A 287274-nucleotide genomic window follows, 5' to 3' on the forward strand; every position below is an offset into this window, starting at 1 on the left:
TCTGACCTGAAAGAAGTGCATCAGTTACAGCTTCCATACAGAGGGCCTGAAGAGCTTGCAGTGTGTTTGCTATACTCATGCTGAATGCAAGGATGGGAGCACAGCGTGAATCAGCCGCTCTCAGGTTACCATAACTGCTGGGAGCCCAGCTGGAAGCCAGGCTCTAAGTGAGAATCCCAGACAGCTCAATAGAGTAAGAATTCTCACTGGGAAATACGGTGAAAAATGATGCACGAAGACGTGAATGCAGAGAGAAATGCACCTGCAGGAATGTGCTCAGTAGAAACTGGTTTGCCTTTCACCTCAAGTATGCAATGACTCTGACTGCAAGGTAGGTAGAGAAAGTGGTTTTGATTTCTATAATTATTCCTTTTTTTTTTTTTTTTTCCTTTTCTTTTTCCCCTGTGGGTTTTCTATTGTTTTTCTCTTTTCTCTTGTCTCGCTATTTTTCACGTTTCTTTTTCCTAAGGCCTTCAGTTCTGCTTCATCTCAGTTCTTCTCAATGTAGCAGCGCAGATTTATGTCTCCTTTCATTTCCCATGACACTGCTTACATTCACGGGACAAAACTCAGCCTTTTTGTGCCAGATTCCACAGCCATTCTCCCCACCACTCCTGAATGAGTCTAGGTTGCCATTCCCTCGAGGACTAAACTAGATTGGGATTTATTAAACCTTGAGCCCCGTTTGAATGATACACAGCCTCAGGCAGAAAGCACTAAGGCAAATGATACTGCTTCTTTGTAAAAGCACAGTAAACCATGCCACAGAGTGCATCGCTCCAGGCATTCCTAAACTATCTTGTCCTGTGTCAGCAACTCTCTATAGAGCTTTCACTGCTCCATTTTTCCACTGCTCCCACCCTGTGCATTTCAATACAGTAAGGAAAAGAATTTGTCCTTAATTGAAATTCCTTTCATCAGCCCAGATATAGCCTGAACAAAGATACTGACATGAAAAAGCAGCCAAGAACATATCTTTAAAACGTCAGTTTGCCAGTGACAAGCATAAAATGCAGTCACTGCAAATCAAGACTCTAAATCCCCATTGTATATCACATAGCTGCCACTTCGTCGCCTCCCCCCACTATCCCTCCCGTAAGTTTTGATGTTTCTTCATCCTTGTTTTCCTTTCCACATTCTTCTCATACTGTATTCACAGCAAATGTGGGTATAGCTGGCTCTTGATTAAACACTTGCAGACTTAGAAAAAGCTCTTTTAAACCTGGAATGGTGTCATTTATCTTAGACTTCTGCCTCTGGAAGAAATCGATCATTCGAGCTCTGTGAGTTTTCTCTATTTTTTTCCCCTTTTTTATTCATTCTGGTAAAGTAATTGATGCACTTTTGCCCACATAGATCTGTAAATTTAATGCTCCATGAGTTTACATGGCAGGAAATTGCTACAGTCTTGTTCAGCTGCAGAAAGAGAAATAAGAAATGAAAGTTCTTTCCATTGGCACAATGTAGGGAAGGATACACCCAACAGAAAAAACCTAAGTATAGGCCATTTACTGAGGGCTATATTTAGCCTGCTTACCATGGGTGCCTAATTTATGTGTTTCACCTTAAACTCTTGGCAGCATGGAGACCAGAGTGTGGTGCCTTGGTGGCTGAGCATGCTGGTTAATAGCATCTCTGTATTTCCCTTGCACTTTGATTTGGTAGACTCTAGTGTGACCTGGACTGGGAGAGATTCCCTTTCAGCCTTCCTACTGCTTCAACACATTCTGGGACAGGTCTGGGATACATGAACACTGATTTATATAAACAGTAAGAAATAATACTTGCACTCCTCATGCAGACTTTATTCAGGAGATCGGCAGAAATGCTCTCAGTTTGGAGTTTGTAAGCAGTCGTGAAATAAGGTGGAGGTTACATGCATGAAGGTTATTAGATGTGGACAGCTTACCCAGCTGTGACAGTTCCACAGTTAGAGTGCAGCAGGAAGTCAGGCATGGTTAATGTATAAGATACACAATCTTTAGAGTGCTGCTGCCAGGTGTCTTATTTGGTTTCAACTTCACTGTCTTTGTGCTTATTCTTTTGTCTATCTAGGCTCAGGAAAATGAAGTGGAATGTAAAGTGTTCTGCCCTTGTAACTGGCATGGTGGAGCTGCAGAACATGTTGGAAAAGACACAGTGAACCACTGTGTGCTCTTATTTGGTATGTTCACCTCTGTTATATTCAGATTTTGGGTTGCTATTTGAAGATTTGCCATGCTCACCTGAGTTACCTCGCCACATCCATCACTAGCTGGTTAAAGTCTGATGCTAAAAGTCTCACTGACAGATACTTGAGTTTCTTCCTGCCCTTTAGTTTGGCTTGGCGATTTATAATTGAATGTGCTTGAATATTCTACCCTTGAAGGCCATCTACTAACATTTAGTGAAGAACAAAGGTACTTCACTGAGTCCTAATGTCATGTTAGTTACAAGGCACAGCAGTAGGGATATCTTTATTTACAGATCATTAAGAAGATGAGTTCTGTGGTAACAGGCAGATATAATTGTTTTTCTTGAGCATTTTCAAGGTATTTGGTCAAGTGAAAACTATGCAGACGCCTGCTGGCTGCAAAATGAAAACGAGAAAGAGAAGAGGGTAGTATGGGGTTGGTGGAAAAGAGAGATGACCCGAGAGAGACTGCTGGCTTGCAGCAGTATTATTGAGGGGAACACACAGTGAAGGATCCCATTTGGTCATTCTTCAAGTAGTGGTTTGAGGGGTTGAGCATGAGACACACTGGCACACTCCCTATCCTATTTCTGTGCTAACCACAGCAGAGTACCTGGACATAATGATGTGGAAAGGAGCGCAGAAGCTTTGCATTTCCTGGAAACATTCTCATCCCAGGGCAGCTGTCAGTTCTTTAGCAAAAGAAGTGACTGGAGGACAGAGGGAGAAACCTGCGAGGAAGAAAAGCATCCAAGGAGCAGCCAGCATGATGGACCGTGGTAATTAGGAAGCTCTAAAACTTGTCTAACATTTTAGGAGAACAAACCAAGCTCTAAGCAGTGCCAGGCACAGGGTGTGTAAAACAGGCATGAAGCCATCCACTCCCAACAGTCCACAGCCACCCCTCCAGCCTCTGCCCAGCAAGCTGCAGAACAGCCCCAGCACCAAGTTGTAAACCAGAAGGTTTGAGCAGTGTCTGCCACTGACGTGCCATGCAAACAGACAGACACAAATCCTCTTCATTTGTGCTCTTTTAAGCACATGTGCATTGCAGGTCCCTTTTGACATCTCAGGGTAACAGTTATACTCTGAATACGTGCTAATTTTAAGTCTTGATTACTTTACTTTCTCAAACCACAAACGTGTTGGTAGCATTTTCAGAGCTGTGCAGGAACTCCCTTTACTTACTTCTCCATCCTCATGCAGCAAAACTTCCTTTTGAGTCACTCCCTCTTGCTCCTTTCTTCATTTTAATCTCCGAGACTTTGGCAAATGTTATCATTCTTGAGAAAGCACCCACGGTGCAGGAACTGTTTGATTGCATGAGAGATGGACTGAGATTAATGTAAACTACAGAGAGTGTATTAGGAGAACAATGAAAAACTCCAATGAGTTTTGCACAGCCTAGTTCACTTGAGGAGCAAATTTCTTGACACTTCCCCTTGGAGTCCAAGATGACACTTTAATCTCACTATTAAAAACATGACCTAAGGAAGGAGCGGGGTGGAGCATGGGAAACACTGTCCTTTTAATTGTCTACTTTGGAGCAGCAATCTCCTTATGATATAACAGCCCTTGCCGTCTGGCTCCAGGCGAGTCATACTCCCTTTGAGAGGGTTCTGAGAAATGTTACTTTCAGTAGGTGGTACATGACCAAATTCCAGCTCTTATCTTGGTTTCAGCATGTGTGCAGTGAGAGGGACAAGCTTTTCTCAGATCTCTCCAGCCAAATGACTTCCCAGGGCATACCCAGGGCTTTCTCAGGGTTGCACCAGTCTTCCAGCAGAATATTAATAGTGCCCCTTATAACAGCGTAGATAAAGCTTGAAGCTGCTTGTGATCCCCCAGAAAATTCACAGTGTTCCTCATTTATCTGTTCTGCATTTTCTTTACCCAGATTGTTCCGTCTCATTCTTCGAAGGAATCAGTTTCAGTTTCATCAGCTGATTGTTCTGTATGGGCTCAGATTCTGCCATTCGAAAGCACCCAGAGCACAGCATCACTCGGTAGGATGTGCTTCAGTGCTCAGCCAGACCCAAGAGGCCTCTCCAGCTCCCAGCAGGACGTGCCTGGGACTCAGGTAACAAATGGCTGTTCTCTGTCCTCTGGAGGAAACCTGTCTGCACCAGAGGCCATGCTTTCAAGCCGTTGGAGACACTCAGCTGTCAGTTTCTCCCTCAGCGATCACCACAGCCACAATTATGACTGACTGAACTTAGCATTTTCGAAATCCCCATTGTTAGTAAAACTAAAGATTGATGTGAGTGGGGGTCGGCCTTACTTTCTACGTGCCAAAGACAAAGGATGATGACGCATGACTGACTCTTCTGTGATTCTCTGAAAAAAACTCACTCACACTCAGCAAATGTTAATGCGAGGAAAGTTAGTCTCAGGTTTGTCACCAACTAAATGACCTCAGCTCAACGCCATGGCTGAGTTTTTGATGCTTTGTTCCTCAAGTCAGTGAATGATGTATTAATAGAGCACCAGGAAGGTGCAGATGCAGGTGATGGGTATCAAGGCAGGGTGGTGGTTGGATGTATGTGAATAACAGACTAAGCTGCGTGGGTTTCCAGCTCTTTGGGCTGCCTATAGGTCATGTAACGGATACGTGGGTCTCCCCAGCAGTGCAGCCTGGGACACAGAGCACGCACCACACCAGACAGCAGCGCTCCGGGTGCTACCAGCCAACGACCAGTTTTATTCACGTTTTCACACCAGCAGTTCGCTAGGAGCGGGGCTCCAAGCCACGGGGATGCCCTCATCCCAAACGGCCCGGCGTGACCAGAGCCACGCGGGGCTGCGAGGGAGCAACGCGGCCTCAGCTGCAACCGGCCTTTTCCTCGGGATGCCCCGACTCGGAGCGCTCGGTAACCTCCTCACAAGGCCCCGAACCGGCCCCGATGCCCAGCCGCCCCCCGGCACTGCCGCGCATGCGCGAGCGGTGGGCGGCCACGGAGGGGGGAGGGGGCGTCCCCCCTTCCCTCTGCACGTGACCCAGGCCGCAGCGGGGGGCTTTCTTAAAGGGCCAGGCTCTGCGCTCCCCGCGTGGGCGGTCGCGCCCCGGCTGCGTCTACGGGCTTCCTCTCACCTCCTCACCCGTTCCGCCCCGCCCCTCTCCGCGCACCTGTCGGGCCGCCCGGCTCAGGCCTAGGGGGCAGCCGCGAGCCGCGGCGGGCGGCGCAGCGTGGGCAGGGCCGGGCCCCCGCCTCGTCCCCGCCGGCACCTGCGGCCCCGCGCCCGTAACCCGGAAGCGGTGCGGCGGCGACGAGGGGAGAGCGCCGGGACATGGCCGCTGCCTGCTCCTGCCTGTGCGCCGCGGCCGGCATGGCCCTGAGCGCGGCGACGCGCGGCTGAGCCTCGACCTTGGCGTCCCCTTCTTTCTGCCGGACCCTCCTCTTTCTCCCGACTCTGCCGCTCGGGGGCTGCTGAGGGCCGCTCGCTGTCTGCGGGGCCGGGGCGGAGCCGCGAAGGGCCGGAACCGCGCGGGGCCGTGAGGGGGCTGTGAGGGAGCTGTGAGAGGGGGGGGGGACTGCGGGCCGTGCGGGAGGTGGGTGCGTGCTGCGATCTGCCCTCTGTATCCAGGGGCCGGGCTGGGGGCTGCATCCCCCGTAGGGCCAGCGGTGTTTGTTTAGGGTTAGGGTTGAGGGGCTGGTTGTACTTCTGCCGGGTGCGATTTTGTGTTTATCAGCTCGTTTGAAAGCTGCGCTGCTCTTGGTGATCTGTAGTTCCTCAAAGGCGTTGCGGGAGGGCAGCGGGTCGGCCGCTTCGTCTCCATCCCAACGCAGGTTAGCTTCTCGCCGGCGTCTCTGATGCCAGAACAAGGCCCCAGAATGAACGGTTTCTCTCTGGGCGAGCTGTGCTGGCTGTTCTGCTGCCCGCCATGTCCCAGCCGCATCGCTGCCAAGCTGGCCTTCCTGCCCCCGGAGCCCACCTACACCGTGCTGCCCCCCGAGCAGCAGCAGGAGGCTGGGGCGGCCTCTGGGGCTGCCACCCCTACGGGATCGGGCACCTGCAGCCTGCACCTGAGCGAGAGGGCGGACTGGCAGTACTCGCAGCGGGAACTGGACGCCGTGGAAGTGTTCTTCTCCCGCACGGCTCGAGATAACAGGCTGGGCTGCATGTTTGTGCGCTGTGCGCCCACCGGCCGGTACACGCTGCTCTTCTCGCACGGTAATGCTGTGGACCTGGGCCAGATGTGCAGCTTCTACATTGGCCTTGGTTCCCGCATCAACTGCAACGTCTTCTCTTACGACTACTCCGGCTATGGGGTGAGCACCGGCAAGCCCTCCGAGAAAAACCTGTATGCAGACATTGATGCTGCCTGGCAGGCCCTCAGGACAAGGTAAACATTGGGTGTGAGGTGCTTCGATGTCTGTTTAATCCTAAGAAGTACAGTGTCTGCACAGTTAACCAACCCACTGCGAGGCAGAGGGAAGGGTCTGTAGGTGTTTTGAGTTACCTTGATGGTGTCAGCGGATGTTCCACCAGCAGTTAGGGTGATTTGCTAGATAGCTTTTTTGTTTGAAGGATGCCCAAGCCTTCGTTCATGGGCTTTTTCTAGATTTAGGGATTTATGCAGACGCATTATGTGGTAGCCATTGCTGTATCATTATAAATCTCTGTGCTAAGCAGGAGGTACTGCCCTGATTGCGGATTGAGCTTGCCAGATGCAAAAAAAAAACAACCTTTTGTTTGAGATTTCCATTGGTGTAAATGTTTCCCAACATTTATTATGCTTAGAAGTAAACCTCCTGAGCCTAGGCTTTGAATTTGGCAGTGGCCTGGCCTGGTGCTTACCAGGAAACTGCTGTCACTCTGCAATGTGTCTGGCATTTTGCACTAGCTCAAGTGACGTACGTGTCTTTCTCTTTTGGCAACCAAACTGCTATTAAAGTTGGGTAGGGCAGTGAGGTGGAAGGAAAAAATGTTGACAGGTGAGAGCTGGGGATTCTGCCAGGTGGAGAGGCCAAAGGAGGTGGCATCTAAAGGGATGTAGCAGTAATGAGAAGACTGGCAAGGCAGTGTGGTGAGTAGTAGCATGGGGCCCGTGTCTTTTGGGAAATCCAGAACAGTGCTGTTTTACTGAATTCCTTGGTGTGTTTGCGTGGCATTCCTGGGCTTCTGTCTACAGAGACCTGCTGTTGCATAAGTTGTTCTTAAAGAATGGAAGCAGAGCCTGAGAAAGTTTAAGTTGTTGCATTAGGGCAAGAAAAAAGAGCGAAGGATGTCTTCTTTCCTTGGCTCTGTGGCTGCGTAGTTGAACTTGGCTTACATGGAGTAATGTCTGTTTTAGGGATATGTGCCAGCTTCAAAAATAGTGACGGGAGTTGTTACCAATTTAGATAATTGGCTTTTCAAGGATCTGGGGATTGGTCAGTTGTAGAGTCCAGCTGGCTTCTGACATTGGCCAGCCCAAGTCAGTTTAAGATCACGGGGGAAAGTTACTGTCTCATAGCAAGAGTTCTGTCTGTGTGGTGGGCGACAGACTCTGGGTTCATTTGTTCAATGCTCTTAAAAATTAAAACCAAACAAAAGCAGATGTTGCTTGAATGTAAATAATATGGCTTTATGTAAAGAAATAATTTGATAACTTTGCGCAGAATAGATGACTAATTGTCACTATATTGCATGTAGGTGATGTAAATAAGCTTTAAGAAAAGTGCTTTGAATAATCTAGGCCTGATTAATGCTTGTCCTTCAGTACCAGTGTTTTTTCTTCATCTCGCTATTTAGTTGGTACTTTTTCAAGAAAACCTTTCCTAGCTCTGGAAATGTGCTTTCACATCTGCTTGGAAGTGCTCAGGCATGTGGCATGTGTTTAAGACCAGTGCAGATGCAGAAACAAAGCAGTCCTTCACTCAGGTCTATTGAGAAGCCTGACCTAGGAGGTGATGCCAACGTGTGCCTGGTTTTGCTGTGAGAGGATTGGCTCCTACTACTGAAGTGTGTCTGAAGGAAGTTTATAATTTCACATTTGAGTCCTTTTTGTGGTTTCGACAAGATTGAGGTTATGTTCATTTTGTAAATTGGGGAGTTGAATTTTGCAGACTCTTACATTGCTGTGTTTGTCAGTCTCAGATCTTAGAGCTACATTGGGAGTGCTACTAGAGCAGCTGTGTTACCATCATTAAATCTTTGGGAGCCAAAGAGAATATTACAGTATTGTAAGATTCAGTGAAGGAATTGGTTACTCTAAAATGTAGACCTCATTCGTTTTGTTTGTTTCTTAGATTGTCCTCTCTGATGACCTTGATAGTTGTTAGGAAGAAGCCATGATCTTCCTGCTCAGGAGTTCTCTAAGCAGTAGTGTTGTGAGCTTTAAAGGACTGACCATTTTTTGTAGCTCTGTTTAATACGTCCAGTCAGCTTATTGTTAAGTAAAATGTTCTGGTGTAAAAATACAAGTCTGTCTTCTGAGGTGAAATGTCGTACGATGCTGTTCCTGTTCCAGCAGATCATTGGTAGCTTCCAAGCTTGCGTGGGGTTTCATTCTCCATGCAAATTCCTAGCGTTTGGCCTGTAGTCATGTGGTAGTGAACTGTAATGCGTAGTTAAAAGTGGAACCTTAAAATAGGAGGGGTTCGCTAGCTATAGAAAGCACTTAGTCATCTGTGCGAAGTTCTGTGGGAAGCTGTTGCTGAATCCACCAGACATTGCATCTGGCAGCAGAAGGGGATCATTAAATGTTGGAAGTGTTGAGTGTCTTCTTTTTTTTTCTTTTTAATTGTGCCTGTAAAGTACAACTGATACTTATTAAATATTAACTTATCAGTGTGCTTTGAAAGATGCTCCCAGTTGGACAGGAACTTGCACTACACCTGAACAAAACAGATGGCTGCCAAGTTCTAGGAATGATGGTGAACTGTCTGTGGATACAGACATGCCTGCAGATATTGGCTGTATTTTGTAAAGGAATTGAAATGAAGATCTTTCTATCACATACACAGCTGGGTATGAAACCTTATGTAACAAATGATTTTAAAACACTAGGTGAAAAATAACATGGTTGAGGTTTCCTTTCCATTCTGTTATCAATTCTGTTTCTGGAGAATTGGTGTCAACTACTCGCCTTTCTGTTAGCCACTGTAAAGGGTAAATTATTTCCTTCCTGTTAATCAGATGAGTTTTAGTTTTTGAGTGCTAACTGACTTCCAGCCTATGTAAGATTTTGGCATATAATTGTATCCCCTACGAATGGCTTATTGTAGTTGTTCCTTGAGATGTTTAACTGTGTGGCATTGGTGCTTCTAGTTCCAATATCAAGTAACTTGTCTGGGTTTAGATAAATTTCCATTTGATTAACAAGTGGAATACTAGCTTTTGATACAGGATAGATTTGAATGTATCATTTGAGTACTTCATTCTCAGAACAGATACACTTGAGTCTGTCTTTCAGTCCATTGGTTCACTTCCATTTTTAACTAGGCAATCGAAATCTATCTTCTGTCACAATGAAGGGAATTGGATTGTAAAATGATGCAGTGGAATGCAAGGGCTTTTGATAAATGGATGGCAGTTAGCTTAGAATATTTAAAACTTGTTTAAAAAAAACCCAATACATTCATTATATGAATATTTTATTATTTCCTATGCTGATTATCTGTCACTTCTTATTGCTGTTTCCTTGGCAGGAACTGGTGGATAACTTCAGAGGTTGTGTCCATTTAGTCAGTCTGCGTTTGCTTCATTTTCCCCCCTTGATTTACCAAATCAGTTACTTTCTGCTTTAATTTTCTTTGTACCAGAATCTTCTCTCATTCGCACTGTCTTGCTCTGTGTGACCTTGTTTCACTTCCCTGGATTGAGCACTCAGGTTCAACCTAATGGGTTTTTATTCTGTGTAGACCCTTGAAACCCCTTTTAAAGACTGAGCCTTATTTCTTTCTTTCCACTCGGTGCTTCCAGAAGTATTCAATTGAAGAATTTGTAATATGCACTTTGGGTGGATTTGGGAGGACAGGAGTCATAATTTATTACAGAGAGGCAGATGTGAAGCATTCAGCACCTTCACAACACAGTTTATACTAGGAATAAAATTTCTCAGCCTATATGCTGTTATAGAAACACAATCAGGATGTAGTATATTAACTTCTATTAGTTTAAGCATAACTTTTCCCAGAGGATTTTTGCATCTTTCTTCCATCTATTTTCTTTAATCGCCTTCCCAGCACTGAAGGGATGTATGCCCAATTTATGAGAAACGTACTGGTGCAGATTGCTAAATAGCTGAGATTTATTTACTACTTCTATAAATAGATTAAGCACTGAAATTGTAAATGGATGCGTGTAATTTGCAGTACAACGACACTTTGATTAATCAGGAAACCCAAATTGCATTGTTGTTCAGCTTAGCATTGACTGTAGGCTGCGGGTGTCTGCTACTTTAAGTGCGTATTCCTCTGGTTAGAAACAAAAGTGTCCTGGTTCGGTGAAGGCAGAGGTTTTGGTCTAAGGTTAGCAATGTAAGTCTTGAGGCGGTCAAGGGTTGTGCTTGGCTGAGACATTGTGAACACTGAGAAGTAACAGGGTTCCATCCCACTTCCTTGTTCATGGTGTGTCACTTGGTAGGCAGGCTGAAATGGCCGCTGAGTTGTAGATGATGGAGGGTGAAGGTCAGTGGACAGACTGCATTAATCTGGGTACCTTGTGTTGCCTCTCACTGCTGTTGTCTCTGGCTACAAATGCTCAGGTGTTCTCTGATCTGCAGTAGGCAATGTGTGTGCGTGTGGCTCCTTGACCTGCTGGTGACAGAGTCTCATAGATATGGCCATTGGTTTAGATTTTGGCCTTTTCTGTCATTGACCATGGTAGGCTTTTTCCCGCTCCTAGCTTTTAAATGATGTAGATAAGGTGTCCACAACGGATGACTTAATGTGTGCTTCCTAATTTTTAACAGGGCTATTTTTTAAGGCTTAATCTATTCTACCTACTGTGGTTGGTACTTCAAGAAAAACTGCATAGAACTTGTCTTAAAAATAGAAGCAGACAGAATAGTCTGCTGTAATGTCTGTGATGAGCAGAGATTAATTCAGATGATTAGCATCCCAGGGACAAATACCGACAACTGTTTAAAACAGGTGCTCTGATGTTCAAAGTCACTCCAACTGTTTGTTGAGCTCTGGTGTTGTGTTACATGAATTAGTCACTGCTGTAAAAGAAAGTACTTCTGTTAAATATTTTCCTACTTCTGTCGGGAGCGTATGATCAAAGCTTGTTTTAAAGAAAATGGGATTTATTTTTTCACTGTCAAGATTATTTTGCGACCGGTGTTACTTGGGAAGGAAACGAAGCTGTCGAAGAACCTTTGGGTGATGATATTTGTCATCCTGAGTGTGGACAGTCTGAAAGGCAGCCGTTGAAGTGAGGATGTTGGGTAACTCCACTGTGGGAGGGTTGTGGGTCTGGCCCTCAGCATCACCAGGGCGTTGAACATAAAGGATGTAGGGGCAACAACAGATCCCTCCAAAATGCAGCCTCTGTCCTTTGGTACCGACTTATTTTGTGGTGTTTGTTTCCAGGCACTGGGCTAAGTTTATGGTACCTCATTGCTTGTGGATAAATAGTTAGCAGGACTAACTAGGATTGTCCATGGATTGTGGATACCTGGGAATGTAGTTAGAGTAATAAGCTACAGAAGTGAGCTGTTCTCCAGCAGCTGGTTTTGTGAGGAAAAACTCGCACTTCCTGAGCAAGGAGTTATTTATATTTCTCTATGAAATGAAGAAAGCAGGTGGGTTCTTTGGTTTTCAGTTTTTTGGTTCTGTGCCTCTTCCTCATGCAGAGATGTGCTAGTACAAAGGGAGTGCCAAGCAATTAGCCTTTTGGAGCCTCGCTGATGGAGCATATGTCTGAATTGCTGCTTTGGTTTTAAGATGAGGCTTGTATGGTGGAGAAAGGCAATGTGATTATAGTAACTTTTACATTTAAATCCTGTCCCAAGTATGCTTTTGAGAAAAATACCAGGAAACTGATTCTGCAGTTGCACTCTGTATTGACTTGAAGACAACAGTCTCAAAATGATGTTGCACTAATTAAACGGACAAGTAACGTTGCTGCTTTTTCTTCAAAGCCAGCAATACATTTAATGAACAAGTGACAGCCCCTTCTGCCCTCCTTCTCAAAAATAAATCAATTACAAGACTGTGTTGGAAGCAGTTGAGATGAGTCATAAAATAACTTACAGATACGTTGAAACCAGCATGCTTGCATGAATTCTGGGGTTGCTTTGCTAATTAGCACCTAAAAAGGGCAGAATTCCTTCTCTGGTGATTAGCTTCAGATCATTTCAGTTGCCACTGCGCTTTGGAGAAATTAAAATACTTATCCATGTGTGAGGTGAGGCTCTCACTGCATTTTCTTGAATCTCAGGAAGGCACAAGAGCTCTAGTAGCTCTTGATTGCTTCTTTGTGTTAATTTAAGCCTGCGTTGACTGCTTATACTGACCTGATGCGGAAACAACTAAGGATTATTTTGTGTAGCTCAAACTGAGGTTTGGTGTGGGCTAAAACACATTAGGCTCATACACCTCATGCCTCTAGAAAAATCAGCATGTAATTGAGGTCAGTAGAGACTGCTATTGTGAATAAGCTGGCTAGCTTGCTTTTCAGTTCTTGGATGAACTGCATACCCCAGTCCTGTGTGCTTAGCCTGACACCTGATGATGAGGTGGAATTTCATTGCTGCTGTCAAACTGCTTGTTTTGTTGGGTGTGGGAGGCCTTTTGTTTTTCCTCCTAGTGCGGATTGTGTGAGCAATGGAAGTGCGACCAAATCACACGTAGCCCAACGCTGTGCCACACAGTAGGATCCTGCTCCTTCCCATCTATCTTCCTTCCCTTGGTTCCACGTGTCCTGAGGAGCACTTGCGTGTCTTTGGGGAAATCCTTACAGTACTGAAATAAGTCTACAGCATCACAGTGACAGAAGGGAAATTCCGTGTGGGTTCTTGAAAAATGATGACGTGAAAGAAGAGGTTTTGAGTTTGCCTCAAAGTGTAGAGGGAAGCACTTAAATTAGACGTCATCTCCGACTACTGTAGCTGTGGTTTTCATGTGGCAGATTTCTTAGAAAAACTTCATTTGCGCTTGTTTGGAAGTAACATTATTTATTGGCGGTCTTTAGAAATTCTAGGCACATCTTTCAAGATGAAATTCCTTTTTTAGCCACTAATTAGAAATTAGTTGTTGTGTTAGTTTTGGGTATGTACCTAAAAGGAAGATACGTTCCCAATTCTAATTTGTAATTCCTGCTTCTGTATGGAAATGTTACTTTAAAACTTTGACTCTTGTGAGCCCTGTTTATCAGCCAAGGCGTGCTGCGGGAACAAGCTGGATATATGGGTGTCTGGCACACAGCCCTTCTCAAGGCATGCCGTGTCAGCCAGCAGCTCCCACAAACTAATTTAACATTACTCTTGTATAGGACACAGCCAAATTTCTCAAGATCTTGGTGTGTTAGAACAGTTAGATTTGACTATGTAACATGGCATGTTTCCTTCTTTGCACGTACAGCAAATAGACACATGTGGTAATGAATAATGGGGCCTGAGAAGTCTAAACATTCAGTGAAGGACTTCAACGTGTTTCTCAGGAGAGCGTGCTTTGAGTAATATGGTTTGAAATGTTTCTCTCTCAACAAGCAGGTTGTTTAGAAAAGGGTTTGCTTCGGTTGTAAGATCTTTCTGGGCATTCTTTGCTGCTGACTTGTTAGCGTTGCTTTGGATATGCTAGGAGAACTTGAAAAATAGTGGTCGGTAGCAACAAAGCAGCAAGAATGGCTGCATGTTCTTTCTAGTGTGAGAGAAACCGAGATACAGTTCAGATTATGCCATTATTATTCCATGATTTTTAAGGCTTATTTGTAGCAAATTAAAATTAGAGGATCTGCCTTGGGGAAGGTCATTTGTCTAAACTATTTCATTGTATTTTATTTTGCTTATAATAAGACTTGCAATTTATTTTAAGAGCCAATAGTAATACAGGGCTAAACTGTTGAGGATTTTTCACTTGTGGCGTATACAATCTGTCTACACGTCAAAGGAATACTTTAGTAGTTAATTTGCCTTTTCAAACGTACAGATCTTTATCTTTGCTCTGTCTCTGTGGAGTCTTCACCAACACGTGATGAATTTGGGTAGGATGAGCATCTAACAGCCTGGGGAAAGGGATGTCTTTCAAGCAAATGGTCCTGGTTTTGTGGTGTGTCCTCTAGGGCCAAACTTAGAAAACTTTTCTCCAACGTGCTGTTTGTTTCTTATAGCTTCATTTCTCACAGAGGTGTGTCAATGTCCTGGTGGGTGTAGTGCTTTTTTGTTGTTCACTTTAAGAAGGTAATTCAGCTTAGTATTTATTTTGGAGGTGTTTTCCTGGTCAATTCACTACCTTGAGGCAGTTGGCCAAAAGCCAGACTGACTTCAGCTTCATTAAGTCTGGGATGGACCTGAACTTGCAAATGGACTTGCATTGTGCCTGCTCTTCCTAATATTCTTTTTCATTGATCCCTACCATAGAAGCTTTTATATTTTCCTGTTGCATTGTAGCTTCAGTGTATCTTACTAATGCTACAGAAAACTATAGTGTTTCTGCCTGGATATGACCATCTTATCAAACTTTACCAGCTGTAAAAGTAACAAGTTGGAGGAGGAGGGGGCGTGTTTCAACTACAGTTGTACTGTTTTTATGGCTACTAGTTTCTGAGCATGTAACCTTTGCCTCATCCCAGTTAATGATTACACCATAGGTTGCAGGCATCTGTTTGGTGCAAGAACCACCCTTTCAGGACTCAGTGCAGCAGTTGGAGGTACAAGTGGTGTTCCACCTGGAGCCTGAGCAGTATGCCTAAAAGGTTCTAACTCCTGCTGGATAGCTGACAGCTCTCAAACTGTTACCTGTGAAGGAATACAGGCATAAATGTAGTTGGCTTTCAAATAACTAAATCATTTTGATTTATATTTGCTTTAACAAAGAACAGAGATGCTAGTAGTTAAGAATGTACTGTCATATGATTTAAATTCAGCCTGAATTTTAAGTGTAAAAGGTAAGAATGTCATAAATCCTCAGTATTGACCCAAATTTGTGAAGGGTGAGAGGTTGCAAGGCCTCCCTGGTCTATTGAATTCTTCTCTAGCCTTTTATAATTCTGCTGAGATGGAGCAAGCTGGTGCCAAATGAACCACCCTTCCAAATTGCATGCCCTTCTGTCAGAGCTCATCTGAGATCTGTACTCACTTTGTGTAGGACACTGAACAGATGCTGTTTATACAAATAAGAACTGGCATCTTCCAATTATTTCAGGAAATTACCCTTCCCATCCAAAAATCCAGTTTAATAATGACCGTAATGAAGGGTGTTAAACCCGAGGATCTTGGATGTTTCTTGTCTGGATGCAGTCTGAAACTTGTTGCATTACAGAACTGGGAAATCTGAAGCAAAGATAATAATCTTTGATTACAATAATTAGTCTCTTTGGCTGGACATTCATAGCAATTTTCTGTTTTCTATTTAATTCTAAAGTGTTAATTTGGGGAAAAAAGGGAGCAGTGTTAGTTTTAACTTAGCTCACTGTTACTGGGATTTTGAAGGGGAGAGGGACTTGATTCAAAAAGCATCATTTGTCACTTAAAGCTTATGTCTCTTCCTTCCACTGCTCCCAGTGCTTCTGTGCAATGCTCTAATGTGAGCTGTCTTCTGCCTTTCACTATAAAGCTGATTAATGTTGTCTGATCCAATTTTCTCTTTAAATATTATTTTAAAATTCTCATTCCGTATTTCTGTTTTGCCTCTGTCTTGAGAGCTTTGTGGTACCACGAAGGAGGGAAAAACCGTTCCTTTCTAAATAACTAAATATGAAAAGTGTGTGTTGGCAGGAAACAAAGCAGCAGCTTGTAAATGAGGTGCCCCTGTGATGAAATGGTGAACTCCAGAAAACCAGCACTGTCCAAATGTTACTGACCAAATCTCTATATGGCTAAAGTAGACATCAATACACCAGCTCTTCCAAACACAACACTATTATCTGTTCTTTCAAAAATAGAAACTCCATCAGCACGAGGCTCCTTCATGCTATGCTTGTTTATTGGTAGGCACTTAAGTGCTGGCGTGGCATAAACTGGAACTGCTGGCATTTCTTCCTGCAGAACCAGTTGTTCTTGAGTGATTCTGCAAATAAGTAGGGGACCTGTTTGGTTTACCAGAATTGCATCACAGATTTGGAGGTAAATAGGACACAGAAGCTCCTTCTTTTTGCCTCTTTTGATTTCTAAGCTACACCTGCAGATCAGTATCTACCTTTAGCATCAGCTGGAGTAATGCACTTAAGTGATTGCACTGACAGATGTCCTTGATCCCCACTGCTACTTTGGAGTGGCTGTCTGATAACTGCCAACATCCTTTTCCTGTTCCTCAACCTTTTCCCTCGAGAAGTCTTTGCCTAAAAGATTACAAAAGCAATTGGCCCTGTTAAGTAGATGAAGCACTGGTGAGGAAAACAAAGCACACAACAGGCATGCTGTTTGACCATTAAAACCTCTGGTTTTGCTTGGTGTAGACGAAATGCCTTTTACTCCACAGAAGCTCAAATGATGCCAAATAAGAGCTGGCTAAACTGAAGTATGTGACCTGGTTTCAGCACTGTGTTTGCCGGTGAGTTTAGAAAAGTTAGGGGAAAAAAGGAATACTTTTCTAAACATACTGAAATACTGATTCCATTTCCTGGATTAATATTTGCTACTTTAAAATAGATAAAATTTAGTGGCTTATGGTTTTTTTTGTTTGTTTGTTTTGTTTTATGTTTTGTTTTTCATGTAATTCAATGCAGGCATCTGTCTGTGTAATAAATGAATGATTTTGTGCTCTGCTTTCATTCCTGGAGAGCACAGTGCAGGTTTCATCACTGCTACCAAACACATGGGAGAATCGCTGACTCTGTGCTCAGTGGTTCAGAATTCCAAGCAGTAGTTACTGGGGAAAAAGGGAGGGGAGGGATTTTAGCTCTGTATTTGTGAGGATGAAGGCTTTGGCTAGGAAATTTGATTTTAAGCTCCGAACTAGTTATCTGTGGTCTGCTGTCTTAGAACATCTGGTGCTGTTAATCCTGGTGATTGCTGTCTATTTCTTTAATCAGCTTTATATTGACTGCTAGAGAGACCTGAACACTGAATGTGCTGAAAGTTCATTAAAGGAATGTGCAGAAGAGAAAATTTAAGTGCTACACCAGCATTAAAATTTGTGTTACTTTATAATGCATAGATTCTGTGTAGCAGCAAGTCTTTAATTCTGGTAGAGGCAGGTGATCCCATCCTTGGGTGATAAGAACAGAACAGCATGAGGATGCTCTGAAGCTGCAAGCAGCTTCCCATTTGTGTGGTACTGTGATGTAAATTACAAGAGGCCTTCTGCTTTTTCTTCCTTTTGATCCTTGTATCAGTACATTTTTCTTTTCAAGATCAGAGTAAAAGCTACTTGTAGTCAAACTAAGAGGAGGGTCTGGGTATCTTTGCTTGTTTGGTAGTATAAGAAGGTTGGTCTTTATCATCAGCATGAAATGAATGCTCAAAATCCATTTATTTGTAAAGGCATCACAGGTTGCTCTGAGATCTGATTTTGCTCACCACAGCTGAAGAGAACGGAAGAGAATTGATAAATCTGATTTTCAAGTCAGAGTGCCAAGAAATGATGAGAAATAAAGAATGCTCAGATTTTCTTCTTTCTGAAAAAACATTGGAAAAATATTTTCTACTGATAGATTGCTTTCATGAAGTGACTTTCTGCTTCCATTTGGCAGTTATCACTCTTGTTTTCTGTTAAAATATTTAACAAATGTAGCTGAAAATGGATGGTAGAAAGCAAGTGAGTGGTATTTCTCTGTGAGGATGTGAATATTCTTCACTCTGAAAGCAGATGCTTAAGTGCATACAGATTCACACTGCAATAAAGCTCGGTGTTTGCAGCACTTACAAAACTGATGTGTTTTCTCCACTTAGCTGAGGGTGAGGAGAAATAAAGGTCACGGTGTCATTTATCTAAGTAGAATTGCATCCAGTTGAGGATTCACAAGAGATGTCAGCGCAGAGGAAGTGTCAAATGTTTTGATTTTCAAATCAAAAGAGAACGTTGCCTTTCTTCTTTATATCTGTGGAAGTGGTTTCAGAGTCACTCCAACAAAGATGAAATATTTCCTGAGGATTGAAGAGGCAGGATGTGTGGTCTGCTGGATACGAGGGCCACGGCTCCTCTTGGCTTAGCTTTTGCACTAATCCCCTAAATGTTCATTTGAGGTACTGCTTACTTCTGAGAGAAATCTTTGCCTTATTGAGTACCTTTGTTTGCTCTTCTGTAGTGCATGAGCATATTAATCTAACTATATAAGAGAACAAGGAATGCTACTGCCAGCTGAGTCATCTTCATATAATGTTTGTCCATCAAATATTCATGTAACAGGGACAGCTGCATCCTACTGCAGTCTGTTCTTTTTGGGGTTCGTAGGACTGTTCATAGACGCCAATTGTTTTCACAGCAGGACATCTCCGCTGTCCTCCCTTTCTACCCCTCATGGCCCTTTCTTTCTGCTTCTGCTGGAGCCTCTCAAATCACTACCAGAGCAGCACTGATGGGATGGGAAGAAGCAGCACATTCAGGGCTGTGTACTCCTTATCTATTCCAGCCCCCTCTGTAATCCTCTTCAGACTCTGGCTTTGGTCCTCAGCGGGAGAGACTGCATTCAGATTTCTAGTGGTCTTTGAAGAGCAGTGTGAAAATGGCTTTAACTTCGTCTGCTCTAAATGGATTTCAGATACTAACACCTGCAGTTTGTTGAGGCTGTTTGGCTTGTTTGTTCCCTGCTGTCAGCATTATGGAGATAAGGTGGAAAGCTTTAGCAACTTGTTTTCTGAATATAGTTACAAATTTCTTTGACATAAGGACAATACTGTATGAGCGCCAGGTATTTGATAATTTGTAAGTTATACCAAATAGTTGCAGCAAACCAGGTCACTTAATGGGGTTGATCTTCTGTTTTTATCACCTGAAAACATGATGCTCTCTTACAAGATATTTCATCTGTATGTTTTAATGTAGTCTGAAATGAAATAGAAGCATATCATTGAAAACTGAAAAGCCAACACAACACTCACATGCACACTCACAAGCTGGTTAGTTTCTTCTGTATTCAGCAGTGGGATTATGACATGAGTAGGTCTAGAGTATGAGTGATCTGCTTTTTTCCCTCCCCTTGCCTTCCTCCCATGTAGCTTTCCTAATATTGATCTCTCAAAGGGCTAAATCCAGCATAACACACCGTTTAACTCTTCTGGGGCATCTTAACAATTGCTTTTAGAAGTGCTTACATATACTTCTGTTTTGAGATCTAGTTTTGGAGATGCCTTTTTAAATTTAGTGTATGTATGGTTTATCTATGCAAACCTGGAAGTTTTAGGTGATATTTGCAGTTTGATGGCCGTTTAAGGTTAGCCTTGTTTCCTTGAGATGATAAAAACCTAATTAAGAGCGTTCAGTTAAATCCAAGTGTTGCTGTGAAGTTTTTGTCACCTGTTTTGACTCGTTTGCTTTCTAATTGTACCAGGTGAGCTGTGTGCTGACTGGTAAAGAGGGGCCTTGTTTGTTTGTATTGTCTAAATTAAGACACAAGGAACTTAATCAGGGATATATTTAGGAGAGAATCTATACATGACCCTGCATGAGGACAGGATGCTCAGTCAGCTTATATGCCTGTGCAGTGATAACTGTATTTTCAGAAAAAAGAGCCAGACACAGTCAAACTAACTGGTGCCACTCTTTCTTTTTCCCCCCTTTTGTTTTTGTTTTCCTGCCCTGTTCTGGATTGTGTGCTTCAGCAATTATTCCCCTCCTCTGAGAGCAGCTGAGGTGGTGGAAGGGTAGAAATGTCTGCAATGGGTGGAAGAGCAGCAGCTCAGGTCAGAAGCCACTGCACTACTTCTCAGATAAGTAATCCCAGCTCATGAGTCAGAGGCTTAAGACTTTAATAGATGCAGCTCTTGGCAATTAGTGTTGCAGCAGGATGGCCTTGAACTGTTGCATGATGTTACAAGTAGGGAGAGGTGAGGAAAATACTCCAGAAAGTTAATTCAGTGTCTCCTGCAAAGAGGAGTCCGGATAAGAGCAGCGCTTGAGATTTAGTTGAGATGTCATAGGTGCCCCAACAGACAGGTGGGAGTACTAAAAGAATAACACAGTGCTTCTGAACAGAGAGTTGTGAGCTTGCTTCATTCAGACCTGTGTTCACCCCCTCTGCCAGCGTGGAGCCAGAGGAGGTGAGAGGGCTGCAGGATAGGCTGGAAGACCAGCCAGCACACATTGGCTCACTGTGAGTTCTCAGCCTCAGGAATCAGGCAGGGCTTTCAAGTTTGGAAGCAGTTGAAATGTAAGAAGAAGTTATGAAAGAACAACACTGGTGGGACTGCATAACCAGTGCTAATATTTGCACTTTTTTTTTTTTTTCAATGTTTCTTAGAGAATCAGATTATTATTTTTTTCCAAGAACACTTTCTGTACTAGTAGGCACATAACTTGGTTTACTTAAAATCTTTATGTAGAAAGATTTTGCATTTAGATGCACGGATGTCGTCAAATCTTTCCTGTTCTTACAACAGGGGGTGTTCTATAACAACCCTTTGAAGAGTACAGTTTTAGGAAGCATTGAACCTCATTTATTTATTTTTTTTTTTTTCAGCTTTTGAGGGCAGAATATCTAGAGTGGAAGCTCAGGCTTCTTGCTATGGGCTGTCAAACTTTAGTATGTTCTTTAAGAATGCTCTAAACATTTACATATCTTAGCTCTGTATGGCGTACATACAGTACGACATGCTTGGCTGAATTAAAAGTACCACAACAGGATAAAGATGAGAGAGGAGCCAGGGGTGCAGGTAATAAATTCCTCATTCCAGAAGATGCTGTGGAGCTTCTCTGTGAAAGTGACAGAACTTTCTCTGCTGTATCAAGTTATTTAAATGCACCTCAGAGCCTGCCTATATAGATTTTGTGCACTGGTTACAGTAAAGAGTATATAATGGAAGGTAGCTGACTGTGTTTTTTGTGAATTATTGATAGTGTGGTCAACAAAAATTGTTCTTAGGGGCCAGTAAAGGTTTCCTGTCTGATAAATAAAGCTTAATACTTATGTCTTGCATGTTTGTTTGCTACAAACCAACTTAATTAAATGCAAAATACTTTTTTAAAGCAACTCCGATGCTCTGTTTTTAAACTAATTTAAGTGAGAGATTCATTTTAATATGCCATTTAATATCCCATTGCATCTTGTGACTAGACTATGTGTAAATCAAGGCTACTGTAAGAAAGCACTCTGGGAGGAGCAAGAAACTGAAGAGTGGGGAATTGTGTCTTGTCTTCAAAACCTTAACCTGGTGACACGGTGCTGGCTTCAGAGCTGTAATTGATTTCTAAAGTTGTCAATCAAGGAAGCAAATACAGTTGAACGGATGTGTGTTTAACTCTTACTTCCATTGTTACTAGATTGTCTTTCTCTTTACTGGGGTTTTGATTGTATTCAATTCTGTGAGCTGAAATAAGCCTCAAAAAGCTTCAGTGATAAAGATCTCAAATAGTGCTAAGGTGTCAAAGCGTGCCTCTTAATTTTAACTAGGGAGCAAGTTAACAGAAGAATGGAATACATCCTTGTGCTGGTTATAGGCTGTTTGAGCGTCCAGAGGGTGATAATGCCTGGATTGTTTACAATTACTTCTGCATCAACTGAGTTTAGTCTCTCTGTCTTCTCTTGCAGTGAGTACATGTGAGAAGTTGATTGAAATGTTTAATTGCAGGGCACCGTGGTCAGAAAGTTCCATTAATCATCAAAACTGATTTTTTTCACATTTCTCACAATGTATTTTAGCAGTTGTACCAGATACAGCAGGCTTAGATTCTTCTCCAAGTTCAGTAGGGGGTACCCCTTCCTGCTGTGTGGAGATACAGCTTCTCTTTTTGTTCTACAAGATGCACGTGTGTAATCATACTTGTTAAAAATAAATCACAGTTTCATCATAAGCAGAAGACAATGCTGTTGTGCTCCTGACATCACAGTAGTTTGCTCCTGGCTTCCCGTGTTGCTGTTCTGTCCTGCTTGCTTGAGCAGCCAACATCTTGAACAGCAGACAAACTGAAGAAAAGCCCATGGGCCTAATTGAGGAAAGTGTCCCCTTCCTCTCATTGTATGAGCGCACACTGAGTATTCATTGTTGTGAAATAGTGGAATGATTAAGATACAAGTTCCAGCAGCAGACTTGGCCACATCACTGCTCATTTTTCGGTGGCCTTCTTGCTGACTTCATCTCAGTATGAGAGAATGAATGATGATAAAGGCAGAGTTACGTTGTTCTCTCACACCAATATGCCCATGACCTGAGTGCCTGATTAAATGTGAAAGTAGGTTTACTGGAAACTTATTTCTGTGTATCTTGTGTTGCTATCTGGAGGGAAAGAAAAAGGATTCCATTCTGCAGAAGCAAAGCCAGGCCTTTATACATAATAGCTAGTTCATGTGGTAGACAAACAGGCAGCCTAGCATAAACAGAACACCAGAGTTTAGCATTCAGCCATGTTGGGGGGGGGCTGGGGGTCATGCTATAAATACAATTGAGTTCTCAGTGCAAGAGAAAACAAAAGAGGTCTTTCTTGGCACCTCCTTAATAAATAAACCAGCAAGCATGGAGTGCATGTTTTCTGCCCGATCTGCCTTCTGTATCCCGTTTAGCTTCAGTTTAACTAGACTGGAAGGGACTGCTTGCAGAATGCAGATTTGCAGAAGTCTTTCCCAGCTGATGAGGTGCATCACCAGCTATTTTGTTGTCCTCTGTTTGTTTCTCTTTTGTTTTTGCCGGAAGAATGCTCCAAGAATTACAGTGGCTGGATGCAGTCTATGTTTGTTGAGTGGTCTCTGCTGTAAGATCATGAGCTATAAATGAGTGTGAGGAAAGAGCCTGATTTATAGCTAGCGGCAGATGGGCTGCAGAGTGGACCTGCTGCCTGCCAAGGTAATGGGCTGTGGCATGGCTGGGCTGGCAGCAGGATGGTGGTAACGTGGTGTAAAGTGAGCATGTGACAGTGCTGCATGTGGCATGTAATTCTACAACCTTACGGGTGGCAAAATTAGAGAAGGAACACACTTGTACTGGGGAATCTGGAAAAAAACGAGATGTTTTCCATGTTAAAACTTGGCATCTTCAGGCACTACGTAATTTAAGATTGTATTTGGATGGGGAAATAAAGGTTTGTTTTATTTAGAGGAGCTAATGTTCTAAGGAATTTATTTAAAAATAATAGATCAGCTCATATCCTAAAGCTACTCATATAGAGCTTTATAAATCTATTCAGTTTACGTCAAACAGAAATCTTTACTTGTTTACAGGAAAACATGCTGGTCTTATCCCCAGTCAGAAACCCCTCTGAGCACTTAAGTACAGGAAATGGAGGTGAGAAAGTACCATCCATTCCCAAGATGGGACTAGCTATCTGTGACCTACTTATGATAGGTGGTGGTTTGAACCATTCTTGGAAACGTGAAATCATGGAAATTCTGTTGTCTCTATAGGCTGTTGCAGTACTTTCTCAGATGATAGGACAAAAAAACCCTAATATAAGCCTCTTTGCTGCAGCTTTTGCCCTGCCATCTTGTCCTGTTCAAACCAGCCAGAGTGCGTCCCATCTTCATCTCTGCAGCTGCTTCTTCCATACTTAAAGCCTGCTGTCATGTATCTCTGAAACCTTCTTTCCTATGGAATAAACACGTCGTAGTTCTCAAAATCTTTTTATGTGCTCTCTTTCCTCTCCATGCTCTTTCTGTTCTTATCTGAACCCTCCACTGCCGTGAGATGCTGGGAAGGAGAGACGGTATGTTGGCTGAGAACCAGAACCCTCTGAGTGAACCAGGAATAATCTCTGTCTGAACATCTGGCATGTCTAAGTACTGTGTTTACAGTATGACATAGGCTTGTGTCGAACTTGGGATCTGCCATAATGCTCTCTTTTTTTTTTTCCCCTGTACACTACTGAGTTTAACCAGTTATACCCCAACAAGGAATGAGGCAGCCTCTGGATTAAGCTGTGCACTGGTACTGTGTAAGCTGATTTTCTGCTCTTGCTGTTACAGCTGTAAGGATGGGGGGATGTAAGGCAAGATTAGTTGGTGGAGGTAACAGTGTTTGTTAGAGCAATTAGTGTTGTTGGGGGGAGAAGAGGGTGGAAGGGTGGCATGTGACACCTGAGGAATGATATTTTCCAAAAAGCTCATTTGTTTTTTTTCTTATCTCCCACCTTTTGTTGGTTTAGCAGAGGCCATTTTCTTTGCCTAACAAGTGGAAATTATCATATATCCATGCGCCTGACTTCAGTGTCAGGTGCTCATTTCCACATCCTTCATCGTGCTTGAAGTAATCTGGGAGGAGAAATCTCTGCAGAAAGAGGAGTTTTTCAGTTCTGTCACTTTTCTGCCATTGTGCAGTGCAGTGATGGCGTGTGAACTGGGAGCTGGGGAGGCTCCTGTGGCTGCTCAGGTAGCGCTGTTAGGAATACTCAGTGATTCAAAATAAGTAAAATTCTTTGCCTCTAATTTTATGGTTATAAGCTTTTCTCTGTGGAGGTGTAGTAGAAAACAATTCAGTGTAATTTAATTAATACACAGTGCTATTTTATTATAATTTATACTAGGGAATACCATGAAATACCCTTTTTTTTTTCACCTGCCTTAATTGTTGAGGGCAGGCATGCTGTGCAATCCCTACTCAGCAGCGTGTAGATTGCCTGCCTTGGTTTTGTTGTGGCTGGTGGAGCTTGCCAAGGATATTCAATATCTGTGCTAGGACTTGGCTGAACCTTGGCCACAGTTCTCAATATTTGATAACACATAGCTGGTTATCACAAAGCAGTAACCAAGAAGCAGTTGTAGAGCTTTGGTGTATGTTACTGCGGTGCAGCTGGTTGTCCTGCAGAAGTGCCTGGAGGAAACCACATTGCTTCTGCTTGATCCATTTATTTATGTGAGAGAAAAAAGAGAAGCTCTGCTGTATCACTGGGTTAGTGCTACAGTCTCCTGTTGTACTGTGGTATTTACAAATACTGAGCTTCTCAAATAACCTTGAAGAGGGTGTTTTCAGGTGTCATTAGTTTGTTCACTAACTCCAGTGTTAGCCTCTGTGTAATGCTGGATTTTCTCCATAGTGTAAGCAAATGACTCTCAGAAGAGGCAGTAAAATAATAGTGATATAAGATTGAAGTATATTCCTTGATTAAATTTTTCTGGCAGACACTGAAATTATTTTGAGTGTGAACACATTTGTGCAATTACGCATCTGCTCCTGTGACAGCGTGCTGGGATATATGCCAACACAAATTGTCTCTTTCTTGCAGTTTCATAAGCCAGAATATGCTGCAAATTGTTTCTGGCTCCCGCTACAATGAAAACATGAACTCAGCGATGAGTCTGCTACACCTGAACTTGAATCGCATTGTACTTAGAGTTGTGCAGGAAGGAGGTAGAGAAGGAAGTCGCTGCCTAATTGAATGAATCGGTGTCGGTGTCCATTGTGGCTGTGAAAGCAGTGAAGAATTATAGACCTGTGTTAGTGTGAATTCAAGGAAACTTGAATGAAAAACTGGAACTCTTTACTGTATGCCAGGGATTCCCGTGAGTTGTGAAATAATTCTGATTTTCTCATTTGCCAGTTGATGTTATGGTTAATACAAAAACCTTTAATCTAATGCCCTGCTCTCAATTTAGTGTTGGCATTTGGGCTGGAAATCCACTGTGAATTCTGTGATGTTTTGACTGAGATGTTGCAGTGGCATTTGCTGATGTGAAATTCAGTATTTTGTCCTGATAATGTAAATAACTGCTTTCAAAAATACTCACTGAGCACATCTCTCCTGTTGACTGTCTTTTGTTTTGTTGACATAAAGATCCTACAATTTAATCTCAAGCTCAAGTCATGCAGTCAGCAAGTGGGTTTTTTATTTGATTGAGGCTGAAACTGTAAACACATCACTTATGGAAGTTTATAATGGTTCTGCAGGAAAAAAAACCTGTTTGAGATTCCTGACAAGCAATCTGAATTGTTCAAGTTAGAGATAATGCACTTGTAACAGTGATTTGTGGTGTTTTCTTTGTTCTTTGAAATGATTGTAATGGCCATGTTGCTAAGTACGTGCATGTTTAAAATCTGAATTTGAGGGGAATTGAAGGAATTTGTGTAAAGAGCAAGAAACAGACTTGTACTGAGGCCTGAAGACTTTATTTGCTCACAGTTGTGTGCTTGTTCTAATAAGACTACTTGAGAAGTCACCGTTGCCTTGAAATATGGTTAGAGTTGTATCACTCCAGATGTATGCAAGTTCCCACTCCATATTTTAAAACTGAATCATTTCTTTGTGGTGTTTCTCTTGAGAGGGGAGAGGTACAGTTTCATACTGAAAGAGCACATGAGCTGATTACCTTGGGGTTTGGGCCATTTCTGTTTGAATACTCCGTTGTAAGGAAGAACTTGATCACCAGTAGCTGCCTTAGTTTTGTAGCAGTGGTACAGTAGGCCTCAACTGCATGATGAATGGGTTTTGTGTACTCAAAACACTTCTGTGGTGTTCTCTGTTGGGATAGAGATGCTGCAGCTGGATTTTAGTTGCTTGATAGCTGATTCGCTGCTGTTGCTGTATCCATGCTGATCCGTGTGCTTTACAGTTTAGGTAAAGGGTATTGGGGCAGCAAATACCATAACAATTCAAAACTGGAAGTAAAAGGTGTGGTTAACTTCACTGATTCAGTAATTCTTAAAAGAGAACTTGCCTCACTATTGAAAATATGTATCCAGCACCTTGGAGGATTGGCACAGCTCCTGCAGCTTTGGCTGAGAACAGACAGGGTTGGGATGTATGGCACTTCTGTAGTCCCTGCAGCAGCATTCCTTCAGTGGAGTACACAGTGGAGTAAGGAAGGAATAAAAATAGCAGTGGTAAACTTTCCATCAGTATTGCTCGAAGCTGAAACCCCGAAGGAAGCAAAATAAATGCAGTCTCTCATATCTCTGCTCATAAAGATTTTTTATGATAATGCTTAGTCTGTACAGAGTGCTGTCAGCCAGAAAGCTTTTAGTACTGTACAGGCACATGCTTTTGTTTGAGAAAACTGGGATGAGAGCACAGTGCAAACCACAGTCATACAGCTAAGCTATTGGAGATAGCTGTGTCCCATCCTGTCACTGTAGTCTGCAGTATTCCCAGCCTTTCCCTGTCACACCGACCTGCTGGTGTGTCTGAAATCTGTCATTGGTCTGTACAGGAGTAAGAAAAGAAAGTCAAGGATGTGGATTCTTAGTGGCTGACTGGAGTGTGTTGGTGCTGTGACTGGACCTGGCTTGGTCTGGCCAGCAGTAGGTGCCTACAGCTGTACTGCTTGTGGAGATGCTTGTTTTCATTTTCCTTGATCCTAGCAGATGTAATCCCTAATCTGTGCAACCTACTGGTGGGATTCTGGGAGCAGACTACACCAGAGAACTTTGCCATCTGATCTGAATCTGTGGGTTGGGGGAGTAGAAATGCATCATTTGCAATGTGAGTAGCTTTATGCTTTTCAGTAACTGATTTTCTCTGGGGCAAGCACGCTCCTCTTTTTTCTTTCCCTTATTTTCATGGCAAATCAATGCTTTGCATGTGCTCATGGCAACTCTTGGGAGTCCCTTCCTGCATTGCCTTGCCCTGGGCCCTCCTCTTGGGCCTTCATTGGGCCTTGCTGTCCCTCAGAGCTGTTTCCATAGAGACCAAAGCGCCTTGTTTCAAGAAAGATGTTTTTAGGAGCTGCTGTTTGGCCAGTGGAAGGACTTCCTTCCTTAACAGAACAAGTTGAAGCGGAGTGCCTCTTTTCTCAGAATGCCTTTTGCTGTTCTCACTTTGTTCCTCCTTTGTATGCCACCTAGCAATTGCACACTTGCGTCTGTCTCTTATCCATGACCACTCTACCTCATTTCTTGTATTTCACTTTCTTTATCACTGTTCTGATTGCATAAGAATCTTTTAACCCCACTCAGGAGCTTGCAGAGGGAGGGAAAGGGGCTCCTCCTCCACTCCCCAAGTGTACTGTACGTTAAAGCCAAAATCCCTGGGCTGTTCTGTACCTTGGCTGAGCCCTGCTTGCTGAGTCACTGCCTGGGGAGTATCGTGAGGGCTCAGAACATGCCAGTGCCAACCCGTGGGCATCAGTGCCAGGGGCCTCACCCCTGTCGTTATTCATGGCCTTTGCTTCTGAGCTGTCACGTGTCCTTTGGCCTTACAGTAAGCTGTTCATGCAGATGTTTCTGCTGATGTTCCTGGTGAGCTTTCGGTGTCATCTTCTGATTGATGGTAAAGGACCTGAAGAGATAAATCTGTTACAGTGACTCTTCTGGCTTGGACTGTTGGACTATCCCTGACCAGAATGGTCCAAGAGACTCTTAGCGGACTGTTAGTAGGAATACAAAATAGAAAAGGCATTCCATCAAATGACAGGCTGGCTGCAGCACACACTCACTCAGTGTCCTTATACAGAAAGGCAAGATTACCACCTTGCCTTTCTGAAGAGTTGAATACTGAATATTTGCCATATTTTAGTGATGAAGGGCTACTTTAGAGATCTTTTTTCTTTTTCTTCCTTTAGTGATCCTACAGACTAGCCGTAACTTCAACTGCCACACTGTGAAATTGACATTTGTTTCTTTCCAGTTGCTTGTAGTGATGACAGCAAGGTGCTGGATTTGCAACATAAGCTGTTTTTGGAAGCAAAATAACACCAAAAAGAGCGAATACAAAGAAAATCAATGCCAGGGAAAATTGCAATGCTGAGGCAATTATGTTAAAGGAATTCTTTCTCTACCTTATACTGTCTTGTTACCCTGTGATTCCCATCCACACATCTGTTTCTGAGCTTCACTTAGATTGTAAATGCTTTAGAAATGGGACTCCACATTTATTGTGATATTGGAGCTCTGGATGGTACTGGATCAGTACAGTTCTGTTCGGAGTGCTACATGTATGCACTTGTTCCCATCATGTTTCATTGGTATTTTTTTTATGTTCTGATGTTGATGCATTTCTGTCTATTTTTAATATGATGCAACAACTGGTAGCTCAGCAGAATGGAGGCATAGTTTCCACATGCAGCCTCTGACCTACCACTCTGCAGCTGGGATGACATCCATGAGGATGAGGCTTTGCTCTGGGAGTCTGTTAATGTACAAACCCAAATCAGCCAGGTCAGACTGTTTCTGACCATAAGGGGGAAAAAAAATTCTCCTCAGAGAGCTTTACAACATCTCTTTTAAAACATCGGGCCATGGCTGCGGTGATAGACCACCAACGTGAGCTACTGCTTGGTTACCAAGAGGATAAATTTTTCCTCTAGGGAGATATTTTTATACAGCTGCTTATTATGGATGCAAAAAGCACTCTTATGTTCAGCAGCATAAAAATATTAAGAAAATTCCTCTTACACAGCATCTATAATACAGCCTAGTTTTACTCTAAAGTAAAAGCAAGTCGGGCGGTCAGTGTTGGATTATTCTTCCTTTCTGATTTTTATCTCTTTTGCAAGTACCTAATCACATGACTTCTTAAAAGTCAAGTGCTATCAAGCTCTGCCAGGTACCTCTATCAGCATATCAAAGGAGATGGAAAACTTCCAGGTGTACTTTGAGTATAGCTTTTGGTATACGTACACTTCTTTCATAATCAGCAAGACTGTAGACGGTGTAGTCTGGCAAAAAGACGTATTCTGCACAGATTATCTAACACGGAAATATTCTCAGTTACTCTTTATACAGCTTACAATAGAAAATAGATACAGAAACCTTCTGGATAAATAATCCATAACCAGCTGAGAAAGAGCTTTGATTTATAACTTTCTTAACAAGTTGTGGTGACCAGATACTACTGTACTCTTCTTCTTACCCACCACCATCACCTCCTGTGCCATTTCCCAATTCCTCTGTATTTTGATTGCTTAGAATTTATGATGATGTTAATTTAGCTTCCGCTTATTTGCAGTTGTGAAACAGCACACAGGCTACGACAAACTACAGGCTAGACATGGACATTTGGGAGCCGTTTAAGACTTACTTTGAATCCAGAATTTTATGAAATGATGTATCCTTATAATTGCAAAATAAGCTAGACATATTTTAAGCAGGGAGAGAGAAAATGAGGATTAACTCACAGCAATCATCAACAGGGAAAAAATGAACAGAACTACCCTTCTCAAACTCTTAGGCTCTTCTGTATTTTCAGCTACACCAATAAGGCAGTTTGGACTTCATGTTCCAGCTGTGTGGAAAGAAAAGAGGTGCAAAAGGGTAACTGTATTGTTTAATGATGGAGAGAGTGGAGAGGTAGTTAGCTTACAGAATATCTAATTGAAATTCCTGGGAGTGACTGCAGGTGCAGGGAAGTCTCATTTATAATTTGCTGTGCTGCAGAATGAAAGAGGTGTTGGTGAAGATGGTGGAGATTAACAAACTGACATTCCTCCTTTGAGGGTAGCTCTCTTCAGCCTATGCAAACTACGTTTGTTTTAGAGTTTTAGACATGTAAGTTTACGTCTCTCAGGAGCAGATTTTTAATGTACGTTGTATGGGAGGGATGTTTGGGGATTTTTTTTTTACTCAATCTTTAGTTTTCTTTTATGATGCAGAATATGTTTTTTAAAGTGATATCTGTTTTCTCCACAGGTATGGCGTTAGTCCTGAGAACATTATTCTCTATGGCCAGAGTATTGGTACTGTCCCTACAGTAGACCTGGCATCTCGGTACGAGTGTGCAGCAGTAATCCTTCATTCTCCTTTGATGTCTGGATTACGGGTAGCATTTCCTGACACTAGGAAAACCTACTGTTTTGATGCTTTTCCAAGGTACGTATGAATGTTGTGAAGGTGATTGTTCTACACTCAGTGCACTGTTAGGTGTTTAACAAGGAATACTCATGCAGCTTTCTGGGCAACTTCTACTTAATTGTCACCTGAATTTTAAACTTCAGGCATGGGGGATACTCATAACATTTCTCATGTTTGTTTTATTTTCGTTACAAGAGATTAAAATTAGGAAGTGGGGGAGAGTGAAAGTCTTAAACGTGTGCCTGAGAAGCCACAAGTAATGGTGGCTGTCGCAGTTTCTGTCCAGTCCCCGTGTTTAATGTTCTTCCACAGAAGTTAATGGAAGATGCTGAAGGTGCAGTCAGAATTTGGAACTGCTGTACACAAACTTGTTCATCATCCTTCAACCCTGAATGTTATATTTACAAATGCTTCTTCTAGAGAAAAAAAAAAATCCAGGGCCTTAAAACTAGCTGTGATTGCAAAACTAACAGTGATTATCTGAGAGCAGCCTAATCAAATAAATAAAAAATAAATAAAAGGCAGTTTGGGGAAACCCTAAAAACCCCGCTGTATCACTTGGGTGTTTTGTTTTGAACCTATTGAGCTGTTGAGTGCTGTCAGTCTGACTTCACTTAGACTGTGAGCAGTGAAAATAAACAGCAGTGTGCTTCTATGAATGTGTGCAGCTCAGACGTCTATCTTGACGGCAGGAAACAAAATAGTTCTGTGTGCACCTACAGTGAATTGCTATTATGTGCATTTTATGCTGGGGCTCCGTGAGAATGTGGTCTCTGTAGATTTTTCTAGCTGCAGAGCAGTGTGGCTGAGCATACTAAGTGAGTCTAACATGCAGTTTAAATACTGCCTTATGAGTCGCTGAGTTGGCAGTGGGACACGTTCCAGTTTTCTGCAAAATACCAATATCTGGCTTAATGGCCTGGGAATATGTGTGGAACAAAATAGTTTCTTTATCTGAATACCGGAGTGAAAGGGATTTCCTGGTTTCCTACAGTAAATGAGAGCTTAGTTTGTAGCCACTAAAATGTTGTATAAACATCTCTAACTGTATGTGACTGACCTGCTTTGCCACGTTGTGCCACTCAGGACAGACCCTTCACGGGTTTAGGGTTTCAGTTTGCTTAGCATTTTCATTATAAAATATTTACATTTGGCTGTGAAGCTCATTTGGGAATGAATTCAGAGGAGGGGAGGAGTCTGCATTATTCTGATGTCTTTCAAGTTCTTGAGATATTTTTCTATATTCAGTGTAGTTGCACACAACCCAAATTCCAGACAGGCGAAGCAAAATAGGCTGTGTTTTAATTTGAAGCAACACTTTTCCCCCTTTAAACGATAAGAAATCTGTTTTCTGGAGAAGTATTTATTGATACAGAGACCAAAATGTGTCTGCACTCAGCTATTTACTGGAAAGCAGTGACTGTTCTGTAGGATACTGAATGCTGAGATTTGTGTGAGAGGTTTACTGCTTCATTTTACATCTTATTTTTTTGAATTAACTAACTTCCTATTTTCATAAATCTTCTTCAAACTTGTTTTTAAGTTGATGTATGTTGGCACCTGTGTTTTTTTAATCGTTGTAAGCAGTTAGCCTGCTTACTTTGTAATGTCTCTATCTAGTCTTACCAAAATGCTCTCTTGTTCTTCAGCACAGACAAATCCAAGCACTTTTCATTTGATAGTGTAAGGAAATAAACTTGTCCTCTGTCAAAACAGATGTAACTGGTGCTCATTTTCTGCTCACTTCCACACCGTGTCCTGAGCCAAAGCACAGTTACATCATTGGCCAATTCCTGCATTTGATGGTGGAAGTGGAGAGGGTGAAAAGCTGCATTAATTGGCACTTGGCACCTGTACGCTGGTCCGGAATTAGTGGTAACTACCAACATGGAGTGGCTGTCTGCAAATAAGAAAAGACAATCAGAGAAACCTGATGCTCACCAGCTTGACATTCACATACCACCAACATGCTTCCTAACAGTTTTCTGGGCTGAACCCAAAGGTGTGAGGGTTCCCTTGTGTCACCCTTCCCTTTCTTTCAGACCTTTCTCCTGCGTGAGATGATCACTGGGTACATTGGCCTGCAAAGCTTTCTAAGTCTGCTGTTTGTAGTAGGGAGAAAAATCCCATGTGAACTTTGTTTGCAGTTAAATATCCTTGTGTAACGCAGTGCTCTCACAGTTTTCTGCCATTTAATTTGTACAACTAGTACAGAGAACAGTTGTTCGTGGCTTTTTTCTTTCTTTCTACCTGATTTGGGAGTTTCCAGCCTTATGAGATGAGACTGTTTTTACATAAAGTCTTACAACTGGAATGTAGTTAATTGTTCCTAATCTGTTAAACTGGAAGGTGTTAATGTGTAATGACCACTGTGGTGCCATGTCTCATTTAATCCCATTTGCCTCTCAGTAGGTTTCCTCAGTGGCTTCTGTGACAGGTGCACTACTTGCTGGTGGTTTGGGTGCCAAACTTTATTTGCACCACTGCCCATTGGGGCTCCTGGCCATCAGAGCTGGAGGGGTGATAGCGATGGTAGCACAGGTTCCATTTTACACACACACTTGGGGTACTCCCAAGCCTTGTTCTTTATTGCTGGGGCACGATTCCAGGGTTTTGTAGCCAGTTAAAAACAAGCATTGGTAAGCTGATGGTGTATCAATGGTGAATCCGGCTTTCTTTCATTGCACAAAAATGAAAGTCACGAACTGAGCAACGTTTTCCTTTTTCCTCCCCAGCATTGACAAGATCTCTAAAGTCACCTCTCCTGTGCTGGTAATCCACGGTACCGAAGATGAGGTGATTGATTTCTCCCATGGCCTGGCAATGTACGAGCGATGCCCACGAGCAGTAGAGCCACTCTGGGTGGAAGGGGCTGGGCATAACGACATAGAGCTTTATGCACAGTATTTAGAGAGACTAAAACAGTTCATATCGCACGAACTTCCCAACTCCTGAAGAAGCCTGCCTGATTTTACCTCAGTTACTGTGAACGGAAGAAATTACCTGGTTTTGCACATGCTTTAACTGGATAGCTGTCATAGCTTTATACTATGAAGAAATACCCTGTCTTTAGGGTGTTCTAATCAAACATCTGATGAAATTTGTCTTTTATATCTGGAAATTATTCGACTAATGCACACAATATGGTCAACTACTGTAATTCCAACAATTTTTAGCTTCGTTGCCCTGAAAGAAGTGGGGATACTAGCTGCTCATGGGGACACTTTTTACCTAGTGCTGTATTAACTGAAGATCGGTTTTTCTCTGTCTCACTTCTGATCGTTTCTGATTCTGTCCTACGAAGGCATCTTTTTTTTTCCCAGTGTTCTCAGTATGTAGAACACAACTGTTATGAGCTACAGCTTGTTCTAAACCATCAGCCATGGGTTCAATCTAAGGGAGTACTTTCTTTGTCAAGTTTCTAGCTGTGGTATTGTAACTGGAAAGTTCTTGTGATGAAGTCCCACCCCCCATCTCCCTTTTTGTGTTCTTTTGTTGACTTACTGATCTTCCCAAGTAAATTATTGAAATGATACGTTTTCCTAATAATAAACAAACTACTACATGGGGCTAAACTCTGCAATGACTCCTCCATTACTTGTCTAAACGTAACTGGAACGTTCTCAAAAGAACGACGGACAAAATGGCTCTTGTTTAAAAACAAACGTGTAAATTTACTACTAGGAAACTCATTTTAATATTCAGATGGTCTGAATAATAGCCATAACAGCCACTTCCTTCTGTAAAGCATTCCTGTAGACTTTTTAAAAGTACTGTACATATTTGACTTTCCATTGTGCATATAGATTCTGAACTGGTAGTTTTAAGTTAAGCCTTGCTACAGTAAACTGCAGAATTCCGGTTTGTATATGATTGAATACATTTTGTTAAGATATGGTTTTTATCCCTATATTATTTTGCTATTAAAAGTTTTATAAAGTTTCCAGGACAAAAAAAAATAAATAAAAAAAGAAAAAAAAAAGAAATTTACACATTTCTGTTTTGAAGGATTTCTGTAACTAAATTTTCATTGAGCTGATCCTTTTTAGTTCGGGAGCGATTTGGATTCTCTGACACTGGAATCGCACAGATTAATGCATCAGAAATGCAAAACACTTAACAATTGTTACACTACTAGCATAGGTCTAATTTTTTTTTTCCAAATGTTAAGGCCTTAAATGTACTGTAAGCCTCAGATTGTTGTACAAATCGATCGCGGTTGATTGCAGTTTGTGTCCTGTTGCTGGAATGCAACACAGTGATTGTAATGGAATAAAGGATGCATGGATTAGATCTCGCTGCATGTTTTGAATCTTATTTGGCGCATCGTTTTCCCTCTGCAAGAAAAATGCAAAGTACTGGAATTGCATTATTTAATTCCTTCCTTCCAAGGAAAACTGTCCTGAAGTGGAAAGCCTTGTCTCCTTGCAGCTGGGTATATAAATCAAATGTTCAAAAGATTACTCTGAAATTGCATCCAGCTGTTTTTTAAATAACAGATAAGCACATGATAAGACAAAGGAGGGGATGGTCTTAAACTGAGACAGGGGAGGTTTAGGTTAGATATTAGGAGGAAGTTTTTCACCCAGAGGGTGGTGACGCACTGAACAGGTTGCCCAAGGAGGCTGTGGATGCCCCATCCCTGGAGGCATTCAAGGCCAGGCTGGATGTGGCTCTGGGCAGCCTGGGCTGCTGGTTGGTGACCCTGCACATATCAGGGGGGTTGAAACCAGATGATCATTGTGGTCCTTTTCAACCCAGGCCATTCTACAATTGGATTCAATGTTGTGGCCCAGAAGAAAAGTTTGAAGTTGTTGTCGTGAGACCTTGTGACAGACCTGCAGAGGATGGTCAGCACTGCAGGTGTGTCTGTTGTCCTTGATTTGCCTCCATGCTATTACTCTCAAAGGAAAGAAAATGGTACTTTCATTCCCGGTGGTGTGGGGGGAAATGATGACATCCACACGTGTGCAGTCAGTTTATCCACGTTTAATTAATGATCTCATTAATTACAGTGATAATGACCTGTTGGTGCTCTGGGCTTCTTCTCTCTTAAGTCAACGATCTACCCACCTGTTGGGTCCCTTAAACCATTTTCCTTGCAGCTCTGCATCCACTGAATGCTTCTGAAGTGAGTTGTGATGTTTTTAATGTTTCCTGGCAAGTCCTGTAAAGAAAATAACTAGTAGTGGCCTTCTTTATGCTGTGTAAACTTTTAGCTTCTCCCCTGTACCAAGGCATCACTGTCTGGGGTATTTCAGAGCACTACTGCCCATCTGCATTAGAGATATTTGTTAAAGCCAGCAGCCAGTCATGAAATGAGTTGACATGAGTGACAGCGGATTTCAGGTCCCCGTTTGTTTAAAGGAACAGGAACTGGAGATGTATGAAGAGGGGAAGATGTGAGGTTATGAAAGAGAAACTTTGGATGGGGCTAAAAGTCGTTTGCTGCAGCGAGCGTCGATTCATTTAAATGCATAACGTGGGCCTTCACAAGAACTTGCTATGCATATTTTAGAGCTACCGAGGTGTCACTGTGAAGATGGCTGTGTGTGCCTGGGTAAATTATGCAACGGGCCTTCCAGGAGTGTAAATAACTCACATTTTTTCCTCTCCTTCTTCCTGTGTGACCTGCTAACTTTGTTTATACGACACAACAGCATCTGCGCTCCGACTCTTCCTTTCCAAGGAGGTGAGTTGTGCTCTCCTATCAGGTCTGTACTGTGAAACAGAGCGAAATACTGGTTTCACCTTCAGAGGTTCTGTTTTGCATGGGGTTGGATGTGTGTCCTTTGAGGTTTACATAACTGTTAACTCGTGCTTGCGCTGAGATCTCTCACCCTTGTTGTTTCTGCTGTGTTTTATTTTACCCCAGTTATGCATCCTTATTACAGTGTGGGGCAGCCCTGCTCCAGGCACTGCCCCATCTGCTATGGAAATAACCCAGACCTGTATTTACACATAGTATTGTCCATCCCTTTAATAAACCTGTATTGTATTTGCTTTTTACTAAATGTCACTAAACACAGCAGAGAAACAACCTGGGTTTGTTGTCAACTTCCTGGGGTTCTTTATTGAGCACCAAACCTTTATTCTCATCTGGAAAGTGCTTCCCCCCAGTTGTGCTCTCACAAATGTGAATTAACAATCCTATTTAAGTCCATTTCACTGATTTCTCCAGACCCACCCTCCCTTCTTAATACGACCCTCCACCATCCAGTGCTGTAACTTGCACTGTGACCGTGGTGGTTTGTCTTGACGTGCTGATGAAGAGGAGGATGGCTCTGGTGGTGGTTGGGCCAAGCCCCAAATTACCTCCTGCACCTGCATTGCTTTCCAAGCCCTGCAGGACTTCTTCCTCCAAACTGGGCTGAGGGTCAGAGCGACAGATTGCTTTCAGCTGTGAAGTATTTGGGTCTCACAGCTTTGTTACAACGGGGTTAGGGCTGAGCTGCTCCTCGGGGCAGCAGCACCGCTTGTCTCTGCCAGGTGTGGGTTTGCAGAAACCAAAGTATTGCTGCACAAAACGCTGGAGCAACACGCATGGAATCGTAGAATCACTCAGGTTGGTAAAGGCTGCGACTTAACCGTGCTGTGGTGGCATGCTGTCTCCTAAAAAAAGAGAGAAAATCTAAAGCCCTCACCTCCTCAGGGTGTTCTCCTGTAACACTAAACGTGCTGCTTTCAGGTTTTCATTGCGCTGTGGGTACGCTGCCCGCTCATTAGGCTGCCAGGAGCTGCGGGGTGGGCAGTGCGCGCCCCGTGCCTGCAGCTTCCCCGGGGGCGGCGGGCACAGCTGAGCTGACAGCGGCTGGAGAAGCCTCGGCAGCCACAGAGCATCCATCCAGCGCGGCTCCGGCAGCCCTACATGCCGCCGGGTGAGCGGGGCAGAACGGCGAGGGGGAGGAGGGGAAGCAGCGGGAGACCGACCCGACCCGACCCGACCCGACCCGACCCGACGCCGTGTGTGTGTTGCAGGTGCCCCCCCCGGGCTGGGGACGGCCGCGGGCCCCCCGAGGAGCTGCGCCCTGATGCTGGTGCTGGTGGCGGTGCTGGGAGCCCGGCCCGAGGCCACGCGGAGCGTCCCCAAGCAGCGGCGATACGGTGATGGCCTCCGGGGAGCGGAGAGGGGTGGGCAGTGCTGGCGGGGGGAGGAGGAGAGAGGGAGAGGAAGGCGGTGCCGCTCCGGCCCGGGGCTCCCCGTGCTGCAGTCCGTAGCCCAGCTGGGCTGGGGGTGCCCTAATGGCGATGGTGGGAGCTGCGTGCTGTCGGGATGGGGCTGCCCCTGCTGGGAGGTGGGTGCGGCTGCCGGCACCGACGGCCGCCTGATGGGAGGGAGCTGCAGGCTGGGTGCGGGGTTATGTTTCAGCGAGGAATGACAGCCATAAGTGTTGCACTTTGCTATATAACCCTCCAGCACAGCAGGAAGATGTGTCACCAATTTGGTTAAAACATGCAAATGATGCCCTGGATGGTGAGCTGCAACTACTTGAAGCTGATAACTCCAAACTTGAAATCAAACAGAAAGTATTTGAAGCTTCCCAGCCATGCTGGACCTGTAGGAAATGGAACATTTCATCTGCTGCTCAGCAATGAGTGCGAGCACTGCAGGCACATTCCAGGGCTCAGGGACATGACCTCCAGCATTCAGTGGTATCTCCTTATGCGAAAGCATTAACTGTTCCAAACACTGTGCAGGATGCAATTCGGCTTCGGGTTCCTCATCCTTTTTCATCAGCAGATCTTTCACGGATGTTCCTGAGTCTCCAGCGATGTCGCAACCTACTGATGTTGGATTTAATTGCTTTATTGGTCACTTCTCAGGGTGGAAATTGGACCTTTGGGCTCAGCCTGGATGGAGGAGTGCTGTGTGAGCCCCAAATCACCCACAGCAATGAGTTTTGTCCGCAGGAGGAAGCCACAGCCTAACCCTGTTACATCCAGACAATGGCTTTGCTCAGCCATTAAGCATTGAAGAGAATGTTATAAACATTTTATAATGTGCATAAAGGGATTATAGAAAGCATTAATTATATATATATATTATCCCACTATTGGACCTCAAAATTTGACCTGGGGAAGCACACAGCAAGTTTGTCAAAGTGATTCAACAATCTGCAGTGCATGCAGACATTAATAGATGAATGTGTCTATGTGTGTATGTGTGTGTAGGCCCACCAGGGTTCTTCACTGCTCATGCTTAACAGGTTTTGCTGTATCTGTGACTATTTCAGAGCACAGCCCGGGTGCCAGCAGCTCGTGGTGGGATGTGGAGCACGAAGAACTGCAGCGCAGTCGAAGCAACCTGCCCAGGGCTGTGGGCCCACACAGACCCAGCCCCCTCCTCCATCCCAATGCCAGCACAAGTTCCCTAAGTCACAACCTGGGCCGGGAGTTGCAAGAGAAGCAGTTTTCCTGTGACGTGCTCCTCAAACTTTCCAGATATATTTCAGCAGACACCTTTGGACCCGGTTTGGCCTGGAACCTCTTTCGATTGTACGACTGTGACCGAGACACCAAACTACCTAAAATGTCCGTCAGACCCTTCAAGATGGTTCGGCACAAGCTGAGGCCTTTCTTGCTGCGCAGGATGCTGCGGCTGCTGGGGAACATGGGTGTGCTCACCGAGGGCCAGCAGCACAAGGTCTTCGCTCTGCTTAAGGAGCACATGCTGAAAGCAAGGAAGATGCCACCCAAGCCCAAAGCGGAGCACAGTGGTAGGTACTCACAGAGGTGTGCTTTGGTCCTGTGTTGCACTGAGTGAGGTGGGGCTGCTCTGGTTTGCAGGCCCCAGTGCTTGGCCCAGGTTAAGAGGTTGCTCAGAGAGGTGGTGGGTGCTCCATCCCTGCAGACACTGCAGGTCAAGCAGGATGGGCTCTGAGCACCTGATCAGCTGTAGGTGTCCCTGTTCAGTGCAGGGCAGTTGGACCTGATGGCCTTGAGGGGTCCATTCCAAATCAAATGATTCTGACTCTATGGCAGTGAGGCATTTGGAGGGTAATGTGCAGTGGGTCAGTGGTGAGCCATGTTTGTGCTGTCACTGAGCACTGAAAGCTGTGCTGTGGTGACATCCCCAGCCTGGTGAGGCTGCCAGGCCCACACACTTGAGTGCATCCCTGATGCACATATTGGGAGCTCTCAGCTGGGCTTGCACTTCCTGCTCCCATGTTGAGGTGAGGGATCTGAGGGTGCTGGCTTAAAGCTGGCTGAATAAGAGCCAGCAGTGAGCCCAGGTGGCCAAGAAGGCCAATGTTATCCTGGCTCCTATCAGAAAGAGTGCAGCCAGCAGGAGCAGGGAGCGGTGAATGGAGCATAAAAAGAATAATAACCCAAAAGAACACAGAGGATGGGAAACCACAGAGGATGGCGGATGTGCAACGAGGAAGAGGCGCAGGGAAAACATGTTGAAGAAACTTCGCTGCTTGAACGAGGGGGACTGCGGGAGATGCCTGAGTCACGGGGCTGAGCGGCGCCGAGGGGCCGGAGGACGGCGCGGCAGTGAGAGCTGTGCAATGGCGCCCCCTACCGGCCGGTGGTGGAGTAGCTCGGGGCCGGCAGCGCGGAGGGGGGAACGTGGGAGCGGGCGTTGGCGAGGGGACGCTGAGTCCGCTTCTCCTTCCTTTCCTCGGGTGGCAATAAGGAAACAGGATAGCGGTCAGCCAGGGAGTGTGCCCTGGAAACGCGCTTTAAGGAACCACCCTGTGAGATCGGATTTATTTGTCTGTTTTCAAGGAAGATGAACGGTAGGCGGTAGGTTGTCGTGGTTTCCCATTGCAGGAAAAAGGAAAAGGGTTGTAGCTCACAGGCACCAACGTGCAGAATGTGTGTGCTTTCCTGGAAGGGAAGTGGCGCTCTTCAAAGAAATGAGATGATCCATCCGTGATCTGTTCTGGAATCTACCTCCTCAGCCGGTGGAAGCTTAATATAGGAGAAAATAGGTAGCTCACCTCCAAGGAGGATTCTATCCCTTGGAAAGGGCTCCCAGTGGTGCATTTCTGTGGCTGCAGGGGAAATGGCTGTGAAGGATTCAAACCCTGTCCAAACTTGGGGTTCTTTTTCCCAAAAAGGCTCATAGGAACCAGAGCCCCCTTTGGCTTTGCTAACAGCTTCACTGGGCCCACATGGAGCTGCGTTACTGACTGAAGTCTGCATGACGTTTATTTCTGCTGTCACTGGGTTGGTTGGGTTAATCACTGCCATCTTTTATTTAGGTTGCAAGTAAGTCCATAGAATCTTATTCAGAGTCCATATTTTAAATACAAATCTACGAGGCTTCAAGGGACCCAAGAAGCATAAAATGAAGGTTTAGGTTCCCTTCCAGCTCTGCTCCTAGAACCAAAGGGTTCGGGGTAATTGGAGACAACGGGCTCCTGTTTGTCTCCTCCTGCCTGCAGCTCCCACCAGCAGATCCACCTATCTGCCAAAACCACAAACCCAGGCTGCTGTACCTCACGTCCATACATGTCGCGTTCAGATAAGAACGAGGCACAACACTGACTAATGCTGCTTCCTTTTTGGAAGGAAAATGCCAAAAGCTGTTTGAGACAGGAATAGAAGTGCCAGCATTGCATGATCAGCGAACAGCCAGCAGCAAAGGTGGCAGCTCAAGCCTCTCCCAGCGTGTTCCTCCAGGCTGGGGCATCCAGAGCAGGGTGTAGGGGAGCATCTTCTATTCTGCCCGCTGTTACTAACGTACCTATGGCTTTTTTGTGCCCTCTGTCAGAAGGAATCCTCAGCTGGAGTCGATTTCAGTGGTGACAGATTGAAGCGGTTTGACCAGATGATGGCACACAACTGTCACTGAGACGCAGCACCTGTGGCTTTGCACTGCTTTGGCTTTGGCCGTATGTGGGAGCACTGCTGCCTTCTGGCTTGGCTTCATTGCTGGGTGTTGGGATGCAGAGCAGGGATGAGGGATGGGAAGGAGTGACTGCAGAAAGTGGTGTCCCCAGGAAGCTCTGTTCTGTGTTTTACAGCCTGGGGAGAAGGTGATAATCTGGTTTATGGAAAATACAAGTGGTGGTGGCACTGCCATGTGCACTGAGGCTGGAGGCTGGGCAGGTGTCTGAAAGAGCAAGGAGTGTGGTATATGCCAGAGGGGGTAAATGCACGTGGATTTCTTTGAGGTACCTTCTAAAGGGAAAGTCTTTGGCTCTGTGTTCAGGTTAGCCAGGTGACATGAGGTGAGGTGACAGACACCTCTCTGTTCACCCACTGTCACGGGGGATGTTTGGGTTCTGATGTTCCCCATAGGAATGCTGTAGGATGAGGCACCCCACAGGGGCACACACTGTGCCTGGGAACCCAAGGTGAGCCCCAAACCCCACAATGTACCTGGGTCTTCTGAGTCCCCAGGATAACCCCCTGGGATACCAGGGACAACCCCAGAGGCTCAGGGCCTGGCAGGGGGGGCTCTCCCCAGCCCCAGCATCTGGACGCCGGCCGCGGATGTCAGTCCGGGCTGGAGGGATCGTTCCCGGCTGGGAGGAGCCAGCAGCAGCCGGAGCTGCTGTAAACAGTGCGGGCACCGCCGGCGGCTGGAAGATGGATATAAATAGGGAGGCAGAGGGGAGGCAGCCGGAGTGGAGGAGCGGGAGCTGCCTGCGCCTGCCTGCCCCTACCTCTGCCTCTGTCCCTGCCCAGCAGCCGTGTCGGGAGCTCCCGGGAGGCGGCCGCCAAAGTTTGCGGCCCCGCGCTGCCGGCGTTGGGTAAGCGCTCTTTGCAGTCGGAGTTTGGGACCCGCCGGCGCTTCCCGTCGTTTTGCCGCTGGGGTGGTGGTGCGGTATAGATATATGTGTATATATATATATGTTCTTCTCCTCGTCGGCTCTCTCTGTTCGTCCCGTTGTTGTGGTCGCCGCTCTGCGCTCGGGGTTGTGGGGAGCGGGGAGCGGGAGGGGTTTATGTGTGTGCGGTTCGGTGGAGGAAAAAATAGAAAGGAAAAAGAAAAAAAAGGAAAAGAAGAAGGAAAAAGAAACAATCCGAAGCCAAATGCGTCTTTGCTCCGGCTCCGTGCAAAGCCGCGGAGAAGCGGCGGGCGCGGCTCCGCACGTGTTGGGGCAGCAGGTAGCGGGGCTGCTCTCTCTCTGCCCCTCGCACCGGTACCGGTGCCGCCGCGGGACGCGCCGGGAGCAGCGAACGGCAGCAGCGCTCAGGTCGGTACCGCGACACCCGCTCCCCCCGCACCGCCGCGCATCGCCGCGCTGCCGCTGCCCCCCTCTCTTGCAGGGCCGTGCCCGCAGCCTGCCCCGCACCTCGCCCCGTGGCACCCCGGCTCCGACACCCGCCGCCACGCCGTGGTGGGCCGGGGGGAGGCCCTGCGGCTCGAGAGCTCCGCTGCTTTCCACTCCCTAGTCATCCGCGACGGAGGTAAGCGGCCCGGGGGACCAAGAAGGGGATGGATGCGGGTGGCACCCAGCGTTTCCAGCTCCGGACCCCACTCCTCTCCCCGCGCCCCCTCAGGGAAGGTGGTGTTCGCCGACCGCCCCCACGGGCCGCCCATCACGCTGCGGGCCCGCTACATCCTCATCCGGGACGGCGGGGAGCTACACGTCGGCTCGGAGCGCTGCCCCTACGCCTCGCGGGCCACCATCTCGCTGTACGGGAGAGCCGCCGACGGGGCGGCCGTGGACGGCTTCGGGCAGAAGTTCCTGGGCGTGGGTCGCGGCGGGGTGCTGGAGCTGCACGGCCGGCGGCCTCGCTCCTGGAGCCTGCTGGATAAAACCCTGCACCCCGGAGGGCTCCGCCACGGTCCCTACTCCTCGGAGCGGCGGTGGGGCAGCCGCGGGCTCAACTTGCGCGTCCTGGACGCCGGCACGGGGCGGGTGGCAGCGGCCGGGCGCTTCGACACCCACCTGCGGGCCGCGGAGTGCCATCGGCTGCGCGACTTCCTGGCACTGCAGCCCGAAGGCAGCGTGGTGGCGGCCGCCGTGGGGGACTCGGCCGCCCGGAGCCTCACGCTGGAGACGCGGCTGCTGCTGCGGGACCGCTTGAGCAGCCAACACATCTCCCGGCTGGGCTACAGGTGAGCGCTCGGGCGGGCGGCGGGGAGCGGGACTCGAACTTGCGGTCCGGGGGGTCTCGGGACCATGGACAGCTCCGCGGCCGCCGCGCTGCCCGCCGGAGGGGCCCGGAGGGAGAGGAGGAGGGATGGAGGCCGCGCCGCGCTGCCAGCTCCGAGTAGCTCGCTGGGGCCACAGCGTGCAGCTTGGAACTCTCCTTCCTCGTCTCCTCCAGGCAGCCCTGGGCTCTGGTGGGGATCCTAGGAGGGGATCCGCTATCGACGGTAGAGGATAAGAGAGAGTATCATGGGAATGGGACGACAGGGTTAGCCGTAGCCCAAAGAGAATTCCTCACCTACGACGGAACCCGTTTCACCGTTACTGCTTTCAGTGGATGGATAAAAGGTTTTGTGTTTGCTGATAATTGTCTTCTGTTGCTTTGCTCAGTCTTTTCTCTCTGCTATGAACCTGAACTGTGCAATGATATTTGTACCATTGGCTTTTGCTCATATGCATGGTGACCATGCTAACGGCAGCACTCCTATAAAGTACAGCTTTATACCTGCAAAGAGATGATGCTGACACACTGACAGCACTTCTATTGTACATGAGGTTATCTAGATAAAAGCTACATAGCTGGCTCTTTGGTTAATTGTATTACTCTGGCATGTGTAACTGTAAAGAAAGAAATATTGGATTGTTTCATTTTTCAGGAGTGCCTCATAATGGGTTTAAAGTGGAGGTGTCCAAAGGAATAATTCTCCATTTAGTGGATGATGTTAGAAGTTGGTTACCTGGTGACAGGATCGTCATTGCCAGTACGGATTATTCCATGCATCAGGCTGAGGAGTTCAATCTTCTTTCTTGCCCTGAATGCAAAAGCAATCAAGTGAAAATTGATGGTATGAGATTTTTTTTTTAATCAAGCGTCTTATTTGAGGTCTTTTACATTCTATATTCATGTTAATTAGTTGTCTTGGCTAAATCATAGAATCAGTAAGGTTGGAAAAGACCACTAAGATCATCTAGTCTGACTGTCAACTCATCACCACCATGGTCACTTAACCCATGTTGTCCCTTAAGCCCATGCCCCTGTCATGGGAGAGCTGAAAGGCCCCAGTGTTGTACTGGGACTTGAAGTCTGACCCAAGGCAGCTGCCCCTTGTAGAACTCAAGGGAAGTGCTGATCTCCTATAGAACAGTTATTAACTGCTGGACATGTTTGAAACTCAGTGATTGCTTGGAAGAAAGGTGTGCACCTGCTTAGAGCAATGCAATAATGAACATGTGCTCACAGTGTACAAAAAGGTTTCCAATTTCCACAGGCAGCCCACTTTATCTTCATATTGGTGAAGTCATAGATGGCATCGATATGAGGGCAGAGGTCGGTCTACTGACTAGAAATATACTTATCCAAGGAGAAATGGAAGACTCCTGTTATGGAGAAAATCAATGTCAGTTTTTCTCCTTTGACACATTTGGAGGACATATTAAAGTGAGTGATTTTTAATGCATATTCCTATAGGTGGGTTCAGTTAGTTCCTTTCTTGGCTTGTAGATGAGCAGTATAGAGCCTGAAACTGCCATTGTGTCTGGGGAAAAAGGATAATTGTGGGGAAGCTTTGCTAGCCTGCTTTGCAAAATGAGACTTGTGATAGGGCTGTGCCATTTGTTCCCACATACACAAAAACATGCCCTTCTCCAGGCCGGAGGAGATTCATCAGCTCCATCGCAGTAGGGTCAATGTGAAGTTGCATGTGTTGCAAGATATTGCTGAAGGAATTGTACTACCTACTGAGTAAACTGCTCTGTTCAGGGCTCAGCTGAGTGCTGGGTCCTCTTGTTGTGCTTTGCTTTCTCTGGGTTGCCCCAAGGGTTCTCAGTTAACGTTCAAAGTTTTGCTGTTTCAGAGGCTTTGTGTAAAATAAATTCATTACCAGTTGGTGAAAATCTGTGCAGGTCTGGCCTAAGATCACTTGACAGAAATTAAGTTGTCGTGAAATAGAGCCTGTTGGTAAACATTATCTCTTTCTGTAGCTGGTAGGGGTGTTTTGTCTGTAAAGATGGTAATGGATTGATACACAGCTGTTGCTGAACGCTGTACACGCTGGTTGGCAGCTCCTCTTTGGAGCTCCTCTGCAGGTGCTGCTGTGAGTCACCGTGGGGAGCTGGCACCCCCTGGGATCAGGCCTGTGTTTTGTGTTGCAAACATATTGCCTAATAGGGAAAAAAGCAACAACAACAACAAAAAATCTTTTCTTTTTCTGTGTACTTCTGTTGCAACACCTTACTTGGATCTACATTTCTCTCAACAGATCCTGGCAAATTTTAGCTCTGTGCACATGTCAGGTGTGGAGTTAAAAAACATGGGGCAGCAAATCCTCGGCAGTTACCCTGTGCACTTCCACATGGCTGCGGATGTCGATGAGAGAGGAGGGTATCAGCGCCCAACGTACCTTGATAACCTGGCTATCCACCACTGCTTCTCTAGGTGTGTTGCCATACATGGGACTCATGGCCTGCTGGTAGGAAACCTATTTTATTAGTACCGAGTTAATTTCTTTGCTTAAGATCCATTTGAGATGCAAGGAGAAATCAGAATGCTGAAACAAGTCTCCCCAGGGGATATCTTGACTCCACTTGACAGATGAGGACTTCAGCTCTGACAGTGCAGCTCTTACAGTTGAATTTTGTGTTCTTTGTATTGTCTTGATAGTTAATATTATTAATGATGTGGTCAGATATAGTGAATTCTTTGCCATGATTACTGTGGGCAGTTTGTGGTCCTAGAAACTCTCACTTAAAACAAAAGCAATGCTCTTTAATGCACCTGACTGAAACAATGGACCTTTAATTTGCAACAGAAATAAAACAAAAACGATGAGAGTTGTTCAAGTCAAAGTAACGTGAAACAAATCCAAAAGTATTCACAATACAATTGGAATGCAACAGGAGATGTACAGACCCAGAAATGCCTTCAGGAACTTGGTTTTGACCCAGATATTCACAAAGGTACCGGGGAGAGGAACTTAACAAAAAAAAAAAAAAGCACACATGCCCCAGCTGGAAATGCAGATTCCCACTCCAGTCCCAACACGTCCAATTGCTCTGACAGACCCTGAATGGCATTTTGGTGTTCATGGGCATTTCCTCATTCATTTGGTGTGTGTGTAGGCACAGGCACTCCCAGAACTATCGATGACCTCTGATGTTTTCCTGGAAAGTTCTTCTCATTTCTGGACATAAAGCTCTATAAGATGTGACATGGATACAAGCTGGTGGTACCCTGCTGCAGGGGGTTGCATTCATTAAGATGCAACACTGAATTTGTATGATTGAGAGCACTTTTCATGTTTCTTAGGTGGGTGCCCCATCCCTGCAGACTCTCCAGGTCAGGCTGGATGGAGCTCTGAGCAGCTGATCAGCTGTAGGTGTCCCTGTTCAGTGCAGGGCAGTTGGACCACATGGCCTTTAAGGCCATTCTATTATTCTGAACAGTACTTACAACGTCCAGACCACTCAAAGTTATGGATTACTCTCTCTTATATGTAATTCACTCTGGCTGTAGTTTCTGCTTTTGTAGACGGAGTCCTTATGTGGCAGGAGACTTGTACAATGTATGTATACAGCTTAACTCCCTTTCTCTTCCCATTGTATGATACCCTGTGAATAGCAGGAACCTGGTAGGCATGAAAAATTAAGCCTTACATTAATGTTCTTTCTGAGAAATAATAATGCATACTCTGGGCCTTTATCAGTAGGGAGGTTGTAAGTGGGTTATCCGGGTGTGTAAGATTAAGTGGCACAAAATTAGGAATCAAAGAGTGAGATCCAGGCCACCAGCAGGTGATGCCTGGGGGCTTTGAGTCCATGAATCGGTCAATAAGTTCTATAGCAAAGGTTAAATATGTGATTCAGTGGAAGAATCGTGTAGTTTCAATGCTGCCAGTGAGGGTAATTTAAATGCATTTTAAATCCTTGCCTTAAGATAAAATAGTCCATAGTTCTAGAGAATGGTGTGTGTATTAGTGCAAGGCAGTTAGATAACATAGGTGGGAGCTGTATGCCAGGCCCTTCTCCCACCTGCTCCTCCTGCCTGCCAGTCTCGTGCCCCTTTGCAGCCGCTTTGCAGCTTGGGTTACTCACTGTGGCTGGGCAGCAGGCTGTGACACGCTGCTCACTGCCCTGACACACGTCACGCATACTGCAGAATATTGCACTCTTTCATGTATAAAGTTGCAGCGCCTCAAGGTCACTTATATTGTGTTGCTGAACTATATATAATTCAGTGTTTAGAGGCATGTTAATCATCTGGTGTTGGGCTGAGCGGGGACAACGCTGTGTGCTGCCGTACTGTAATGTACTGATGTCACAGTGCTGCAGGGTGGCTCTTCTTTTCAAGCCTTTAGTTCTGTCTGTGATATGCTGGAATCAATTGGTTATCGCTGTTTCGATCTAACAGCATGGCTAGGCACAGCTGTCCAGACAGCTGTAGGTGCCCCATTCCTGGAGGTGCTCAAGGCCAGGATGGATGGGGCCCTGGGCTGCCTTAGCTGGGGGGGCACCCAGCCCATAGTGTTGGGTTAGAGCTCGATGATATTTAAGGTCTCTTCCAACCTAAGTCATTCTATATGATTCTGTGACCCTTCTCATTCAGTGCCAATGTAAACAATCTTTAAATCTTGTTGGTTTTTTTTCTGGACAGGAGAGTGAATAATATAGTCCCATGCGTGTAAGCTTTCAGGGCTTCCGTGTGTTTCTGAAGCTACCGCAAATCATATTCATTAAAGCTAAAATCTATTTTTGGTGACAAGACTGGTTTATAATGCGCTTCTCTGAAGCACAGATTAGCTGAAGTTAGCTAAATTCCTAAGAATGAAACTTCCTAATTGAAATGCTCTTTGCTTTACGGCTGCAGGCAGCTTGCTTTATACATTCTCTCCAAAAATAGTCTTCAGTTCAACTCCCGTCCATCCTTTGGGAGGATATAAGCAGCTGGACTTACTGTTCGTAGCAGGTTGGCAGGGGCACTTGCAATTTCATCTAAATCCATTTCATATTTGCATTTCTAAGCCTCAGCTGATGGACACACTTTCTCTGCGTGTCGCTGTGTCTGAGTTCTTGGTTACCTTCCTTGTAGCTCACCCTGCGTTATCTCACTCACATGCAGAATCTCAGTGTAGTTCCAAAAACGTATTGGTTGGGAGTTGGGTACCTGGCTGTGTGGTGCCTTATTTTTAACCTGAACACCTCACTGAGCAGCAAATGACAAATTCAAGGAGTGACTGCCAGGAAAGCAATGAAATCCAGTATAAATATACTTATGGGATCTATAGTGTTTGTGACTCCAGATGTTATGTATGGTTGTAGCCCATTAAGGTGCGATCACAGGATATGAACTGAAATGGATTTAGTTCAAGTTTCCCTCTGTGTACAGGAATGACCAAGCAGGTTAATATTAATCAATCTTGCAGTTTTACATGGACATAACTCTAATTGACGTCAACAGCCATTTTGCGTGCCTGCAGAATGAATACATACGCTGGCAGGGATCACGTGAAGTACAAAGTTCGGTTTCAGAGAGATTTAGTAACAAATAGCTGTACTTTAACTAACCTGATTTAGTATTCGCATTTAAAGGAAGGATTTCTAAATTTGCCTTCATAAGGCAGTACATCAAAGGAGGTTTGTGCTAAGTCCTCTTGGTCAAATTAGGATTTAATGCATGTCAGTTAATCTTAAATAGGCTGAATAGTGAAATACCAGCTCTTTGCAAGATGATCATTACATGAAGGGGACCTGCACCTTCTGAGAGTGGAGGAAGAAGATGAGAAGCCTTGAAAAGAAAAATTACCTCATACACTGCATTTTAAAGATTGTTTAAATTTTATTTGGGAAACCTGGTCATGAAAATGTCTGAATTAAGTAGGTTGGCCTTTTGTTGTGCCTCTTAAGACACACAGATATTTACGTAGATATTCACGCCATGATTCTGAATCAAACATGCTCTCCTAGAGCAGATTTAAATCCAGTATTCTACAACTTTCTGTTGATTATGCATATGATCTTCCTCAGGGTAATTTTCATAGCTGCTCTGCTGCATAAGATCAGTCCACTCTTATGCAAACTGCATGAGTGTTATCTCTTGGACCTGTGCACATGAAGGCGCTGCACAGAACAATGGCAAAACCTTTCCATCAGTGTTTCAGAATTTATTGATAAGCAAAGCATGTCATTGCTCCCACCTCTGTTAGCATTGCAATCTATGGCCTGTATGCTTTTTTCCAGGTAAAAGACACCATTGGCTATGACACTTTGGGGCACTGTTTCTTCCTTGAGGATGGGACGGAGCAGCGCAATACGTTCCAGCACAACTTGGGCCTGCTCACCAGGTCGGGAACCATCTTGCCCTCGGATCGCAATGAAGCGATGTGCCTTGCCATCAGGAACCACGTCTATGGGAATTACGTTCCGGTGCCAAGCACTGACTGCATGTAAGTGCTCCATGAGATGAAGTTGCTTTTAGCACTGGTGCTGAGCTGTGTCTTAAAAAATGCTATGTTGAAACAGGTATAATCAAAAATACTTGGCTTGTTTCTGAACATCTTCCAGTTATTTTGAACAAGAATCATATTTAGTCATACAATCAAGAATGGCTTGAGTTGGAAGGGATCTTAAAGGCCACCCAGTCCCAACTCCCTGCTGTGGGCTAGTTGTCCCCCACCAGCTCAGGCTGCCCAAGACTCCATTCAATCTGGCCTTCTTAGTTAGTCTGCAAGACACAGGTACACAAACACCTACAGTACATGAGGAGACTTAGTGAGAGTATAATACAATAAATGATACACTGCTATAGCTTACCAAAGTTATCTTCCATTTTGGAGACTGAGGGGCTATAACATGGGCACTCAGGGGATTCAGGTACTGATCTGCCAAGTATTTGCAAGTAAGAACATAATTTAACCAAGGAAATTTGTATTTTCATGTTCTTCTTATTTTATTTATGTAAGTAATCCAATCAAATTAGCATCTCTACAACAATAATTGTTGTTAAGGTCGATTGTACAGATAATACAGGTTTATTGTACGCCTATTTAGTCATTCTACTCATGCAAAGGAGTGGGGATTCTTGATCACACAGTAGTTAAAGTAAACAAAAAATTATTGAGATTTCCTGCCTAGAACGATCCGATTAGTTGGTACAGTCATGAGAAAAGATTTGCAGTGTTTTTTTCACATGTTTTTCATTATAGCAAAAGATGTTATCAAATGAAGCAAGACAACAGATGATCATGTTTTCATAGCTATATCTGGCTTCTGTTTGTGCCACTACTTGATCCTCCCTCTGAGGCAAAAACTCTTTATTTGAACAAATGTCAAAACAATATCTCCTTAATCTCCTGTTTAACGAGCTATTTGTGGCTTGCAAGGACAGTTGTTTTGTTTTCCAAGTAGAAGCATCATAAATCCATATCAGATCCCCTACCTCGTGTCATTGCCCCCAGAGATCCAAAAATAAAAGAAACCCCAGAAGTTCATTTTTCAGACATTTTCCAAAGCTACTTCAATTTTTGGGGAAAAGAAAAGAAATAAAGACATCAGGTTTCCTTCAGGTGCATTTAACAGAACTGGAATTTGGTGTTAATGGTCTCGTATAATTTATTTGTTCAGCATGTGGCTTTATAAATGAATGTCTGACATCACTAGTTGCTTTCTTACCCTTCAAGAGTATCATTAAAAGGTTGTGTGGCGTTTTAAAGTCAATAGGAGGGTTGTGGCTGAAGTCCAACACAGTGCTATGAAAACGTATCCCTTCCTGTTTGGTAACTGTTTAGGATCATTTTGATTTTGATTTTTCAGGGCTGTCAGCACTTTCTGGATTGCAAATCCAAACAACAACTTAATAGAGAATGCAGCTGCCGGTGCTCAGGTAAAACCACTTAGCAGCAAGAGCTGTACTTTGCTTCCAGGTCCCATATATTCTACTCTTTTTGATGTTATCAGTATGAGGGTGATGAATTTTTAGTAAGTCACCACAAAATCTGGATACGTATTTCTGCGGCCTTTCTCTCTGTGAAAGATTTGCCCACATTTGTCTCACAGCTGTTTCTGTTGCAGCTCTGGCTGGAAATGATGTGTGGTGTCTCTGAGAAAACGTTGATTCTTATTTGTAGTCAATAGTATAATGCCCAATAAAATTTTACATTTATTTATATAAATACCTGCTTTTTCTGTGTTATTATCTCTAGTGTTCAACCAAATCCTGTTTGTGTTTAACGTGGCTGTGCAGACGAGGCTATGTTTTCTAATAAGCCACCTGAACTTCATCTACAACACGTGGATTTTTAAAACCTCCACGTGTGCCCAAGGGGCCCACAGTGCATGCCAAAGGGAAAGTCAAGAAGTATATGAGTACAGACTGGTGTGTGTCCCTTGGGACTTGCATGAGTTTTGCAGGCTCAGCTGAAAAGTCTGGCCAGCATACTGGGAAGCACTAAGTGACCAGGATAATCTCTGTCACTAATTGCTGTGTCCCATTCTTTGGACCTCCCTTTGTTTTTTAGGATGTCGGGATCTGGTACATCTTCCACCGGCTTCCAACTGGACAGTCTGAAGGGCAATATCCAGAAGGACAAGCTGAACATACCCCCTTGGGAGTATTTTACAACAACAGAGTTCACTCCAATTTCAAGGCACGTGGATGAGTTTTGTGTGTTACTGCCAACATAGTGCTGTGGTGTAGGGCTGACCATGTGCAGCGTTAATGATGTGTGGATGTCTTACATGCTGATAACAGTCTTCTAGCACTATTTCAAGAGACTCTCAGCATTCAGTTGTAGTGGTCTTTCTACAATAAAGAAAGGGCTGAGCAGAATGTGACTCCCAGTTCAGGGTTCTTTGTTAGGGGGGTTGTGCCCAGACTGGACAGTACCTACTGCTGAGGTTTAAGGAGTGATGACCAGGATGACGCTGAATGCTGCTGTTGGCCACAGTGATGCAAAGATGTAGAGGGGTGAGCAAAAGTACCTTGTCCCAGGGTTTGCTCATCACCTTTGAAAAATGAGACCAAATATTTAAGGGTAGATACATTTCCTCTAATATTCTGCTGAAATGAAAACATAACCTCTGAGCTATAAAAAGTGTTTTCAACTTCTTTATCAGGATTCTAGATTGAGATCAGTTCTATTTTCTGGGTCTTATATACTTTACGTCTTGGTCCATGACAGCTGTTGCTCTACCTCAGTCTTTAACTTGGTTGCAGCAGCTCATGTTCTCTTTTGACTGTTGGGAGACTCGACTCTTTTTATTTAAAGCTGTACTTCTTAACCAACAGCCTTTTTCCAAAAAGTTATCAAGAGCTTGGCAGAGTCCTTTATTGCTTTCAGCAAGAGAGTGGGAGTTCAGTGCCTCGCACTGGGTCAGAAGACAGCTGAAGATGTTGATGCGTGACATATGGCAGAGCAGGCTCTGTTCTGACTTCAGCATACTACATCCTGTGCTAATGTCACCCTGAGCAGTGCCAAGTGACACTGAGAGGGGAGAGAGAGCCCAGGCTGCAGGCTGTTGCTCTGCCTTCATGTGCAGGCTGCCCATGTTCATTGATAAAATCAGTGATCTCTGGCCTCTTGTGTACAGTCTGTTAAAGTAATTGGAGTTGTCTGCTTTTTCAGGCTGGTTTGTTTATTGGAAAAGGAGTAAAGACAACAAGAGCCAGCGCTGAAGATCCCAGAGAGTATCTCACTGTCGATAATGCCAGGTAAGCACATGCTGTAAGGCTATGTACTTTGGATACTTGTATTGCTTCTTGGCTTCTGCATCACATTTAGCAGGTCATTAGTGCCTCATTATGGCTGGAGAATCTGAAAATACACACAAGCTCTGTGATGTGCAGAGGCAAGTATTTCATAGCTATGCACTGAATTGTTTGTATTTTTGCTGATCAGAAATGATATTACATGCATTTGGGATTATAAGGACTAAGCCACGAAAGGCTTGAAAAGCCTAGATTCCATTATTCATTAGTCGGTTTGTAAACTTCAACATTACTTATTAATTACCTAGAAAAACTTACATCTGAAGGATGACATAAGAGGTCCTAAGAGAGCTGCATTAACCAAGCTTCTTCTTGCTTCAGGTTTCGCCCACATCAAGATGCTGATCCTGAAAAGCCGAGAGTTCCTGCCGTAATTGATGGCCTCATTGCTTTTAAAAATAATGACCATGGGGCCTGGGCCAGGGGTGGTGACATTATTTTCCACAACTCTGGGTAGGTTCCTATAAATTCTCACTGCACCATTCCCCTCTCCTATGGCAGACATGAGTGGCCCTGTAGGCCAAATTCCCCTCTGACATTTGTTGTAATTTGCACATCTGTGCTTTCCCCATTCCAGGTTTTCAGACAATGGAATTGGGCTCACACTGGCAAGGTAATTCCTTCAAATGTACTTCTTGTTTTTCCTTGCAATGTATCAATCCAAAGAATAGAAGCTGAGACCCTTCCCTAGGTCTACCGTTTCCCATCTCAAATCTACTGTTTACTGTAAGAATTGTTTCCCTCCCAGAACACATATAACCATTGGCTTAATAAGTTGGGTAGAAATACTATATCTTTTGTGTAATTAACAGTGTGAGTTGATTGGTTGCATAGTTACCTGTGTTTCTTTGTCTGCTCGTAGTGATGGGACATTCCCAACTGATGATGGCTCTAGCCTGGAGGTGTCACGCTCCATTTTTGTTGGAGAAAGCAGCAACCTGGGCTCTCAAGGAGGCCAGAACAGCTACTGGGGAAAAGGGGCAAACGGAGAATACAGGACACTGCCCAGAAACAAGTGAGTTGTTCCTCTGCCATTTCTTCCTGTTAGAGCAGCATGAAAAGCCTCAAGAATGAATGTGGCTACCGACGAGTAATTTGTACTGGGTGTTTAACTTATTGTAGAGGCCAGAAATAATAAGCATCCAAATAAACTAATCTTCAGGACGACAGTATGAGAGCACTCTCAGCTGAACGTTTGATTTAATTTTCTGCTTGATTTATTAGTCACTGGTGAGCGGATAAGTGAATCTGAGAAATACCAAATTGCTTTTGTGCAGTGCTTCATTAAAACATTGACTTGATAGAGCAGCTCCCTTACACCATGCCTTCCTGCTGGCATAGCTGGGTGGACAAGAGCAATGTGTCAAAGGGGAAAGGTGTCTTCATTACTGCGTCTTATTTCTCTTTAAACAGCCATATGTTATTTGCAAAATAACATTTTCCAGCAAAAGCATCACCAGAGCAAGCTGTGTTTCCCCAAGTCTAAGTTCTTCCCTAATGCATGTGCTAGTTGATGCTCATCCATCCTTAATCTCTCGGTAGGAAATAATATAACCTGGTTCTCAGTGACCTTCAGGCTGTGTGCCCATTTGCTGTCTGCTGTGTGGCTTGTATGTCTGAACAAACTGGCATGTGGTAGGCAGTGACCTACACTGCCACGCTGCTACTGGCCAGCTCTCATTTCTGTCTGTGAAGCTGAAGCAGGCCACCCTTTAACCAAACGTTGCCAGAGCCAAGCAAAACTTGGCGCCTTCTCAAGACAAGCCATGGAAAGGGCAGGTCCTCTCCAGCGGTGTTTCCTTTAACACTGACAACTTGACAAAATGTCTATGGGCTGGTACTGCAGGAATCAGCTTTCTATATGAAGTGCTGTGGGCTAAGTTCTGGGGATCATGCGCCTTGTGCTTAGCATCCAGATCCCTCTTTTGGGAAAAGAAAGGTCTATTAGCTGCTTGTTGACAGATTTCAAGAGAGGACACGCGCTTTGTCTGTCCAAGCTTGCAGCACAGGACTGTGTTTGTTTTTAAATCTCACAGGACATTCCCTATTCGTGGATTCCAGATTTATGATGGGCCCGTCAGGATGTCAAAATGCACTTTCAAGAAGTTTACCCCAACTGCTGACCGATACTCAAGTGCCATCGGCTTCTTCATGAAAAACTCCTGGCAGATAAGCCCCCAGAATAATGTGTCACAAATCCTGATGGAGAAGAGCGTAAGTAAAACGGGAATGCATGCTGTTAGATGTGGAGTTTTTCAAAGTATTTAAAAGTGGTGAGAGATTTATCCAAGAGCAGGAATTTCCGGGCTGTGGTGCATGTTACATCAGTGCATACCATCACTTCATTTTGCATGAAATTTCTTTTGATGATGGTTATTTACAATCCATTAACACTTGAAAAATGTCAATATTAAGGTACCTTATACATAGGCATATGTATACAGCAAAATCTTCAGTAGAATAAGTTTTCATCTCACAGTCAGAACAGCCAGAACACCATCAGCGCCATTAGCAGCATTGCCAGCTAATAGATAGTGCAGACCTGGTGAGAACCTGGCCTCAGAGACTGAGAGGGACACAGTGAAGTATCAGGAGGCAACAAGCTGCGGTACAGTTCTTACAATGAAAGAAGCCAATGCAATTAGAAGCAAAACCATGGTCTGTTTTCTGGGCTCAGCAGTGAAATTCTTGTTGAGAACAACAGGGACTTTCCTTGAGCAGTGAGAGCAGAATGGAGCTCTGTATTTGTGTCTTGGCAGGAGCCATAAGATGCTGAGCAATTCCAGTCCTTATTCTAGATTCCTGCAGGAATCATGGCTCTGAACACTTGGCTTGGGAAATGATAAATTCCACCTGGCTCACTCCCAGGGATCATAACCTCTCCTACAGTTTCATCAAACAAGATCCATGTTTGTTAGGATGTCCGTGAACTGTAGTAACTTTGGACTGAGGTTTGGCTTTATCTTGAGGAAAATTTCCATTGCTGTGGGACTGACCAATATCACTCGCTACTCTGGCAAGCAGCCATTTGGTCTGTCCCCTCTCTGGTACACTTTAGCTCAACAAGAGGGTTTTTCACGGAAGGGTGATGTTGACAGTAGTCACTTGACTGCTCCTTTAGAGGGCAGATCCTGTACATTTTGTTAAAGAGGTCTCAGTAATTTTTAGATACTTTAGGGACATTTGAAGCAGTAATAAGAGTTAATTTGCTGTACTTCTTTATGTCTTCCGTGGGGAAATGGTTGTAAGATGGTCATGGGAAACATGAATGAGAAAACCCTGGAACAGGAATGAGGAACTTAAAGGAAAACGTATAATGAAAAAATTTGTTCAGTGGAAGAAAAGGGGAAATTTTCCTTCAGTAATGGCTGTAGGACTCTATCCAGTGGAATGGCTTCAGACAGATAATATCTGTCCTCATCAGAGGAGGTGATGGTTACTTACTGAATGCCTGAAAATCTTTAATACTGTTGTGCCGTTTGAGGCCAATGTACCAGCACTTCTCCATTAAGAGGTAGTTCAGTACTGCTGTGCCTTTAAGATCTGAGGTTTTCAAGGTAAAAATGACCAGAAAACCGACTAATTACTCCTGTAAAACAAGTTAAAATAACACAGTGTCAACCTGTTACAAAAAGAAAAAAAAAGATCTAATGACATTTTCCATTATCGTGTATGCACAATTCCAAGAAATGTCCATTTCTCTAGTTGGTATTTTGCCAGTTTCAAAACCACTTATGTTTGTAACCACCTGCCTCCCAATGGTTTTCACTTTGATTCTTTTTCACCTGGATTCAACCCAGATGTGCTAAATCTGATTTCAGACTTGAAGGGTAGTTTATTGTTTTGTTGCTAATTACTATATGGGGCAATATGGCCTCAACCAGTTAAGAAAGAACCTGTAATCTATTATAATTATTTTTCCATCTCCAGGCTTCGTTTTATTACTTTTTCTAGGGTAGCTAAATATTAATTCCCTAAAGGACAATCATTTATTTTACAGCTGATTTTTAAGAATAAATTAAACATTACTGCTAGTTGTACCATGATGATAAAACTATTAGTCATACTGAAAGAGTAATTGTCTAATTAATCAGAATAATCAGCTGGTTGGTTAGACCACAAAGTAATAAAGCTCGTCAGGTCTTGTTTCATTCCAGCATAAAAATAAACTCTCAAGTGGATGCTTTAAACAAGTTATTTCAATGCAGAGGAAGCATTATTTGGTCTTAACCCAGTTGAGGGCTGGTCTGATGGTTGAAGTCTCCCATAGGTCTGATTGCTGACAATCAGTGGGAGTTGGTGAGCTCAAGGAGACAACCCCAGAGCAGAGCCATGCCCAAAGAGAACACTTGTGCAGCGTTTCTTAAGAAGACCCAGCACAGAATCACAGAACTGACAGGATTGGAAGGGGCCTCTGGATATCATTAAGCCCAAGCCCTACTAAAACAGGTTCCACACAGTTGGTTGCGCAGGAAAGTGTCCATGAAGGTTTTGAATATCTCCAGAGAAGGAGACTTCACAGCCTCTCTGAGCAGCCTGATCGACCCAGTGTTCTCTTTTTAGTCATAAAACATCTATCCATTTAAATCTCTGCTGCTCAGCTGTAGAGTGGGGTGAGAATCAAGATGTTGTGCAGAGCTGTATTAGCTTTCTGCCTTTGGACAGGCTTAGTTTTACTAGGAAATGATGTACTGTCATATGCCTGTCAGGCACCAGACAGGTAATTCAAGTGGCCCTTACACCACGTCACTCCTGTGTGGTTCACTTCCAGTGAAAATTAGATGTTTGAATATCAGTGTGGTAGCTAGAAGTGATCTGTCTCTGTGCTCCTTTGTCTCATTCCGAGCTCATGAACATACTCAATAAGCTGAGTCTTTCCTTCCTTCACATGTGTTCTTTAGTAGTAGCTGCAAACTCAGTGCACCTCCTGTCCCTTGGTGGACAAAAGCAAGGTTGTCCCGAGATGTATAAAAGAAAAGAGTGATACTCATTAACATTTCCATACCATTCCTGACTTTCAGACTTTTAGAGGAGAACATTAGAAATGAGATTAATGTTAGGACCAGAAGGACCTCCCTCCTTGATGAGATCAGCGGGGCTGTTAATCAGATGTAAACCGTACAGGCTGTACCTTAGTTTATTTTGAAGAACAGCTGACTTTGTTCTCTTCCCCATTTTCAAACTCAGCCCCAAGACGTGCGCTGTCACAAAGTGTTGATAGCAAAGCTTTGAGCTGCAGCACAGTGTTTGCATTTTACTCTTTTATGAACTAAAAAGATCCAAATAAATAAAATAAATAAATAAATGAAAAGGAAAAAAGGAAAAAAAAACACAAGATAAACTCCCTAGAACTTAAGACATCTTTCTTCTTTGCCAAATAGTCCTTTGGGTAAAAATGTCCTGCAGTAAGAAAAGGTTTTAATACACTGAAAAACAGACTCTGAATTTCCATGCGTTTGAGCCTTTTTAAAACGAGGTTGCTTCAGGTGTTTGTTTATGAGGCTGATGCTTAGACAAGGAGGTGACAAAAACATGCATTTAGGGTTTAATTTAGCTTTAATATAGACTTAATAGAGCAATGTAAGGCTCTTGCTGTTTCATTCTGCAAGTTGTTCTTGTTGTAATAGTCATTCTTTTTAAGCCACTGGGACTTTCCATCTAACTGAAAATCGCAATCACCCTCCAGTTCTAAGATTTTTATTTATTATTGGGAAAATAAAGCCTTTAGAGTCCTTAGTGAACATGCAGCATAATCCTGCTGACCCTAATTCTTCCTCTTGTTAACAGTCCCATTAAAATTATTTGGGCAAAATGGAACAAGTCATAGTCCTTTGGGCTAGCATGATCAAGTTGCTACTTACACTGTCTCTTTCAATATACGTTGCTTCAGGGTTCTTCCTGCGTACATGACCTGGAATAATTATTGTCCTGGTTTCCTCAGAAATTAATCATCAGACAGTGCAAGAATTTTCTCTCTAGGCATTAAAATATCCCATGCTTTCTTGCTGAATTGCTTCTTGTCTGCAGTTTCCTTATTTTGTTGTATTTTCATATGGGGACAGAACCTTTTATTTATCAACTGAAGAATATTGTAAATAGAGCTATGCACAATGATGATTGGGGGAAAAAAATATGAAAAAATACATAATATAACAAAAGAAACATTTGAGTTGGAAGGGGCCTTTAAAGGCCATCTGGTCCAACTCCCCTGCACTGAACAGGGACACCTACAGCTGATCAGGTGCCCAGAGTCCCATCCAGCCTGACCTGGAGCGTCTGCAGGGATGGGGCACCCATCACCTCTCTGAGCAACCGTATGTCACAGAATCAGAACAGCCATTGGAAATATGTGAGAAAATTCACCATAGCTTTTGTAGTTCCTGTTTCTTTGATTACAACTGGGGTTAAAGATGATTACTTCACTGTAAATTTCATAATCTTCCAGTACTTCCCTTCCCTTTGAGTCATCCTCTTCTTTTTGATGCTCTGCAATTTATTGCTGTGTGATTTCAAGGAATAAATGGTTTTGTGGGTACAATTCAAAGTCTAATGCTTATAAAAATATTTCCTGCAGTTTAAGGGTGAAAGCCAATGTAGCCAGAAATCTAAGTGGAATAGGCAAAACAAAACTCTTGTTCAAACAGTAATGCTACCAAATCTTACATGTATCACTCTCTTGGCTATCAAAATGCTGCAAGTTCAAACCCTGACGGTTTTTCTTCTTATTGTCTCCTACTAGGTTGGACTGAAAGTGTTTTTTGGCAGAGCAGGCCAGTGGTTTGGAAGTAATGATAATGATGGTGACAAAATGTCTGTCTTTCATGATCTGGATGGCTCCGTGACAGGATATTCCAACATTTTTGTAGGCAGAGCAGACAACTACCTGCTCCATCATCCTGGCTGTGTCACCGTCCCTCGCTGGAATGGGGTGATGTGCACTGGTAGATATGCACAGGTAAGGGGATGGCTGCATGCAGTGTCACCATGTGTGTTGGGTGGGAGTCCCCAAATGCTCTGTTCGGGGTGGTGGAGTGAAACCCATTGAATGCTCAAAAAGATAACAGGGAAATAATACTTTGGGTATAGTTTTACTGTTTTGATTTATCAGGAGTTGCTCTTTAAGTATCTAGAAACTGGATTTGCGTCCTATGGTTTTCTATCGACTGGGTGGAAACAGGATTGGGCTCCAAAGAGATAGCCCCACTGAATAAGGGTTTTTGTGCTTGGCATTTATATTTTCCTCTGTGTCTCTAAAGAAATAATATTTGGGGCTCTGGCAATCTAACAGTTAAATTCAGAATTGTCAACAAGTAGGCATTTATATTTTTATGTCTATTAATACTTTCCCAATTATGGCACTCTATGTGGTGAGGCTGTTTTTCCACCATAGAAAATTTCCTTGGCTAGGTTTAGGCAAGCGTAAACATTTGCTTCTCTGGGATCTGTTACCAGCATTTTTCATCTAATCAGCATCCAGCAGGATAAGTGAAGTTCACATTAGCTTTATGGGTTTTGGGTAGGGAAATGTATGTGCGTGCAGTGCAAAAGAAATTGGTCCCATGCAACACAGTTTGATTTAATGTGGAGGGCATATCTGATGGAAGGTTTCAGCCTGACCTTGGTTCTCAGCATCTTTAGAAGCAGATTGTTTGTGAGCTGAGTTCTGGGTGTTGTATTTCAGACCAAAAGCTTAAAAGATTGAATCCAACTATGGAGAAAGATGTTTTGCTTTGATCTTAGTAGTTCTATTACAAAATATGTTTTTCTTTTCCTCCTCTTGTAGCTCTGCTACACAAGAACCTTTATTCTTCCCTAGTGCAAGCAGGTGAAAATGTCCTTTCAGTTAAAGGAAACAGTGACATTAAATTGCAGCTGAACTGGGCCCAAGATAGACTAGGGAAGGGCTACTTGGCATGGAAAAACAAGACCCAAGTCCTTCAGCTAACATTACAGCTAAATCCTTCCTGAGCAAAATGCCTAGAGTTCAGTTAATTCCTTTCTGGTTTCTTCCATTTACTTTTCTGCTCTTCTTCTGGACTAAATTTGCCCAGAAAGGGGAAAACCTACTCCACAAAATCCAGAAGATTCTTTCCTGAAGATTTTTTAGTCTGGCAACTTGAGCTGACCTGACTTCCCATGGCTGGTTCATGGCTCCTTCTCCTCCCCATGGCCAAGGAGTACCACACACCTTTTCCCCATGTGGTGTCTGGGAGCTTCCTGCAGTGGGAGGTGCTGAGAAATGCCTTGTGCTTTGGCTTCAGCATTGCCTTGCTCTGCCACAGAAGGGCTACAGGACCAGCTTAGGGTCACAAGATTTACACAGGCAGGAACTATCAGGCCTCTTTGTCCTTCCCTTTTGATCCTGAAGCCTGTAAGGCTGGTATTGTCCTAACAAGACTAACTTATTTGATTTGTAATGACAGCTAAAACACTCATGTAATATGAATTAAGTGAGGCTTTAGGAAAGAGCATCAGAGAGGAGATTGACAAGGAAATGGCAAGACCTGACAGCACCATAGCTTCTGGAGATTTCTGTGAGTCACCCAGTCTCTGTCAGCAGGGCACTGAGGTCCTTGGTATCCCACCGATCTGATTTGCAGCTGCTGCAGAGGCTGATAATAAAAGAAAAATGTAGGGAGAGGTCCATCCCATAGTTATCTCTGTGTAGGTGGGTGAGATTTCCAAATGCATTGACCTGGAGACATCTCAACACCTATGTTGCTTGTGGGAAACGTGAATGAGATTCCTAAACCATTTGTTTTTTGCATGCATAGTAAAAGGAGTGCCTTGGCTCCCAGTGGGCAGTTGAAGCTGTGTGCTTATTGCTTCCTTGCAGACTTCAGAGCAACTCAGGACAGATTGTGAAACTTTTCTTTTTTTGGGACAGGTCCTTTTTTAAAATAGGCTGAGTTTTTTGGCAGTAGTTGCTATTTTCCTTCAGTAGCTTAAAAAGATGCTAGATGGTCATAAAAGGCTGCTGCTTAGCAAAATTAGTGGCGTTTTTGAGTTAACAAAATTGATTCTTTGCTAGTTATAAGTGTTTTAGGGAATTCTTTCGATTGTTTTTTTACCACTCCAGCAAGTCACCACCTTACCGTGGTCAGCTGAAATAGAAGTTGTTCCACTTCAATTAGCTCTGTTTTTGCAGAGTTTGCAATTGCAGTGACCATGAACCTGCGTTCAGCTGGTTCTAGAACTAGAAGAGTAGATGGTGTATTAAGTTTCTCATTTTTAAGAGATTTTACCCCTGTTTTACAAGTGACAGCACAGCAGGACAAAAACAGTGTCAGAGAAACCAAAACACCACCAAACTTTCTGTTCCACTGCTTTGCATTTTGCTTATCTTCTTGCTGGCTGTCCAGTTGAATAGCAGATCCCCATGAACTGTGAAAGAACTTATCTTCTCAGTTTCACAGTCTACTTGGGAAAACTGCCATGTAAGCACAGGGAAATCTGACACATCTTTTTAGCATGAAATGTTAAGCAGCTAAAATGACAACTGTGTCCATTAAACCACCCAGGCAAGTAGCAGGATCCCATTTTATAATGTTTTACTAGCTCTACTTCTCCTACTCCATTAGCTTGTAATTTCTCCTGTCCAGAGGAAGGGATAAATGGGAAACGTGGTGTACTGCTTTCTGTGTACATTGGTGAGTACAAGAAGGACTAAGCCACCAAGACTGTGGTTGGAGAGCTGTGCCCAGTTGATGCAGGAGGCATCTCTGCCATTGTTGCATTTAACTGGGTAGTAAGCATAATGAAGCTGTCACCTTAATATTCTGTGTTTGTTGGATATAAATATTTGAAGGAAGTAACATCAGTTTATGGGGAGGGGACATAAATGGTTGTGTCTTACCCTGAAAGATAATATTTTGCACTTTCAGTGTTCATTCCTACTGTTCTTCATCAGAAAATGCTGTTCTGATTGAAAATGATTAACACATTCATGAGATTTCAGGTCTGAAGGGACCTTTCTGATCACCTACCCTGACCCCAGAACTACCCCATCAGAGTGGGGACAAATGGGATTGAAATGTGCTTTATTGCATTGCACATAATCAATTTTCCAATTATGGTTTTAATGTGAAGGGAAAATAGGTTTTCCTCCTTGGTTTTATAAATAAATAAATAAATAAGTCTTTTATCAGAGTGTAAAAAGCAAATCATTCCTCCTTGATCCATGAAGAGTGAGCAAATGGACTGCTGTTTGGAGATTGGACTGCTGTTTGGAGATTGGACTGCTGTTTGGAGATTGTTCGGTGCAAATTACTTGATCAGTGGTTTCAGCCATCAAGAAAATCTACTGTTTAATATGGTTCTGGGATCAAATTTAATCTCCAGGGATCTGTGTGGATTCCACACAGGACAGACTAAAGTGCTACAGACAGGGTTGCACTGGCATGAAAGGAAGAGTGGCCTGAATATGCAAGAAACCTTCATTGCCATTTCTAGGTTACTTTTTGACATGAATCCCATTATTTTTTCACTCAGGCATTCAGCATGAAGATACTTAGTACAAGGGTGGAGAGTGGTTAGGCTGCAATGACCCTGTTTTGGAGGTGCTGTGGAGCATAAACACAATGCCAGGAGCAGGTACAAGTGCAAAGGTTCTTCTGAACATGACAATGGACCAGGGAGCTGAATTGGCAACCTCCAGAAACCTTGCAGCTTTAGTTAAACATTTTCTTAAATTTCTTGAGACATTTCCTGTTTAAATTGAGTCACAAATGTATTTATTCAGGTTAAGTAACGCTCATGCTGGGCACACCATCTCTGTCTTCTGTCAGATGAATTTTGCTGTGGCTAAGGTGTTATGTTCTGAGGAGAAAGTAGTGGGAATCTGTCACTTTTCGTGCTGTGGTCCACTAAAAGACATACCAAATGTCATGGGAATATTTGCTTCTTCACTGTGCTTTGGAGTCAGCAAAGCAATTCCTATTGTATTTTAAGGATGTCTTATCATTAGTGTTACAATATACTTCTAATGAATCCTATATATAAACCAGTGAAAGACAGTCTGTTTTGCAGAGCTTTCAATCTGGGCAGACAAGAAAAGGAATAAGAAGTTGATATGGAGATAGGAGAGGTCAGGCTCACAAAGTTTAGTGTTGAGAGGAGGATATCCTGATGGACCTTGTGTCACCCTCTCCTAGTCTTGCCTGCAGTATTAAAATCTGCTGGAAGACAGAAACTGAGTCTAAAAATAATTGTGCTGAATGTACTCATGTAGAAGCTTATTAGAAGATGTTCTTATTTTTGATGCAAACTGCATTATTCTGCATTAGAAAAGAGTGGAGGAAGAAGGATTACAGTCGTTCTTAGCTGCTGTCAGTGCATTTGGAACCTTTCAGGGAATATGACAAGCTGTGTGCTACAGCTCACACAGTGCTGAAACCAATTTGTATGATGAGCTGTATGTCCTCCTTTTGTATTTCACACAGGGGGAAGCAGGTGAACAGTCATGCATTCAACTTTAAAGATAAGATCTTCCACATGAATTGGCCTTCGTTTGAATCAGAGAACAGAAAAAGCATAGGTGTTGAACTACAGGCCAAGGGCATCTGTTGGTCCCCAGACAAAAGAGCTCTGGTTGTAGCATATACAATGTTGTATTCGGTCTGTACAATGATAGAGTGAAGACATTGAATTTTAGCCCCAGATTTAAGCCTATTCTGCTTCTTGAAGCTGAAGGTGTGGATTCCATTAGGTAACTGGACCTTATCCAAAGCCAGGAGAAACTGTTAAAGACTTGTCTATATTTTCAATGGAATAAGGTTGCTTTTAAAGCGCAGTAATTTGTATTCAAAAGAAACAGTTACTTTGTGATGTTTCATTGATTAACATTCTCCCTTGAGAGTCTGACCAGTTAACCTTTCCATGGTGCTGCACAATTCATATCTCACTTCGTGGTGTCCCCTCAAACAGCTGCAGATGCTATTTCTGTTTTACCTTTTTATTTGAACTGGAAATGTTTCACTCATTTTCCGAATGTTCTGAGCTCTTCATTGGCAAAACCATTTAAAGGCAGCAGTGATCAAACGCACATGTTACTGCTGAGCCTGGCTATTTTAATGGACGTGTTTGTCATTTTCCTTTCACCCTCAGCTTTATATTCAGGCCAGGCGCCCTGAGAATCTGACCTTATCCATTGCCAGAGCAGCATACCACTCCCATCCCTTGCAGTTGCAAGGCGTGAATAGAGGAGCACCGTACCAGCAGTACCAGCCAGTCGTCATGCTGGAGCAGGCTTATATCATCCAGTGGGATGGCAGAGCTCCTGAGGATATCATCCTGTACCCCATCAACTTCAACAGGTACTGCCCTGCCTTACAGGATTTTCCTGGGTTCTTTGCAACTGACCCTTTGAATGTTTTAGCAATTTGTGAGAGCACCAAAGCGAGGTGTTAATGACCAGCACTTACTGATGCAAGGATTTGCCTCTGCTTTTTCCTTATTCCAACCTTTTTGATGTACAGAGCTGTTTCTCTTTCCAGTAAGTTTTGAAACAGAGTCCAAATAAGTCCTGGCCTGATGTCCCTGAAATCCCTCCAGAAGAGCCCTGGCTCTTGTTCGTTTGTTTGTACTAGTTGCACATAATTTATCTCCCATATATATAAAATGCAGAAGTCATCACAGAAGTCCATCAGAATGTGCACAGAGCGTTGCATCTTCTGTAATCCAAATAGCACTGCAATCACTGTTTCCTTTTTGATAGCGTTTTAAAACTTTAGGATCCAGTACAACAAAATTGTAGGCTGTGCTCTATTTATTTTCCATGTTTTTTCCATCTCATCTAATGTTCTGTAAAAGCAAGACAAAGCCAATTTAGACCTGCCTTTTCCCCTTGCAATCTATTTCATTTTATATAATTTCTTTCATGGTTTCCTGTGGTGGCTCAGGACCAGAATACCTCTTGCTTTAGTGAAATTACTTGTGCTGTGCACTGGCACAACTTCTAGGAGGGTCCTCTAATCCATTTGGCTTAACTGTGATGTACATGGCCATGGCTGGCAAAGAACAGCAGCAAGGGATGAGAACCACCAAAAAAAATCTCTGGCCACTGTCTTGGGCTCTGCAGTATCTGTGACTCCTCAGTTAGCCGATAACAAGGAAGTATGGGAAAAGGACAACACTGTATGTGACTGCATGCAACAAAGCCACATGAAGGCTCAGATTTGCAAAGTAGACATTAAATAATTGACATAGAAGAAGTGAGATGCACAGAGAACATGAAGAAACACGTACCATTGGTAAACAGGGAGGATTTCCAAGTCTGTCCTGTATTTTTCCAAGTCTGTCCTGTGTTATCCACCAAACCCTACACTTATTCTCTGCTTCTCTATCAGAGTGTTAATGCCATGGTTTTAGTTTAGGAAAGTTTTGGTAAAAGCTTGATAAAAATGTGTAGTTTCCCTGAACTCTGGGGCTGAAGAAATTTGGGGAAAGCACTATTTGTAGTTCCAGTCATGAAGCCTCATGGAAATGTAGCTGAGAAAGACAATGTTTCCTCTTGATATATATCCCCATTTTGGTAACTGGTGTGCGATTGGTCCACTTTGGATTTTAAGATTAAATGGCTGTAGGACCACGACCAAGTCCCTGGACAATCAGTGCCTGGACATTCCTGTCACAGAGGCATGACTAGAATTAAAGCACTCTTTTCTGTATTAATGTAACTTCATGCACTTTAAAGAAGTGCAAAACCCATTAGTCACTCATGGATAAGCTGTTTTGCAATTATTATCTGTCTTTAAATAATTAGCTATTTCCTTGCAATTAAGAGCTAAGCCTTCTGCATCAATATACAATGGTTACCCAATCACTGTGCCAGTTAGTACATGCCAAAGTTTTGGCAAGTACTTGGTGTTCAATCACAGATTCAAATCTTAAAGCAGCACTGCGTGTTTGATAGAACTCAGCTTGAAGTTTAGCCTTTGTTCAAGCAGCAACTTACCTTTTACTGTTGGTAACCACAATGTATTTGTGGTTCTCTTTGTCTTGTGTGAAACCAATTAAGTTATTTGAACAGGGCAAAGGTTTGCAGACTTTTCTGATTCAGAAACAGTTGGTGAGGTGTGTGTTTTGAAAAACTATAGAAGGAAAATATACCATGATAAGGAAAAAATGTGATTTTATAATTTTACTTCATTCCACTATGAGAAAGATACTGACTTGATAGAAAGCATTTAGAGGAGAGCACTGGCCATACTGAAGGGATTAGAAAACAAGTGTTATGAGGGGTAAGTCAGTGGGTAGTAGGAATAGTAACTGGTGCTTTTTGTTCCAGAACAGAGAAGGCTGATGGAGAACATCACTGCTCCCTACAGCTTCCTGAAAAGAGGACACCTCCTACAGTGAGGTCGTGTCAGTCTCTTTTCTCAGATGACATGAGATAGGATGCAATGAAATGGCCTCAAGTTGCTCTAGGGGAGGTTTACATTGGATATCTGGAAGAATCCTTTTCATAGATACAGCAGTGAGAGGTTGGAATAGGTTGCCTGGGGAGGTGGTGGAGTCTCCATCCCTGGAGTTGTGTGGACATGGCACTTAGGGACAAGGTTTAGTGGTGGATGTGAATGTGTTAGTTTGATGGTTATATGATCTTATAGGTCTTTTCCAAACTAAATTGTTTGATTCTATGATTTAAAGCATCTTGCAAAGAAATAGTTGAGAATGAAATCAATGAAAACAATGTATCCAATCAATTTTTTGAATTGAACAAATCTCAAGTTGTGGAGCAGAGTAATCAGAGGCAGAAAATCAGGGAAGACCTTTACCTGTTTTAAATGGCTATTTGCTGTCTGTTCTTTTTCATTCTAAAATACCAAATAACCTGCCAAAAAAACAAGCTCTTAACATAGTTATATCCATGGAAAACATATGCAATGCAAAACAAAATATGTTTGAGGAATTTTAGTAGTAAAACATTGCAATTATTAATTTCAGACATAGCCTTACCAAACAACCTATTTTTAGACTTGTCATTTTAAAATGTTGGATAAGTAAATGCAGGATGCTGCTTTACAGCTAGATAGCCCTCATGCTTCTGGAAGGACTTTCTGTGCTGGCTGAAGGAAGGTCAGAAGGGAAATAAGGAATTTGATAGGAAGATGTGTACCAGCATTTGAACCTGTTTGGAGGTCAGGCATGGGGCTGACGTTGGATATTTGTGTCACTAACATTTTCAGTGTTTCTGAAGTGCTCTAAAAAGAGCTGGTGAGAGCCATTCCTGTTTAAATGTTTACTAAAAGACTGGAACACCGGGATTCCTGGTGTGGGCAGGAGGTAGGGATACACTCACAAGGTTCAGCTGAAAGTGGCAGCGCCGCTTTCTGCACCTGCGAGTCCAGTCTGGGGTGTCTGGGAACTGCTCAACTATTTGCTCGGTGGAGGAGGTCAGCTTCTGTTCCTTCTGTGGTGGCACGTGATGGGTTGCTGCAGTACGTGTGTCTTCTGTGCACTGATTCAAGGCCTGTTTAGAGTACTTGCAGAGTTTCAAGCACAAAGTGTGACAGCTTTGTGAACAGTGGCCTCAAACTTCTTCTCCACCAGTTTAAGCTTTCAGGAGCAGTGTCCACCTCCTCAGAGCTGCTATTGTGTTTTCTCTGTTCTTGTGCTTCATAGAAAGATGGGAACCAGCTGTTGAGTTGAGGGCTTTGCTCAAAACTGCTGTCTATTTCTAGAAGCACAGAGACCTGCAGAGAGCGTGAGGATTGTTAAGAGAGTAGGGTGAGGCTGGTATGGCAAGAGGAGCGTCTGGAGAACATTATTTGCTTGTAAGTGCCTCCTTTCAGGTGCTGAAAAACAGTAAGAGGGTTGGCTCTCCGTAGGGCAAGCAAAGTCACAAACGAAGTCTGTCGATTTAATAACACAGGTTTTGTGCGTGTGCAAATTCTCCAATCAAAGAAGAGGCTAAAGCAAATACTATTATCAAAGGCACAGTGCTGTCCAATAAATCAGCCAGGCTTATTTGTGTTATCAGCTAATCTAAAGATAAGAATTAAATCTCCCCAAAGTCCATATCTGAGGTATAGTGTAATGAGTTGTGTTGTTGAAGCAGGCTGAAAAGCAGAGGCAATTAAATTAAACATTCCTTGTTTTTTATGAGTACAGGCAACTCTCTATACTTGGTCTACTGAGACTCAGGAGGAAGAGTTTTTCCTTATTAGGGCTCTCTGCTGTGATTTGACCTAGGGAATTTCAGGGAGATGTGAGCAGGTATGAAGGCAGTATCACCTTTTTTATAGGTGAACTGCCACAGTGCTGCAAGCAGGGTTAGGGTTAGCATGGGGTTGCCCAGCTGCCCTAGCCAGTGCTGGCCCCAGAGAAAAGTTCAAGGAGCTTTCCCCATGCTGCCTTCACCAGCAGCCTCTCAGCATCCCCTGGAGAGGTACAGTGAGTCTTGTAACAGCGACGCTTCGTGCCTTTGTGCAGGAGTTGGATCCTTATGAGAGCTTTTCCAAAGATTTATTTGGCAGCAGAGAGCCAAGTCTCTTGTCAAGAGCAAATGAAAGAGCAGATGTCCATGTGAGTGCTTGGGCATGTGTCCAGCCTTCCCCTTGCTGCGGTATTTGTGCAGAGACGACACAGGTGCACGGTGATATCCCTCTATTTGCTAGGCTGGCATTCTGCACTGTGCTTTGTTATTTTGTTCACAAGCAAATAATCTAATTATCTGAAAATTCAAGAGCCTGGAATGAGATTGTGTCTAAATTCTGGATTAAAAACAGTGGGGACTTTGGGCTTTGGGTGATATGTGGTTTCCAGGATGCTGTCATCCATCCAAAGGTGGAGGTTTCAGTGCAAGCAGACAACCTACACAGCCCATGTCTGCACTGAAACTCCAGGGGACTGGTTATATTTGTCTTTTTTTTTTTTCAGAGCTGTGTAGATGTGTGTTTTCCCTATGGCTTCTTATTCATTGCTGGTCTGATTCATACTTTCAACTACTTGTCATTTTTGTGATTAAATTCTTTAGCGATGATGGGGGCTTTTAGGAAAACAAAGATAATGAGACAAGGCTAGAACATACTTGCTTCAGATTTGCCCAGTTTATGGATATTTCCTTAACTGTTCCTTTTTCGGATTAGTTCCAAATGTGCTTTTCCTTGTGATTTGCAGATTGACAAGTGGATAGGAAAACGAAAGCAGTATTTCAAAGTACAGTTAACAGTTTAAGACTGTGACTACTTCCATGTTACTTGTACGTTACATGAGTGCTGACCTTGATCTCCCAGGTCCAGATGTACTATAAGTAACACCAGCACTATTTCCAATAATAATAAGTAAAGTTCCTCCTGATAACATCTGTAATTCAGAGTTAATCATCCACACAGCGCAGAAATCTGTTGAATTCCCTTCTGTCTGTTTCAATCACTTAAATTACCAACAAGTGGTTGAAATCCTTCAGACATTTAAGGAAAAAAAACAACCAGAAAAAGGCCGAAATGTTTGCCAGGACATTGGGTTGCAGATTGAACCATTTCAGTATGGCTGGGCCAAACTGGGTGCTGGCATTGCCATGTGTGAGTGATCCTAAAGCCCTGTCTTAGCCTCTTGTTGGCAGCTGTTGCTGCTTTTTGTTCTCTATGGTGTTTGCTTAGACAGGATTAACAAGGAGAGCTGATAGTTTCAATGAATGAACAAGAGCAGTCTAGCACTAACAAGTCCTCGGATGGCTGCAGTAAACCAGGCTGCTGGTCCATGCGTATTTCTCAGTCCATTTTCCCCGCCCATGACGCTGGTTTAGGAGGTGATTGTCCTGTTTGTGGATTTTGTGTCAAGGAGATTCAGTTGGGTGCTGGGCAGGTTGTTGTGAGGTTGAGAGAAAAAGCATCAGTATCATGACTGAGATAAAGGAACACAGACCTTCTATTATTTGCTCTTGAGAAAGGTTGGAGGCTGAGTGGTGGCTTTGCTTGTTTTGCCTTCTGAAGTTGAAAATTCATCCTGAGAGAGGCAAACTTGCAGAGGCAGCCTGTAGGGATTTTTTGCTTGGCTCCCATATTATGAACAGGAAAATTTTGAACTCCCATTTTTCTCGGCGCACGTAGAGCTGACCAAAATGTCAGAGGGTTTGTTTTAAATAGCAGTAATAACAGTTGGCGGAGGCTGAATCACTGGGTGGAAGTCTCTTGTTTTTTCATGCCTGAGGAAAAAATAAGTAATTTTCAGTTGTGCTCTATTGCATGCCCTCATTGGCTTACACCAGATTTTCATCAGTGAGGTCAGGATTTGGACTGTGCACATCCATGGTCATCAGTTACGTGACACACCATACCAATAGACACGGTGGAGCTGTTTTTCAGGATAACATTAAACAACATTAGGAGTTCCCTTAGCCAAAATATAGCCACAAATGAGGTACAGCATAACCTCCAACCCCAGCACTAGATCCTACCCATTTGCTCAGTATTGATACTCCACCTGATACAGTACTGATGCTCCATCTGATACAGGCATGGAATGTGGTCACTAGTGCACAAGTGTTCGTTTGTCCTCTCTCAGGCAGTGGGAGTTGCAGATGTGCTCTTTCTGTGTTTACTGCAGCCAAATCTCATCTCAAAGTCGTGTGACTCACATCCCACCACTGCAGAAGTCTCCCTTCCTTTGCCTGTTCAATCTTGTTTCTCTGAGTGGGAGTTTGGGCTTTAATTCTGGAGGTTGTTCTGAGGTTGTAACAGAGGTACGTATGGGTGTACATGGAGATCTGTATTGACCACATATCCAAGAACAGGAAACCTCTTACCTGTTGTTTTTCCTCCTCCTTTTTTGCTTTCACTTTTCCAAGGAAGCCTGCCCAATGCCAAAGCACATGGATGATTTTTAGCACTTTGCCTGCTGTTTCTAGTCTACTTTAAAGAGCCAGAACTGCACAATGGCAAAATTCAGGTGAAAAGAAAATGGCTTCCTAGGTTAGTTCTACCCAGTCATTTCCAAAAGGAAGAAAACAGGATAGATACATTCATAAACACACATGAAATGCCCTGTGGGGATCACTGAAGAATAGTAACAGAGGGGCTGAAGTGTCAGGTTTGATAGATCCTGGTATATGCTGACTCTCTGAAACCTTCCAAGTAGCATTTGTAACTGTTAGAGCTTACTAATGATGCCGTGCTACTGCACTCACTGCAGCAGAACAAGAGCTTCTGCCTTGCGGGATATTACTAGCTCAAACGTTTCTGATTCTGCCTGCCAATCTTCACCTCAGAGTAGCAGTCAGAAATGACAGAATGGAGAGTTTGAAGCAGAGAAATAAAGGAGGAGTCATAATTCATTGACCACCCTGAAAAAGAGACAGGCTTCCTGCACTGAAGACCCAACCAGGAGGTCTCTGTGGCCAGTGCGGTGGCTGAGGGAGGCACATGCACATCTGCTTTCCTTTGAGTGCGATGTCCAAGACATCTCATGCTTGATTGCCTTTTCTAGCCTGAGGTTGCATTTCTCATTCACTTTTGGCAATGCAGTAAAAGACATTTCACCCATGTCCTGAAGGCGTCCCACAGCAGCGCTCTGTGCTTTGCTTTTGCTGTGCACAGCTGTACAACCAGGCATTTGGGAGAGTTTACAGTAGCTTCTGTACTAGCTGAAGAGCCAAAACCAAAGCAAGGAACTAAATAGGAAGCTGTTAAAATACCATGAAATTAAATAGAAAATAAACACCTTATTCTTTCCTACGTTTACTTCAAGGATAACTTTAAATACCTTCCCTTCTCACACCTCTTCCCAAGAACTTTGTTGTGGGAATGTATTCAGTTCCATCTCTTCTCTCATGAACTCCGAAGTAGGTGCCTTCCATTTGATCTTCTCAATCATGATACACTTTATTTTGGAGTTTGACTCAGCCTTCTCATGTGCACAATAGGCACTCACTGCACTCATATTCCCAAGTGCTCTGGTGACTCAAGACAGTCACAGCTGTGGTTTTTGGTTTTTGGTTTGTTTTTTTTTTTTTTTTTTTTTTTTCCATGATTTTCTTTTCTTTCACCAACTCCAATTTCCTTTCCTGGTGCCCTTCCTGTTCTCTGGGGAGGTGCGAGTCAGCACAACATGGCACCAAGGCTGGCTCCCAACATCTGAAGGAGATGACGAGGCCATTTTTTGGTGATGTCTTCAGGGGATGAAATGTGCTAATGCAATGCAAATTACCCTTATGAAACAGCCAAATGTCTTGGGACTCTGTCCCAGAAATATCCCACTAACATGGCTCTGGTGCATTTCTTTCATTTCCTCTAGTCGTAGGCCAAATCATCTGAAAGTATATCCATTTTCTAGCTGTCCTATGTTATGACACAGCTGGAGTTGGTTAAAATCTAGAGGGCAGTATCTGGCGTAAGCTGAAGGATCTTTTTGTATGGCTTTGATTTGTTATTCTAGAACAGCCTGTCCCCTCTTCAGTACTGTAGTTTTCTTCTTCTCTAATGAGAAAACCAGAAAATGGCTGAAGCAGCTTCGCTATTGCATAGTCCACATCTAATGCAAAGTAAAAATCTGGGCATTTTGTTTTGCACTCCTTATTTCTCTGCAGGCAGGGATGGGTGGCAGATCATCTTACTGGAGAAACTTTGCCTTCCTCAGCTTCATAGGGCCCTGAAAGGCAGCTGACAATGGTGGTGACTGTCTGCCTTTAAGCCAAATTAGTATTTTCACATTTTAACCAGGAAGCCAGGTAATTACACTTACAGCCTTGGTGGTTTTGGAAACAGGAGGAAAGCAAACCACAGTAATTGGTCAGCTACCTGCTTGTGGTGTGCTCAGCCACTTCAGAGGCCAGAGAGAAAGAAAATATTAAGTAAATAGTCTTGTTATTCAGTTTTTCTTTTCAAGTGTGAACATCTTGCGACTTTCTGCTTTTCCCGATAGTAGTGCATCCTACAGACAGGAAGGGTCTTTGGTTTTGTGGAAGACTGTGCCCATCAGACTGCATCTTTTGGCTCCAAGTCGAAAGAAATAATGTAGTTTGGAGGCAGATTTTCTCTCTGTGAGGTGGCAACAAAGATCACAGCATAAAGGAAAGCCGTGGGGACAGCTCTTTGCTAACATTGTGGTGGCCAAGTGTTAAAAGACCATTTAACTTTACCCTCAGTTATTTTAAACTGACACTGACGAAAGAGCAGAGGAGAGGGAGATTTTAATGGAAACCCTGATCATAAACTTTGCTGTGAAGCGGAGGAAGCAGATCTCTTAAGGCTATGGCTCTGGTTCAAGTCAGAGATTACTTTCTATTTCCTGAACCGGTGCCCCCGGTGAAATGTCTGCTGAGTGCTGGTTCCCTCTCCTGCAGCAGCTTCAGATGAACTGAACTGAGCCCTGGCAGCCTCCAGAGATGTTAACGGGTATGTGGCTGATTGTGCCTTGGTCTTATGAGCAAGGAAGAGAAAATCTCTTCTTTCAAGCCATCCTGGCACCTGACTCAAAGTCCTTTGAGGTCAGCTGGGGTCTCTGGATCAGACCTTTGTATAAACAGCCGTTGTTTCCAGACAAAGGAAAAAAATCTGATTTTTTTTTTGGCATGGAGGATTTGGGTGTATTTTTTTTTTTTCTTTCTGTTTAAAGGAGGAAGCAAACCTCAAAAGGCATTTATTTGTTTTCCCCTGAAGATTGTGCTCTTGGCTGGAGACCACCTCTCCTGTATTCAAGCCCTTAAGTGCATTTTCTCTCTTTCTTCCCTTTTGATGACAGAGGAGACTGGCTGCACATTGCCCTCTGCTATCCTAGGAACACCATTTTCCACGTGGTGAAAGATATCTACCAGCGACGGACAGGGATGGTGCACAGCATAAAGCATTACCTCATGGCTCCTTCCCGTAACAGTGTTCTCAATGGGACCGGCGAACAGCTCTTCTACTTCGACAGAGTGTTGGGGTGAGCCCATGAGAGTTCCCTAGTGAACAGGCAGCAAACCTCTGGGGTTCTTCTCTTTCCAGTCCTGGTTCTTCCTTTCCCTATCTCATAGTTAAAGTTCAGTCTCATCCATCTGGCACGGTCTTTTCATTGATTTCAGGTCCTAGCAGAGTTATGGGATGGTGTAATGTAGGTTAGGTCTACTTCAGTATCACCCAGCAGAGAATAATTTGGGAAATTTCAACTTCTTCATATTCCCGTGAAGAAAGGTTGACCACAGTGCATCTCTTATTTTGAAGGCGTGAAGAAGAGTCCTAGAGGTCATGCACTGCCTTTAGAGGAATCCAGAACACCTTTGCTTAGATAAACATCTTACGAAACCATGTTTCCCTGTTTGCTAAAGCAGCTGGGAAGGAAAAAAATTGTTCTGTGGTTTAACCATGAATCCCATGATGCTTCACCTGACTAAGCAGCTACTTCAGAAATCAATCCACAAATGCCAAACTTGAAAATAAGACTTGGTATATTTATTCTTTCAACCATAACACATGAGCAAGCAAATCCCAGAATGCTTTCCTTGCTAGCTGGGCTTCTTGGTGATAGCCAGGCCTCTTTTATGATAGGAATTACGAAACAAAACAAAAAAGGTTGTTTACTACTAAAAAGCAGGGGAAAATTGTTATACATGTGGGTCTGTAGAGGCAGTTACACGCATAGTGATGGGTATAACCCAACTTAGTTCTGGCAGTATCAGCCTTTTCGTTCTGTTTAATTCAGCAGTGCTATTTTTAGCCTCTCAGAGTACAAAAGTTAGGGGACTGGCTTTTTGCTTTTCCTGTTGTTGTTTTGTAGACTTTATTTCATAACGAGTGGGATGTTTCCCCTTCTTTTTTTAACCCCACATGCTGGATCCTTGGAGACTGACCAAGCTTACTCATTCTTTCTTCCAGACAAATAGAAGCAAATATTTAGTTTTTAAAGAAACAGAAAAAGAAAAAAGGAAAAAAAGGAAAAAAAGAAAGAAAGAAACAAACAAACAAAAAACCCCTTTACAGCTCATGCATCTTTTTGATCCTGAAGCTGAGCTGAGCTGTTTATGTAATTTCCTCTGCCTGAATTGCAGAATGGACACGATTGAAAACACACTTGAACAGCTAGGAAAAAATGAACTCCAAGGGCCAGAAGATTTGGCTGCCTTGGAAGTTTTGTCATGCATGCCTAGGGCTAAGCTGTGCCTGCAGGCCAGGGCCATGAGATGTAGGAGCCAAAGGGGAAGATGCCAGTATTTCTAAGCATGCCTGTTTCCTTCTGCACAAAATAGTGTGAGCATCTAGCAGGATGCAGCTGCCTGGTGCTGGAGGTGATGCACGCTCAACAGTGCTTGCCCAATGAAGGAAGCTGGCTTCAGTGTATGGGCTAAGAGTGCTGCAGATCTCATCATGTTGGGTTGAGAGGGAGGCTCTACTTGTGTCCTTGCAGACCCATTTTGAATGTACAACTTGCAGGTGTGCTGTATTACAACACTCTAAAGGTTCTTCAGTGGTGATGCAAATTGGGTGGGATAATGCAGTTTAGCATGCAAAGACCCTCCCTCTATTCAGCTTTTCCCCTAAACACTTCATGATTCTGATCAGTCTGTTTGCTCTCATTTGTAGGTACCTGTTTGTCCACCTGCAAGCCCATGAAGCTCGGCAAGGGCACAGTTACTGCTCCCAGCAAGGCTGTGAACGTATCAAAATCACGGCACAGATGTACCCGGGGGGGTCCTGGAGCTGTGCCCCCAACCCCTTTTCACAGAGGCCAGCTGTCTCACAGCACCCTGTGTTCCAGCACCAGGCATTGCCATGCAGGGCTTGTGGGGCCCCACAGGTATGAGCACCTCTCCTACAGCCGTACATAGCATCTGAGGTCATGCAGCACGTATGTGTCAGTAGGGAACAGCCGTTTGTGAATCTGGCCAGCACTGTGCAACATGTGGAGGGAAGGATTTTACACTACATTTCTGCAGTTTTTTGTACTATGCTTCAAAGATAGCCTCAAAGAAATTGCCCAACTGGAAGCATGTGAATGCACAGTCACTGCATCTATTTTTTTTCCCCTTATTTTTTTTTTTCCCAAACAAGAATAAAAGAACACTTGAGAGGGCTCAGACTGGATTAGCTTTGAATTCCAGAGTACAGCATTGCTGTTGAATTTCAGACTGGGAAGTAATTCTGGTTAATAAGGCTAATTGGAAAATCACAGCTAGGTTCTCTTCTCATTTACAATTCTGTAAATCCTGTAGTATTGTTTCAGGCTCATATAAATCTGCACCTTGGTTATAATCTCAAATGTGAAACTCATATTCAACTTATTCAGAGGCAGAGTGACCATCAGAGGTCCCTTCCAATCTCCATTGCCTCAATTCTTTGGTCAGTGTTGTCTTAACAGCAAGCACAGGTGAATAAGGGTCATAGTTTGAAAAACTATGTTCTTGAGGTTTTCCAATTGTATATATGAGCGTTGGTGCTTGGGGTCATTCTGCTGATGAAAACCATTTAGCCAGTCAGTTTTTTGAGGCTCTGTCTCCATGCAATTGCAGCTTGCTATCACCAGCACGCCCTCGGTCAAGTATGTAAGAATCCAGATCCAGTCCCTCAGCAAGGCAGACATACAGAACCACTTGACATCTGCATTCATTAAGGTATGTGCTTTGCTACGTTTGAAATGGTGGTTAAACAGGGAGAAACTTTATCTCCAAGGTAAGTTATTGCAAAACCTTGCTGAACTTTGGCAGAAGGAAATGGGAAGTTCCCCTGGAAGACAGGAGTGCATTGTTCTTTGCAATTAGCTCCATTCGAGTCACTGGGAGTTAGTATTCTATTCAGGTGAGGATTTGATCCCTAAAGGGGAAAAAAGGCCTTTTATCACCTCAAAAGAAGAATTAACACCACCACTCTAATAGAGAGGATGTGGGGAGAAAAGCACATCAGAAAGCAGTGCTTACAACTGATGAAGGGGAAAAAAACAAGCTTGTTTTTCTGACTTTCTCTGGCATTGCACTAAAAGATAAAAATAACTTCATTTCACATCTGAAGGAGTTGGAGCTGTCAGGTTAATCCCTGCACAAGCTTTACACCTCTGCTCAGATGGAGAAGTGCGACTGAAATCACATCAGCAAGGCCGCTGCCTAGGTTCATGTGCTGCTGAATTATATAGATATTGACAAATGCCTCCTCCTTGCTCTGCTTCACCCCCTGTTGCATCTCTGAGAGCCTTTGTCTCACCAAAAGCAGAGATTGTGGCACATCCTTGTCGCTGTAACCTGTAGAAGGAGCCCCTCCTGCAGGAAGTGAGGGGAGCAGGAGGCACGTGCGCTGAACCCCCTTGAGGCCCAGGGGATGGCACTGCCAAAAAGGAGTTTGTTTTTGAGACCTTGCTATACTGACATTCCCAGGGGAACAAAAAATGTCCACGTGTGGCATCTATCCCACCATCTGCTGTCTCAGCACTTCTCCCCTGCTCTATGGTCAAATCTGCCATGCCAAGTGACAGTAATTTCCCCCACATGAGAAGAATCTGTATTAAGGCTGAACTAAGCATTTTACTTCCAGTATTTTTGGCTTCCCAAATGTATTTTTTAACACACAAAAGATGCCAATGACCTCATTTCTCGTGTTTTTGGTACCCCAATGAGCTTCCCAGTGCTATTCAAAACGAATGGTTTTTCTTCCTTCTACCCCGATGGTGTATCAGTGATATTACTTCATCTGCACTAATGACATATGGAAAATTATAGGCTGTAAACACTAGATATTTTCCTCGCTTGTAATGCCCTTCTTATGGAAAAGCGGGAGCAGAGTCTGAATCTGCCCAGCCATTTACTGCCTGCCTCCATAGCACTTACCTCTGTGTTTTGTTGCAGATAAATGACACGACGTTCCTGTTCAATAGCCCTGGGGTGTTCTTCGTGGTGCTAGATGCATGTTCTGGAGCAGTTGTGAGTAGGCGGCACTTTGACACAGTTACTGGGGAAAACGTGGCCAATTCAGTAACTGATTATGTTCAAACATTTATAAAAGAGAGGTAAGCAAAGTGCTGGAAGCCCAGCTCACATAGAATTCTGTGGCTGATAGGCAAAGAAAAATGAGCTAATTTCATCTCTGAACCTGTACTGTGAAGGGATCTGGCTGAATACATACAAATCCTGAATATCGCTCTGATAATAAGAGAAGGACTGTTTCTCTCTCAGGATTGCACGTATTAGAGCAGAAAGAGACAGATTTTCTAGAAAACTGTCTATTTCTTCTAAATTAATAATCCATTTTTTTCAGTATGGAGTAGATAAGGTCCTTGCAATGGCATCTGGAGTCCTGTGTACACATCCCAAGGTCCAGGAGTTTCCTGGCAGTTGATGATTCAGTTTTCCATTTCTGAAATGGGTTGGTTTCTGTTTACCCTTACTGATTGTTTTTGCCTTTTCTGACAGATGAAAATCATAGGTGTGCCAGATTTTCCAGTAGGACTTTTCTTTGGATGAGTCGATGAATAGACCTGCGTGCCTGTGGACTGTTACCTTCAGTGTGTGCTGGCAGTGGTCTGGATCATCTCTGTTTGTGTCTGTTCCACATTCCTCGTGGTTTTATGTGTCGCCACATAAACATGGAACAACAGAGATTTATAGATAAATTCTTGGCTGCTGGCAGAAGCAGGTCAAATAACCAGAAAACAGACTTTCAGTCCAAGACATTTCTGAGCAGCTCATGACCAAAGATTAGAACACTGCAGAGTTATTCCAGCTTTACTTCTGCACACGAGTATGTGCATGTATAAAACATGCACAAAATGACAAATATGCATGTGATGACTATACATTTGTATTGATTTTCTTGTGTATTTTTGCAAGGCTGGGCATTCAGCTAAATGCAACCAGTTGTGCCTGTAATTTATTGCACGTACAATTCACTGAGGTCTGAAAGCACATTTGTGGGGATCGCAGTCAGGCAGGGGCTTGACATAAAAGCAGGCTTTTCAGTGCATAGATGGCTTCAGAGTCTCAGGACTGCACAGTATCACATGTGAGCTTACATGTGATTGAAATCACAGGGATTTAAGCATGTTCTTAAAGTTAAGCAATCCAGTCCTTTTCTTAATTGGTCTCGCAGATTCTTAACAAGAGTAATATATTGCAGTTGTGCAGTAATTACTGTCCTTCTTTTCAGATCACTTGTTCTTGTGTGCTCTAGAGATATTGGAGACAAGGTGTGGAGCTCTGACATGTCTGTTTTTACAAGGTTAGGTTCGGCAAAGCCTATTGTCTTCCACAGAGAAGGTAAATATTTTTTATTTTCTTGGATGAAAGAAAGGTGAATCACCTTGGGAAGTTCTTCCTTAAGGCTTTACCTTGAATTGCTGTAAGAAATCCATTGGTGTCGTTGGTCCAGAGAATCCAAGTCATTTTGGATCACAGATTTTTATACCCTTAGAGCATTCATTTAGAAATATTTTCTTTTTTTTTTTCTATTTGCAAAGAAACAAGAAAGAAAGTAGGAAAATCATTGCAGAGACAATGGCCAGATCCTGACTGATGTTCTATTCCATTCCAAAGAGTGTTCTCTTCATAGTAAGACATTTGTAGGCATCTCCTCATTGCAGTGCCTTTAAGCAGCACTCCTTTCTGGCAGAACAGCTTTCAGTCAGAATTCTCTGTTTCTGATGGATTTGGGGGAACTGCTTATGGAAGCTCACTGTGCACATTGCTGCCAGCCACATATTGCCTTCATTGTGCTGGGTTTCCTATTGGAAAACAGGGGGCTGTTGAAGTCCAGCATTGGACAAATGACTCAAATGATGAGGAAATTAGGAAAATAACCAGCAAGCTTGAGTCAGATTCCACCTGCAACCTCTTAAGCAGAGATCAGACACAGAATTGGTTGTATTTTCAGCTCCTTTTTAATTTTAGTTATTTATTTATTTTTTGACTGCTATTGCTTCACTGAAACTTACTTTCAAAGCTCATTGCTGTGACTGTTCCAGGAAGAGAACAGCATAATCTTTACAGCAGAGACAGAACTTCATTTTGGTGCCTGTTTGATTCTCGAGTAGCTGGTTTTTCTTTCATCCTTTCAAAAGCAAAAAGATTTGAGGTTTTCTTTCTTTTTTTTTTTTTTTTTTTTTTTTTTTTTTGAGATTTCTTTGTCCTGGAACTTCATGGCTTCATTCTTTCATCAAAGCCCTGAATACTTTTGAAAGGAATTTTTTGATTAAAAAGTAATCTTTTTTGTTTGCTTTGTCAAACTTAGTTCCCTGGAACACCTGCGCTGCTCGCTTGGATGCAGCCATTCCAGGTCATTTTTGGGAGCTTGGGTCCTCTGCTCTTGGAACACACAAAGAAGTACACAGGGCCACCACGAGTCCCCATCCTGGGCCACCACCCCTTTTGATGTCTGTCTCTACTTCCAATGGGAAGTCACAGTCATCATGCTCGTGGGTGGCAATAGGATCAAGCCGTTGTTGGCTGATGCCACGATGCCCCTGTTTTGCTTTTCCTAAGGGCAAGGGTGATCACCTGCATGCCTGCCCTGAGTTCCAGTCTGGGTAATTATGTTCAGATTCATGAGCTTTCTCCTGCTGATTCAGGTATGTGCACTATTTGACTTCACAGCTCCAAAAGCGACTGCATGCAGGGCTGCGTTCAGCTGCTGCCGTGGTTTGCTCTGGGGGGCTGTGGTTCAGGGCAGGCTGGAGTATTTCTCCCAGATACGTATTACTGCTGCCAGAGATAACGCACAAAGCAATCCTCTTGACCCCAATGGGATCAGGATTTAGGGTCTTGTTGCCTGGTTCTGCAAAACCTTATTTAAATTAGAAGTGTTTACGGGAATAGTCTTGATCCAACCATCTGCAAATAGCCTTGGGAGTCTTTGCAATGAAAAGCATAATATAAACACAAGACATTATTATTAAAATCAAAGAACACATAATGCCTTTGTACTTTGGGACAGCAGAGGACAAGAGCAGAGCTGACATGGGGAACAGTTTATGCATAACAGGAAGAAAGTGATGTAAACTAATAAAAGAAGGATTCAAAATGCCTAACCATTTTCATGTAGTCAAATATGAAAAAGCACCAATGGTTAAAAAATGAAGAGTAGAACATCCATCCCTCTAACTCACATCTGGGAACCCATCTTAGCTTATTGAATACCGGCAGATCTGTGATGCAGTGAGGTTACAGCTTTGAAAGCCCTGTTCCCTCTTTCATCATTCTTTTTGCCTTTTCAATGTTCTGTTATTTTAATCCCAGGGGAAGTGGGGGGGAAAGGGAAGGGGAAGCTAAGAAATTCCAATGATGTTCATGCTGTACTGCTAATAAGTGAATGGATCCACCCAGGGGGTCACACTCTTTGTGTCTGTTTTACAGGGAGTTTTGCTATGCTTGGCTATAAAGGACGAGCCAAGCCCTCCTGGATTAAAGTCCTTAATCACGCTCGTTATCAGAAAGCTGCTTCTCTACAGCATTATGTTCCCTTGAAGACGAAAGAGTATCAGTGCTCAGATAATGCTTTTTCTCAGAACCACTCAGAGCACATCTCTGCAGGGACTGCAGCACCCTGTGATTAGTGTCATTGGTGTAACCACAGCCAGGCAAGTCCAGCAGCTGTCACCCAACTGCTCTTGTTTTTATGGGATTGTACCAAAACGATGTTGTTCACTTGTATATTTTATAATTAATAAATGTAGTCTCATCTTACCCACTATGGTAGAGTTTTATTTTTCAAACAGCACCCCACAGGGCGGATAGGAAAAGCCTGTGGACTGCACTCCCTAGGAGGAGAAGTGTTTGAGCAATGTCTATGATTTGGTGTCAGATGGTAAGTTCTAAAGGCAAAAACCTGTTCCTCAGTGTCATAGGCAACGGAAACGAAACTTGGCATGGAAACTTTAGCAACATCTAACAGTGAAACAGATCTTCTGTGGCATTTTAGGTGAGCTCACAGACAACTGCTTGCATCAATGGGTAAGCATGTGATAATCTTACAACATTATCTTCTAATCACCTAAATATATATGGCAACTACAAGGAATTATAGATGTCTGTCTGTAGCTAATGACTGGTGAAATGGTATTGGCTCAGATGATGCAAACATTTAATTAAACATGTGCTGTGCAGGGTAAAATCTTCATTCCTCTTTCAATGACTGTATTGACTTTCCGCTCCCATGGAGGACTGAACTTCTGCTGGTATTAGCAGCTAAGATTCTTTGCTTTTTGAAATGAAAGGCAAAGAAAGAGCTATGTATGCAAACAGAGACAAATCGATGACTCACTGACTACAATTTAAGTACAAAAGTAGGTTGAAGTAATGGGATACTCATTTTGCTTTGAAGGGATTGTTAGCTGGTGACAGCAAGGAAGGGGAGGGCAAGTTCAGACTACCACATCTTTGCCACAGAGTTCCTTATGGAAGCTGGAAGAGTTTCCTAAAGGTTCAAAACTGTTAAAAAAAGAAGGAAAAAAAAAAAAAGTTGAAATTCTGACACAGATAAATATTGTAATTATGATGTTCTTTTGTTATTGTCTACTTGTTTACTGTTAAGCCTACAACTACAATCTTAGATTTCCTTTTTATACTCGGAAATCACAAGCCAATCAATGACATTGTTGGTCTTAAAATGTGATAATTCTCTCTAATAATTTTCTTACACAGCAGAGTAGGAGAAAACGCACAGGTAGGGCTTGTTGGCTGGCTGCAGCTGTGTGGGATCACTCCATTGATTGTCACTGTGGTTTTGAGTGAGAATATCCTAACGGGGAAAAAGGTAGCTCAGAGAAAAAGGCCAAGGACAGGTTTATTTGCACAGAGTAAACCTCATTTTTTGCGTCATCCTCTTTTTGCAAACAAGGCAGAAATTAATGAGTGTTGGGGACCTGACTAGCTGAGAGAAATCTAAAGAAGTAGCTTTACTTTTACTGCTCAAATATGCAGGTGAGTATTTGCTGATGTTCCTTCATGTCTATAATGGATGGATCCATGGTCATAGATACATGTGTAGCATTACAGATTTTTTTTCTCAACAGAAAAAGCTCTTCTACTAGCTCTTCTACACAAATATACTGACCTTTCCCTCACTATTTAGTGCAATGGGAAAGTGGGAACCTTGCATTTCAAGGCTAGCCCTTCTGTCACTTGGGGCCTATGGGAGCATGGGGACTGCGTTTCGTGGCTGAGGTGCCATCACACACCTCCCCACAGACCTAGGGCTTGAATGAAGTGGACACCTGGAAGATTTGTGGGCAGAAGAGGGGACTGTGGCTCCATCCTTATGCCAGGAAGGAGAAGGAGGAGTTGGGTACAGGCAGAGGAGAGGTTCTGGCTTGCTAGAAAGCATGAAGAAGTCGCTGATGCTGCTTAGGAGACTAGGTCGGAGCAAGCCCATTGGGAAGCAATGGGGGCTGAGGTTCTTGGTGGAGACAAGTGGTATGAGAGCCCAAGCAGCTGGCACTGACCCTCCCCGGAGCTCTCTGAAGTCCTTTTGAACCATTAGTACCTAATTGTTATGATTTCTGAGGCCGTGCAGGGGAAGAAAAGCAAGAGGTTTTTGGCTGTGAGCTTAAGCCCAACATTGGAACAACTACTTACAGAGTGAGGCTTTACTTTCTTGGAGATTTATTTGATAATCCCTGACAGGTCCAGAGCCTGGATCCCAATAAAACTTTGCAGAGCTCTAACCCCAGCCTGAGACTAAACAACTGGCAAAGGACAAGCCTGGTGAAGGAGAGGAATGTGCCTAAACTCCTGAAAAATCTCTCTTCCTCCTCCCACCTCAGAATGAGAGCAAATGGCAAATGTCCTGGAGAGGAAGGCGTGGAGCCATGGTGAGCCAGATGCAAACAGCAAAGTACCACAAAAGCAATAAGAAAAATATTTACATCCTGATGGAGCTATTTGAATAGTTAAAAGCGGCTGCTTGAAGAGGATTCAGGATGATGTGATCCTCAGAAGCTACTGCACATGCTTTCCTTACTCGGAGAAGGACAGAAGGCTCAAAAGCCAGGGATGGTCTACAGAAGATGTTCCTCCATGGACCTTTGGGACGTTCAGGATGAAGTTTTCAAGGTCTGCTGCTAGCTTGGTGTGTACCAGAAGCCTGTGTGTGTGAAGCTGTAGGGTAAGTGTCACATGGCTATTTTGTTTGTGGAGAGTTCTCATATTCCTCCCTGGCACATCTAGAGCAGGAAAGACTCCATCTACATGCTGGAGTGCGTGTGGACTATGAGTGCCCTGTAGCTAATGCAGGCGCGTTCAGTACATCTAATGCATTCAGGACATATGCCTGTCCTGTTATTTCCAGAGCATTTTTGCAGCGGGTACACTTTAGCTCCTTCTGAAAGCATTGTTTTGGCTGTACACCAAGAACCAAGTAAAGTTAGTGCATCCTGAGCCTCTGAAGCTGGGGCTCGGCTTCTCACCACCTGGATTCTTTGAAAACTTTGTGATGTGGATGAGGGTTCAGTGAAATGCTGAGCAACTTGAAAGGATGCAAGACTGGAAGTCGGTGAGGCTCTGAAGGGTGGAGCACTGTGAATTGCAAATGATTTTGTTTTAGCTAAGCCAAAGAATTTCTTCTTTTTCAAGGTCTGTGAGCCTGTGCAAAAGAGATTATTAATTTTTAAAATAATAATAATAATAATAAATAATAAAAATTAAAAAACAAATAGGCATTACATATATATATATATATTTCTGTCACAAAATAGTTTGCCAATATTGCAACAAATTCGTAAATGTCTGAATTGTCTTTAATTTATTCATTGTAAAAACTTCTAACACCAGCTCCTCTTTCAGAAGTAGTTCTTGTGAACATCAGGAATCTGAAGTGACATTTATGTATGGAAAATGTGAGCAGGATGACGTGGGATAAACTGATAAGAAACGGTGATTCACTGGGGGAAAAAAAAGAGTTATGCTTTCCACTCAATCATTGATTTCATTGAAAAGTAAGGTTTGTTGCTGCATTTCATCCTCCTCTACTTGCCAGCAAAAACAAGCAGCTAACGGCAAGCATAAGATCAAGATGAAGGGCAGGAGTAGCTTTGCAGCTGTGCTGCCCTGGGAGTGGGAACACATTTTCATTAGCTATCCCTAGAAATGAGTTTGTTTACTTGTGAGGCTGTCTGGAGGTTTTAGCTGTGCTTGTGGCTCCTGTGTGAAGGCTCCCCTTGTACAGGAATGTCACTATAGAAAGAGTTGGCATGTCCTCAGATTCGAAAGGCAAATGCACTCATCAAATCCATCTTCCCAGCTGGGGTTAAAATGCAAAATTTCCTGATCAGGGTGAGAGGACAGCTGCTGCGGTGCAGTGTCAGCATGGAGGGAGCAGAGGCGCTAATTAAACAGCTCCTCCTTCTGAAGAATCAGCTGCCAAACTGAAGTTGGCTTCTTTACATTTAGATGAGGAAACATGAAGCTCAGACCTTGCCAACGAACCAGGAAAAGCTCAGCATCAGCTCATGTTACTTTTATTCTGGTTACAGCAGGCTGAGGGCCCAGGTCTGGCTGCTCAGAGCAGGAAGGGGACAGTCTGCTGCCCACTGGGCTACTAGGTGACTCTGCCAGCCAGGCTCACATGAGCTTTCCTTGTGCTTCTCCAGGTATGGCTCTATGTCCCTGTTTGGTATGTGGCCTCTCTAGCAGTAGTCAGGGTGCAGGCAGATTTCCTGCTCCTGTTTGAGATCTTCTTTGGGGTCATCAGGTTGCTGCTGCATCCTTGTTGTGTTTGTAATGGTTAATGTTCCTGTTGTGCCCTGGTGAACATGCCAGGTAGGATGCACCTCTTTAGCAGATGCTGAGGGTACGTCCTGAAGCTGGTTTTAAAAAGCATCTTAAAATACCACACATAGGAGTTACTTGCTTAGAATTCTGTTCAGAAGCTTTGGCTGGCTGTCCCCTGGCCATGCAAGGTGCTGAGGCCATCTTGGAGAGCTCAGGTCTGCCATTGGGCTTTAGAGTGTTCAGAGGACCTGGCCACAAAGCCTGGAACAACCCAAATTCCTTGGAGCATTTGTATGTTTTTACCCCCAGGGCTGTCTGCTCTGTGTTGCCTCCAGCATTAAAACTGCATGGAGAGAGGTGGATGGGGATTCCTGTCTACGCAGTGCACTTTCTAGTACAGTATCACTGCTGACACCTGCAGTAGCAGCCAGCTGGGGACTAACGGTTTCCTGTATCTACTTTTAGCATTGTCTGCTGCTATTGTTCACTATTTGGAAAGATCCAGCAGCTGGGAATCATTTCAGAACGTCTGCCTTGCCAGATCCAGGGATATGAGTCCCACTGGCTATTGCCAGGCAGCCTTTAATGGCCAGATGAAAGAGCTTTTCTCACCCAAGAGAGGCGTCACAGATGGTGTTTGAGAAACACTGGAGATGATAGACTGAGCAGGATGCTCACATGGCCCTCAGACTTTCAAAGTGCCCAAATCCGCGGGGAGATTTGTTGACAGAGTGGGTTACATCAGAGCTGAACTCAGCGACGTGGCGCCCGTTCAAATGCAATGTAGTGCAGTCGCTGTGTTCCCATGCGGCTCTGAGCAGCGAGCTATGGACCGGCTGGCTGGCAGCAGAGTGATGCTCCTGAACCCTCTCCAGTGGGTGACATTAATGGAAAGAGTCACTACCCCTTCCTCCTCTCATAGTAAAATCAAACATGTCGCTGTTTGTGTCTGGGGAAGATGCTTAGCTGAGAGCTTCTGACGGAAAATTCCTGAGATGATTGTCCTCCAAACCACACTTTACCAACACCACGTTAGTCAGAGCTGAATCAGAGGAGCCAGCGCTTGCAGCAGAAGCTGTTCTCCTTGGCCCTCTCAGCTCTCAGCCTTTCCAACCTGAATGCCAGTTAATACTAACACTGCAATGAACTTGGGCTTGTGGAAAGCTGAATCAAACACCCTGCTGCAGCCACAAAACAAGCAGGGTGTTCTTTGAGCTGTAACAGATCAGACAGTAGGAAAATATTGGAGCCTTGTGTACAACTGGTACCTCCAAACATGACAGGAATTTTCAGTGTGTGATTGCTTGTTTTGCTCTCCCTTGATGAGGATGGATGTAATCAGGGAAGCAGCCCCCTGGGAGCAAGCGGGGATATAAAAGCAGTGGCCATCTTGCACAACCTGGTGGTAAGTACTGCGCCGCTCTTGGCTTTCTAATAAGTGAAGCCTGTCAGATTTGTTTGCTACAGGTTGCTGTCATACGCTGTGAAGTCTATTGCTCTCTTCTAGCAGAGACACTCCTAAGGGCCTGCAGATTTTAATGGGCAGGACTGAACCATTTCTTTGCTTCCCACAAAGCAACAGGCAAGCAGATGCATGCCATCACTGTCAAAAATATGGTCTCTTTTTAATTTCTGTGAATATCATCTCATTGTACTTTATGACCCAGACCTTACCAGTGGGAATCTGGCTTTGTGCAGCTGCGTCTGCACCATCAGGACCGCTGTTTGTCTGCAAAAACTATCCTGTGATCTGACCCGCCGTTCAGCTTTCCTCTGTCGTTAAAGCAGAATTTAGTGACTGTATTTGCAGATTACACTGTGTAGTAATCGCTAATAAACCTTGACATTTTCATGGTGACTGCTGTACTCTGGGCGTACCACTAACAGTGCTCCTCTAACAGAGCCCTGGCTTATCGTATGTTGATGGTAAGTGCTGTTAAAATGTCAGACACGTGCAGCCTGGTTCTGGCACAAATTCCATGGCCATGTTATTGCTCTCTGATAATGTATATCGTTTAAAGTTATAGCATTACGAAGTGCATTCCTCTTTTCTACTGCTCTCTAACAGCATTTCAGCACCTGACAGACTGTGCCATGTCTGTGCTGTGACCGGAGCACGTGGCTGTCAACTACGCTATACCAAAATAAGCAAACGCATTCCTGCTGGAATGTTTTCTTACATATCTGGTTCTAATGCTGTTTTTAATACAATCACTGGATTACATGTGTTTTGAATGTACCACTCTACTTCAAGCTGCATCACCTCTAGGAAGAGAAGAGTACAGACATATGTTCTGCATATCTGCACCGTAAAATTTGTTCCAGACTAAACCCTGGTTTCTTGCATATCTTATTCTCATGTTTTTGTTTGTTTTATATTAAAAAGTGACCTGAAAAATAACACATTCTCTTTTTTTGCCCTGAAGAAATTGGAGAACCCTGGAGTTTCTTTCAATTGCTTTTTTGGCGTCTAAGCTTTGCAATGCTTACATTTATCGTATTTCGTCATTGTGTTGTGACATGGCAGCTACAAATATATTTTAACATTCCACCAGTGTTGTCCTACATGATAAAACCTAACAGCTCCGTGGACTGTGCATAAGTTTTAAATACTACTCTTAAATAGAGCATTGGACATCCTCAGCAGTGGGTCTTCGTACCTCAGCATGACCACATGTGTCAATACATTGCCATGAGCTGCAGAATCAATTGCTCAAGCCTGCTGGAGAGAATCATGTTAATTTTAACTTAGTCTTTCCTGACACTCCTTGTTTTTTTTTGCCTGGGTTTGCCTACAGAAGAAATAAAACAATAGTAGGTAGACTGGTTTCAAAAGCAATCTCGGGTTTTGCAACAAAGTTCTAGGCTGGCAGATTAAATGGACAGTGTTTTGTTGGATCTGAAATTGGAAAAACTGCATGCTTCAGTCTGAAAGTTTGAGTACGATTTTAGGTGTGCAAAATGCAATTGCTAAAAATGTGTCAGTAGTACAGGGGAAGGAAGGTGCCACTGAGAGGTTCCTCCTTGCAGACTTGTCACTCTGCAAACACATTCTCTGTTGTGTTTCATTACTTTTTTTTTGCGCTTGTGAATACTCAACTCTAGAGAGCCTTGAAGCTTTATATGTTTATCTTGCATTCCTAAGGTGTTTTTTGGTTACTTTTGGTGGTTGCTTTCTGTGTGTCTATTTGGATTCCCAAGTGGGTTTATCCTGAACCAAAAGGTGAGAAGCTGCCCTTGGCTTCTTGCTCTGCTTGGATCAGTCCCTAAGCAACATGAAGGTGTTAGTCACTGACCTGAATGGGAGTAGAAGTGGGATGTTTTTTTTTGTTTTTTTTTTTTAGAGATGGGGTACTGGTTAGGCTGCGGTTGGACTTGATGATCTTCAAGGTCTTTTCCAACCTGGATAATTCTATGATTCTATGATTCTATGATTCTATGTAATAGAGCTGGATATGACATTGCTTTGTGCAGGGAATGATTTTTGCATGAGTTAGGAAAAAAAAAGTCACGTTTTCTCGATATTCTGTATTTGCAGGTATCCAAGGAATCTACCCAGAGGAATCGTGAAGAATGGCTCTACCTACCTCCAAGTATCTGGCTGAAAGCCTCGTTTTTTTTCTGTTCGTACTCTCTTCTGTAAGCACAGGTAAGTTTTCCTGTCATAGGGAAAAAGGGCATGGTTTGTAATACTGCTTTTAAATAATGACATTATTGCTGTATTTTGAGCAACTTTTCACTCTTTAGTCCAAGTTCTTATAAGAAAAGTCAAGGACAAGGTGTGAAAGCTCAGGAGAAAAGCATTTTTCTGAGTTGCCAATATTCCAGAATTAAAGCAGCTGGAGTGGCAAAGAGTGAAATTTGTCAGCAGGTGAAAGTACCCACAGGAAGCCCTCTGAGTCCACCAATCATTCTTAAATCAAAATCTAGCAAACCACCACAAAGAAATAACAAAAAAGCCCTCAGTCCTCATAGCTGTGGCTGTGGGAGGTGAGGGTTTTGCTGCAGCATCCAAGTGCAGACACAGACAGCAAAGAGCTGAGGTATCCCTGCCCTTGGTTTCTGTCCCTTACAAGCAGCCCCTTGCCTAAGCAGTTGCAGGAGCAATGGAAGCTGAAAATACCTCCTGAAACCTAGTTGATAAATTATAACTCTACATATGAACAATTACTTTTGGTTTTATTTGTCTCATCATTAGCAAATTTTCCACTTAAACCAATTGCTGAGGGAATAATGGGACACTGAATTTATTGTCAGTGTGTATGGCAGTTATCTCTGAGCATCTGTTTACACGTCCCATCTTCTGCCTGAAATATTTATTGTTTTCAACTATAATTCTTGGTGTCCTCTGGTAGGAATCCAGAACAACCCTTTTTTAAGTGAGAAGAAGTGTGGCTGACATGTGCAATACACTTCCTGTTTCTGATTGGCACAAGTAGTATCAAAGTCAGACCCTAGATGCTGATCAGTATTTGACTCAGAGACCCAAGGCATGGTGTTGCTTGCTCACCTTTAATATTGCTATTTAATGGATCTCTAGAGATACCAAGGCAGTAGCTGGTCCAATTTTGTTGTTTTCTTAAGATATGAAGCTAGCAGAGGAATCTGAGAGGAAACTGAATGCTGGTGGATAGTTTTGTTTTCTATTGCTGTGGAATTACAGGTGTCTGTTGAGTTTCACAGTGGTAACACATAACAGCCTCCATTGATGGCATCAGCACCAGCATGTTTCCTTGCATGGATGCAAGTTTCAATCCTTTTCATTGACTGAAAGAAATACTTTCCATGGGGGAAAAACAAACAAAACTTTACTGAGTGACAGAGCCAAAATTCTGCTGAAGGCAGGGGATGCACCCCACATCTATCATCATCCATTTGTGGCTCCTGTACTTTTCCTACAGTGGTTTAGTTTTAAAGCATACAAATTGGAGAGCTGGTCAGAACTCCCAAGCCTTTCTGATTGCAAAAAGAATTACAGCCTCAGAAAATATGCATGATACACGGGACTTCTGCACTTGTGAGTTTTGTTGATGAGAATAAGATGTGAAACTCACATGTTGGGTGAGATTATATCAGGGAAATATTTTATCTTAAGTAAATATTTTTAACGTGAGACTCTGAGACTTGGTATGAGAGCAGTTTATCTATTACGCCACTGCAATCTATAACCAAACCCGTGCGCAGAGATGAGTGAACTCAAAGAGAATGAGTCCTTATCACTTCTGTCTGAAAAAGTTCATGAAGCTGGAATCTCACCTGTGGGATTCCTATTGCTCTTTCTGCATGTACTGGTAATTCTCAGGTGTGTGGTGCTTTGCTGATAGTTTGAGCACTTTTATGTCCTATCCCCACTAAAAACAGTTAGCAAACATATATCAGTATCAAACCCAACCATAACAGATTAAACTGTAAGGTAAGGACACACATACTCTGCTGCACTGAGATACTGTTGTGTTCCAGGGAAGCAGCAAAGGAGGGTGCTGAGGATGGTGCATTAAGATGCCCAGATGTAGAGTTTTCTATCTTGCACTGAACACAACAGGGTAACTGCTCTGAACTTCTACTCAGCAGAAGCAGCTGTGGCATGTCCTGACAAGGATCCTGAGCTAGAGATCTGGAACCCAGGTCACAACCAAGAAAACCACATTGAAATCCGCAATGGCAGGAAGCTCCTTCTCTCGTCTTCAGCAACTGTCCACTCAATCCACATCATGGATGGAGGTAAAACATACTGCCCCTGAGCTGGCAATGCTGGGTGAGGAGTGTTTTCCCCTTTGGCTATTGGAATCACTCTGTCTCGTGTTGGGAGAGGCTGCTACTGCTTGCTGGGAACTGGCTGGCTGCTGGACAAAGCCTGCTCTAATTTGGTACAAGGGTGGGTGGTAGCTGAGATGCTATCAGTCCTCTAGCCATCGTAATTAATTATTTGTCATACTTTCTGGAGAATTTACAAAAGTACCTCAGTATACTCATTAATTCCATGTTTTGCTTCAGAAACATTTTTTTGCTAAATTATTGTACTGATAAAATAATGCAGTAGTTGTGTTCTCAGGGTCTCTGGACAGTGCAGATACATATGTGCCTCTGTTCCCAAGGCCAGAGGCATAGTGTTGCTGCTGATTGCTAGCACAAATAGCTGTTATTCACTTTAACTCTGAATTTCTGTCTCAGTTTTGAGTGAGCTCTCTTCCATATAAATCTTAGTTTCAATCTCCAAGAGTTGAACTGAGTAAATAATAGGTAAAATCTTCAGAATTTCTACTGAGAGCTGTTCTGGGGAAGAAAGGCAGAATTTTTCACAATTTTAGATGAGACCCCATCTCTGAGCATAGCACAATGGTGTCACAACCTCTGGTGAGGTTGCTGTGTGTTAAAGCAAATTTCATAACTTTTTCTACATAGGAAAACTGATCATTAAAGACGACGTACAGCCTATCGTTTTGCGTACTAGATATATTCTCATTGAAAATGATGGAGAGTTGCGGATCGGCAGCGAGATGTGCCCTTACCAAGGCAATGTGGTTATCATCTTATACGGGAGGTTTGTATGCGCAATGAAATATCTTATAACTTTCCAGTATGTCTCTTTCATAGCAGGGAGCAAAACGTTCTTTAAAATTGCATTTCATCAGATAAGTTTATCATCTGTGCTTTGTGGAAAGTTCAGTAGCTTATTAAACAATTTAAATGGCCTTTAATAATATGACACAGTTTTGGTTTTGATTTCAAGTCTTACTGGGGAATGAACATTTGAGTATTTGGACATGCCAGAAAAGCAGCAAGTACATTGCAGCCACTCAAGCTGATTAATGGATTTTCCTCAATAATCTCAAAGCCTAAAGACTTAATTTATTTTGAAATTTCTCTTTAAACATTTCCTGATCTTTTGTAGTTGCTAGTATTATTTCAGATCATTTACTTACTGTAGAGTGTGAGCACCTTCTCATTCTTGGATTTGTTGGAGAAAATGTATTGCTAGTCATGACATTTCTGCACTCGGGCTGTAACAAAAGAAGGGCAAAGGCTTCTTAACTGTGAAAACCCATAAGAGAGTCTTTTCCTCCCTTTGTGTTGCAGAGCGGATGATGGCAGTGAGCCCAACCCCTACTTTGGGCGGAAGTATATTGGAGTGAGTGAGGGTGGCACTCTTGAAATCCATGGCAAGAAAAAGCTGTCCTGGACTTTCTTAAACAAGACTCTTCATCCTGGTGGCATGGAAGAAGGCGGATATTACTTTGAAAGGAGCTGGGGCCATCGGGGTGTCATTGTCCATGTGATTGACCCAAAGATGGGGGCAGTTGTCCATTCAGACCGGTGAGTGACTTCACAGCTATCTAGATCTGAGAATCTTTGAAAATGGGTTTGGGACAGCTTCTCAGCAAGCTCAGAAACATGTTTATCATCTAGTTCAAGTGAGTGCTACTGCATGTATACACATTTCTTTCTAGGTCACTCATCTCCAAAACCAGAGAGCAAACAGTGTTATTGTCTTGCTGTTGTGTCAGATGGGGTTTAATCAATTTGATTTAACAGCAACCTGTAACATTGCCTCCCAGAAAAGTGATTTTGCAATGTGATAATGTTATTATTATAAGTAGTACAAAAGCGATATTTCTTTATAGCTCTTCTTATTTAATTCTGTAATGCTTTTTAAAGCTGTGATCTCAGTAAGGTAAATTTTTTCATGTCTTTTTATCACTTTAGGTTTGATACCTACAGAGCAAAAGAGGAAAGCAAACGTCTTGCCCAGTATCTGGACAGAGTTGCGAATGGCATGATCCTGTCAGTAGCAGTGAATGATGAGGGATCTAGAAACTTGGACGACTCAGCCAGGAAAGCAATGACCAAACTGGGCAGCAAGCATTTCCTCCACCTTGGATTTAGGTATGTGCCAGTCCTGCCAGTTCTCCCAGAACAGAGGTTTTATTATGCTCCTCAGATGTCCAAATAATTCCACTCTCTCAAAAGCACAAAGTTCTTTCACATGAAAAAAGAAAGAACAGGAAAACTTTTCAACGGAAGGTTTTAGCAGTTAATTAGATAGTTTAAGATGCACTCATTGTCTATATGGGGTATTTTTATTAGCAAACTGAGGAAAAGCGTATTTATTCATATTTAAAATGATGTTTTTCCAAGATACTATTCCTACAATTTAATTATTCCTATTTATTCTCAAGCCATCCCTCAAAGATTTAAGAAGCAGATCTACATACACACATTGGACAGAATAGGTTGAACATTAAGAAGCCACTTAACCCTGGCTAAATGCATATAGATATCTATACAATATATTTGTCATCTTGTTTAATACTGATTTAAGGACTTGGCAGCACAGAAATTTAGCATGCGTTAATTTATACTGTGGACTGTAAATACTTCTGTGACAAAAATGGTGTCAATGTTGGCAGATGCACTACTGAGAGTTTTTGCTACTCACCCGACTGTAACATTTATATTTTTGGTGTTTATCTGAATTTATATAAGCACTTCTTTTTTTACTCTGTTTGTTGTTTTGTTTTGTTAAAAGTGTGAGTCCCTCTGTGGACAGTGATGTCACTGAGGGGGTCACTGCAAAACATGAAAAAATATATCAGCCTTGCATTGAGAAATGATTCTGAAGAGCAATCTATGTGAACGCACAAGTATCAGCTGGGCATGTGCAGATGGAGCAACATTTGGGGCAGCTGATAAAGAGGTTGTGTAAAATACTACAGGGAATTGTGCGTACCAGGCAGTGCATTTCGGAGATGCAAAGCTGCAGAAACAGTCTCCAGGTACAGGCTACCCCCATCAGTCCAACCCTTTCTCTCATATACTCAGAACTCACATTAAATCCCAGTAGGATGATGGGTTTCCTTTCAAAGACCAACATTTTGGAAACAGGAAAAGATTTTTGAACATTATACTTTTTTTTTCCCCAATTCTGCAACAAGAATAAATTGATGGTATTCCCATATGTTTATAACAGTAAATTGCTCTTGAAGTTTTTAGGCCACTGTGGTGTTTTAATGCTAGTTTCTCACTGCTGTAAACGCTTATAAAGGAAATACCATAGAAATTTTTTGTATTGAAGTGTGACTTTCAGCATTGCTGCTGTATGTAGTCAGAAAGCTAATCATTGTCATGCTGTTATCTCTAATACCACAGTGTTTCCCTATGTAAATAACAGAGACATGGTGGGTAACGTGAAGTAGCAGTAGTTGGTAAATATTGTCTCTCACCAGCATAATGGTATGAGCAAAACTACCTGTATTGTGGTGCAAAGTTTAAAAATTGCATTTTTAGGGCTGTTTTTTTGTGGTTATGTTCAAAACCTGTGAACAATTGTCTGAATGGCAGGAGAAAGAGGATGGATTTTAATTTCTAGCATGCTCACAGACATCTCACTGCTTGGGTTTTGGGGTTTGCTGGCCAGTCCAGTGCCTCGTTATCAGATCATCTCGTGTCTGGGACTGATCTTGGGCAACACTAAGACAGAAATGGTGTTAAGCCCAGCTACTAATTTGAGATAGATAATTTCTGTTTCATATTTTCTGAGGTGCCTTGTGAGTCAGGCTATTGAGCCATAGGCTGGGTTGTTTTCTTATGGAGGTGGTGGAGGGTGTTACATGGACAAATTCCTATCACCAATTACACCATGTTCAACCAGATTACAAAGTTATGCAAATCCCTCTTGCTGTAAAAGAGACAACAAGCAATGCTGATTTATGCAAAAAAGGTCCTGTGCTCCTGACAGTGTTTCAGTTGCATATTTGCTGAGTCCAGAACATTAGGATGCAAGGATAATCTTTTCCAGGGGTGTGCAGTGACTAGACAAGAGGCAATGGGCACAAACTGGCACACTGGTAATTCTATATGAGCATGAGGAAAAACTTCATTACTGTTTGGGTGACAGAGCACTGGTGCAGGCTGCCCAGAGAGGTGGTGGAGTGTCTCCTTCTCTGGAGATATTTAAGATACACTTGGATGCTTTCCTTGATGATCTCTAGAGATCCCTTCCAACCCCTATGATTCTGATTCTATGATTCCTCTTCTGTTACTGTTCCTTTGAAAAGTAACTTTGCTCTTTAAGCATGAGGTTTTTTTATTCCTTCAACTAATAAATTAGAAGAAGGCCTTTCAGCACTTGATGACACAGTTGTTCTCTTTGGAACCCCACCCAAATAGCTCTGGGTTGGCTCTGGCCTCACTGGTTCCTTCGTTTCATATAGTCCGAACAGATTTCAACAGGGTTGAAAGACTTTATGATTGTTTATGTGATAAACTTACTGAGACAAACAAGTAATGTAACACATGAAATAGGACCAAACCTTGAGTTGCAGAACTAGCTAGCTTCTTTTCCTTTAGATCATTATTTCAGATTATTATGGGACCCTCATCTTTCTTTGCCATTTGCTTTGAATTTGGTGACTTATCTTTCCTGCTGAGTGATAAAGTGCCTTTCCTTCCCCACCCCCTCCTCTCCCTGGATAGAGATCACAGCCCAACAGTGCCGTTGGCAGTTGGCACAGGCAACTTTTCCGGCATCTGGCTGGCTGGCAGGCTCCCAGGTTGTTATGCTGGCCATTTCCCTCGAGCCTGTCCTGTGCTGGGGCTGAGGACGTTCCACTTGGAACGCCTTGCTGTGGGGATGTGGCAGGGCATGGGGGTGGGCCAGTGCTCCCCTGCAGCACAGGGTTGTGACCCTCAGCAAAGCCCAACTAGCAGTGATCTGAAAACACTGTAGTGTCTCTCTGTCAGTGTCTGTGTTTTCTTCTTGAAGTCCCAGAGTAGCCTGTAACTTCACTTACATCAGCAGATGATAAATGTAAGGTGACCTGTAAGACTCAACGGTGCATCTTGATGCTATTGAAACCTCTGGGTATTTTTACTGACAGAAACATGATTTAATCTGCAGGTTGTTTGCTAAATCCAGGGTAAGGGTGAGCATCTCTCCACCACTCTAAAAGCATATTTATTATTCTGTTAGTCATTAGGAGCTGGTATGCCAGAATCTCTTCTATTTCAGAGATAAAATTCCCTCTTGACCCCCACTAATTGGGTTCACCTCCAGTGCTGGGAGGTACTTCAGTCTCTGTCTCCACTGCTTACTTGTCCATGTGTTCATTTTCCAGTACTGTTGATAGCTACTGAACCTACTTAACCAGTAAATATCAGGTAGTAATGAACTTACTTCTGACACGGGATCAGATTTGAATGGGCAATTCAGACTCGTAAACCTTTGTCCCCATTCAGTGTTCAAAATGAGGAAACTGTACACCCAGACACTATCTAGGTATTTTTTATTGCCCTCTGCCAGCCACTCTGTCTATTAGAAATTCCCATGAGTCATTCCAAAGACAGTTGTGATATACAACGTTTCAGCAGCTAAATTTATTTAAGCAGAACTGCTTTCTTAAAAAAAATATTATTATTTTAATTATTATCTCTATTGCGCACACACAGGAGATTTTCAGGCTCCCCAGGAAGCTGCTGGTGTCCAATACATCTGTGGCACACAAGCCCCTTTAAAGCTTTTAAAAGAGAAACACTGTATTGAGCAAGGATTTGTCTTTGAGCTTCTTTATCTTGTGGTATATTTACTGAAGAAATACAAAATCTTAAGATAGTTTTAATTTTAATCAAATTGCCTTTCACATCAATCAGAGTGTTCTGAATGTGGAGCCCCTGAGAAATGTAAAAACATTAAGCTATAAAAAAATGCACACCTCGCACATGACATAATTTGATCATTTCTCTTTTTGATTTTCCAGGCATCCGTGGAGCTTTATTACCGTTAAAGGAAATCCCTCCTCTTCTGTTGAAGACCACATTGAATATCAAGGTAATTCATGCACAAAATGCTGGCTTGACATTATCTCTGGAAGTGACTTGCAGCTGAACTTGGTCAACGGTGTTCTCATTTGACACTGCTTTACATCAAGCTGAGAACAATTGATGGTCAGAGATTTTTAATTGAATACTCTCTCTATACTTTCAATTAATGCAGCTGAAGCATCAGACTGTGGGGTAGAACCTCAGTCATCTGAACCATGAGACAAAAGGCGAGATCCTTCACCAGTGTAAATCCTTGTAACTCGGCTGAGCTCAGCCTCTGCCTCCTTCTTTGACTAAAAGCTATAGAACAAGCCCAGTTCACACCAGCTGAAGATTTAATCCATCTATCATGCATTGGTAGCCTCAAAATCTCCCCATAAAACTGTTATGTTGCAAGCTCCTCCTGATTGTTCAGTGTCTCAATGCTCAGTAACTTTTTAATGGAAGTTATACTAGGCTAAATCTAGAGAATAAACACGAATTATGCACATATACACAAGGAAAATTACCTTTTTGGTTTTGGCATTTTTTGAGTGCATTCAGTGATTTTTACCATTTTTTAAAACCAGGTCACAGAGGGTCAGCTGTGGCCAAAGTATTCAAACTGTTCAAAGCTGAGAATGGAGAACACTTTAATGTCTCTTCGACTAGTGAGTGGGTTCAAGGTAAGAGGTCTGTTTGCTATTTAACTCAGAGGTAGAGTTGATAAATAGGGTGAACGGTCCTTTTATTGCAATACTGTTTGGGAAGAGTGGGCTTGCAAGTTACTATTTATGTTGCTGCTAACTCAAGTAAAGAGCATGCACAGATTCTTTCCTCAATTGTCTCCAGGACTCTCTGGATAACTAGCGTTCATTTTCCTCTGTTGCTCTGGGTATGAAATTCCATCTCTTATGATCTAAGATATCACACACAGCCTCTTATTTCTTCGGACTGCATAGTCATCATGTCCACGTTTCAGACAACATACAGTAACTGAAACTTGATCTGAAAATCCAAAAAGGCAGCTAAAGAGGACCGGATCCAAAAGCCATAACTATTAATAATGCTCATACTGCGTGCTCCAATTTTGCAGCTTTTAATAACTCTGCTCTCCTTTGGCTGGTTGCACTTCACAGCATCATTACAAGTGGCTGACAGATTGGCAGGAATCAGATCATCAGAGAAGAAACTTGTGAATGATATCTGAGATCAAATTATGCTTCATGTGTTTTTGCTGCATTCATTAGGCGTGACTTTCAAATGACTCTTCTTGTTTGCACTTGTCTCCAGATGTAGAATGGACAGAGTGGTTTGAGAAGCCCGAGAAAGCAAGATCTAAAGACATGGAGAAGCTTTCCGACTTCAAAGCTGCTCACCCTGATAAAATCTGTAGGCAGCCCATTGACATCCAGGTAGGCCAGTTTACCTCTTGCTGTAGAGAGACAGTGTGAGTCCTGATGAGAGCCCCCAAAACATTGCACTTGTCAGTAACTTTTGTTTCTAAATAGAAGACACTGATTATTTTCCAGCTGTAATATATAACCGACAAGTTCTGTCTAGTCTTGTCTTGTTTTGAGACAAAAGTTTGTAGAATTAGTCTCCTTTCAGTAAATTCTGGCTTCTGGCATGAAAAGGGGTACGGATGGGGTCAGGGACAGCACAGATGCTGTCATAAAATATGTGGTTCCCCACTGGAAGATTGTAGAGAAAAAAAGAAAAGACATGAAAATTTCAAAGTTTTTAAATGATTCTGGAGTGGACCTTACCTCAGAAATTAATCACAGAATGTAATGAGATGGTATTGCAACCAGATGTAGGAGTTGGAAAAAATGCCAATGAGCTTGCAGCCATTTTTGGAGTCAACTGTTTTGCTTTTATTCTTCCTCTGGAAAGAAGTTTGAAATCTATTTGGAGTTAAACATTAAAATTACACCATGTGGTTGAGGTGAAAAAAAATAGATCTTTTCTGAGACTGCAAGAGCCTATTCAAGCAAAAATGAAGTTATCAAAACAAAGCACCTTTGTTTTGTTGTGTTTTGGCAAATGTTAGCTGTATGCTTTACCTGCCTACTTGTTAAAACAAGCACCAGAGAAGCTTTGCCTATCAAAAAACAATAAAATATTCCATATGTGTGGAAAGCTGAATCTGAGGTTCCTAGTCTATAGTCATAGTCTGAACTGGTGGATTTTCCTTATTCACACAAATGCAGCTATTGAAGTAAATGGGAATGCTGACAGTATGACTGCAAGTTTCCAGGCCTGTATGTTCTAAAGAATCTCCTCTTGAAAAGAAAGGGAAAAAAATGCCCTATGACTTTATGCCAGGCCTTAGCAAATCCGCATTCATTTCAGCTTCCATATACATGAATTAGAAGTGACAACTTTGTTCAGAGCAGAGGTCAGATGTTCGTTATGATACAGCTCCTTTTAGCTTGTGTATTGAAAAAGAAACAGGGAATATATTCTTCTGTGCCAGAATCAACCTTTTTTCCTTCTGTTCTGTTAAATCATAGATATTCCCCCCCCCCCAAAACATTAAAAGAAAAACCATTTATATATATATATATTTTTTTTTTAGCTTATCCTGCAGATTTTAGGGCAATTCCTCAGGTAGCGTAACCTGGTGTTTGTTATCACATTCCTAAAGTTACACTGATTTATACCAGCTGGCCGGCTCCAACTATGCTGAATGTGAAAATGTGAAGATACAATGATAATAACAGAAGCACAGTGCAGCCAGAGGCACATTCCTTCAGCTGATGGTGTTAATCCTATCTGCAGCAGCAGCATGGCTGCATTAATAAGGAAGGTCTGCATGAGTGAATTAATCAGGATCAGCCCCTTCATTGAAAGATGGTGTAACTTCTGCTGCCTCATTAAAATGCATGTTGTTGTTTGGATTGCCCAATGCAATTAGTTGCATGTTTGTGAAAGGGTCAAGCTATAAAGCTGGACTGTGACCTGAGGGGTGATGCTTGCTCTAGCAGGAGCACAGGAGAGGCTACACATCCCACTACTACTGTATGTGATGCAGCTGTTTCCTCAAGCCAACCCTACAGGTTGGTACCTGTATGTGAGAAAAGGCCTCCTCTTCTTGTTCCTTTTGGAGCAAGGTTCCTGTAACAGCTTTATTTTATTATTTTATTTTATTTTCCTTTGAGAGCAATTATCACTGACTCATTGAAAGAAGTAGTAAAACTCTGCTCTTGTTCTTCTGCAAAGTTCAGGTACAGCTGAGCCACCAGCAATGACATGAGTGCAGCAAAGAGGTATGAGAGCGTGAGTTCATTTGGGTACAAGCATCTGTGTTCAGTGTTGTCATCTGAACTCAAACAAATACCAAAAGAAAATCTAGGGCACCAAGGCCAGATGTTAGTGAAGTTCAGAATACTCCTACCCAAAAAAGCACATGGTCTTAATATAGATAAAGGAGAGACAGATACAGCTAGCAGTAATCTACACAGTCAGCACATACAATAGCTGTTCTGAAGCACCAGCTGGAGTGCCAGCTGGATAACACACATACCAATCATCCCATTTTGTTATACAACTGTTGTGCATCACTCAAAGCAAAAGCCTCTTACGATGACATCAGTGTCTGAACGTATCACCAATTTTATATTTATGTTCTTATTCCAGGCAGAGACCCTCGATGGAACTGTTCTAACCACTGAGGTTTTCTACAAGAATGGCCACGACTATCGGTTTCTGTGCCACGGCAAGGACCAGTCAGGTGAAGGTTGCCAGAACTACAGAGTGCGGTTCCTGTGTGGCAGCTCTGGTATGTGCCCCATGTTTGAAAGTCTTACACTTGTGCTCTCTGTCTTCTGGGGTGGCTCTTCAGAGGTAGAATTAGTTCATCCCTGAGAAAGAAAAGCCATATGAGGAACTAGAATTATACCTGGTGTTTTTGTTTCTGATGTCCAGAGACATATAGTCTTCTTCACTAAGTGCTTGGATTAAAGTAGATAGTATGGGTATAAGCCAGACCAACAAAAAGCAGAAATGCTGCCTTCTGATGACTGACTCCTGTTCAGTGTAAGAACAACTAGAGTAATTTCTCAACCTGAAATTTTGGATGAGCTATTGACATGAACATAGATTTAATGGCTACAGATTTGCCTCAGGAAACTTCCTGAGCTCTACCAGAGGAATCAGAGTAGTGTCTCCAAAACCCAACAGCACCATGACAACACTTGACAAGTCACCTCCCATAAATATCGTGACTTTCATTGAAGCATTTTGGGATGAGGCACGATTAGTCAATCGCTGTGTGCAAAGACAACAGGTTTTGAAAGAAATACTTTGTTTTATAGTCATTGTGACAACACTGTGCATAACCTGGGCATTAGACAGGTTGTTAGGATTCTTTAGTGCTCAGCTGATGAGAAGTGGAGGGTAGAATACAGTTGTTTTGTTGGAAATAAACCATCATGATGTTGAAGACCATTTGGCTGCAGTAAATCACAGCGCCCAGGACCCACAAGAGCTGCTAGTAAGTGAGTGGGGCAAAAATGAGCCTCTCAATGCTACTTATAAATTTAGCCATGGGATTAGTGGAAAATCCACCTGTGCACATCTAACAAAAAGACACTTTCTTGTTTGCTTGCTTTCCAAGCTTGAGCCAGTAACAAGCATGATTGGAAGAGTTAAATGTTTCATATTGAATGAGGAAATAATCTTTTTTGGTGGTGCTCCAGGCAAAAAAAAAAAAAAAGAAAGAAAGAAAAAAAAAAACAAGGAGCTGGCACTTTGTGATAAGATTAACTGAGTCCTCCACCCTTCCTTTTGGCTTTGCAGTGAAACCAAAGCTTACGGTAACCATTGACACCAATGTGAACAGCACGGTGCTGAATCTGGTGGATGATGTGAGCTCATGGGAGCCTGGAGACAAGATTGTGGTTGCAAGCACTGACTACTCCATGTACCAGGCAGAGGAGTTCCAAGTACTGCCATGCCCATCTTGCAGACCCACCCAGGTCAAGGTTGCAGGTAAAGTGATTCATCTTTTCACATTAGCGTTGCATTTCACAAATTCCATCATTTTCACTGAGTGAATTCTGTTAATCAGAAAAAAAAATGAAAGACACCTGAATTTGATGCCTAATTTGGGTGACGTTTTTGGGAACATGTGGTTTTCTTACTTGAAAATCATCTAATTTTATTCAGGTTCCTTTCTGCCTTCCCTTTCCATAGCTGACTCGGTTTCTTGTTGTCCTCAAGCTTATTGTTGAATGGATGTATTTATTTCATGGAGACAAAAAACTCCTGGAAAGCAGGAGATGAGCACAGCTGATCTGAGGAGTGTTGGTAAGGGAGGATCTCAGTGTGAGAGATTTGAAGGTTATGAAGTAATCAACCAGCTGGCTGTTTTCCTTAAAGAGTTATATCTAACAAGACAAGTAATCTTACATTTTAGATTAATTTTACTTTTGTTTTGCTGCTAAAGCTACTGTTTCTCTTTTCCTATGTCTCTAGACAGCATTGCTCTGAGGTAAAGTCTTAACCAACCCTTTCTGGAGTCATGTGGCACATGTACTATCCTGAGCCACAGGAAATGGAGGCTGTAGAGTGCTGCTAAATTAGTCTGAGCAGAAGGAGTAGGAATCTTTGCAGAGTTGCAGCATTTTTCTGTTGAAGGTGACTAGCTCAAATCTGGACAAATTGCTTTTGATGAGAGGACCTTGCAGTCTAGTGATTGTAAAGTGACCTTCAGACACACTTCCATGGTGAAGCACACCATGTTACTGCCATGAGCATGAAAGTGAAATGCAAAGGGGAAAATCTGCATCTGCACTTGAGTCTGTGGGGTGGCCTTTTTCTTCCTGAGCTCGATTTTGGCACAGTAATGAGCAGAACATGGAAATATCAAGTGAGCTGCATCTACTGTAAATACATGAACTTTCATTTGCCATACTTTTCAAAAGCATGTGTAATTTTGCAATATAAAAGCATGTAACAGCTGAAGCCATTTTATATGGCAAAATGTGCCTGGTTGTGAAACATGCACGTTACCATATCTTTTGCTTCTACTCTGGCAATTGCTTTAGAAAGAGGTTTTGTCAGCATTTACAGTAAGATCTTTCTGAGAAACCATCAGTGCACTTGGAACATCCAATGCACCCGGGATTTTGCTTGGTTCTCTGAAAAGAGCTGCATTATCTCTGATGCAACATCTTCTGGAAGGTATTGAATGTGCTTCCTTTGGCAGCCACCTCCCCACAGGGCTCTCGCCATTCATTGTTAGACAGTCTGAAAGAGAGGTGCTCGTCAAGCCAAGAAAAATATTATTCACAGCGTGAGTGTATCATAGTCTTATGACTTAAAATGACTAGTAGTTTCAAAGAAGATGCATCTCCAAGTTGGATATTTTTCTTGAGCAATTTTGAGCTGTTGGAAAAACTGTACCAGACCAGTATGTTACAAATTACATCATGAAGATGATCTTGGAAGATCGTCAGTGAAAATAAGGACGACATATGAATAAATCTCTTAAAATTCCCATAATCTATTGGGTCTGAAGAAAATCTTGTATTTAACTTTTATAACAATGGCAACTGAGTTAGTTTCAGGAAACTAATAAGGGGTTAAAAACTGCAAAAAAGTTAATGTGATTTTCAAGTAAAGAAGCAGTGGAAACACTTGTTAAAGTAATTATGCTCTTGGTCTCCAATTACTCTTTAGGAGAATTAGGACATTCCTTTTATTACCACAAATGACATGAACACCGCGGCCAAAGTCTGCCTTTACTTATAACCAGGCAACTTCATTGACGTCAATGGGATTTCACTGATTATATAAATCAGGGCAAAATTTGGTCCAGTAGTAACAATCACATCCAACTTTCTTGTAGCAAAAGCATATTCTCACCAGAAAATAAAATCATCTGCCTGATTCGAAGTTCAGCACTGATGAAATAATACAGGAGAAGGCTGAGCTGTCCCATGTCTTGAGCAGCCAGGAGGTCTCTGGCCTTCTCCATGCCTAACCATCACCTAACATACACTGCCCTGAGCCATGATGTGCAATTAAACAGGATAAGGAACGCTAATGAGACAGAGGGTGCTATCTCCATGCAAGGTGAGCATCCCCCTGTGCTTGTGCATCAGTGCTAGGATCTGATTTGCATTCAGAAAGCACTTGTCATAAATGTCTGCTTCCTTTCCTGATGCGAGTTATTCAGGACTGCTTTACTCCTCCCGAGAAAAGGCTTCTGTGCAGATATATTTATACACGGCGTCTCAGGGGATGTCATTTGTAGTAAGTGGCGTGGCCTGATTATCCTGAGAGTTTTAGTTTAGCAGCTGAGAACTCCTGAAGTCTGTCCTTTAAAAGACAAATGATAAAACCTTTCCTGCTCAGGTGGTTTATGTTCACTTTAATCTCTATGGTTTTTTTTCTTTTCTTTTTTGGGAATAAGCCTAAATTTCAGGTCTGAACTGCTTAGAGACTCTTTTTTAAAAAGAGACTGAAAAATTCATCTGTGTGGACATCTAATTTGTTGTGGCAGCCAAGGTTTAATTATAACAAGGTTTAATTATAATTGGTGTTCTCATCATTTGTTAGGAGTTTAATAGACATAGTTTAGCGTATTGGGACAAAAAAGTCAAATTCATTATTTAGGTCCTGCCCCATTTATAGTGATACTACCTGCTGAAAACTGCTACTTGCTTTACTGGCTAGAAGTGGCCTGATTAGAGGCTGGGCTTTTCCAAACAGCTTAAGGAAGTAAATACTCAATTCCCATCAGGAATCTTTTCAGTAGGATTTGGATGTCTAATTGTGGACTTAAGACAATCTCAGTGTAGGAAGCAAGGGAGGACATGCAGGGACTGATCTTATGTGCTCCCTTATCACAGCGACTATGCTCAAGCCAAAACTGCTGCTCCCACAAGGAAGCATAGGCTGGGTGAGGGCTTGGCCCTGCAGATCCCGCTCCTGGTCAGACGGTCACTCTGATAAATGGAGACTTTTTCTCCACCAACCTCCTTTGTTTGATTTTATTCATTTATTTTTTTTTTTTTTTTCTCTGTGGGAACAGATTAAAACCTTTTGATCTTGCAGCTTCCCAGGGGCAGGGACGATGGCACAGGGCAGAGGGAGGGAAGAGGAAGGAAGGAAGGAAGGGTTGTGTTGTGGCAGCACTGGATAGTAGGAAAGATCAAGTATTTGGTCAAGTTTCCCTGGGAAACAAGTCTTATCTGCATCTTTGTTGCACTGTGTGAAGCTGCTACCAGTGCTGATAAGTTTCACCATGGAATAGAAAGGATGAAATGCCCTTTTGTGTGTCTATGTGCTCTTGATAAAACAAGAAAAACTTTTTTGTGCATGGCATAATTACTCCAATTATCCCACGTATTAGTGAAACTATGATTATGAGCCTACGTATCTCTTCAATCTAGCTTATGGGGCAGTGGATACTATAGAGAGATGGAGCTACTTGTTAATATAGAGAACTTGGCATTAAAAATGTAGATACATAGTGATCTAACAACTTCCCAGAAAGCACCTGCGTCAGCATTCATTGTGTGCTGTGAAGGTGGGAGAAGTTTTGTGTAAGGTACCCTTGTAGCAGTCTTTTCAGCAGTCTTTTCCTTCTATGTCTGGGCATTGCTTTGAACTCCTTGTAAAGCTTCATCCTTTCTCCTGTAGGTCCTTTCATTCAAAACCTACTTTCCCTTGATTGAGAAATATTTAGTCATTAAGATGTCAGGCTGCAGTCTATGACTCAAGACTGGTCAGATCTCTCAAGTCATGCTGCGCTGCATTTCAGGCACGCAAAAGCAAATCCCATCAAACCAATTCAGAATAATGAGGATTTGGTAGGATGTTTGTGTGAACATTTGTCAGTTATCAAATATAAAGCAACAGGGGCATTACCACCAGTGATGACCAACGCTTGGTAAAAATGCTAAACCTGGCAGAGGTCTGGGCTGGCATCTGCAATGAGTTGCACTGCTTTTAAAGGTGCCCTGAAGGATTTGCTGTCACTCTGTTATGTGAGTTAAGCAGGCAAGTTTGTATTTAGAGTGGTTATGTGCTGGTACAGGCTGCTATGGGAAGTGGGGGAGTCACCATCCCTGGACGTGTTCAGGAACTGTGGGGATGTGGCATTGAGGGATGTGATCAGTGTGCATGGTGGAGGTGTGCTGATGGTTGGACTGAATGACCTTAGTGGTCTTTTCCAGCTTTAATGTGATTCTATGATTTCCTTTAAAATCTCTGGTTTAGGAAACATTAAAAGACTGCGAGAGGGAAGGTCTAATCCACAGAGCCTGGAGTAGAACAAAAGACCCCTTAGAGAAAAAGAATAAATCCAGGAGCATTGTAACTTCACTTTATCTTCACCAAATACAGGCTTTCAGATGCCTGATTCGCTTCTGAAAGAGAGATGTGGCACTTTATGGTATGTGAAGCCAAAGCATTTAGAAATGTAGAAATATACCAGAGGCTTTTCGGAGACATCTCACCAGAGCTGAGCACCACCCACACCTGGAGCTGCTGAAACAGCTCTACATTTCCACCCTTCCCAAGTGTGATAAAGCCTGAGCCCAGGCCTTGGGGTTAGGTTCAGGTATGGCAGGTTTTCCTGGAGCTTTGTACAGCTTGGAGAGACTCGGAGTTGCTATGATGTTGACATAAGTGTGTCTTTGATTAGTGGATCATCTATGTTTATCTTAATGCATACTTTCTTTTAATAATTACCTTCTCCTTCCTAAGTGCCCTGGTGACTTTCATAGTCACTATCTTGAGTCATGAGCATGGAATTGGTCTCCTGTTTTGCTGAATCAAGAACTTTGTCAGCAAGCCCATACATTAAAGCAGTTTTTTTCCCTGCAAATTAACATTTTGCTAAGTGAAGGCACTGGTATGACAAAGAGAGCAACAAACCCAGGGCGTTCTTCTGAGCTCAATCACACAGACCTGTTGTGGGGAGATGTAATCTGTGTCAGCATATGGCTTTGTTTGGTTTAGATTATAACACAGCACAAGCCTGGCTCGCCAGCAAAGCAACATCTGTCCATGAGGGATGCAGTACGAATGTGCTCAGAGAGGAGGTGGTGAATCAGTGACCCTGCACTCATTATTGCTTGGGCAATCCCCAGACAGGGCTCTGATGCTGAAGCAGCAGGCACAGCCCTCCCATATTCTCAGCACAGAGTTGCCTTTCTTAGCACCAAACCACTTCTGGGCTGGCCTGCCAACTCCAGGCTTGGGTTTGCCCATGCCCAGATGTCACACTGCTCCCCATGGAGACAAGCAGCAGCCTGGCTTCAGGTTTACAGCCCTGCAGCAGGACGCTCCCAGTGCCACGTGAGCTGCCCAAGCGCACCACGGAGCAGTCTCTTTTGTTTGATTTCTTTCCCCATGCCAATCACCAGCCGTGCCGGTGGAGGTGCCACGTGTCTGTGGACGCACATCGTGGTGCTTCTGGCCCCATGGGAAGTGCCTGGTGCCAGTTTCCAGCAGGAACTGACATCACCAGAGCAATCCCGTGCCCGGCTCTGTCTCCCATGAGCCGTGTCATAGGGATGGTCCCATGGCCGTGGGCACTTTGGATTTCTGGCTGCTGGGAGGAGAGGTTTGTTCTTCAAAACTCTGTTAAAGGAGCTGTTATTCAAAATCCACTTTCACACTGCGAGGGGATTGCTTTCCATCTCTCCTTTTATCTCCAAACTAGTCAAGTCAGCAAAAGCACAAAGTGAAAAACATGCATCCAAGGAGTTATATTTAGAAACTGGTTAGTGCGTATTTAACATTCCTGCCAGTGCTTACGCTATTTTGCATGTCTGGACTGGTTTTAAATTAAATTAAATACATGCAAGCATGACATTTATTATTCTAGAGCTTAGCACATAAATAACAAAACTGCCCATCTAATTCCACTGCCACAAATCCTGGGGATGTGGCTTGAAATAGGACGTTCTTAAGATTATCTGAACTTCTTCCTGCATTTCAGTAAATCAAGGAAAGGTCAGCTCAGGGGGAAACTAAAAAGTAACAGCTTGAAAATGGTTTCATAACTTGCGGCTGTGTTCCCTAACAGAGCTGCTCCAGGGTACAGCATGGGGCATCCCTGTGCAGAGGACACCGCTGCCACTGCTTGTTTTAATAGAGGTGAATAAGGGAAGCAGAGCTGTGTTGGGGGTAAGCTGGGTCTGATGTTGTCCACAAGCCTGAATAGACCTGGCTCATGCCAGCTCTGTGGGGAAGCTCATGGCCTTTCTAGGGAAGAAACTGCAAATACAGGTGACGTGCAAGCCCATGGCCCCTTACTGCCCTCATTTTTGGGGCTGAGCATCTAATTTCCACAACACTCTCTGCACATGGCAGACAGTGGTGTGAACCTTGCCTTGCAGGCAGCAAGGAGCACCAACCCTTCCCAAATCCCAGTATTGCCTTTGAACTACACTGCTCCCAGCACCAGGAGAAAGGGGGAGTGAATGGTGTTTGCTTATCTTTGTTATAAAGTCATAGCAGTGTGTTTTGGTTAAAATAAGAATGTTTCAGAGTTCAAAATCCTCCACGCAACTTGGCACTTCTACTGCAGCACAAAGTGCTTCACAATGATAGCCAGGCTTTGGGCTTGCCATTTGTTTCTAATTACTGCTTTGAATGATTCCACTGAAATGAAATACATGCAAGTGTAGCATTCCTGAAAGTTCAGTGTTTACTTAAAGAGTTTATTACTTATTTTTACTGGAATAATACAGAATGTAGTCCGTAAGATGAACCTTTTCCCAACTGCATTCTCTGCAGAAAGCCAAGGAAGGAAGGAAGGAGCATGAATATGTTTGAATGAAATTACAGCAAAGAGATTATTTTGCTCTCTAGGCATCCACAGTGCCTGGGCTTCACTCCTTGCTGGTCAGGGCAGGGAGGGCTCTCTGTGGTTTTAACCCCTCCACGGAGCCAGGTGTGTTTGTGGAGGCAGGATAGGAGCGATGTGGTCTGGCATGCGGTCCTATCAGCTGCCGGTGTGCAGGGCAGAGGGAGGTGTAAGGAGCAAGCCGGAGATGTGCAGGCAGTTCTAAACTGAGAGTTCAGTTTAGATAGATAGAGAGTTCAGTCAGGATAGCAGGCAGGGAGAGGTTTTGCAGTTCTGAAGTGATCGCAGTCTCTTTCTAAGGTAGTAAGTGTTTTGTCTAACAGGCTGTTGGTTCAGCTCCCTGGCTAACTGGAGCAACTTCAGACCAAAAATCCCACTTCCTCTGTTGCAAATGTCTCAGCAGGACATAGAGGGACACCTGTGCTCCTGCCTTCCGCCTTTTGAGGAGCCAGCCAACAGTTTTTGCTGATTCCAATACTCTTTTCATTATCAACTAACCCCACCACAGGAAGTACAAGGGGAAACCAGCAGCGTTGGCACAGTAACTCTGAAAATGGATCTTGTTCCTGCAGGGAAAGCAGCATACCTCCACGTTGGCGAAGTCATTGATGGTGTCGACATGCGGGCAGAAGTGGGGCTGCTGAGCAGGAACGTTGTGATCATGGGAGAGATGGAGAGGCAGTGCTATGAGTACAGCAGCAAGTTGTGCTCCTTCTTTGATTTCGACACCTTTGGGGGACACATAAAGGTAGGGTGGAGCCTTCCCCTTGCACTTTCCTCCACCCAGCCACACCTTCATGTACTGAGAAAGTCAGGCTGCAGGAATGGAGGAATCTCTTGTGTCAGCTGCTGAGCAAGCAGCCCCTCCCTGTGGTGCAGCAGATCCACCCCACTGCTGCTGCCTGTCCCTCAGCTTTGAAAAACATCCCTGCAGATATTGCTCACCCAGTGAGTCTGGTGCTCAACCCATCCAGGATACAACCCCCATATCTCAATTCTAGTTTTCCCCAGATTCTGGTGGTGCTCAGTCCAGGACGTTCATTTTGAGTCCAAGTGTCAGAAACTTGTGGGAAACATTAAATCTGAATGTTTTTTTTTCTTCCAAAATAAAGTCAAAAGTAGCCATGACAGCAGTGATGCTATCACAGAGCAGCTATGGTCACCTTAGCCATCATGACTTTCTGCCTTACCTTGCAGCTGTACACTCCCTCACACATAGTAAATCTCTCTAGCAGACACATCTGTTGTTCTCTACATCCCTGTGTTCCCCCTCAACGCTTTTATCTTGTTTGATGTTCTGTCATTCTCCAGATCGGTCTTGATTTTAAGGCTACCCATCTTGAAGGTCTAGAACTGAAATATATGGGCCAGCAGACAATGGGACATTACCCAATTCACTTCCACATGGCTGGAGATGTGGATGAGAAAGGAGGCTACGACCCTCCGACGTATGTGAAGGATGTCTCCATCCACCATACCTTCTCCCGCTGTGTCACAATCCACGGATCCAATGGTTTGCTGGTAAGAAACCCCAATGTCTACCTTGTAGATCCAGGTACCATTACATTTCCTCATAGCGTGAATACAGCTTAATTACTGCAACGTAATGTGTTTTATTGTTAGAACTAGTATCTGTTTATTTCTCCTGATTACATAGATACGTGTTCCATACATATTTCAAACTGCATTCTTGAAAAGGAGGAGACAAAGTGGCACTGAAGGCTGCCTGTGACTCAGAGCAGGCAGAGCTTTTGTCTGTGTGCAGGGATGTCTCTGGGCCAGCCCAACTCTAATGAGTAGTTGGACCTAGCTGCAGGCAGAGCTTGCTATTTAAAGACGATAATCAGAAGGTTTAAGTGTGCTTCATCTCTCCCGTAATAAAGCTTTGGGTTTGCAATGCCATTCACAGCATTAAGCATTCACAGAGCTCTGGTTTGTCAGAATTAATCTCCAAGATGGAAAATCCTTTTGGAAAATCTATAAAAATCTATAAATCTATATAACGACACATGCTTATCAGACACTTTACAGTGCACCAGAAATGCTAGGAGCACAGTCAGATTCTCCCTTAGATGTAGAGATGCCTCCTTCTTCATTGTAAGTGTGCAGAGGGAAAACATTATCATTCTGAGCATCCTGAAGCATGGTACAGACCCCAGAAGGCTTTCCTCACTGCCACCCCACTCTGTTCCCTGGCTTTCTCAGAGAGCACAGTTGCTCCTTTGGCACTTCTGGGATAGGAATAAGTTGTGTTGCTCCCAGCCCTTGCTGCTTTATTCGTCTTGAGCTCCCCATTATTTTAAGACATCTTTATCTTCAAAGCCAACTACACCAAGAATTTCAGAAGGGGTATTTTCCACCCACCTGATGATGGTAAGGAAACCAAGATCCAAAACATTCTGAATGAATACTGTTCCGGAAACTAAATATCCAGTCAGCTCCACTCGCATAACCAGACAGGAGAAAAGAACAATCTTTACTTGCATTCGGGAAGTATAAAGATATCAGTCCCAAGAGCAGAGCTGCTAAAGGTGTGAAATAAACATCAAATTTGACTATCCAATATTTTCCCCAAGTATCAGTTCAAATACAAAGTCTTCCTTTTGGCAAGGAATGCAGGCTCCTGCCTCCAAAAGCGGCAGCAATGTAAGTGGAAGTCACAGGCATAATTAAAATGCACAGAAGTTAAAGAGAGGGCATTGAAATTGCAGTTCCAGAAGAGGAATGGCTTTTATCTTCTATTTGTGAATCCTGCTTTTGATCTCTGTCCTTCTAAGTTTATAACGTGAAATCTAGTGACTGAACTCATCTTGTGGGGGGAAAAAAATATGTATATGACACTCAGGGTCATATGGTAACTGTCCATTCAAGGTCACCAACACAGGGACTGAGCATGCAGTGAATATGCAGAGTAGAAGAGCATTGCTTCAGGATTTGTGTGCTGCAGAAGGCTCTTACTGATGGCACCATAAACACACTATCTGTGTATACAGAGTTGTTGGGGAACTGCAGACCAGCTAGAGCCCTGCTTATCAGTCTGACATGATATCTTAATTCCTTATGCATTGATGGTTACCAAAGCAAATGCCCTGTGCCTGGCATTTTTTGTACCGGTCAGATAAATAGATTTGTATAGAGCATTTGGAAATAGTTCTGTCTCTTCTGCTTTCTCCAAGTGACAGCTTTGCTTCAGGGGATGCATGGCAGAGGGATCCACGTGCTCAGGCTTTTCAGGCATGATGATACAATGAAATTCAGGCAGACTGAGGCAGCTGATGAAAACAGCTTTCGTTCTCGCTGTTACTCAACAGCCTCTGCTCTCTAAATGACCATGGTTTGCCTTCAGGAAAAGGCACCCCAGAGGAATCTTAGATATTAGGATGTAAAATCTGAACTGCTAAGAATCTAATCTCTGATAATTATAATTTATCAAAATGCATCAATACTGAACTCTGCATTTAACCTATTTTTTATTCTAACCATTCAATTATTACTAATGGCTGAATTGAAAGTTGCAATGAAGTAAAGCAATCTGCTTGTTCAGTTTCATCAGAGAACAGGTACTCCATAGGTTGCATCACTTAAATGGTGTTTCATTGCTCAGATAGACATCTGCAGTTAGCAGCTCCAAGCCTTGATTCTTCATGTGATACCACTGCAATCTCCTCATCTGATTTCCGATTCTATTTCCCTTCCTTTCCTGTTCCTTGTGCCCCAGAGAAACTCACAGGCACCCACATGGGTCTCTGGTGAGTACTATGGTTATTCTGTGTATCTCTTAGCTGCCTACTATCTTCTGACTTGGGCAACGCTGCCTGTTTCTACATGCATGAGCAACATTTATACAGACAGCAAACAGCTCCTTCTGCCCCCAGGTAACATTCATTCCCTCTGAGGTCAGGGTGATCCAAAGCGTGCTTTTCTGAGGGAAAACTCTCCTTGATGATGTACACGAACTGGACTTTGAAAATAGTCATGCAAAACATCTAGCTGAGCTGTTAAACCTCAGCATAGCATAGCATTTAAGGATGCATTTAAACGTAGGCCATTGATTTCCAAGTGGTTTCTCACATGACTGTAGTTAAGTACCTGTGCAGAAGCTTTCAAGGGTTATCTATTTATTCCTGATGGCAGAACTGCACAGTGTTGTTGAAAGTCCTTATCCCAACAGTATCTCACTTCCCTCGGTGAGTTTTTCTGTGCTTATCTACAAATTCACGTTCACTGGGAGGCACAGAGAGCCCTTCTGGAAGCAAATCTGTAGAAATTCTCAGCATGATTATTGACAGTTCCAATAATTTCCCAATGTTTTCTTTAATCTGTTGGCCATAAAACCACCCAGTTACGCCACTGCAACCCCTGGGATCAAACTTTACTCTGATTCCCACTCTGTCCACTGGACCCCAGTGAGCAACCTAAAATAGAAACTCCCATTAGTGCAAGAAATTAAATGAAGGTCAATAAACACTCTGTCAGGATCCAGGGGAGAACTGTACTTCATGGAGTAAGAGGTTGAGCTATGTGACTACTTCAGCAGTATCTGATTTTAGTAATCCAGCTGTACTGCACAGTGGTTGTTTTGCCACAAAGGGCATTATCTGGCCATAAATTACTCATGGTTAAGTTAAGATTATGGACCGTTAAGAAGGTTTTAATCAAAAATTAAGTCCTTTGGAAAAAAATCTTTTGGAACATGCAGTTCTTTTGCTATGCAAACATTTCAGTACTGGGCTTGTGCATGAAAAAACATACAGGAAACTAAGTCAGAGCTGAGCGGGAGATGAGATATGGGAAAAGTAATTCATCAAATGGAGGGTGACAGATACAGTAGGGACCATGTCCCTGGCTGATAACTCTGTGCTATTCTGCTGGCTTTCAGGGATGAGTTAGGACAACATTGGGTTTGTTGGCTCTGAGCCCTTCTGCCAGAGCACATTCCTCTTTCTGCTTCACTCCTCTCTCAACAAACTGGGAGAGATATTCTCCTGTGGCATTACTTCCCACGAACAGTGGTGGGCTTTGCCCCACTGTAGTCTGATTGCCACAGGTTTTCATATCCTAGTCCTGGTGCAGCACTGTGCTGGTTGGAGAGACAAATGTCTTTTCCGTGTGGCTAATGTTTCTCTGAGGAAGCCATTTCCATCATCTAAATGTCGCATTACTTACATGCTTTTCCAGTGTTACTGTTGTGTGAGAGAGAACTAATTGTCTTTGGTGGTTGCCTGCAATTTTAACAACTCTGAGATTGAAAGACTTCCTCTACATGCTGGAAATCTTCATCTGAAAAGAGGTCACTCTAATGAGATCCTCGCCTATCCCATAAACCTTTATAATTGCAAGGCTGGGACAGCTCATGTATCCAGGGAGGGATGTTTCAATGTAGTACATACTGTTTATGCCTAAATAAAGAAGCCTTGACCTTGCAAAAGCTGTCATCTAGTTAAATTAGAGAAGTTAGCAGTAAATTTTAGTGAAGTAATTTAGTGGAATGTACCACTTTGCAGGTCATTTTAACTTCCTTTAATTTACTGTGGTGACTTATGTTCAGAGATTTGAGTATTTACACTGGAGCATGGATGATACATAATAGATGTGTGTGCAAATGTAAGCTTGCAGTAGATTTGGCAAGCGGAGTATTCTCTCTTAAGTGTAAGCATTTTTGTAATCATTTCAATGTTGGTCTAGGGATTTGATTTGAAATTGGTTCTCCTGGCCTTGAGATGAGGCGTGTAGATGACAGAAGAATCTCAGTCCTGCTTACAAAAGTAATTCAGGTGCTTGGGAGTTAAGGTCTTTCAACAACCCTGTAAAGAATAGGTTTGATATCCAGTTTAATACCATATTTTGTCCCTTCATGATTGCTGTCTCATAAGAAGCATTTGTAGGAAAACACTGGTGTCTGTCTAAGCTTTGCTGGAAAGGTTTCCCAGGTCGAAGGCAGGTATTGGGTGAAGGCTGATGGGACAAGCAAGGAGAGACCCTGGGACAGACAGCATTTCACCAGGCAAATGGAGGCTTGAAATTCATTTTCCGTATCCCTGATATATACATAAACAACTGACTTGTTGGACAGTGTTTGAGGGCTATTGTTTTCCAGCCAGTCCAAGCCTGTAGGCTTTGAGTTCACGTATCTGCTCCTGAAATTGTTTTTTCAGATCCTCCAGTGAGGTGATGAGTATTGTTCTATCCAACACAATAGTGTACTCTGATGTTAACACCACTGAAACCAAAACCAGAACAGCACTGATTAACACCAGCTGATTTCTCTCAGGGTCAAGTAATGCTTCTGTCAACAACTCGGAAAAAAGGATCAGGTCAAAGCTAAAACAAGCCAGCCTGTCTGGAAAAAAAGACTTGCCACCTCTCTGATAGCCTGAAAAAATATTTTTTCAGCTCAGCTGCATTTTTCAGATGTATTTTATGTAGCTGCTTGTGTAACTCTACGTGAAGATGAATGAGCCCAGATGTAACTTGAACATCCGACATCCTTCATTCACTTCCGCACCCCATGTTTCTTCCAGCCTCATGCTAAGATAGTCTCCGATTTTGCAGATAGGCAAAAGAATGGAACTAACATTCCCTTGATGACAACAAATTCTAGTTGAATTTAAATTTTGAGAGGTTAACAAATTCTGGTTAATAACTCCAACATCTAAATTTGTTTGTGCAATTCATTTTGCTTTTGCTTGTGCACCCTGAGTTCAAAAGGGTACTGGGGTGCTATTACTGTAAAGTCTCTTCTTTACATGCAGTAGCTGAAGGATGCAACTTGACCTTTGCTGTGTACATGCAGGTGAAGGATGTTGTGGGTTATGATGCACTGGGCCATTGTTTCTTTACGGAGGATGGACCAGAAGAACGCAACACATTTGATCACTGCCTTGGACTGCTTGTTAAACCCAGCACTCTGCTCCCTTCTGACCGAGACAGCAGGATGTGCAAGCTGATCACAGAGGGTGCTTACCCAGGGTACATCCCTAAACCTAGACAAGACTGTAGGTGAGTGGGAGCCCTTCTTTTCTTCTTTCTACTTTTGCTGGATTGACCCACAAAAGCATTATGAATGTATAATTATGTTGTCACCTTTACAAGTCTTGGCTGCATGCTCCCAAAGTTTGGGAGAGCAGCCTCTTGAGGACCTTTCCGCTTGTGTTATTTAGTTGCCTACACACCTAGGCTGTAATTTTCATTTTTAGCATAAAGCCAATTGTGATGATTCCTACCTAAGATATTATTGGAAATCTCTTTTGAATTGGGATTATACCTTGCACATTCAGGAGTTGCAATGGTTCAATAAAACGTTCCCAGAATGAGCTGGATTCTGACATTAGTGCCCATGTGGAATGATAGTTGATTATGAAAATACTCGCATTTATTCTGAAGCTGTTATCTGTAGAGAACAGATATAGTTTAATGATACGGGATTGGCATTTTGCATCCATTGGCAGTTTACCCAAACTGTGAAAAATAAAACAAATATGGTGTAATAAATGCAGTTTAGCACAGAATTAGGGCTTGGTGATAGAAGATCAAAGACTGTATATGCCTGTTGGATCACTAAGTGTGTCTATGCATAAGCTCATGAAAATGTTTCCATGAGAACTTCCCAAAACTTCCATTTTTCAGTATTAAACTTGAAAAATACTCAGTGCCTTTCATCTCCCTTTTGCAAGAGCCTTTCCTCTAAGTGTCCTTTCGGATCTGCCAGCTGAGGTTTAGATGAGGATTATAGAAGCATTTGCAATGAGAAGGGATTTTACAAGTCCTTTTTGCAGTTCTGTTGCCTGTAGAAAAAAGAAAAATCAAATGAAATATAGAAGAAACATGACCAGCTTAGCCACATAGTTAGGCATTAGAATCTGTTCTTGCTAGAATTTATGGGTTCTTTGTTAGTAGAAACTTTTAAGCACAGGTTAGAGAAACACCAGTCATGAGTACTGTTGTTGCACTTGACCCTATCATAAGACAGAGTATGGACTCACTGAGCTCATGAAGTCCATTCTAGCCATTCCCCCCCCTGGTTTTCACACTGTTTTTCTACTGTTTTTCAAAATCAAGGTGTACAGCCTAGGAATGTGAATTCATTGCTTGTTACTGGCTGCTAGGGGAAACTCCTCATTTTGATGCGTGTTTGGTATCTCATTAGCTTTCTTCTCCCTTCCCACCAACTCTTCTTGAGAGAGCAGTAAACTCTTGAAGTGAAACCTGTGTAGTTAACAGCTGGAAAAGCAACTGTAATGAAGGGACAACGGTAAATAATCTGGAGCAAATATGTGGACATCAGTTTGCCTTTGAAAGTTTTAATTTGATGGTGATCATCAAAACTTGACAGTAAGACTGCTGTGCAAGAGAAGTGGTGTCAGACTTCTGTCTTTTAAATGAGACAGTAAGAAGCTGATTAATGCCTAATAACAGCTAAAAAACCTTTGGGTGTTTTATTACATTTTAAAGTACTCTTAGGCTGCTGAGACTCTATCACTATCACCCATTCTGTCCTCAGAACTGACTGGGGTTTGGTCCAGAGAAACATATTTTTAGCTTTTTACTTTGGCAAGAGAAAGAGATGAAATTCATGCGGTGCTTTCTTTCACATCTGTGTTTGTTTATAAATGACACTTAATGTAGCCATTCATAAAATAAGAGTTAATCAGCCGTTGTTCTCATTTTCCACATAATTCGCTTAATAGTCAGAGGGACGTTTTGTGTCATTTGAAATATTATTGCAGAAAAATAGCACTAGGAATGATATGAGGATGCATAATGAAGTCCTACTGTACCGCGATCTGCCACATCTTCCTTTATAAAAGAATTTAAGGACCAATAGATTAGATAGAACCTTTGTTTTTCATTGTGCTCATCTGGCCTGCTAGTGCATGAGTACACCATGGTTGCCCCATGCATCAGCCCACGCCATCGCCATGGGCAGCAGCCAAGGCACTCGGCACAGGGTTGAGGTATGAGTGCCAGCTGTGGCTCTGTTGGCTTGGAAGAGTCAGGCAGGCAGCTGCTGCTGGTAATTAAGACAATAGGATTGTGCCAAATGACACAGTAACATGCTGCTCTGAGGAACAGGGCTGGTCTGAGTTGGGTCACTGGGAAATACAGCGGGTTCAAGGCCCTTGTCTGTGCATCTGGAGGCAGTCTGTCAATAAACTGAAGCTGTTTTTTCTAGCCCAGCCTCAACATGATATGGTCACATGTACCAAATGTTGCCTTAGTCCAGCAAATTCCTTTAGAATATAAAGCCCTCTTGAAGTCCTTCATGAAAGTGACATAAGGGTTAGGTAGCTGCACCCCCTTCAGGAGGGTGAATCCCACCCAGTAAATTCAGGGAGTGAGCCGCATGTCTCCTGAATGTTTCACTCCCAAAGTTCTCGTGCCTGTTGGTTAATGATTATTGTATGTCATCGTATGGACAGTGATAGATTGATCTTTCATCCTCGATGGGAATCTCCCAGTTAAGAGTCTTTTTATGTGCATTAGGCAAACGGAGTCTCTTTGTCCCAGAAGAAATGCAATGCATAATGGGGTGGGAGCAAATAAAGTTAATGAATCACAGCAGCTCTGTGTAAAAGCAGGTGCTAGGGTATACTTGGAAAGCCTCTAGAGGTAATTCATTGAGTCCCTTGATTAAACAAACCTCTAATGAACCCGAGGGCTTATTTGGGGGCAAATGCTTTTCTGTAGCTTGTGCAACAACATATTTACCTTATCATAAAACATGACTGACATCTGACAGCTTCATAGCAGGCTTGGAATTGCAATAGAAATTCCTCGTTTAATACTCTGGGGTTTTAAGAGATAAGGCCATGTTCTCTGTCAAACCACAAAGGACAAATGTGGTATGAGAAGAGAAAGAAAAACAACAAACAGCCCCTTTGCCCCTGGGCAAGACCCCTTATCTGGGGTCTTATCAGCCATGCCTGCACTGTGAGGAGCTGAGCCGTGATTCTGGCGTGTGCTCCATATGTCATTTTCATCTCACTCTTTGTTTTCCTCATCTGCAGTGCCGTATCCACCTTTTGGATAGCCAACCCACACAACAACCTTATAAACTGTGCAGCTGCGGGGTCTGAAGTGAGTACAGAAGTTTCTTATTTGGTAACAATTCAGTGCTGAGGGCCCTGCGAGGCCGAGGTTCTTGCTGGAATAAAACCTGCTTCTGTTACTCAGGCATTCTTGAAACTGCTAGAAAGAGACATGTATTAATGTGGTTAGTGCTGCCAATGAAAGGTAACGTTTTTCCTTTTGCTCCATACTTCTTACTTCTCCACACTTGCTGTTTCTAGAGCTGGACGGCTTTAACAAAACTTCCCGGCCTTTGCACAGTGTGCAGCCTGAATAAATGAAATATATCTGGCTGCACAGTCCCAGTGAAGTCTTTGGCAATGATTCTGTTGGTTGCACTTCAGTAACGTTGCCCTGAAATTTCAATCAGCACTAATTCCACAGAAATCCTTGGTCACATTGGGAGCTTTTAATATTCTACTAAGACAAATAAACAAGCAAACCAAGCCTTAAACAAGGAGATGTGGTCTGTCCAGAAGTTCAGAACCTGATTACCAAGGTTCAGGTTCCTAAGTATATTTTTAGACAGCTAAATGAAATGGATCTGATTTTTAAGATGTGCACATGCACGGGTGGGAAGGTGTCAGCATGTGTGTGTGTTGTGAGTTAGAAAAGACATATAACTTTAAGGCAGATGTCACAGATTAAATTAAAGCAGCCTGATGTTGCAGTACAGGAGTGTGACTGTAAGTATGTGTGTGAGCACAGTTAGACAGGTCAATGCTGCTAGCTATGATTTGTCCTGAAATCTCCTGGTTTATGTCTTGAGGATTTACTGATAAATCCTTGGGCTAATGCAGACCAGCAAAGAGGTTCAAGCGAAGGCTCAGATGTCGTTTCTTTTTCTCAGGAAACAGGCTTTTGGTTTGTTCTGCACCACGTGCCAACGGGGCCCTCGGCGGGCATGTATTCCCCCGGCTACTCGGAGCACATGCCGATGGGGAAGTTTTCCAACAACCGAGCGCATTCCAACTACCGAGTGAGTCTGCACGCAACTGGAATGCTGCCGTCAAAAAAACATCGCTTTCTTGCTCCAGCTCTTTGGATCTGCAAGCTATTAATGCCTGTGCTTTCTGTTTCGCTCTAAGTTCATGCGAACTTGTTTGTGTCTGCAGATAGAGCAGCTTGCAGGCTGGTGGGGCAGCGCTCTGAGCCAGCCAGCATCCTTTTGGCTCCTGGGCACCAACACTCTTCCCTCTGCTTGGCTGTGCTAGGCTCATTCTTTGTTTTTGCTATCCTAAAATAGTGCCTACTGGAGCATCTATTGGCAGCTTGTCTAATTATAGACCTCAACTGCCAATGTTAGCAATTAACCAAATGGCTTCTAAAAGAATAAATACAGCCACTGTGTCTGATTGCCTTCTCTCACTCTTTCCCCGTTTGCCCTCAGCATGCTTCGTGTATCATGGTAAGGACTGCTGGTCTAGTGGCTACAGCAGTGTATTTACATGTATGGGGGTATGCTCAGAAGAGAGCTTCAGTTTCAGGAACTCTTGGGCAGTTTGGGGTGACACATGCAATTCCTGATAGCATTGATAGTGCTCTGCTTCATATGTTATTAGCAGAAGCAGTTATTAGGATTGTGCAATATACTTTGGCTTGGGACAATTGGAGACAGAACTTGAAGTGAAAAGAACTGTAGAATGTATACATAAACCATAATATTACATTTCCATTTTCTTTCAGGCTGGAATGATCATCGATAACGGTGTTAAAACCACTCCTGCCTCAGCCAAGGACAAAAGGCCCATTCTGACACTGATTTCTGGGAGGTAAAGTGCTCTGCACAGCTTGGTTTGGAAAAGACTTTAGCACTGGTTTAGAACTATAACGTTGCTCGCAAGAAAGCTGATATGAATCATTGCAGTGTTTTTGGGGGCAGTTATTGAGGAAAGGATTTCAGTTGGACTTTGTAGAATCAGTAAGGTTGGAAATGACCACTAAGCTCAGCCAGTCCAACCACCAACCCATCGCACCATGCCCACTGACCATGTCTTGGTGCCACGTCTCCATGGCTCTTGAACACCTCTAGGGATGGTGACTCCATGGTGATTTATCACTTTCTAGCTTCATCTCCCTGTTGCGTGTCGTAAAGAGCCCCCAGCACTGCATCCTCCTGTTATTTTCTTTGCTCTTTAGTTTGGAGCTGAGCGGGCATGGATATTACATCTGCTCCAGGGTATTCTGTTGATTTCTCTGGTAGATGGCAGAGACAATTAAATGCTGTCTGGACAACTGCTCTGCTGGATAGAACTTGCTGCAAGTTTCCCACAAACAGGAAATGAAAGTACTTCCAGGGGATGCTGTTGATCTTCTTCATTCCTTCAGGACCTGCTTGAGCAGGGAACATTTTAGCAGCAGAGCTTGCACTTTGATTTCCAATATCTGTCTAGTTCCAAATCTGACACTGCAGCGATAGCTACAATTAAATGCATGGCATGACCCTTCATCCCTGGAACTGAGTGTAGCATCCGTATGACAAAACCGAGTCTCTTAGAAATGCTAAAAACTTCATTACAAAATGTATTATGTATCGGCAGACTTGAGCCAGTGGCAGCTCCTGAGAAGTCCCACTTTTTTCAGAAGCAGACCCCCGTGGGGAGGTTGATGTAAGCAAAGGGCTTTTTGTAGGCAAAGTGTTTCAGTGTAAGGGCTGCACTTGCACCCTTTTATCTCATTAGAGGCCCAGTCTGGCTCTTAACATAGTTACCAACCCCGGGGAGAGAAAAGGACTTAAATGCTCTCAAGTTGCACAGTTTTCTTTCCTTACTTCAGCGCCTCGGTGGGACTCAGACATTGTTTTCCCACGGTTGAGTCACTGGACAGAAGAAACCAAACAGGGAAGAGAAACATCGCCGCTCAGGAAGGGACTGTTTGGTTTTCCCTTTCCATCTCTGGTGTGCAGGTTGCCCATGCTGCTGGTTACGCACTGTGCTGGGTTGGTTCAGCATCTTCTCTGGGGAACTCCTGTCCTCTGTGTCAGCCCAGTGCCGTGCTCCACAGCTGATGCTAAAAGAATTTCAAAAATGAATATTATTGACATTGTTTTAATGTCAAAATAATTAAAATAATTAACTGACTAGTAAAATTATCCCCCTCCCCCCCAAACAAACAAACAAACAAACCAGCCTTCTCTGCAAATACCTCTAAATTCTCTTGAGAAATTGATGCTGCTTCTCCAGTAGCTGAACGCGTGCCTTGGGAAACTGCTGGTTGCCGCAGGCACTGTAAGGGATTACAAAAGGCAATTTGTCCCTTGCCCTACAAGGCAGGAATGACCCCTGGAAGCCAAGCAATTCAATATGCAGTCATGTTTGTGCTTGGTGATTACCCAGCAGTACGGGCTGCGGCTCAGATTATTTGTACTGCTTTCCACTTTTCACTTGTTGAGACTGAAAGACTGATTAAGTGATTATAGCTACGCTGGCCAGGGCAGTCTTGGACCTAGGCTGGGCAGTTACAGAGCTGGAGAGATTATTCTGCATTCAGTTACAGCATTAAGTATCTGGGCAAAAGTCTGTACCCTGTAGTGTTATTCCAGATGCATATGGATGTGAATGAAACTGGAATCTATCTCAAAATATCTGTATTTAACAATGTCCAGGGAATTCACAAGGGCTGATACTAAATCTCTCTCTGAAAGCAAATTGGTAGTGATGAAGCTGCCAAAGTAATATTCATTTACTGGAATCCTATCAGCCTGGCGCTTGGTTTTAGATTGATATGATGGCTTATTAAGCAGAGCAAAGAGCTATTGAATATCTGTTAGCGATTTGACAGCTTGGTCTCGCTACCCGTTGGTAAAGCATGAATTTTAATCTCTGGACCATCCGCTGCTGGCACTGAGTTGAATGCTCAGCTGTCAGGTTCTCTAAGCTGTGTTGAGCTGATGGGAGATGCTCCTACAGCAGCAAAAGGGAGAGCTCCTGGGTGAATGGCAGCCAAGCTCAGCAGTGCCAAATCCTTGCTTGGATGCTCTTGCCTGAGTGGAGGCAGGAGGGCAGCAGAGGTCACATTCTGCTGCAGCTTCTACTTGTGTCTGCTTTTTTCCTGTATCAGGCCAGTATTTCATCATCACTGAGAACATCAGAGATAGAAAATCTCTTATGTATCCTGAGCGATGTGCAGTGGGAATAGCGGAGGAGCTGCTCTCAGCCTCACTCCAAGATAATTTAGTTCCTTTTAATGGGGAGGAAATTTCTCATTGCCACAATATAGCCAAGGCCAGGAGGAAGAGTGCTCAGAACAGGGAGGAAAAGGGTATTTATCTCAACAGGAATGTACTGAAGGGCTGGAGCACCTCTCCTGTGAAGAAAGGCTGATGAAGTTGGACTTGTTCAGCTTGGAGAACAGGAGACTCTGGGGAGACCCTTTAGCGACCTTCCAGTGCGTGAAGGGAGCATATAAACAGGAGAGGGACTGAACTTTTACATGATCTGATAGTGACAGGACAAGGGAGAATGGCTTCAAACTAAAAGAGAGAAAATTTAGGTTAGATGTTGGGAGGAAATTGTTTCCTCAGGGAGCAGTGAGGCAGTGGCACAGCTGCCCAGAGCTGTGGGTTCCCCATCCATGGAGGTGCCCAAGTTTGTGTGGGGCTCTGAGCAGCCTGAGCCTGGTGGATGGCAACCAGCCCACAGCAGGGGGTTGGAGCTGGGTGGGCTGTAAGGTCCCATCCAACCTAAGCCATTCTAAGAATAGTAAAGGATTAAAAAATATCTTCGACTTTTGGGAGCAATAATAAACTTTCCATGCTTTCAGCAATATATCAGCTATACAATAATGGCAAGGTGAAAGGAAACTTGGAGCTTGTCTTTAAAACAGCCTCTCCTGGACCAGCTGTCCTTTGGCAGAGGGCTCTGGCCATCGCTGCTTGCCTAGACACGCTGCTTGGATGGACTGTTGTCCCAGAGCTGCTCTCAGCTAGCAGAAACCAGATGTTTAGCAGGGCTGTAGATCGAGCAAGGCTGCCTTCCCTTGCTTGCCAACGTTCCTTCTCTCTCCTTTTGGTTGCAGATACAGCCCACACAAAGACGCTGATCCTTTGAAGCCCAGGGAACCTGCAATAATTGAGCGCTTTATTGCCTACAAGAACCAGGATCACGGGGCCTGGCTGCGGGGAGGAGATGTGTGGCTGGACAACTGCCAGTGAGTTTTGCCTTATTTCAACTCTCAGAGTTCAGCCCGGTGTTTATGGCAAGCATAGCTGTGGTTCAGACTATTTATACCGCTTTGCACCTTTCATATGGCCAAGGTTGAAATAAAGATGAAAACGTTACATAAACACAGGTGTTATTTTACACAAAGAAAACCTATTTTTGTCTGAACTGAAGATCTCTGAGGTTGTTGGGTTTCTTTTGTGTGTGTGTATGTGTGATTCTGACCAGCATTCAAAATGGTAATGTGCAAACGCACATGCACTAATGCAATTAACAGCACCTTTTGTTTTGTTTTTTTACATGAAAAATGAGGTGCTTCGGAAAGAGAGCAGCAAAATCCACCACCTCCCCTGGCTGAGCCTGGTAACAGATCAGCTTTATGTGGTTGGCTGTTATGCTGAATAAGCTGGTAGTGATGGGGCAGACATGAAACTATGCATCACAGCAGCAAGGCAGAGAAACTGGGCGCGTGTGTCTTGTGCTCTTTCAGGGCTGTTTCCTGCACTGGTCAGAACAGATATTTCTTTTTTCAGTGGAAAACAGATGATCATCTGTGTTTTCTTCTGCTGAGCCAGGTTCTTGATATCAACCACAAAGAAGAAAGAGGAGAAAAAGGAAAAAGCTACTTTACAAGGCATATTGTGATAACCGTGCCACGGGTATCTGCCTCAGCATTATCTGGTGTCCAATTGCTGGCAGGGCTGCCTTACCTCAGAGTGACCCAAACCTCGTGGGCTGGCTCTGGCAACCTGTTAGATTGGCAAGAGCAAAATTGTGGCAGAACACTCTGAAATGTGATGCTGAGCCGTCCCGTTTGTGCTTCCCTGGGAACTTAGGAGCCAGGGATACCTTGGACACACCGTGGCCAACAAAGATGTATTTGCAGATCTCTCGCATGTCGTGTAGGGTTTGTGTTGCTGAGTGCCACAGACAGAGGATAGCAATGTTCTGAGTGCATTACCTTGCTTTATGAGCTCCCAGTAGCAATCTTATGGGTGTATCGGAATTCCAGGAAGTGGCTTGTAAACTGTAATCGTCTTTATGGCCACAGTAATTTCCGTTTCTGTTGCTACAGTAAGACTTATGTATTGCATTAACAAAACAAATGTTAATATGGCATGCGGCGTACGTTTTATGGAGCCGCAGATACTAAAGGGAAGGCGATGCTGTGTAATGGACTGCCACCTAGAGACAGGCGCAGGACAAGGCAGAGCTGAGTTTTACTCGGCTCTGCCCCGATGGCTTTAATATGCAGGAGAGATCGGTGATAGAAATGTGTACTTACTGGTGTAAATACCACCAAGATATTAACTATTGTGTTACTCGTAGCCTCCCTGTAAGCTTGAGGCATGGATCAAAAGTGTATAATAATAAAGAAAACCCTTCTGAAGCACCTCTCTTCTCTTGGCAGGTTTGCAGACAACGGCATTGGGCTGACGCTGGCAAGGTGAGTGTCACACAGCTGGTGCTCAGCCGGGGGCACGAGGGTGTGAGCAGCCTTTCATCTCCAGCCCTTTCCTTCCTAGTGGTGGGACCTTCCCTCATGACGATGGGTCAAAGCAAGAAATCAAGAACAGCTTGTTTGTTGGTGAGAGTGGAAACCTGGGCACCGAGACGATGGACAATGAGATCTGGGGACCTGGCGGCCTGGATCACAGAGGCAGGACTCTGCCCATCGGCCCGTAAGTTCAGCTCAGTCCATCATCACACTCACTGCTTCCTCTCTCAGTACCAACACCAGCACGGTACGGTTTCTTCAGCACAGTTTGATTTGTAACTTGCACACAAGGGGTTTTGGTTCCATGCCTCTCAGTCCCCAAGTCCTAGCCAAGATGTAGTTACAGATCTCAGCACTACTGTTACTATTACAGCTATGCGACAGCAATTTAATTCCTTCGTTAAATAGTTTCAAAGCTTACGGAGACCTTTGTGTGTGGTCTGTGCATGTGAAGTAATGCTTTGCTGTTGTTCCTGAAAGCATAGTTATCCTAATGGTAGCTCTGTGCTGACCAAACAGCTCAGCTGATGTTTTTGTGCCACATTATGTGTCTCAGCTTTGCTTGTTGGTAGTGATGCAGCAGGCTTTTATTAACCGTAGTGCTCATGAAAAGCCAATCTACTAGGACTCATCTTCTAGTTGTCCTTTCAACTTATTTAAGTGGGCATATATCATTGTTAGCGTTGAGTGCCAAAACTCACAGTGGCAGAACTGTGAACTTGCCACCATTCATATGAGCAGGGGATCAAATTGGTTTGTTATAAGTGAAAAATGAAACACCTTCTCCTCTTAAGGAGTTTAAACGTCACATTCACTTAGTGTTAAAACACTCTCATCTTTACCTTGCAGCTTCTATCAGAAAAGGCTCTATTTTAATTAAGTTTCAGGAGTTTGTGCCCCTTCGATTGTTTTCAGCCCCAGAATTGAGATCTTTCCCTGTTTCCAGATGCATTTTTACTGCATTGGGTTACACTGTTTCTCCTCGAGTTGGAGAAAGATGTGCTGGGACCTGCCCAAGGAGCCTGTGCTGACCTGAAGAGTTTCAGGTTTCGCTGCTGCAGAACTCATTGGTGACGGGCAGCATGAATTCATTCATTTCTAGGTCAGAGCCTCAGCACTGCTGTAAGTGCTTTGAGGAGTGCAGACTAAATAAAGACAGTCAGTCTCAGACACGAGAGAACTTGAGATGAACTTGCAAGGTTAAGAAGGCTTCGCAGACTAAGAAAGCAGGGAAATCCCTTCTCTTCCAAGACATGACCCCATGAGCCTTCCTCGCGGCTCTGAAAAAAGGCAGCAGCTGAGAATCAGGTGCTGCAGGACTGTCCATGCCCAGCACACATTCTTATCCTCACACCTATGTCGTGACCGTGTCTCTCTGTCTCTTTAGGAATTTTCCCATTCGAGGGATTCAGTTCTATGACGGCCCAATCAATGTCCAGAACTGCACCTTCCGCAAGTTTGCTGCCCTGGATGGCCGGCACACGAGTGCCTTGGCCTTCAGGCTCAACAACGCCTGGCAGAGCTGCCCCAACAACAACGTCACCGACATTCACTTTGAAGATGTCCCTGTGAGTTACCTTTCCCAGCAAGGCCTGTCAGTTGGCTTGGAAGTGGGTTTATGGGGCAAAAAAGGTGTTAAGGACCTTTCGGAGAAAACAGAAGTTCTGCAAGAGCTGCCCATTGTCTTTGCTAGAAGCAAAGAAGAGTGGCAACTGAGAAAGTAGGATGGGTGAAGTAAAAAGCAAATCTGGTTTGCAGCAAACCAGAAGTATAGAAAAAAAAAGTAGTGGCGTCAAGTGAAAATCACTGCCATTCTTGTGAGTGTCAATAACTGTTAAAACAGGGAGAAGAATCTGCATATGGACTCTAGTTCTGCAGACATAAATGAGAGCAGAACCCAGCCAAAAAGAGGCTGACAAATGCTGAGTTACAGTATGAACTTCTGGGTGCTGCTCTGAACCTCGTCTGAGGGTCTGTGCTTTTAGACTGGGGGTCTGTGCTTTTAGACTTATTTCTGTGTTTGCTTGCACAAAGATGAGCTAACTCATTGCTAATTGTTCACCTCTAGCAGCTGTTAAAATCCGACTGCCAAACAAGACAAACAAACAAATAAAGTGGTTGGGAGTGAAATTATTTGGGTTGCTTAACTTTCATAAAGTTAGCAGACTCTCAGATGTCAGGAAAAGTGCTGACTGGTGGTCCTTGTGCCAAAAGGGATGGGAAAAGGCAGAACTCCCCTAAAAGTGTTGATCTGTCACTCTCTCACGTCGCACCAAGCAGGCTGGTGACATGACATTTATTTATGCTGGATAAAAATATCAGTCAGAAGTTGCCTGAGCAGTCATTTCCCAAAGGAGGTCGCTGACTTTTCCCAGCATCAGCATGACTTTATGTGGCTTTGGATCCTTAAAAATATATTAGCAGACAATGAGCGAAGTGGCCCTAGTCAAATGGCTCTGTCTCCTGAACCTTCCTCCAGAATTGTAAAACAAACCTTCTCATTGCTACAGCTGCAGTTCTAGTTGTTTTAGCCTTTCCACCGAGGTCAGCAGGAAAATCTGTGTCTGCTCTATCTGACAAATCAGACACACCTTTAAGGAGCATGACCCAGCTCTACACTAACAAAGAGGCAGCGTGCAGGTAAAGGAGAAGAAACCCCAACAGTCCTGCACCAAATGACCCTGATGTTTCTGCCATCTAACAAGACCAACTCCATTGAAAATGATTTGGGTGCTTTCATCTGCAGATGCTGTTTCAGGAGTTAATAGTTCTATTAGCATGTAAATGTTATCTCGGAACACCTGCCACTCCTAACTTCATCTGGAGACAGGGAGCTTCAGTGCCATTGAACATCAGGCCTGCAGTGTGTCATGCTGAGCAGCCAAAAATCTGTGGCTGTTTGAAGAATGATGTTATTAGTGCAAACACTGATTTCTTCATGTATTAGTTTGCCCCCAAAGCTAACAATCCTGCTGGTCTGTTGAGCCATTTCAGTGACCGCGGCTGTCCCTTGCTTTGTACTGTAAGTGATTAATTCCTCTCTGGTGACATGAATGTGTCTCGCTGTTTTGTTTAGATTACCTCAAGGGTCTTCTTTGGAGAACCCGGACCCTGGTTCAATGATCTGGATATGGATGGTGATAAAACATCTGTTTTTCATGATGTGGATGGTTCTGTGTCTGAATATCCAGGCTCATACCTGATAAAAGAAGATAATTGGTTAATCAAACACCCAGACTGCATCGATGTGCCTGACTGGAGAGGTTCTATCTGCAGTGGACACTATGCGCAGGTAAAGCTGCTTAATTCGACGTATCATTATCACTTTTAATTCTCTTGGCATTGCAAAGCATGACATCTAGAAATGTGCTTCCTGCAGGGTGCTCAGGGTTTAACTGCTTGTGTGCTCAGGTGGTTTTGAACATGGAGATCTTGTGCTTTGACTCATACACTTTGGCCTGAAGCAACTTTTAGTCCACAAGCCCTAAGTTTAATGTTCACAAATCTACCAGCTACTGGGTAGGGAAGGGTTATTTCCCCTCACTCCAACGAAGAAGTGCTGCCCACAGTACTATGGTAAGCATGCTGAGGAGTCAAAATTAGACTTCAGCTCTCATGGTCTTTCATCATCCTGTTGAGTAACCACACAACCATTCTTCCCACCATGTGAGCTCTCGCCCTACTGTCTGGAGAGACTCCTTGTTTTTCTCTGTAAAGTAAAGTGGTGCCTTTGTTTTTCTCTTAGGTGTTGAGAGCGTTGCTTTTTCAGCATAGTGCCACTAAAGTCAGGCTGTAACCACTGGGTTGGTTTTCCTTCTCAAATCCAGACAGAAGGGTCCTTGTTTAACACAAGTCAGATGTCCCACTGTTTGCCATTAGTGTTGCGAATTACTTCAGCTCTACTGTAGGCCTATCTGGGCCTTAACTGACATACTTCAAATAAGGAAATATTGTTTATTTTTATTTATGATTTTTATTTTTTATTTTATTAAAAAGCATACAAATGCCAAAACAGTCTATTATTTACTTATTTATTTATTTTAAAGAAGCTGAAGAAGCTGAATGTACATGTTTTAAGTGTATGGTGTGCAGGTCACTGCCGGAGTGACAGACCTCACACAACTTCACAGCTGTAGAGTAGCTGGACCTGTAATGTTGTACTCTAATTCATTAAACACTTGATGATCTTCTTTCATCTAGATGTACATCCAAGCCTACAAGCCGGCCAACCTCAAAATGAAAATCATTAAAAATGACTACCACAATCACCCACTCTACTTGGAAGGGGCTTTGAGCAAAAGCACTCATTACCAGCAGTATCAGCCAGTTATAACTCTGAGGAAAGGCTACACCATTCACTGGGACAAGACAGCCCCTGAAGAGCTGACCATATGGCTCATCAACTTCAACAAGTGAGTGATCCAACTGAATTCCAACATTCCAGCTCAATAATGTAACTGCACATTTTTAACGTGTGAGGTCATTGTCATGTGAACTCTTCCAGAATTAACATTCTTGTTCCAGGAACTCCATTGAGTTCACCATCTTTTCATTTGGCATCTCATTTGGTCCCTGAGGAAGCCCTGGAAGATAATACATTTATAGAAGCCTAGATAATACATTCCCAGTGCATGGAAGTCAGAGGTGTAGAAGTCAGAAGCAGATCTGACCCCTACAGGGTCACCTATCACCAGCCCATAGTCTAATTTACACTGCATTGGTTGATCCCAAGCCATTAAAATTTTAACTGTTCAGGAAAAGAGTAAGTTACATTTTGGAGTGAATTATTTAGTTTGGCTTTTAACATACGCAGGAAAATAATAGTAATGTGTCGACTTGTTACAATCTGAGCCTTTGCTATTTCAGGAACGACTGGATCCAAGTAGGGTTTTGTTATCCTAAAGGGACGACATTTTCCATTCTCTCAGACATCCACAATCGTCTCTTGAAGAAAACAATCAAAACTGGAACCTTCTATAGAGTATCTCAAATGGAGAAGCTGGAGTACAGATATCCTAGCAAAGGATACTACTACTGGGATGAGGACACTGGGTAAGCAAATGGCTCTCGACGATTTGGACACCCTTTTGAGAAAGTTCTGAGCTGTTTGGCTAACGCTATTTGTTGGAATCACAACAAAACCAGAAATTCTTTCTGGGAATGTGATTAGCGTTGAATTTTCTAGGGACTCCCATGGCTGCCAGTCATTTGCAGGCTGTTCTGTGCTGCCAGTTCCTCTGGGAAATGCTTTGCTAAGTGAATACAAATTAGGAAGGGGGAAAAAAAAAAGTAAAGTGCAGACCATAGTACTGAACTGGAGACACACCACAACCTTTTTGGTTTTGAACAGCAACCATTTATAGGACCTAAGACGGGGAGGCACAATAACCAGGAATTCGAGGTGTTGTTTTCTTTTACAAAATGTGAAAGAGACCTAAAGAAAGAGATCGAAAATACAGACAATGTATTTCTGTGTAAATGGACATTGTAAAGTAGAGCTCTAAGGCAGTTCAGATGTCAGCTGACCTCTCTTGGGTTTCCTGACCTTCCATAAACATTTTTGAGATGCAGGCATCCTTTGAAAAGTAAGTAACATGTTTAGTATTATAAACTCCTGAAACCAGCACAGAGGGTTTTCAACATGCAGTATTGCAAAGTATTAGGAAGGAGTCTGATGAACCTTAGTCACTTTTTGCATTGATCTCAAGGACGCTCTTCACTTTTCTCCCCTACATTCAGGCTGCTGTTTCTGAAACTTAAAGCTCAAAATGAGAAGGAGAAATTTGCTTTCTGCTCTGTCAAAGGCTGTGAACGAATAAGGATCAAAGCTATGATTCCAAAGACTGCTGGTGTCAGTGACTGTCAAGCCATGGCTTATCCCAAGTACATTGAGACGCCTGTTGTAGAAGTGCCAATGCCTAAGAAGCTATCTAGTGTACAGCTGGTAAAGTAGTTGATTTCCTATCACAAAATTATCTGTTATTCTAGCACATATTGTTCCTCTATTCATGAAAAGACTTTGTAATGGATCCGGTGTATTTCATGCCTATTTTTATGAAATGGATCAGACATGAGAAATTGTTTGAAACAGATTCTTGCAAGCACCAGGTATGAAGGTCCTCAAAGGACAGAGCAGTTCAAGACCTCAGCTAAGTTAAATACGCAGTCCTTTGAGTCTCTGTTGGGAAGTGCTGTGCCTAAAAGCATAGGATAAAGAGTGATGAGCTGGAAGAGGGCTTGGTCCAGGGAACGTGATTCTGGAGAGATGCAAATTGTCTTTCCTGGCTCCTCCAGGCTATAAGGACAACAGCAGCAGACAGGGGGCTGCGCAGCTGAGTGCCTTCTTTGTATATAGGATTTTGCACAGCACTTTGTCTCCTATATTCTGTCCAGTCTGATTCTGAGGGAAAAATGGAGGATATTTATCTCATCACCCTTGAAGCAGGAACTCATAGCAAAGCCTCAGAGAATTGTGTATAAGCACCACGAAGTGAGAATCACTTACACTTGGCCATTTGATGAAACAATTTAGACGTGGGCAGGTTGAGTAGAGAGGGTGCCATTGTGCCCAGTCTCATTAGGAGTGGAATTTGGCAGGTCACAGCTCATTATGTAGCTGTCTTCTTGACTGAATTTTGAGGTTTAAAATGTTTACTGAAGATGTGGTAATTACTCAGATAATGGACACCCTCATTAAAAACTCTTTCTCTCTCTTTTTTTTTCTGAACAGAAAACAAAGGACCACCTACTAGAAGTGAAAATAGAAACTTATAAGAAACAGTACTTCCACCTAAAGGATGACTATGCATACATCGAGGTAAATGGAGGAGGTCAGCTTGACCTCAGAGGTCTCAAATTTTGCCCTTTGGTGTAGTGAACAGTCTCCTAATTCAAAGCTATTAGTGCTTCTTAGACATGGTTATTTTGCATTTGTGTTTCTTCCATAAACTGATTCTATTCCTTCTATTCCTTCCCCCTCCCACAGGTTGATGGTGTAAGGTATTTCCTCACGGAAGAGGGTATTCAGCTGATAGTGATTGACGGACATCACGGGAAAGTAGTTGATCGAGTAACATTCAAAAACTCAATTCTACAAGGAATCCCAGCACAGATAGAAAACTATGTCAACAACATCAAAACTCAGTGAGTAATTTGGTGTTGGTATGGCATAGCATGTAAGAATGCTGTACAACACATCTTTTTGTGGCTTTGGTCACCTAACATGGACCAGACTGACTGAGTTAACAGTATGCTTTTGTACCTGCTGGCTCTGTGTCCAAATGTGAGCAGGATGTGCAGGCAGCAGAGGATGCAGAGTGTGTGATTTAGGAACTGATTGAGCCCCCGGTAAGCTGCAGAGCTACGTTTGATTAATAAACTGCAGATCCACACTTCTCCTGTGGGTTAGTGATAACAGAAGGCTTAAGTTCAGAAATAGACTTGAGCACATATTGGTACAGATGTTTACGGTTTACATTTTCCTACTGCCTGCACACATGCTCAAATAGCAGAAAATCCCACTAATAAAATACATTCCTCTTTGCACGTGTCCCCTACCCAAACCTAAGGTCTTTATGCTTTATTGTTTAAACTATGGGCTTCCAGAAATGCAGAGTGTTTCAGGTGGGTGCTAATTACCCACTGTCCTGGAGGACTCATTTTTCTTTCATTAAACAGTTAGGACTGGAACAGGATGCAATACATCCAGCACCTCAGCTATCATTCAGCTGGGTGTCCTTGCGAGGGCTGAAAGCTCGAACCATTCTCCTCCTTTAACCAAAAGCTTTCCCAGCCCTCCCCCTGCTGGCCTTTCTAGTCCCATCAGGCAAAGACTTCAGCTATGACCATGAAACTTCTTTAATCCATTTGCTGCGTAGAGGTGCCATCCAGCTGCAGGTGGGCACCATGCAGTTGGAGGGACTAGACAGCTCTCTTTCCTATGTGGCTCTTAATTCTTCTCTTTTTCTTTTGCTATCACCCAGTGCTGTTTTCCCCTGAATAGTTCCATATCCAGTGCAGGTGTCTGGGTGTAACTGCAGCACTCATTAGCTCAGGGTTGGAGCTCTGCAGGCATCGCTGCTGGATTAACTTTAGCAACCCGTGTCCACTGCAAGGCAGGATAGCAGACCCAACGAGGCTCTCATTTTGCAAGACTGCCAGTTGAATCAGGCAAGCTTCAGTTGTGGAAACTTGCAAAGTGGAATGAAATTATTTCATCTAGGCAGGTGTTCCGTTATTCTGCCCTGCAGATTTAATTAAAAGCTGAGCAAGAATGGCATCCCAGCCCTACTAAACGTCATAGCGAAACTTCCACTTTTAATTAAAAAAATAAATAAAAATAAAAAATCTGCTTCCTAATAGGTTTTGTTGGCATTATTGGAAAAGTGACCGTGTTAATAAGCTGTCAGCAATGACAAAAGCCATGAAAACAGAAAGCGTTGCTGCTCATAGGTGACTTGGGGTTGTGCAGACTGGAGTTACCAGAGCTCAAGCCAGATAAGCAAGGTATGGTTCCTAACTCCTCACCTGTTAATAAATGACTTTTTGTTTCCTTCAGCTCTATAGTGCTGGTGACATCTAAAGGAAGATTCATTTCAAGAGGACCATGGACTAAAGTACTGGAGAAACTTGGAGCAGAACAAGGTTTTAGTTTAAAAGGTAACTGAGTCTAAAAAACAGTTCTAAAACCCTCTGATTATTCCCCTGTGCGGTTCCCATAGGGGCACCTTTTCTGGGCTTCTAAACTTCACCTTGCCTGTCCTATCAGCGTGTGCTCAGACATCCTGGGAGCAGGCATTTACTTACTGGGAAAGGTTGTATCTACTGCAGCGTCAAGTGCAGCAGATTTACTGCAGAAATCAAGTGTCTTGATTACAAAGCATCACATACTGCAGGAGTATATCATTATTCCATGGGAATAGCTCTGGTCAGCTCTTACTGCAAACAATAATAGCTTCAATAGTCAGCTCTGAAGGGGGTTTCCTGGTCTCTTTCTTCTCTGCTATATATCACACGTTGGCTACTGTTAATTAGTGGAAGCACAGAAGTTGTGTATACAATTTTAATTAAACCTGATATAGAAAATATCTCTTTAATACCCAGTAATGCTTTATCAGCAACATTTGTATGCACATCTGTCCTCCTGACCACCTGCATTGATCCAGCAGTCTGGGTGTAGCCACACTTGTGGGTATCTCCGTTTGCAGCCCTGATACACTTCTAATCTATTTGCCCTGATTTGCAGAAAAAATGGCTTTTGTTGGATTCAAAGGCAGCTTCCGTCCCGTCTGGGTGAAACTGGTCACTAATGAGGACTCAGCTAAAATCTACCAAGCACTGCCAATTCCTGTGGTGAAGAAAATGAAGTTATGAGGACACAAAGCTTTGCCTTCTGGCTGCCAGCACTGCGCCACTGGGATGGACTACTGACTGTTCGTGACAGGCACATTACAGTGTGCTCCAGAAGTGTAGCATTTTGTTGTTGTTGTTGTTCAAAAAAGAAATCTTACTGTAAGTAGCTAAAGCAAGTGGCCACATGTGATGGAAACGCATTCCTCTGTGATCAGCGCCGTGTTCTGTGATCGTCGGCACTTCGCCGGTTGACTCCCATTGATGTTGACACTTGTGTCACTAAGCAAGGTTTGACCTGATCTGCAAGCTGCTGGTTTTATCAGCATGCCTATGGCATGTTGTCTCTGGAAAGGTGAGCTCTAGGGCTAAAGGCCGCTGAGGATTGTTGTTTGTACCAGCCTCTAACTAACTTGTCCAAACACTTTTCTTTCCCCCTGGAGTAACCAGCCAACTCAAAGCCTGGATGAAAATCTAAGGTAGAAAGTGTGAATTTGAATGACTACTTTGATGCTAGGAAATATAACTGGACAACAAGACTTTACCTTAAATTTTCTGTCACAACTGATGAAACTCTTTGGGATCTGTGTTGTACAGACACGGCACATAGTTGGGGAAGAAAGAGGAGAGGAGCAAAGCAAGCATACAAGAAGAGACTGATGCAACCACATCTTTCTGCTTGCTCAGAAAACTCTGATTCTCTTGTAGCTTCAGGTCTTTTAACAGAGGTTTCTCAAATGGGAGGTTTTCCTTCAACAAGCAGCCATAGTCTAGAAGGAAAGACCTGAGACTCATGTTTCTCAGCCACAAAATTGGTTGAGCAGCAGATTGGGTCAGTGTGTTGAGTATTGCTTTCCAGCCAAGTCCTTGGCTTTTGGGCCATGAGTATCTTGACCTCCAGGAAGAGTTATGTGAAATCGAAGTGGAAGGTGGCAGAGGTAGAAGTCTTTAAGGTTTTACCAGATAGCTAAAGAATTAGACTGGGAATCCCATATGTTGTGTACCTGCTTCCCCCTTCCTTCAAAGCATTAGGCTGGTAATGAAGGCAGATCAGTGAGAGTCAGGACTTCTGCACAGACATCTCCTGAAGATGGGAAATTAAATTAATGAAGCATTGTCTTGTAGAATATTTTAAGCACTTCTGATGTTCAGTAATGTTTGTTTGTTGCTCAGAAATGCCATGAAAGCATATGCAGAGGCTGTGGACGGGCAAGTTAAGTTAGTTAGGTGGTGGTGTTGGGTTTTTTTCCCCCAATGTCATACAATAGTTTGGGGAATTTCATCCTCAAAGCACAAACTCTTCCTTGAAAAGGTCCCTTTATAGTTCAGCCATGGTGAGCCAGACCTCACTTACCTGACGTTCTCTGATAGCTGAAACAGAGTCAGATCCCTGAAGTCAAGAAATACACTGAAAAAAGTCACTGAGTGCGTCAGGCTGGTTTATCTACACAACTTCGTTCCTAATTGCACCTGCACCAGTGGAGTAAACGTGTTTCCATGTGATGGACCAAAGTGTGAGCATTTCTTTCATGAGCACTTGACATGAGCAGGACGGCAACGTTCAAAATGTACCTGGTTTGGGATCTGGTTTTCCACACCCCACTCTGAAGCACTGCTTCCCTGGATTTCCATACACGTGCAGATGCCCAAAGGACCGTGCCCTAGGCTGGTTTCCTCAGCTACTATGAGAGTGCTGCATTTGTACTAGAGTCGTAGCTTCTGATTTTACAATTTTTGGAATTCTCAGGGTGAAATCACAAGACTTGGCTCTAGGAAAACTTCTAAGAAAATCTCGTCTTATTAAGAGAAGAACACTTGTAAGTAGCTCATGCTGTCATGCAAAGCTTGTGACATGGGGCCTGTTTGGAGCTAGGGCTGGGTCTCATGCTGTGAATACTTAGGACAGGATCACTGCAGTTTGTAAGCCTGAGGGATAATGGAGCATCATAGCAGTGTACCAGGGCAGACACTCCCGTGAGATGCAAAGGGCTCCCACCGATGCGAATCGGATGGAGTCAGTGAGTTACTCTGAAGTCACAGCTTAGCCTGATGCCATCACCGGTCAGCAATAGTTTTGTGCCATATGATTCCTTTTTAATCTTCAACTGTTGTAGAAATTGCACGTGCACATTTTGACTAGTGAATTAACTGGCTGCTTGTACTTTGTACATCCTTTTAACAGACGCTGCACCAGCTGCAACGATCCTCTTTATAAGGTTTTATTACTGCAAACGTTCCCATCTCTGCCTACCCAGTTGCCATTGTCAGAGTGGTTTTTTGATTGAGTTTTGTTTGTTCAGATGTTTGTTAGTTTGTTTGGATGTTTGGGGTTCTTTTTGTTTTTGCCTTCTGTTCAAATGCTTGTTTTACCTGTCGCCGAAATAGCTGGTCCTTTTTCGGGTTAGATGTATAGTGTTTTGTACATTTTCTTAGAGACTTTCCAATGAAAAAGATATATTTTCTATTTATTTATTACAATGGCACTAAGACAACTAAATTGCAGACATACGAAGCACCCTTAATGGAATTTAGCATTGGCTAGGCTGTTAAGGAGGTCGGCAATATGGCTTTTCTGATAATCTGCTTTGCACTTGAAAGCTCTCTATGTCCGCAGAATGTGGTAATGCATTGACTGTCTGTTTTGTGGTGACAAGAGCTGTCGGGACATTCGTTCCAAAAGATTGTGGCTTACAACCGAAATAACACGTAGTTGTTTGGAGTACACAACGTTTATCAGAATAAATATTCAATGCAAGTTTCTCATTTTACTTTGGTGTCTTGTCTCATCAGTGTGCATCAGTAATGATGAGCTGGAATAGCTCTTTCTGCAGCCAACTGCATTCAGACCATTGCACCCAGTGTCTCAGCTTTGCTCTTAGCAGCTTGCTTTCCTAAGGAGATACAGGTGATGCAGTGTCACTAGGACTAGGTCATCCTCTAGGGCAGGGAAGTAAGGAAAAATGATTGCCTGGAATTTTCATCAGTATCTATTTGTCTTTATGAGTAACTAAAGAAACCAAAGACAGGTTAGTTCCCCTTCCGGAACATCTAAATGCATCATTATTTAAAACATTTTTCAGTGAAGCAATAAGTTTAGTGACATCTTTTTATTTTGGAACAAGCACTCAGTAAGTCGGCTTCTGTCTTTTGATATTGAAATATTCCACAAGAGCAACCATTATGGTTCAAGTTAGGACCTTTCACCCAAAACACTTGGATTTTAGCACCTTGTAAAAAGAGTGAAAGTAATATTATCTTGGTACAATCGAATGGAGACAGTTAATACTGTGCTCATTCTCTAGAAAATGATGTGGACCATAAATACTGGGTGCATTTAGTCCTAAACACAAAGAAGAGGAAAAGGAAAGCGCAGCTAAGCCATGCGTTTGACTGAGAACTGCCCGAATTATAATATAACCTTCCTGACCACACAAAGGCTTTCAAGGAGAAATCAGACCTGCTCCCATACATCAAGGTTCATATTATTTAAACCAATTTTCATTTACAGTCAACCATGGCATGCTCAGGAATTTAAGGAAGGAAAAAATAAAAATCTGATTATTAAACATCCGTAAGAGATACGTCAACCTCAAAGTTTAACTCTGCACTGTAACTAATGCTTTTACAAAGATTCAAGCAAACCATCAGCAAAACAAATGAATTCCAGAGTTAAAGCTGTATCTTCTAACTCACTGTCTAGATAATGGGGCACACATAACATCTGCATCCAGAGGCACAGTTCTTTGGCAGCAGTAGTAACTTGAATGCCATGAATGCATCTATTCTTTTCACTCTAACGCTGTCCACGTTGGCTTTGTAGCTTCCTCACACTCAACTGCATCACATCTGATGGGTATAGAATCTCTTCTCTGTACTGGTTTGGAGTGCATTAGCTGAGTGTCTGCCTAGCTTCTAGAAAGCAATTCTGTGGATTTTCAGTGATGAACAGAAGAGTTTTTGTTTACAGAAAAGCAGCCTAACCAAACCAATCCTAAACTAGGCCATTTCAGGCATCTTTGGCTGCTGTAACATTGTTCTTTGCAACTTAAGTCATTTTGCAAACTGAGAGGCAAACTGGCTTTCTAAATTATCTTTTAGCAAGGAGCTCTGCAACAAGGAATCAACGACCAACTTGCATACCCAAGACGAACAACAGCTACTACAGATTAACACTGGTGTATTCCGAGACTCTATTCTTTCCCCTCCACTTTAAGTTCATAACTTCAGACATAGGTTTGTATGTTAACTTTGAACAACAACAAAAGCATAAAGAATTACAAACTACAGTAGTCAATTGCTGGTATTAAACATAACCGTTTCTGTAACTAAACAAACAGCCAACATTAATAAGGAAACAGGCGTATTTCAACACAGAAGTCTTTTAAACCTCAGTAACATCTGCTTCCTTCCTTCTCCTCTATAAAGCCAGAAATTGTAAAGAAAGTTTCCCTTCAAGGAACAGCAGAGCACTATTCAGTCTGGTTTATGCATCTGTCATAGTTCTTCTCTCTGTTTGGTTGCACGGTTGTCCTCCTGGCTGCTTTTAGATTTCTTCTCTGCATCTTTTTTCTTCTTTGCTTTCTCAGGTTTGGTTTTGTTTCTTCCTTTCTCACTTCCATCTGCTCCTTTGCCTGGATAAACCTGGCCTTCTAGCGTAACATCTGCACACCTTTCTTGACTTATCAGGAAGTCTTTGATCTCCCAGGCATAACCACCATCACGTAGCATAAAGATTGCACGATTTGAGCCAACAATAAACCTAGAAGAAAGATGCATAATTTTTCTGTTAATTCAGTGCGTTTCCAGTACTAAAGCATTTTAGTTCGTTCAGAGCCCCTCCGAGGCATATATCCATTTAAAAGCAAGAGGTTGGTCTCATTGCCTGGGGACGTGGATGAAAACAGTTTACAAGCACGGAATAATAAAAAGTGTTAAGTTTAGAAATAACCAAGTAGGAGAAAGCATGAAGAAAATGCTAGAATTAATTTGATGCTATACAAAACCTGTACCAGAAGAGGTTTAGATTAGACATGAGAAAGAACTTTTACTCTCAGAGAGTGGTCAGGTACTGGAATGGCTGCCCAGGGAGGTGGTGGAGTCACCATCCCTGGCAGTGTTCAAGAGGCCTCTGGATGAGGAGCTACGAGACGCAGTTTAGTGGCTTGTGGTAGCAACGGTAATGGTTGGTTGGACTAGATGATCTACAAGGTAGATCCTTTCCAACCTTGTCATTCTATGATTCTTTGAAAATCCACTGATGGGCATTAAATCCGATTTATAATCTTACTGCAAACAACCCCAGTCTCAACTCAAGACTGCAACATTCCTTTGTTTCAGAACTATCCTCTCTGGATAAAAAGATCTCATTTTTAGCCAGAGGAACAAAAAGCCTTTGTGTTTACAAGTGTTCCAAGTGGGTTGTCTTGGCAAACTGCTGCAGCTAAAAACTGATCAACAGCTGAACTATAAAATTAATAAAAAACTAGGCTATATACAAACCGCAAACAAGTGTTAAAAATATTTATGCACCAAAGTAAAATTTTTCTAGAACAAGTCAGAAGAAAAACAAACAGGTATATAAACTGACACAGGAACAAAGAAATAGTGGGAGTTGATAGAGCTAGAGAAGAGCTCGGGATCAACAGCTGAAAAGACTTTCAGGAAGAAAGAAATAAAGAGTTCTGTAAGAGCAAAACTTTACCCTTGCATACAATGGCGTACCTTTGTACATCATAGTTTGCATTGAAGAGACTGCCCTGCCACAAGCTAGTAATTTCTTCTGTCTCTTTTTCCGTGGGATTTCCTGACACTGTGACAAACATCATCAAAGTCTTCCCTTTTTTCGTCAGTTTCAGGATACTTTCAGGTTTGCCTGGATCAATTTTTGAGAAATCTATTGGTGCTGGAGGCCTCTTGTGCTCAGGAAGATCCCCCTCCTCAATGTCATCGTCTTTCTGTATTGAAAAGGAAAAGGATGCGTCACAATTAACTGCTGAAGAAAACTGTTCTTTTCAAGAACTCACCACTGTTTAGAGAACAACTGCTTTGGTAAGGAGAAAGCACTGAGTAGTTTAGAGATGGAGACCCCCACATGTTAGGAAACAGTGAACTTTGCCTCAGGATAAGTCACTTATAAACCCTCTCCTCAAAGCAATGCACATTCTCACTCCAACAGCTAAAATCTCATTTTACCCCATACTGAGAAATATTCCATCCTCATGGCTGATCCAATACAAGCCCACCTAGGTGCTCCATAAAATAACGCCTTTTCCTTCAGTTTCGTGGAATTTTATTAAGCATACTAGATACTGTTAAATACAAAATCTAACGCTATTGAATCATAGATGTTCTAAACACATATGAGCAAATTATTAACCATACTTTCTACCAGTTTGGATAGCACACAACCAACACATTCCACAGCTTTGAAATAGAAAGGCAGAAACAATGCTTACAACAATTCTTCATACAATACAGAAATTGACTATAACTTTAGTGAGACCTCAACATGATGATATATATTACCTATTTTGCCCTTAACTATTCAAACCACACATCCATAAAGAAGTAATGCTAAAGCTTCAATTGAAATAAGTGGTCAAAAGATCCCCTACGTGTCACTTCCCTTGAAGATCTTGCTCGAATTATCACTTTTTTTATTAATCAAGTTAACTACAAAGTGAAAGACAGAAAGCTACAAAGTGAAAGACAGAAAGAAAAGTGTAACCTTTTGCTTCCAACATCTAGCAACTAATTCATTTAAATGCCAGCGTGAGGCTTCAACAGGAAAGCATTACATACAGTAGCAACCTGTTCCTTCTCTCTCAACCCCTCAGCTCCCATTCTCACACACTTCTCTCACCAACACCTTGGATTGTTATTTTTAGAAGGATCTACAACATATGTCACCCAAATCCATAGCCCATCAAATAACCATAATTCAGATTCAAACCTGAGAAAGCCTGAACATCAGTAACAATCTGTTTTAAAGGACATATTGTTTTAATAACAGAGCTGAAAACCTGGTCCAAGGGTTCTTCTGTCTCCAACTCCTCCAGACTCAAGGCTGCTGGAGAGACCCTTACCACAAGGGGAATCTCTACATGGCAGAATCCAAGTGCACTTTTCCTATGCCTTCACCTCTCTACCAAAAGCAGTGACTGAGTACAGCAAGATCCGTAAGCCAAAGCTCACTTAATGGTGTCTCTTGGACAAGCAAGACTCCAAAATTAAAACCCTTAAACACTGGCAAGCCTACACTGTTCCAATCTGCTGAAAGGGCAATCACAAACCTGGAGAGACTGTCGTAATAACTTTGTTTGCTCCCACCTTGGTGCTATCTAAACAAGCTTTTAAAAACACTAAAGATTGTGATGAAGTCTCAAACAAAAACTGTTCATAAGGAAATGCTGTTTCTGTCCTAATGGCCACAAAAATAGAAAATATTAGGAATTATCTCACTCTGCTGAAACCAAGGAAACTTGACTCTGCACAGATCTGTGCCCAGTGACCCCTCACTCCCGAGCATAATTCCTGCTCTTATCCAAATTCATAATGGCTCCTTTGTTTCTCTCATCCCACCCCTTCAAACCAAATAAGCCCTTTCTTCTTTAAGCTCCATCCACCCCAACCTCGAGTCTTTCCAGTTCCCTGAAGGCATCCCAGCAGCTATTGGGGAACTGCCACACAGTTGTGTCTGGAACCATCCAGATTCCCAACGAACTGTTATTTGTTCAGCTCTCACTTCCATTACATGTTGCTCCCATGGCTGTGCATGCATGTCCTCAGCTGCAGTGCCAAACTCGAGCTGCCCAGCCACAGCTGCACACAACACGTCTGTGAGCATTCGTGCAGCACTTTGTGAAGTGAAACAGAGACCTCCAGCCACAGGGAAAAAAGGAGAGGGCTGCTGGCTACACAGCTGGCACAGAACACGAAGCAGAAGGAGAGTCCCAGAGGCACTAACCCTTCCATCCAAGCAACGAACCACCTCAGACAAGCTTATCCTTTATGATTTGCCAAACTAAGTTGAATTTGCCCACTGCAATCTTTATTATTTTTTTTTAGCAGCCCGGACTATCTGCTCCTCAGCTGATTAATCAAAAAAGGTGAACTTTGGCTTTTTAGCTGTTTTCTTTAAACGCTGACTCAATTTTCCAAGAAAACCCCTTCCTAAAGGGATGACAGAGCTCACCGCCGGCCCCGCACAGCCAACCTTCCTCCCCACAGCTCCAGCGCATGGAGCTGCCCCTTTCCGGCCGGCAGCCGTCACCCCAACCACGATCTCCTGCACTCCCCGGGCCTCGGGCGGCCCTCCCGTCCCGCCAGGCCGCGACCGTGCCCGGGCAGAGCCGACGCTCCTCCGGCCGATCACGGAGACCCCAGCGCGGGCCCCCAGCCCCGCCCCGCACCTCCCACTGCTCCAGCAGCCGGGCCATGTCCGCGTCGTTGTAGTCCCGAATGTCCTTCTTCTTGGCCGGCCCCGCCCGTCGCTTCCCCTCCGGTTCCTCGGCGCGGACCGCCGCACACAGCCAGAGCGCAAGGCCCAGCGCGGCCCAACGTGCGGCCGCCACCATCTTGTCCGGCAGCAGACGGGAGGGGAAGAAAGGCGGAGCGGCGGCTTTAAGGGGCGGAGGTTCGGGGAGGAGGAGCTGCGGCGGGACACGGGCGGCGAGGGGCCGGGGGAGGGAACGGGAATGGGTGGTCGGAGCCTTGCACGGATCCGGCTGTGGCATGGCTGCTGCGGGAAGGGTCGGTGCTGTGCTATGGATCAGCTCCCGAATAGAGACTGGGGCGTTTGTTCTTATTTGGCAATAAGCTCAAACACAGGAGCAGGAGGAAGCATGAGAGTAAGTGCAGAGTTGGTACATAGAGTGGGGCACCATGGGCAGCAGGATGGACTCTACAGAGCAAACATCCAGCATAGTCCTGTCATTGCATCCAGGCCTAAGGCAAAGCAGGAGCCCACTGCACTGAAGACATAGAACAACACCAGTCAGTAGGCAGGGGTGTGGGTTTGGGATGCTTTCTGGACCCAGGACTTCTGAATGGATTAAAGCCCTGATGGGACACTGGCAGCTTGTGAACTTCAGGGAGATGGCTGCCAAGGGCACATGCAATAGAAAAAACTGGAGTCTCCAACCTTAGCAAGCAGTGGAGGATGTGGGATGCAAGACTGCAGTGCCTCGATAAGCAGCCACCCTTCCCTGCAACGTCTATCCCATAGATTATTGTTTTATAACGCTTCAGAAATACCACCAGTACAGCTGAGAAACAGGAAGCTGTTAGGCCATAGCTATTCATGGAGCTTGTTAAATGCAAAATAACTGGAACAGGGTTTTAGTCAAGCACCTCTCACAAAGCTGTCCAGTAAGTCACTAATGAGCACGTTTGCTCAGTGCCTTCTTATTGAATGTAACAAATATCATATACATTACATCCCACTGCCCTGATTAATGAGGTTTTAGTGAAGCGCATTCCTGCTAACTTTGTTATTATTGGATCATGCTTAAGTTCACTAAAACAAAAAACAAAACCAATTTCTGGTATGTTGGACTAAGCAGTATAAAAAAAATACATTTTTATTGAATTTCTACTGGGAAATATTTCCAACTGCTTTCTGTTATTAGAGCAAACCAGGCCAACTGACATTCATTAATATCTGCTGCTACCTTCACATGAAGATCTCAGAAGTAATCCAATTTCCTTTGTTAAGTGAATAAGCAGTACAGTTTCTCAAGCACGGCACCAAGCAATCTTAGGTATCTGTCACGCATATAAAAACTTCACTTTGAAAAGAGGGTATTTTTCATGCTTGGTTCTAAATGCGCAACTGCCAGGCAGTGCTCTGTGCTCAGGAACTTGTTTAAAGTACATATTCTCCCTGTGGAGTCAGCTGCAGTTCAAACACCTACTCAGCCTCTCTTTATACTCCACTGTTCTTTTCTGTACAAGAAACAAAAGCCACGCAGCTAGAAATACAGACCACTCACAGTTGAATTATGTTACATTATAATTACTCACTCATTGAATTATGTTTTTTACTGAAACATGCTGTGTTTCATTCAGAGCATCTATAGAATCATACAAGTATGCCTTATTACCTTAAACGTTCTTGTATTCCTTAGAACTTTTCATAGTCTTCAGCTAACACTATTATGGTTACAGTACAGAACATACCTGATAATAAATGGCTACTGTCACTGTAAATTGCAAATACAAAGTGTTCACTGCTTGATCTTGAATGTCCCATTTGTCACGTCAGCTGCCTCGAGCTGTAGGTGTCATTTCATCTTCTAAAACACGCAGTTTTTAGTTTAGTAGTTTCCATGATAACATTACAATTCAATAAGAAGTGCAAATCTACCTCCCCCTCTTGGTGTTAAATGCTTTCACTATGGAGTAGGGTTGGGTTAAGTTGCAATGTGAGACGACTCAAGCTGTCCTAAATTTCTGCTAATGAAGTTTGGGATTCTCTGTCCCATTTTTCTATGTTAGTGTGGATGCTCATTCATCACAGCTTACTTTGCAAATAACTACACAGTAGAAGAAATATGCAGATCTTAAAGCTTGTCCCTTGATGGTCAACCTTGGAAAGAACCAACAACTTGAAATAATCACGGAAAGGGCAGAGCTGTCTTGGAAGGACATACAGATAATTTAGAGATCAAAAGGAACTAACGAGATCAGAAGATTAGCCCTAAGCATGCAGAAGGGAAGAAGAACATGCAAGGGCTACCTGCTATCAACATATCCCATGTCTGGAACAAGTAATTCATTTTAAAAACTCTTCTCATACAAGAGAGTGGCTCAAATGAGCGAGGTGTTGCAGAAGGCGACTGTAAGTGGTTACTTAGAATATCTGAAATGATTAAGGTCCGGTGTGCAGCTGTACTCTGACTGCAGTCAGATAGGTGTTAGAACTGCTTTTGCACCTACATGCTTAGCAAAGGACCACGGCAATACAACGTTAAATAATACAGAAGACTTGATCAGTAACAGATGCCAGAAAACTTGAAGCAAATAAGAGGTGACCGAGCATTCAGAGTATTCTTACTGCTTAAAACATTGCCAAATATTTTACAGGATGTCAGGATATCCTAAGTTACTTTCAGTATAACACTCAAAATTAGTGCTTTAATAGGTGAAATTAAGCTTAAGTACTCAAAATTCTCCCTTGCAAATGTAATCTAATGCATGAGCTCTCATGCAAACACAGTGCATACGTTAATTCAGACTTGTAAATGCAGCCTGCTCAGGGAATAACTTGAAGAAAGAGACCTGAACATGTTCCCTTTAAAAACAACAAGATATTTCTACGCCTCAAGAAAGAGAAGAAAATATGCTTTTTAGTAAAGAATATGAGCAAAAAAAACACCACCATTTGAATGACTCAGAATAATTGCAATCTAAATTAAGGCATAAAAGAAACGCTCACTTGCCATCTATTAAAAGAATAAACATTTTTGTTCTGGAGTTAATCAGACCTTTAATTGCTGGGTCCAAGCTGACAAATTCTCCCCAGTCAGGGTAAATTAGCATGATCTGGATATAAACTATATGTTATAAATCACAATTCATGGTCTGAATGGAGATGCTTGGCAAATGGCACATGGGCTTTGTAACTTTACCTATCTGATCAGGTTTGGGGAGGGAGAATGACATGACTGTCTTGTCAGCAGCCATAAAGCGAGACACTAATCCTTAAATTAAGAAATATCACTTGAATGTTCCCGTTAATATTTTTCTTACTGCATGACTTGCTAGAAATGTGTATTGGTTAAAACTATGTATTATCATACAATTTCAAGTTACCCTCTTAACGAAAGAATTACATTAAATCAATGTCAAGGTTTACACAGCTCCCAAAGGAATTCTATTTCCAGTCTAATTTCCACAATCTAAGTGAAATTAAAGTTGTAGTCCCAATTTATTATTAGGTTGACAGGTCACTTCTAGCACCTCCATCCACTGTAAGTAATACACCACACAAACTTCTGATGAGTTAAAGGTGTTGGATTTAAACTGGAAATGATCAGCAGACTTCACGGAGAGAAGTGTAGGATCAGGGACTGTAAAGTAACCCTATGAAAACATGTATTAAAATTCTCTTGTGACATATTAAAAAAGGAGAGGAGCTGAAAAATAAAGGAAAAAAGCCTTCTGTGGAGTATTACAGCTGCAGGACTGAACAGCAGTACCAGAAGTGCAATCCAGGAAGGGTGGGCCCTCGCACATTATGTTTGAAGTACCATATTCTCCTTTGATCTCAAAGACACACACACACCCTAAAACAAACAAACAAAAACCATCAGACCTAAGACTGTGAAGGGAGGGTCTGGGATCCCTGTTAATGCCAGACCACTCTTACCAATGGCATTTACCATTCTTCCATTAAGTGCTTCCAAGCCTGTGCCTGGTGCTGCTCACCAGCTCCTGGAGGGGAAATTGAACATTAAAACATGGCACAACCTTCCATTCTGTGAAAAGACAAGTTTTTTTAGCTGCATTTTTCTTTTCGTATAAACACGGTTCCTTTTCAATTTCAATGTACTAAATATCCATATGAACAGCAGGAGACAACCAATCGATTATACACGGTAAGTGGTGAGAACAACTGCACAATAGCCAGTGAATAAGGAGAGAACAAAATAAAACCTACTTTTGCTGTATTATCTTTCAGTTGCAGCAGCTAGCCTGTATTTTAGACATAACTGATATTCCCATTTCCATTACTTACGCAATATTTTTTCCTCATCTCACATACTGTGTTTTTAACTATGCCATAAAAAGGAAAACCAAAGCATCCAAGCACCAACCTTGGGTAGACTTTCACAGACTTGTTGTTCTATAAGCTCCTTAAGCACAAAATTATTCTCAAAAAAGAAAAAAAAAACAGAACTTGTGTGTTTGCATTTTGTCCTCACAAGAGGCCAGTTAACTGCTCCTCCAGATCTCACGCTGTCTTCTTTAGCTACATGCAGAGCAGTTCTCAGGTTGCTTCCCTGGTGTCTCAGCCATGATTACCTCTGCAGATTCAAGACAAACCCAGGCCTTGCAGTTTTAGCCTCTCATAAAGCAATGACAGTAAGCACCAACCACAAAACACTTACTTAGCAGCAAGCCATTTCAGACAAAATATATCTTTAAAACAATAAACCAGTCAACACACTCGCCTTTCCTTCTGTGCAACATACCTACCGCTCCAGTGCTGGCGAAAGGAAGGCCTAGATTCTTCCAGTCTCTTTTGCTAAGTCTTGCTCTGTGTCAAATAATTTCCTTGCCAGTCCCTGCCAACATCATCCTCCCCTCATTTCTAGTTCCCAGCCCTACAAGCCAGCTGCATCCCCTGGAACTGGAGCTATCATCTAATTACCACCTTGTGGGTTTAGTCACATACAGCTGACAAAGTGAATCATTGAATTGCCTTTTATTCCTTCATCAGCTAGCTCCCTATAATATTAGATCGAAATATCCATACAGGAAAGCAATACAAAGTAGTGTAACCCATTCTATCGTAGCTTCCTCTCACCAATGTGGGCACATACAGTGATCAGAAAATTATTACAGCTCAGTATTCTTCAGCTATTACTCAACATTGGCCACAGTGGCAAAAAAAACCCAAAACACCAACTAATCAATTTCTAGAAAAAAAAAGATTTTAATAAGTAATAAAAGGGACAGGTCGTGTGAGGTGATTCATGAAAGGAGACTTCAGTCTCCAGTTTTTGTTGTACCAAGCACAATGCAAAATAAAGATCAATGTGATGAAAGAAGATCTATCACAAGTAAGCCAATCTTCTGTACACTACTAAGCCACGCTAAAAAGCCTTTTAATCCCTTCTATCTGACAGTGCCTGCTGTTTCTAACCCCACAGTGTTATTTCATCCAGACTGACAGCAAAATCTTTCCACAGCCAAACCTCATCACCTCATTTTCATGTCTCCTCAGTCTGTACATTAATTGATAGAGCTGCCCAAGTCCTGCATGTCATTTCTGAGCTCAGCAGCCATGAAATCAAGCAGGTATACACAAATCTTCCCAGAAGGAGATACCCGCCCCCACTGAGTACAATTTTCATCCTGAACAATGCAGATACATCTGCTGGGCCTTTAAGGCATATTGTAGCAGTTCCTCAGTGCTACTCAAATTACCAGACAAAAGCAAATCGCTCTTCAAGGCTCCCACCTACAGTAAGACTATGCGTTTATGGTCAAATAATGGCCTGCAAATTGCATAAAAGTAACAGAAGGAAATAACTTTTCACTCGAATGTCATTACATGAGGGATGGAAGAGGACTGGTTAGTTATAAATACACAGAAGACAAGTGTAAGTGGTTCCTACCCCTCCTCCCCCCCACCATCCCTAAGAGCATAGAGAGATGTTTTTTCTTGTTGTTAAACCACGTGCAGCTGGTTCTCACAATGCATTTCAGAATCGTGTTCATCCCACTCAGGTGCAGCAAAAATAGCCAAGGGCTTATTCCAGCAACTAGCAATAATACTAAAAAAGACTACCCATAAGGGTGAGTCAAGTCAAATGCAAGGGGTCTGGCTCTTAGTGGTGCCCAACAATAGGACAAGGGGCAACGGACACAAACAGGAACATAGGCTGTTTCACACAAATATGAGGCTGGTAAACAGTACATCAGTCCTTTGGGCAGATTAAAGAAGCTCAAGGAACATTTGCTTTATATTAAAGTGGTTACTAACAGCTCTGGTGGCCCTTTCAGCTGCTAGAAGTTGCCAAGGATTAAGGCCTCACTTTGTTTCTGATGCGGGCAGTTGGGATGGAGGCCGTGGAAGAACAGCAGCAGAAACTGTCCAAACCCTGGATGTCTCTTTTGTCCTGAGGGAACGACACAAACCATATGGAGACTCATGGCACCAGCATCTAAAAATGGAGAAGATTATTAGGTCATTTAACACCTCTTCTAGTCAGGCGTGAAACCTGAAGTTTCTAAAATGAAATACTCAAACCCTCATGAAAAGTAGTCGCTACTCATTAAAAGAAACTTGATTGATATTCTTATGAAAGGCGTTCCTCGTGCTACATAATTTCTCACTGCTGCACTTAAGGACATATCTGGAAATATTTTGCAACACAATTCAGCTGGCTACTGCTACCCGCTGATTTTTATTTGTCAGAGTATTCTGAAATCACTCCTATTTATAGCTTTGAAAACGAGCTGTTGGCAGCAAACCAAAATTGTTTAGGCCCAAATTGTGACCTTCCGTTAAACTGCTATAATCTGATTTAGGGAAACAGAATCTCCCTCGTGCTGTTACTGCGAAGAGATGTGGGTGGAGAACTGCCCATTTTCAACACACACAGAGCTGCCTATCAGCCCTTCCATCCATCCTGGCTCTACAGCAAGGGCTCCCCTCCACCCCACAAAGCAGCATGCATCCTGTTAACCCTACCTCCCCCAGAACTGTGTTTGTCCTCCTCAGTGCAAGTGGAGAAGGCCAAGGGCTCCTCTAGGCAGTGGGTGAGGAAGTGTACTTAATTGTACTTGTCTGGAGATGTTAAAAAGTATGCAATTAAGTGGGCTCTGCTCATGTCAGGGTAACACTGGATTTGGCCTGCAGGTCTAACTTCCATCAACAGCAATGTCACTCCTACCCCTGCCATAGTATTGAGTGTAGCAGGACTTCACATAAACATAAGCTGGGACAAATAGATCCCGGATGTGTGCTGCCTGCTACATGCGTGTAACCAACAGCCTGGAGTTAAGAGGCAGAGTTGGAAAGCCTGAATGAAAGGAGCAGAAGAGCATTATTATTCAGCTGCAGCAAGATGCGTAACAAATGTAAAACGTGGCTTCAACATGGACTCATTCCTTTGGGTTATTCTGATGGACGCTTTGCATGACAGCAGGGAGCCTCATGCGTGCAACATCAGTAATCTCATCACCATCATATACCAAATGATACATTCCCCACGGAAGCCTCCCAGGGAACATTAAGCCCATCTTCCTAAAACTCACTCCAGCATAATTAGTAGTTATCACTTTATTATTTAATGGCATTTACTCGTCTGCCCCGGACTCCCTGAGCCCAGCACCGTCCCATTAGCAGAGCAGTGAAGCTCTCAATGCGCTCCAGAACGGAAACATGCAGAGAAAGTGCTCCTTTTTAGGGCTTCCCGTGCACAAAGTTGGCGTCAGGAAGATTACATTTCCCCATGCTCCATTCTAACCAACGGCATCCGACCTTCGAACAGAGACAAAACACACCAAATTCATTTCCGATGGTTAAAAAAAAAAACACAACACAACACGTTCAAGCCTCGTTTCACGCTGCAAGCAGCTAAGGGAAATATTTACACGCAAACGAAAGCGTAACGATGTTTATACCACCGGTTACGGCTAGCACAACGTAAGACTTTAAAGTAAACGAAAGCAAGGGAAGCCCGAGCCGGCTGTCCCGCCGCTCTCCCTCAGGCCGCGCACCTGTGAGCCGCTCCCACGCAAGGCCAACTCACCTCACAGCGCGGCTGCTGCCGGAGGCCGACCGCGACCGGCCCGCGCCCCTCCAGCCGCCGCCATCCCCACCTCCTCCCGCCCGACGGGCCCTCCCCGCCACGCGCGGTATTTATTTACTTCAGACCTCCGCTCTCTCCGCGCTCCACAAGGGGGCGCCATCCGGTGCGGCGGCCCTCGAGGCCGTCGCGGCCGGCTCTGCCGTCGGCCGGTGCCTGGCGCGGGCGGCGCCGTCGCGGCACGGAGCTGCTGCCCCCTCCGCCGGGGAGGAGCGGGAGGCGGCGGGGGGAGGGCAGCGTTTAAACGGAGGGCGGTGACACCTCACAAAAGATTGCGATAGGCTCCGGCGAGGTTACAGCGGAGGCAACGGCGGGGGGGGGGGGGAGAGGCGGGCGGCCTCCGCCAGAGCCGTGCAGCGTCTGGCTGGCAGAGCTGCCACGGCCGCGTCTTCCCAATAGTTTGTCTGAGAGCCCGAGAAGGGAATTGCAAAGAACCTCTTTTTTTTATTATTATTTTTTTTTTTCGTTTTCTTTTTATTTTTTCCTTCCCCGGGACTTGGCGATCGGCGGCGGAACATGGCAGGAGGAGCGCGGGGCCGGGCGGGATGCAGCATCCGCGGTTGGAGCGCGGAGCCCCCGCCCTTGTTTGCGGGAAGAGCCTAAGTTGGAGCGGCGGCGGCGCGGCGGGGGCCGGCCGGGGCGGGGCGGCGGCGCCGAGCGGGCCCAGGGCGGCGGGCATGAAGCGGCGGCGGGCGGCGGGCGGCCGCGTGAATGACCGAGGCAGGAAGGAGTGAGGCAGCGGCAGAAGGAAGGGGAGCGGATCCCGCCCTCCCTCCCCCAGCGCCCGGATCCGGTGGCTCTTTGAATTTTTTATTTTTATTTTGCCTTTTGCGGGTTGGTTTTGGTTTTTTTTTTTCCCCTCTTTTTTTTTTTTTCTTCTTTTTTTTCCCCTTTTTTTTTTCCAACCCCCCTCCCACGGTCCCTTCTCTCTCTCTCCCCCCCCCCCCGCTCTCCCCTCCCGGCCCGGCCGGGCCACACCCTCCGCAGCGCTTCCTGCGAGCCGGCGGCGCGGGGCCGCGGCGGGCGCGCCGGGGGCGGCACATGGTGCGCAGCCGCCGCCCCTCCGGCCCCTGCGAGCAGCGCCCGGGCGGCGGGAGGGCGGCCCCCAGGGCTGCGGCCCCGCGCTAGCTGCGCTCCTCCGGGGTATATTCCGTCTCCTGAAGGGAACTTTGCGCAGGATCCCGCAGCCGGAGGAAGGGAGGGAAGTGCAAAGAGGAGGGGGAAAAAATAATAATTAATAATAATAATAATAAAAAAGAATTGATAAGCCGCACGATGCCGGAACGCGGCCCCGGGGCTCCCGGTGAGCGACGAGACGCCGCTGGAGAGCCGTAGAGCGGAGCCTGGAGCCGGAGCGGTGCGGGAGCCCTGGCGGAGCTCGCCCCCCCCGCAGCACGGCAGCCCCGGCGCCCAGAGCCTTTTCTTGCCTCCCGGCGATTAATGGAATGATGTTGCGGAAAAGGCAGAGCGATCCTGCCGGGCTCAGTCGGGACTGCTCGGGCGGCGGCAGAGGCGGCGGCAGTGGGGTAGCGAGCGGCATGCGAGGCCCCCCCCGGCGCTATGGCTAGCGGCGGCTCTGGCAAGTCCAGCAGCGAGGTGTCCGGCGGCGGCATCCCCAGCGGCAGCTCCCTGCAGAGGAAGAAGCTCATCTCTATCTGCGACCACTGCAAGATCAAGATGCAACTGGTGGCCGATCTGCTTCTGCTGTCGAGCGAGACCAGGCCGGTGAACACTGAGAGCTTGTCTGTCTTCGGCGAGTCTTTCGAGAAGTGCAGGGACACGATTATCGCCAGGACCAAAGGACTTTCCATCCTGACCCACGACGTCCAGAGCCAGCTCAATATGGGACGCTTCGGGGAGGTGGGGGAAAGCCTGATGGAGATGGGGGAGCTGGTGGTCTCCTTGACCGAGTGCTCTGCCCACGCTGCTTACCTGGCAGCAGTGGAGACTCCGGGGGCCCAGCCTGCCATGCCTGGCTTGGTGGATCGCTACAAGGTGACGCGATGTCGGCACGAGGTGGAGCATGGCTGCGGGGTCTTGAAGACCACCCCTTTGGCAGATATGAGCCCTCAGCTCCTACTGGAGGTTTCCCAGAACATGTCCAAGAACTTGAAATTCCTGACAGACGCCTGTGTGCTGGCCAGTGAGAAATCCAAGGATAAATTTGCTAAGGAGCAGTTCAAACTCAGTGTCAAATGTATGAGCACCAGCGCCTCTGCCCTCCTGGCGTGTGTCAAGGAGGTCAAGACTTCACCCAGCGAGCTGACCAGGAACCGCTGCGTCTTGTTCAGTGGACCTTTGGTGCAGTCTGTCTATGCTCTGGTGGGCTTTGCCACTGAGCCCCAGTTTTTGGGTAAAGCTGCCACCATCAATCCGGAGGGCAAAGCTGTGCAAACTGCTATCCTAGGAGGAGCCATGAGCGTGGTTTCTGCTTGTGTGCTCCTGACCCAATGCCTCAGGGATATAGCCCAACACCCCGAAAGTAGCACCAAAATGAGCGATTACAGGGAAAGGTTGAGGAACTCGGCTTGCGCCGTCTCCGATGGTTGCAACCTGTTATCTCAGGCACTAAGAGAAAGATCTTCACCCAGGACTTTACCGCCAGTGAACTCCAATTCTGTGAATTAACCCCCCACACCTTCTGTTTAGATCTCAGTCGTTGCTAAAGGAAAATAATATCCCACCTCCTCACCCCTGTTTTGTATACCAAAGAATTTGCTTGGATGAGCCCAATCCTTTGATTTCACGTGGTGAATGAAGCAGAACAGCATATTCAAATCATACGTACTAACAAAGGCAGCCAGTTTGGGCTTCTTTTCATTTTACTTTAAAGTTGAGCAAATACCTGCAGATAAATGTTCCTTTATTCAACCAGATCTTCACACCAAGCGGTAAAAGCGACTGCTTCAAAGTTTTATATCTGGGGAGGTGGGGGGTATCTGAACTGAAAAAAAAAAAAAAGAGGAAAAAAAAAAGGAAAAACAACAACAAAAAAAAATAGCTTTAATCGCGCTGGGTGCGGTTTTTAAAGTTTGTCTTGTCTTGTCTTCCGAAACTTCCCTTCTAAATTTCACTGTTTGATTGTGCAGGAAAAAAAGGTTACCTCAGTTCTCACTCGTTTTAAACCTGAACAGAAGAAAACGGCACCACGTAGATGATGGATGTAGCTACTGTTTGGTTTGGGTTTGTTCTGTATGACTTCTTTTATTAGTTTTGCATCAAGCGTTAGGTTAGAAGTGCCATTGGGTGTGTAGGAGCGGAAGGACTGGAGGTTGTGATTATGTTTTCCATGTGTTGATTTCCAAAACTGGGGGGGGGGAAAGCTACTGTGAGTGTTTAAACAAACAAACAAATTACACTATAACAGAAGTGATTTTTAATTTTTAATTTTTTTTTTTTTTTTTCAATGTCAGTTTTTATCTTGCATGTACTGGAGTATTTATTTCATCTATTAAAACGTTATGTTTCTCAGATCTCTTTTTTTCCTGTGAATCTCTTCATACTTGAATAATTGAACCAGGAGGCCTGTTTGCATTCTGTGTCATTTTCCCCAGGGAATGGGTGGTACAAATGGAACTTGTTCTAGACAGCAGCATACAGGCTTCAATTCAGTTCTTTTATTTTCCTAACTGCTGGACGGATGTCTGAGATAGAGATACTTTGTCATTGTATTTGCAGAGCACCGGGCAGTGCTGTGTGCATTGGGATTACTCTATCTGCAGGGCCCTGGTGGTTGCTGCGGAGTGACATAGGCTGGCTTTGTCTTTATCAGCATTCTGTGTTATCTTGGAGGTGCTTGTGTGTTTTTAATTTCTGCAGATGTTGTTGGGCCACGTGCGTGAAACTTGTGAGTTTTCATGAAGGACTTATTGGGATGTGAAAAACCTACCTGCTGGATAGCCCTGCTTATTCAGTGTAGGAGCGTGAAGGTTTGGGCTGGGCACTGATGGCTCAGAGGTTGGTGTTGGAGCTGCTCAGTGCAGGTTTCTGTCAAGTACGTGACATTCGGTGCTGAGGATACCATGAAAAGTTGCTAATGTTCAGGTCCGGTCCAACTCCAGTTGGATTCTTTGGGAACTGAGCAGACCCAATAGAACACTGCAATAGTCATGTAACTGCAGTGAGCTTTTCAGCCTGATATTTCAGCTTGTGCCATCTGTTGCCCTCTATACGTTCCCTGAAAAGTAAATACGAATAGCAGGTCTTTGGGTGCGTAGGCCCCATCTGTGTGCCCAGCTCCATTGCATAACTGGATTTTTTTCTTACAGGTCTGCAAATTGAACAGAGTTGAAATCTATTAGAAAATGTACCTCAAAACTGTTGTTACTGTGGTTTAAACTTGTACTGTACTGCTATTGTCCTGCTTGTTTCCTTAAAGAGGCAGATCTTTGGTTGTGGATATAGAACAGTCAGTGAAAGGTCTTTCATAGCATTTGTGTTTGTCTAGTCCTGTATGTGGTGTTTTTGCTTAATTTCAAACATGAGGAAAACCTGTGGTGGACAGATACCTCCTGTCAAAGGAGATGCACCCTAAGCTTAAATATCCGTATCTTCAGGGTCAGACGAAACAATTTTCCTTCAGTATAGTGGACCCCAGTGTTAGGTCTTGTTTATTTTGAAATGAAGCTTTCTGGCTTCAATGAATTGCACTTATCTTAGTGGAGAATCCATCCAACCTGTGTTCCCCTGGGGTGTGACTTTCACGGCTACACTCTCTGCTGCAGCCTAACTCCATCCCTCTGTGCTGCAGAGGCATGGATGCAGCGCAGTGAGAAAGTTCTCTCATGTACATATGTCTCTGTCTGTGTATCCATGCACGTACAGATGGACACATACTGTTCTAACCTTGACTTAGAGAATACTGTTTGCTGGATTATCCAGCAGAGGAGCCCTCCCCAGGTATTTCCTCAGAGAGTCTCGTGTGCGTGCACGCGTGTTTTCCCATCTGGATGGCAGGAACAGCTGTAGGGCTCCCCGGGGGACTCAGAGGAAGCCAAGGCCATCTACAGGGAGGTCCTGTGCCTCCTAAGTGTTTGCGGCTGTCTGCTCAGCTATCCTTTGTATCTCCCTCCCTCCCAGCATGTCTGCGTGGAGGCCGTGATAGTGTCCCAGCCTGCCCTTCCTTTTTTTTCTGCAGTTACGCTGAGGGGAAGGAGGAAAAAGGGGCTGCAGCAAACATAATGCTTTCAGGATGTGCTATCTTGTGTGGCTGCAGAAGGGAGGTGAGGAACCAGCTCCACCCTTCCTCTGCATAGATCTTAGATGGGACAGAAGTTCGTGTAGGATCTGTGGGGACGCTGCTAGAGGCCTGCAGGGCCCACGGCTGTGGCAGGGCCTGCTCTACACATGTACCCTTCGTCCTGGTCTAGCCTGGTGCTTTCACATTATCATGCCCCGCATTTGGGGCTGCTTCCAGATATACCAAAGGATTCTGAAGGGCAGCTCTGTAACATGTCTGACAAGAAAGAAAACGCAGAACAAAACAACAAAATGTCCTACTGGTTCTTTATCGTCTTTCTGCTTAACCATTTTTGGCACCGCTGAACTAATTAGATTCTTTTTGATTCATTGTTACATTATTAATGAGGTTGTGTGGATCACAGCACAGCTTCTTTATTACCTCAGCCTATGAAAGGCAATATATTATTAATGATCATAGTGCCAATTTGTGTTGTTGTGATATTTTAAGTGGTTTAGTACAATTGCTGTTTGTAAGAAGGGTACTGCAAATCCTATCCTGCTCCACCCCAACTTCTGAGTGTATTTTGAAGTACGTATGTATATAAATATGTGTATAACTTCCTCATTTCTTTCCAGAGTAGAACTCCCACTGATGACAGAGGTAGCCATGCACTGCTCTGGCCTCAGCTCAAGGCAAAATCGGTGCTACGCGTTTTTAACACAGCCAAGTTCAAAAAAGGGCTTTTGATAGGAAAGCAAACAACAGTTTTGGTGTATTCTGAGTGAATGGTTAACAGGAAAAAAGCTTTCATAAAGATGTGTGCTGCAATAATTGCTTTGGAGTGTAATTCTATAATACATTAATTCTGATTTCAGTAGGGATATTCATACATTACTTAGTATTTTCTGGGACAGAAAAAAAAATACACGATATACTTCTTTTCTCAGGGTGCAATTTCAGGCCACATAGACCCACTAGTGATCACTTGGCCTCATACTTGAGGTCTTTGTTGCCCAGATGCTCACACTGTTTAGGTAGGCAGGTAGCATCACTATTTCAACATAGGATTAGACAAGCATTGGATTCTGACTTAGAACCTCAGTGATTCTAAGAAGAGAAAAATATTTCAGGCTCCCTATCTCACATACGTCACAGATCTCTTCTAACGGTGTACTTAATAAAAGGGTTAATGTATTTCTAAACACATTATGCAATGCATGTTGGTAGCCAAAAATAACATGATCCACACCAAAAGAGAATTAAGCTCATTTCTTAAATGTGAGAATTTTTTAACAGGGTAGAAGTTGCCGCTTTTCGTGTTGCTTGTGAATTTGATGCTACCTTTTGGTTGCTTCTTCATTGTAATGAAGTTTTGTGTTGATTTAATGCAGAAGCTGAATTGCATAATTTGACATCAGAGGGATGTGTTTTCTGATTCTAAAGTTACAAGCTCTGAGAGACAACCAGTCAACTAGCAGCAAAGTGCTATTGAAAAGCAAGTACGCTATTTAAGGGAACTTGCAAATGTAAATCCTTGTTATTTTTCAAAACTAAGAGGGGAAAAGAAAAAAAAAAAAAGACCATGGGTCAGATAATTCCCTTCACTTTTTACCACAGGAAATGATCAAAGTAGCAGAAAATCTGCTCTTTTTGGCCAAACTTCTGTCAGAGACAGAAGGGGTCGAGCCAACACATGGTGTATGCAGCCTTGCAGCAAGAGGGAATGTGGCTGATGGGAAAGGAGGTGGGACCAGAGAAAGTCTGTAGGGTAATACCTCCTATGAAACCCACAGGAATTTTCCTGTTCTAGATACAACAGAGGTTGATCCAATAAAGCAGATCTCAAACAACGGATCTTTTTTTTCCAGGCTGTTGGATGCTTGTGAATGAAGACATTGGGCTAGCAGCCGTTTGAGATGCTGTGTCAAACAGCTGTATTGCTGTAGGGAACAGTGAGTCTCCAGGGCTGACGTGAGAAGTACAGGCAAAAGCGTGTACCTGCCAGAACTGGTTGGTGGTAAATTAATGTTGCTTTCTTGTTCTTTGGTTGTTTTTTTTCCCCTCTTTCCCTCCTTATCCCCCTCCCCATCAGGCTCTTTGTGTAGACTTTACAGCAGAAGCAGATGGTAGGGAGCAGAACATTTTACTCCAATTCTTTGTTCTTGCTACCCGTGTAAAGTGCCAGATGGGCAATGACAAAGATAGAAATTCTCTTCCTGGAGCCCAGGAGAGCTACAGGAAGAGCAGAGCTCCAATTCTGCCCTATCTTCACAGGATCAGTACAGCACGTTTTTCTGGGGCCTGCTGGTGTCACTTGTGAGTTCTATGCCAAGACAGAATATCCAAGCGGCAGCTTGAAAGTGGCATCCAGGTCCTTAAAGTATTCTGTGCAATGCACCAAAACACCACCAGGCTTGGCTCATTCACAAGTGGGGCAAAAAAAATGCACAGGGTAGGTATGAAATGGAAGGCCAGTTCCTTCCTAGGAATAACATGGGAAATTAAATGTGGAGAGGTGTTTATTTACTTGGAAATTAGGAATTATCAACATTTTATGTAAAGAGTTATTCAAAGGTATATTTAATTGACATAATTGATAGCATTACGAGCCATTTTCTTAATGAAGAAGGATGTCCATGGACATGAAGAATCTCCATGACTCTGCGTAATTTCTTATTAGTATTACTTATTAGTATTTTCTGCTATGCTGATACAATAGGGGTCCTCTTGTATTGCAAAGTGAGGAATAATGTACTGATTTGAATGAATCTGAATCTTTTCTTAGGGCTGGTTTTATTATACTGCAGTTGTTTGAACTGCAGGGTTTTATTTGTTTTTGTTTGTTCTTTTAAACCGCACAGTATATGGCATTATATGCAAACAGAGTCAAAAGCTGCATTTCAAGATTAATGCAGAGATTCCTGGGGTCCTTTGTCAGCTTGCCAGACTCCTGTTCCTGTTCTGACTTAATTTTTTTAATAATTTCCTTTTATGTTAATAAAGGCTTCTTGTGGCTGTAAAGAGTTGAAGTTGTCTGACTCTATAGACGGCCTGGTTCTTGTGTAGATACTATTTAGATTATTTAGAAATCCTGCTGGCTGCCAGATGGAGCTCTTTTGGTTTTTATGTTAAATAGTTAGGAAGCTAAATAGCTTGATTTTTTTCTCTTCTCCCTCCCTTTGTCCTTCCCTTCCTCCCCCAACAACAACAACAAAATAATAAGTATTTTAAAGTAATAACCAGCAACCTGCTTAATGTTACTGTTAAAATCAAATTAGCTTGGGATGAAGTGACTGCAAATATCTCCGAGCAGTTTTTGGTTGGTTTGACTTAGTTTGCTGTATTTTAGATGGCAGTTTTCTTTTGAGTTTGTTTGAGCAGCAGGGCTCTACTGAAGCCTAAGGACAGAGAATCCTGAAAAGCGCAGAACGCGGCCCTGAATGCTGCGGTAGCATTTCTTATAGGTTCTGAACTTCAGATGGAAACCCCGAGACAGTCTTAGACTACAGTCATGTTAGGATTTCTGGAAATAACTTGAGGGGTGTGGTTCAGTGGTATGCTGGGCTGCTGCAAGCAGCTTGGAGCCCTGAATTTGTTCATTTAGCTTTTGGTGTGAGTGGCTGTGGTAGCTCTTGTGTCTCTCGCCTCCCTGCTCTGAACCTTTCCATGAGGCAGTGAGGAGGAGGAGAGGCTTGACATCGACCGTCACCATTGCCACAGATTGCTTTGAGGCTCTCAGTGAATTGGCACTGGGAGCCCTCAGGGATACGAGACTGGACTCATAACAGGGTAGTTTAGAGCTGCTTTTATTTCTCAGCCCTTTGGGATGCTTCACTCTCCAGTCCATTCAGTCAGTTGAGTTCATCAGGTCTTGGAGCACACGGCAGCACCAGGGCTGGTCTGATTGGCCTTTGCCTGGACTTCAGGAGCTGTGTCACTTCCTTTGGATGAAACTCAGGTGTACCACTAGGAGTGCTTCTTGAAAAAGCAGTGCCTGTTGTGCACTGTGACTGCAGCACTGGTGCACGGAGGGACCTTCTTTCACTTGGTCTATACAAAATGCTCCTCCAGTTCTCTCAGAAAGTGCCTAGGAAACACTGGGGGTCAACATTTGGATTATACTTGTGCTGTTGTTAACTGCTGGACAGGGTCAAATTAAAGCACAGAGTGAAAAACAGTGCAATTTTCTGGTCATTTTTTTCAGTATGTATTGCTTCTGTCTGGTTCATATTAAATATAGGAAGTCTCCTGAGTTGGAAGGCATGCTGCTCAGGTGTGCTTTGGCCCCTGTTTGCATTCTAAATGGGCGCCCTATAGAAAAAAAAAAGTAAAGAAAAGCCAGGGAGGTCTGTATGTGCAGTGTGACAAATTATTATAGGCCCTCTGGCCCTTCTGAATTGCCACGCAGTTAATGTGATGGTCTTATTTAAATGCTTCAAATTTAATCTGTGTTTAAAAATTCACTCTCTGTTTAAAAATTTACTATGGAATCAATCCGCTCTGGCAATGTTAGATCCATAATTCAAAAACTTTTCCCCCTTTTATTACCTTGATGTAGCCATTAGTCTGAAACTTTTCAATCTCTGGTTCTGGCTTAAGAAATAAAAAGGAAATTGAACCTTATATTTCGGTTTAGATGTTTTTGAAAGTTTCGAGTTAATTGGTCGGCCTGTTTTTGAATTATGGGACATGGAAAAATAGTGGGTGTATTCTTTCTCATGTTGAAGTTAGCTATTGTTTCTCATCTCATAATTAAAAGCTTGCTTTTTTGAGAAGCTGAGATTGGTCCTCGGCACTGCGAGAATCTATGAGCAAATGTAGCTGTTTAAAATGTTCTTAGTACTGAGTGTAGGCAGTAACTCATTCAGAATCCGTCGTCTTGTCCTGTGAATGTCATAATAGAGAAGTTTGTCTCAACAGCCTGTAAGTGGAGTTGGTAGCGTTGGAGCAGCTGAGGTGAGTGGTAGAAGCTGCAGAGACACATCTTTGGAAGTTCAGATAGTGCTGCTGGGGAAGGCTCTGCAGGGTGTATTGCTCACAAAGAGGTGCAGTGAAATGCAAGTCTGAAAAACGTTATGAGAGAAAGAGAGTTGTCTCATAGTGAGGGCTGTACCTCCTGCTTAAAAGAAGTGGGGAAAAGCCTAACTTAAAAGATTTGGTCAGAACTGCAAGGGTATATAAAGGTTGAGTTCCCAGTGAATGTAATGGGACTTCTAGGCCTGGATGTTTTGTGGGCCTGGTCATTTGTGATGAAGCGTGACCGCATACCTTTTTAAAATGAATCACAGAATGTTTCGGTAGAGTTTTAGTTATCCTCTCTGAAGTTAGAAGTTTTCAGTTGAAGTAGGACAGTGCGCTGTAATTCTGTTCCTACCATCTTGACCTCCCAGTGGGGGTTACCAGCTCTTGTGATCCCTGCATACACCCTAGCTGGAGGGCAGCCAGGGGCCCGGCTCTACCTCATTTGCTCTTATGGTTGCCAGATGCCAGCATCTCGCATCTTTCCTTCCCATCAGAATCACAGATTTCACCTCCCTCCCTCCGCCCTCTGCTCCTGGTACAACACCCAGATGTGGAACAGAGATCCCTTTGTGCTGTGTGCATGCTATCCTCATACAGGCCGTGTACTTAAAGATAGTTTGTGCCAATTGAGGTTCAGCTCGCATTACAAATATACCTGCTCTTGCTATTTCTATATGCAACTTCCAGCTACCTCAATACCACATCCATCCTTTCAAAATACATCTTGAAGAGCTGTCTGTAATCCATATTCCTGGGAACTGTGTTTCGCACACAGTTTGTCAGAGAGCTTTGACCCTATTCAGAAGAAAGGGAATTCTGACCTCAGGTATTTATGGGGTGTTCTTTAGTTGGGGTGGTGCTGAGTTAGCTGGAAAATGTGAGGTGTAGGTTAGTGGCTAGCAAAGTTCTTGCAGCTCAACAGAGTAGCACCTTGGCTTCGTGTGGTGTTTCCTGGCTCTCTTTGAATTAACTCTGCTGTTCTGTTAATGTTGTACATTCAGTTAATCAGCAGCGTGAGTTCAGTGAGAGAGAGGCAGCATCTGGATTTGCACTGCACTGTAAAACCTATTTATTGCTGAATCTTTTAGGAGTGGGCCTTGAGACTCCCTTTAAAATCTTGCATGTTAATGGTGAACTTTACCTCAGGCTCAGCTTGTATTACCACAGATTTCTAATCTCTGATTCTAAATTGCCTGATTTTTTTTTTCTCCAGCTGAAAAACAAACAAAACCCTGCTTGGTGGATTCATCTGATTCTCTCCCTATCTGCCTTGTGTGGACAGTTTCCATATAATAAAGTGAAAATCACTTCCTTAGAAAAACTATGTTCATCCCACATTTCAAAGTCCCATTCTGTGGCTAAAAACACACTCCTCATTTGGGTAGACCAGAGGAAACATCATTTTAGACTAAAGCTTTTTTGTCTTGGTACATAGGTAAAATGGCAAACGTTCTTTGGTTCTCTTTCATGATGGCTTGTACTGTACTACATAAAAATCCCTGTTTCCTTCAATATTGCTATTTTGGACACTTGAGCTGATTACAGGCTCAGTGCTTTGCAGTCTCTTGCATTTGAAAAAATAAATTGTTGAATGATTCTGTTGGCATTGCATCCTATATTAAGTTTAGTTTTGTTTAAGACAAGAAAGCTCAAGTCAGAATTGTGTGCCAATTCTTTATGAGGTCCCTCTCATTTGGCAGAGGAGCTGCTTTAATTACATCTTGTTTTCTGTACTGTGTCACTGTAAAGGAGAGAACATGCTGCACTCGAAAGGGGATGAAATAATGCACTCACATCTTTGAAGCTTTTGCTGTGTTGTTTTCCCTTTTCCTTTGAATCTCCCCAGGATGAGAAATGCACTTTGCAAATGTAGAATGGTGCTCAGAAGGTGATGTAAAACAGGCTTTAAAAGTTCCTCATTCTATCTGATAGAAACACGATAAAAAAATCAACAACTGCATTGGCCACAATTCCACATGTTTGGTTTTGGTTTTTGTTATGTTAACTTGATATTGCTGTTAGATATTTCCTCTCCTATAGATGATTTTATAAGATGGAGTAGTCTCACATACGTAAGATGCAGTTTGGGATCCTTCTTAGGGCTGTGATCTGTGAGGTGTTGCATGTTCTTCCCTGCGAAGCTGCACTTTGCTGGAGTTCATGTGAATCCCTGATATCCAGTGAAAATCAGTCCTGGCCATGGAATAAAGCACAGATAATGTTTAGAGCACGTCTGCAGGAAAATCCTTTAAGTTGGACAACTCTCAATAGCTGTCTGAGCTCGTTCCCCTTCCCTCCTCTGTTTTGCTTTCAGAAGCGGATGGAAAACAATCAATATCCCTTTTGTTCACTAGATGCTGTGTAGTTAATTTTGGTTTGCATTGACATCCTACGGTTTGATTTTAGAAAACCCCTCAGCTGAAGTGCTTCGGTTGTATCGACTGCATGTGAATTCTGCCTCAGAACTAAAGAATCCCGGCTAATGACTGAGTGAAATGATACTGAGTTCATTTCTAAGCAGAAAAGCCAAAGCTCTGCCTAAGTGGGTTTGATGACAAATTCAACCTAGTAATTTGAAAGGCCTTTTGTATTTGTAGTAGCGTGTCTGAGGATTCTTGCAAGCCTCAAGCATAGTTTTTAAACTGTTTATCACTATTCTAGAGAGCATGGAGTAGTCTCTTCCAGACCAGGTTAACAGGGAATTAAAGCCTTCTAGAGCATACTTAGGAAGAGAGATTCTGATCAGATGTAGTTTGCAGGGCGAGTTCTACTTCTGCCTGCAGGTGGAAACTGGGATGTGCAGGTTTAGCATGTTGCATTCAGGGGGTTTGCTGTAATGTTACTTTAGAACCTCCGTACTTCTGATTGTGGTATCTTGAGATTTTTCAAAGAAATCCACCTTATTTATCACATTTATTTTGTGGGTGATCTCACCTCTCTGTTTCTCCTCAAATGCTTCTAGTGCTTATTTTTTTTTTTGACATCTGAAGACTGTGGCTTGACTTCTCTACAAGACAGTATTTCTTGCCTTCAAAGAGCAGCAGGTACTGCTGGGAAGACAGTTAATCACAAAGCAGGGACACTGGATAGGCAGCAGGTCTCCCAAATTACACAGCAAAATACTAACGCTTAAATAGTAACTGCTTATGAAACGACAGAATTAGCAGCCAAATGAGAACTGCTTAGAGGCAGGAACCTACACAGGGGTATATCTGAGGGTAAGATTAATCCTTTTCATCGTGCCTTGTCAGCGATTCTGAGTCTCTGCATGTTAAGACTAAGGAATCCTGTAGACATTTGTTTGGTCAAAATTATAAGTCAGTTCTCAAGGAAGGAGAAAGCCCTTCTAGAGTTAGCTTGGATTTAGCTGATGCACAGGGAGATGCAGCTATTAGGCCATAAGGGGATTTGCAGAGCAATGTACTGTGAGCCTCAGTACCTGCTAAGGGCCATGTCTAGCTCATACAGCAAACCTATTTCTTCAGCAAAACAAAACCTTTTTTTTTTTAACCCCCCGGCTCTTACATATCATCACCTTTCCATATATAAAGGGCTGTGGGTGTTCTAAAATCAGAGATAAAAATAATGCGTTTCTTTCCCATGCTGCCTTGGTTCTGAGAATGGTGCTGTGTAATGCTGTCTACTTTGCTTTTATCTTGCATCATCAGACTAGGAGCTATTCCTCACCTCTGTTATTTCTATTTCTCCTATAATGCGTCCAAAAATCTCTCTTACTGACTTACAAGACCAGCTGGAACTGCAGCATCACTCCATTTTAAGCTCTGAATTGTGTTAGCCATTACATTGGTTCCACATGCTGCTTGGGTGGAGACATCAGCTGAAATTCCCAGCACAGTCAGTCAGGCCAGGAATTGCTGTGCTGTGTAAGCGGTGGTGACTTTCTAATTCTTGATTACATTATGCTAGAAAAGAGGATTGTTCCCAGAGCAATTTACCAAGAGAGGAAAAATGGAAATAGAGTTCAAGGATGACCTTCCACCTCAGTGATCTATTTGGCTGGCGTGTGCTATTGCTCAGCTTCTCTGTCATGGGTTTCGCAGTAGTCCAGTGCTTTGTCATCGCTACTAAGTGGAAAACTCCTGAGCTCACTAAACAGTTTGTGCGAGGGGCTTGGCTGATGGGATGGATTGGGAATGCAACTGCAGAACGAAGTATTCTTGAAGGTTACCTGGAAGAAACCATGAGCAGACATTGAGTGTGTTGAGTCTGAAACCTCGTTCAACCTAAGCCTGAGATAGATGGAGAAAAGGAGGGAGGAAAAAGGGAATTACTTTGCAGCAGTCCGGCATGGGAGCAGGAAAAGTGTTGTTGAGATTGTCTCCAAGGGAGGCAGTGCTGTAATCCTGTTTCGTTTTCGTACACAGAACTTGAAAAGATTTTTCCTAGAAATGTGTAATGGGACTGTCAGAAAACAGACCACTCCCCTTCCCAGTAGTTTCCTGTTGAAGTCATTTAAGGCCTCTCACAGCTTTCATCTGTGTAGGCACTGAGAACTTGTGGGCCAAGTTTTTTCTTTTTTCTTTTTTTTCTTTTTTTCCTTAACGGAATACAAGCAAAAATGAAGAAGTGTTTAAAAAAAAACCACACAAAAACATTAGGGAAGAAAACGGAGTTTTTCGGCAAGTGAATCTGGCTCACCACTTCATCAGTTTCTCGTTTCCTTTCTGTTCCTGTCAGTCCCAATGAAGTGGATGTAGGTGTTATTCTTGTTTCAGGTATTGCTGAAAGCACGTATGTGAGCTGCCCAAAGGGGCGGGAAGAGAAGTTGCTCCTTACTTCACTTCTGGGACTGCCCGTTCAGGGCTTTACTCAGGAGGTGACTTGGAAAGGCTCACGAATTCCAGTTACTGTGCACTCAGACCTGATGATCACAGTAGACTGAACATATAAAATCTGCTCTGCAGGCAACAGCCCCAGCTCAGTAGCTGTTTAAGAAAGAAAAAAATCCCTTTGTAGAGCTGGCAGATAGCCTGCATTCACAGAGATGGGAATTTTTGTTGGTATATATGCCATGTTTAACACAAACGATGAAGGCGATGTGCTTCTAAAAGAAGCCATTACTGTCCTGAATAAATGGATGCTGCTCAGCATGCATTTTGCTGTTGGATGGAATTCAAGCCTCCCATTCTGAAACGGATAGCTTTTTTGGATTGCGTTCACTTGTCTCTCAGACAAATCTGTGGAGTAGATTTGTTCCTCAGATGAATGATGCACGACTCATCTGGTTTCTTTCAAACCAAACTGCCTGGCAAAGGAATGATAAATGCTTTTCTTTTTTTTTTTTTCCCTCTTTCTCCTGTCTAGAAGATCATGCTGCACTGTAAAAGACAAACTTAATTCTCAAGGCAGATGAACTACTACATTCGGAGGTGTTACATGTTTGTAATGGTAGAGCAGTGCTGTAGGCACCTCATCAGACTGACATACGCCGTGATAATACTGAGCCTCAGTCACGTTCCACAGATCAGCCCTTCTTTAGGGCTTTAATTGGAAGCTGTCCTTGAAGCCTCAGAGAAATCTTCTCAATAGGGAGTGAATTTTCCTGTTTTCTTTTGCCATTATTCTTTGGGGATCATGATGTATATCACATACAAGTCTTTCAGCCTTGAAGCATGAAGAGCTCATTGGAGTTTGCAGGCGATTATGAATTACATATGCATTTCAGAAAAGCAAATGCTGGTCTTTAAGTAGACCTCCAGCATGCTTGAATGCAATCCACTGTATTTACATCACATTTAAAGTATGTATTTGCATTTGCTATGAAATTATGCATACCTATGTGTAATTTTATGCAGTTTCCTTGATCCAGTGGATAGGGAAGCTTGGTGAGATGAGTATGTCCTACAGAAAAAAACTTCACAACTGCTTTGAATTAAATTTCCCATCAGACCCCTGGAGCAAACTTTGGGCTGATGAACAAACTGACATACTCGGAGAATATTCAACTTTGCTCTGAGCATCTAATCCTTAACGCTGCGATGCCTGCAGGCTCTGAGCATTACCTGGCCCCATCACGTCCCTGTGTTCCAGCTGCCCCTGTGCTGAGGCCATATGTTTGAAGCTATGCAGCCGAGATGTCCTGCAGCCTTTCACACAGAGCCTGATGTGGGGTGATGCGAGGAGACCCGGCACTATTAGACGATCTGTCAGTATTGGCAACCTGGGCAGGAGAAGTTGGGTCCTGTCGCAGAACCTGCTTCTGGGAGTGGCCATCTCAGGTACAGTTTAACTGTGTGTCCAGTACTACAGCTATGTGCCTGTTTGTGTTGAAGGATCAGACAGCCTTTAAGGCTTTAGGATCCAGAACCCTGCCTGTTTGCTAAGGTATTTTCATTGTCTGGTTATTCGCATGCATCTTGTTGCTCAACTACAGTGTGGACAAAAGTTCTTGTCATACAGAAAGCAAGATTTGAACTGCATCCAAAGAGCATGGAGTCGGTGCAGCTGTGTGATGGGGAGTAGCTGGAACGTGCTTTCAAAGACTTGAAACTATTAAGCACATATTCAAGGAAATGACATCTGAAATGCTTTTATTTCTGGTAGTAACTGATGATTTTCTCCAAGTACAGCTTTGATTACTAATATAACCTCTTGTATCAGAATTCTAAGACTAGCAGACGCTAATTTCATGAGTTGCAGATGGTAATGAGAGATACTCCATCTGCTTTATTGTGATACGTACATACACCAGTATATGTTAATAATAAGGCAGCCTCTTATTCTGAATGCATTCTGCTAAAATCGCTGTGATGTTTGGCCCGTTATGTAAAGGATGGCATGAGTGACTGGCAGTGACGTAATGACCTGTCAACCACACAGTCTTAAGGCAGAAGCATTTTGATACAGAATCCCTTTCTATATGTGTCAGCCCCTTTAAGACTCAGCAGCACCCAGCAGCAGGCTGAGTATCCACGGCATGCAATGTACAGAGGTGGCAAAAACTTATGGAAGCAGCATAAACCTTCCTTCCAATCAACAAAAGGAGTTGCTGGCAGAAGGTGATAACAGTGTTAGTGGCTGTTTGCATTAGGGAAGGATTGGATGTGTTCAGTGAGGGGAGTTTTGTTTGTTTAGGTTTTCCCTCCTGGGAGTAGTTTAGTATTTCAAGCACGTTTGGGAACTCTTCTTTTTCCCCCCAGTGGGCTAAGATGTGAGCTGGATATCCTGTATGGACTTAATAGAATAAGCCTTAACAGTGCTTCAGAGCAAGGAGTTTCATATCCTATAATACCAGTTTTGTTTCTGAATGCCTGTATGGGCTCAGTATTGTTCACTGACTTTCCTTTCAGCTTAAAATACACACAAAGATGCCTGTTTCAGCCTGTTGGGGCTGACAAAATACTAAAAATAGACAAAACCATAGAATAAAATGCAGCTGAAGCCAATTCTGTGCGGGGAGTCCCTCTGTGTGCTATATCCAAGGGAACAGCTGGAATCCGCTACTGACAACTCTCCTATAAGTGTGGGGTTTTTTTCTGTCTGACTGTATGCTTAGTTGTGTGCCCTGTCCAGCAAAATGGAGAGCTGAGGCTTTTCTCTTTTTCATTCTCTGACTGCAGAAAGGTTATTTACGGCAGCATTGTCTGAATCATTTTGTCACTAGCTGGTTCAAAAGCGTAAGCTCTGTTTAAAACTTGCTCCAAGAACAGCACCCGCAAAGGGACTTAATTACATAAATCACCATTCAGAGATGGTGAAACATAAAAACACATCGCTGTGAAAGAAAAGGCTAAGATCCCCAAAATAATTGGCAAGGGCAATGGAAATTATTGAAAGAATGAATGGGAGCAGCTACAATTGTTGCCAAAATCATTATGGTCATCAAGCTGAAGAATGAGGCTGGCAGCCTTACGGCCAGATGGCCAAACAACACAGCTTATCAGTAATCCATCCATTTGTCTGATTGGAATCTCACCCACCCACCAACTCAGGTAGAGACTAGAGTGGGGCTCCTGAAATGAGAGCCACTGAGTTCCTGCAGGTCTCAGAAAGAACCAGCCATGGACGAGGCCACAGGTTTGATGGAGCCCTATGCACAAATGCTGCATCATGATGTTAAAACAGATTACTTTTCAACACTGCAGATCCTGTATTCCATGTGGCTGGGCTGAGATGCTGTCAGTATGGCCACGTGTGTGTTAGGAGCCTCTGAGAGTTTATGTACAGACTCATGTAGCTCACCTTGCAACATAACTTTTCCCAGCAGAATGTGGCTGCTGTAATACGGAAGGGAGCTTTGCACTACATACACTAAGCACTCTTATCTCTCAAGTGGTCTGAAAAACTTAACTAGCTTAAACTAAGAGGAATAAGGCCTATTCTGGTCTCTAGCTTGAATTCTGCCATAACATTGTTATCCTCTTCACAACACATCAGTCCTCTCCAAAAGGCAACATCCTCCAAAGTACAACAGCTTATTTTTTTAGAGCAAGCTATCTAACATCTAGCTCACCTGGCAAGGTAGAACCCATAAACATTGGCAGCAAATCCCACCATCTTTATACGTAGCCTTCTCTTTAATGTTAGTATCTCACTATTACCTCTTGTTCTCACTGACAAACATCCTGATAAGCAATAGCAAAGACTTGGCATAGTAACAATAAACACAGAAACTGTCCTGGATGTCCTTTAGTTAGACGTCAGCATTATGAAGTGAGGTATGTGTCAGCAGTATTAGCAAAATAAATGTGCCAGGGACTGGTTCTCCTTTCCTCTTATGTTTAAGTAAACCTTGAAAAGACAAACAAAGCTCCCCTTCGGAATGGAACTGAAACGCAATACAGAATGATTCACACCAAATAAATAAATGCTTTTCAGTTGCAATCATTCCCTATTGAGTTGAAGTGGTATAATGCTGTTTCAATCTCATCACTTCCAGAAAGCATGAACAAACAAAAGAGGTGATTTTAACACTAGGAGGAGGAATGGCAGCTCACGCGGAGCATCCAGCCAAAGGATCACGAATAACTTTATGATGACAGAGCTGAAATCTATGCCAATTTACAACTTCTTCTACAATTAATTTCATTTCTCTACTTCATTCCCCCCAAAACTGACCCTGAATAATAACTCCCATGAATTTCATCTATCTGCAGTTTCCATGCAATTTGCCACCAAATAACACTGGTAAGGTTATTCCAGTTTCATCTGATTTCCATCAGGACTCCCACCCACCTTCATGGCAGCATTCAACTCTTACTCCCGTCTGCAACACCAATCCACCTTAAAGAGTATCTGCGAACACATACAACAGAATTCTTAGTGGTCATTTTGAGCACAGATGCCTGTGTAGGAATGCTCCCCACCTAATGGCGACACACAACTGCTATCTGACAATCTGACAGCTACGTAGCAACACTAAATAGTCATTCATCTACTTAGCTGAGAGCAAAAACTGAAGCAATGGGAACATACAACATACGAGTCAGCATTTGTTAGCAGAATGTTCCCCCTGCGATGTACGGAAATCCTACTGACTGCAAATATTCTTGACTTTGATCATGCTTAAATCTGCTGAGGTCGTATATTAAGAAGAGAGCTATTGGATAGTAACAGGTGCTCGTTACTGGTCCATGACAAGATTTCAAACAGTATACACTCTAAGTATGTACTTTCAGTAAGTTTTGAGATAAGAAATCATACCGATGGTAGAATAATGTCCTTAGGTGACACCAAGAATGAAGGAGATTCGCTCTGGACAGGCAAAGGCTAACTGCCGTTCTTGCCCTTGCAGGTGCGCTCTCACAAGGCTGGGAAAGTCTTTATTTTTGGGGGTTTCCATGGTAATGTTGGCAGTCCTAAATGGAAACGAAAATATTTAAAAGGATATGTTAAAAAAAAATAATGGGATTCAAACATGACTGAGGTTTGTGTTTTTCTAAGGGTAGAAAGCAGAAATATTGTTGTACATGGATTTTAAAATTCCATCTAAATTAAATCCAAAGAGAAATTCAGGAACATTTTGACAAACTGTTGTGGGTTTGGCATCATAAAAAACACTTTACCAAAAGCCTTTCAAGGGTCGGCAAGCACAGACTGACTCTTTTCATGCTTTGTTTTCTGAAATAGGTGGCTGTTTTCTATAACCTGAATTTCCATACAATCAAAACAATCGTCGCAGTAAAAACGGCTGCTGCCAAAAACACGTAACACAAAATTCTAAGCAGGTTTCATATAATTGAGCAGTAGGCTTTAAATATTTTGAAGGCTTAGCATCAGGGTGGAGAGCCCCAGTGTGTCCTCTGGTGCCTTCAGGAAAGGAAGACACTGGCCCTGCAATGCAGTATCTGCCATCACAAGTCTCAAAGAATCATATCATCATACAATGGCTTGGGTTGGAAGGGACCTTAAAGATCACCCAGCTCCAGCCCCCTGCCATGAGCTGGTTGCCTCCACTAATCAGGCTGCCCAGGGCCCATCCAACCTGGCCTCGAGCACCTCCAGGGATGGGGAACCCACAGCTCTCTGGGCAGCTGTGCCAGGGCCTCACCAGGCCTGGACACAGATGGGGCTTCACGAGGGCAGATCAGATGGGAACAATCCCCTCCCTGCCCCACTGCTACCTCCCTTATAAGAGAAAGAGTTCTGGAAGCCCCTGATGCTGTAACCAAGTACCAGGCACCAGCCTGTTTTGTTTCATGCTGAGGTGGACTGGGGACCTGGTGGCAGTGCTATTTATACACCGGGGTTGGAAAACAGCACTAGAAAGTGCCTCTGTTATAAGGTCCTGCTTGAAAGTAATCCTGGACCTGTGAAAACTTCCAAAAATTGCCTTCCTCGGGATAGAAGCCGGATATATATTTGTTGAATCAGGCTCTTAATTAGGTTGGATACAAAGGGTTTTTTCCCCCACGGTACTTCCTGGTCAGCAGCAGTACCCCCTGCTTTCCTCTAACCCTAATGTGACATTCAGTGGGTATTATTTACCTTCACAAACACACCGTAGCAATCAACAACTGATCCCCTTTCTTCCCCCCCCCCCCCCCTTCTAATTTATTAATTGTATTTTTCAGGCCACGTTTCTTCCCATTTACTCGGGATGCTCTTTTCATTAAAACAAGTTCTCCAGCTGCCCCCAATCGTTTGCCCTTCCTGTCCATTCTTGGGCATGCCAAAACTGTTAGTGCACAACAGGAAACCAATAGCTTGTGCTATCGGGAGACATTTCCTTCACAGCACAAAACGTCTGAATAATAATTTCAAGCAAGGCTTCACCCATTTCCTGTAAAAGGAGGGAAGTTTGCCTATCCTAGTCCCTCAGAGCTCTTTGTTTCCATCCCTTCATGACGTAATGCTTTCTGCACAAGGAAGATGGATCGTTTTCCCTTAGCAGCACTGAATTCAATATCCCGTGTAAAGATTTGATACCAGTCTTCAGCAAAGAAACACGCAACGCATACAGATAATAACAATAAAAAAGATGTGCTGTAGTTTATACTTGCGACATCTCTTTTAAAGAAATAAATCAACTTTTTGGTGTCTGGAAAATAGCTGAAATGAAAGCATGAGTGCTAAAGGCAGCTTGTTTTATTAAATGTTTTAATGCAGCATTAGCACTGCAGGTGTCAACTACTGCACGCCCTCCAGCAGATGTGACAGCCCACCTGCATCAGATTGCCCCAGACTGACTTGTCCACTATAAGGCTCTGGATTTTACAGGAATACTGTGGATAAACTGTCTCAGGCACTGAGTCAGTACATCAATTAAGCACATGCTTAACTTCATTGTTGGAGTTGGAAGGGACCCTTAAAGGCCATCTGGTCCAACTGCCCTGCACTGAACAGGGACACATACAGCTGATCAGGTTCTCAAGGCTCCATCCAGCCTGACCTGCAGTGTTTGGTGCCTGCATGGCAAATAACATAAAAACCACTTCAATAAATGCTGAAGAGTGACTAACTTTGTTAAGTATTATGCTACATCAAAGCCTTAATATAACGGCACTGCTTTTGGGATTGTTTAAAAGGGAACTGTCAAGCAATGTGCATGCTAATACTCCAGAGCTGGAACATTTACAGATATTTAGGATGCATAATTTTAGGAAAACTACCTTAAGGTGCCCTTTATCCAAACAAAATAGGCATAGAAATTTCTACATATGAAATGCTGATTCCATTGAATCCTACTGAGATGCTTCTTAATCTACTTTTGTTAAACCCGGAATCAAGTTATGCAGATCAGTTAATTTTCAGCAGATTTTTTTTTAACAAGCTTAATAAACCACACGGATGTGACTTTTTTATCACCTGCTGCAGCAATCCAGAAAGATTAAGAAGAAAACTTGTCAAAGAGTTTAAGTACCTTAAAAATAGCTATTGTCACAATTGTTATTGTAATGCAGTCTTAATTACGTTATTTGTCCTCACACAAGCATAATAAATGCCTCTCTCCATTATTCCGAAGACAATAAAACTTTCATTACATTTGTTCTTTTCTGTGTGTTTGTCATGTGAAATGTTCAACCCAATACAAAGTCCTGCATCTCTCTCAATCTAATTCCATCGCTTCAATCTAGAGGCTGAGAATTTGTCATTTTCTTCCCTCCTCCTTCAACACGCATCACATACACTCCCCAGTGTCTGTCTCCATAGCTGGGAAGCCACAGGTAGAAGGCGCCTTCCTTCACACAGGCTCCAGACACATCTGTGTGAGCTAAAGGAACCATTTCAGCACTTTCCTGCTAGGAAAAGAGCAGCAGCTTTGTGTTTCAGTTTCTCTTGCTTGAAAGGCAGGAAGGTGTTTCCTTGCTGCAGGCAAGCAGGACCTTTGCATTTCATGGCTTTCAAAGCAATTTGTCACTTTGGGACCAAAGCAACAGGGAGTCCTTACACTGGGAAGGTTTTATTCACTCCTACAACCTTCAGTCATCACTTTCCCCTGAGTGGCTGTAAGATGTGGGACATCACCACTCTCTGTTTCAGAGGCCCTGTATGGGTATTGACCCACTTCACTTGGGGCTGAGGGCAATGTTTCCCCCTCTGTGTCTTTCACAGATCATAAAACTGCTTTCTAAAGGAAAATAATAATAAAAATAAAAATCTGCAAAATAGAATTCCTTTTCTTTTTCTAATTTTATGACCTTAAATTGGGTCATCTTGTTGAAAACCTTCTTTGAAGGAGACTCTCTAAATCTATTATTGCCATTTGGGTGTGACTAAGTTACATCAGATTAACAAGATCCCAGTGTCAATAGCTCATTCAGTGTTTAGTAAGGTGAATCAGTTCTGGCCAGCTATCCACAAAGCAGAACACCAGGTGAGCCAGGAATGCTCTGAGGAAAACTGCAAGCATCTGATGGCCAAAGAACCCAGCTACAAGGAGGGTGAACATTCTGAATACATCCACTTGTGCCTAATGGCAGGAAAAGCTAATGATAGCGTCACCCTTTTGGCTGTTTCCAGTGTGCAAACCAGCATCTGCAAAGTGCTCTGGAAAGGTCTGTGAGTAACACTATGCCCTGACAAGAATTGATATCTAAGTCCTCTTCTTCCCATTATTAGCCTCTAATACTGTGTATACTTCAGCAAACTTCACTAAAAATGCCATGATGGTAAGATTTTGTGCTGTGGGATGGATTACAGAAGTCTGTCCATCTGTCACAACACACAAGTAAATGGCACTTAGGCTGAACCCTCTTCTTGTTCAACAGAGGTTCTGAAAAATTAGGAGACTCGATGAAGGTCAGACTGGAATCAGTGAGAAAGAGGAGGCTGGCATAGCAGTCTGACAGCCATTACGGAGGCTGTAACTGAGTGCCAGCTCCTGTAATAGAACACACAGTGCCAGGGTGCAGATGGCATTTGCTTTCTCTACTATGCATACCCAGATTGGCAGAGAAGGTCGGGTGTCCTCTGCAGCAGCAGTGATGACATGGCTAATGAGGAAGGGGGGGATGTGGTACAGACACTGCCCTAAGAGAACAATGTCAGTAGTCAGGAATGATCAGATGTCCCCACTAAGCTCACAGAGCTCCCACAAAAGGAGCTAACAGCTGACATTTTTAACACTGGAATTTTCAGACAAGTCAGATCATAATTTGATCAGAATCATGACATAAACAGCGTATCATATGTAACTCCTGCCTTAGAGTCCTGCGAGGCAACAAAGCAGCCTCAGAAATGAGATACCTGTATAATCTACATCCCTTAAGTAGGTTAAATCCCTCTAACACCTTTCATGCCAGCATTTATTCTGCATTGGTGCTCGGGCTCTCATTATGTTTGACATTTTATCTCCGTTATTGAATTGTCTTTTCCTTGTTTTGCTCATTCACAGTGTATACTGGCCAGCCTACAAAAACACAATTTGAGTGTTTTAAATGAGGCTGATATATTTTGACTGCGTCCTCGCTGACACAGAGGTCTGTAATGCAGCCAGATGTTCATTGTTACTATATTAAATAAAGTAAAATTCCCTTGTGATATACTATATACTAACAAATGATGTAATGAAGCTCTGGCCATGTGAAAACTCTGTCATGATACCACCCAGCATCCCCATGAGCAGCCAAGAGGCCAAATCACTTGTCTGAGCAGCGCCGTTAACACGTCACCCTTACAACCCAGAGCTGTAATTGCTTTAACCTGACACGCTGCTCATTTTCTGTCCTGCATGCTCTGGTACGTGTACACATTTCCTTCCTCTCTGCTGGAGAGAAGGTGTACAAAACAAAGCCAGTTTAACACATTTATCTGCCGCCTTCTTTCCCCCATATGCACCAGGGTGGCAAAAGGTACAATGCAAATGGATGGGGAGAACTGGGAGCAGTTTATGGCCTATGAGACCCCACTGCTCCTGGGAAGCAGAAGGGGAGGTAAGAGCAGGCACTGCTTTTACCATGGGAATTTTCAAGCCAAAGAAACCAAATCAAAAATAGGAAACCAGGTTTAAGCCTTCAGAATGCACTGATGGTGTCCAGACCTTCAAAGGAAAACTTATATGCGTGGGGTGCCTTCCAGCCAGTCACACGCTACATGGGGACATGGAGATAGAATCATGTCACCTACATAAGCCATTGGCGGTGGAAATTGTGCACTGCAATACAGCTCTAGCTGAATTTGTGGAAGGTTTACACAAAAACTGGCCTTTCGTGAGTTTACGCTTACATCAAATTTGAAACATTTATCTCTTGCCCTTTTCCGAGCCCATATAACGTAGCAGTTAACAGAAGGTTCATGCTGTCTGGAAATGGCGGAGAGCAGGACTGAGGGCACCGCAGTGACACAGCTGTACTGTGTGCTGAGATAACTCGCTTGGAGCCAGAACAGGTATCCCCACTAAGCAATGCAGACATACCCCGAGCACTGAGATGAGCAGAAGCTGTGATTCCACAAACACCAGTCCCACACATGAGTCGTGTGGTTAAGGGTTTCAGACAAGGAATAAAAACCCATCTGAACTCCAGTCTTGCTCTGCAGCAGTTTTGTCTAGGTGCTACGTGTTCTCTCCGAGAGGGTTCATTGCAAAAAACATCAGTGGCCTTTCACTAGCAAGGAAGGGGAGGAGGAAGAGCACCATATGGCATTTCCCCAGTGGGTGCATACTACATGCCTTTCCCATGTTTACAGTTCTTGGCCATGGTCTGAGCCCAACGTCAGGCTAACCTTGAACCTTGCAAACTAAATACAATCCTGAGAGTGCAGCTGGAACAGGTGGGAGAGGCAGATAAAGAGCTCAGTTTCCAGAAACAAAAGAAAAAGAATTTTCCCCAAATCTGTGCTGTGAGACCTATCCTTGCTGCTCTGACAACATTTCATTCTGGAAATGGCCGTGGAGCATTTTCACCATCACATGTTGTGACTATTTTCATTGCCCAAATAGCACGGTAGGATTCCCACACCTTAAGGACACAGACTGCTGACTCACCTGTCCTCGCTTCTGGCCACAGGGAACTGTGCTGCAGAAAAGCCATTATACAGAACTGCTCCTGCTCCATAGTCTGCCTGGAGATGATAAATACACGTTCCCTTCCTGTGCCCTGGGTGCTGTCTGCTGCCAGTTCCCACAGAGCCATGCCTGTTCCTGAGCCCCATGATGGAGCTGCTGACCCAATTGCAGCACCTGGGGAACGTTGTGTTAAAATTCCCATGGGCAGGTGTGACTGTGGAGCTGCAGGCTGTGATCCCGAATCCAAGCCTTCATGGAGCTCTTTTATTCCTGCAAGATAATTAGTGGTGTAAATGAATTGGCAAGAACTATTTTTTTTTTTTGCATGAAAGTCCAATAAAAAACATCTTTAATTGTTCTCGTGGCCTCTGAGACTGTCTAATAATGAAATACGTGTTCTATGTAACCTCTATTTTTTAATTCCCTTAATTTTTGAACAAACAGAACTCCCCTCCCCGTTCCCTCTGGAAGACTGATAATATGTTATGAAGTATTTTGGCAGAAGACACCGCTTATTGTATTTATTGGCGACATAATAATACGTTTAAGTAAAAGGGGAAAAATGAAAGCTGTTAGAAGGAGGTCAAATTCCAGCCATTTCTCAGGAGTAAGGTTCAGTTTTGAAGTCGTTTTTCAAAAGAGGTTTTACATTTGCAAAACCTAATGAGGTTAATTTGAGACTGAAGGAGCTAATCAACAATTTGGTATTCTGGACACCACAGATTTATCGCTTCCCTCAGTGTGATAATATCATTTGTCATCTTTCTTCTGCTACCCCATCAACAGAATCACTTCTACTTCAGACAGTGGCTCTGACTTCCATGCTCCTGAAAGCTTGTGCTGTTCCATTGTCTTAACTCTGGAGAAAGCATTTCTGGGAGGATTACTGCCCTGATGTGAGCAGTTCTGGATCTCAGCTGTTAGTGTAGGAGCACTGAGTGACCTTCTGCTGCTCACAGCCATGGGATTTTATTGTTCAGTTCTCCAGTATCACTTATAGAATAATTCCCAGGAGGTGCTGAGTTTGAGTATTTCCAAAATGCGCAGGTTTCACACTGTGGCTTTGAATATATATAAATTCTACAAGGTAGGAAAGGGGAAAATAATGACTTGCCTTTCACCTCTTTGTCACAGAATTATATTGCCATATAAGAGCTGCTCACTGCCGTACTTGCAAGAGGCTCTTGGTTTCCTCTCATTTCCTGCTGTGCACCTCCCAAGCTCCTCTCCTGCCCTGCACAGCCAAAGCCCATTGTCAGAGCTTCCATGGAGTGAGAGCTGAGAGGGGCCGCAGCCCCATCGCAGATGTTTATTATTTGATTAATTAACTGTAGCTTGGCGTTAATCACTTGCACATTCAGACAGTGGAATCATACAGGAAGAGGACGATATAAAGGAAAATGCCCACAGTGATGATTTCCATTTCAATGGCAGGAAAAAAAGAGGGAAATTTTCAGTCTGAAACCAGTGTGCTTTGTCCATGACTCAAATCTGCCAGTATTGCTGGTTTCCATCTTGCCACTGAAAGCCAACACGTACACAGTCATTAATCATGGTGAATACCTACCATGAGCAGTCCTCCTGCCCCCAGTGTATATTCCTTATCATGAGGATCCTCCATGACACAGTTTTCCCCTTTCCCTATTCCTGTTTCTGCCCACCTCACAGAGCACTCGTGAACCAGCCAGCATCCCCTTCTGCCCACCTCTTTTCAGATGCACCTATAGAAGGATCTGCTTTGTTCTTGGGTATTTTGCTGCCTTGGCCACAGTGTGTTGAGCTGTTGCTGCTTAAACTGTGAGAAAATAGCTAATGTAGTACAATGGCTATCTCCACCCTACAGCCTGTGGTTTTCCAAAACCACAAAACATGACAACACGGCACCCAACTTCCCTACTCTTATACACATGAACATATATCTTTGTTTGCATTACAGTATATTCACAATAAAATGGACAGTGAACAAATCTACTAACGACAAGTTTTACATAGAAGATGTTGGTATAGGCCCCTTTGGATGCAGTCTGCGGGACTCCAAGAGCTTTGAGAGGAAAAGCATCAGAAAAGATCTCCGTTACATGGTTAACTGCACTTATGAAACTCCCTGACCAAGTAGCTCTGCACATTGGCTTGAAACTACAGCTGCAAGCTGTACAAAGGAAATGACGACAGGATATAAAGGACTGGGGAATATTCAGTATTTACTAAACAAAGATCTTCATTTGAGCGTGTGTCCAGTCATACCAAAAGTATTTGACAGAAACAGCTCCCTGAGCTTGGACAGGTCACAGAGTCATTGCTGTTATTCTGCTGTGCACATGCAAAAAAATCACTTTGCATTAATAAACTTGCAATAGCAGATTCTTTTTTCCCCCTTTTGAAAATTGCCTTTTTAAGCTAGAAAGGCAAGCCAAAGGGCACTGGCAAATATGGGAACAAGACCTGAATCCCTGAAAACTCCATGATCATTATGAGACATACATTTCACACCTTAGTTTTTCAAAGGAACCCTCTTGAGAAGAAACATTTTCAAGCTCAGGCCAAAATTTAGGTTAGAATCACACCAACTTGCTGGAAGAGATTTTACAACTTCGTCTGACTTCTGGGGTAACCAGAGAGCAGACTGGGTAATCTTTAATGTTACCAGATCAGAGCTGTTCCTATAACACATTATGTTATGTCCTTTTCTTGGGATTTGAAGAAAAGGGTTGTTGTAAAACAATATTATTTATGAACTGTGTTGAGGTGTTTGCCAGACGACAGTGTACCAGCAGTACATCTCCAACCAGACAACATGGAGCTTGGTGCTGCAAGGACAGGCTGCCACCTCTGAGGAGCTTTCAGTCTGAAGAATCAATAGAGGTAAAGGGCCAGAGATGGGTAAAAGTGATTCGATGACTTACCCAGCTTCAGAGCTAAAGTAGACTCCTCTGGAAGGGGGAGTGATGGCTTTGGGCTGACAACGGACTTGCTTCTGTTTGCAGTTTTTCCTGCTCTCATTTTACAAGGGACCTCTGTCATCATGGCATTCTCTGAACTCTCCCATCCCTGATTTTTGCTCAGATGTGTCTCCACTTCTTTCTTCAGCTGCTGTTTGGAACAAACTGACAAACAAACATTTGCTGCTGGATCAGTATAAAAAGTATTTGCTCGATTCCAAACCACGATGGATTGAAGAGACTAAAGAAAATAACAGTGAGTCACATTTTATGTACATTTTCAATACCTTTTAAATGCAACCAGTTGTACTTTCACCTTTATAGGTCAACTAATATGAAACTCCGGAACAGATTTGTTCTCGTGCAGGTAAAGATCAGTCCCTCTCTAAGGCCCCAGTGTGCTCCATTTTTCTTGTACCCCTATGCTAAACATTGAGCCCAGAGCAGCTGTGAGCTACAAGGACACAGATGAGGAAGTCGTGTTATTTGTGCCTTTCGGGATTGCTAATTTTCTCGAGTTGACAGCCAAAGATTAGGGGAAAATTTGTTATAAGTGAATCTTGTTTTTCTTTTTCTCAAGTAGTGCCCATGCACAAATAGCAACAGAAATAGCTGCACAGCACCCAGCTAGCTGTACAAGGACCCCAATCATTATTTGGATGTTAGCTTTGTATTTTATGATCTCATCTTTCTTTCACACTTTCTTCAGTGTGGAAATATCAGAGTTTCACTCAGCCCCACCAGTTAGTTCCAAAGTCAGGGGAAATGAAATACAGTATTGAACAACACAACAACATGTCAGGAAAAAATAAATGGAATGGCTTTGTGGTGTCAGCTTGTGAAGAAATGAGATGAAATATTTTTTCCATGTGCTGAATGAGCCCAGACAAAATCTGTCTCGATACTGGGCTCACTGCAACCTGCTTGTATCATTTTGAGACATGAGAAATCTGCTTTATGGCAGGTACTCAACCGTGCTATACACTCTGAAAAACACTCCCTTTTCTAAGAATAACAATTTTCACAGTTAGATAAGATAGAGCTGAAGATATTTGCTGGAGTCTTTTGGTACAGCCAAGCACGTTGGCTGTGACTTTAGTCACTAGAAACCTTCCTTAGGCTCTGACTCTTCTTGAATCAGAACTCAATGAATAAACCCCAATAAAAGGAGAATTCAGAAAACGGAGTGCTTGTTCCAGGTGACATCATATGTTGGAGAATGAGTTCTGGGTGATTGCGGGTTACTGGAAGTCTATGCTGGGTGGATCTAAATGTGATTTATTTTTTTTTCTTTCAGGCTGAGGATGCCTCTAGCTTCCACTGAGTTGATTTCAGGTGAGTACATATTACTTAAGGCTTAGCATTTTAGCTCACAGAAACGTCTGGCCATTACTTTTAGTTAAAACAAACAAGACCCTCTGAAGACTTTATGGTATTCCAAGGAGAACTCTCATCTATGAGTAAAAGGCACTTCTTTCCCATCTCTGACCTACCTATATTCCCTTGAACTTCATTCACTATCAAACCACTCTCAAAAGGGAAAGGGCATATTCTGCAAACATTACGCACATTAACACCCCTAAAAATGCTTATTCCATGGTTACATTCCAAGCACTAGCAGGACACTTCATTCACTGCAGTAACTGAGAGCACTGCCTGTTCTCACTGTGTCTCCCAGGCCACAATCACGGGTGTCAGATGTGTTTTTGCTAACGGGACTGTGGAACTGGTGAGCAGAGAGCTTTCCCACCCTTCCCTTCTCCCAAGCATCCGTCAAGCCACAGTTTCAGAGCGGCCACACCCTGCTTGTTATTGTTGAAGTCCAATATTAAAGGTGGGTGCTTTTTATATTTTCCTTAGCCTTTCACCTTTATTTAAAATAGAGTGCATTCAAGGGACATCTGTGTTACTGGCAATAACATCACGTGAAGGAGCTTTCTATAAATACCAGCACTATTAAATAAACTGCTGGAGCACGGCATTCACTAGCACGATGAGTTCAGAGTTGTAGTATTTATTCTTGCCAGGGCTGACTGTTAGGGAAGCATCCTTTTATTTTCATTTTGGAACAGCACTTCTAACGTGCAAATGAAACTGAAAGGCGAGATTCTGAAGATGCTCTGCTAAACCTGCCAAATTTCCTAGGCGACACTGGCAGGATGGCCAACATCCAGAGGCGCTCAGTAACACCTGATGAGTTCACAGAAGCGTCGTGATGGTTAAAACATTCATGTGAATAAAGTGCGTTAAGTTTCTCTGGCCGAATGAGTCACTACAATACAGAGATTATTTCGATTTGAGATGTTTGGCATGTGAAGGAGTAAGGTAAATACTAGATCGTGTTCTTCTGTTTTCACAACTGAAGAAATGTGAACTCCATATAACGGAGTCCAGACTTGCAAAGAGCTACAGCAAATCCATCCAAGTATACATTTATAGCAGTTTTCTTTGAATAATGTAGACATACCCAAATCAGTTCTAAATTGCCTTGGTCAGGGTTGGCCTAGGTCTAGTCAAAACTGTGATTTACTGAGGAAATTTGGTAAGTTATCTTCCCAAGCTCCTCACTCTAAACTATTATTCTTAAATAAGGTCTCTACGTAAACCAGAGCTTGAATGCTCTGAAGAAATGACTGCAGTGAAGACAATATAATTTAACCAAACAACATAATAAAAATGAGGTTTGTCTGGGAGAAACAGACACAAGAAAAAAGAGTACAAGATGATGTAGGAAGTCATAATAGACATGATTTCACCAAGAGGGCCCAGAAGCAGCAAAGAGATTATGGAAGAAAACCTACAGAGTTGATTAGGATAATACATTGTTTTCCTATTCCCAAATATCCTGTGGAATTTAATAGACATGTTGAAAGAAATAAAGTGGTGGTTTGTTTTGTTCACGACATGAGGGAGTTTATACATAAGCCACAGGTTGGCCAATATTAAGCACACAGGTTTCCCAAGTGTAATGCCTACAGTCCAAGTGATGTTTTCACGTAATGTTAGAAGTTCCTATTGTATACGACATTCCTTTAAAGGGAGAGACTGATTCAGCTGAGAGGCATGAGTGTTTTGTCAAGAGATTTGTACAGACGCTTGAAACACATATAACTCAGAGACGTCTGTTCAAAAAGGGGACCCATTATTCTTAGTCTATACTACAGAAGGAAAGCTACGTGACTTCTGAAGAACACATGGAATAAGGATATCTACATCTTATTGTCTTGAGCCATTCAAATTAGGTCCAAAATACTCACCACTTTTCTCACTTGATTATTTGGAAAACCCATAACACATCTCTCAGAAAAAAAATGACTTTAAAAAGCATAAGGAAGAGGAATCAGGAGTGAACAGAGAACAAAACAGGAAATCCTGCCACCATATAAATCCTCTACTAACCCACACCCTAAGTGATGAGTGCAGTTCTGGTGCCATCATCTTAAGATCTGGCAAATGTTCTGAGAAAGGTAACAAGGATGATTAAAGGTTCAGAAGAGCTTTCATACAAAAAAATCATTAGCTGGGCTTGGAATCTTTATGCTGGATAAAGAGGGGAAGGCTGCAAAATCCTTAATGACATAAAGGGCTTAGACAAAGACTGCTGCTTCTTTCAACACAAGAACCAGGCACAAACAAATGAAGATACAGACAGCCAGGTTCAAAGAAGAAGGGTAGATTTCCTGCAGGCAATAGGTAATAGTGAAACTCAAGAGTGGATAAAATGGATGCAAGAAATTTATGTATGTTTGGGACAAGTCTGAATAAGGATATGGAAAAGAGATCTTCAGAGGCTGCTATACAGACAAATCTCAACAAATTCAGGAAATTCCATAAACTTGGAACACGGGAGAGTACATGACAGAAATATCATATATTCTTACTACTCTTACTCTTCCCTGACACTTCTGGTTTATTCCAACAGGTCTGGCATTGGACACATTGATGTTCAGTGTTAGAGCTCCTGAAGCAGTAACATTCTCAACACTCCTGGATTTTCTCTAGTCACTTCAACTCTTCCTGCAATTTATCACTGACTCCACTGGCCATGATCTATGGTTTCTGCCATTCTTGACATCCTTCTACCTGATGAGGCACAAACGAAGAATCCTGAACTGATGGGAATTCTGCCTATTGGTGAAAACACGCTCCTCCTTACCTTCCATCAGCATCCTTTCTTTTTGGCATAGTCAGTCTTTGGTCGTCCTCAGTACCATGTCTGTATTAATGCTGGCCCAGAACACTGGATGGCAAACGTGTACAATCACAGAAATGCAGTATTAGAACAAATTCATTTGTCAGTAGATTCCAAATCAAGAATGGAGATCATAGTTGTAGGACATTTTCTAAGACTGATTGACTGTGCTCTTATATCTTCTGTTGAGATGCAGCATTAAAAATACTGAGTGCTGAAAAACAATAATGTTGGAAGAATACAATTGCCAAGTAAAATAAAACAGAATTAAACGTAAACTTCCACCATAGAGCTCGCATGTGTTGGTATATGAGCCTTAAGAGAGGAGTAGGCAGGGTAGGCCTAACAGAGATTTGTTTTCTTTGGCCAGTAAACACCAAATCATTTTTAGCTTGGCTCTTGTTTGAGCTATCACATTCTATATTGACTACCCCTTTGTTCCTCCCCTCTTTTAAGTCTTGAGTTTCTTTAATATTTGACAAGGTCTTTTAAATCGTTATCAGTGGGGTTTTTTTGTTGTTTTTTTGTTATTCAGAAGAAGGTAAAGTACTGTGCAGTATATTAAAGGGAAGCTAAATATTTCTGGTGACAACTCAACACCTACAGAGTCCAAACCCACTCCCTGCTAACGCTGGTTATCCTATCCCCCCCTCCCATAAGCCACACGGATTTTTGATTACAGTATAACCGCAGACTTGCATAATAAATCAGTCACTGCAGTAACACGGCAGTAATGACACATCCAGAAGTGTAACTTGTGGCACTCAGCCACCAACCAGGGGTCCGTGGGGAGCTGTGGTACCCCGGGGAGGAAGGGCTGCAGCAGGCCCCACGTCTTCAGCAGCCTCACAGCACTGAAGACAGTGAAGCTTGTACTCTGTGTTTTAAGTTAAGCTGTCAGCTTGCGAACTGATGCGATTGCAAAAACGCACTCAACAGAATGACTGTTCAGGAGCAAACTTTTATGATTTACCTCAGGCTGAGCACAAGCTCTGGCTGGGACAGACTCTTGCAAGGTGCTGGGCTGTGGGGGGTCCTGGTCCCCTCGCCCTCTCCGGAGGTTCATTTTAGAATCATAAAACCATTAAAGCTTGAAAAGACCACAAAGATTATTTAGTCCAACAGTCAGCCCACCCCCACCATTCCCACTGACCATGTCTCTCAGTACCACATCCCCACGGTTCTTGAACACCTCCAGGGACCACCATCTGGGCAGCCTGTGCCAATGGCTCACCAACATGCTGGTCTTCTGAGGGGCTTCTATGGACATCTATGAAAAGAAGGTACTGATCATTTGACAATTTGCCTTCCAAATGACAATTACCTTTTGATTTGAGTCCCTGCCCTACGTAAGCACAGCTTAGCTGGAAGGTCATTAATTCAGAGACACTCTGTCATTTTTCCAAATTTCTAAATAAAATCAATACTCCCATACAAAAGCACTCACTTGTGTAATATCATTGCCAGACTCCATATGGTATTCCAATGACTGGTCTGGATTCATAGGCTTCTACCTTATAGCTTCACACCTACCACACCTATAAAAAGCAGAGTTACAACATCACTATAACCAAGAATGTCGTATAAGCACACTGATTAACTCAGACAAAGCACTGGGGATGTCTAAATCACAACCAAACCATTGTATTTCATCTAAAGCTACATGTTTGTTAAAATGGCAACTGCTGAAATGCCCCAGATGTGTCATTGCGGAATAGGATGATGCTATTGGACTATGGCATCAAAAGATGCCACGTTTCTTGAGACACATCATTAGGAGGTAAGGCTTTAGTAAATCATATTGTATGGAAAGGGATAAGAGAGTGCAGAACACTTCAAAAGGAATAAGAAACAACAACAAAACCCAGCACTGCAGCTTTAGGACCAATCCACCGTGTTACACATTTTACATTTGGAGAACTGTCAGGATTTACAAATGTACAGAAGACACCAAGATTTGCAAGAGTTAAAGGAGCAATTCAAACCTCTTGAACTATATTTAGTGTGCGTAAAACTTGCTACGGTTCATGGACCTGTTTCTTCCATCAGTTAAGTTTGTATTTCTTTCAAAGAGCAACTCCCTTTTCGTGCTTTTAATAACGCTGGTTTTCTGCTAACTGAACTTTCATTGAAACAGTGGAGTCTCTAAAAACTAGACTGGCATATACACTTATTTGGATTAAAATATGCGTTTTCCTTTGCTTCTTTACACACAGGCTTCTCTTGTTCATTTTTTATTCCTCCCTTACTTGGCTCTGTCTGCAATTTCATTTACTTTTTTCCCCTCCTTCCTTTTTTGTTTGCCATCTCTCTGGAACATAATGAAAACATGCAGCATTAACGCAGACTTGGAAATAGCACAACAGGATTGCTCATCCCAAATATAAACACATTCCTTTTTCTGCAGTTATCTGACACCTTCCTAAAAAAAAAAAACCAACAAGTGTACACATGGAAACAGAGAGCGGCTGTCACTGTGGTCCAGTAGTTTCATTGTAAGTTGTAATGTCTGGTAACTTTACTGCAGAATTAACTTTCTATGCCTATACAGAATGTTTACTTATGCATTTATTAACGTGCACAAAAACACAAATATTTCTAAATTAAGGGCTACACGTTAAGCAAACATAGCTGCCGCTACAATCCCATGCTAACAAAAATTGTTGCTAAAAGAAGCTGACACGCTCATAGCATGGGCTTCTTTAACACAAAATACAGGTGACAACAAGCTCTTCAGATCAAGTATATCCCAGGGATAGGAATTAACATCTTAAAAATCACTGTTCAGAAAGATGACAGCTTGCATTCACAGAGCACCGTATTAGGAAGAGCATTTTAATAGCATTTTGAGTGTTACTTAAAGTGAAAAGAAGAGCAAGAACAAAATACTAAGTTATATGTATACTGGATAAAAATAATAATGACAAAGTTTATTAAAATCCAAGTATAATTTTTCTACAGTAGTCACATATCTGAATTCAAGTGAGGATGCTCCATCTCTTCCTCACAAAACTGATTCCATGCAGGAAAGACAGACGCCGTAAAAGGCATCAAGTGAGTGCTGTTGACAGGGTGGTAGGCTGGAATACCAGACAGGAGAACTTTGGCTTCAACAGCCATTTCAGATCACTATAGCTGCAAACACACAGACTATAAAAAGGAAAAGCACATGAGTGACAATATTATGCTCTGGGCAAGTTTCCTTAGCCTATTTATACCAGGTTTGAATTTGATGATAAGAGTTCCAAAAGAGCATTTCATTAACCACGTGTATCTAACGCTGCTGTTGGAGATTCTCAGATGGCACCTATCAACAGAATATAAAGCACATTTACTTTATGGCTACAATTTAAAAAACAGCAAGCTGGCTTTGCTGATGTTATACAGCTATTTCTGCACTCTTCAGGACAAAACCCAAACTCCCAACATGCTTACATTCAAATACTATCTCTTTTCATCTTGGAACTACTGAAAAACATTCCTTCAAATGAAGGCACACAGAGCTCAGCTATCTATTGAAAATGATCCATCCACCTTCTGAAGAATGACAAAATATTAACGATAGCTTGTGATACAAAAAATGATTACTGAGCACCAGCAGTCTGTGTTCTTGCTACACCTACCATGAGAAAAGGCAAAACCACAATCCCATACCTACAGTGACTGGTTTTAATACCATCTAAATCCAACTCTTGCAGAAGAAGAGTGGGGTTTTTTGAACCATGTCAGAGATGAGTAGGGAGGAAATGAAATAGCCACTCATTCACTGAACTTGCTATGGGAATGGACAAGAGCTACCTTTTCTTAAACAAGGTGATCCCTCACAGATTCTGGCATCTAGCGGCTCATCTGCAAGCAGCCAAGTCAAACACCTGTATGCCAGACAAAACCAGCTGTCTGTGTGGCTCTGCCAACTCATCTGCTCAATATACCTCCTCCTAGTGGGCTATGAGTTTTCAGTAAATACACAGTTCAAATAGAAGCGGTTTGTTTTTCTTTTTTTTTTTCTCCTGTTCTCTAATCTTATTTAGGACCTCAGTTTTCAAAGAAGCCATTGACAAACTACAATGATGCCACTACCTGCATTACCACCACCAACTGGGCATCAGCTCAGGTTAGTTGGCTAACATAGAGATAAGTGACATGCACATGAAATGAGTGTGCATTATAGTGCTGTTGTCTTCTCAGTGTCATTCTTAAGTCCATTTTCCAAAATGAACTTTTCCCAACTAAGAAGAAGAAATACATATTTTCATCGCTCACACCAGTGAAAAACCCCAGCAAAGTCCTCAAGAAACAAACTTAGAGGAAGGCCTTCATTACTCAGCCTACCCACCATTCATTCTAAACACGTGGTAACACTTCTGCTCCCCTCATTGCCTAAAGACCTGCCTTCTCCTTAACTCCCAGGTCATCTTACCCATCTGCTCAGGGAAATATGCCAATATTTATCTGGATGAAGGAGAAAAACAATTAAACCTCTCTGTAAGAGTTTTCATCTCTCTTCTCTCTCATTCTTTTCCCGAGCATGGCAGTTTTTGAGAAGGAGAGGTTAAATTTCTACCAGAAGACCATGGATCAATTTATGTGCACTCACCTTTGAAATACTCCTATCAGCTTTGCTCCTTGTTTTCTGGGTGCAGGGAAGCTTCTCCCTGCAGTGAACTCTTTGTTCCCTCTTTGTTCAAACAGATATCTGTCTATTTTCAAACTGGTAAAGCTTAACTAGAGCTACGCAGGATGGATCTGACCAGGGAAGCTAACACAAACCAGCAGGACACTTTTGGGGTTGTGTACATTCCCTTTATATGATGTCACTCTTACTTCTGACTGGGGGGAAGTGCATTTATACGATTTACTTTTCTAAAATACACAAGCAAAGTACAGAAAGTGTTTGAAAGTTGTTAAATTCAGTATATTTCAACATCATTTATGGCGCAAAATAAATTAAAGGATGTGAGGTAGATTTAGATCCTCAGTCCTCTCACAGCTAGGAAATGTTTTCTGTAATGTTTATGGCTATCCATAAACTGCAATGTAAGTATGAAACTCTACCTTTAATGTTTAAAAAGCCATTGCCAGAATGACTTTGGAAGCGCATTGGTGTATTATTCAGTTCTGCGGTACTTTTGTAAGCATGCAGATTTCATTGGGTTTGAGTGTAAGCTCTAGAAGACAGCTCTCTTCTTTGGATGGGATATGGTCTGGAATAGTAAGCACATTATCAAGAGTTAGCGCAGTCAGCTCTCCTAATGATATGGATTCACATCTTTCATTGTTCCTATAAACTCTTTCTATAAAGAAATGACTGGGTTATTCTGAAGGAAGAATTTATCCATTATTTTGAAGTCTTATATATGTTATTTCATCATTACATCTTAGCAGAGGATGGGATGCATGTCCTGTGGCTGGCTGTTGTGATTCAGAATGATTAAGAGGAACTGGATCTTTCCAGAGGAAGAGCAGGAAGGACATGACGATTGCTGGTGCAGCCTGTCTTCAGGAATCACTCATGGCAAAGTGAGTAAGGCTTTCCTGGGCAGAGAAGTATCAAGAAGAGTGTGGAGAACTGAGGCTCTTATCCACAGAGTTAGAGTTTTAGCTTGCTTGTTTGTTTTGATTGTTATCATCTTCCTCTTAAAGCACTAATCTGTGAAATCTGCAGGCTTATTTCAGGATAGGTTCTCTGTTTCTTCTTCTGGCCTCTCCAGGTTTCCCCTGCTACACAGGAGCAGCTCAGGTTCTGGCAGAAAGGATGCCAAATGGCTATTTACAACCAATCATGCTCAGACCAAATAGCACCAAACTCATACTCAATCTGGCTGTAAATGCTGTTTTGGCAGCTGCTGCATAAGTGGATTAACAGTATATCAATGAAGAAGGGCAGCAGCCACCCCAGTGTGAGCTGGGGCCCTCCCTTACTAAAACGTATGCTGACTTATATGTTCCTTTTATTGATATATAGCCCTGGATGCAGAACTCTTTCTTTTTCTTCTTCTTTTTCACTTTGCCATCATCATTTATAATTACAAATGTTTGGAATTAAAATATACGAATGCATGTTACAGGAAACTACAGGAAACTACGTTTTTGTTAGTACTGCAATATTTGCTTAAGACTGGATTAGTCCCATTCTACTTAAGCAGGCAGAATTCTTAAGAGAACACTGGGGAAGTTCTGTTTCCTTTAACTACAAACAAAACAGAAGGGCAAGAAAAGAAAACATTAAAAAAACCCAATTTGAACTCAACTTAAAAGCAAAACTTTACCCTTGATTTCAAATCTGTTCCATAATCAAAAATATGGGATGGAATACCTTTGAATAGAAGACGCATCTCTGTATTAAAACAATATTTGACTGCTGCTGTCAGAGTGGCAGGATGTCCAGCAGTGTATCTGCACCAGGATCAGAGTTCACCCCCATTTTAACTACTGATTTGTGTGAGGGAACGTGAAGAATTTAATCCAGCCTGCAAATTATTCCGTTTCCCTTCATTCTTTTCTCTGTGTCGGATACAGTTCTTTGGTGGGTGTTTGTTTTTGCAGCCATAGTGATGAGATATATTTGTTGGCTGCAGTCTAAATAGTTCCCAACAGTTATCTACTGGCATCGACTTTTAATTCAGCAAACCCAGACGTTTTGCCTGCTTTACACCCAAAGGAGGAGAATTTGGAGACTACGGTCCCAGAGCAGCTCTTATGTTATTCTTCTAAATCAGAGCCATAATTCACCATTTTGAATACCACAAAAAGTCAAGATGGGTACTCGCACTAACCCAGAACTGGATCCATTCAAAACTTTCATATAATTCCATAACTGAGGGGGAAAAAAAAACACAACAACGGATGACCTCATTTAAAGCATAAATATTCTTCAGAGCAACATCCTTTATAACAATAAATCACACATTTTTTTCTCACAGTGCTTCTCTGCTCCTGTTCTGTTTGGGGTGAAAAACCATCAGCATTTGATTTGACAAACTGCTGACAAAACCCACTTGTTTTCATGACAATATAGGAATCAGACATATACTGGACGCTGATACGTATCTGGCTGCAGTGCACTGAAAAGCAGGAGGATGTGTGTACAAATATGCTTTGGCTGGTTGACTTTGCTGACCTTGGCCTTAAGCAATGATTTTGACAGATCTGCATGGCTCATGGCTTTGTGGAACAGTTTAACCCCAGTGACCAGCTTGGAGACTCCAGCTGTGACTTTTTGGGGGGCTTCTGAATGATAGAAGGACAGTAACACTGCAAGCTGCTGAAGTTAAAATCCATCAAAGCCCTCAGCCACCGCAGCTCACAGGAAACGGATCTCTCTAGCAGCTCAATCTGTTATAGTAAGCTGTGGCTCTTTGGATGGAGCACCGCCCAGCCAGGCACCCCTCCCACCATCCCGATAGCATCTAGCAGGCTGAGAGCTGGAAGCAAGAACTTCCTTAGGCATGCCGGCATGAATTGGCAGAGCTTGGGATTCAGGACACGTACCCACACGAGCTGTCCTTATTCTCAGGGCTGGAACAGCCCCATTGATTCAGTGCATCCAAAGTAATTGGATTATGAAACAAAAGCAAGTTCTTTGCTTGTGCTTTCTCTACACCACTTCCTATGGATACAGGGTGCTTTTAGTTCTGTTTTCAAAAAGAGGAGGCTCTACTGCAACAGTTAGTTCTGGGAAGCTGTGCATTGGGAAGGGCTGGGTGTGCGGGTACAAAATTCTGGGTCTGGGGGGCCAGCAGTTGTTAATGTTGTTTCAAGTAACTCTGGGCAAATTCCCAGGCACTCTGACCTCCAGCACTGACACAGAACAAGCACTTGGTTTGCTAATGCTCGCTTGCCACCCTCGGGAGCCACTCTGAGCCTCTATGGGAAGTAGCAGAGCACCATGGACTGGATTTTTACAGTCAAGTCACAAAAATGAGGTTTGCTGTTGAAAGGGAATTAAGGTACAATCCTGCTGACATAAAGCAGAATCAGTGGAAAACTTTTTGTCTCAGCCACAGATTGAATCCAGTCTGAGGACAGGGATGATCTCAGGGGCTTCTCCCTGTTCCCCAGATTGACTGCATTCCAACACATTCACTTTCCATCCTGCAGGAGCCATTGTCACAGCAACTGTAAGGAGCCCTTTGTGAGGGGCAGAGCTTCACAATGCCGCACTGTAGGGTCAATTTGTTTCCCTTTCACTAATGAAGATGTATAGGACATGAAGTGCTAGTCACTGCCTTTTCCCTATTCTGCTGGAGGAGATGGCACTGCTGTTCTCAGTGCAAGCAGGAGCAGGGCCGGCAGTCAGAGCAGCCCACGTCCTGCAGGATGGGTGTTGCTAGTGAGTATCATTGTTTGAAAGTAAAAATAGTTTCTAAACAGAATGCTGTGGGAGGATAGAAGCTGAGTTAAAAGTTGGGCAGAGGCCAGCCTGGCTTTCACGGAGTAATTGCTAATTGTGTAAGCTCTGCCCAACGCTCTGTTTACCAAGGATGTTTTGCCCATTTTAGCTGAGGTGGGGCTCGTTTCCTTAACAGACACAGAACAGCGCTGCAGTCTGCTCTGTATCCTGCTTCCACGGAGCATGCTCAGATCCAGAGGCATTCACAAAAAGTAAAAGTAACCCCCCCATCTCCCTACTCTGCAGTGGGCTCAGATAAAAGGATCAGGATGCCCTTCATGTTGAGCATTTACCTTCCCTTATAGTATATTTCAAGGCCAAGGTCAGTGCAGCGCTTGCCCCAGTTAATCCTCCTTGTCGGATTCAGCTTCAGTGCAGCACTGCCCGTGTTCCAGTTTGATCAGCAGCGCATGTGAGCAGTACATGAAACCGAACCTGTGTTCCCTGTGACTGTTGTTGGGTTGCTCCCGCTCACGATTACGGATAGCAGCAATATCACATGTGGTGTGTTGATATCAGCTAATCTCTGTCCTGTCTGCAGGAAGATGAAAGCTGACATTTATTTACTGGGAAAAAAAAAAAGGTACTGTGGGCTGCAAGCTTTACAGTGAGCACTAATACACTCATGTAAGTGATTTAAATCTCATAACAGCACTGGATGGGAAACCGCAGACTTTTTCTTTGTCTGCTAATTAGCATTTCTCTCCTTCATTAATAAAATCAACCCAAGACTGAATCAAAGTTTTTCAGATAACCTAAAGCTTAAGGCATGTGGTAAGGGATTGAAAGAGCAGTTTAAACTCCACAGAACTCTTTGCCAAGAATTCAGAACCAACAGCCAGAGTATTTCTGCAAATCACTGCCAGATCAGAGGATTAGAATTTTACTACGATTATTCCTGTGCCACATTACACAGCATTAGATTAGCTCCCAGTTAGTTAGCTCCCACTTCTGATTTGCTCTCATGTAATAGCCACATTCTTAGAAGTCTTTTTGGACGGTTTGAGGTATTTGTGCAGTCCAATGCTAAATCAGAATGCTTGATCTGGTGTTTTAACCCAGCACACGTAACCGGATAGGCACTGGATGGCCCATATGGAGCACTGTAGCTATGTTACACATAGTGGCACTGGAGTTAATTACATCTGCACCAGAAGTCTTAACTCTGCATTCCTCAGCCTTTGCCAAGTTACATCTAGAACATGGAAAACCTTGTATGACTGTGTTTGTTTAATGGGAGTGTGATCCACATACCTCACCCTTAAAAACAAGGAGAAAAGGAACGAGGACATCGGTCTGCCACTTTTAACAATGACACTGCAATTGAGTAGGCCACCACTACCAAATAAAGCACTTGCTTGTACCCTGTCCCAAATCTGAGTTATAGCCCCAGGGATCTCAAGGCCTCCCAATTATACTTCCTTTGCCTCTTGTCTTCAGCTTGTTAGCACACCCATCTGACTGAAGCAGACTGCCGCTGATTATGTACCACGTCCCACAAAGAGAGAGAGTGGACCTGAGTGGAAGGATGTGTGATGTGTCATGGAACAAGAATTCTGTGCAGAAAAACCTTTAAGCAGTGATGTCCCTCAGGGTTTGTATTCAGTGAACAGCATACCAGTCCTTGAGAATGCATTGAATTTGGAAAGATTTTATGGGCAGTGAAGATGACAAGTTTATTACCAAATTCTTAGGCCCAGTGCTTCTGGATCATGTTGGAATACCAAGAATATCCGTAGTAGCTCCATAATGTATCTCTATGATTCTATGATTCTGTGGTGAAGTCCCTGAAACATCTCAGTCACTTCAAATGTATTGTGCCTTTGTTGCTAACACATAATGTGAACATATCTGGAAACTCCAGACTGTGCAGTATCTCTGCTTAATCTGCTGGCCATCCATCAGTCCTGGATGGATGGAGACAAGACTCAAATTCCTCCTGCAACCAAACTTCCAGATGGAAAAAGATGACGCAGAGAGGGAAATCAGACCAGCCAGACCCTGACTCAGAGATTGCTTGCAATTCCCGTGCACTCCCTTGTCAGGAAGGATGTGGGAACACTCTTTCCCCATTTCCTACACCAGCCTTCTGGTCCTGTGATATGGAAAGTGGTGATAGAAAAGACAGACCTGCTTACCTTGTGTCCTGTAGAACTGCATGCTGAGTAGACACTTGACTCCAAGTTCTTGTATCCAGACAGATCACTAAACCCTTGTAGCATCTCTATGAGGATGGGGGGGAAAGAAAACTTGTAGCAATGGGACTGGGCAGGTGTGTTGATGCAGCAAACTGGCTAGTGATTCAGGCCTCCCTTCTCAGCCACTGATGAATGCTGTCCTGATAGCACCTCTTGTCCCAGTCTCAAGACATGGCTGTATTTACATCCCAGACATCACGGGGTCTGCTCCTTTGGCAGCTGGCTAAAAGGAGGAGGAGAAAAAGATAAAGAAAATGAGAAACTAAGCTCACGTACTGCTCTCTGCTTTCTCTTTCTGTTCAACTTTAACTCCTCAGAATTGTAAGTAGTAACAGTGAGGTGAATATAAGTAAACTGCAAAGGGATTACTTCCGAGTTTCACTTTTCAATAGCAAGAACAAGTCACAGAATAGCCCCATAAAGTAAAACTGGGATAGCTTAGAGCAGAGTATCACTGAGCAAATACTTCTGGCTCTTATGCCACTTTTGCTCAGCTGCTTCTGCCCAAAACTGCCAACATCTGAAATGCACAGAGGTGGCCAAGAGGAGCTGTTGCTATTTCATCATTTCTGGGAGTGAATGTCAGCTGAAATAAATAATAAGAATAATAATAAGGAAATAATGTTTCCCTAAAATCTAAGCAAATTAGTGCCTGCCCTAGAGCACCACAGCACATAACTGCCATCCCATGCAGCCTGTCTTTCCCATCTGTCTCTACCTATGGCACGCATAAGGCATCCAACCAATAGTATTTCCAGTGAGTTGCTTTCAGATAAGTCATATTAATGCATAGTATATAATGTTACATAAGGCCTTATTTACAAGCAGACCGTGCCCTTTAAAATAATTGAAGGAGCACAGCTTCCCAGAAAAGAGAGTAATGCCTTTTGCATGCTAACAATTTTCTTATTGTTGTTTTTTTTCTTTCCCTTTTGGACACAGCCTCGCCTTTATCTCAGGAAATCCTTCCAGATGCCAGAAATTCATCTATTTTAGACAAGTAAAAAGCAAAGCTGACTCCTAGAACCTTACTGAAATCAAAATACATATAAAGAGAAGATTGCCTTTCAGTAGAATTTTGGGGGAAATTCTGTTCTTTGCTCTAACCACATAATATACTCTTACTTCATGCTGATATATTATGAGATGCTGAAGAAGGTCTTTACTTTTCTAATATTACTTTTGCTACCTGTGGCTTATACAGAATAAGCCCAGTACACATTGCTATCCATCTTATTCTTAAAGCTCATGTTTTCTAAAATTATGTTCCATAATTAAACAAAACAATACTATAATATAAGAGCATTAGTTTTAATGAAAGCCAGTTCTGTATCAGTCTTTGGCTCAATTTGCTCTTCACAGACCCCTGCAATAAAAGGATTAACTATTGCAAATCCTCCTGGTACTTTACATTTAATCACAAGCAATTTATGGTAATATATTCCACATGTCTGATACCACTGAGAAAAAAAGTTGCAAATAAAGCTTGCTGATGCCTCCAGGAAGAAAGCTGCTCATTCTGTTCTAATATTAGAAGCAGACTCCAGCAACACAATGTATAGCATTCGCTCTGTACCCCCAAATGCTGGGAGCCGTTGTTTGATGCTCATACAGAGCCAATATGAGTGTTGGGCACTGGATGGACTGAGTATGTCACATGAATCCTGGATGATTTAGAAATATCAAAAATTGAAAAGGAAACTGTGCTGATGTTTCAGTGCAACCATAGAAGAGCATCAGCATTAACGTGCTTTCTTTTCATAATTGAATGATGTCTCAGAGAGAGAAAGTATTTTTGAATACAGCATACATTCTGCCTTCTTGATATTACACCCACTCACAGATGGTTTTTAAATCAGCCAGATTTTAGAAAAGCAAAATCTTCTTTTTAAATCAAGCTACTGCAATAGAAGTTTGACTCTGGAACGCTCTCACCTAAGATGGGCTGATAGATGCTTTGTAGGAATTTGACGGCACTGAGATATTCACCGATTAGTTCTCTCTTGATCCCGGATGAAGCCAGGGCACCTGGCTTTCTCTCAATTTACAGTTCAGAATCAACCAGGAAACCTGGCACACTCAACTTTTAATTTGGGAAAGGGAAACACTGTTTGGCAAGCTTGCAAGGCTGCTGACCCTGCTCTGCTGGAGCCACGCAAGCCATTCTGCTCTGCACCGCATCCTGAGCTACTCAGTCAGTCCTTGCACGAGTCCTGTTAATCTGATCTGTGTGAACAGGAACCTACAGAGAAGAGCCACTGGGTCTTCTGATCATTCCATGCCTGGATGCAGGTGTAGGAGCCGGGAAGCGCTATGATATGATTTTATCTGTTTATTTTGCTCACCTGTGTAAGCGTATCATGGAAGTGAGGGTAGCATTTTGGTAGCTTTCATGTTCTGCTAAGCAAAAGAGCACTCACTAAGAAGTAGTGCACAGCCACGAGAATGTGTGCCAAGCTGCTGCTTCGACAGCTTCCAGTTTGTGTCAGCAGGCAAAAACAGGAAAGTGAGTTTTTAGACTGCAGATAGAGGACAGGTTGGCATTTATATTTAGATATTAATTAAGCTGATAAATTAATGGCTATTTTTCCCATGTTCATAATTTTCAGTTTCAAGGTTGGCTTTTTTTCCCCCTCCTCCTTCTCAATTTTCTTACCACAGCTCTTCCCTGAAGGCTGCAAACCTAATTATGAGAGGAGTAAAAGAGCTAATTATTTTCCCAGTAACATCATGTCATCACTCATGATGTTAATATCGTTAAGTAATGGTTAGGTATCTTCGATTTCTGCCTTTTTAAACATGCATTCTGGCTTGATGGGTCCAGCAGCATCAAGCAGCAACAGGGTCTAGGCACTAAGCACGCTCTTGACCTTGAAACTGGTCACTTCCATTATCTATATGTTACAAAAGTTTGCTATGTGTGATGTTAGGGATCAAACTGGCAAAACTCAAACAAACTCTTCTTTATGAATATCTCTGATTGAACAATCAATACATTTCTTATTGAAACTAACTCAAAACCACAATGAGGAGGGCTTTAAAGGAGAGAAGTGCTTGTGCCACTGGGTAACTAAACATGAATTCTGAAAGATTAAAAAGTTAAGTTTAGCTTAGGGGTTTTTCTTTGGTTAAACAGAAAAATATAGACAGTTTTGGGGACCATTTGTTTTCCACAGCAACCCTCATTAACATAGGTTTCTTACAATACAATTTTTCTAAAGACATCTCCCAAGTAAAACCCAGCCTCACCTGAGCTGGGCAGCTTTGGCTTTCCATGGTGCCATTTGGGATGATCTCTTGTTTTCCCCATTTCAGGATGTTCGGTTCAGATGTTCCCTTTTCTTCATGCTGCTGCTGTCTGTCACCCAGAAAGGTCTGGCCAGGGAAAAAAAAAGGCAGAATGGTAATAAATATAAAGCATTGCTAGGGAACGGCTGTCAGTTGTGAATTCAAGGCTATAGCAGAAGATTTCAGATGAATGGTTTTAATGAAAACAGATCAGATATCCCAAAGTATTTCAATTCATAGCCACAGACAGAAGGAAATAAGATGTGAGTTAAAAATGCTCACCAGCTCTGTTCTGGGACAAACAGATCACACACCCATCTCTTTGTGATTTATTTGGCCTTGGAAACCAGAGGCATTGTTACTCATCTGACTGGGAAATGCTACATTTAATGGAGCTGAATGAAGTGGGTAGAATTAGAAGCTGTCCATAGAATCGGGTTAAGTGTCATGTTATCTGATTTTTAAAAATAGAATTCCAGTTATTTTTGTTGCTGGGGAAAGTTCTCAGACGTGCAAATCAGTAAAACTGCCTCATGTTTCAGTAGAATGTATGCCATGATAACAAGCAAGTATAACATAAGGAAATTCTTCCCAGATACACAACTCTGTCTATTGCTTTTGCCAGATTTAAGCTTCCTGCTATATACCAGAGGTTTAGATGTTCAAATGATCGCATGGTGATCGTTTCAGTAATTTTAACTGTAACAGCAGCTCCTGTATTCTCTGAACTCTGAAACATCTGAGAGAAATTACGTGTGCACACATACCATTCTGTCATATGAACAACAACCTCTGAACACATTACGGGAAAATGCTATTCCAAATACAGCTTTAAAAACAGCTTCTGTGCAGACAGATTGATTTCTGCCTACTGGTATTTTGTTTTCCTCTGTCTCTACATTAATAACCTTTGCACTATAGAAAGTGAGGGAAAAAAATGGAAGGATGAGCGTGAGAATGAATTAGATGCGTTGGAAACCTGACACAATGTCCTCGCAGTGTTAATCTTTCCAAAGACAACACTTCAAAACACTTAAGTCCGGGAATTTAGGGTCGGTTTGGTGTGTCCCTTCCTGAATGCATGGTTGGGTGGGAAACTCAGAAATCTTTCTGCAGAGACTTCCTGCTAAAGAGAAAGTGCACAGCTAATCTGGTTTGCAGAAACAGATGTAGCTGTTGTTTTACTACCAGAAAACACTCAAGAAGAGGTTTGGAGTAATTCTAAGAATAAAAGATAAAAATAGAATTGAAAAACTGCCAGTTTGTCAGCATATGTTATATCCACAAGTAATGAAGGCACAATAGAAACAGACCAGAAGAGCAAAACAATTTGTTCTCAGCCTTTATGCCTAAACAATCTTCTTCTTTAGGGTTTCACTTCAGATTACATTTATTCTGACCCACAGATTATAAATATCATCCACACACTTGGCTTTACATCAGCCAAAGGACCAGCCATTGGTAGAGACTACAACGTCCACATCACAGTGTGTAGCAAATGAGGTAGAAACTTAAAGTGAAGATTCTTGATTAGTTTTCTCCAAGAACTGTCTAGCTCATGTGTGCCAATTCATTTCAATACCCTGGGATTCTCTTCAAAATCATGTTATTTCTTCAAGCCAAAGTGCTAATGCAGATAACTGTCTTCTCAGACCCCTCTGTTCTCAGACACTATATGATCCCCTAGTAGTAATTTCCAGATATTTGATTCTCATTCCAAAACCTGTACAAATTCATCTCTTCCTCTCCCACAAGGATCACTCACACAGCTGGCATCTACAACCTCTGATAATTTTTCAACCTAAATTATAATTCACTTAATTTTTTTTCTTTATTGTGGCTGTTCAGCTTTTTAAAATCTCCATGCTTATAATATGATGAAAGATTTAAGGTAAGCAGTTATTTCTTCAAACTGCTGTATTCAGTCTGTGCTTTCACATTCCCAAATGAATTAACAGCTACTGTAAGCTCATGGTACAATAACCTTAGAAACCAGGTATTTTTGTAACAAAAGCAGAAAAGGCATCTAAGTTTTTTTCCATACTATTCTTCCATAATGCTCCAAGTCCTGACCTGATGGAATTTTACCTCCCAATCCATTCTCTCCCTATTTATTGAGATTATCATCAAGAATGCAGAAACAAATAGCATTTGTTGTGATGAATAAATGTTCTTCTCTTGAAAGCAGACTGTTCCTAGCAACTCATTTTACGAAGTTCGTGAATTAACATATCAATGTGAATTCTGCCTTAAGCCTGGACCCCTATCTGAAGATAAACCCCAAGACTATAAAACAATCACAAGGAACTGGATGGCACATATGATTGCCATTTAAACCATGTAGTCTGATATCAGTCTCATAAATCAAATCTTACAGTTTGCTGGCCTATCACTTCTACACTTGTGTCAGCTGTATTTTGTATAATATCAGAATCACAGAATCATAAGGTTGAGAAGAACCTCTGGAGATCATCTAATCTACCCCCACATAAAAGCAGTTGCAAACATCAGTAGGATAATAGGCCTACTGTCTGGATCATAAATTAGTTGGTCTGTGGTAATTTTATTCCAGAATCTGGAAGAAAAATAAAGAAGGTAGACGTAGGAGTGGAAATGGTTGAGAGATATTTCACAACTAGTGGATGAACAGTACTTCACTCCCTTGCATGAGAAAAGCAATAGGCAAAATATCTACATTAGTATATCTCCCTTCCTCTGTGAATTTGAGAATAAGTGACTTTGACATGAGAAGTGAAAATTTAAACAGAAAAACAGAAAGGTGTAATACAACTTAGAGTCTGAATGTCTTCTGTTTTTGTTCGTACATTTCTGAATGCCCAAGCCAGGTCAGGTGGCAAAAATGGCTCCTTATAAATGAAATCTTTTTTTCACAAGAAGAAAAAGTGGAAGACATTGGACTCATAAGTACAGAAACTCTACTTAAAAATCAATTTAACATAATATATGAATCCGTGGTAAGCGGACACACCGATACATGACTGAACTGATCAGAACACACAGGAATTGCGTGAACTACCTATTTATTCTATAAACTTACCTATATTTGTTCTATAAACTTGTAACAAAAAAAGCTTGAACGTTACTCATGTTTGCTTCTTATTCGGCTAGGATAACTTCATTGCATGAAGTCAATACAATCTAAGACTCTAGATGCTTTCACAAACCACAATGTCACATTTAAATCAATACACTCAATAGAGAATGTGTAATGCATTGATGCACGTTGCCACAATTTCTAAGAATCATTGACTGCGATGAATGAGTTTTCATTTTTGAGGGAGAAAAAGTTGGAGGGGTGTAGGATTAATAAACAGCCTCACTTTTTTACTCTAAAGATGATGTTACCACATCAGACCGATCTGAAATACGAAACAAAAATCTTCCACATACCGCAGCTCTTTCTCATTACCCATCTTGGCAATCTCCACAGAGCCAGATCTTGTGCAAACCAATGTAAGAATGCAACTGCACATGCTTCACTAGCTTACAGTACATCTCAAAGACAAAGTAAGCATATGCACAGAAGGTTTATCTACAGTGGAGCTCCTACCATGAACTGCCCTGCTATCAACCATGATGGGAAATGTTTGCCTGTAACCACTGCCACACATAACACCCAGCTTGAAGACAGCAGCACACTGAATACCTGCACTGCTCACTGCTCAGCAGAACTTGCTTTATGCAAGTTCTTGGTTCTTGGTTATGCAACAAACAACTAAATCCACTGCAGATGGCTTTCTCCTCTTTTGCTTTTGTTTTCCTTAGAGTTTATTATATACCACATTCTCTTTGTAACAATATTGAAGGAGAAGTTATTGTTAACATAATTTAACCACTCTCCTCAGTAAAAATGTACCTAATTCGGGTGAAATGGTGTTTTATTCACTGAGAAAGCAGGCATCTATTCTAAATCCTTTTCAGTGAGTAAAGCATGATGACACATTTGGCATTAATTACTTAAGTACTACAACACTTATTTGCAGAACTTACTGACACTAAAAAGTAACATCCCTTCTCCCATCCTGCACATCTCTAGGAATCATCAGCATAACTTGCAGCACAAATTAATTTCCAAGGGCCAGGCTGCTTCACAATATACACTGTGATAAAAAAATCATTTTCTCTTCACGTTGAAAAAACTCATTCCATCTCACTGCCTCCTCTTCCTTCCTGAAATTGCCTTGTTCTCCAGTGTATCCACAAGGCTGCTGGAATTATCATTTACTTTGCCTGACACTCATCATATTTCATCTCCTCTTTGAATCTCACTCGCAAGTTTCATCTTCCCTTCCCAAATTTCCCTTCACGTCCATGAAACCTCCAGTGGCCATTTCATCTTTAGACCTTGGTGCTGTTCAGGCAGTTGAGGTAAATGATGTACCTCAGCACTTTTTACAGAAAATATAGAAAAATACTATTCAGGATAATTATTCAGGAAACTGCTGTGTCAAAGCCTGAAGATTAGGACAACACAGGAAGACATGAGAATAACATTTGGAAAAGCATAGTAAGACCACCGCAAGATCCCATCTGTTACCAGCAAGCTGCTTCTAGCCACAAGCAAGAGAACACTATGGTTAATAGATGATAACAAACACAGCTCTAACGCCGAGGTGTTTTTTTTTTCTCATTCCTGTGCTTTTAGTTGCCTGTTTTCCATTTTTTGCACCACTGACAGCATATAGCTGTAGAAATACTGGTTACAGAAGAAAAGCTCTGCACAGTTCCAGATGCCACCTAGCCATCCTATGCTGAAATGCATATCTTAAACCACCGAGTGATTACAAACTATACTGAAAGAAAACTGCCCTTGAAATAACTGCTCTCACAAGCTTGCTTCTTTTTCCCAGCCTGCAAGTAATTCAAAGAATGAAGATGGTACCACATAGATATTGTTAACTTCAAGTATTATTCCTGATTAAAAAAAAAATAAAAAATTGCAAAATTTATCAAAATGCCTCAACAATCATTGTAATAATTGTCAACAAAATCAGCAAAGCTCATGCTTTCATGTGCCTTTTTAGGGCTAGTGTGCTTTACCCAGCACACCCAAAAGCCTCAGTGAGTCCTCATGGATTCAGCACAGACACTGCTTTTGCAATATGCTGCTTCTCTTTTCTGCTATGTTGGTCTCAGATGCAAGGAAGGCTGAAGCTCCAGCTGAAAGTTTTCCAGCTGTAGGAGTGGAGCTGGTGCTATAAAGGCAGTAACCCAGAGCTGGTCCTCTGTTCTGCCCAACCCATCCGAAAACAGAAAATGGATGAACGCAGAGGGAACACTCACTGGAGATTCATAGCTGTGATCCCCAAAGTTCTGGATTTCCAATACATGCAACACTTCCTCTCTACTTTCCAATGTGTTATTTTTGAGCAACAAAATCTGTTTCCCACTCTGAAATGTTACACATGTCATAGAAATTCAACAGGTGTGATCAAAATAGATATGGTTGCTGCTAACCCTGTCTCAATTTCTCTACCTTTAAAGCACAAAGAGCTGCCTTCTGACTGACATTCCTCTCGATGAACATATTTTGAATTAAGCACAGCGATGCTTAACTAATTTATAGCAATTTCTATAAGCAAATTATTATTAGATTTACTGTCATTTAAGTGAAAAATATATCAAAATGTAATTCTTCTTTACTACTTTATGAAGACAAACATGGGTTGTTGGTTTGCATTGCTTTTTTTCTTTTAATAAACTATTTTAAAAAACCTCAACATTTCATAGCCTTTACTAGGATTACCAGTTCACGAAGCTGGATATAGAGCAACAGACTAACAAATGAGACAAGTGACTGGTCCCTATGCCAGGATATGTGAAACAATGAGAACAGTGAATCTTAGTAGTAAATCAAGCATGCTAAGCTGGCTTGCAAGTATAAACCGTTTACAGGAGCCACATAAATTATTAAAGCAACAACGGCATTCCCCATCCTTCCAAGTTTAACTACAAGTGTGCAGGATTCCTAACAGCACAACATGACTTGCAAAAACATTTAAAAACTTACAGATGCTGCCAGGCTTCCATAATACTTTCCTGCTGATGGGAACAGAATCATCCCTCCTGATTTTTACAGACCGAGGCTCATTACTTTGATCAGTTCATGCCAGAGGTTTACAGTCACCAGGACTATTCCTAACAGCTTCTTTTGCAGGACCAAGTTTGGCGTTTCCTAAGTATACACAGAAAGAAGAATCAGATACATTCTGTGTTGCAATCTTTCAATTATTATTTTTTTTTTTTCTTGGCAAGACTCCGAAAATATTTTGGGGGAAGGAAATCAGGCTTTAAAAACACAATTATAAGTCAGATTAGGCTGTGTATTAAAAATAGTATGAAAAAATAACTTCATCGAACCTAGAACTCACATAATACTGTACTATATTGCACATTCCATTGCTTCTGGTCACTTTTAGACTTCACAATAGTTAAGATGCAGACAGGAAATGACACATGTAGAAATAATGCTATAGATGACAAAATGGGATGCACTTACAAAATGTATGTGAAGAACCATAGGTTTTTCAATGTACCTTTCAGTACAGATTAAGGCACTCCCTAAATATTATTACAGTCTAAACCTTAGACGTGGTATAACAAGTACAAGAAGAGAAGAAAGAAGGAGCTGTTACAGAACATAATGGATAAAATAACACAGAGTATGTATCACTCTCAGTAAGTACCTTGAAGAACTCCTATCAGCAAAAATACACACACATGGTAGAGGCTCATCTGAGGTGCCTATCAAGTCTCTAGGAACTAAGCACTCTTGATAGGTGTTATGTGATACAGAATTAGGAAAAATAAAGTAAATAAACAAAGAAAACACTTCAGAGGTAGTGAAAAATAAAGAAAATGGCATTTCAGAGTAGCAGAACAGTAAAAGGGAAAGGGAAGGGAAGAAAAGGAATGATTACTCTAAAGCTTCCTTCTCTGTCATGATAACACTATTGCATTCCTTATCAACCAGAACCACATGGTCAGATTTGACTCCTTCTTCATGCAAAACTGAAAGAATCAGAAGAATGCCACTTATTCCTCTCAGCTCACCACCACTGCTCAGATCCAGCTGGCCTCCCAAGGCCAAAGCACCTTTCTCCTCCTGGAATTTATTTGCTGTTTCCCAAAGCTGTATCAAACAGAAGAGGACAAGATCACCACTTAGGATTTCTTTGTTGACTTTAACAGTTCTTTGATGTTCCTTGTTTTGTCTGTTCACTAATATTTTGACATAATAGCCTGCAGTTTTGTCCTAATTGCATATGTGTACACTTAAGCCCTGGAATTTGCATTCCTGAGTGACCATTTCTATTCAGAAATTCTTTATCTCAGTAATTCGCACCAAGATGAAAGAACAAATTTTCTCAGGGGCCACTCTGAAGCGAATCTTAGTCAAGAGTTCCCTATATCCAACAGAAGAGCAAGCCAACAGTGTTTTCAGGGCTCTCTTTATTAACGAGGGCCCTCCTTCTACTCTCCTTGTGGACAGTGTCCAGTTTTCTATGAGAATACATACACCATATACCACAGCACAAAGTTCTTTTCCTGCTAACAGATACCTTGCCTCCTTCCCAGAGAGCCCCAGCTCTTACTGCTATTCTATTTCCGTTTTTTCCAAGTGTAAATCTTGGAGAAAAACAGCCAATTCTGTATTATTGTGTTCCACTGAAAAAACAGAGGACACTTATTAACACAAAGAAGTTATTTCAGTGAGAGAATTATTTCTCCTCAGAAGAGGTATTCAAAGAATGAGTGATCTAGCTTTCATTTTGGAGTAGCACATGCATTACACATTGTGATGACCATTTTAGCAACTGTGTAGCTCATCTATTACATGTTTATGTGTTGTCTTCATCCCTATACATACATATCATCTCTCCCACAGCTCAAAGAGGCACTAATTTACTGACCAATAGCAACTGAGCAACACCAAAATGTTCAGTCTCTCAAATGAGAACACTTGCCAGAGTCTTCAGACATATGAAATACTTTCTGTAGGCTGTGATGTCTGACATAAATACAATGTCAAAGCGAGGTCATCCAAATCAAAACCAGAAATAGAGGAATGGTGGCAAAAAAATGTTAAAAACAATTACAATACACATGTTCTTTTCCCCTTAGGACAACAAGATTCTCATTGTGTTCCTTTTTGTTATGCCAGAAATATTTAACTGATTCATGATTCGTGGTGTAAATACATAGGTCAGTTTCTGTTCCTGTTTTTTAATAGTTCATTTCATGTAACATATAGACTCATTTGAACCAAGGCAGAAGTATTCTGATTGCCAGTGGTTCTTCATCTCTAAACCTGGACTACAATAATCTCATGTGAGAGTTGTGGGATGCAGTTTCCAGAAAATATGTTTAGGAAAGTTTCAGAATGGACAGACATGAACCCTTGGTGTTGTTATAAATGTGATTGCTTTGAGAGACTAAAGCAGTTATTTCCACTAAAGAAAACTAAGGGAACAGACTGTCTTCTGCCTTTATGTCATCACCAGAGGGAAGTGAAATCCGAAAGGAGACAAGTGAATTTGAGGCAGTGCTTGATGCACAGAAGTGATTCACTGTAGAAGATAAAGATCATGGTGCTCGCAGTGCTAAACAGGGAAGCAGGGGCAGCCCTTAGTGCTATCTATACTCAGCCCTAAAGTGGGAAGAGACAGAAACAGATGGGTTCACAAGAGGTCACACAAAAATGTCGCTTTTCAGTTTCAAGAGCAGTGGGTTCGCAGTGGCAGGACTGCATGCTTAGACAATCCCCAAAGTCAAAGTCAGATGAAGTTATGGAGTTTAGAGCTTTTTTTTTTTCTTTTTTTTCTTTTTTTTTTCCAACAGAGTTACTTTTTATATGGGGGGGAAAAAAAAAAAAAAAGAAGAAGAAGAAAAAAAAGAAGCCTAACAAAAAGCAAATCTCAAACATGGGTAATCATGGAAACCAAAGTTTAAACAGATCAGTAAACAAGAGAGACAATGACCCGATTTCCACCCTTTATAAACAGGGCCACACCTCACCACAATGATTTTGTGTCAGTAACTGGGGGTGATGACAGAACTTTGTAGTTCAGTAAGTGCAGTGCACTCAATACATTGGAAGTAGGGTGGAACATCACTTAACAAAATTCTCTTCAAGCAGATCTGTAGTAAACAGTACTTAAAAGCAGCCAGCTGGGAGCTTATCATGCATGTTAAGGTTGCAAATTAAATACAAACCTTCCACATAATCACAGGGGTTGGAAGGGATTTCAAGAATCTACTGAGTCCAACTCCCAGCCTGGCCAATGGCATGGCCAATCTCATTGTTCTGCTCACGTTACCTTGGACAAATAATTCATAACTAGAAAAAGGGGAACAGTTAAATTGCCTGAGTTAGACATGCCTAATGCATGGCTGTGTGGATAAACATAAGAAGGAATGCAGCTTTGTTATGGGTGTTTCTGCAGGGGCTGATAAACAGTAGTCACTGATGGAAGTATTCTAGCTCCTTCAGAATTAATATGGAATTCTTTGCAAAACAATTATTGTTCCTGGAAGGCAGACTTTAATACTTCTATACTCTTATATTAATTTACTGCTCCTGAGAATACAACATTTTTTCATCCTGATGAAACAGCTCAATTGGAAGAGAGAAAACATTCATTTTTACAATTTCTCAACAGGACATGCTCTGAAAAGGTCTAAATTGAAGACATAATAGAATAAATCTACCACAGAGATGTGGATAACAATCCAAACTTTAACTGGCAAGCATTTGACTGTGTTGAGCACGTTTCTCTCTCTCCTGTAGCATCTTTTGGTTATAAAGCACCACAGCAATTAAGGACTTTTTCAGCCAGCTCTGATATTGTTTCCATATCAGCATACTTGTTGCCAGTACAACACATAAGCATCCTGTACCCCTTTTTTGTTGGAAGTTGACCAAGAGGTCTGCTTAATACACATCTACATTTCATTAATTACTGCTCCTCAGCAACAAACGCTACAGGAAAACTTAGTGTGGAAATTCACAGCCAGAATGGGAGACAGCAGAACACACATCTGGCAGAACAACAGTCCTTCAATCTTTGCACATAAACTACTTAATGCTTTTTGTGCTTTGAATGGATGAGTGTTTGGGGAATAGATGAGAACAAGGAACTGGAGTTACATTAATAACAAACTGATTAATCATCTTAACAGCCAAAAAACTCGTAACAGCAAGTAGAAGTGATATCTACGCTCTGATTTTTAGCATGGGCCAAAATAATGCTGGTGTGAAGTAACAAAATGAAAGGAGACATTGACCTGACAAACATATTCTACTCCTGTGTAGTACTATTTATTCTGTATCATTAATCAAATTAGACTCCTTCTTGACTTTCAAAAGAAAAATAAAAGACAGCAAAACAAGACAAAACATAGACATTGTCCCAAGGCTGGAAAGGACGGGATTACAAATATTCTCATCCAACCTACACATGATTAAACATTCCTTGAATGTTTGTCAGTATGAACAGAATTTCAGAAATTGCCCAACAGCTGTAATGCAAACAAAAAATCATGTTTTCCATCCTGAAATAAGGAGGTACACGTGTTGCATGAGCTCACAGACCTACTTAATGTTCTGTCAATTCTTCTAAATATAGATGGCTGGCCTTGTTCTCAGACTTATTTAACGTTCTTGTCTATGCATTCCTTGTTCTTGCTATCAGATTTGACTAACCTGTTTTAATTTGTATTATTGACAAATACCAATGCATGCACATATCAAAGTATTTATAAAATGCTCTGTCCCACATTACTGACAGTTTTGAGGCAATTAAAAGTTGAAACAGTTCATACTTTTGTGTAAACTCGTGGTCTAGATAGATATTTTGTAGGTCTTCTCAACCATTAACTTCTCTTCCATGAAGGGAAAAAGAAGAGAGGAGATTTTATTGCACTGAACAATCTAACAAGGACTCAAAGAAAAAAAAAGGGAAAGTATGTTTTCAATAATTAACACATGCCCTTAAGTCTGGTCAGTTGGTACACTGGCATAAGTTAACAAACAAAACATGAAACAATTCCACTTAATAAAGCTAATAATTGTTAGGAGCAAATGTAGTTTCTATCTGATGAAAAAGAAATTGACCAAAGTTGAACAGACCTGTAAGCTTTCCTGCAGGAGAGATATTCTACTTACTTACATACATGTGTAAGGAAACCTCCTTTTGTTTCTTTTCATGGAGTGCTATGCAGTGGGAAATGAAACCATTTTTGGTGACAAGGGTGGTGGTGACTGCATCGTCACACAAACAGATGCATGAAGAAATTTCTGTGAATGATTATATTTTGAGTACATATACTTCTGCAATATTTGCATACTAAGTAAGTAAATACAGATAGACTGATCCACAAGACAGCACATATAAGGCTCAGTCTATGGAAGCTAAAAACCCTGCAGTCTAAATATTAGCTACACGCAAAGAAACAGAGCACACGTTCTTAGTAACATGGCTCAGTATAGGACATAGCTCTATAATTATGCTTTTTATTGAATATTGATTTAAAAGAGGCTTAGTTTTGAAAAAAAATGAACAAACAAAAAATATAAACAAAAAAAAGATAAGCTCTTTAGACACTGAGATAAGCAAGGTAAAGTGTTTAGATTAAAATATTTTGGGGGCAACCTGATCAGAGAATGATATCCCTGCCCGTGTCAGTAGGGTTGAAGTAGATCACCATTAAAGGTCCCTTCCAATCCAAACCATTCTCTGATTCTAGGATTTTGCTGCTTTGAACTAAATTTCGACAGGCCCCCATTTCCATTAACATACCAGGATACCAAACCCCAATCTGAACCGCCTGTCTGTGAAAAGCATGAAAGTAAGTTTGAGTGCTAGGCAGAAATTACTGGTAACATAGGAAATTAATTACACCTTTCTCCGAAAACTTGTTGGCTTTTCATATTTGGCCGGAATGAAGAAAGTTCCTTATTCCATCTGAGCAGTTTCAGCATCGCTTCCAAAGGAGGCACAGCAAAACCTCACTTACTAGAGTTGACCACGGAGTGGTGCTATGGGAACGAATATGGATTTATTTGTTCCTTGATGGCTCTGGGATATGCCGAAAAGCTTCTGTGATGAGAAGAAAACAAACAGAAGAAAAGGAAAAGAAAGAAGAAAAGAAAAAAAAATTAATTAAAAAAAGAAACAAAGAAAAGTCAACCTGCTTTCATGCACACTGATGGTAGAACTGGCAGCAAGGCTTCTTATGAAAAATATGTTTTGTCTTAAGCTTTTTAAGTTGACCAGCTTTGAATTTTGCTGATGACAGTAAGGTGCAAGAACAGCATTTAGAGGATGAAATGTCCTCAGCAAGGATCTGCACCATCACTGAAAATCTTTAGCGTAAGCTGTCTGGAAAGTAAACCTGTACTGTATCCACATAGAAGTACAGAATCACAGAATATCCCAGGTTGGAAGGGACCCATAAAGATCATCGAGTCCAACCTCTGGTTCCACAAAGGAACACCCCAAAATCAGACCACACATAACCAAAGTTCACTCAATGCATTCACCATATTCACCAGTGCTATAGCATTGGCTGTGTGCTTGCGTTAGCCTAATTCACCTGCTTGACCAATACAGACTGCAGAAGACCATGTGGTTATAAATAGCACTTGCTGTGAGACTGTGTGCCAGCCTCATCACTCATTCACCAAAACATTAAGGGAATCAAAATGTATATACATACGAGTATATAGTAATGCTTCCTCGTTTGTGGTGCTGGCCTAGAACGCCAGAGGCAAACATCAGTGGGACTGCAGCAGAGGTAGAACCAACATCCATTTCATCCCATTCCACGTTGTTGGTGTGGGACAGACAGCAGCAGAGGGGCAGGGTGACAACATGGCATCTGCCATGGAAGTGCAGATGGAGCAAAGGGGTGGCACCAAATTCCTCCACGCAGAACTAATTGCAGCCACTGACCTTCACTGATGCTTTCCGACTGTTTGTAGAGACCAGCCAGTGGTTGTGAGCGCAGTGAGGCGGTGGTGGTGCATTTCAGCACTGGTGTCATTGACAGTGGGTTACCTCCATTGGGGCAGATTTGTTACAAGCGCAGCATGCAGGTTCATTGCAGGTGAAAATGCATAGCCAATGGTGGTGCCTATGTGACAAAGCAGTGCTTTGTAGCTGTGAATTTGCTCTATCAAACAACGTTATTGTGCTCTTTGTATCTGTTGTAGTTTCCAGGGAAATAAATAGGAGACGACTGCTTTCATTGCAACCCACATATATGATTTTCAGTTCATCTCCATGCTCGCTTTAGCTCTAATTGCAGCTCTTGGGCCCCGCCTCCTCCTTACTTTCTCTCCGCTGATTAGCTGCCTCTGCACTCCAGTGCGCAATTGCCAGAACGGTTGCCATGGCAACAGAGGACGCTGCGCGGCCTAGCTGCACCCACCATGGCTGCCTACCGGCCCGGGGTGCTCATGGGCAACTGGAAGGAGGACATGTGCCTGGAGGAGGTGGGTGAGCAGCGAGGACTCCGCTCCAACCTCTGGCCCCTGGGAGCCTCACCTGCTTCTTCCCCTCGTGGTGCTTCCTCCAGTTGTGTTGAAAGCCGATGTTGCAGCACTGGGTAATGCTTTGCTCGCTCTTCTCAAGCAGGAGCGCGTGAGGGACTTCATACAGAAAAGAGAACGAGGAGAACTTCTAACGCAGAAAATCAACAGGCTGAACGATAATCTTTTTAAGAAGGTAATTTTTAAAGGTTTTGTCAGTTCTCTGTGATCCTGCACGGAACAACACAGCTGTTTGTTGGCACTCTCAACACGCAGAATGCTACACATTAGCATTAGATATCTAAAGCACTCCTGATGCCAAATTCAGATAATTCAGTATAAAACATGGTGTGTTTTTGGCTTAGGTGAAGCTGTCGGTGTCTACGAATGGATTTGTTTGCTTTGGAGACACGGTGATGCTCCTGAGCCCCAGCAAGGAGCCCTCAGGGTGGCGTGATGTTGAGGCGTGTGGTGAGCTGACGCTGGCGGTGAACCTGGAGGAAGTGTCCATATATTCACCTGTGTCACTACGCTCACCCTGCGCAGTGAGCGCCATCAGCACCACAGGCCCTGTAGGGCGGAATACATTCTGTATTTTAAGGTTTGGTACTTTATTCTTTACTAGTGGTGAGGTGCTGGAATGGGTTGCCCAGGGAGGTTGTGGATGCCCCATCCCTGGAGCTGTTCAAGGCCGGGTGGGTTGGTGCCCTGAGCAGCCTGGTCTAGTATTAGATATGGAGGTTGATGGCCCCGCCTGCAGTGGGAGGGTTGAAGCTTGATGATCCTTGAGGTCCCTTTGAACCCAAAACATCCCATAATTCTGAGTTTTCAGCAGCGTTAGCATTTGGTGTTTTATTCTGAGAGATGTGCAATGAATTTTGCTAAAATACTAATGAATTCGAGTAAGATTAAATTATTTAAGAAAGAGTCTAAATTAAGCCTGATTCTGCTCTGCATATTACTGTGAATAATTCCAAGGAAGTTTCAATCAGCATAGAACCGGTGTGAAATCAGAATCCAGTTCACTGGATCATTTGGTAAACTTTGCATTAAACCCTCTGTTTTTAATGTGGTCTTATTTCATCTGTATTCACATGCATCCAAATATCAGCAGTACTATTTGTTGTTGTGCAAATAATGTCTCTGAAGCAGAAATTTGAGTCAAAGGGGACAGTGCTTCAGTTGTCCTAAAAAAGACCCCTCCATCAAACACTGTTCTCTCTCAGAGACACATTTAACTCCAGCTGCTTGTGGGAGAAGAAACAGAACAAGTCCCTGCTCAACAGTGGAAGGCTCTGCCTCAGTGCATAAGTATAGCAATGGTGCATAAGTGTACAAACTAACCCTGACTGAGCAAAATGTTTTGGATTAGACATAGTAAAGAATTTTGAAGCCAATTTAGGTTACAGGCAAATACTGTTCTGCTTCTAGTCCCCGATTTTTTAGGTGCTTATAATTAAGTGTATTCACAAAAGTAATTTGTGAAATATCACCTCAGTAAACATGAATTTTAAAAAGTCAAGAAAATCTGATATATTTGAATTTCTTGTTGTTCTCTTTGCAATTTTAACAGTGTTGATGGAGGATCAGTGGGTGAACCTGTTAAATTTGGGCAAAAGTTTGGTCTTGGAACAACAGGAGGGTTTTCTCATCCAATGGTAAGGAAAGAAAGTTGTAAATGGCAATTGATAGCCTATCCTGATAGCATGCATTTAGGTACTATATAGATATCAAACTGCATGGTTCAGTGTCTTAGCTTTACAGAACAGATTCAGAATCATCTGCAAATCAAAATAAACAACATATATTTAGAAAGGTTATGTCTGGTTAAAAAGAAAGGTTAAGGTTAGAAAGGTTAAGGTCTGATATCAGTTGTGCAGTCCAAGGGGACAGTGACCCAGAATGATGGGTAATGCAGATTTCAAACAAGGAAAAGGAAAAAAGAAAAAGGAAAACAAAACAAAACAAAACAAGAAGATAATTATAATTTTGTTTCTTGTGAAGAAAAAATACAGTCTGTGTATGAAGTAACAAAACCAGGGGGACGTTTCTATTCAATGTGAGCATTGCTTCCCTGTACAAATCGGAAGCAAATTAGACATTTGATGCTCAGAATAAATCACATCAACTATGATAAAAGTTTCCCTCTCAGCTGTTGCTTAGATCTGAAGGAGTCTTTGGAATGTAACATCAATTTTCAATTAATATTAACAAGTCTATTTCATGAGTCCATATAGAATCTATTTGACTGTTTTGAAATGCATAGCTTTAGCTTGGCAGACTGCTCAGAAGCAAAGAGAATGCTTTGTGCTGGTCTTTCTTTTTTAAATTACATGTCTTTTCCTTCTGTATTTATGTGGTCTTTAATGTATATTTTTATCTACAGTTCTATCTAGGAAGTGACCATAGAACATTTATGAGGTTTGCCAAAAAAACTCACCTTCAACAAGTATTTTTGACAGATGAGCCTTCCTATTTGACGTGCTGGCAAGCAAATTTCTTGGATCCACAAATGCGTCTTGAATATGAAGGAATTCCCGTTCCTGTAAGTCATTGAAATGGAAAAAAAAAAAAAAAAGAAGCATTGAGTATTTGTAGATTGAAACAGAAGAACCATTTATCAGGCTTTATCTTTTATATTTGAAGACTGTATTGTGTTCACATTTCTTCCCCTATCATTTATTTCCATCATAAACATCATATGTGTGCTGCAGACACTGGTTAAGTTCATTCTTTTTTTCCATTAGACATATTTTACATCCATCTACCTGCAGTATTTCTGCAGAGAGAAGTAGGTGGGAATATGCTGCTTAATGTATCAATATCTGGGAATAATTTGGTTTCACAGAGGGAGCTGATCATCTAACATACCTGTAACCTACTGCAGGGAACCTGCTTTATAAGGAGGGTTGAACTGGATGATTTCCAGAGGTTCCTTCCAATCCTAATGGTTCTGTGAATCAAGGCACTGGAAAAAGTGGGTCCAAATATGTATCTTTAAGTTTTTGTAAGTACATGATGCAGCTGCAGTATTTTCCTATCCCATATAACAACTGGGCTTCCTGAAGTGTTGGGCATATAACAAAATATCATGGATATAACCATTCTGAGAGCTGACAGTACAAAATATCTGTGTCAATCTACAGCACTGAGAGTGATATACAGCCACACATGCTTCTATTAAGTAGTAATCAAAGCATTCACCTTGAATAATTATTGTTAAAATTAGTTTAAAACATCTATGAAGTGTGTTTTGTGTGTGTGTGTATTTTGTTTCATTTATGTTTCCTTTTCTTTTTGCCAGGCAAACTGTAAACTGATTATTACTCATTGCCATACTAATAGAAGCTTAGCTGTTCCAAGGAACTTTTGGGGAAGGTGAGGATAATTTATATCTAGCAGTGATATGCTTAATGAGACATCAGCTCAGTGCATCCAGAATCACTGAAAAAAAGTAAAATAATTGCTTCAGGAACATACTGAGGAAATGGAAAAGAATGCAGGATGCACATTCTTCTTTCCCCTGTGTTAATCCATGTATTCTGTTGTGATGCTGCAAACAGACAGCTCTGTCTTACATTTTTCTTTCCTTTTTTTCCTTTATATTATCACATCATGCTCCCAGCCTTCTGTTAGGTCTTGACAGTTCTCCTTCTGAATATTCTGAGCAATTTTATATATGTATATATACATATATGTACATGCATATGTATATATATATATATATTAAGGAAAATTGGTATGCTAATAACTCAATTAAAACACAGCACATAAAACTAAGTTTCTTATATCCATATGAATCTCATAACAAATTAATGTTAATTCAATAATTTGACTTAACATGCATGTATTGAAATAATGTTAGGTATTATTAAGCAGTATACCAATTGTTTCTCGTTACATTTCTGGCTAAATTGTACTGTGGCTTTGTATCAGTTTTTTTTGAGGATGAATAAATTCTGTAAGGCCAAAAGGTTGCAACCAGAGTCATCTTCATGAGAAAACCTTCAACAACTTACAGCTTATGCAGACTTGTTGAATGCATATATACTCATTCTACACTGTGTCTTCCTGCCCTTTTATTTGACTTTGCAGGTCTTACTTTGGAAGGGAATATGAAGTAATTTGTCACACTTACTTGGACTCCCATCGAGCTGAAGAAGACAAGAATTACTGGGTAATAGTTACAGGAAATCCCGGTGATGACGGTGGTGCTATGCACAACAGACCAGAGCCTCAGCCAGGAGGAACAGGAAGGAACGTTTCGTGAAGGGATGAAGAATATAAAAATCCCAGATTACAACTGACAGGGATTGCTTAGATTCCGATCCTTATTTTTTTCTGTTCAGCTTTTAGCGTTATAAATGTTTATTTTAAAAAGAGATGTGTAAATCTACCGTTAATAATTTTATATAATCTCATTAATTCAGCAGCGGAATGGCAAAAAGATGACTAATATGCACTGAAGAACAATGCACAACAGCAAAAAGCTCATGAATCAAGAAAAGCTCATTTTCCTACTTTCACATTCTCTGGTGGCAAAAGGAGTCGGTACGTAGTAGTATGAATTGCACTCAATTACGGGCCTTCTGGGTGTATTTAACCAATGCTTCCTAACCCAAATCAGTGTCACCGTTTTGAAAAGAGTGAGCATACATTTTCCAGAACAGTAAAGACCAAACTGTTGTGGGATGCTTTCACATCTAAGGATTGGTGGAGAGAAATTAGGTGGTTGCGCTTCTTCTACCCTCTATCATGAGAAAGGGGAAAGGACTACCCGTGCTGTTGGAAAATGAACAGTATTGAATCAACAATTCCTGATTATCAGCTTTGGTTCTAATATAATTTTAAGACAAAGGTTTTTACAGAGCTTATATCACTTCTTTTTTCTTTCACAACTTCTTAATATAGTCCACACGATGGCACCACATTCTTTTAAACACTATGATTATTGCCAGCAGGACTATTGCTACATGTGTTAAAACAACCCGAATCATTTGCATTTCATTTAGTCCCTGATACAATGCCTCTAAAGAACCAGACTGAATCAAGCTCAAATTCAGGGCTATGAGAGGTGAGCGATGTTTTGTCATCTTTTTAGAAACTCATGCCAGATTAAGCAGTAAACTAGAAAAACTCAGGCTGCACTGAACTGAACACTGCCCTGCAGTGTTTCTAATTTGACCGTTGTGGGACATTTACTGCTAATCACAGGTTTTAATAAAAAGGACTGAATATTAAGACATAATTTAAACACTCCAGTGACTGCCACTCAGAGACACAATAGGGTCTAATTGATAAGGTAACGGAGATCTGAACCATGTCATTGTACAAACTAAGGGCTTGTGTCATATTTTGATAGTCCCAGATTTGCAACCCAAGAACTATGGATAGTGATGCTCACCTCATTTGTAAAGCACTCTGACATATACCAACAGAAAGCAAAATCATGCATTAGGGAAGCTTTTAATGCTTCTTCCAAATTAGACCCAATAAGGATAGATCTACAGAGCACACTGTGGGCAGATAAAGCTCACTTTCAGGCAGCTCAAAAGCTGTTAGCATGAAGTTCATCCTCAGCTATTAGTCCGTGCTGAGAGGCAAGGTGCATTATTTCAGATTTAGTGCTGTGCTAATGCGGCATTTTGGAGGTACAGGGAGAATTCACATCTGTGTGTTTTGCTGTATGGATACATGCTGGCATCCATAATACTGAAATAAAGCAGAGGTAGAGAACTCCATGAGTCAACAAAGACAGACCTCATCCTCATAGTTAACTAATGCAGAGGTACCACTGGAAAATAAAAATCCACTTTCCATCTGCCTTTTCACTTTCCCCGCTCTTCTGTACACTCACTCAACTCACATTCCTCATCACATCACCTCTGTCATGTCATCCAGCAAAACCTTACTGATTTGAGATGGCAATGATGTCCTCTTCTAGCACCCAGACTAAGACCCTACTCTCACTCTACACCCATCAGTACCTTCAGAGGCTGCTTTTCCATTCAGTGAGGCACTATTTTGGCACAGCCGGCTCATCAGAGGAGGAAGCCACATGCAGGCTTTGTAACTGGATAAGACATCTGAAGGGGGGGGAAAAAAAAGAAAGACTATTTAAATTAGAAATTCCACACAGCAGTGGAAGAAAATATCCAAGCACTGGAAACTTGGGTGGAGTTGGCAGGTGAGAGGTTGATTTTGATAACATCTGTGCCCATTCACCCTAAATTAATATTGCACAACCGCTGCAATACGGGGCAGTGGAAAGAGTCCTTCTAAAGTCCTCTTTAGTAACACTTAGATGTATGAAAACTCAACTGAGAAGGCTGCAGAAGAAAAATACATAAGGCACAAAATACAAAAGACATGAAATACAAATGGAACTTAAGAAATCTTTGCGTCATTTTGTCAGCTCCGCTTCTCCAAAGTTATAGGCTTTGTCCCAGCTGTTGCCCTCCCCCTCATCTTCTGTTTTTCCATCAGCCTTGTGTATGGAGGGTCTGTGATGAGTTTACACCCTTTTCTTCTTTTTTTTTTATTTCTTTTGGTTGGTAGGCTGGCACAAGGCAGCACCTTTAATACAAGACAACAAAACATCAGTACTGTGCTAGAAAGCATTGCCAGATAGATATCTGATTAGATTAGGTATCTCTTCCATGTTTTTGTCCAGGAGGACTCAAAGTGCAACAGAATAGGCACAAACATTAGAAAATGCATGATGACATTAATACCCACATTTGCTGATGAAATAAATTCATACCCTTACATCTCTGCTGTATGTTTATATGAAAAACTCGGAGAGTTCATTTCCCAACATCTGCTAAACGCTGCCTTGTGCGGTACGTCAAAACAAAATGAAACAGACCATCCAGTTACAGGCCAGCTAGTATATATGTTTCTATAATGCTGGTCTTGTTTTAATTATAGGTTCCTTGGGGCAGGGACCGTATCTTCATCTTTTTTCCAAATACGAACAACTAAGGCAGAGACATTCAGTATGCGATAGCCTAAAGCTGTTATTAAAAGTGGTTGAACGATGACAGGAAATTGAAGTAGACCTGGTGCAAATAACCAGAGATACAGGCACATGAAATCTACACATAAAACAGCGCCAAGTAGTAAACTCTCGGTGTGGGGCACAAAGATGCAGCTGCCCATGTGAGTCTGAAGTTAATAGGAGTTGCTAGGAGAAGAGCCCACAAACCACAGCGCTGTCCCTGTGGGTCTGACAAACCCACGTTGGGAAATAAGAATTATATGTACCAGTATTTATTTTTCTATATATATTTAGTTATTTAATTATATGGCGTACCAGTTAAAAATACCTAACCAGCTTTTAGCCTAAGCCCAGAGGTGGTACCAGTCCCGAGAAGCTGAAGTGTTATTTCTGTGTCTTGTGTTAAAACTGCTAGCACTTAGGTGATGCATGCCTGCAAAGATCTCCATCTGACTATGAAAATCCCTTTCAATATTGGCATGTAGCTGTTTCTGAGAACGTTTCAAGTAGAACGTATAAAGCCATTACATCCCAAGCAGAACGAAAGCAAGAAACCAGTGAATAAGCAAAGCTCTGAAAAAAAAAAAGCTGGAGTTATCTTTCCTTCATGGGCAACACTTAATAAAGCTTAAAACTCCTAAAATGCTATTTAGCGTGGATTATTGTTATAGGGTCTCTAAAAAATGAAACAGCAGTTTGTGAAATCCATATTGGACAGCAATTTCTACCCTACCTCCCTGGTTTTCAACCATTCCTCTCTTGCCTGGGCTTTCTGTCTCTAATGTATCCTGAAGAAACAACCGAGCAGTTGTTTGGGGAAAAGTTTAAGGTTCATCAGACTTTCCGGTCTTTTTGCTGACAATTTTGGCAGCACCAGTCCAGCCAGAACACCCAAGATGTATGATAGCCTTGCAAGCAGCCAGTGAATTTAACTGAGTGTGAAAAGAATCATACTTTGCCATATAAATGTATATATACATGTATATACATACATAGATATATAAAAACAGAAATGAATTAGCATTATACACACAAACCTATACTGAATACTTTAAAGCTGACACAGCAATAGCATGTAGCTCAGTGCATGAAAGTGACTTATCTCTCCTCAGCTAAAAATATTAAACGGTTTCTTTTGAAACAACCTGAAATAATGGGTTCTTTCAGCACAATTTTGAGAGGTCCTGGATATGTTAATATTCAAGCCTGCTTGTAAATGACTTCACATCATCTGTAATACAGAATAATGTTCTTGCTTCACTTTATGCTTTCACCTCGTCCCCCCTTTTTCCATCCCTTTCCCTTTTCTGCTTGGTACACAAATCCAGCTGACCTCAGACTCTACCTGTGGCTGAGAAGTTGCTCAGAGATAAGCCAACATATGAGGCTAAGCTCTTTGTTCCTCCTAAACCAGTCTCTTCAAAACATGTTGACACGTTGAGTAGACAATCTGTGTGGTCAATAATTCATAATTACAACAAAAGTGACCTTTAATCTTAGTGGCTTAACTTCTGTGACAAAGCCCTCACATATTTGTTGTGTTTTCTGAATTTGCTGCCAAATCTTACAAAAAACAGGTATGGACTAGTATTCCACGTGCATGGTAAATTGACAGATCTCAGGCAACACACTGTAAGTGCCTTTTGCTTTTGTGACACCATCTTTGACTGTCAGTAATAGTAGATGTAGGATAAAGAGACTATCAAAGGCCAAGAATCCTCTACATTTGATCACCAAATCTACCATCACTCTTTCAGACAAAGTGAAACCCCTTCCAGTTCCCCAGCTAATACAGGTAACAGTATTCTATTCCGCACTTGGCCATACCTATGTCATGCACATTTTCACCTCTTGTTTACCACATCTGTGCATCAGTGTCCCTGCCTGATACATGGGCATAACTCTTCCCTAAAGAAGATACTGAAAACAGCTTTGTGGATATTTTGTAGGTGCTTATACGAACACTGCAGAAATACTATCTTCCATCCTGACAAAAGTTCTCCCAATCAGTCCTCTTTTCCCCACACTCCTTTTTCAGACACAAATAACTACTTGTTTAAAAAGCAATTCACAGAGCTATTTCAGTAATTGCAGTACATGACCTCCTGTAGAGCATAGCTTATTGTTCTCACTGCTCATTGAGAATTTTGATGCTTCCAGAAGTTCTTGTATTTCAACGTTTTCCTCTGTCCCATGGCTAATTAATATCTAACTGTACATATCAACTGGCAATGCCATGTTAGGCTGTTATGGAATTTTGTCCTGAAGTGCTAAGTGATTTTAAACAGTATCACACTTTGGGACTTGTGAATGGTTTCTACTGAATACCAGACTTAACACAGAATTCAGAAACACCAACACAAATTCCTGCTTCCTATGAAATTAGCTTAACAAGGATTTAGGGAATAACCATTTCATCTAAGCAGCCACGTCTGAAAACAGAACGTTCATTCATCACAGAAAGAAAAAAGGCAATGTTGATTTCTACCAGCCATCGGCCCTGTTACACAGCACAGCTGTTAGCTGTTTGGTTTTAGAAGTGCTACATTCAAGCGGTGAAGGTTTCTTGGTCAGCCCACATAGCATATAGCAACTATAGGTTTTCTATAATAATGCAAGGCCCGTGTTGTAAAGAAAGATGTTGTCAGAATTGCTATAAATGCAGAATAATGATTTATGTTTCAAGTTATTCTACAATGCAGAATATATAAATGTGCTGAGGTAGGACAGTGTTTCTAAGGGAATGCTGTCATTAACTGAGGACAATTCTCCTGCATAAATGCCATGAAAGGAGCATTCATCTGGTGGAGTTCTGCCTGCAATGAACAGCACCATTGGCCAAGACATGCTTCCTAAGGGTGGGACAGTGAAGGTGAAACTGAACTGGTAGTGAAAGAGTTCTTAAAGAATATAGAAAACTTATCCATGAAACCAAAACTACAGAGAACAAGTACAAACTAAAGTGGTTTGGAATGGTTGTTAAACTGGTAGGGGAGAATCTAACATAACATTAAGCTTCTGCAGGTGAACAGATATTATTTTCTCCACAGAAATAAAAAAGGAAGAGTCATATTTCCAGTTTAGTGGTCAGATATGGCTGTAGTTATATTCTTCAGTGACCAACTGTGAAGTTTTGTATTGATAATTTTCTCCCTTGTTGATCAAAGTTAAAAATGCTCACTTGAGTGTTTTTAAGATTAGTAAATAAGTAAATCTTAAAAACGGTTAAATACAGTTTGAACATACAGCTCCCATAGATCCTGCTATTAGAAAGCCACTGGTCATGGAATACATACTGTTAGGTTTATGGCTGTGAATTCATTGCCTATGTCACATTCACACTTTGAGAGCAATCAGGGCATCACCTGGAGAGTTACCATCAATAGCTTCACCTGGGAGAAAGAAAACAAACCACTGAGGTGGTGAATCGATTTTATCCAGTTTTACCAGTTGTTACATTACATTCTTCCAATCCAGAAAAATGTCAGTGTAACATACCAATGAACTGAGAAAAAATAACTGAATAGAAACACAGCTCCTTGAACTGGTTACAAGAGTATTATCTGCTGAAATAAAGCCAGCTGCCGTACCCCAAACAGCTCATTGCTGCCTTGGGTGAATTGCACAGAGCAGAATAAACATCTCAGAATGCTCTAATTAGCTCAACTATGAACAGCTTTTTAAAAACTGCATTTCTGATTCAACTGGATGCAGAGCTACTAAAGGTTTATTCAGAAATTCAGCTGTTCACTCTTGGTGCTTTTTAGCACACACATCCTCTTCCCAGACTGCATCCACAGCAAGGGTGGATGGCCTGGTGCACGCTAAGGGCTGTATCCTCCATGCCCTATCCTCTCATTTCCATTTGCTAGAGCAGCCTGAGACCTACACAAGCTCTTCCCTTAGTGTCAATGAAGCAAGAAAAAGCAATGCTTAAAAAATAATAATAAAAAAATAAGGGCCTAGGTAACGAGATGGCAGCAGAAGTTTTGTGTAGGTAATTGTGAAGTAATGTGTAATGAAAGGAACAACTTGAACTACTCATATATACTGATGGTTTGCAAAATCACTCAAGAAAAGATCGAGGCGTTACTGTGGACAGCTTAATGGAAACTTCTGCTCAGTGCACAGCAGTGGTCAAAAAAGCAAACAAGATGTCAGGCTGTATTAAAGATGAATTGAAGAATAATGCTGGGAATAATAACAATACCATTAAATACATCAATAACGTGTTCTCCATTTTAAGAGTAGCTTATTTTGCTTTCGTTGTATGAAAAGAAATATCTATCACAGGAAAAAGGGAATTAAAAGGGATTTAAAGGCACAGATAAACTTCTACAACATGAAAGATTTTTAATGGTGTCAGAATTGTGACATCGTTCAAACCATCCTTATCTAAACAACTTACCTGCTTCTCAGTTCACTGGTTTGTAAATAAGGGCAGAGGGAAGCACTTACCTTTGTCATATCTATTGAGATGAATGAATTAAAAGTGATGCACAGAAAGGCCTCTTTTGGGCACAAAGATGTCATTTTTTCTCTTATTCCCAACAAAAAAGGGTCAGTACCTCTCCACTCTCTCCTGAACTCAATACAAGGCTCTGCTGTTGGTATGATCAGCACTGCTGGTCGTCCATCATCAACCTCCTCTGCAGTATGTATGCAGCAGGCAGCTGCCCCATGCTCTGCAGACCACTGACAGGCAGCCATGAGGTGGTTAACATTGTTGCTTATTATTGACAGTAAACTGGAAAAAAATAAAGCCAGAGGTTAACTTACAGCAGAAGAACCCTCCCATGCACACACCATCCATTCTCAATGCATATCTTGTTTAGGTGTTAATTAAAGCAGAAGTATGACCTGATGTGACAGGTTGAAAGCTGTCCTGTGAATTATGGACATGATATACCTCAAACTCTGTGGCTGTTAGGGTAGAGTGCTTGCTGAACCTAGATGTCAGCTTTAGTAAATTTAACGTTGTTTAGTCTGAGGATAAGCAAGGAAAACTCATCTGCCCAGCAGCGGGAGGGTGTGGAATCAGGCAGTGTTTTCTGCAGAGGATTCTTATGTCTGGGCTCTTGAGAGCCTAAGATGTCACCAGGTCCTTGGGCTGTGAAACCAGCAAGGGAAAATATGAAGTGATGCAGTTTTATATAACTTACAAATGCGTTTAGCATTTTCTGTGACAGAGAGGCGGCAGTCAGAGAATTTAACTGTTTCCTTTGTGAACTTTATTTTGTTTATCTGGAAACTCACTCCGTGTCAGCAGAATTGGCAGTGGCCTCATGCAGAGCAGGAGCAGGGCATTTTCCCACATATTAAAATAAATTATAATCTCAAGAAAAAGGGGAGAGAGAGAAAAAGAAAGAAAAAAGAAAGTTACGCCGTGAAATGGCATTATTACCTCTAACAAAAAGCATATGGAATAGTAGCTTGCACATAGGTCTGGGAGCCAGGAATAAATCAGTGCTAGTCTAGACATGCTGATTCCAGCTGTGGTTCTGAAACAAGCTGTTAGTGCTAGAATTTGATTAAGTCTAATGCCCATCTGGATGATGAATGAAGGCAGAATAGCAGTGTCCCATCAGAGCTGTGCTAGAGGTACTCGTGGCTGGGACACAGGCAGGGAAACAAGGGTTACCCCTTGTATTTCTATTTCTCACAGTAACTGAATGAGTCCACAGCCAATATTAGAAGTCAGCATGGTACAGCCTATGGAACAGTGGCTTATCACATGGTTCTCCCCAGTATAGGCAACAGAGCAGAGATGTCTTTACTCCGTCTTGATCCCCACTTGTAATTTAGTACAGCCCCCAGTCACAATCTCCCTTGTGCTTTCTCCACAGTGACTATAACATTTAATTAACTCATATTTATATGCACCCAGAAGATGGAAAACTCAATATATTATCTATTTAAGGTAATTGCCTCACAAAAAGACATAAATTAACACTGACCAGTGATGTAATTTCAGAGCACAGAGCACTGGCAGGGACTCAGGAACCCCTACAAACACACCTACTCCCTCCTGCCCTTCTCCTTCTGCCTCCTCCCCTTCCCCAGAAGAACAAACCCCTCTCCAAATCAGTCTGATACAAAAACCACATCCTTTCTATTATCTTCTTTTCAAGAAGAGAAAGTGTCCCAGTTTACCTTTGCTTGAGCTTAATTTCTGTCATCCTCAGACAAAACAATTTGCTCCACTACACAGACTTTATTCACCCAAGACCAAGTTCCCCAAGCCCTTGCAGAGCTTATGAAAGGCGTTTTCACTCACTTGGGTTAAATGAACACTGTGTATTTTCTTTCTTCTTCTCCCTCCCACCCCCCCCTTTCTTTTTGGGCTAAGAGTAATAAATGAATCATTTCAACTTTGGGCAGGGAGTTTAGGTGTTGTATTTGTACCATGCAACTACATAAACACAGAACGAGCCAATTAACCAATGAATGGCAGGAATTAGAGGTATTGAGATGATCTAAAACATTTTAACACATTTTTCCATATATTAGCCCTTGGAGTAGTTGTGTTTTGCTTTCTTACAACAGACACAAGTCAGTGAAGTCCAAAAGGAAAGTCTGAGGTTTTACATTTCTGCTTGTGGTACAGGAAAAGGGTTACGATCTCAGTGGTTGATTCAGTGAAATAACATCTCTTTTATACACATCTGCCTCGCAAGTAGGGCGGTAGTTGGAAATACCCAATCTAAAGCATTAAAGATTTGCTGGCAAATAGCAAGGCATTTTCTGCTAAGGAAAAATTGTTATATTGAGTAGTCACTTCGAGTGCTCAGGAGCTACAGTCAAATATCCAAACACCGTGGAGTTGCACTGCATTTATTATTTTGTCAAGTGTTTAACACGCTGGGAGCTGACTCTGCTGTGTATTCCATGCCTAAGAGGGGGTGATAATAACGAACCTAAGTAAGAAGATACTTGGCAATGGTAAGTGATATTTTCTTATCAAATTCTTTGGGCATCACACACTCAACTGTTTTTACATGTCAGTATGTATCACTTTCAACTCTTTTTATTTGGGAATTTAAACGAGGAGAGTAATCAGATGAGACATAAAGGCAGAGTTGTTTCACAAACTATATGACTGCCTTTCTATACCTTGTCATGGCTGTTTTGTTTTTAAGTTACGTGAGAAATGTGAAGAAAGTTTGAAATGTGAAAGAAAAGAAGTCTGAGTGATCAGCCTTACTATTTAAAATAGAGATGCTGTGCATGGAAGTACCTCAGTTCAGGACACATTTGCTTTGCTGTGTAATATTTCTCCTGACACACATAAAATCAGCAGACTGTACCAGGGAATTTTGTGAGCTTGCAGCTTCCTGCAGTTCCAAAGGCCTCTCTAAAACTTGCTGTATTTGAGGCAGACAAAAAACAAAAGCATAAATCAAGCAATTCAGCACTCAAATGCATTTAAATCTTCAATTCTCTCTCCATAGCAATTAATCTCTATTAAAAAAACAAGAGAGAGAAAGGAATTAATTTTGAAGCAGGATGTAAAGAAGAGGATATGTCACTTTTTTTTTTGCTTTTGATAAAGTTCATGATTTTTCAGAAGTGTTTCTAACCTTTCTGCTCATTTCAAGAGCTCCGCAGCTGCAGGCAGCACTCTTCAAACCTTTTCCTTAAAGAAGCAATGCAGAAAAACACATTTCCATGAGAAATGGACAGGAGCACTACGTAATCCTATGAAAACACATACAGATTTCCAATCCATTTTGGAATTCAATATTAAATATGATTAGTGTTTCAAAACATACGTCCAAACAAGACACCCAAACACACTATTTACTTAAATCTCTGTATGAACCAGCCTGTGCAGGAAATCAGTAAATTAGCCCAGAGTCTCAGCCTCAAAGGAGATGCATATTTGTTTAGTCATATGCTATAAATAACGTCTGTAGTCTCAGGACTTTGCCAACATTATTAATGCAGTGTTCACTTAATAGTCTCCTTTATTATGGACCTCGTTAGTAGCTGATTCATGCAGCATGAGCCTACAGAAAAAAACACGCAGACTGGTGTAACACATGGACACTGTTGATATATGTCTGCACTGCCACTGTAACCTCATTTCTGTGCAGCTGGTGTGCTCAGAACCAAGCGCACACCTCCTGGCCTGCAGCCCCTGGGAAGATGCAGTCAGCTGTTATGCTTCCAGAATTATCATATAGAATGAACTTTATACACAATGCATTCTGCATAATGAGATGCGTTGGTGTAGGATATCATTACTTAACAGGAACAAATAACTGTTTCCTAAGACGAGTTGTTTTGTTGCCTGTCTAATTAAAATAGTACAATTTAATTATCCCCTCCCATGCAAGACGGAAGGTGATAGCCACAATTCATTTCCATGGATAAGGACAGGGATTGAGAAAAGGAGGGAAGGTAAATTTATCTAGTGTCAAATATTCAGGTCACTATCAGAGCTGAAAAATCTCCACTACAGTGCTCTGCCAAAAACTGGGCTGGGGCAGAGTGTGACTGCCTTATGGAGTGAGTGCTGTGTATCTGACATGGTTGATGAGGTTCAGTTATACATACTTTAAGCAACTGCCAAAGATTAATGGAGAGCTCAAACTGATATTGACAGAACCTTAACAACTTTTTGTCTATTTCATACATAAAGGTCCTTTCTTTTGGCCATAGACAGTGGTCCTTCCCCTCCTTCAAAAAAACAAACAAACAAACAACCCCACAAACCAACAACCAAAATCATGCAAGCAAAAAAACCCCAAACCTTTGAAACTCCTCTTTTTTATAAGTAATCCCCTAAAACCTGGTATTCTTACCCCTCAAATTCTTGAGTCACATCTTTGTAGGTTCACATCCCAAACTGAATGACAATATTTATCATCAGATTAGAAGATGTTGAAGAAAAAGGAAAGGGAATCAGACTAGAAATCTTGGGTTCCACTGGTGGTTGCATGGCTGACTTGAAACATAATGGTGGACAATTACTTGGGACTCAAATACCAGAAAAGACTGCTCCTTATGGGAAATTCAAGCTTAGACAAAGGATTTTGTGTTATTTCTTATAGAGAGATTATTAGATGTTCTCTGGATTCCTACTAAAAAGTGAGCACACATGAAGAAAAGACACCAGAAAATGTCACTTACATCAGCTGCAAAACAAACATGGTAGCAGGGACCTGAGTTATAATGGCCCTGGACTACAGACACTGTGAAACCAACAGTTGTTTTTCAGTGTTAAAATAGAGAATGTCATGAAAGTACAAAAATAATCAAATGTTAAGAAACGCAATAAAGTTTCATGACACCTGAACTCCCTCCTCCTCACTGATTTAAAAGAAAAATGCTGGGGAAGTGATGAAGGCCTTTAACGTGCCAAACAATTTTCAAGCTCTTATGGACAAATGTCAAAATAAGAGTTGATGAATATGTGGATATAGAGACATTTAAAAGAAACAGTAACTAACAGTCTATCTGTGCATAGAGTGAGTTCTCAAGAGTAGTGAGATAATGTCTTTACAGACAGATTTGTTGCCTATCCTAAAATAGATGCTTTACCTGAAGTAGAAATTATTGTCATTGATACAGGAATTAGAGGTTAAAGTTCTCTTTGTCGAATTGATGAGACCAACTCATTGTAACAGCATCTCCTGAGCATTAAATCTGTGATCCTGCAGGGAAAAAAAAGAAAAAAAGAAAAAAAATGAAGTAAAACCAATGTCAGGAATCCTCAGGAGATCTCTTGGTTGCTGTTACTGAACATCAGGCACTGCTCTAAAGTTGTAGGCTTATCTTAAAACATGGGAGAAAAGCTGTCTCCCCAAAACATGAGATTCCTCAGTGCTTAGGATGCTAAATCTGGCTCTTGCATCATCTATCACACCTACAAGCAGGGTGTCATCAGAACATATGAAGCACCAGAGTCATTCTGCTTTGTCTTACCAGGGAGCTATTTTTTGCGACAGATTATACAGTTTCAACCACAAGAAACCTGTGAGATAATTTAGTCTCATCTTGCTGTCAACAATAATGCTTGTGCTCACTATGACTCACTTCACTGTTAGAAGCTACAGCACAGCAGAGAAGAGCAAGACAGCTGCCACTGGAGCTTTATGCTGGTATCCTCAATGCCACAAATAAAAACCATTAGCTCAGCCTCATTCTAATTGTCATAGCCTTAGTGATAAAGTAAAGCAGCAGAAATGCTAAGGGTCTTGAAGACTGTGCAGAGAATTGGCAGCATTAAGTAGCTTTACCTCTACCAGGCATCAGGAATGACAAATATTCAGAAGTGGCTTCTGCTAAAGCCTTGCAACAGAAGTGACAATCTATAAATGCAGTAAAGTCATCTTATTTAGGTACAGATATCTAAGAGGAAGAGATGACATAATTCCTCATCAACCACTGAAAAAGCTCAACTGAAACAAAAAATCCTCACCAAGATCCATCAAAGCCAGCAACCAAGACAGGACCACACATACTACCTATGGTATACAAAGGGATGGCAAAGTACAAACCTTCAGCGAGACTGAGATCAGGCTTTGAAAGCGACAAAGAAGCAAATTCTGCCACTAATCCTCGGAGAGATGAAATATATTCACCTTTTCAGTACTTCATTCATATCTGGTTGCTTAAGGTATAAAACAAAATACAGTAGCAACAAATATGACACAACCCAACAAAGACTCGCAATAAAATGGAAGACCAGACAGATCTAAAAATACCTTCTAACACTGAACTCATGAAACATTCAGTGAAATTCTTCATATAATTTTTGTATGTACACTAAGTTCAGTTTCCTTCTGCCCTTTACTTTTTTGCTCGATGAATCATAGTTTTGGCAATTGATAATTCCCCTTTCATTCAACCTAAAGGGCCCCTTATTTCAGCTTACAGTTCAGGGACTATAAATCAGAAGGAATGCAAAATCAGATGAAAAAGGAACATTATGTGATTGGAAATGTGGAATGAGGAAGTAAAGTCACAACCTTTGAAAATATTTGCTTTAAATTAGAATGACAACATAAAGACAAGCTCACAATGTTTTTACTACTCTTGTGAACTCTGTATTGGTCAATGACTTTGCAAACAAAATTGACATGCCTGGTCTTCATGTCTGTCTTCAGTACCTGATATTTAGCAGTTTCACAGTTCAGACACAAATATCCTGTACTATTTCTCAAAGATCAATATAATCACTTATGCATAGTCTACAGACCCAGTACAAGAATATTAAAAAAAAAAGCACAACTCAAAACAGTTTCTTCAAAGGTTACCATTCGTGCCAGGCCTTATCTACCATACCATGGCTACAGTCCATGTTCTTCACACCGACACTGCTGCTCAGTCAGATATGCTCTTAACGTGGCATTTCTTTAGATCACATGGGATACTTTTCTGTAAACAAAGCACTGTATGTACAAAATAACATAGTCTGCATAGAGAATGAGCAAGAGTGAATGTCATGCAGTGCAGATGTAACTGGGAATACAAGGTCTAGGAACCTTGATTAACTCACAGGGAGGCATTTCACTTGAAAACAGAAGAGGCTGCAAAGCTGGATACCATCATGAAAGAGTCAGGTAACAAAGCTTGAAATAGGAAATGGACTTTAAAAAGAAAAAAGGATCTGAAGGAAAAGGAGGAGATCCAAATGTTTGAAAGCAGAGTGACGCTGAGGAAAAGGACAGGCAACAGAAGGAAAGATAGAAATATGTGGAAGATAAAGGATGACATCAGTGAAGAGATCAGTGAGAAAGGATTCTACAAAGGCTTGGTGAGCAGGGCATTTTTCCTAGAATAATCCTAGAGGCAGCAAATCTGAAGCAAGTACAAGGAAGTATATTTTTATGTAACACATGAAACTCATTGCCTCTGGATAATCAAAACTTAATGGGAGACAGAAGTGAATAAATTACAGTTACTTAACACAAGATTCATTTCATCACCAGAAGAAAATTCTTTGTGCTTCCTGGCAAAAGCAGGTACTTAGCGATGAAAGGAATTAGGAAGAGATTTACCTAATTTGACATACTGCGCTACTTATCCTTGTGTAGCCTCTGCTAAAACAATGCTATCCAATCATAATGTAAAAAGCTCCAGCAATTTTGGAATACATACAAAACCTCAGGGTGTCAGCCTCTTCTTATCAACAAGGCACTCAGAAGAAACTCTTCCTGAAAGTTGATTATTTTTTTTTCCAAGCTAATTCTATTGAAGCAATTGCCATTAGACTTTGCTGGAAAGAGATACCGGATGAACTGTACTTATATAGGATGATTAAATATACCAGCTCCTACATTGCTACGTTAGATGGATGGGAGGTAGAATAAAAGCTTCACAACCCAAGATTGAGGTGACTAATCCAGTCCTGGCTTAGCAGCACTGAGAAGATGGAATACCTTGTGCAACACAACTGCTTTCTGGAAGAGGCAACGTGTGAAAATTGTGCCTGTGCTTAAGATAAAAACTAATTTTTGTATAACCTACTGTAGGAAACATGGTTAGGAGAGGGTTGGACTTGATAATCTCCAGAGGTCCCTTCCAACCCCTATAGCTCTATGATTCTGTAATTCATCAGTTTGCAGAGCAATATAAGGACAGGACAAAAGCTAGCACACCTCAAACTATCAGCTTCCTCTCCTATTATCACAAGTATGGGGTTGGGTGGAAATCAGGTCTCAGGCTACATCCCATCATTAGTTAGATTTACTTTGCCTGGAGCAAAAGTTCTGCTTAGATTTTTTTAAGTTCCTTTTTGGAGAAGGTTATCACCAGTAGCAACAGGCAAAATATTTAGCGCTGAATAGTCTGCAAATTTGTCCTCTAGAATCCAAATCTCTGGATTTGGAAAACAATTTGAGGGGAAGAGCGATCAGCTCCCGTATCTGCTCTGGTTCCAGACGCATCTGGATTCTAGGAAGGAGAGAAGAACTCATAAGAAATAGGTTCAGTGGCTTCTCTATTTCCTCCTCCCACTTCCATCAGAGACTGACGCCAGATGTCAGACAAGTGTCTCCTAACCCAGGGCGGAAGCATTGCTCTACCTGGGAACGGTACCGTTGGACATTTATTCTGCAGCAAGAGTTGTTGCTCCTTCTGCATGTCCTCTTCCTTTGGCTGAAGATACTATTTTCATTTATTCATCTCTTGGGGTGAAATCTCTGTCCTGCTGAAATCAAAGGCAAAACAGCTTACTTCAAAGGACTCATTTCTGCTAGCTTCTTGTTCCACATATTAACTATGTTTAAGATTTCAAATATTTCCTTTTATTTATTTGAACTCCTCACTTTATTGCATTTTTCCTTTCTTGTCCCTTACATGAGAAGACAGTAAAGAAACCCAGATGACTCTCCTTATAACAACTATTATTTCATAAACCTTTAACAATTCAGTCCCTTTCAGTAGAAAGAGTCCACATCATTTCAACCCTTTCATAAAAACCTCGAGCATCTGATCAGTGTTTATTACCCCTTTCCTGGTATGATTCCTTTTAGCTATGTAATGAAGATTGACCACAGGATCCAGTATTAAAGCATACCATTAGCACAACACAGCAGGCGCAGGAGGGGCTCTGTCTCTTTTTCCTTACGGCTTCTAAAAACGCGCTTTTCAGTTCACTGCTGGGCGCTGAACAATTACTGTACAGAGAAGATGGAAAAAAAATGCAAAAGGTTACAGTGAAACATCATGAAAATACAGCCCCTCCTTGTGATATTTCTGCTTTTGCTGCTGGCTCTGGCAGAAGTCCAGATGCAGAATGAACAAAACTCCCGGTGGTTTAAGGAGTACAGAATTCAGCCCGTAGTCAGGAAATGCAATAGTATATGACAATGGGAAGAAAATAAATAAGTAAATAAAAGCTTCCCAATCCTTTTGAGCTTCCAGCTCCATCAGTCTGGACCAAAACAGGGACTGCTAAGTATTTGTGTGAATGAGTGCTCTATTGCTAAACAAAAACGTGTGTGTTACAGTGCAAGGCAGTTCAATGGTAAACAGTACGTAGCTCTGCTTCCTGATTGATGTTTCGATTTTGTGGTACTGACAGTATAAAAGTTCATTTTATACACAAGGCCAATAATCTCTCTATTTAAGCTTAGTGAGGAACTGTTTGCTAAAGCACAAAATCATATCTGTGATATCCCTATTTTTCCGTCTTTCCAGGAAAGCTACTTGATATCCATTGCTTGCTACTCAGCATCAAAATCTTTGCTCTTCTATAGGATTAGTATTAAAAAAACAGCGCTAACATTACATATTTACAGTCACCCAGGTTAAAAACTCATAACCCTGAAGACCTATTTGTTGGAAAAATAATGTCAAATTCTTTTCATTTTGCAAGCACTTTAAATATAAATCAGCTACAATCGTATTACCAGGGACAGAGAGTTTCAAGGTGACAGAAGGCGATGCAGAAAGCAGAGATTTCAGCTTCACTTGTTGCCCTGATATGTCATTCTCACAGACCAGAGGCTGGTCTTCGCTGCCCACATTTTATCTAGAACTCACAGGAGACCCTTAAACATGAGACAACGCAAGCAAAATTTTACAACACGTTTTAAACTCTCTCCTTTGTGACTTTAGTGGCAGACCTATAAAACCAGAATCTTCAGGCTACGTAACACAAAGGGTAGCAGGTGTCTAAACATTTCCACTGGCCATTTCCGTGAGCAGGCAGGGCTACATGTAAAATTCAGGTTTTTCTGCACATTTTCCTGGAAAGCACAGAATCACAGAATCATTAAGGGTGGAAAAGACCACTAAGATCACCCAGTTCAACCACCAGCACACCACACCATGCCCACTGACCACATCCCTCAGTGCCACATCCCCATGGTTCTTGAGCACCTCCAGGGACGGTGACCCCACCATACCCTGTGCAGCTGTGCCACTGCAGCACTGCTCTTTAGGAGAAGAAATTTTTCCTAATATCCAAGCTCACAGCCAGCTTGTGAGGCTGCTTTCAATGGAAGGCAGGGACAAGTCACAACAGGGAGTCTGTAAATTCTCAGAAAATTCCCTGAGATTTCTAATGCTAATTGACTGAAACAGGGACACCTCCTGGGAATGCTCTCATAAACTATCAATTCTACTCAACACCCTGGAAGGAGACTGTAGCAAAGTGGGGCTCAGCCTCTTCTCCCTGGCAACAATGGTAAGATAGCAGGCAATGGCCTTAAATCACTCCAGCAGAGGCTCAGGTTGGATATTAGGATTCTATGATTGAGAGAAAGTACAATTCAGTTGTTACTGTGTGAGAAGAGCTGGGAATTGACAGGTGGGAAAGAGCAGACTCTAATTGATGAGACACGGCTGATCATAGCCAAGGATGTGGCAAAAAGGTAGCATTGACAGCACGTACAATTCAGTCTTTTGTTGGGGGGGAGCTGTCACAATAACAGAATGGACTGAGAGCTGCAGCAAATTAAAGGTGTAATTGAGGCAATTGGCAACCTGCGGCGCAGCTCTCATTTCCCAGATGCTCCGTGGAAAGAGCAACAGTTTTCTGAGTCCTTGATAAGATTGGATCACAAAATTGCAGTTTAGCACATCAAGGGGAGAATACCTAAGAACTGGTAGCTTAAAGAGACCATGCCACTTCACAGTGAGAAATACAAAGGATGGGCATTCAGAAGTAGCTCCTGGAACAGAAACTGCTTATGAAATTCTTACTGGCATCATGTTTAAAATATCTGCTAAAAATTACAAGAAACATGCTTGCCTTCTCAGCATCCAGCAGGAAATCCTGCACTTGATTAGCACAGATTCCCCCCCACACCCCAGTAGGTTCAGCATGCTGGGACCCCATCAATCCTAGGACCAGAAAGCGATGGGTAAAAACAAATTAGACAAACTCCTTAAATAGTCTTGTCATCTATGGGTAGCTGGGAGCCCACTGGAAAGTTTCCCCCAATACTGCATCCCGTTGCTTTTGTTTATCTATCCTTGCTGACATTTTCTTCAATTAGGAAACAATAGCTCCGTTCCAATGTACTGAGCAGAATTACTGAAACCAAACCACGTGACACCATCAGAGTGTGTTTTCAATTATTCACTCTGTCTTTTTTTGCCAGGCCTATGAAGAGGAACAGCCTTCTGCAGGAGTCAGGTTTGTCTGCCTCGCTGTTGTAAGTTCCTCCTTTTGCATTTTTATTTAAGAATTAGAGGGGTTTTTTTAACCTGTAAATTCAACTCTCAAGAGTTTCTAACTTTTATTAGAGTGCTTCCAAATCTCTTGCACTTCCTACTGCCTGGAAATCCTTGGCTTCTGCAACCATTCGGTTCTAATAGTACTGCTCAGTTATGAATCTGATGGAGATCACAAAATGATTAAAATGGGATGTAAGATATCAAGCTGTTCGTACTTGGCAACGTAAAACTTGTCTTGCTAGTAAAGAAAAGTTCTAACTTTCCTACTGTATGGTTAACAGCAGTGCATTCCCATTCAGTCTGGGAGCTAACTTCAAATTATTTACATCTTGTAAATGCTTGGTATAATATCCAACCAAAAAATTTGAACCAAATGGGCACTGCTCAAATCATTTACTTTGTTTGCAGAAGACAGACTGAGTTAAGGCTTTTTAGACTTAAAGCTGGAAAAATAAAGCTTGGGTGAAAAAAAAAAAAAAAAAAAAAAAGAAGTAAAAGAGAAAGAACATTTGGTTTGCATTACAAACCACAGACAACTTCCATCAGGCACGCTGAAGGTATAAGAATGGCAAGAGAAAATGACAAGCAGTGAGTGCACAGGAGGAAGAGATGAATGGTCTGGAGAACTGGCTTTGAAGTAATTGTCTGTGCCCAAGATACCTTGAGGTAAATTTGGTGGAATATGGAATGAATCATAAAGCTTCTCTAGCACTTGTGATGTTGTTTGCTGTGTAAAATAATATTTTTGGATATTTTTATTGAAAAATGTACAGACTCTGTTTTTGGTGCCTCCTGTATTACTGTCACTTATGAACCAGCAGCTCTGGAAAGGATGCTGTTTTAGTTAGAACTTGGGCTGTGAGCTGCAGCAAAAGCAAGTATTTAACTGGAAATCTCCAGGTCTACTGGGTTTATTTTCACTGCAGCTGCTGGCTTTCCTTGAGATACCTGGTAAGTCACTCAGGGTTAAATTTGGTCTTTGAGCTAACAGCATTCTGATGGGGGTGAAGGAGAGGGTAGGGGAAATGACTGATGCTACATGGCAAAAGAGACGTTTTCTCTGCTGAAGGTACCATATTGCAGGGGGGTGGGAAAGAAGAGTGCACTTAGAGCAATGTTTCCTTCCCTGTTTCAACAGGTGCTTCCACGTGCCCTGCATCCCAGGTGCTTAGAAACAGAGACAACTTCTTAAGCACTTACTACTCATGGCAGTGCTTGATACTGATGCTCTTAAGCTCAGCAGCCTTAGGCAGAGTGAGGAAGGGCTCCTGCATCTCTCCCCATCCTTCATTCTAGCATACCAGTCTCCAGAGAGCAGTATTTTGACCATTAAGCTATTAAGCCCCCTGCTTACCCATTGCTTAATGGCTCTTTAAAAGTTCTCTCTCTTCAGGGAAGCAAGAGTGCAGTTAATGTTTGTACAACACAGAAATCCTTGAATGAAAAATGCTATTTCTTCTAATTTTTCCCCAAAGGCAAGATTGTTTAGGTCTGAATGCACAATTCAGGCTCATTTCTGACACTGTTATTGCTCGTATCTAATAGTGATTGCCAGAACCACAGAAGGATCAAGAGTCACTTCTGCAGACTTTCAAGTGCTGCATGTTCTACTGCCAGTTAGCTCTCTTGCTTTCTACCTAGATGCTGAGGAGAGGCACTTGTAAAAGTTACCCCAATATGACAGCAAGGTGTGAAGCTCCTGTCATCCTGACCATCCTATTTTATATATATATATATTTTAAGACTACACTGGTTTAATGGGCCAGATTTCATTTTCCTCTTCTTCAAAGATGTCTTCAAACATGCAGGAAATGCAACAAGAACTTTACAATATAAACAGGTTTTGTAACTCACATGTTGAAATTAGATACATACAAGTTATGGTATACTGAAGTTTTGAGCTAGCTAAAATGCTAAAAACACAATCAATAAAAATCAGCAAGCCTTGAAGGTCTTCATGTACTAGAAGCAATAAATGTCAGACAGCTTGTAACTAATGTAATCAATGAAAAATGTACAAAATTTGCAAGCTTGTGATACTGAATTATGTCAACAACTCCTTACTTCAGTTCTCAAAATTATTGTTCTAATGTAATTCATTGCACTTTTCATCTCTGCGTTTCAAACTAAGTTTCATCATAGAGACTCTAAAAACAAACTTCTCTCAATAGTGCAGAAGGGGAAATTAATCCTAGAGAAATAATCTCGCAAGCCAACCAAAAAGACCATGTGTTAAAGCTGAGCTCCATGTCATCCCCTCATTCCCATCCCCTCCTCTCATTGCATACTCACAGAGCTCCTGCTGAATAGGACATCTGAGTATACATCCCACAAAGGGAGCATTGGGCAGTCCTCCATCCACACTTGTATCTGCAATTGGCCAGGGATGCAAATTATGTTATCCATAAGAAGAGAAGGTAATCACTAAAAACCAGTAGAAGATTTCATGCACTGAATAAAATACACTGTACCAGAGTGGGGAAGGCTGGGAGCCCAGTGACTTCAGTTGCAATGTTCCTATCCAGTGGGATCAGACTCTTCCAGATCAGCAGCGAGGTTCCCAAAGACAAAGAGAAGAAAGGCAGAAAACAACTTGACATGCTCTCTAGAAATGTTCAAACTCTTAAGTTTGCCACGGGACAATGTCTTGCTGGGAATGTTGAGAAGTTTCTGAAGTGTTAGCATGAGTTTCTGAAGCCTTAGGGATTTTGTTTGGGAAGAGACATCAGGGAATAGAGCAATATTAGGACTTTTGTGACAGAAGTAAATTACACTTCAAAGTTATGGGAGAATCATCTATCAAATACACCAGAAAGGACAGTAGGCCTTGGTGGAAAAAGGGGCCTCTCTCCTCCTGAAAAACCTACATGCAATTTTTAACTTTTATAAATCCAAACAAACTGTGATTCACACTAAATTGTATATTTCTCCAGCAATGCCATATAGCTCCTTGAGATGGGTACTCAACTGCATATTGTTTATCATTTTTTATATATTTTTCTTTGTAGCTATTTCTATGAGAAGATAGAAAGTGAAAAATATAATCCTTATGATTTATTACATAGGTCTGGCTTGGTTAGAATTTGCAGGTCTATGTTTCTTGTCATGGCTGTATGGAGCCTTTAGAAAGACTGCCTTCTGTTTCTGCACCACCAGTGACGTTCTGGGTACAAAATGCAGATTCTCCTTCTTAATTCTGCACAGAACCAAAACCAAGCAGCTAATCACTTTGTAAAGCATTGTGCAAACTTTTCTCATTGGTATATTTGGGAATGCCTTTTTAAATTACAACCATTTTCAGTTTACAGTATAATATTCTTTCATTTACACGAATCCTTTAGTTTCAACACGTATCAATCAGTTACTGTGAATAGGAAAGCTCTTGCGACAAACAGGGATCAAAATCAAGCAAGTAAGTCAAAGTGACTGGTTTAGATTTGCTTGTGTTGAAATTTTCTTCTAATGCTGACATATACCTAACAAAATATTTCTGCAAAACTTTTGAGAGAAAAAGGAAGCCCTTTTAACAAAGCTCCCTTTTGTTATCTTAACATGCTCATTACTCTTTTCATTCTACAAAAGCTCCAACCTCTGCCACATTTTGATCATGTAGCATTTCTTCCACTTTCTCTTAATTTGCTCTGCTGCATCACACACTGAAACAAACCATTCCTGTAATGGAACCCATTTTGATTGATGCATTGGAGCCATATTCCTTTATAGAGTTCAATCCCTAATCAGATATTCACATCTAAAGTGCTTCACTGGATCTCTGTATTACTGGTAAATGTGAGTCTTAAGTGAGTTCTGGTCTGCAAAGGTAGGAGCTTTGCAGCTCCTGACATTCCTTACCTTCTCATGGCTAAGATCTACTTCTGCTAAGCCGCTTACAAATCAGATGTGCCAGGCAGAGAACTTAACGTTGACAATTTGATTAATCTTCTTTGAATTATAGTGGTTTCATGAATTAAACTTCAAAAGGAGCTTCCTCTTTTCAGATAATGTTAGCTGGATAGAATAATGCTTTTAAAGTATCTTCCTTTTCAATCTGGGATTTCAACATGCAAATTCAGCAGAAGCCAAGAGGAAGCAGCACAATGGAAGCATCAAAAACATTTATTAAAAGCACTCCATTGTGCTTGGGGAGCATGTGAAGAGAATGAAAAGGTGAAGGCGAATTTAGTAGAGCACTGCACAGAAACAGAATTAGCAAGTCATGAGCTGTCACGTGGCTGTTAGGAGACTGAAAGGCTCTGTTGATTCGATTTATTCATTAGGGCTTTTCAGTAGTGTAGGTTATTAAGTGGGGGATATATTACAACTTACTTTTTGTATTTCCTTTCCTGGAGGATATTTTGCGACAGAGAAGCAGAGAAAGTTATTGAAGGTATCATGCCACATAAATGGGAGAACGATAGGAAAAAGAGCAGCACCACCAGCTCTCTGAAGATGGATCGAAAGAGCAACACTGGCAACAGGAAGTCAAGAAAGTTTCGCTCCATTTCAAGATCACTTATACTGTGCAATGCCAGAAACAGTGATGATGGGTCAAGTCCTGATGAGAAATGTCCCGATCCCTTTGAGATCTCCACCAACTGGGGTCAAGAGGAATTTGACTGCTGCCCTAGAGTGCAACTGCCAAGCACATCAGAGACAGAAGACAGCCCACCTGATCCTCCATGTGTCATCAGCAGCACAGCCCAGTCCAAGGCAGCCGCAAATTCAAACTGCAACAACATGAGAAGAAAGTTACTTATCAAGGTAGGCACTGTGGTGTATTATATTGTAAGGTTTTCTGTTGCAGAAGTTACTAGATGGGTTAATTCATATTTCTCAGGAACATAGAAATCCACCTGGCATTGTTAGAGCTTATGAGCTTGCAATATTTCTCTGTGTATAAACTGCATGAAAAAGTACTGGCTTCCTGACCACCCTGTAGCACCCTGCTGATGAGCGCTGCACAGAAATCAGTGGCTGCTAGGCCATTCACTGATGCAGACTAGCACAGCTGGTGCTTTCTACTTGCAATATGTATTATGCTTGACATACAGAGCTGTCACTATAGAAAAATGTATGTGTAAAGTGTGATACAATGAGACCTCACAAGCTACGCAAGTATAAATCATATTAATACTATGAAAGACACAGGAGATTGTGCAGGCAGATGTTCCTTCTCTCTGATTCAGAAAGGAGGGAGTGATGGCTCTAAACCAGAGATGTCCCTTTCTCTAGAGATGTAAATATTACATTTTTCTTTAATCCAGAAGCAACTATTTTAACCCCAGATCTCCAGCCATTTCTCAGCCTAGGCAATATACTTTAGAAGCCTTCAGAAATGCTTCTTTCTCTTTGACATATTCTAATTGCTCACTTTCTCTCTCCCGGTTGGTGTGTCACTGCAACAGTGACATGACTTTTAATAGTCTGTTATCTTCCTTCATGGCATCTAATACCATTCTAATACCTCCTATCATTTGCTTTTTACACGATCAAACAGTGGCTTATATTTCTTATGTAGTAGTGCTTACGTTTCTTTCACCTACGCTATTTTTCTTACGTATTCTATTTTATTTTACTTACCTTCAGTAAAAAGCGATGAAACCAGGCCTCTACATCTAAAGACAGATTGCACTGAAAATCTGAATCTCCCCTTATTTTTTGAGTTTCTTATTAATGATCACAGTATATAGTCCCATAGTGCAAAGTCTGCAGCAGGACAGAAATTGGTTGATGATGTATTTCAGCCCCTAGGCAAAACCACAGAACAAAAGGCAAAAAGCAAGCCAAGTTTCTATTGCATTCTGACAGAAAACCTAAGTAGGTGGAAATGACTGAAATACAAAAATACACCTGCAAAACCATAGCACCTCCTCTCATTTGGAAACAGCCTGTATACACTTTGCTGATTTCCATCTGGGAGTAACGAAGGAGCTGGCCTCTGTCACTCTCCCCTTTTCTCTTTTTAGCACAGCTGAAATGTTTTCTTGGGTGTGTGTCAGTTATCACAACCTGCTTTCTTGCATACCTCCAAAACACGTCAGGCTCCAATAACAGTTGTGATCCATAACCCTTGTGAAACTATTCAGTATCTTACTGCAGACTGTAAGTTATTTGGTATTCTACCTGGCAAGCAGCTCAAACAGGCATCTGGGGAACAGAGTAATTCTCATATCTAATGCTGTTGTATACATAAATATCACTGGTAAGGGAATCAACCCCTCTTAGGTTGGTGTGTTAGTGTCACTGAACAGGGAGGGTCAGGAACCTGGATGGACTGACATAAATCAGTCAGAATTAGGTCTTTACCAGTGCAGTTGGGGTCTCACTGACACTACAGGTAATGGGCACACTAAATTCCCTTTTCAGAGCTCTCATAACCATACAAACTTCTTCAGATGCCACTTGCTAATTCTCCTGCCTTTCAGAATCATGGATCAGTGGCTGTGAGAAGTCTTATCTCAGCATGCTAAGTGGAATGAGCTTCAGTAACAGCTACACCGACCTTATCTGTATTGTTCATACTGAGGCTCTGCCCTACATTATGAAAGCAGTGATTTCTATTTTCCATATGGCACAAGCCTGTCATCATCTTTCTATACCACGTGTCTTATCTTAAACATGAAGATTCTCTGTTTAAGAAAGAAGTCAGCAAGAGTTTTTCAAGTCTTAAAGTACGACACACTCTTCATCTCCACGTGACACTTCAGAAATTCACAGCGTGTGATTCAGAGCTGAAGGATCCTTGCCTTTGTTCAAGAAAATTGATTCCATTCTTTCTGTGGTGTTGTTGAGGTTATCCCACTGCTCTTTTGCTTTCCATTCCCAACAGTCTTAAGTATGTCTCTGAAGGTGCTGGTAACTCTCATGCAACTGAACAACTTCATTTTTTTCTGTCATACATGGAAGGAGAGAGGAATGTTTAAACATGCAGCGTGATTTAATGTTCCCTATGCCTCCCTTCTTCAGAACTAGGGGAGAACCAAGAACATCCGTATTCCAAACATTAGTTTTACTTTTCTACTCAAAAACTGAAGTATCTCATAGAATCATAGAATGGCTTAGATTGGAAGAGACCTTAAAAATCATTTAGTTCCACCCTCCCTGCCTTGGCCACGGCTGCCACCCACTAGATCTCTGTGAACCGTACCCACTCAATTGCATGAGATTCACTGTTACACAAGCCATAAGCAAAACATTTGGGGACTTCTGCATATGGATCAGAGGCACATATTTTTCTTCTTCTGCCCCCCTACAGCTCTTTCTACCACACCAGAAAGCTATTATTTCATGGACTTCCCAACCATTTCTTTCTTTCAGTCTGGTTGATTCTACTAAAAACAAAAGTAGTAAATAACACATCACCACACACAGCCAGACAAAGAAACACTGGATCAAAATCTCACAGTATGTAACATATGCAATATAAGATGTTACCTGGGAAATAATTTCTCAGTCTGATCCATTAATCTCTCACATTAAAGACTCCAGTGTATGTCCTCCACTTTCATTATATATTCTAAATAGCCAGTATTTTTTTCCCCCTCTAAATGGACTGCTAGCAGTAATGAGAATGGTTTTTTAATTCATTTGGTTTCCGTGTTCCAAGATTCACTCATATTGACTCTAGCTCATTGAGCCTCCAGCACATGATGTTACTTGGGCATCATCCATCCGACCAGCTCATGGACCACTTAGCTTCTAAGATGAGGCTCACTTACTCTAGCACTGACACAGCTGGGAAACCAGCTTCTCAATTTATAAATAAAAAGATCTCCTTTGTAGTTTGCTTCTCACAAAATTAGTAGGTTTTTTTTTTGGTGTCTGTAGTATCTGATATCCGATAGTATCTGATATCCGATGCATTTAACAAAGCAAATTGCTGAAGACAGCCTTGACTGCTGGTGTCATTACAAAATCCAAGGCTTTGTAGTTTGACAGATGGACAAGAAGAGAGAATATTGACTCATTCTTTGGAAAGCAGCTGTCTCACGGGGTTGGAGAGATGCTTCCAGAAGCATTCCTTTTCAGTCAAGGGCTCTCCTCCCTGCACCAAGGACTGCCTGGGAAGCACTGATAGTTACCAGTGAGTCTGGAAGAAGTGGGTGAAAAAACAATCTAGAATAGACTGCAAAAGGGAAGGACTGCTTCTTTATGTGAACACTCAATTCAAACTGATCTGCACTGCTCCGCTCAGTTCCAGAACCTTCTCTGTCCTTGCTTCCTTTGGTTCCTGACTCTCTGCTTCAAGGAGAAAAAAATGCAAAAGGTCATTTTCTCCCTTGGTTGTCACAAGAATTATTATTAACTTGCCTTTGTGCAGAAGCCAATTAGCTGGCTCCTTGGTACCAGGACAAGTGTTATGGCAACAGACTGTAATGTCTTGAACATGAGCCTATGGCAAGGATGGAAAAACAAAGCAAGTAGAGGAGACTACATTTATTTGGACGTTTCTGTTTCCTCCTCCCTTTTTCTGTTTGCTCTGTCCATCTTCCCAGTCTCCTTGCTTATGTGACATCAGGGCCATGCTATCCCCAGAGCAAGTTGGGAAAGAGGCAGTAATGCTAAGACAGTGCATGCAGCAAAATGTTGGCCAGGGCACAGGCTGCCCCCCAAAAAAACAAATCAGAGCCCAGATGATGGGTGGAAAGGTCTATCTGAAATATCTGATATGCTGATTGTGTATCTAGGGCAAAACCTGAATCCCATGCCCCGATTCTTGCATCGTCCCAAGGCTTCCTGGCTTTTACCATTTTATTAATTGCAAAGGGAATATACTGCTGGGAAAATGAATTACATCTACTATAAATATTTTGGGAGGACCAAAGCTTTGGCTGAGGGATGTCAGAATCAGTGGAGTCATGTCAGTTTATGCCAAAGAGACTCTCTGTTAGAAATGATGCAGGAAAATAGGTTTCTTGAAGAAAACCCCAAAAGGCTGCGTTCTCTTCATCTTCCACTTGGAAATCCCAGCCATTTCACAGCTGGGAAGGCAGAAAAGCCAAATATTTAAATTCACTATTGTACTGTTGTTAGATTTTATTTTATTTTTTTGCTTTTTATGTGTTTTTGGCCTTTTTTTAAACCAGCAGTCAATCAGCTCATTGTCATATGCTTAGTTAACAGAGTCAAAGACCTTACGTGAACCAGCCTTGTATAACACTTCACTTCAGACAATCTAACTACTGTGCCTTACGCTGAGAGTACACAAAGTGTTTTAGTTTTTCATAGATGCCATGGTTACCCTTACTTCAAAACAACATCTGGAATGAGACATTTAGAGACGGGATTCAGGGTTAGAAATGTCTAATGAGAACATGAAGGGAAAAAAAAATCTCTTAAATGGCAGATAGAAAAACATCCTCTGAAATTTTTCATTGAGCACGACAAAAGAAGGGGAGCAGGAAGAGAGAATTTGCCTGGACTTGCAAATTACTTTTCCAGAGCAAAGCACATGAAATACTAATTTACTCTCACCTGCAACATAAATGCATTTAAGAAGACTCTTGAACTCCCCCTTTGATTTGAACGTTTCAGCCAAACGGATTCAGCTTAAAGACTAATTTTGTTTATAATGCACTCCTGCAGACCATCTTCATTTTGGTTTCATGGTAATGGGCAATGCAAACACAAGTTTCCCCTGAGTCCTGAAGAGCTGGGTTGTAAAGCCCTTTAGAAGCAGATAGATTCTATTCACTGGCAGCAAATACGCGCTTAAAAATATGCACTAATACCGCGTAGGCAAAGTTGACCTAGAATCCACCTGCCTATTCCCTCCCTCCCCAACCTCCCAATCTCACTTTAGCAAATTTTCAGCATTTGCTACAGAGCTATAAATCACCACACAAAAACAGCAGGGCACATTAAAAGGGAGGAGAATGAAAACAAATACTGCCTTTACTCTTGGAACCATCAGCAATATTTCTATGCATATAATAATAAGTGAGACAGGAAATAAAAGACATTAAAGAGCAAAACCCAAAGCAAATTGACTGCTGGCACTTGAAGTGGTCAAATGTTTACTTTTCTAGAGAACAGCTTTTATTAATTTTCTGTCATGTTGCAATAACTTGGATGTGAATACAAGGATCTATATCCAGGGCCCAAAAGAAGTGCAAATGCTGACAACATAACAGATACTGCCACATGTCCTGCCTGTCCAATAAACTTGTTTTTTAAGTAATTCACATAAATGCATTTAAAAAACTGTTGACACACACAGCCTATTTGAAATGCTGCCCAACTTGGTAAGATGACCACAGAGTTAAAGAAAAATTATTCCCAAAACTTCTCTACAACACACAATTAATTTAGCTTCTTTCCTTCTAAGCACATGCAACTGATTGCTCTTGGAAAGAAAATATTCTATTAAGTTCTCATTGGTGTTATTTCACATGCATGTCCCAATACAAGCCAGAATTTCCAGCCTTGCATTTGTCCCACTGAACAAAACACCTTCCCCAAAGGGCTAACAGGGTGCTGCAATAAGCAAACTCAGAGCCAAACACACTGCACCTCTATGATGTTCTGGGAAACTGACAATAGCCAAATGCCTTTCTGACAAATAATTATAAAGAGTATTATAAATACTATGTGTGCAGCAGCTGTGCACTAAGAACAAGTTCTTGGAAGGGAATCAGCATGAGAGACATTGGGGGCTGCCTGAAGAGGCCCACCGTTAAGTAGAAATTAAGACTGAAATGGACAAGGAGAGCAGCTACATGAAGCTCTGTGTGTGTGCCTGACCAGCAGCAGTGAGAGAACAGCTGTATATTTCAAGGGAGCAGAACACAATCATAAGGGCTCCTATGCTCCTACCTTTAATATCTATCTTACATCTCTTATGTTTTAGAATTAGCAAACTGCTCTTTCAAGAACCCTGTTGATTTAATGGATGCTTCACATATACAGAATCCGGTCTGTAATTTCTCATGATGTATAAAATGGGTATTTTTTTCTACTCAAGATCTGACATTTCAAGACATCAGAATTAATTTTGTTACCATGCTGAAGACTTTAAAGCAGTGCTATGAGATGGAAAAGAACCTAACGGTCCAGATTTCAAGCATATATTTCCCCAAAATATTTTACCTTGGGAGAAAAGTAAATGCAGAAGTTATAAAATCAATACTAGAGTTCAAACAAACTGGTTTAAAATGGAATCCTGTCCATACTCATACACTTACCTATTACTCACTGGAAGCACTCTTCAAACACAAAAGAACTTCATAAAATTCAGACGCTCCTCATTAAGTGCAGACAATCTGGAATGCAAACAAATGCATAGAGTTAACAAGTCAGTCAAAACAAGCACGGCCCTTATCTGTTACCTACTAAATTCAGTCTGTAGTGAGTCCAGGGCACAAACTCAAATACACCATTCATTCACAGCCTTGGATTTACTCTGGCTGGTTTCAGAATGGGAACCAAGCTCCAACAGACATCTGGGATGATAGTGACCTTTCTTGAAATTGCTGTAAATTCCAAGTTTGCCTTTGCTGACACACAGGTATAATGTGATCCCTATTGATTTGTGGAGAAAGAGCACAATAACCCTCAGGGCTGGATGAACTCTGCTTAGGGGAGAAAGCAGCTCCAGAGATGCTAAAGAAGGTGGTTATATAGCTTTCCTTGTGCTGTCAGAGAACTACAAATCACTGGAAATAGTCCATGACACTCTGAGAAGGGGACCCTGGAGCAATACAGACAGCTGACCGCTGCTGTACCTTGTGAACAAGGCAGTGCTGCTGACAAAGGCCTGCCTTGATGTATGGAGTGCACATCCCTGTCTGAAATCTGTCTCAGTCATAGAGTCCTGCTGGGACAAGTCTGGATCCAAAACAAGCTGAGAACCCTGTTCACTTTGTGTTGTCTGGGGAGGCTGGTGCAGGCAGGGAAAGAGAGAATGAAGACTTTAATTAGGAGGTGTGCTGAGAAAATGGAGAAAAAAATTCTGTTCTAACATTCCAGCTTTCTTCATCTTTTCAGACTATTTAAGTGTTAAAATGTCTGTGTTGCAGGATTGCATTTCCTAGACAAAAGCACTGTCCTTTGTATGCTCAGTCAATCCATTCTTTGCTTTATTTACTCACATGACTTAAGACTATTTCTGTATGCCCATATGCTAATGATTCGTAACTGTGTTACAAATGTGCTTACAATTAGCCCTCCAGATGCAGCACACAGACTACAGTAACCTCAGTCAGACTGGAGAGGACAAAACCTTCCAGCATTGCAGTCATCTTTGCTCCCCTGCCCACTACTTAACAAGTCAGCAGCCAGGGTGGAGCTCCTCATGTTTTGTATGCACTTCTTTTTCATTCAGAGCTACCATGTTTTTTGGAGTATTTCCTTTTCTGCTGTATGTTTACTTTTCCTCCCTGCCTTTTTCTTATGATTGTCAGCAGGAGCAAAAGTTAGCCAGCTGCTATTACAAATGTATTATCAGTTCTCTTCCCCTATATGCAGCAGTCTTCATTATTTTTAGCCAGAAGCTAAGGAAAACAATTTTTATTAAACGCTGACTTTATAATACAATTGTTCTTTCACAACTGCATACCATTAAAAGCCAATTATTGGAGGCAACCTGGTTCTAAGATCACTTTCAGCATTTCTTCACAAGATGCAGTATCAATGTATGCAACTTTTAGCATCCACTGTACTTTTCCTTTAATGCAATCTTTCATCTTTCTGAATCAGGACAACTGCATCTGCAGATTGTGTGCAACCAGAGGAAACTGCAGCTCAGGAATCAAGCTTTCCAGGAGTCCAAACTGCGCCTCTCTCTGGAAGGGGTTCTCAGGCTGCCAGGTACCTGCTGGAGGCACATCAAACAGGTACAGTTAGCAAGCTTGTAAGTGAACTATTTGTCTGCACAGATTTTGCACAGCCAGCATTCAGTGACAAGTTTGGGCTATTCTATGCTGTCATAGTACCCTGGGCAGAAGCCTGTACTCCTTGAGCATCTACCTATGTATAACAAGCTGGTCAGTATGGGAGCTTCCAGACAGGGAAACAAAGAAACTGGGAGGCAATGTCTCACATCTGAGCTCTGTCCCCATAGATAGCACATGTATCAGCAGCTCAAACCCTTTGGCGCTGAAGACTTAAGGCAAAACAAGAGCCTCAATAGCAAAGGCACAGACTAGGAATGGAGTATATAATACATCGAAACATGCCAGAAAGAGCTCTCTTCAAGGCAAAGGGGAGATTGCAGTTCACTCCTGAAGTGAGGCACATAACACAATAGTGCCATATTTTTCTTTGTCTGTAAAATGATATGTATTCATGTTCCTCTACTCTTTATTTCTTTTTAAGGGATGGACATCTGAGTCCAAGGAATGAAACGTTAACACTAAATGGGCAATCACTTAAAGATCTGTCTAGCAAAGAGGCTGAATCTCTCATTCAATCAACAACACAGCTGGTGAGCATGGTGATGGCTAGCAATGGCTAGCAAAGTAAGCATGAATGTTGTGTTTCCCCCCTGTGATTGTGGGGTGATTTGACAACATTTACTTGAGAGAAAGGGAATTCTTGCATCAGACACTTGAAGGACGCGGTTTTGCTCTTTCTGACTAAACCCCAAACCTCTTGTGGTCAGACTGGTAGCTTTCAGCACAGCTTTTTTTTTCCCCAGAGGCTATGGAGAAGCCAAGGCCCTGGGAAATTCTAGCAAAGTCTGTACAATCCTTCCTTTTAGAAACGCATGGCTTGCTAGTGCTCGTTTTCCCTTTGGAAGTTGAGAAAAAGAAGAGGTGGATTAAGAATTGGTGAATCCAGAAGCCAAAAAGCAGCTGCTGTATTGAAGCAGAGATAGGTTTTTTTTGTTTGGTTGGGTTTTTTTTTTTTTTTTTTTTCCCCTTCTTTTTAATTCAAGGATCAGTAGCTAGAAAGTTCTTGTGATAAAAGTTAAGGGAGTCTACAATAGAAAGAGGGAAACAGGAGGCATCTGCAGGTCAGCAACCCTGGGTTATCACTAAATCTTTCTAGGAGAAACCCTTTAGATCTGTTTCTTTGGATTAGATCCTTAGCACCACCCCAAACCAGAAGGCACTAGAAGTTTTTCACTTGCAAATGTTGGAGGCTGGTCCCCCATCACGCGTTTGCCACTTGGAAGACAATAGAGTTTAGCCAGAGGCTTGTTGCAGGCTTAACGTCTTGATGTTCAAGGAAAAAAAAAACCAAAAGTTATAATCTGATTGTAGTTTTTTCTACTTTTTGTTTAATTATTATTATCTGCAGTAAGGTCACACAGAAAACTGTGGTACGATCCTAGACTGAGGAAGTACTTTTGCCTGGACCTGCTATCAGGCCTGTGTAGAGAGCACTCCCTTCCAGGAGTGCAGAGTAATGAACTGTCTCACCCACATGTCCACAGGGTTCTGCCAAGTGTTTTGCTTTTTTCCCTCTTCCTTAAGCAGCTCAGTGGCCAGAGACATCTCAAACTACTGTAGCAAAGTACCACCCAAGGCTCAGGCAGGTGACCCGTGCAGTTAAAGACAAATTTGCATCAAAATACTTAAGGGTTAAAAGTAAAGGCTTTTCAAGCAAGCTAGCTTGTACAAGAAACACTGCAAAATCAGTTCCACAACGCCTCTTTGAGGACATTCTCTGCATTTTTTAATCTCAAGAGCTCGAAAGGGAACTGAAAGCCCTAGCATGATTTAGCTACGTGACAAATGCCTCCACCTGCTGTCAAAGAGGAGAATTACCATTTATCAGTTCTTAAGACAAAAACAGCACTGCTGAAAATTTGGCTCCTAAACTCTGGAAGAAAGTATTTGTCCCTGTTGGCTCCAGAGGCATTAGAATAAATGGGACTGACTCTGAAAGTTCTTTGTGGCTTTCTTACTGCTGCAGAATACCGCTGAGCAAAAGCCTTCTATACCTGGAGTTCTACTGAATCAATTTCCCTATGCTCAGTAATTTTCCTCTTTTGACTGTGATTCCTTCACGATCAGTAGCATTCCCTATGTCATGACAGAAACAGGACTATCAGGAAACACATGCATCCAGACATTATTCCTTACATATACATTTATCATATGTTTATCATTTAGTTTTTGAAAAATGCTCAACCCTTGTCCTCAGTGATGCTAAACACACATATTTGGGCGTTATTCAAAGACGAGTAGGAATTAGACACCAATTCACTGCTGTAAAACTGAGCTCAAACATTTTTGTTTTGAAAATAATGCTCTTCTAAGAAAAGAAGTGTCTGAAAGTGTCAGTCATCCTCAAAAACTGGAGTAGGATGGCTACACTTGATCCATGCATCAAAGCGTTGTTACTCTGAATTGACTGGTGATGTCCATTAATTTTATGCCCCTTCTGTTTAAAGACCAGAACCTATTTCTACCGTATTGCTTTGGCAAGTTTTAATCATATTTCTTTGACAAAGCACTGAGCTATCTACTACATTATCATCTTGTATATTTTAAGTAATTGATTTTGCTCAATGTTTTTGCTTCAAGCTACAAGCCAAATTAGGAGAAAATTTGCTTTTAAATTGAGATCACTTTCAAGAATTTATTGCATAGTTGTAGTCTTACTAGAAAAAAGTCAACAGATGGAGGTATTTCTCCTTAATACATTCTCTGGTCTCTTGTTTTTTTCACCTCGAAGGAAATGCCAACCTGTAAGGAAAGGCCTTTGGAAATACAAAATGGTTGTTTTCTGCAAAGCAAAGCCTTGTGTCAGCGGACACGCAGTAACTCAACCAGTAAGTTACAAAGAAATCATATTTTCTCTTGCAGTATTATGGGAGTGCACAGCACATTACTCTGTTAGCAGTGTTGGAAGATAGCACAGCTGGTGTCCAGACACTCTGAGATCCCCAGCTAAGAAACTGCTGCCACATAAAGGCATTGGTATTCATATTCTGCAACCCTACAATCAGGGGTTTTGCATGTAAAATCACTATATGTTTATCAAAGTATACTCTAAATAAGCTGATACTCTTCTGGTTGGGAATGCTTGTTTTTAATACAATTATTGCTAATTGTTATTCCCACAGTTAGAATTAAAATGATGTCACCCTTCAGAGAGATATACAGCTGGGGAAAATAAAAAAACCACAAAACCTTTTCTAAGGGAAATTTACCTGATCAGTTGAATGTGCCGAGATTTCCAAAGCCAAGAGTAGTAACTTGGCCCCTCTTCCCATGTCCCACAGGTGTAAACCCATACTGGATAGGGGACATGGACTGCACAGCACCCCGGAAAGCTGTGCCCTTCAGAGAGCAGCAGCCTCATGCCCTCCATACCAATCGGAAATCACTTTCCCAACAGCTGGACTGCTCTGGAAGGAGAACCCCAGTAAGTGCTATGGGAAATTACCTGAAAAAACAGAAAAAATACACTGAGAATCTCTGATTGATGGTGGCGGCCAGCTTTCCCATCCAAACATCTTCCTCTCTGGCCCAATCAGGGAAAACAGCACCAGAGGCACCACCAGTCTCTGGCACATCTGTTAACTCTCCTCCACGAGGAGTAGGAAAGGCACTATGTCAATGAAATCCCTTTTCAGTACTATATATAATTCTTCAGTAAAAGCCACAAATGGGATCTGGGCATGGGGAATCGAGTGAGAGCACAAATGTATCTTTCTATACCACCACATAATTTCAACTTCATTCTGGTTTTGGACAATTTGAGTGAGCAGGACCTCAGAGTTCAATTCACATGCATTCAAAGAAAGCATAACACAGACCACCAACAACTGAATGTACCATAGAGAAGATCTGTTTTAACATAAAAAGCCCCAAACTCCACAGTGCGGTCCAGGAAAGTGATTAGCTGAATAATAATTGGCTTCTCAAAATGAGAAGGATTTTTTAAGCCTTTGGTAGCATTGGTTGTAAATAAGAAAATCTAAAATAAACGAGTTACCCTAATCTGCATCAAAGAATGGCTGGTTCTGCATGAAAATTGTACTTTTTGTGTTCACAGGCAATTTCAAGGCCATCTAGATCACTAAGTACAGCACAGCTGGTGCATACATCTTGTGGCTCACAGGCTTCGGTAATCTCTAATATTGTGTTGATGAAAGGACAAGGGAAGGTGAGGCTGGCTCTGTTGACTTACATGGTGTACTTACTTATGGTGTTATGCTTCATTCCTCAACTGCAAACTGATAATGACTTCAGGTACTCAGGGTGCTTGTAGACTGCCAGTTCACAGCAGAACACAGAGAATACAGGATACCAAAGTTATGTACTTAGACATATTCCTCTTGAACTTGTTGAGTAAGTTATTAAAACTTATTTGTTTCATATTCTATCTGTAACTATTTAAGCTGTGAGATACCTCTCAGAAGTTGTTATATGACGTATGATAAGCATCATTTACATAATCATCACTTACCGTCTGTATTTTGTGAGCACAGAAGGACATCATCAGCTCAGTAATTTCATTTCTCACTTAAGGCCCCAGAGGTATGAATTAGTCTGACAGGATCCTTCTGAGAGTAGTAGATAGTTTGACCTCTTATATAAGGAGGAAAGACAAAAAAGAATAATCGAGGAGAAGCATTTACTTACAAGGATCTATACTCATTGCTTAAATTTACAACACACATTAACCTGTTTGGTAGAGGATAAGGGAAAGATATCACCACGAGATCTGAGTGTCTGAAGTTAGTTGTAAGATCAAGATCTTCTATGGTTCTTTTATCAGTTTCATTTATGGGAAAGGAAGTCAAGAATGCGGATAAATGGATCTCTCAAGGTCACGTACTGGTCCAGGGGCAAAATGAAATGTAGAAGCTTTCTTATGTGTTCATAATGGGGAATTAATTGATTGCAACTGAATTGTGAGAGTATTCAGCTGAAATTTTCATTTGCTTTTCCTACTGGCATGTGGTTGACTGTCTTTCACAGGTTATACTATTTTGTTTACTAGTATTGTCCATGTAGCTAATGCCAATGATGCTGCAAATAGGATATGAAAACTAAACCTAGGCTCACACACCATTTTTCTTCCATAAATTAGGGTTTGGGCTTCAGCATTGTTGGAGGGAAAGACAGCATTTATGGGCCAATAGGAATCTATGTCAAAACCATCTTTCCTGGTGGAGCTGCTGCAGCTGATGGAAGGCTACAAGAAGGTGAGAAATCCATCTTTTCTCCCTTTTCCCACTCCAGATTCCCAAAGAATATCTAAAGGAGGATTAAGTGAAGATGAAGGTTAACAGAAATGAGCCATAAGTGACTTTTACATCTGCATCCATTATTACGTCAATACAGTAATAGTAACTTTTTTTTTTATTGTTTTGAAAAACAGGTGATGAAATCCTAGAACTGAATGGAGAATCAATGCATGGATTAACACACTATGATGCTTTACAAAAATTCAAGGTTATGTACTCTCCTTCCAGAACAGTTTCAGTCTTCACACGCAACATGCATGTAAGCTCGACCCATTCAATCATTATCTTTTCTTTCCAACAGGCCAAAAAGGGTCTTCTGACACTCACAGTCAGGACAAGCTTCAGCACACCTCATTCTGCTTCCAGCTATTTCTCACCCCACTTGTGTCAGTCACTGAGCTCTAGTATATGCATAACCAAAGAAAACAGCTCTTTCAATTCTGAAAGTCCAGTGTTCTTATTAAATGCTGCAAAGCCCAATGACAGGGTCATAATGGAAGTTAGCCTAAACAAAGGTAAGTGCTAAAATTACTTAATTAATTAACTTAGCACTGGCAAACAAGGCATTGATTCACAAATCATCACTCATGTGCTATCTGCATGTCTTTCCTCACTAACCTGATTATTTTCCTGAACTAAGTTTTTTTTAATATACTAAAGTAGACCGTGGTGCCTCCAGCACTAACAACAATCTATCAACAGTGGCTTTTGAATACCATCTGTCCTCAAGAGTCAATTATACCATTTCTTCACTCAAGTGTTGTCATATTCATATCCTTCAGATGAAAAAGTAAATCTCTTAGCAACAACTAATTCCTATGCAGTTCTTATCCTTAATTATTCAAGTATGCTTCATTCTGAAGATGGCCCTAAAAAGAAAGAAAATATATACTTATGTCTTCCTGTATTTCTGCCATTTCTGCTCCAACTGTTACCTTTTCCTATATATGAGCAATAGCTGAGTGAAAAACGTTTTTAAACACAGGATCAACAAAACAATGAATAAAGTAAAGTTTCTATGAAGTGACTTACCAAACAGAATGGGATCTGACATTGAAGCGTGCAGAACAAAGAAGTCTATTTGCAGAAATCTTGAGCTGTATTGGAGAAAACAGAAAGAGGATTGAAAGTATATATCAAAAAACGACCTCCTTAATTTTTGGTCTTTTTGTTTCATTCATGTCATTTGAATTCCGCTGTCACAAAAAAATATGTTTTGCAAAATAAACTTACATTGCATCCTATGTGTAATACGTATAATTCAGGAACACAAGAATAGGTTCCTGGTACGTACAGAATAAGTTAAGTAAATTGAAATCAGCGTTTTTTAAAAGTGTTCTCTCCAATTGTTTGTTTTGACCATATATTATGCTTTTTTTTTCTTATTATTATCACTAATTTTTCAGAGCCAGGGGTTGGCCTTGGAATTGGGTTATGCAGCATCCCTTACTTCCAGTGTATTTCAGGCATTTTCATTCACACGCTCTCACCAGGTTCGGTGGCACATATGGATGGGAGACTCAGGTAGGATGAGAAAGTTTGTCTTATGATAAAATTTTTCCATTGTTCTGATATATTTAATGACTTTATATTTGATCTCGTGAGGCAGGAGCCTTATGGAGGTTTTGGGTTAACAGTACCTGTGCTATTCTGAGGGTCTGAGAATGCAAACGTTTGCGATAGCCAGAAACATCACAGCCCAGTGGGACTGTTGTCACCTGTCTCATCTTCCCCAGTGGAAATGCAGTTTTACTGAAATGAACCCTAGTGGAAGTATAGAAATTTACCTCATAAAATTTATGCTCAAGTAGTCATGTTGAGCACATTTATAATTGAACAGTACACAGCTTTTTCAGTGAAGCTTTAACTTAGGTTCTATCTCTGCATGCCTAGGTGCCTAACTGAAAGAACAAAGTGGTTGCACACTATTGGAAAGTTTGATATGAATCAGTGCCTTCAGAAGGCTTCTTAATATATATGACTATTTGTAGTGAAAAGGAAGAGAGTGGACAGATTGGAAAGATCCAGTTCATGCATCACCAAGATTACAATAGTTTGTCACTAGAATTGTGTTAGCAAGCTATTCATATGTAGCAGAAATACGAACATCCTTTCTCAACCAAAATAACACTAGCAGACCATGACAATGTGAGAAGTGTTAACTTGGTAGGACGGAAGGAAGCTGTGGGTGGAAACAGAAGCTGAGCTGCATACAGCAGAAAGATCAAAGACACAAAGTAGGAGTAGCTAAGCATGAAGTTCATAAGCTGCATGCAGCAATGCAGTAGATCAAAGAAAACTTGACATTCAGCTCTGTTTTCTGTGAACAATGAGACAATGCAGTTCAAATCTGTGATCAAATTAGAGGTCAACCACGTGAATCCGCTTTTTGAACATTTCTGCATGGGTGAAACAAAAATGGGAGAAAAAATGTTTTACTCACACTTTCTTTTAAATGTCTCCGCAGGTGTGGAGATGAAATTATTGAAATTAATGAAGCATCAGTGCAAAATATGACTCTGAATGAAGTTTATGCTGTGCTAAGCCATTGTGATCCCGGTGCGGTGCAGATAATTATCAGCAGACACCCTGAACCACAGGTAGCACTGTATTCTCATTTTCAGTAAGACACGTAAAGATAAACTAAGATTAAGAAAGAGAAGAAGTGTTAATCTCCAAACAGGTTAAAAAAAAATGTTGCTAACGAAGATGCTGATCTCATTATAAGCATCGTTGCAAGCATATGAGACTGATTAAGGTACAAACCTAGGATATGTTCTTGCACGTAGTCATGTAAGATTTGAAGATTGCTTCAACAGTTTATGTGCTGTAAGGAAATCACAGGAATAATATTTAAGGTATCAACAAAATTATATACATCAGAAAAATGAACATTATTCAAGAAATAATTCTTAGTAAGAAGACATAGATGTGAAGGAGGGAATATATATTTCTCCTCTCCCTCCTGCATCCCCCTCCCCCCAGAAAAGGAGTTTATAGAACCATTTTCTATATGGTAATTAAAATTTAGGTCTTCCTCTGCTGTTTGCTACCCAAGTAAAATTTTTGTAAAATCAGATATATCTCCAGAATGCTTCTTAAAACCAACTACAGCACAAATTATTAACTTGAATTTGTTGCATTAAATTATCATAAAATATCAACGTTAAACTACCTTACACTGATAAAACCCAGTATTAAAGTTCTAGAGAAATATGCAGAAATACATTTATCAGTAGATCCTATTTTACCAAAACAACCAATGTAAATAGCACATGCATAGAGAAATTTCAGCTCTGTTAGTATAGATGCCACTATAAAGGTGTGCAATTGTTTACCTTTAGCAATGCTAAATGATATAAATAGGTCTATTCATTTCAATTAGAAGACTTAGAGGGATTGGGAAGCTTTGTGAGAGGAATAAAAGTTTAAATGTTACTCACTACACAGTAACCTTGTAAGAGTGTAATGGTGTGGCATTTCCTAGGTGTCTGAGCAGCAACTAAAAGAAGCTGTTGCACAAGCTGTGGAAAACAACAAATTTGGAAGGGAGAGACATCAATGGAATAGTGAAGGTAAGGGGATGAGTGCATTCACTGACATGCAGTAGTTTTGATTTTTGAAGAAATAAGGACCAAAGAAATAAGCAGTAAACCATACACCTGATACTGATATAATATAGGGAAAACGATGCTATTTTGCTGTCCAAAACTCTAACCACTGACCATTCTCTCACAAGCCTTTAACTCTTTATATTGTTTGATGCATAACTTTGTACCAGATGATGGTAGGAGAGAGCTACAAATTTAACCAGCTGGATCATAGAAGTAAGCCCTTGTCACATATCTAACCAGACATTTTGATTGTGTTTCTTATACAGGTGTTAAAAGACTAGACACAAGCTGGCATGGAAGACACCCATGTGAAAAGCATATTGAAAGGAACACTGCTTATTGCAATCGTAAAACCCAGAAACTGATGACTCGCTCCAGCAGTGACAGCAGCTACAACCCCAGGTCCTTGTGTAGTAATGGTGCTGCATATCAACTGAGTGACTTGAAAGAAAGGGTACACAGCATTGATGTACCAATTACCAGACAGCCTGGCCTGCTGTATTCATTGTCTGGAAACAATTTTGAGAGAAATTCCCCTCTTACTTGTAGTGAAGGAGGTCAACCCTTGCAAAATGCCAAGAAATCAACAGAGATTCTTGTTAGAAAACCTAAATCATCAAAGCCCAAACCTCCACCGAGGAAATATTTTAAGCAGGACTGCACAGGAAATGATCAGAGCATTACAGACGGAAAAGAAAAGCTTGTATCTGATGCATCTGAATCACCTTCTGCAAATGTGCAGGTAAATCAAAACATGTGTGTGCATTTGTAAGCCAGGCAGGGGACTGAGTAGGGCAAAGAGAAGGGCTGTGCGTGATAACAGGAAGTAAGCCAGGATAAAAAAGAGAAGTGTCAGTGTTTGTGAGGCCTGGGGGGAGGGTTTGAAGGCCTTCAGTTTTGAGAATATAGGAGTAAGCCAGTTGAGCGTATATTTGTACGTTACTCGGTTCCTTTTCTTAGCTAAGACAGAAGGAAGGTGTTTCACAGTTGCATAAGTGTGAGGGACTGCGAGATCTGCGTGTTGAAACAAAGTTGTGGCTTGTTTAAAAATGGAACCTCTTTCCTTGGGGTTTAGCAATATGCCAGCAAAAATGAACGGAACTCAATGCAATACATTTCCCATACTGCAGAGGTCAAAATAGACCAATGCAGCTTAGAATGAACTTTGACTATAATGTTAACATTCTAGAAATTTCAGTTTTCATCAACAGCTACTAGAAAATTACCTACCAGAAGTTAAATTTGAAGCTGTCAAGTGGCTGTTGGATTTACCACTGCATACAACTCACTAACCTTCACCTGTCAGTTATTCCAAGTAAGGCAAAAAATAATTGATCTTAAGATCAAAAAAGTCAAAAGCTTCTCTATTATTGAAGAAAACTTACTCTGGAAAGAGGATCTGTATGTCTCAGGGCAATATTTCTTGAAGTCCCATGAAGAAAGAGTTTCTTGCCAGAATTCATTTTAGATCATGAAGAGAAGGTTTCATTGCTGCTGTAAATGTGGAGAAAGGTTTTCCTAGAATAAGTAAGTTGCATAACAACCACCACCACATTACAGAAACCTAAAGGAATTCTTCTATTACTGTTGTTTTTGCTTTTTTTTTTTTTCAGGACATACACAGTCCTGATTGGTTTTGCTTCCTATTAGTAATTCTGTAGTTTAAGTGCATATCAGTCAGCTCTACCAGCACCATAGGATGGCAGCTTGGTGTTACTGGTTACAATAGAATCAAGTAATTCAAGAACATCTGTTTATGGTGTTGAGTAGCATTCATTGTAACCTCAAGGTAATCCTTTCACTCTATTTTTCCAGTGAAAAACAAACAAACAAACAAACAAAAAAACAACAAAAAAAGGAGAGTTCTGAAGGTAATGATTTAGCTTATTCAGCTTGTCCTTGGTGCAAAAGATGCTCATCAGAAGAAATTAGTTTATGGTGTTATTGCCACTGACTACATTTTTGAGATATCAGCTGCATTTTTTCAATCTGTTTGCAAGAGTACCATAAAATACCACGCTGGCTTTCTTGAAACAGAGAAACAATTTCATTGCATAAGGATTACATCTCAAGCAGAAGTAAAAACTTGATTCTTATTCAAATATCTTCTACCAGATTACAAACAGGTGAAAATGCATTTTTCTTCGCAGTCATGTAGCGTGGTTTGCATAATTACATTCTGACACACTTCTATTTCCTGTTTGCTCAGCAGGAAGTTAGAGAACCAATGCTAGAGGGACAGCAAACAGACGTAACTCACAGTGTCTTCACCACTTCTCCTACAGCTTCTGAACACATAACTGCTGTTCCAGCGGGCAGAGATCAAGAAAGAAAACCAAACTTAGGTATGTTTGATATGATTCTTGCAGCTGAAAGTAGCATTCTTTACGTGCAGACTTCGCCCATAGTTGTAATTTTTGAATTGAAGAAATTTCAATCCATTGATTGGTCTTTGACAAAACAGAATCTACATTAAAAGCAGCATACTGGACTAGACGATTTGTTGTAAAAAGTGAAAATGGACAAGAATACTATTACTGTATTTTTTCAATATAAATAAGCCTGTCCTTATTTATAGCGAAAAAATGACATTCAAGTTTTATTTCAGCATTTCTAGAATACATTGCTATGTTTAGCCTCAAGGCAAGTACCATAATTGTACATATCACTGGTAATAAATTACTATCTTCTTGTGCTTGACAGAATGAAAGAAGCAGTATTAGTAGAGACCTCAGCGCTGCCTCTCAGTATTTACAGGGGAGCTGTAAGAAAGAAGGGGACTGACTCTTTATCAGGGTCTGTAGTGATAGTGATAGGACAAGGTAAAATGGTTTCAGACTAAAAGAGGGGATATTTAGATTGGATATAAGGAAGAATATATATTTTTTTCACTGGCACGGGCTTCCCAGAGAGGCTGCGGTTTCCCCATCCCTGCAGACCCAAGGTCAGGCTGGACAGGGCTCTGATCACCTGATCAGCTGTAGGTGTCCCTGTTCAGTGCAGGGGATTTGGACCAGATAGCCTTCAAGAGTCTTTTCCAACTCAAACGATTCTATAATTCTACATACTAAATGATCTCAAGAGGCTCCTTCCAACTTAAACTGTTTTATGTAAATCTATAACTTCTGGTTCATATCACGAAAATCAGTAATGCTTACTTATACAATACATCTTTCTTTACACTGTTGCAGACAAAAATAACTGCAACTGCACAAACAAAAAATTGCTCCAATTCATGTCTACTGCATCTAACCAATTTGGAAATTACAGGACCCTTTAGAAAAGGGATCATATTCCTGAGCATGGAGGAGCCCTGTTTTTCAGATCATTTCAGCATCAGGAAACAGAACTTGTAGATCAAGAGTTGTGAATTTAAATAAGGCTTAAATTTTCTAGAAACAAATATACTTCTCAGAGACAAGTGCAATTCAAATTTAATGAAGTACTAACAACACACAGGTAAAGGATGGATGAGGGGAAGTATGAGGCAGCTTGATAATAATGTTTCTCTAATACAGGATCTCCACTTTCATCAATACGGAGGCCTGTCCTTAAGAGGCAAGCACGGGTAGATTATACTCTTGACACTACAACAGAAGATCCTTGGGTTAAGATTTCTGACTGCATAAAAAGTTTATTTAATCCCACCATGAGCGAAGACAACAGCCACTTAGAATTGCAACCTGGCATCGACACAAATGAAGGACATGAAAATCGAAGCAACTCAGAGGCAGTTCTGCAGAAATCAGAATCAGAAATAGCCAGTTCCAAAGCATTAAAATCAGATGAAAGTGACGCTGTGAAAAAGGGCCCTCCTGTTGCACCTAAGCCAGCCTGGTTTCGACAAAGTCTGAAAGGACTGAGGAAAGTGAATTCAGACCTCAAACCACAGGCAGATCAAAGTCCTTCCAGCCTTCAGAGTGTTTCCACCAAAGAACTGCAATCCAGTTTATCCCGCCTGACTTCCAGATCATCGATCAAACAAAGAATAAGCTCATTTGAATCTTTGAGTGCTCCGCAGTCACCTGAAAAAGTACACCGAAGGCTGAGCCCCAAACCATCAGTCCAGAAGGAAAACTCTCCCTCTGCAAAATGGTCAGAAGGGGCCTCAAACCATCTCAGCCAAACCTTTCACCAGCACTCTGAAAACAGCCAACAACAGTCAAAGTCATCTGCGGTTATGGGTACAAAGAGCCTAGATAGATTTTCCTGTCCCAAGGACATCCTTGCAGCCAGCTCAGGGAAAAGCAATGATGCCAACACCAAAAATCCTCCAGGCCTTCTCACTGCAGAAGCTATTGCAATTTCCCATGTAGCACCAGTAGCAAAAGTGCACAACCTGAGATCGCGAAGCTTTCCACTTACCGCCACCCAGTCTTGTGAGATGATGAAGACATTTGACGAAAAATATAGCAAAATCTATTCCATCAGTAACCAGGTGTCATCTGCTTTAATGAAGTCTTTGCTTTGCCTTCCTCAGTCCCCAGTTCCTTCTGGAAACAGTGCATGGGAAGCTCTGGACACATTGTCTCAGACCTCTGCAGAAGAGGATGGGTCTTCTCTCCCACCTGCAAGTGAGAACCATCACCCAGACACCGGATTTTCTCTAAAGTAAGATACTGTATTTGAAATCAGATTTGCAGATCAGTATTGGTGAGTCTGTGTTGATTAGATGATAATATTTTCAGGCAGGAGCACACAATAGTAAAGAACAGAGACTGGCAGAATGACCCACACAGGTGGTAAATTTGTTTTTTTATAAGCATAGACATACTTCAAGCTTCCACCTTGTTCATGAGTATTTCTAGTGACTCAGTGGTAGAAACGGAAAGTGAAACAGACATCGTTACTGCATGTACCAGCAAGGAAGCAGAGGAATTTTAGTGTGTTAATTCCAGAAGATGTGAAAACCTTACGGCTTCCCAAAACTAAACTAGTTGTAGCTAGTCACTGTGATGAGATGGTGCAAACATCCTGATGCACCTCACATTTGCCCTTGGTTTTGTTGCATATCATTGAAATAATACTACTGCAGGCCTAAAAAGAAGCAGGTCTGTCTCAAATACATGAAGGTGATGTAGCCAGAGCAGGGCACAGGCATCCCCCGAGAAAAAAGGCACCAACAATACTAAGCTTGCCCCCAACATGTTTTATATGCATTTTCAGTTTTTCAAAGACTGGGGGAAACAAGAAAAATCAATAGAGGTATTTTTAGCAAAATACTTCAAAAGCACATACAAGCCTTCTTTCAAAACTCTACTGTACAGATTACAAGAAATAATAACAAAACTCTACTGTTTGCATTCTCAGGGAAGATCATTATAATCACATGAAAATGAGAAACTGAAGAACAAAAACACAACAAAAAACACAGAATGTTTATTTAGATCCGTGTTAGCCTAGAGCCAAGAGATGATTATTCTGTGCTACTGATCCTACTTCTTCTAGGCTAATACGATATACAGATGTATTCATAATACTTATGAGAGGAATTACCGCCCCAGTGCTGGGGGGATCGAAAGATGACTGCTCCAGAAGTGTCTGCTCTGTGCTTTTGTATGTCTTTTCATAACTCAGTGTTTCTTCTTTATTCTTTTCACAATGGGACAGCCTCTCAGAGCTGAGAGAATACACTGTGAGCTTAGCAGATAGCGAGAAAGAAGAAGAGAAACAGGAACAAGGCTCACCTCAAGCGTCCGGTGTGTCAGGGCAGTCTGTCATCTCTCTTCTTTCCCCTGAAGAGTTAGCAAAGCTCATAGAGGAAGTCAAATCACTAGATGAAGCGACCTTAAAGGTAAATCGGCCTTTATTCAGTGTGATTTTTAGCATGTGGAGTGGACGTGCCTGGTTTAGCTTTGCAACTTCATGTTATCACAGATAAAACTTGGAATAAATGTTTAAGCTGTGGAACTAATATCCATGAGCTGCAAACCAGATTATTTTTTCCTCTTTTTCTGCACTTATATAATTAAGCATTTTCTGATTCTATCATACTCTTAAATTTGATTAAAAAAATAGTCAGATCTAATTGACTCATGTTTCCAGAAACATTACAGTTTTGGACATAACATTTCATAATAGAGGTAACTGATAAAGAAACATGTAAATGTGATCAAAACAAAAGACTTAAGATGTCTCAGCATTATGCTTAAATCCTCATTACAAAATGCTCAGTGTACAAATAGAAAATGCACGGATTTTCCAGTCAACTCAATGTATGTATTAGAATGTTCCTGACACGATTTATTTTTCTGCCTAGGAATTAGATGATATTCATGTTACAATTCTGCATAAAGAAGAAAACACTGGGCTTGGATTCAGCCTGGCAGGGGGTGTAGATCTAGAAAACAAAGTGATAACAGTAAGTAGCATCTTTCTCAAAAAACACCCTGAAACAACTACTCTGTCTAAAAATACATATAACTTCCTGGTTTTCTGCTACCGAGGTTGGCTTTTGGAATAATTAAAGTAGGCTCACACGGGGTCAGAAAAATCTTTGTTGTGAGAATGCACAGAGGTGTCTTCTCCAGGTAATTATTAGCAGAAGCGTCCTGTTTCCTTGGGTATCACCCTCCCATACAACAGTTCTTAAAGCCAACAGCCCTCAAAAGCAGGAAGCAACCGCCTGGCAAAGAATGGAAGATACACAAGTGAAAACTATTAACTGAGTAATTTCTTTTCTCTCTCTCTTTTTTTTTCCCCTCTTTTCTTGCATGCCTGTATGGTAATGGGGCTTTTCAATAGGTTCACAAGGTGTTTCCCAATGGACTAGCATCTCAGGAAGGAACTATTCAGAAAGGAGATGAAGTACTTTCCATTAATGGAAAGTCTTTTAAAGGGGCGACTCACAACGATGCCTCAGTGATCATGCGACAAGCTCGACAACCCAGACAAGCAGTTGTTGTCACTAGAAAAGCAAAAGATGGAGAGAAAAGTCACAATGTTTCAATTGGCTCTAGCACATCTTCAGTTGCAAGTGATACCTCGCAAGAATCAGGTAAGTTCAGCAGCATTGCCTCGCAGCCGCTACCTGCTTGGTGTTTAATCAACGTTTGACAGGATGAGAGTTAATGGCTTTGAGTCAGGGGAGGTTCAGGTTGGATATTAGGAACCATTTCTTCTCACAGAGAGTGGTGAGGTATTGAAACAGGCTGCCCAAGCAGGTGGTGGAATAACGATCCCAGGAGGTTTTCAAGAATAGGACAGACACTGTGCTGAGTGACATGGTTTGGAGCGGTCACAAGCATGGGCTGATGGTTGGACTTGATGATCTTACTGGTCTTTCTAACCTTGATGATTCTGTGATTCTGATATCATCACCTGAAATCATGGGTGCTCATGGAGCTGCTCAGCAGTGGCTGGGTAAATCTGAGAATCACCATCAGGGACAACACGGTTTGTGAAACATTCCTGAAAGAGATATTTGGGATAATTTGGGAAGGAATTAATGGATTTCTAAAGTAAATGAGCACTCTGAAAAAAATCAGACCAAACCAAATCAGAAAACCAACCAACAACCAACTGTGAGATCCTCCATATTAATTTCTGAAAGCATCTGTTATTCTAGTAACAGGCCTATCTGCAGTTAAAGTAAAAAGTCAGTGATTCTGAATTATAATATTATGGTTTCTAATTTGAAGTTTTCACATTATAAGACTGTTTTCCTTTGTGAAAGAGTTACTGGTTTAAACAACGTGCTGGTGATTAATGTAGCAGGTGGTGCCATCCACAACTACAAGGGCAGACTAAGTTGCAGCTTTCTGGTTAATAAGAATTTCAAAACTAATGTCAAATCAAGTATGCTGAGTGCAAATTCTGTTCACAGAACAGATATTTTAGTTCTAGAAAATATCACTCTTTCATTTTTATAGTTCTATTCTGCTGTGTGTTCAAACACAACGTTCTCTCTCCAGCTTTCCAAAAGGCCGTACAGTCACAAAGCAAGGAATTAAAAGCTACCATTTCAATTTGGCACTTTTTAGTGCCTTTGCAAATAAAACAGATGCTCATTTATTTTTATTTTTTTAACAGATCTCATAGTTTTCCAGGTTATTTTGTGCCCACCTGCTAACTTTCCATTTATTTCCAGCAACCGAAGACACAAACTACACTATAACTCTAGAAAAAACAGCTGCTGGTTTGGGATTCAGTCTGGAAGGTGGAAAGGGCTCCATTCATGGAGATAAACCCATCATCATCAACAGGATATTTAAAGGTAAACACACTTCAGTGTGTAGCTGGAAGGTTCTTTGTTGATAAAAAGTAGTGTAGTTCATAACTGACTGCTGATTTATACTCGTTAAAAGGGATTTTTTGTAAATGCAGTGTTATCCCATGCAATACAAGCAGTTTTTGCCTCCTGGGAACAGGCGATTTATACCAAACATGATGGTGAACACTAATGAGTGAGAGATTAATTAAAAACTCCCCCATACAGAGAGAATTCTTACTATTTTTTCTTCCTCCCCCTGCAGGAACCTCATTGGAGCAAAGCAGCCCAGTTCAACCCGGTGATGAGCTATTACAAGTGCACACTACAGCCTTGCAAGGACTCACTCGTTTTGAAGCATGGAATATAATCAAGGCATTGCCTGATGGGCCCATCACAGCTATCATCAAAAGAAAGAATCCAAGCTCCATTACCAAGAAGGCATCTGAAACTTTGTAAGAGGAGTAATTAGACTACTGCCAATATTAAAAGCAAAAAAGAGAAGGTGTGGTTCATCACGTACAGACATCTGGCTAGCATGGCGAGATACTCTGAAACTGCATATGAAAGATACATACAATTCTACTGCCTCTTAGAGAAAGCTGTTTGGGATGAAAGGAGATGTGAATGTACATGATTACTATTTCAGAAAATTGTTTCAGTGTTAAATGATAACAAAAAATGACTTTATAAATAATATACTGGTTGTACTAAGATGTGAGAGCGCTACAGTGCTCTTATTTTAAGCCATTCTCTTTCAGACTGAGAGCACATTCTGCAACAAAATGTTCACTTCTGCTTTACTAGTTTTACATCTCATGGTATTTCAAGGGTGAGGCAGGAAGCTGAGGGTAATAGAGTGAAGGTTCTTCCAACCTTCCTTTGATCACAGATCTCACAGGACCAGAGTAGAACAGCAAGGCCATCTAGAAACAAGAGGGCGCATTATTTTTAAATATCTTTGTATTATTTTTGTAAGGAAAAGTGTCAGTATTTAGAAATTCAGCCTTTTGAATTCAAACTTTTACTCTGGAAACAATAATTTGGACACAAAACTATGCTGCAAATGCTGCTGCCTGCATTCTGGTACCACTCTCCCATATGCTATATAGAGTTCCACGAGCACAGAATACATCAGATTACCTCAGTGTTATTTTGACAAAGGTGTCCTCACCCAAAACAATATAAAAACTGACACAGAACCACCAAGGTCAGTTAGATCTCCTTTTTTCCCCCCTCTTGCAATGGTGCTCTTCTTACCTCACTTTACATGTTTTCTCTATTGCCTTTATTTCCTGTCATCTGTCAGGATCAAAAGAAGTGCAAACACACTGTCAAAAGCAGCACATCTCACTGGGAGGCACTCCAGGATCTTACAGGATGATCTTTGCTATGACATTTGCATCTCTGATTTGGCATGGCAGAAGGATGAATGTCAAGTGCTCTTAATTGCTTCTGGATAGAACAGAACATGCTGAGCACTCAGAAAAAGACGCCTGAAGTTATTTTAATGAAAAGCCTCAACCACCACCTTTCTTGTTCAGTGCTATAAAAATAGAGTAAAAATAATAAAGAACTAATAAAAAAATCCCACTATCTGCAAGAGGTTTACTTGCAGGAACAGCAAGTGGTGACTTGAGCTCCCCTCACTGAACTTTCTGCTAGTTAAATTAACCATAATCTTGCAAAGACTTGCCTAGGTACTTAACCTGAGGCCTGAATAAAACCTGTAGTATGTTTAGTATGTATGAGCTTCTGTAACATCAGGGCCAACATCTCTCCTTATTGAATTTATTACCCTTCTTTAAGCACAGAAAGCAGCAAAACAAATAGGAAATAAGGACCAACCACGGACAAAGGAGTCAAGAATGAGTGCCCTCACCAAAACAGTATATCCCCACTTAATGGAGAGTGCAAAATAAAGGGAAGGCTACTCGCTGCCTTGATGCGCTGAGTTCTGATTGATACTGGAGGTCCAAGAGGCGCTTCGAGGTTCCCTGTGCAGGGGTAGGAGAACAATTTTAAAGAAAAACAGGAAGATGCAGCAGGAAAGACACCAAGATATAGCAGAAAAATATTTATTTCATCACCCTCATAGACGTTTTTACATCTTTGTACATAAAATGGATGGAATTAAAAACCGCTTCCTTTAAAAAACTCTGTTCCACAGGGTGAGAATTACAGTGGAAAACTTTGTATGCAAACCTACACCCCACAGTAACATAAAACAAGCACACGGCTGAAAAGCAAAGCATAATAACTTTGTTAAATAACCAAGTTAAAGCGTTAAAATCACAACCCACGTGTAAATGGCTAACACAGTAATTAATTGCCCTTTTGTAATTCTATGCATCCCATAGCAATGTCTGACGTTCCCGCGGTAACCAGCACCGTACTTATTTTTAAAGGCTGCACACATCACAACACACTTGATCAGGAGCTGATTTCCCAAGATGGCGCTGTGAGGTAAGGCAGCATTAAAGAGAGATGTCCTTATGGCCTGCCAAGTCATGACTGAGCTACGGAAATGATTATTTACCCGTTAAGACCTCTCGCTACAAGAAACTGGAAAGTGTTTGGAATACCTATTTCAAGTGCAGTGAAAAAAAAAAAAAGGCAAGTAAAGTGCTTAATCCTCTTAATTTATTGCCACTCTATCAGCACAGTTTGGTTTGACATTGTGGAAATGACTGGTCTTGGTACAGAGGGGAAGAAAGAAAAGTGTCTACAGGCCAACCCACAGACCTAGGAACTGATTTGTGTTGCTAGACTTTGATTTAGGAAAAGCAACACTTAAGATGTATTTACCACAAATATCTATGTTTGTGGGAACAAACAAGTGGAATCCTACACACGACCCAATTCATTCTGACTTTTGTGAAACATCTTAGCAGCTCTGTGAGGGCTGGAACCAGAAGAGCCACCTATTCATCTGTTAAGGAGCACTGTTCCATGGGAGTCTATAGAGAGCTTCTGCAGTCGAACAGAGCTCACTTGCACCTGACTGATGCTGGTAGAGTGGATTTTAGCAATGCTATAATCATAGACTCTGATGAAGAACAGATGTAGTATGTTCATCTCCCACAGCCAGCCAGCAGTGCTGCCTGCAGGATTCGTCTTGCCTCAGGTATGACATTCTTCTAATTATAGAAATGAAGGATATCTTATTAGAAAAATATGTATTACTTTGAACAATTTCATGTTTGCCGAGGATCTTTGCCAGTAGAAAAGTGTAACAGGCCAACTTCCTACTTCCCATGATCGCTACCCTCAAACTGCCAGCTCATTTCCTACCCTCAGCTGATGATGTCAGCATTTGGTCCCATCATGCTTTTAATGCCTTAACAGCTTTGGTCAGATTGCTGTAAAACCCAGCTATGTTAGCTGGAAAGAAGGAATCCACGACTGTCTGAGGAAGATAGCCACCAAGATCAGTCTGAAAGAAACTGAGGAGTTGAGTCCGGTCTGGTTCTCTGAAAGACAATTCAAGTAATTTTATATGCAGAGGTTTGAAAACATTAAGGACTTTACAATGGCTCTCATATACGAGCTATGTACTGATACTTCTGAGTTGTTTGTTTGTTTTTAAACGAACAACAGACATTAATTCTACACTTCTATAAATGCGTGTGTCAAATTACAGTTAAGCTATGCCCTAATTGAGTGAATATTACTCTTAGAAATTATGACAATGTAATGAACATTTAGCAATACACATTTAGCAAATACCAAGACCATAACCTATGCTCTGCTGAACCTCCAATTTAAGAGATCAGCAAGAATCATGAGGACAGTTCCTGTAACATTCAAGACTTCTCTCAAGGAGAGACAAACAGCATAAAAGAGAACAGAAAAGGCACTCAGTCATAATGATTACAATGTCACAGGAAGATAGAAACACATCATTGCCAAGAAACTACAGATCACATACAGTCACACACACACAAACACACTGCACAATGGATAAGAAAGGGTTCCAAATATAGTGGTCAAATAGGTCTCTTCTTACCCTGGAAGAGGTATGCAGAAGCAGCCACAGGGATAGTTATACCCTCTCACAAAATTTGCTTGAGGGGGACACAGTGGGTGTTCCACGTTGGTAGCTATAAGAAAGAGCATTCAAGAATTATGTCATTTTCACAGGAGATGGGAAAGAGTCCTTTAAAGTCCTTTGTACTCAAAGCAGCAGCTGAGGAGCACATTCACTCTAAGAAAACATATCTGAAAAGAATAAGCTGCACAACGCTCCTATTGTTGGGCTGTATCATACAAGCACAGAAACAACCATTAAAGAAGAAACTGCAACAGAGGCGTAGACCACTTGACTGCTAAGAAACAGCACTCCAGCAAGTATTAAAATCCCTGGTAAATCATTCCTGAATAGCAGGGAAAATTGGGCAGCTGAACAGAGGAGCAAGCAACCAACCAACCACAAAAGAACACGACTTGTACCTAGGACCAATGCAAAGAGACCAGAAATTGTTTAATCAAGGTTACAGCACAAGCATAAGCATCTTACCAGCAGATAGCATCGTCCCATCCTCATATTGCTTCATTAAGACCACATCCACAAATTCTCTTGGTGAAATAATCTTCATGAAAGCAGAAGGGGTTGTAGTTCTGCATACAGAGACAGCCTAGAAATTACAAAGGACTTTACATCAACAAAGGCAAAAGGTAGCAAGGTACACTGACAAAACACAGTTTAATGAAGGAAAACACACCCATGTTGCAGTGATCCCAGGTTGTTTAAGGAAAGATGCCACGAAAGATGCTGAAAAGCAAACCTGGCACACATGTGCTCAGTGAACTATTAAAACACTATGCTTTTTCCAGGAGTTCCATGAAGGTATCTTCTCTGTAACACATTGCTTAAGAAGGCAACTTGATACCTAGATTCTGCATTGCAGAAACCCTTAATGCTACCGAACAACTAAAAGAGGGGAAATTTAGGTTAGTTGTTAGGAGGAAATTCTTTACACTGAGAGCAGTGATGGCCGGGCACAGCTGCCCAGAGCTGTGGGTGCCCCATTCCTGGAGGTGCCCAAGGCCAGGTTGGATGGGGCCCCTCAAGACAACAGCTGTACGGAGAGGCACCGATCCCCCCATCCCAGCACAGCGAACGGCTCCGGCAGCGCAGCAACTCCAGCCCAGCAACTCCAGCCCATTCCCCGCACGTGACGTAGGCTGTTTCATAAGCGGCACAAACAGGAACGCCGAGTCCCCAAACCCACGCTCAGCGTCCGCTCGGCACTCACATCGCTGACGGTTTCCACCACCTCGAAGTCCTTCACGTTCTGGTCCCACTTGGTCCTGAGCCCTCCGGCCACCGGCTTGATGCACTCCCACACCTGCTGCGGACGGGCGGACACGATGCCCTCGGCTCGGTACCTGGGGCAGGGCGAAACGAAACCGAACGCGCTGCCGCTCCCGTCTCGCCCCAAGCCCGCTCCTTCCGCTAAGCTCACTTACACGTTGCCGGCGAACTCGGCGGACGGCCTCCAGGACACCTCGACCTCGTTCTGCGGGCAGGGAGAGCCGTCAGCCGCCCCGCCGACCTACCCGCGGCACGGCCCCGGTCGCCCCGCAACCCTCCCAGCTCTCACCGTGCGGCGGCAGCTCCGCCAGCCGTCCGCGTCCCGCCGGTACAGCCCCATCTTGTCGGCCGCCGACTCGGCCAGCCCCGCGTAGTCCATGGCCGGCCAGGGCGAAGCAGCCGCTCGCACACCGCCTATGAGGCGTCCGCACCGCACCGCCCCCGTTGGCCGATGGCAGCACCTCCCCCTCACCTGAGGGTGGTGGCATCCCGGCGTGGCGTGGGGTTAAATGTATGGACTTTCAACCTCCGTAGAGAAGACAACATGGGATAGAAAGGATGGGAGTACAGCCCTGCCGAAAAAGGCTTGGCGGTACTGCTGGATGGCAGCTGGGCGTGAGCCAGCAATGTGCCCCCGCAGCCCGGAAAGCCAAGAGTGTCCTGGGCTGAATCCAAAGCAGAGTGGTCAGAAGGGCGAGGGAGAGGATTTGCCCTTCCGTTCTGCACTGTGAAACCTCACCTGGAGTACTGCGTCCAGATGTGGAGTCCTCAGTACTGGAGCGATGTGAACCTGTCAGAGCACATCCAGAGGAGGGCCATAAAAAAGACCCAAGGGATGAAGCACCTATAAAAGGACAGGCTGAGAGCTGGGGCTGTGCAGTCTGGAGGAGAGAAAGCTCTGGGGAGACCTGAGAGCAACCTCTCAACACCTAAAGGGGCTGTAAGAAAAAGGGGACACACTCTTTAGGGGGGTCTGTTGTGATAGGACAAGCAAAATGGTTTTAAACTAAGAAGGAAGATGAAGACTGGATGTAAGGAAGAAGCTATTTTACGAGGGCAGTGAAGAACTGGCACAGATTGCTCAGAGAGGTGGTGGGTGCCCCATCCCTGCAGACACTGCAGGTCAGGCTGGATGGAGCTCTGAGCACCTGATGGGCTGTAGGTGTCCCTGTTCAGTGCAGGGAAGTTGGACCAGATGGCCTTGAAGGGTCCCTTCCAACTCAATTTGATTCTGTACTGCAGGGAGCAGCTCTGCTTGTAGGATGGTGGTTACCTGCTGCATGGCTTCAGTGGAAGCACCTCTCTGCAGCCGCATCAGAAAGAGCCTTGTCTGATGTACTTGTATACAGGTTTAATTCAAGTACCCCAAATACATTGCTTTTGATTTTCCAACAGGTTTTGTTGTTGTTGTTTCGTTTTTAAACAGCATAACTTGTAATAAATGGGAATGATATCAAAGTGGGGTACAGTTGACAGTAAAACCCAGGACTAACTATGCTTTTCCCACCTTGAATGGCTGACTGCAGTAGTTATTCTAATAGACCTCAAACAGCAAGTGCAATGACTGCATGAACACACGTCCTAAACACAAAAAGGTTGGGGCACTTTCTCAGACATTTGAGCATACCAGCTCATTAGGCTCAGACATGTTCAGTTCAGTACTGTTTTTTGGTTTCTTTTTGGGGAGTTTTGTCCCAGGTTTCAGGTACTTTTCCTTGCTGTGAATGACCTGGATGTATTGGTCATTGCTGCTGTTCTGCGGATCACTGCTCGATTCAATGGAAACGGAATCAGATTCTGTTAGAGACTGCTCCAGCATATGCTTCGTTTTAGGTTTCACATGTGGCTCAGGATAGTGCTGATCAACTTCAACATTTTTCAGGTGCACTTTCTTGTAGGCATATGGAGGCCTGTCCAGGTCTAGCTCAAAATCATCATCCCAGGATTTGTAATTCACTTTGGCTAGGTCTTTGCTCGTAAGCACATGGCCATCAGCACGTTCCCCAATGTAAAATCGCGGTGCTTGGCGAAGGTCAGACAGTGACCGAGGGCGATGGGATCTTTTCATATAGCGTCTCCCAAGTTCCTCTTCGTCTTCCTCATCCTCACTGGGATGAGGAGAATACACGCGTTGTGGTGTTTGAACCACGTATCTTCTGACACTGCACGGATACAACTCAACAATATCTTCTGGCTCTTCTATTCGGAATTGCCTTTGGAGTCTGGATGTAGCACGGGCTGATTTTTTGCGGGGTTCATTTTCATTAACAACAAAATATCTGGTAGCATGTGGTCTGCGCCCCACAAAAACAGGAGCCCCTGCTCCAAAAGCATCTGGATTTACCTGCCGAATGCTTTTTCTAAAGAGGGGCTCAGAGTGAACGTCTTCAATGCGCTTCTTGAAAGTCACTGGTGTGTAGGGCTTTGTTTTACAGAGCTCACTTGCACTCCCATGCACAACACCTGGGTACCTTTAGGGAAACAAAAAGGGAAGGTAATGTTGGGAGATATGCTTACCAATATAATTAAAACAGAAGATATTCAGATTGTTACCAGCATTCTGAATAGTACCCTGTTGTACAAAACCAAACCAGCCTTGCCTGTTAGTGGTATGGTCGTTTCTTGGTTTCTGTATGCTTGATACTGAGGGAGCTGGCACTAAGGAAGCTGAAGATGTGGGAGTTGTGTTGACAGGTCTTGCAACATCAGTTGAGGGCACAGTGTGGGGCACAGACTGGGAGATGGTTTGTATTCTGCTGCCTTTGCTCACAGGAGATTCAAAGTTCAAGACACTACCATTCTTCCGTGGAGTTGAGGCCCGAACAGAAGACTCCTGGCTAATAAGACCACCGTCTTGGTCTGGTCTTTTGTCACTCCCATCCAGATTCTGGAATCTGGCTAGAAAACAGAATTTATCACAAGAAATCTCCAGGGCTCTAAATTTAGAAGTTGTGTAAATGCACTGTTTCAAATTTACCCAATGGTCAGAGAATCTAATACTAATGTGGTTTCTCATTGCTAAAAGGTAAAAGGTGTAGACACAAATCCCCTCAAGGCACAGTAGATGATTAAGTCTAAAATCTCTTCATTGCAGATGAGAGGTCAAAGAAAAAGAGGCCGTTCCTTCTCCCCATCTTCTGCTTACTACCCTCTGAATTTTGAGCAAAATCTGACATGATTTTATCATCTGGAATGCCTGCTAGGTTCTGTCCTACGAATGGTAAAAGCAAGAAAATACCTAGCACAGAGATCTCAGAGGCTTTAGGTGTAACCTACATGCCTTGGCTTTCAGTGCTGCCAAGATTAAGTCAAGCTGACCCCCAAGCACAGGAAACAGGTTTTTGGTTGTTTTTTGTTTGGTTGTTTTTAATATAACTGAACCTCCCTATGTGTATGAGAAATCAAAATACCTTCACGTCCAAATCCCTTATTAATAGTGGAATTTCCTAAGCTCAACAACTTACCTACTGCCATTTGAACCACCTTTTTCTTATCTTCAGTTCTTTCCTAAAACACATTCAGGAGAGTGAGAAGATTATTATGGACTAGAAAGTAAATCCAATACTGCACACAGATGACAAAGACAGGTTGTATTTACATTGTGAAATACTGAAAGCGACATTAATTAGACTAGCACTTCCCTGAAAGCCCACCAATTTGTATGTGAAAGTACTTTGAGCTGTACTTACTGCTTGGATCTTCATCCTCAGCTGATTGTTGGTGAATTTCAGTGATCTCGCAATACTTTGTAGGTAATAGATCAGCATGCTAGAAGTGAAAGAGGTGATTATGAGTCACCTTAAATATTCTTGACTGTTTTCTCTTTGAGTCATCAAAATGGTGAACAGTCAGTTCTTGTGTTCCAGCATTTCCTTTGATCATGGATCATACCATTCTTTCAGGCAAGCATATGTGGAAGCGTAACAAGTAAGTGATACTGAAAGCAGATTTAACTGCAGGTCAAATTGTGCCTGTGCTTTTTACAAGTGTTTTTATTGTGCATGTAGCCCTGTGTACGTTTCTAACTTATTCTGGTTCAGTTCTGGACACACTCAAAATGAAGATTTTGATAGATGCTTTCTCCTTTTATTTTTCCTTCACCCCCCCTAGCCCCAAGGTTACTGAACTACAGCCGAGTTGCAAGCTCATTCCACTGTCATTTTGTTGGCTAGCCTTGTTATAATAACACTGGCACACCTGACATCAGATCTGGCCTGACAATGGCTTTCAAATGAAGCAAACATAGCTGGACTAGATAGCACAAACATATACATAGATACTTAAGTCATCAGTTTGAAGCAGTCAATAGACTTGCTTGAATTCATAAATACAGCCTTAGAGGAAAAAGCTACAAATAGTAAATACTGCTTTGGGTCTTTTCAATTTATCTGAAAACCAAGATGGTGGGAAAAACTGCGCTCAACTGTTTATGGGGAAAAAATGATAGAAAGGCACCTGCAAAGCAAATGATACTTCACAGAAACAAAGTGAATTTCCAACAGCTCAAAGTACATATTAATTCCCAGCTGTGAATGATTATTTAGAGACTGGCGTAAGAAAGGACTTCCACTGGATGGTCTGCAGGAAGCTATATTACATTAACACTTAAGAGCAGACCTTCGTAATTGATTTATCTTGTCAGGAATCGGCGTGACTGGGTAGCTTCTTTCAGTGACAAGCCTGTGAACAGAGTTCAGTCTAAGCTGAACTAATCACCCCGAGGAAATGGAAAATTAACTTCTGAGGCACTCTTGAGAGGGAAGAAGGATCTTAAGACTTCCCGGAGCCAAGAGAATTGTAGGCCTTGACACAATAGAATGAACTTCCTTTAACACAGTGTCCCAGAAAAAGCAGCCTTTTGAAAATAGGTTGACAGTATTTTTGACATCCTCTCATTCCCATCTGATCCTTATAGCATGCGTTCAGTAAAGGTTGGGGTTTTTTTCTTCATATATGCTTAATAAAGTTACGGTGATGTACTGCTTGTTCCTTAGTATCAACACTTGACTGTCCAGAGATGACGTTCATTTGCTACGAGAAACAAAATACTCACAATAGAAGTAAGAGTGCAGGGAGGACCACCACAGGACTGCTGATATAAGTAATCACTGAGTTGAACCAAACAGGAAAATCATTTTTAATCGTATCAGAAACAATATCATATATTTTTTCTTGTCCACTGCAGGGGAAAGAACAAATAAATTAAAATTAAATTGCAAGAAATCCTTGCTATGTGCACATTTTAAGCAGTGTCGCATTGAATTTATAAATAAATACATCATCTAAGACCACTTATAGACAGTATACTGAAGGGAAAAAACAGAAACAAAAGATAAAGGCTACTTGTTCGTTACTTACACTTTAAACAGATTTGCAAGAGTGCAAAAGCACTGACCAGGTTTGAAGGGTACCAATAAATTTCTTGATGGCACATTGCATCATTTAAATGTTAACAAGTGGAACCATGTATATAAAGCAGAAAACGCACTTAGGATGATGACATATTCAACTAATTAATTCTTAAGCTGAAAAATACTGACAGCATGAAAGCATTGCCCCCATACAAAAACTACTATTTATTGATAATTTGGGTGTTATTAAACCCGATTAATTTATTGAGAGTGAAATAAAACCCTTGCAATTTTCATTAGTCTTTATAACTTACCTGAAGGGCCCACAGTTTAGAGATGGCTTGTATCGGGCAATAGCAAAAATTGTTGGTAACATGCACAAAAACAACATGAACAGCAACATGGCCAAGTAGAAATTATTGGATCTGCAAGAAGGCATAAATGTTTCAGATTACCCTAATCAGGGAGAAAAACAGAAGCAACATGAAAGATGCAAGTCTTCATCTACCTAACAAGTTCAAGACCTACGTTTCTGAAAGATCAAAATCATTCTGTTCTGATTAAAAAGTCTGAACAGATCCACTTTAAACAGACCTTTAATGGTCAAAATTCTATTTGTACTGCTTTCCAGATACCACTGCTACAGCCAGAGAACTGTTTATAGCTCTGTTCTATAAAAACTCACCTGACTGTCCAGTTCTGTTGGGGGAAAATAGGAAAAAAGAAGCAGAACTCGATTCAGCTTCAGAACACATTAAAAAGAATTGATTCTTAAGATGTAATGATGCTTTTCACTATTTCAGTTCAGAAAAAACAATTCTGATATTCATCCTGATACCACAAACAGGGGAAGTTCTACCGTGTTGTGCAGCAGATAAAATAAGATACTTAGTAGTTTTCATAAAGAGAAACATCAAGCTATAGAACTTGCAATGATTTACACATGGAGCTTATTGCACTAAATCAGATTTCTGTTGAAATAAACAATCTGTGTCAGGCCTCGTTTCCTGGTCTGGGAATATTCTGTGACATATTATTTAGTTTCATTTCTATTTACCCCCAAACTTTCACAGTAAAATTACTTTTGATGCTATTGCCTGATTTCCTTTGTGAAATGCCAGGGTTGCAGATGAGTCCTTCTGCCCCAGATACTGCCTATTGAAACTCACACCTTGCCTTTTTGGAGGGAATATCCAAAGTTTCCATATAGTCACAAACCAGCCCCAAGCAATTCAATCCCAGTTGAGTCTTTTGTGTATATCTAACTACCCTGCTTAACTCCAACTCTTCAGTTTCTTGATAACTACTTTCTTTTTCTTCACAGACCTTTGATATCTCTCCATTTTGATTGTCAGTTTTCTGAACTAAAAGCTCCTTTTGTTTTCTTTCTGCATACAGAAGACATCTCCATTGACTGAGTTTCATTTATTCTTTATCTTACATTCATATCTGGACTAACCGAGAGGCTCTGAAAACCTGCTGATGTGGTACATTACACGTTAACACAGCCCAGCTCCTCAGGTACATGAGACCAATCAACTTGAGGACATTGAACGCTGGTAAACAAGGTGAAAAGAAGGCTCCCATCCTGGAAGAACAATGTCATGTCAGTGCTCAGTGCTGCCGCAGCAATTTTAACAGCAAAGTGTTGTACGAAAAGAATAGGTAAGAAACAGGTCTCTACCAACAGTCAGTTGTGAAGTGTAAGGAAATGCATTGCTAATACTCTGCTCAAATCCATTTCATTGAGAATTGTCATACCTCGTAATCAATCAGATTGCTTATGGATTATGCTTACCAGATCATTCCTTGATTGTAGACCAAATGCAGTACGTTCTCTGCAATTTTGAATTCACCATATTCTGGCTACAAGAAACAGAGAGTAGGATAAATACTTCATCTTATTTATTTTTTTCCTGGATCACTTATTAGAATCATTTGGCTGATTCCATTTTCAGACAGCACATGGCCTGAAATGTCTGGATCAAATACCACCTTCTGGCAGACAGTGAGAACCCAGTAAAACCTACTCAGTATCAGGGAATTAGATAAACTAATTCATCTCTAGTTTACTTTGTTTACTTAAGGACAAGGAACAGACTTGAGCCTTTTATGCCTACAGCTGCTTGCTAACCAAACACTACAGTAATTTCCTTAACGAGTTATATGCCTTTTCTTATTGCTTCTTGGATCACTGTCTCTATTATGGACAGTCACTAGAGCTACTGAAAGGAGGATGTGGGATGCAACCCATTCCCTCTGTTTTCTAAAGGCCGATAAATTACTCATCACCTTCTGTGGGATTGTTCTATGATCTCATTTTGGGAAAGACAAAATTTCGTGCACCACAGCCATGGGAGAAGGCCTGAGAAAAATACCCAATCTCAGCATTTATCCTGTACTCTCCAAATAAAACTCAGTGCGAGTTGTGCCTTTATAGATTGTGCTATGTAGAAATTATTTACCTATCAAAAGGCTTTCAAGAACATCCAGTATTATGGGAAGGAGCCTACCCATCTCTAGCATCTTAATTTCATAAAATAAAAGCTTGTACTTACAAACTTGCTTTCTAGGTCCCAGCACCAGCAATCACTTAAATATCGGACACACAGTCCACGGAAAAAATCAATTAACAGGATGCTCGCGACTGTGAATATCATGTCGATGATGGACAGCTTTAGCATCTCCTGTAATACATATTGTCCCATCATACTGAGTCATTCTGGAAACAAACTGCCTTTCACGCAGCTCTTTTGCATATGTACTTGCATTTCATATTTTGGATCATGCATAGTACCCCGATGAAGCATGATTTTACACAAAGTTTCTTATAAGCATTTCCTGCTTGACTTTTCCCTTACTTGTCTTTGCTCTAACGCAAAGAACAAACATAATCAGACTTCCAGTGTGCCCTCTACAGTTTGCAGCAATAAAACTCTGGGCACGGTGATTTGAACCTTTCTTACTAATGAGCCTACTGAAAATTTATCTAGACAAGACGAAGCTATTTACTCTGTCACACCCAATCCTTGGTTGTACTGGCTCTTGAAATACACACTTAATAAGTGCTTCATGAGGAGAAATGCTTATTGTACACAGAAAACCACAGCCCAATGACAGTAGGGTCACCAAGCCACAATAGAAATCTGGTTAGTGCTTACAGATTAATGAAGTTACTCCTTAATTAATTGAGCCTTGAAAACATACAATTAAGTAGAAAAGATTAACTTTTTATATATATATATTTATATATATAACCCATTCTGTATAGGAAGGAAAAAAAGAACAATTCAAACAAACACCCGATGCCTGTGGAATAGGGATGGCAGCAGGCAGAACAGAAGTCAGCCTAATAAACCTAGGAGGAAATTTGGCTCCTGATGATCATAGAAGACCTTTAATATTGCTCACCCTGGAACAAGTAGCTAAGCAAGCCAGAAGTGAGCTAGCATCATTTTTCCTTTAGTGGCCTGGGCACCAGATGAGTGCAGCACTGACAGTGACCAAAGTACATCAGGATCAAATGACAACCTTTGTACTATGCATCCCATTAAAATGCATTCTATCTGTGTCATGCATCAGTATAGATCTGCCCGTGCAACGCTGAAGACAGAGACAGAAGGCTGCCTAAGGACACTTGTACAACACTAAGCACATTGTATATACTGAACAATAAACAAAGCTCTTATGTGTGGCCATATGAATTTGTGCAATCTCTTTCTATACAGCCCTTAGCTAAATTTCTGAAATTTACAGAAAACCTCTAAAATTGTAACACACCGTAACATGGTTTTAACTTAAATAATATAACAGCAACATACTTGACCAACGTAGGTCTCCCAGCACTGATTCTGGGCAGCATTAGGGGAAGCTGTGTTGTTAACCAGAGAATCAGGGGTTGGCAAGCTTTGAGCATGAGATTTGTTGCTATTCATTTGCGCATCAGAAATAGTTGCAGATAAATTGTCTTCTTTAGGAGGAGTTCCAGTTGCAAAAGAGGGGGTAGAATTACTTGAATTGCTGTTAACCTGAAAAAAGAAAGGTCTGCATTTTCAGCTGTTCTTTCTCCCTCTGTCTTTATACCTGCATGCATGCAAAAGCCTCATGCCTTCAACAAGGCATACGTACACCTAAAAACAGTTTATGTGTTTTCAAGCAGCAATTAGGTGACTTACAAGTAGCTGCCAAAGTAAAGATGCAGGTGGAAATTTTTTAGGACAGTGATAGAAGCTGACCATAGGTCCAATACCTCCAACTACCTAAAATACTGGCATTTAAGTAGTTGAGGTATGCACATAAATATATTACTTATTTTACTACAAGTCTGCAATCAAATGGACCCAGTTATCCAAAAAACTGCAAGTATTTGTAAGTGAACATTACAGAGTCAACTCATTTTGCACGTTAGCAAACAAACTTACAGTGACACTCATACTGTTCACTTTATCCAGGAGAGCAATGATCAAACTGTAGAGATTTCCCAGATAGAGAACAAGAACTCTGAAAACAATAAGACACAGGTTATCAACATCCCATGGACTTGTGATATATTCTCCTGTCTGGTGGAAATAAAACACGATCAGGACTTTCTTCTTCCTCCCTCGTTCTGCACATTCTTTCTACACTGCATACCTTGCAAGCTGAAAGCGAAGAGTGGTCCTCGGATGGTACATCTCCAGAGCTGCCACGAGTTCAAAAGCAGAGGGTGCAATCATGGTAATCAGTGACACAACTACGCTCACCTACAGAACAGAAAGGCACAGTGATGTTGTGGCTTTGCATGCTGATATCCTATGGTGCTTTGACTGCTGAGTGAAATATTGCTGATGCAAGTGCTTTTGTGAATGCTTTTCTTGGAGAATATACTTTGAAAAATTATCACTGACATTAGCAATAACTGCAGTTGGGATCCAAATTTGAAGACCTGAAATATCAGTCAGGAATCTTTGCTGTAGATAATTCTATTCTAGCTTTAAAGTTACTAGCTTATTAATATCAAAATTCACCATGTTGGAAATGGAAAGAAAACATCCTCCTCTGAAATGGATGAGTCGTTCTCTGTACCCATTTACTTCCTATTCTCAGTATCCACTCCTTCCTCTGAACAAAAATATTCACAGAACACGCAGTATTCTTCAGCTGACATCAATAGCCATTGTCACAGCTGATTCCTTTCTAACAGCTCTCCCTAGCTCTTTGGCTCAGTGTTCACTCAGCTCAATCGTGGGCACAAAAGATAATTCAAACTTAGTCTTCACGAAATAAGAGCCAGCTAGAACCTGCAGTCTCAGTGAAATGAGGACTTGCAGCACCTCGTTGCTCATGCCAGCTCTGCTGACACCTTGATGCAGACAGAAGGAGCAGGCATGCAGAGCTCCAGGTAAGCACAGCTCAGCACTCCCGCTGCTCATTTCTCCTGGCTCATTGCTTGCAGTTTACACCTCAGTGCACACCATCACTACAGAGAGCCCTGACACAACAACCCTGCTTCTAACACAGTGGTGACAAACACAGCGTACCTCATTTTTTTCCCACAGAGTCAATTCCCTCTTCTTGCTCTCTAACTTTTGGGATCGATCCACGACAAAGTAAATGATGTAAATACTTCCAGTGAGCGAGAGAAGCACGAGGATGTTTGCAATAATCCTTAAGCTGATTGTCACTGCCCTGAAAAACAAAAATCAACCAGCCAATATAGCAGGCTGCCTTATTACAACCAGGGTCTTTTCTAACATGGCTTCTATAGGCATGAAACAGACACAGTAGCCCTGCTGCCTGCATTGAAGCAGTGCTTTGGAAAGTGCCCCCAATCTTACATACATACAGGTTTTTGCTTTTCTTCTTTTCCTGCTCTTCCAGTATAGCTTCCTTGAAAGAAAAAAAAATGCATATTAAATAGCATTCTGCCAAAATTAATACTCATCTTTCATAGAAGGCATCAAGTATACTAATAAAAAACTTTTCAATATTGATGCAGCTGTCAGGTACCCCCTGGATCGTTTATTACAGAGAGATGAAATACATCCATATTTTCACATTGTTAATTTTTATTCTCCTGTTCAATGAAATTGCATCACGAGCAAATTGGTTTCTATTTTTCTAGCTTTTTGTCACACATATGGTAGCAATAAACAGAACACAACGGCCACATAGAAACAGAAGAGACATAAGATACAGAGTGGCAGCGTCAGCAAGTGCAATGTGACTGCAGTACCACACGGAGGTGCCATATCCTCCCCCAGGCAAATGCATCCATCGGTGAATACCAGGAAACAATAAGGAGCACAAAGAAATGAGAGGAAAGGCGTACTTAAATTCCAAATAACTACTGTAGGGGGGGTTGATTACCCGAATGCTGTTAACTATGGCAGCTGCTTTGCTCTCTGCAGCCTCAGGGTTTCCTATTAAATAATCCCAGGCGCAGAACAGCCTCCAACAGAAAGTGTAGTTTTCATCAGAAGCACTTGCTAAACTCATTCTTGAGTTCTTTGCCATTCTGCGAATAGAAAAATAAGAGAAAAAAAAGAATTGAAGCTGATGTGTGAAGACATATCTCAAATCACTGGTATGGTTCATAGTTTTCAGTTTCTTTTTAGATGCACAAAAAGTTTGTGGCAATCAGTGTAATTGCTGGCAATTCTATGAGGAAAATAAAGTGGGGTGAGGTTCTGAGAATGAACCTGACGTTTGGTCTTGTGTAGAAGTGACTCACTGATTGCATTTTTCATAGCTGACAAATACAGCAAGTATGTCTCACTACAGCTGTGAACTTAAACCTTTTTAAGATCACCAGATAGGGTTCAGCCAGAAGAGACTACAACACAAAATCACTATTACTGTAAGTACGAGCTGATCTGGAAAAACTAGTGATGATGCAAAAGGCATGTTTCGTTTTCTGTTTATTTTCATCCTCAAAAATTATGTTATTGTTAAATACAAACCCAGTGATGTTTTACAGACCCTGGGAAAAAGGAAAAAAAAAAAACACCTACTCGGCTCAGGCAAAAGGGCAGAATGTTGCAAAGTCTAAGAAATGAAATGAAGATTAATAGCTTATGAAAGGAAGGGCAGCCAAATGGACAATGTTATATGGGGAACAATAATCAGGCAGGCAAGAAGTCAGTGAGCTAAATCAGAAAGAGAAAAGCTAATCACATCCTGAAACTGCAGATGTGTAAATCAGCATCAAGAACACCAGTGACCCTCAGATCAGACTAGAAGGTAGAATAAAAATAAATGGAAAAGGAAGGATTGGTTTTGAAACGGAGCTGTTACAGACAACACTAAAAATTGCCCTAGACTGTACTATACCGAATAGGCATCCAGAAGGGAAGGGAAAGTGAACCAACCAAGAGGACAGAGCGACCTCACCCCCTCTAGACACTTCACATTCCTCAGTTTAATGGCCAGCACTTGCAGTCTTGCTCTCTCCTACCTCCTAACATTCAAACAGCACAGGAATAAAGCTTAATGCATATGGGATGTTACCTATCAGCTGAAATGATGCAAAGGCTATTGCACCCATGACACAATTTTTGTATTAGTATTTCAGTAGGTGAGAATAGTAATGCCTAAAAGCATCATACTTAAAATCTAAGTTTCTGTCAGAACAATATACTAGAAAAAAGCAGAAGAAATTTCTGCCTCACACTATACAAACACAAAAGCCACACAAATCTGTGCTGCTCTCCTTTTATGGAGTGGGAAACTGAAGGGAGAACCAAGATAAACATCAGCAAGAGAAAGAACAAGCTAGAATTAAGCTCCATCTGCATCCTTGCCATTAGCAGATGCGAACAGGTTAATAGAACTGTGCAGAATAAATGCAGAGGAAATGGGATAAACATGCCATTAATGTCTGCCTGAACATGCAAGCTTACAGACAGCCACAAATGGGAAATCTTACTTTTTTAAGAGGATGATGAAGCTGTAAGCAAACACTGCCATGCCAACCAGGAAGTAGGCGAGAGGCAGCCGGTATCCTGCTTTCCCAATCTTCCTATCACTGCCATAGTAGCCATAAAACAAAACAGAGTACTGGAGGTAGCCCTGCAGAGACCAGAGTCTGTAAGTAAGAGCAGTAATGAACAGGTACAACCAAACAGCAGTAATAGAACATTAAAGAGTGGTTTTAGCCTTGCCCCAAGTGACCAGATGGTATCCAGGTCCTGTGCAGTTTTCAGGTCCTCCTGGCGAATGGTTTTGCTGACAGTGCTGCCGAATGGCGCGCCGGCCAGTAGCTGGGAAGAGAAGAAAAAAGGGCTCAGATATTGCATCAACCCATCTGACCCACAAAGGGTCATTCCTAACCCCTAAGCTAGAAACTCCTTGAGAAACCCTGCATGCATTTTACACCAATGGCTGTTTTGTTTTTTTTTCCCCCTTCTATTTTTTGCCATCTGTGGTCTGCTTATGAGTAATGGAGTGCTCCGTAGACTTCTTCCAAATGGCTGAAAAATGAAAAGAGGTCAAAGCAAAACCATTAACTAAGCATTTTAAAGCTGCCTGTCTGTTCTAAATGTTTTTAAATTACATACAACAATGTTTCATTTCCAATTTTTTTTATAATTAACTCTACTTACAGAAGTAAAAAAAAGAAACTGAATACCTTCATTGCTTTGATTTGCCCACTTTTTGATTTTAGGGGCTTTTTGTATTTTGGATTAGCCAACGAGAAGAAAAATAAGATATTTACACATTCTAATAACTTCAATGAAGCACAGGTTGGGTGAGGTAAAATCCTATCTATGAATTATTTCACAGAGTTAATAAATAGTCTTATTTGCATGCAAGATCTAAACAAAATAATGTTGTTCAATGACTTCTAATGGACAACGATTTGCCTGGAGGGAGGTGTTTGTTAGCTTTTTTTTTTACCTATAAATCACATTTGCAAGACCTGAGCGTATTCAATACCAACTTCAGCTTTTAGGATATGGTTCTCCATTTTAGTAACTGGATACAAACATATTCTGTAAAAGCATCAGTACTGTGTTGACAAACATAATCTCTGGCACTAATAGCAAAATTATCCTTTGGCAGAAAAACGTACAACCCTCTTAATAATGGCGTTTATTTTAATAATTCATTTGAAACT

General features: G+C 42.2%; 9 protein-coding genes and 3 long non-coding RNA genes across 17 annotated transcripts in view; 6 read left to right on the forward strand and 6 right to left on the reverse strand.

Annotated features, from left to right (window-relative positions):
* The first annotated feature begins 5695 nt into the window (after nt 1–5695).
* Nucleotides 5696–35360, forward strand: ABHD17C (abhydrolase domain containing 17C, depalmitoylase). The gene is made up of 3 exons (XM_072345979.1): nt 5696–6518; nt 30906–31085; nt 33803–35360. Exons 1-3 carry the CDS (start codon nt 5986–5988, stop codon nt 34020–34022), a joined length of 933 nt encoding a protein of 310 aa, XP_072202080.1. The 5' UTR covers nt 5696–5985; the 3' UTR covers nt 34023–35360.
* Nucleotides 35361–36507: 1147 nt separating this feature from the next.
* On the forward strand, nt 36508–83455 carry CEMIP2 (cell migration inducing hyaluronidase 2). Of its 3 annotated transcripts, XM_072345474.1 has the most exons (27): nt 36508–36759; nt 37756–37945; nt 38046–38171; nt 39302–39563; nt 39657–39784; nt 43296–43436; nt 43530–44091; nt 44304–44473; nt 44782–44970; nt 45394–45563; nt 46384–46593; nt 50357–50562; nt 51929–51998; nt 52633–52761; nt 53740–53825; nt 54204–54335; nt 54460–54495; nt 54745–54897; nt 55919–56096; nt 60622–60837; nt 65988–66196; nt 75564–75746; nt 77381–77594; nt 78307–78408; nt 79630–79790; nt 80927–81036; nt 83128–83455. In XM_072345474.1, exons 2-27 carry the CDS (start codon nt 37936–37938, stop codon nt 83325–83327), a joined length of 4353 nt encoding a protein of 1450 aa, XP_072201575.1. In that variant the 5' UTR covers nt 36508–36759; nt 37756–37935; the 3' UTR covers nt 83328–83455. The 3 variants fall into 3 exon arrangements, with proteins under 3 accessions (XP_072201575.1, XP_072201574.1, XP_072201576.1); XM_072345473.1 differs by having other exon boundaries at nt 39302–39784; XM_072345475.1 differs by lacking the exon at nt 83128–83455 and having other exon boundaries at nt 39302–39784; nt 80039–80973.
* Nucleotides 39647–140054, forward strand: CEMIP (cell migration inducing hyaluronidase 1). 3 transcript variants are annotated; one of them, XM_072345476.1, is made up of 29 exons: nt 39647–42775; nt 91019–91129; nt 93049–93201; nt 93883–94021; nt 94558–94794; nt 95185–95364; nt 99234–99304; nt 99867–99962; nt 100570–100691; nt 102919–103060; nt 104080–104271; nt 111682–111857; nt 112421–112630; nt 117903–118108; nt 121117–121186; nt 122028–122156; nt 122864–122949; nt 126194–126325; nt 127748–127783; nt 127863–128018; nt 129222–129402; nt 130911–131126; nt 132035–132246; nt 132701–132886; nt 133574–133778; nt 134565–134651; nt 134820–134977; nt 136392–136492; nt 137079–140054. In XM_072345476.1, the coding sequence occupies exons 2-29, from the start codon at nt 91054–91056 to the stop codon at nt 137204–137206; spliced, it is 4083 nt and encodes a 1360-aa protein (XP_072201577.1). In that variant the 5' UTR covers nt 39647–42775; nt 91019–91053; the 3' UTR covers nt 137207–140054. The 3 variants fall into 3 exon arrangements, with proteins under 3 accessions (XP_072201577.1, XP_072201579.1, XP_072201578.1); XM_072345478.1 differs by having other exon boundaries at nt 93052–93201; XM_072345477.1 differs by having other exon boundaries at nt 39686–39784.
* Nucleotides 140055–140299: 245 nt separating this feature from the next.
* MESD (mesoderm development LRP chaperone) lies at nt 140300–145932 on the reverse strand. Its single transcript, XM_072345481.1, is given in 4 exon segments — nt 140300–141703; nt 141706–141941; nt 142904–143136; nt 145594–145932. Coding segments are annotated over 4 exon segments (831 nt in total). The 5' UTR covers nt 145918–145932; the 3' UTR covers nt 140300–141665.
* A 1281-nt stretch (nt 145933–147213) lies between these two features.
* Nucleotides 147214–153804, reverse strand: LOC140256726 (uncharacterized). Its single transcript, XR_011904846.1, has 3 exons — nt 153670–153804; nt 151948–152076; nt 147214–149617 (listed from the first exon to the last, which is right to left on the reverse strand). It is a non-coding gene; the product is annotated as an uncharacterized lncRNA (long non-coding RNA).
* A 254-nt stretch (nt 153805–154058) lies between these two features.
* On the forward strand, nt 154059–157199 carry TLNRD1 (talin rod domain containing 1). The gene has a single exon (XM_072345480.1). It carries the CDS (start codon nt 155287–155289, stop codon nt 156352–156354), a length of 1068 nt encoding a protein of 355 aa, XP_072201581.1. The 5' UTR covers nt 154059–155286; the 3' UTR covers nt 156355–157199.
* Nucleotides 157200–182763: 25564 nt separating this feature from the next.
* LOC140257040 (uncharacterized) lies at nt 182764–188058 on the reverse strand. Its single transcript, XR_011904929.1, has 3 exons — nt 187942–188058; nt 186933–187016; nt 182764–182941 (listed from the first exon to the last, which is right to left on the reverse strand). It is a non-coding gene; the product is annotated as an uncharacterized lncRNA (long non-coding RNA).
* Nucleotides 188059–197728: 9670 nt separating this feature from the next.
* LOC140257026 (uncharacterized) lies at nt 197729–212968 on the reverse strand. Its single transcript, XR_011904907.1, has 4 exons — nt 212886–212968; nt 206878–207042; nt 200808–200933; nt 197729–197781 (listed from the first exon to the last, which is right to left on the reverse strand). It is a non-coding gene; the product is annotated as an uncharacterized lncRNA (long non-coding RNA).
* A 1277-nt stretch (nt 212969–214245) lies between these two features.
* Nucleotides 214246–222040, forward strand: CFAP161 (cilia and flagella associated protein 161). 2 transcript variants are annotated; one of them, XM_072345510.1, is made up of 7 exons: nt 214246–214365; nt 214508–214597; nt 214767–215002; nt 215975–216059; nt 216788–216946; nt 217706–217779; nt 218497–222040. In XM_072345510.1, exons 1-7 carry the CDS (start codon nt 214303–214305, stop codon nt 218669–218671), a joined length of 882 nt encoding a protein of 293 aa, XP_072201611.1. In that variant the 5' UTR covers nt 214246–214302; the 3' UTR covers nt 218672–222040. The 2 variants fall into 2 exon arrangements, with proteins under 2 accessions (XP_072201611.1, XP_072201612.1); XM_072345511.1 differs by lacking the exon at nt 217706–217779 and having other exon boundaries at nt 214270–214365; nt 218497–218669.
* Nucleotides 222041–228293: 6253 nt separating this feature from the next.
* Nucleotides 228294–268131, forward strand: IL16 (interleukin 16). The gene is made up of 22 exons (XM_072345650.1): nt 228294–228343; nt 237463–237516; nt 241888–242299; nt 250235–250371; nt 250853–250961; nt 253163–253259; nt 253713–253855; nt 254489–254599; nt 255530–255644; nt 255821–255894; nt 255988–256201; nt 257093–257210; nt 258154–258286; nt 259174–259261; nt 259567–260042; nt 261513–261645; nt 262819–263911; nt 264911–265094; nt 265560–265661; nt 266045–266297; nt 267390–267515; nt 267775–268131. The coding sequence occupies exons 2-22, from the start codon at nt 237467–237469 to the stop codon at nt 267966–267968; spliced, it is 4362 nt and encodes a 1453-aa protein (XP_072201751.1). The 5' UTR covers nt 228294–228343; nt 237463–237466; the 3' UTR covers nt 267969–268131.
* A 1440-nt stretch (nt 268132–269571) lies between these two features.
* On the reverse strand, nt 269572–273286 carry STARD5 (StAR related lipid transfer domain containing 5). The gene is made up of 6 exons (XM_072345453.1): nt 273116–273286; nt 272982–273031; nt 272768–272900; nt 272029–272146; nt 271519–271612; nt 269572–270982 (listed from the first exon to the last, which is right to left on the reverse strand). The coding sequence occupies exons 1-6, from the start codon at nt 273203–273205 to the stop codon at nt 270835–270837; spliced, it is 633 nt and encodes a 210-aa protein (XP_072201554.1). The 5' UTR covers nt 273206–273286; the 3' UTR covers nt 269572–270834.
* Nucleotides 273287–274161: 875 nt separating this feature from the next.
* Nucleotides 274162–287274, reverse strand: part of TMC3 (transmembrane channel like 3) — an 18321-nt gene continuing 5208 nt past the window's right edge. Inside the window, exons 6-22 of the mRNA XM_072345652.1 lie at nt 286319–286417; nt 286084–286226; nt 284526–284673; nt 284002–284045; nt 283697–283844; nt 282810–282919; nt 282599–282677; nt 281999–282205; nt 280736–280864; nt 279976–280043; nt 279637–279765; nt 278492–278602; nt 277880–278005; nt 276516–276594; nt 276291–276333; nt 275427–275724; nt 274162–275297 (exon numbers count right to left, since the gene is read on the reverse strand). Coding sequence (XP_072201753.1) covers nt 274436–275297; nt 275427–275724; nt 276291–276333; nt 276516–276594; nt 277880–278005; nt 278492–278602; nt 279637–279765; nt 279976–280043; nt 280736–280864; nt 281999–282205; nt 282599–282677; nt 282810–282919; nt 283697–283844; nt 284002–284045; nt 284526–284673; nt 286084–286226; nt 286319–286417 — 2823 coding nt within the window. The 3' untranslated portion in view covers nt 274162–274435. The remainder of the gene's footprint in view (nt 275298–275426; nt 275725–276290; nt 276334–276515; nt 276595–277879; nt 278006–278491; nt 278603–279636; nt 279766–279975; nt 280044–280735; nt 280865–281998; nt 282206–282598; nt 282678–282809; nt 282920–283696; nt 283845–284001; nt 284046–284525; nt 284674–286083; nt 286227–286318; nt 286418–287274) is intronic.

The sequence above is a fragment of the Excalfactoria chinensis genome, chromosome 10, assembly GCF_039878825.1.
Source record: "Excalfactoria chinensis isolate bCotChi1 chromosome 10, bCotChi1.hap2, whole genome shotgun sequence".
Taxonomy (NCBI): domain Eukaryota; kingdom Metazoa; phylum Chordata; class Aves; order Galliformes; family Phasianidae; genus Excalfactoria; species Excalfactoria chinensis.

Coding starts and splice junctions, on each gene's coding strand:
- TLNRD1 (XM_072345480.1), top strand. CDS start 155,287: ATGGCTAGCGGCGGCTCTGGCAAGTCCAGCAGCGAGGTGTCCGGCGGC.
- CEMIP (XM_072345476.1), top strand. CDS start 91,054: ATGGCTCTACCTACCTCCAAGTATCTGGCTGAAAGCCTCGTTTTTTTT. Junction 94,022..94,557: donor GTTATCATCTTATACGGGAG/GTTTGTATGCGC, acceptor TTTGTGTTGCAG/AGCGGATGATGGCAGTGAGC. Junction 134,652..134,819: donor ATGACTATGCATACATCGAG/GTAAATGGAGGA, acceptor CCCCTCCCACAG/GTTGATGGTGTAAGGTATTT.
- STARD5 (XM_072345453.1), bottom strand. CDS start 273,205: ATGGACTACGCGGGGCTGGCCGAGTCGGCGGCCGACAAGATGGGGCTG. Junction 273,032..273,115: donor GGCGGAGCTGCCGCCGCACG/GTGAGAGCTGGG, acceptor CCCTGCCCGCAG/AACGAGGTCGAGGTGTCCTG. Junction 271,613..272,028: donor TGGGACGATGCTATCTGCTG/GTAAGATGCTTA, acceptor TCTTTCTTATAG/CTACCAACGTGGAACACCCA.
- IL16 (XM_072345650.1), top strand. CDS start 237,467: ATGAAGAGGAACAGCCTTCTGCAGGAGTCAGGTTTGTCTGCCTCGCTG. Junction 254,600..255,529: donor TGATGAAAGGACAAGGGAAG/GTGAGGCTGGCT, acceptor TCCATAAATTAG/GGTTTGGGCTTCAGCATTGT. Junction 255,895..255,987: donor ATGCTTTACAAAAATTCAAG/GTTATGTACTCT, acceptor TCTTTCCAACAG/GCCAAAAAGGGTCTTCTGAC.
- CFAP161 (XM_072345510.1), top strand. CDS start 214,303: ATGGCTGCCTACCGGCCCGGGGTGCTCATGGGCAACTGGAAGGAGGAC. Junction 214,366..214,507: donor AGGACATGTGCCTGGAGGAG/GTGGGTGAGCAG, acceptor CTTCTCAAGCAG/GAGCGCGTGAGGGACTTCAT. Junction 216,060..216,787: donor GAGGGTTTTCTCATCCAATG/GTAAGGAAAGAA, acceptor TTTTATCTACAG/TTCTATCTAGGAAGTGACCA.
- ABHD17C (XM_072345979.1), top strand. CDS start 5,986: ATGCCAGAACAAGGCCCCAGAATGAACGGTTTCTCTCTGGGCGAGCTG. Junction 6,519..30,905: donor TGGCAGGCCCTCAGGACAAG/GTAAACATTGGG, acceptor TTTTCTCCACAG/GTATGGCGTTAGTCCTGAGA. Junction 31,086..33,802: donor TGTTTTGATGCTTTTCCAAG/GTACGTATGAAT, acceptor TTTCCTCCCCAG/CATTGACAAGATCTCTAAAG.
- CEMIP2 (XM_072345473.1), top strand. Junction 50,563..51,928: donor GTGCCAAGCACTGACTGCAT/GTAAGTGCTCCA, acceptor TTGATTTTTCAG/GGCTGTCAGCACTTTCTGGA. Junction 66,197..75,563: donor TACCCCATCAACTTCAACAG/GTACTGCCCTGC, acceptor TTTTGATGACAG/AGGAGACTGGCTGCACATTG.